Source organism: Rhineura floridana, chromosome 3 (genome assembly GCF_030035675.1).
Source record: "Rhineura floridana isolate rRhiFlo1 chromosome 3, rRhiFlo1.hap2, whole genome shotgun sequence".
Taxonomy (NCBI): Eukaryota; Metazoa; Chordata; class Lepidosauria; order Squamata; family Rhineuridae; genus Rhineura; species Rhineura floridana.
This window is the reverse complement of record NC_084482.1, coordinates 188,545,909-188,780,508: the sequence shown is the minus strand read 5'-3', so window position 1 is coordinate 188,780,508 and position 234,600 is coordinate 188,545,909. Positions and strand designations below refer to the sequence as shown.

At 45.3% G+C, this 234,600-nt stretch overlaps 3 protein-coding genes across 10 annotated transcripts; all 3 read left to right on the top strand.

Moving 5' to 3' along the window:
* Window positions 1-11,396: 11,396 nt before the first annotated feature.
* Window positions 11,397-55,193, top strand: USP19 (ubiquitin specific peptidase 19). Of its 6 annotated transcripts, none has more exons than XM_061618841.1 (27): window positions 11,397-11,486; window positions 16,329-16,602; window positions 23,666-23,722; window positions 25,140-25,268; window positions 26,622-26,755; window positions 29,066-29,437; window positions 30,521-30,773; window positions 32,359-32,515; window positions 32,695-32,766; window positions 33,688-33,803; window positions 34,368-34,582; window positions 35,373-35,571; window positions 35,725-35,858; window positions 36,780-36,938; window positions 37,049-37,159; window positions 37,650-37,760; window positions 39,469-39,570; window positions 41,119-41,259; window positions 41,482-41,597; window positions 41,711-41,848; window positions 42,018-42,418; window positions 43,035-43,145; window positions 44,367-44,583; window positions 45,144-45,296; window positions 46,188-46,351; window positions 48,746-48,930; window positions 51,179-52,862. In XM_061618841.1, exons 2-27 carry the CDS (start codon window positions 16,464-16,466, stop codon window positions 51,395-51,397), a joined length of 4,305 nt encoding a protein of 1,434 aa, XP_061474825.1. In that variant the 5' UTR covers window positions 11,397-11,486; window positions 16,329-16,463; the 3' UTR covers window positions 51,398-52,862. The 6 variants fall into 6 exon arrangements, with proteins under 6 accessions (XP_061474825.1, XP_061474828.1, XP_061474826.1 ...); XM_061618844.1 differs by lacking the exons at window positions 11,397-11,486; window positions 51,179-52,862 and adding exons at window positions 11,493-11,641; window positions 54,154-55,193; XM_061618842.1 differs by lacking the exon at window positions 11,397-11,486 and adding an exon at window positions 11,493-11,641 and having other exon boundaries at window positions 34,374-34,582.
* An 8,820-nt stretch (window positions 55,194-64,013) lies between these two features.
* Window positions 64,014-97,815, top strand: LOC133380802 (sodium- and chloride-dependent creatine transporter 1-like). The gene is made up of 14 exons (XM_061618839.1): window positions 64,014-64,365; window positions 69,450-69,698; window positions 82,436-82,567; window positions 83,663-83,927; window positions 84,309-84,441; window positions 86,327-86,461; window positions 86,649-86,752; window positions 88,882-89,006; window positions 89,681-89,793; window positions 91,216-91,353; window positions 93,263-93,365; window positions 93,585-93,685; window positions 94,589-94,759; window positions 96,943-97,815. Exons 1-14 carry the CDS (start codon window positions 64,335-64,337, stop codon window positions 97,087-97,089), a joined length of 1,947 nt encoding a protein of 648 aa, XP_061474823.1. The 5' UTR covers window positions 64,014-64,334; the 3' UTR covers window positions 97,090-97,815.
* A 13,968-nt stretch (window positions 97,816-111,783) lies between these two features.
* On the top strand, window positions 111,784-171,052 carry LOC133382390 (G-protein coupled receptor 22-like). Of its 3 annotated transcripts, none has more exons than XM_061622091.1 (2): window positions 111,784-111,973; window positions 169,044-171,052. In XM_061622091.1, exon 2 carries the CDS (start codon window positions 169,114-169,116, stop codon window positions 170,398-170,400), a length of 1,287 nt encoding a protein of 428 aa, XP_061478075.1. In that variant the 5' UTR covers window positions 111,784-111,973; window positions 169,044-169,113; the 3' UTR covers window positions 170,401-171,052. The 3 variants fall into 3 exon arrangements, with proteins under 3 accessions (XP_061478075.1, XP_061478074.1, XP_061478076.1); XM_061622090.1 differs by lacking the exon at window positions 111,784-111,973 and adding an exon at window positions 111,984-112,274; XM_061622092.1 differs by lacking the exon at window positions 111,784-111,973 and adding an exon at window positions 167,162-167,215.
* The last annotated feature ends 63,548 nt before the right edge of the window (window positions 171,053-234,600 follow it).

Genomic DNA, 234,600 nt, shown 5'->3' with positions numbered 1-234,600 from the left:
ATTGGAATACTTGCATTCTGGAAACAACAGGGTGTGGGTTAGGGGTGAGACAACTGTATACCTTCATGTTTATGTTTCCTTGACTACAAATCCTCCCCCTTTCTCTATACTCAAGTAGTGTTCTTTGCTTGGGTCTGTATGGAGAAAGAGAGTAAGTTCTGTGGTCAGAGGGAGGGATGCAACTCTACTGCACCTACCATGCATGTTTGTGCTCACATCTATGACCACTGGTAAAAAATCACAGTGAGAACTACTGGTGCACCAATAGACCACCTGTCTAGGCTATCAGCTTATTCCAATATTGTATGCTCATCGTGTATAGGTTGATCATCATGTGAATGAACTTGTAGACCAGTTGAAGGGGGTGCATTTGGTATCACCTCAAAATTACACATTTTGATGCAGCTCTTAAAGCTCCTTTTTTGCACATTGCATTGAAAACATCAGTACTTTCCATTATGTTTACAAAAGTCACTTTCCCAAAAAAGATCCCCTCTCTCTCTCCCCCCCATATATAATGGCTTTAACGATACAAAAAATTAGAGCTTTACCATACAAATGAAGCAATATTTTCTAGTCTAGGGGAATAATGGAGCTGTGTAACTCAAGTGTTCCCCAGTCTTGTGCTCTCCACACATCTTGGACTTCAATTCCCACCAGCTCCAACTGGCATTGCCAAAGGTCAGGGATGAAGGGTATTGTAGTAAAAAAAAAAAATCTGGAGGGCATCAGGTTAGGGAACGATGGTGTAACTGCACTAGATTTTGTATGTCCTCTGGGCCAACCCTGTACTTATGGATATGCATGCCTGTGACAGCACACAGTATGCCTAGCACCAATGGTGCATCACTAGACAAATCTTGCGCAAGGCAAGTAGGACAGGCCTATCCTGTCCTGCCTGTTAGTTGAAAAAGGTTGCTGCAATGTTTCAGGCAGATAGGGCGGTGTTAAAATATTTACTCTGTGGTGGCTAAAATGCCTTTAGGGTTTGGAGACGTGAATTATCTTCAGTAATCTCTTCTACCAAATCTTCACCTTGAAGTCTGCTGTGTGTTAATCTATGACACTTGAACTATTAAAATGAATAGTTTATAGATGTTTGTTGGACTTCCAGCTCACAGCATTGTCTCTGGGTCCACCATCGTAAGCTACAGGTCCCCCGTCCCCCCCGGGAACTTTGCTACAGTTACCGGGCTAGCTTTGATGGATAACTCTCAAGCTGGAAATCTTTTCACCAACACACATTGAAAATGCTGTCCAATTACCAAAAATACATAGAATCACAGAGTTAGAAAGGCCATCTAGTCCCAATACTCTGCCAATGCAAGAAATCCACTACTACAGCATCCCTGGTAAGTGGCCATCCAATATTTATTTAGTTAACAAAATTTATATATCGCTTACTTGTATCTCAAAGCAGCTTACAAAAAGTAAAACATGACAATTATTAATAAAGGAAGTTAAGAACAGATATTTAAAATCATTCAAAAGCTAGTTAAAATCATACGTAAGCTAAAAACATTAAAACACACGTAACTTCTACATGTCGGATAGGCTTGCCTAAACAAAAAATGTTTAAGCAGGTGTTGCAAAAAGTTCAGTGATCGTGCCTGCTTGATGTCAATAGGCAGGGAGTTCCAAAGTGTAGGTGCTGCCACACTAAAATATAAATTTCATACAACTGCTGAATGAGTATTATGTGGCACCTGCAACAATGCCAGTTCTGCAGATTGAAATGGTTGAGTGGGCACATAAAGAAATCCTGCAAGTGAACTGATCCCAAGCTGTTAGGGACTTTATATACTAATAGAAACACTTTGAATTTGGCCCAGTAGCAAACTGGGAACTAGTGCAGATCTCTGAGTACATGTTTATATGCTGACAGGGTCTCACTCCTGTCAGCAACCGTGCTGCAGCATTCTGCACTAATTGTAGCTCCCAGATCAAGCACAAAGGAAGCCTCACACGGAGTGCATTGCAATAATCCAGCCTTGAAGTCACCAATGCTTGAACTACTGTGGTCAAGCTCTCCTGGTCTTGGAACAGCTTTAGCTGTTGTACCAGTGACAGCAGGAAAAAGGCACTTCTAGTCAATGAGACTATCTGGGCATCCAGAAGCACCCACCCACCCACCTGCTCCTTCAAGGGGAATGCAACCCCATCCAGGGCAGGCAATTGACCAATTTTTCGGACATAGGAACCACCCACAGTGCCTCTGTCTTGCTAGGTTTTGAGCTCAGCTTATTTTCCCACATTCATCCTATCACAATGTCCAGGCCCAGGTCCAGGCCCCACATGGTCTCGACTCAGATGTTATGGCAGATGTAGGGAACCTTTTTGGCTTTGGGAGCCAGATTTTATGGGCCGACTCTGACATGTGGGTGGGGCAACTGTTAATCACATGGTGTCACTATCAGAGCTTGGAAAAGTTACTTTTTTAAACTACAACTCCCATCAGCCCCAGCCAGCATGGCCACTGGATTGGGCTGATGGGAATTGTAGTTCAAAAAAGTAACTTTTCCACTGTGACATCATGATTCAGCTGGGTCCCCCCCGTCAAACTTTCTTGCACTTGCAAAGCTTGCCCACAACTGATTTTTTTCAACCTTCAACTGAACCTGTTCTAAAACATTTGCATTGGTTGCTAGTTCATTTCCATGGCCAATTAAGGTGTTCTCTCTAGTGTTTAAAGGCCTACACAACTTTGGGCCCAAATATCTGAGACCACCTCCTTCTCTACAGACCCTCTCAGGTCTGAAGATCAGCAGAGGGGGACTTCTTGATAGTTCTGCCACCCTCAGAAGTTTGGGGGTAGGTGGCCAGGACAGGGCTTTCTCTCTGGCAGCTCTAAGTTGTGGAATTCCCTCCCCACAGAGATGTGCCTGACACCTTTGCTGTACACTTTTCTGCAAATGTTAAAAACACACCTCTTTATCCTGGCCTTTGATACCTGAGATGTTGATACCTGAGATGTATGTTCTTAGTACTCAGACCCACCCTATTCCTGTGGTTGTGATTTGTTTTTAACACTGAATTTTAAACTCTTAACCTGCCCTGAGACCTGCTTGTGAAGGGTGGGTAATAAATTTAATAACAGCAGCAAACAGCAACATATCTGAAGTTGCTGTTTATCATGGCTCTTCATGTCTTATGCTAAAGAAAAGCCAAGATCCTTTCTAGCTGCTGATTATACAGGCCAGACGCTGCAGTGAAAAAGAAGAAAATGTGCCCATGAATATTGATGTGCAGGAGTCATACATCAACTGTCCTGCCATGAAGTTGCATATTCTGTTCTATTCAGCCTAAAAGAAAAAAACAGCCGATAGAGGAGGGTGCAGGCCTGCCTTCCTGCCCCTCCTCAGTGGAGGAATTGAATCCATTCTGATGTGAACTAATTTAGTGGTAACATTGTGACTTGCTAGAACAACACAATTTAAAAAGAAGAGGAATGCTGACAATCACACAGAGATAGTGCATTTAACTAGTGGTTGGAAAGCTGTCAGTAATGTTGCTGTGTTATCGGGCAAGGTTATCATGACTTAATGTTTATATAGTCCTTCAGCCAGTATGGCTAATAGTCAGGGATGATGGGAATTGTAGTCCAGTATCTGGAAGGCAATATGTTGGCTACCCCTTTTACATGAAGTAAAATAATCTCAGTCTGCCATGGCATTTCCCCCCCGTATTTTGATGTCAGTGTCACTTCACAGTTTCTTCATGGCTGACTCGGTATTGGTGCTAATGCTACAGAACCAGCTCATCTCAATCTCGTTGCCATAGTGCTAATGGCATTGCCATGGTACCATGCAAATAATATCAGGACTGTCAGTGACTGGCATCTAGTGGTTGCCATGGCAGCATTGTGGTTGCTATGGTACCAATCTAAGTGTCACCATCCTAGCTATTTTGCCTCTGTCTTAAGAATGTAGAGACTGGTGGTGTGGTAGGAGTGGATGCAACATCACTATAACCACCGACTAAATCTGTTGTACCAGCAATCAGGATGGTTAAAGAGTTGTTTATAAAATGTTTTTCCCCACACATGATCAAGTAAACAAGACAATCAGGTTGGTTGAAGAGTTGTTTATAAAACATTTTTTTCTGCACACATTATCAGGTAAACAAGACAATATGCGCAGAACCTGATTTTCATTTTACTGAGGATTATTTTTTCTCAGTGTATTTAAGTAGCTGGTAACCCACTTAACCTCGGACGAGAAGTTCTCCCAACATATTTCTGCACTCCCCCCCTTTCTTTTTTGGATGCAGTCAAAGGTACAGACCTAGACTCATTGCACCTGCCAGTTAAAAACTTCAGGACTATCACATTTTTTGCCTAGTTTGGTGCCAAGAGGTTTCAAAATGTCTGGGGAAAATTCACATGTAATGAGATAATTAGTGGAAGCATAATGGAAAATGTGTACTGTCATATATATGTGGGGAAAAAATGTTTTTCAAGTATTACTTATAGGTAAAACTGTTTATGAAGCCCAAAATGTTGGTCCACCTGCTCCATATGATATACCAACATTTCCTTCCTCTGACCTGTTGTGGGCCGTATGTCTGTTGAGATCATGTTTCTGCGCATTTAACAATCTCTTCGCCTAACAGCGCCTCAAGCAACTTGTGTTTACTTGATGATATATGGGCCCCCTTAACTGCACAAAAAGTAGATGAGGTACAAATCCATGAATAGTCATGGGAAAACAGTAGTATTGTCCTCTTTTGCATCTAGCCACTCTATCTCCAAATAGGGCTGGGGAAAACTATCTGAAACCTGAGAGAACCACTACCAGTCACTATAGACAATATTGAGTTAGATGGACCAACGATCTGACACTTGTATAAGGCAGTTTCCAATATTCAAGTATTTTTTAAAAAACATTTGATTGCCCAGAGACTCACAAGGAGAATGAATGGTATGCTCCTATTAATATTAAATACTGCCACACCATGTTATTTTTTCATCCTTTTTTACCTAGTTTTTTGTTAAAAATTGAAATAAGCTTCCATCGACGTTAAAGTACAACCTGCAAGCCTCTTGTGAATATTTTTGTATGTACTATATTTGTTTATGCCATCTCTCAGTAATGTTGTCACTAACACAGTAAATACTATTTTTTCAAGAAAGCACATGCAGTCAGCATTATTTGAAAATAAATCATTAAAGTATGCAGGCATTTGCATTCCATTTGTATATTAATCGTGATAGGCAAGGATGGGGCAGGGGAGGAAGCATTTCTAAAGTGATCTCTGTCTCTATAGTATGCAGTGCCTGTTACCACTTACCAGGCAAATGATGGAAATTGTGTTGAATACATAGTGCATTAGAGGAAGGCAAAATACCTAATCCTGTAGGTAGATGGTATAAAACTCTGTGCTGAATTTTGTTCATATGCGATTTCTCTTTCTTTTTTGTAATAGACATTTTGCATTCTTTGGGGATGAATAATTTACATTGTGAATATTCTTTCAGTCATTTGGAGCCTTCTTGGCCCCAAATTAAATGGAAGTTATAGCCCCATTTTTTTATACCGCCAGGATGCAAAAATCGGTTCTAAGCCTGTGCCTCTGAATGAGTCATGGGAAAACAAAAAAGGAAAACTTGCAGAAAGGGAAGTCTTCAGATTAGTGTTGCTATTTGCTAGATCTATTAAGGAAAAGTAGTTGTCGGGCAGATGAAAAGAAAAAATAATGAGCCTTGCCTGATGACCAAATGTTTACAACGCATAGTATGGGTGAAACAGTAAATTTAATACGAAAATTACTTCATATAATTTACTCCGGATTAGTTATTCTGGCGTACGCAGGACTGCACTTCGATCCAGTGTTACGATGCAGTCTACTTATAGCCTGGTTCCCATAGAAGCGTCCTGGGATGTCACAACATCTAAGGAATGTTGGGGACGGGCTCCACTTGAACCAGAATGGAACCAGACTGCTGGCACTTAAAATTAAAAAGGTGGCAGAGCAGCTTTTAAACTGACTGAGGGGGGAAACCCGGCAGGAGCTGAGAAAGGTCCGGTTCGGAATAAACCTCCCCCCTGGGATAAAAACCAAAGAAATGATGAAATTTTAAAAGGGGTAGGCCTAGAAGTAGGCATTGTGAGAGCAGGGGCACAGGATATAAATTCAGAAGAGCAAAATTACCACAGGCCTAACCACAAGTGCCAAAGACACTTGAAGAGAGACACTGCTTACAAGTGCCTGTACGCTAATGCTAGGAGCCTGCGAACCAAGATGGGAGAACTGGAGTGCTTGGTCTTAGAGGAGAGCATTGATATAGTGAGCATAACGGAGACCTGGTGGAATGGAGAAAACCAGTGGGATACGGTTATCCCTGGATATAAACTATATCGGAAGGACAGGGAAGGACGTATTGGTGGCGGAGTCGCTCTATACGTGAAAGAAGGCATTGAATCCAGCAAGCTCGAAACCCCAAAAGAGGCAGACTCCTCCACAGAATCGTTGTGGGTGGTGATACCATGCCCCAGGAGGGACTTAATACTGGGAACGATCTATCGTCCCCCTGATCAAAATGCTCAGGGAGACCTGGAGATGAGATATGAAATTGAGGAAGCATCCAAACTAGGAAATGTGGTAGTAATGGGTGACTTCAACTACCCGGACATAGACTGGCTGCATATGTGTTCCAGTCATGACAAAGAAGCAAAGTTTCTAGATATTCTAAATGACTATTCCCTAGACCAGTTGGTCATGGAACCGACCAGAGGGACGGCAACCCTGGACTTAATCCTCAGTGGGGACCGAGACCTGGTGCGAGATGTAAGTGTTGTTGAACCAATTGGGAGCAGTGACCACAGTGCTATTAAATTAAACATACATGTAAATGGCCAATTGCCAAGAAAATCCAACACAGTCACATTTGACTTCAAAAGAGGAAACTTCACAAAAATGAGGGGATTGGTAAAAAGAAAGCTGAAAAACAAAGTCCAGAGGGTCACATCACTCGAAAATGCTTGGAAGTTGTTTAAAAACACTATATTAGAAGCTCAACTGGAGTGCATACCGCAGATCAGAAAAGGTACCGCCAGGGCCAAGAAGATGCCAGCATGGTTAACGAGCAAAGTCAAGGAAGCTCTTAGAGGCAAAAAGTCTTCCTTCAAAAAATGGAAGTCTTGTCCAAATGAAGAAAATAAAAAAGAACACAAACTCTGGCAAAAGAAATGCAAGAAGACAATAAGGGATGCTAAAAAAGAATTTGCGGAGCACATTGCTAAGAACATAAAAACCAACAACAACAATTTTTTTTTTTTAACAATAATTTTTTATTCAAATTTTCATAAAACATACAAAACAAAATCATAAAACATTCAAAGACAAAAAACAAAACAAAACAAAAATGATTAAACAAAAAAATAAAATGTTGACTTCCCATTTGTCGCAGATCAAATCAGTTGTAGGTCTACAATATATAACAATCCTGTCTCTTAAATTATATTATAAAATTACTTTCCTCCAGTAGTTATCTTAATTAATCATCAAATCTCATAAACATTACTTTATTCTTTCCACAAAAAGTCAAAGAGAGGTTTCAATTCTTTAAGAAATATATCTATCAATTTTTCTCCAAATAAACATGCCGATTAATCCATCTCGTTAATAATAATAATAATCTTATTGTCATAACCATAGTCCAAATAAACATATCGATTAATCCATCTCATCAAAATCTGTTAGGTCCAATAATTTCAATAGCCATTATTCCATTATCCATATTAATTCCATCTTCCATCTTCAATAGTCCTGTTAAGTCCAGTAATTTCAGTGTCCAATCTTCCATTATCAGTATTCCATAATAATCTTGCTGTCATAGCCATAGTCATATAATAAGAGTCTGATGGGAATTTCCTCTATCCCAAATATTTTCTTGCCATCAATTCTGAATAAGTTGCTGAAATATTGTTGTAAAGTCATATCTGTGTTCTTCTTTTTTACAAAATCCACTGGCTCATCTCTTGAGAGTTTTTCCATTGTCACATGGCTGCAGTTAATTCCATAGATTTTCTCTATATCAAGCTCCATCACGTCATTCCAGTCCAGAAGATTATCCAAGCCATTGATAACTTTATCTCTAATATCTTCATTAATTTCTTCAGAGATAACGTTAAATTCCAAACAGTAGATTTTATTTCTAATATCCATAAACTCCAGATCTTTTTCCAATTCCACATTTGTTCCAATCTCCAGGGCTTGTATCTTCCCTTTATTTTTTCTTTTCTCATCTCTGATCTCATTCTCCTCTCTCACAGGATCCCCTATTTCTTTAAGCTCCTGCATCATTTTGCTCAGTTCAATTTTCAGCTCCTTACTGCCCTGTCGCAGGGTTTGTTTCGTTATCTCAATCTCATCCATTATTTTCTGAAACATAATTACTTCCAGATTCTCAGCCACTTTCTTGATTGCCATTTTTAAAACCACGAAAACAAAGCAAAACAAAAATAAAGAAGAACCACTTCTTATTTCAGCAACAATTGGGTTAATATTCCAGGCTTGATGACATCACAGTATAAACAGAGCAGCCTGCCTTATCTCTCTATGTTCAAGAATACAAAACAAATTTAGTTCCCAGCATCAAAACAGTTAGTGGCGTCGTGAAGAAGCAGATTCGTCAAAATAAAATAGACCAAAAAGAGAATAGTCCCAGACAATATAATGTTCCTCGGAATAGAAATCCCTCTTCTGTTTATATCTTTAGAATGCACTTCCAGGACAGCTTTTTGCAATAGAAACAGAGATAAGCTGTTAATTTCGTGAATAACAGAGAAGAGTTATAGCTCACCCAGAAGTTCTTTAAAGCTGATTCATTTGACAAATCTCTTTTTGCTGCAACAATTTAAACCAAGTAAAAAAAATAATAGAAAGAAGGGTGCTTGCCTGTTAGTCCGTTTTCTCTTTGAAGAAAAGATAAACGTATCGCATTAATCAGATAGAGCTTGTTCGGAAGTCCGTCCAGCATTGCTGGCTGGACCTTTTCTCATAAATTAATGAAATCCAGTCCACCCAACAAAAACAGGCTTTTGAGGTTGATCTCTACGTTTCTCCCTGCCCGGGAGAAATTTCATCAGTCAAAAAAAAATGTTCTGACTGATTTATATCTGAATAAGCTTCTTTTGAGGCGGGAGCCCGTCTCAAAAGCAGGCACAAGCGAAGTCACCCTTCCCGGAAGTCCAACAAAAAAAGTCTTCCTTCAGAAAATGGAAGTCTTGTCCGAATGAAGAAAATAAAAAGGAACACAAACTCTGGCCAAAGAAATGCAAGAAGACAATAAGGGATGCTAAAAAAGAATTTGAGGAGCACATTGCTAAGAACATAAAAACCAACAACAACAAATTCTATAAATACATTCAAAGCAGGAGACCATCTAGGGAGACGATTGGACCCTTGGATGATAAGGGAGTCAAAGGTGTACTAAAGAACGATAAGGAGATTGCAGAGAAGCTAAATGAATTCTTTGCATCTGTCTTCACAGTGGAAGATATAGGGCAGATCCCTGAACCTGAACTAACATTTGCAGGAAGGGATTCTGAGGAACTGAGACAAATAGTGGTAACGAGAGAGGAAGTTCTAAGCTTAATGGACAATATAAAAACTGACAAATCACCGGGCCCGGATGGCATCCACCTGAGAGTTCTCAAAGAACTCAAATGTGAAATTGCTGATCTGCTAACTAAAATATGTAACTTGTCCCTTGGGTCCTCCTCCGTGCCTGAGGACTGGAAAGTGGCAAATGTAACGCCAATCTTCAAAAAGGGATCCAGAGGGGATCCCGGAAATTACAGGCCAGTTAGCTTAACTTCTGTCCCTGGAAAACTGGTAGAAAGTATGATTAAAGCTAGATTAACTAAGCACATAGAAGAACAAGCCTTGCTGAAGCAGAGCCAGCATGGCTTCTGCAAGGGAAAGTCCTGTCTCAGTAACCTATTAGAATTCTTTGAGAGTGTCAACAAGCATATAGATAGAGGTGATCCAGTGGACATAGTGTACTTAGACTTTCAAAAAGCGTTTGACAAGGTACCTCACCAAAGGCTTCTGAGGAAGCTTAGCAGTCATGGAATAAGAGGAGAGGTCCTCTTGTGGATAAGGAATTGGTTAAGAAGCAGAAAGCAGAGAGTAGGAATAAACGGACAGTTCTCCCAATGGAGGGCTGTAGAAAGTGGAGTCCCTCAAGGATCGGTATTGGGACCTGTACTTTTCAACTTGTTCATTAATGACCTAGAATTAGGAGTGAGCAGTGAAGTGGCCAAGTTTGCTGATGACACTAAATTGTTCAGGGTTGTTAAAACAAAAAGGGATTGCGAAGAGCTCCAAAAAGACCTCTCCAAACTGAGTGAATGGGCAGAAAAATGGCAAATGCAATTCAATATAAACAAGTGTAAAATTATGCATATTGGAGCAAAAAATCTGAATTTCACATATACGCTCATGGGGTCTGAACTGGCGGTGACCGACCAGGAGAGAGACCTCGGGGTTGTAGTGGACAGCACGATGAAAATGTCGACCCAGTGTGCGGCAGCTGTGAAAAAGGCAAATTCCATGCTAGCGATAATTAGGAAAGGTATTGAAAATAAAACAGCCGATATCATAATGCCATTGTATAAATCTATGGTGCGGCCGCATTTGGAATACTGTGTACAGTTCTGGTCGCCTCATCTCAAAAAAGATATTATAGAGTTGGAAAAGGTTCAGAAGAGGGCAACCAGAATGATCAAGGGGATGGAGCGACTCCCTTACGAGGAAAGGTTGCAGCATTTGGGGCTTTTTAGTTTAGAGAAAAGGCGGGTCAGAGAAGACATGATAGAAGTGTATAAAATTATGCATGGCATTGAGAAAGTGGATAGAGAAAAGTTCTTCTCCCTCTCTCATAATACTAGGACTCGTGGACATTCAAAGAAGCTGAATGTTGGAAGATTCAGGACAGACAAAAGGAAGTACTTCTTTACTCAGCGCATAGTTAAACTATGGAATTTGCTCCCACAAGATGCAGTAATGGCCACCAGCTTGGACGGCTTTAAAAGAAGATTAGACAAATTCATGGAGGACAGGGCTATCAATGGCTACTAGCCATGATGGCTGTGCTCTGCCACCCTAGTCAGAGGCAGCATGCTTCTGAAAACCAGTTGCTGGAAGCCTCAGGAGGGGAGAGTGTTCTTGCACTCGGGTCCTGCTTGCGGGCTTCCCCCAGGCACCTGGTTGGCCACTGTGAGAACAGGATGCTGGACTAGATGGGCCACTGGCCTGATCCAGCAGGCTCTTCTTATGTTCTTAAGGAAGATGCCCTGCGTTCCTCTTCCCTAACCCTCACCACCGCGCCGCGACCCAGAATCTCTCTCGAGCGCATGCACAATCTTCCCTCGGTCATGTGATCCATTCGACTCCTCATCCCGCGCGTGTAGTGCACGCCCGCGCGCCGCCGCCGCCAACTCTTCCGTGTCACGTGGCTCGAGCGGTGCCGGCTTCCGGAAGTACGTCATGAGCTCGGGCCTGGCTCCTCCTGAGTCCTCTCGCTCGGAACTTCAGTTCGAAACAAAACAAACCGCGGGGGTGGGACCCGCCTGCCCTGTTGGGGGGAGGGGGCCGGCGAGTGACCGCGGCCGAGGCAAGGCGGCGGCGGGCGAAGGTGCGCAAGGGCGGAGCCTACTGGTGGGAGGAGAGTGATAAGTCCCTTGGGAGGGTGGGGCCTCAAGGGGGGCGAGTGGGGGGGGCTGGCGTGGGGTGCCTGGTGAGGGGGTACTGAGGTGGTGGCGGTGTCTCTGTGGGGATGGGAGGCGCTGGGGTGATCTTAAGTGAGCGAGGTCGAGGGGCTGAGTTGTCCCACCGTTTGGTGAGGGCCAAAGGAGAGCCCCTTCCCGCCTGAGATGTGTACCTGTTCTAGGATCAGGCACTGCCACTGCGCAGGTGCCTCCCTTTGCCCTGGGCGTTCAGTATTTTTTCCAGACAAAGGGACCAAAGTGGCTGCCACGGCCTGGTCTTGGGCCTGGTCATGCTCCTGCTGCAACATTGTTTCCTTACGCTGCATGCTGATGCTTTGTGTGCTGAAGCTCAAGGGCTGGTGGCTTGGCAACCGCTGTTTCTTCTTGTGTAGACAGCTGTCAGGAGCCTTGATTCAATATTGCCGCTTGCTGAAAAAGGCACTTGTATTAAGCAAAGTCCCGAAGTGTGGATACATTTGTGCTCTGTTCATGCCCCCAGAGTACCCTTTGTCAGACACTTGGAATACAGTGTACTGGGTTGGAGGGTGTAACTGTCTAAGCAAATTTTGACTTACTGCTCTGTGGAAGAAGAGTAGGTGGTGGGTAGGAACAAAACTGAGAAGTAGCCTTTGCTCTTCCTTCTAAATAAAGGCTTCTAGAAGCAGGCGGTAGAGATTATTGTGGCATGTGGTTCATGACAACTGGTGAGAAGTAGGGAGAGATCCCAAAGTGTGAGAAAGCAATGGCTTGGTTAGGTCAGCGCAGTGAAAATAGCATGCAGCCACTTTGTATCATGTCATGAGATGAACAGCCCTGATGGCCAACCAGATTCCCAGGAGGCAATGTTACAGCAATGAACTGTGACACAACTTAAATGAGACCTCGACCCCCTGCTGAATTTGCATTGCCTGCTAGGATCTGTGAGCTGAGGGGCTCAAACAAGATTATAACGTTACCTTAGGAGTGCATTAGCCCTTTCAGATGGTGCATTTTTTCTGCTCCCGGTGATAAACAGGGTTTATTTGTGCCAAATTTAACCATGTAATAGCAATGAATAATAGTTAAGTGTCTACTGCTTTTTCTGAGTGCTTGAAGCACTTCATATCTATTAGATTTTGAGCCTGAGGGCAGGGACTATCTTCTCATTGTTACTTGTAAGCTATTCTGATGGTCTTTTTCACATGAAGAGTGGAATAAAAAATTTCAATAATTACAGTTATCTTGATACTCAAACAAATCTGTAAGGAAGGCTAGTATCCCCAGGTTGCCATGCATTAATCATTGCTCTTAGTCAATATGGACCTTGATGAATTCTTGTTTTCATGGGATATGAAAATTGTTGTTTCATCTGCCATTGATCTGAGCATTTGGACCACATTTCAAAAACTGATTTTATTGAGTATCCTTAGTTTCATGTTGTATCTTGCCATAGTGATGAACCTTGCTGGTTTGCACTCAGCGTTGGATATGTTTATGAAGGGTATCATTTGTTTTCTGATGCTTTGGAGATGGCCCAGTTAAGGCAAGAAGGTATCTTGCTCTTCATCTTTTACCCGTTCTTCTTTGCATCTTTCCAAATTTGTTATCTCTCTGGCATATTTCAGCTGGAGAGAGAATGTTGGGAGGCAGGCAGAGCAGTGTGTCCTAATACAGGGGTTTCCAAACTGGTCCATGAGCTTCATTCAGGTGGTCTGTGGCAGGTTCATGGATTTGTGTTTGAAGATGGGAAATGGCACATCTGTTGCACTGAGTATTTATATTTCATTTTTAAATTTATCTTTGTTGCTTCTCTTGTTTTTATTGTATTACAATTTGAATTCTGCAGATTTACAGTTGCTACTACGGGCAGAAAAATTAAGTAATCCCCCAAGACCCTTGGCAATTTTCTAGTGGTCCGTGGGGAAGAAGTTTGGGAACCACCATCCTAATAAAAAATTCTGTTGAAATAATTGATAGCTGAGGTTTTTTACAACACAGGCACACTGTAGTCTGGGTTTCATATAGGCTAATATGGAGTGGTAGTCTTGTGGCAGAGATGAACTAGATAATTTTTTGAAACTGTTTAATCATGATTTTGTATGAAGGGGGAAATGGGCATAGAAGAGGGTTTTTGTTTTTTAGTTAAAATGGGAGAGCACTCCTGCTTTGTTTGTGGGCTTCCTATAGGCATCTGGTTGGCCCCTTTGGGAACAGGGAATTCTGAACTAGATGGGCCTTTGGTCTTGTGTTCTGAAGTGGCAAAAAGGACACTGCCAGCAGACAGCATGTTTTATTTCCCAAAATCGTTCCAATTGGTTGGTGGTGGGTTATCAAACAAAGTGATTGCAACTTTCAAAAGATTATGTTTTCTGAGATGGTGGAAAACATAATCCAGCTGCTCTGACTTTTTGCAACTGTTGGATCCCATGGGAGTGGCTTCTACTGGTTAGAATGTTCTGTGGCTGCTGATGACTGGCTCTCCCAGTAGAAGACTTAGGTGGGTGAGTGGTCTTGGCTGAAACTCCAAGATTCCCTCTCTACCCCTTTTAAAGCAATTGCTGCTTTTTGCACTGCTCAGAATAGATCAGCATCAAGAACATAAGAAGTGCCTGCTGTATCAAGCCAATGGCCCATGTGCATTCACATTTAAGAGCCAGGCACTAGTCCTTAGTACCTTTAGAACTGATGCAGCCCTAGGCTTGGTTTGTAGGAGGGGGGTGACAGGTTAGGGTGTGCCTGACTTTAGCCTGTAGTGCCCTCTTGTGCTCAGACTCTCCCACTTCTCCCGCGTCATAGTTGCTGCCTGAGATGCTATTATTTTATCTTGCATAAAATAAGGGCTCCTTGCTGAGTCATGGGCTCCTCACTTGGAGTTGTTTGAGCATGTTTAAGCTTGATGAAAAGCTCCGACTTGTTTGTACCTGGCCATTAGGAGGATTGAATTGGGCTTGGAGAAGATAGCTTAGAAATGGTAAGCCACAGGACCCATCAGTGGAGGAGGAGGAGGGCCACCAGAGGACCACTTTGCCCACGACCCACTTAAATCTGGAGATGGCCATAGCCCCATCTATCGCCATGGCCTGCTACCTTGGTACTGTCACTGCTACTGCATGCCCCAGTCCTGACCACTATGCTTCCTAGTGATATTGCACATTCAGAGTATAATCAGTTATGCTTGTGCCCATGGATGGTTTGGAGTACTAGCTCCAACAGGAGCAACAAAAATACTGCAGTTGTACTGGTGAGGAAAGGACAAGGAGAGGAGAGGAGGTAGTGGCTCAGTTTGCTCATTGGAGAGGTTCAGTGGACCTGATGTAGCTTCTATGGCTACCTGTTGTGTTCCTTTGTACTCCAGGGGTATCTAGAGTGCAGTGCCTGGTTACTACTTTAAAGACCAAGTTTCATAGGTGAGAGTTTGCTTCTTTGTTGTTAGGAAGGTCCTTTCAGATCTGTATCACATTAGATTCCTTGCTTGGTGCTCTGGTCTCATGAGGCACATCCATAACCCGGTTTTTGTGCAGGCAGTTATCCTTGAGATGTATTTCATGATCATGGGTGGTATATCCAAGTAAGAGTTCCCAGGCTTCAGAATCCCCAGGCTTTGTCTTGTCTGTATTGTGTTCAGGAGTCAAAAGAAAAAGTAGGGAAGGCCGTGTTGAGGCTCTCTCTAGCTGAATTGATGGATGATATATTTGAAACATGAAATAGAGAGTCTTGGCTTCCTTGTGACAGTCTAACCCTTCCTATTTTGTTCAGAGTAAGTATTGGAGAGTGAAACTGGCATTTAGCAGCTAGGGTACTGAACTGGCTAAGGTGATACCTGTAGGCATGCTGGCAGGAACAGGGAATAGGCCAATATCAGCTTGGAGTGTAGTGGGAAGCCTGTACTGTATTGCTCATCTTGGCTGGCAGTTAGAAAGCAGGAGTATCTCTGTTTATCTCTTGGAGAGTTGCTTTTACTACATTTCACTAGGCAAGATGATGAATATTTAAGGTGAAACTGACTTCTCAAATAGATAGCGCTCAAATGTACAAGCAAATGGAGGGTCATTGTTGGAAAGCACCAGGAACTGTCTGTAACTTGAAGGAAATTTTCTGGCTTTTGTTCCCATTAAGATAATCATAATAGTGTCTACAGCAGCAGCAGCAGCAGCAGCAGCAGCAGCCACCCGCAAAGAAATCAACAGCCTTATGCATAGCTGCTCTGATTGCTCCTAGTAATGGAAAGGAATAAAATAACAGCACTTTATCTTTGACAGACTGAGCAATCCATTTGTTCTTCTAGAACCAGATTCTCACCAGGATGACTTATTGTGTTAAGAGAATATTTCCTGGTTCATTTTGACTGTGGTCACAAAATAGAATCCCAGTATCAAAATGCTTGTCTCTGGTAGTTAAGACCTAAAATTGCCTTGAGTGGGCAGTGCTTCCTATTCTGATGAGCAGTATTAATCTTCCCAAGCAAGGACATTTGTGCTTGTTGTGTCTTGGAGGCTTCTTATTTCAAGGGTGCAGACCACGTTGCAGGGATGTATGTATACCTACATACAGCACCAATAAGGCTTCTGCCAGCACAGATCTTTGCCCTTCTGCTACTGCCACCCTTATCTGGAGTGTTCCTTCATGTGCCCCCAGGCATTAGTTCCTTGCCAGAGAGATTGACCACAAAGAGTCGCCAAGATAGCTGGCTCGGGAAGAAAGCGTCGCACCCCTGACCCAGACTCTGTCACCGACCCCGGCGGGCCGTTTGTCTCGTCCAAACGGCTGAAAATGTCTAGCAGTGCCAGCATCCCTGGCCAGAGGAGAACACGGGGCGTGGAAGATGCAACCAGTAAGAAAAAGCAGAAGGACCGTGCCAATCAGGAGAATAAGGAAGGCGAGAGGCCAGTTGGCAGTGACTCAAAGAAAGGTAGGGCTTTGGGCTATAGATATCTATCACTCTGTGTGCAAATCCAGTATAAATACTTTGTGTTTTCATGTGTATGTATAAACACTCTGGATCAGTTGAAAGCTGGAGAACTATGTGTACAAGGCAGATTCTTATGGAGTACCTTGAGTCACGGCTCAGAAGAACCCAAGGCACCTAGTGATTAGGGCTGGGAAAATACTTCTGAAGTTCCCAGACATCACTGTTACATACTTTTTGTTTATTGTATTACAGTGTATCAGGTGCTACACAGAACCCAGCTGTAACACTGTCTGTGGCCAAAATGTTTACAGCTGGACTTTGCTCGCAAGACCGTATCTTTACTCCAAATTAATTAATGAGGAGTAATTACCAACTGTTGGTTGCTAAGGCCACATCCACATCGTACATGTAAAGCACATGGCTTACCCCCAAAATCTGGCAACTGTAGTTTGGTAAGGGTTGTAGCTCTGTGAGGGAGAGTCTGGGACTTGTAGCTCTAAACTAGAGTTCCCAGGATTCTTTGGCGATATGCAAATATAGAAGGGAAAATTGCTTCAGGAATAGAAAACTATCATAGCTGAAGGCACAAATGTATAAACAAGCGGGCAACTTTTTTGGCCCCAAGGGCCACATTCAGTAGGGAGGGGCAATGGATAGGGAGCCTCACAATTTTGAATGCATACATGCAGAGCTCCAGGGAGGCATGCAATAGGATCTCGGTGATCCCACTGCAACTCCCCCCACTTTCTGCTGTCCAGTCGATTCTCTCTGGAAAGACTTCCTTGGCTTTTGCCAACACTAGTTGGCTGGGAAGGGGGAGACATGTGATAGTCAGCAGTTTCGTTGAGATCCCTGCACCCCAGCTACTGGTATTGACAATCTGTGTGGTAGGCTTGGAGAATGAGATTGCAGTGGGGAAGAAGACTCACATACTCACCCTCATGCATCTTTCTCTTCATGTAAATCATGGTCTTCTCAGCCCGCCAACTGTGTGAGTGAGTGAATTCAGCAGTGGCAAGGGGTTGGGTAATCTGAGAGAGAAAGGATGAAGACTCTTATGCTGTGACCAGCTAAGAACATAAGAGGAGCCTGCTAGATCAGGCCAGTGGCCCATCTAGTCCAGCATCCTGTTTTCACAGTGGCCAATCAGATGCCTATGGGAAGCCTGCAAACTGAATCTGAGTGCAACAGCACTCTCCCCTCCTGCAGTTTCCAGCAACAGGTAATCAGAAGTGGAGTGACAATGGAGACAGAATATAGCCATCATGGTTAGTAGCCATTGATAGCCTTATCCTCCGTGAATTTGTCTAATCCTCTTTTAAAGCCACTTAAGTTGTGGCCAACACTGCTTCATGGGAGTGAATTCCATAGTTTAACGATGCACTTTGTGAAGAAGTACTTTGTTTTGTCTGTCCTGAATCTTCTGACATTCAGCTTCATTGGATGTCCCTGAGTTCTAGTATTATAAGAAAGGGAGATAAACTTCTCACTATCCACTTTCTCCATGCCATGCATAAGATTATACACTTCTGTCATGTCATCTCTAACTTGCCTTTTCTCTAAACTAAAAAGCCCCATATGCTATATCCTTTTCTTGTAGGGTAGTTGCTGGTAATAGCTGCTATAAATTAAATTACAAAGGCACAAGGAACCAGTTCAAAGGCTTAAGAATGGGAAAAGACACGTACTTAGCAATGTTTCTCAACATTGTGTGTGTCTGTGACCCTCTTGTAGATGTCTATGACTGCAAGTGTGTGTGAATTGGAAGTGGTTTAAGTAACCTGTATACACGCCTCAGTTTAGCTCTTGTGCCTCCATACCTGGGCTTTTGAAACTACATGCAGTAGTCTCAGAAGTACCAAAGCAGCTCTTTCCCATCAGTGTTACTTTGTGAATTGTTTGATGAAGTCCCAATGATGTATAAAGCACCAACTACCATCACTCTGTCCTTTTGACTGTGATATTCTCTTTTGCATCACTCCCTTCAGCCAAGGCAATTTCTTTTGAAGGACACAATATGACAGAAGCTTTTCTGTGTGCTTTTCCAAAACCAGCTGTGTGCCCCATGCCCTGACCTCAATGCAAAGTTGAAAGCGTTAAAGACTGTTTTTAATTGTTTAATATCTTTTGCACACAAATGTTTTGTAAATTGTGGAAGTCTTGGACATTGGCAATTTGCAAAATAGGCACACACCTTTCAGTTCATTCTCCTTCATTGTTTTTATAAGAGAAAAGAAGTGTTACTGTCCCCCTAAAGTGACTGTGTATACAATTTCAGTGGATTAAAACAGGGAATAATAGTCATCTGGTATACAACAGTGGATTTACTAGTAATACCAGTGATTTTTGGTGGTGCTGTATTTCAGGAAATGTCCCTTAAAGAGTTAAAAGTAGAAGTGCTATGACAGTAATTGTTGTTGATTGAGTCTGAGTTAGTCTCCTATCTCTCTTGGTGTAACCTGCAACACACCAGCTATTATTGCTGCTACTTATTGTACTGTTGTGATGGAAAGAGCAGGTCTTGAGACTAACAACTGCTTTTCTTTGGTCTAGATAAAAGCTACCTTACAGCTCCACTGTCCCTAATAATAAGTACAGTTAAGGGAAGAGCAGATTAGAATGGGAATATAGAGAAACTCATAGCAGTGATTCATCAATCCTTCTTACTGTAAATCTTCTTACTGGGTTATTATGGCAATTGGATATTCAGCCAACTTAGATTGATTTTGTGATTTCCGTCTTAAATGATTAGTTCAGTTTGTATTGCTGCTACTTTGTCTTCCATAAAGAAACAAGTTAAAGTTTTCCCCCCACAATAACTGATTAATATTACTTGCTCAGAATGTAAATAGCAGTACTCACGTTAGTTTTGGAAGAATAAAATAAATATAATAGGTACAGCAAAATCTTTAATTGATGCAACTTGTGTTGGAGAGTGCAGAACAGACTCTTAAGTCACACAGAACTTTGCACAAAGTAGAATGTACAAATGCAAATTGCCAAATGGAAGAACTGAGTAGCGTGAAAGCTGGTACATTATTTTACCAGCAGTGGCTTGTGCAGTAAGAAATGTTGCTTGACTGTTATCCTTCCCCCCCAATACACAAATTATTTTATATCACAAGGAGTTCTGTAGAAAATGAAGGTTCAGATGGTAAAACTGCAAAGGAATTGTCTATAGTGCCTGAGTTCAGAGTCTTTCACCCTCCAGAAATTTGGCCAGAATCATACCACACCAAATTAGTGAGTTAAGGCTGAGCTTAAGTTGCAAGATAACAGTGACCAACTTGCTGTGAAGAAAGGCCTAAGAATAAAATGTCAGTCTCTTTAAAAATCTCAGTGGATCAAGAATGACCTAGCTTTCCCATCTACTTAGCAACCTTCCTCTCATGTTTCAGGCACTCCGCAGATATTCAGACTTGGAAGTCCTGCTGACTAGGAGTAAATAGGAAAAATTTCCAAGTTCTCACCTGTTACTTCCACTTTCTTGGAATGCTGAAATTGCCAGTGGTCCATCTCCACAGGCACACCATGTCCCAAATGTCAGACTCTGCTTCTAGAAACGTAGCCGTGCTCACATAATCATACCTGATTGCAGGATCCTCCTCCTCCTCCTGCTGTCAGCCTCCTCCCTGAAACTATAGAGTTAAAAATGGGGATTATTCCCTATGAAAATTGATCATCATGGGTGCTCCTTGCTTCTCACAAGTTAGTCTGATACCTTTTTAAGATTGTCTAGTGTAGGTTATTTAGAGAGTAAATTGTTTTTTATGCTATATGTGTTGTTCCTCATCCCTTACATTTCCATCCCTAATCTTAATATTATTTATTTTATTTATTATCATTAATTTTACCCCACCCTTTTTCCAAAACTGGAACTCACGGCGGCTTCCAGATAAAAGCACACATATAATTAAAAACATACAAAAGTCTAGATTAAAATCAAATTAAACAATTTACAGTATTAAAACCATTCATACATACAGTTAAAATAATTCAAACTCAGAGCTTCTTAATTTGGAAATGGGGTTTGATTGTTTACTTCTGATGGCTCAAGGATACTACCTCTGCTTGCCAGATCACTCTTTCATGCTACTTGCTTTGGCTAAGGAAAAGGGAAATAACAGGCTGATGCCTGGGGAGTTAGCTAGCAGTTGCCCCCCTCCTAGGTTGAAAATTAACCTGCAACTCTTAAGAGTTCCTCTTGCTCAGAAGCTGGGATCAAACTGAGAAGTGGTAGCAGCTGTAAATGGGAGTGCTGCATGTGACGTCCTTCCCTGGTTCTCCCTATCAGGTTCCCACCTGCTTGTGGCTGCTGCCTTTCACTAGGCACCACCAGGGATACCACCAGTCCGGACCATCCTTTATATGGTTTCTCACTCCGCTCTAGCACAGATCTCACTAGATCCCCCTGCTAGGCAGCACCACCAGTCACGTCCTATAACCAATACTCCCAGAGACGTTGCCTGAGTCTCTCTCTAGCTGGTTACTTTTGTGACTGCGTGCTTATGCTGTTCCCAACCCCCTTGTATCTTTATAGATAACGCATACAACTCTGGGTTGCTCTGGATACTTGAATTGTTGTTATTCCTCCCTTCACCGCTGCCACCATTAGATACTGTTTCTGTTCAGCCTTGGTAATTACCTTGCCCTCCCTTCTGGTATGTATATCCCCCAGCCAAGGATCAGGCCTTTGGTAAACCAAATAAGTATTTATTAAATATCAGAAATAACAAGATTAGTTTTAGAATGTTTCACAAGCGTATGGTTTCATCTATTCCTGTTTTGTACTTGACTTATTATTAATCAGAACTCCAACTCCCTCTGTCTCCAAACTCCTGACCTCCACCCTCAAACACCTCTTTCTCCACACTTCCAACATCCACCACCAAACACCTTCTTCTCCACCCTACTAACATCCACCCAGATTCAACTGTCATTCTTCCATTTATACTCCCAGCCATTCAAATGCTCAGCCAATCATCCAGCATTCTACTGCTCATGTACTCCCCCCTCCTCTTTCACTCCACTTACCATATGTCTTCTATATAAACAGCACTTACCATATTTACACTGTAAGCAGGAACATCACACTGCACTTCATGCTTGCCTTCCAGAATTACACACTACCTGAAGAGCCAGATTCTGCAAGTTTATGCCAGTGAAATAAAATAATTATGCCAGTAGAATCTAGCCATGAACTTTGTTTGGTCTCAGTAGGAGACTCTATTCTGTGTCAAGCTAAGAGAGTATGTAGGTATCTTTTTTTATTTGCAAAATAGTATCGTAGGAAAGGGACTAGTGGGGGAAGAACTGGGTCCTGAAGGAACTTCCTGGGTGGGAGAAAGTCTCACTTATTGTTGGAATTGATGCACCCAAACTGTCCAGCTCCAGAAGGATGGCTTGTTGTTGTTTTTGGTTTTGCCGTTGGGGATTTTTTTTGGGGGGGGGTAGAAAGTGCCTTTAGCTTTTTAGGCTTCAAAATTGTAGATGTAAGCTTAACATCTCCTTTTAAAAGTAGAAGACAGGATTCTGAATAAGCTAATGCCGCAATTGCTGGAGGTGGGGGGAAGCCTTGCTATTGGTGCATATTGTTGTGTGCCTCCCCAATCTCCGAGCGGTGAGATCTCAGGGGTCCCCGCACTCATCCAGGGTTTGGTTTCCTTTGGGAAGAAGGTCAGTGGAGACTGCAGTGTCTTTATGAAATATGGTTTATTTATTTACACGCATTCCAACCTGAGCTTAAGATAGAGGGGGTTCAAGGCATCAACAGTCCAATATCCAGCTTTTCCATCTGGGTTGCAGGAGGCATCCTAAAGCCATGGTGTAGAGGGATAGCTTCTCTGCCTGCCTGCAGCCCCAGTTATTCTCTAGATGCTACTAAAAACACTCAAAGCACAAACCTCTACTAGCAGCCAGGAAGAGGGGTGGAAGACTCTTCTGAAGAGTTTCAATGACAAAAGGATCTTCCTGGCCCATTTCACCAGTTGCTGGGCAACTGATAGACCCATTATCCTACCTGGCCACTCTATTAGCTTAACAAAGGAAATTCATCTGGCCAGCAGAGCCAGCCCCAAGGCACAGGATTCCAAATCAGAGGCTGGAAAGGGGACCTACAGGAGTCATCCATTCCAACCCCCATGCTCATAACAATATAGAGCAGGGATGGGGAAACTCCAACCCATGCTCATTTGGCCCACAAGGCCATTTCAACCGAGCTACATTAACCTGCCCTATACCTGATGTCACATATGATATAGGTGCGGCGCAGACAAAGACAGAGCTCAAGCTATAAGGGGATTTGCAAAGCCCCGTACAAATCTGATGCAGACTTCTTCCTATGTGCAGTGTAGTTATACGATTACAAAGAGGGAGGGAAGGATTCTTGTTTCTCTACCTTAAGCTGTTGAAGTCCTTGAAGGTGACATGAGAACTGCTATCTGCTGTAGGCCAGATAACTACACCAAATGACAATTTCATAAATTTTATAAGCCTTGTTGGGCTTGTTGCCTTCCTCTGTGTGCCACTGTTGTTGTCATCCTCTTAGTGTGTGCAGATTCTTCATCCAGGCAGCAGTGGTTAGGTGATTTTTTTTTAAAAAGTAAGCTGCAAGCTGTGGAGAACATATTTCAAATTGAGGAGCAGAAGAGAAATGTGTCCGGCATTCTAAAAAGCTGTTGCGATGAGCCACTCCTCACATGGCTCATAGCAAAGCAGCACATCTCTTCTATGTTTCTTTTTTTAATTGCACTTTCGTTAAAGAAAAAAAGAGAATAATAAAGAAATCAAAAAAGGAAAGGAAAAAACTCTCAATTCACAGTAACAATACATTTAAACATTGATACATCTGTTTTAGTTTACACATATAGATCAATATATGCCATCCAACTGTCCAAATATGTATCCAGGTGAAGTTGGTGTTTACAGAAAGTACGCTCAAATGTAGCAAGGGCATTTAGGCCATGAAACTATTGCATAATAGTTGGCAGGTGTTTGCCCTTCCAGGCTCGAAGTAACAACCATTAGGGCACGGAAAGTCCATTCTTGTTTCTTTGATCACTAGAGCCTTTTGCTGGCCTGGAGCTGGTAGAGCCCAACTGGCAGAGGGAGTCTGAGGAGGGTAAGTCAGAGGGGTGCATGACTACATGGGGCACAAGTACTGAGCCACCTGTTTGTCCTTACCATGTGCCTGTCTGCATGGTGTGGCTTCCCTCCCCCCCTTTTCAGGCCTAGGGATTGCTTCTTTAACAAGCAACAAAGCTGTAGAAATCTAGCAGCCTGACAAGCTGCCGAGGTAGCATGACGGACAAATACAGCGCCTTGGCTGTCATAAAGAACAAAGTTTTGTGGCTGCTTCAGCAGGGAGGGAATTACCCTGATACTGGCACATTTGAGGCATGAAAAGCATGTGGTGAGGTCAGCCCTGTGACAGCAAAGGGGAATGGCAGCTGGGGCGTAGGAGGGCATCAGCTACTGCTGTCTTGACCAAGTGTGTGTCTCTGTTTGTTCCTATGGAAGAGATGAGTGTTTAGCAATAGCTCTCTCCATTTCAAAGTTGGGAGCTCATAAGAGCCTGAGAATTGCCATGCTGAGTCATGCCAGTGAGCCATCTAGCTCAGCATGCTGTCATCTTGTGAACTGCTACTGACATTAGTGAGGGAAGAGGGCATCTTCATCACACCCCCTCAGGGAAGAACTGGGTGGCAGGTGTGGCCCCATCATCCTGGCCTTGACATGATCTGGATTTGGGGGGGGCAGGCTCCTCCTCAAGATAACCAGCACGTGTATAGCTAATCAACCCAAGGTGAGGGAGTCCATTTCTTCGCTCGGTTGTCGAAGAACTGCATGTGAAAGCCCATCCCTGCTGAAACAACTTTTGCTTTGAAAACTTTGTTGAAAAGTGGTATATACATATTCATAATAAATAATAACTGACAGTTGCCATAGTGAGAGTTGCAGGCAGGTCAGTTGATATATGCTGGTGATAATCCTTCTCATTAATTCCCAGCATCCAATACTTGGAATTTATGTAGCACTTTAGAGCATCAGAGCAATTCACATAATCCTTAAAACTGCCCTGCACAGTGGTAGCCAGTATTGTAATCCCAGTGCTGCAGGCTAAGAGATATCGGCTTGCCTGAGGTCACCTAGTAAATTCATGGCTGAAGTGAATTGGGGACTTCGTGACCCACAGCTCCCAATAGACTATTTAACATACTGTTTTTGAATACTGAGAATGTACTTTTGGCTGCCGTGGCTTGTTGCCACTGATAGACTGTCCTCCACACTTTCATCTGATCTGTTTAAGAAGAGTTTTGGCAGTTGCCTTCCTAACATCCTGTGTGGTAATGAGTTCTGTGTATTGGTTATGCCATTAAAACGCACCACACTTGCACTTCGTTGCTGACTATTCCATGCTCTGTTTCAAGTCCTTGACTCCCAAGTTGCAAAGCTGGCAGGTCACTCTGGTACTTTGCACTTCTGGATCAACAAGTGAGAGACTTCTATCATGTTTTCCCCCCTCTTTTGTTTCCTAGACCTGCTGCTGGACTGGAAGCAGAATGCTCATGAAGTTATTGTGAAGCTGAGTTTGGGCAGTGGAGCCCCAAAGGCAGAGGAAGTGGATACGTCTTTCACAGACACCAATTGTGTAGTTAAATTACCTGGTGCGAGATGCAAGCATTCTTTTTCTTGTAGCTCTTAGTCCATATCTCGGAGCAGGACAATGGGCATATTGACTTTCTTAAAGCAAAACCCCAAGCAGGGCCAAATTGGGAAGGGAGGAATCAACTAAGAAGAGTAAAGCAAACTTGTGCTTGGTGTGTATATGCAGGGACTTCAGCCCTGTCAGTAAGAAAGCCATTGCCTATGTTTATATGTGAAGAATGACTGAAAGTTAGATATTTACATGCTCTACAAAATCCTGAAGCAAGAGATCTATTGTGAAGGGAACCATTTGAGTGCCTACAAAAAGTGACACTAGGGTCTTTTCTGTGGGAGGTTCTCTGGTTCATAGTTCTGTGGGGAGCAAAGAGCACTTGTGCCTTGAATAACGTATCCTTCCTGCAGTGCAGTTCATGTATCAAGGAGACTAAGGAGGGAACTCTGCATGTTGATAGAAGAACTGCCGATTTACAGGATGGGGCCAGTGGGAACAAAGATGCTTCAAGCATCATTTAGCAGCTGTTTCAGCACTGCATGCGACAACCTTTAAAACATCTAGCCCCCGAGGTTGGGGGCTTGTTAGTCTCTGGTGGAATAACTGTTTGTGATAGCAAATATAGGGGAATTAGCATTCTTTCTATGAAGGTTCAAGATGTGGCAGATTCAAGAGCTCAGGAAACATACACTGATATGATTGTGCAGTTAAAAGCAAAACATGGCATTCATTGTTGGATCTAGCAGCTTGTACAGGATCCTGAGAGACTTATGTTTTCATTTTTTATTTAAAAAAACTGTCCTGCCAAGCTGCAGAAATAAGCCTGAAAAAATGCCCAACAAACAGTAAAAGTGTGGGTCAGGAGATTCCAGTTCTCAGATAATATATTTCACTTGGCACAACTATAGCTTGTTTCTCCCTCCCTTCAGACTTGACCATAAGCATCAGCCCTGCTTTCCCAGCCCCTCACAGAAAATGTACAAAACAAGTCTTAAGTTATTTTGTGAAACGACGTACCAGTGAAACAAACATATGCATAGGTTTATTCCCAATACAAAATGTTGTAGAACTATAAAGCTGTTTTTTAAAAAATATCTAGAGCCTTTATCTCAGAAGACCAGCACAGCATGATCTTGGTTATGTCAGCAAAGGTGTGCTTCTGTTCTGGATAGAGTTTTCCCCCAGTCCTTATCCCTGAGAGGCATTCCCTTGCGGAGACAGAGATTGCAGCTGTGCCCTTCTACTTTAGTGCATGAGCTCTACTATGATCTGATGCCCCCCATGGTGCCATATTAGGGAGGAAAAGTGAAATTATTTAGCCAGAAGACTGTTGTCCTATAAGCCATGTCTGCCTCCTCAGATGGCCGCGAATGGAGCTGCCAGTTCTTTGCGGAGATTGAAAGCTCCTGCAGCAAAGTCCAGCACAAGAAGGGCAATATCCTACAGTTGGTGCTACAAAAGAAGATCCCGTTGCACACTTGGGCTTCACTTTTGGTAAGGTTCAGCCTTATTCTCCCCTTGTCCATGCACGTGGTCTTTTGTTCCTTAGTTCAGCCTTCTGAAATCCTGAAACTAGCAAGGTCGGGTAGAATGGCAGCTGGGCTACCTTCTGTCGAAATGAGACTGCTCCATCCTTGCTTAGCTTGCCAGTGATCCACTGCAGGGAGCCACATCACTTGCTGCAACCCAGGGCAAACAGTCCCTAACTCTCCACCCATGGTTGGCATAAGTCTGTTTTCTGTAGGCAAATGTGTCACGTTCATCAATACATTTGTTACCCACCCTTCATGAAAGGTTATAGAGCAGGTTACATCATAATGGAACAGTAAGATATATAAATAAATAATCACTAAAATAACAATGCAACCTGTAAAATTATTAACAGAGAATGAATAGTAATCAAATGTTTTCCACATTTTGGGTAGACAGGTATGCCTTTATGTATCTTCCGAATATCTCCAAAGTTGGGGCTAGGCAGGGAGTTCCAGAGACTGGGGACCACCACATACCCTCTCGCACTGTCCCACTGACCTACACAGGTGGCAGAACTGCCAGCAAGGTCTCCCCCACTGATCTTAATTCCTGGGCTGGTCTACAAAGGAGGAGGTGATCTTTTAGGTATTTAAAAAATAACAACACAAACTCAGTCTTATATACTAACATAACCCAAAATGTTAAGGGCTTTATTTGTCAAAGATAAGACCTTGAATTGGGCCCTGAAGTGAATAGGCAACCAGTGTAGTTCTGTCAAAACCAGTGCATTGTGTTCACCCTGCCATGCCCATCAGCAATCCAGTGTCTACATTTTGCACTCATTGAGGTTTCTCAGTCGTCTTTAAGAGAAGCCCTGCATACAGCAAATTGCAATAATCCAATCTGGATCTTACCAGAGCATGGGTCACTGTTGCCAAGTCATCTCTCTCCATGAAGGTCTGGAACTAGTGAACTAGCTGGAGATAGAAATAAATGCTCCTAGCAGCTGAGGCCACCTGAGCCTCAAATGACAGCACTGGATCCAGGAGCACCCCTAATCCATAAACCTTTTCCCCTAGAAGTACAACCCCATCTACGACAGGCCACCTCTCCATTTCCTGCATTTGTGAACCTGGCACACATAATACTTCCATCTTGTTTGGAGTAAATTTCAATTTATTAGCTCCTATCCAGCCCATTGCCATCTCCAGACACCTGTCCAGAATCTTAGCAGCCTTTCTTGGAGAGATGGAGCTGAGTGACATCAGCATGCTGATGACATTTCACTCCAAATTCCCTGATGACAACTCCCTACAGTTTCATATAGCTGTTAAGCAACATGGGTGACAAAATGGATCCTGGTGGGACACCACAAGCCAATTCTCATGGCGCCGAGCAGTGACTCTTCATTTCCACCCACTGGGCAAGAACTTCCACCCTGTAAGTAGGAGAGGCACCACTGCAATACAGTGCCCCCAGCTTCTGAGCCTTGGATTCAGTCCAAAAATATACCATGGTCCACAGTATCACAAGCCACCTAGAGGTTGAGAAAAACTTAACTGGGTTACACCCCCACCTACCTACCCAGATTATTTCCTGACATAGGTAATTAACCAGGGTGAGTAAGGCTGTTTCAGTCCCAACCGACCTGAAGCCAGATTGAAACGAACCTAGATTATCTGTGTCTTCCAAGCACGCCTGCAGTTGAACCTCTTACCACCCTCTGGAGCATCTTGCCCCAAAAGGGGTGGTGGTATTCACAACTGGGCAATAAGTATTCAGTACTTCTGGGCCCAGGGAGGTCCTCTTAAAGAGGCGATGGTACACCCCTTCCTCCTTAAGGACAAGCAGCATCTCTCCCTCTTGCAGTGAAACACTAACCACTCCTGTGAACGATTTACTGGGTGGTTCCCGACTAGCTTTTATAAGCCATGATGGATAAGGAGAGGACAGTTGGTCACTTGAACTGTTGCAAGCACTTTGTCCACATCCTCAGGCTGCAGTCATTGAAACTTGTCTAATACAGTTGGGCCAGACAATGCTCTGAACACCTCTTCAGGGTTTGTTCTAACCCTGGTGTATAATTCCATGCAAATCTGAGCAATTTTATCCTCAAATTTCCTTGCAAAAATGTTGCAGGAGGCTTCTGATAACTCAAACAGTGGGCTCAGTACAAGCTCTGCTATTAACAGAATGAATTCAGCACACTTAGTTGCAAAAACTAGATGAAGAGTATGTCTGGCCATATCCGTTAAGCTCCGTTAGAAGCCTGCTTCTCTCCCTAACTCAATACAGTCATTTTAAGCCGGATTTATTCCCCCCCCCCCCCAGAAGCGTTGCAAGGATGGCTCAAGGGAGCAGGCCAAGAAGGCTGCATGTAAGGAGAATGGCAAGGAAAAATCTCCTATGGTGGAGATATCTGAGGAGCCCCAGCCGGATAGCACAGTGGAACCATCAAGGGGCAAACGAGAGCCCTCCAACCCAAAGCGAGCCTCTGGGAGGAATGAAACTGCAGAAGGGAAGAACCAAGCCAGTCTGGGTCTGCCAGCTGGCCCTACTGCCAAAGGGGCAGTGTGCATCAAACCTGGTCTGTCTGAGGAGGAAGGGAACAGCAGCAGCATGGGGAGCACAGGACTCAGCGGAAAAGCCTGCAGCCCAAACAATGACAAGGGAGCCCAAGGGGATGCCCTGTTGGACCTGAAGGTGAGAAGCTGGGAAGGGGGCGTGGCCCAACATTGGGAACTGCTATTTGTTTGTCCTTGAGCCCTATGACAAATGGAACAGGAGGCTGCATCTTTACTCTTATATGATTGGCAATCGGGAATGGAAGACTTGTGTTTCATGGTCTCTCTCCATGAAAAGGAGAGACTGGGATGCTTATCAAAAATACAGACTTGGGCTCAGTTTTGTGGCTTGTTATCATCTCTGCTTTTGAGAACAGGAATTCTATTTGGCTCTTGCAAGTTTTAACAGCTTTCTCTTGTCCTCTTGCTGAAGGGAGTATAAACTGGAACTTACTGAGGCCCAAGTTCACTACGTAGGAAAATTGAGCAGAAGCTCAATCTGTCTTAGCCTTTCTGAGTGGTACAAGGAGTTTTAATCACCCAGTATTAAGACGCAATACTCCCTTGCTGTGTTACAGCAATGCTTGAGAGAACTGAATTGGATCCTACTGTGTAGAGTCTTTTCCAGGTGCTTAATGATGCAAAAGAGCATCAACTCCTAGCAGCTATGCCCCTAGAATGGCAGTCTCAACCAAAGGAAATATCAAAAATCACTTATATTAATTTGTTTAGTTCTTCTTTAAATTTGGTCATGTTACCTAGTTGATAACTATTTGTGGTGCTACTGAGAGTCTTCTTGTTCAGCTGTATGCTATGTTCCTTAGCATATCAGATTAGGTGTCCTTGGCACCTCCTTTGCCGTTATAGCACACCACTCAGGTGCATGTGGCACACTGGCAATATTGATCCATAAAAGCTCATTGGACTATGGCTGTAATCCAGGGGTGAGAAACCTTTGGGCCTCCAGATGTTGCTAAACTACAGCCCCAACAAGCATGGCCAATGGCCAAGGATGATGGGAGCTGTAATTCAGCAACATCTGGAGGGCCAAAGGTTTCCCACCCCAGCTATAATCTCCGCTCTTTTCTGTTGGTCATAAGTCAGGTAATTTTATACAGACAGACGCATATGGTACATAAGGCCTCCATGGCAGGCCTCGGAGTTTTGCAGTGGCCGTCTCTGTATCTGATTGTGCCTCTTGTTCTTCTCCCTGTGTTGCCAGGCTGACAATTTGGAGAGGGTGTTGGTGCCCATGGAAATGCAACTGCCTATGGGATCTGCAGAGACATTGCCCCATCAGCTTCGGCCCTGCCCAGAAAAGAGGATCCCACAGCCAGCCAGTTTCTCTGAGGCTCCACGGGAGCCAGAGCTTGCATCTGCCTTCAGTGAAGCTCTCTCCTCCTCTCCACCATCCAGGGACACTGACAAAAGAGGCTGGTCCAAGGACAGTGATGCTCTAGAGGCTGTTGCTAATGGTGAGGAAGGGTGTGGGGTGCTGCACGCTCACCATTTAAGAGTTACTTTGAATTGATCTATGAAAGAGCAACAGAGCGTACCTTTTCTGTAGGCAAGGACCGGGCATAGACAATGACGGTGTTTTGTGCAGTTCATCAGAAGTACCAAATTGGAATTGGGTGGAGAATTCAGCATCCTGAGAAACTGTTTTTATTTTTAAAACAAGCTGCTAGCCTAGGCTTGAAAATGTTTAGACAGCAAGAAATGCCATAGCTGGGGAAACCTCTGCTGAGATTTGTGGTCTGAGTTGGGATATGACCCATCTTTTATATCTATTAATTTATTATTGCATTTATATAATAATAATAATAATAATAATAATTTAATTTGTGGGTCGCCTATCTGGCCGGTGGCCACTCTAGGCGACGTACAATTTAACAACAATACATTACATCATAATAAAATACATCATAAAATACAATATAACAATAAAACAATAAAACAGTTCCAGTACAGAGTAGTAGGCTATTGGTCGTAAAAATTTAACCCTCCCCGTAAGTCCCAAAGGCCTGTCTGAAGAGCCAGGTCTTCAAAGCTTGGCGGAATACATTCAGGGAAGGGGCATGTCGAAGGTCATACGGGAGGGAGTTCCAGAGAGTGGGGGCCGCCACTGAAAATGCCCTCTCTCTTGTCCCCGCCAACCTAGCTGTTTTAGTTATATCCCACATTTTCCTCCAAGAAGCTCAAGGTGGTGCATATAGCATTATATGGCCAATCTCAGAAAATGGGGGAGGGGAGTTAGACTGTGTAATGGTTTCCTTTAGCAAGAGGACTTGGGTTCAGTTCTCTACATAGCTCTTTGCAGCTCCCTGTGATTGGCATAAGAACATAACAGCCTGCTGGATCAGGCCAGTGGCCCATCTAGTGCAGCATCCTGTTCTCACAGTGGCCAATCAGTTTCCCATGGGAAACCTGCAAGCAGGACCTGAGTGCAAAGAACACTCTCCCCTCCTGCGGTTTCTCACAACTGGTATTCAAAAGTATACTGCCTCCAACTATGGAGCATAGCCATAGATAGCCTTTTCCTAGCCTAATCCTCTTTTAAATCCATCCAGGTTGGTGGCCATCACTGCCTCTTGTGAGAGTGAATTCCATATAAGTATGTGCTGTATAAAGAAGTACTTTCTTTTGTCAGTCCTGAATCTTCCAACATTCAGCTTCATTGGATATCCACGAGTTCTAGCGTTATGAGAGAGGGAGAAAAGCTTTTCTCTTTCCACTTTCTCTTGTCAGAAGCATAATAACATGCAGATTCATTCAACTTGCATAATGTATTCAAGTTGCAGAATTTAGGTTTTCTTGAAGCAGAAGTTTAATGTTTTCACACTGCCCAGGTGCATTCTGCAGACTAATGTCTGGATGGTCCATTTCCTTCTCCTATGACACCCCTGGAGACAAACCCTATTTATGATTGTAGGTCACATTCTGCACTCTTCAGCTCTTTGGTCACCTTTTTGTGGCTTACTTATGTTGCTAGGGGTGATGCTGAGGTACCTATTGAGAGCACCTCTGTTGTTAATATTACCTTTGCTTTTTCCCTCTCAGAACCAGAGCCCATTGTGAATCTGACATTTGTGAAGAATGACTCTTATGAGAAAGGGAATGATTCTATGGTGGTGCACGTTTATGTGAAGGAGATTCACAAAGAGGCGTCCAAGGTGCTGTTTCGGGAGCAGGACTTCACACTGATGTTCCAGACGAGGTATGGTGACTCGGGACTCCTGATGTGTAGGTCAACTCTTTTTTCTTCTAGAACTGGACTGTGCCAGTTTGCTAGGGTTGGAAGTAAGCTGGGGTTGGCACTGGAGAAGGAATAGCTCCTGCGCCAGTGTTTGGTGCCCTGTGTGTAACTTGTGTCTGAACTCCTTCCTCTCTTTGCAGTGATGCCAACTTTCTGCGACTGCATCCAGACTGTGGCTCTCATACAGTATTCAGGTGGCAAGTGAAACTCAGGTATAAAACTTCCTTCCTTGGCACTTAGTAGTGGAGACAGTGATAAGTGTCATTCCTCCCCAGTGTTATAACTACTATTTGACATTTTGAATTTACAGTTTTAGTTTTATTTTATTAATTTTTGGGTGTATGATGCTTTAATGCTTTTGTGTATGTTATGCCCTGTGGTAACAACATTAAACTTACTTACACTCCACCCCACCTATACATCCAGTACTAAACTGATAGAGGCTCTTCTCCCTTCCAAATTAAGGCCTATGAACTGGTATATTTAAGAGATTAACATGTTACATTACACCAGGGCCGCAGGGCTGAGATACTGGACCGAAGAGCTGGTTGAATCTCTCTGTGTTTCATCGTGATTACTATATTTTTTTATTTGAGTTCTTTTTTTGTCATTGGTTGTTATGACTCTGTTTTGCTAATATACACCAGCGTCAGACATAACACTGCCTACGCTGGTGTTATATGCTGTCACTGTACTGTAAACTGAACAAACCCCCTACCCACTCCTCTGTTTTGTGGCACAAGCACCAGCCTTTGCTTCTATCTCACCTGCTGGTCAGGCAGACTAAAGTGTGTGAACTTGTGCAATCCGGATTCTCATACCTCATTTTTATTTCTGCATCGGGGAAGTAAGCACTCTCTCTTCTTTTCTTACTGTGCCACATGGGTGCAACAGTGTCAGTAGCCGGAGCCCAGTTTGTCAGAAATATACTGATGTGGGCAGCATTGGGAACCTTTAGCATGGGATCCCTTTAGGAGAAGGTTCTATTTATCTTCCCTTGTAGTGGGATTAGCTGAGTATTTTGGGGTTTATATCTTCTGTAATGTGCCAAAGTCCTTTCACCCTCTTTGGCCATAAGCATGCTGTTTTCTGGTCCTGTTGTCCCACCCTGGTTGGGTTGTTTTGTTTTTCAGGAATCTCATAGAGCCAGACCAGTGTACATACAACTTCACCACAGCTCGCATTGACATCTGCTTGAAGAAACGGCACAGCCAGCGCTGGGGGGGCCTTGAGGCTCCTGCCGCACGAGGTCTGCGCCTTGACTTTTCCGAGCTCACGGTGTTGAGATTCCTTAGGCTTGTCAAGGATGCTGGGGGCTGGGCACCAGATATTGCTAATTATATACTTAATTATGTATAGATTTTATACTTGTAAACCTCTTAGAGGCCATTTTGGCATATATATTGGGGAGTGCTGGCACCTTATTTTTGCTGCCCATAGCAACCATTTTGTGCTGGCACTCGCAACACATTTTATCAAGATATGAGTACGGGCACCTCATTTTTTATCAAAAAAGCATGCATGTATAATATCACTAGTAGTATTGGTTTCATATACTGAGATACGGAATTACTTGGGGAGAAGATTAGGCTGGGCTGCTTCCCTAATTTGATCAGTTGTAGGTTTTGAAATCTACTAGGAATCCAACTGGTTGGATTTTAGAGCAGGTTCTCCACAGTTTCTCTTTAAGCAAGCAAAGAGAATGGTGCCACTGCACAGTCACAACCCTAATACTCCTGTGTTGAAGAGAGTGCCACTCACCCCCGTGCACGTGGTGCTGCTAACCACAAGCCCACTTTTCCCCCTTTTTAAGGTGCAGTGGGTGGTGCAAAGGTTGCCATGCCAACAGGCCCTACCCCCCTGGATAAAAGCCAACCTGGGAGTAACCAGCACCCGCTGTCCAGTAAAGAGGAAGCGCGAGCAGGCGAGAAGGAGACGCCGCGAGCAGAGGAGGGCGGCCTGGACGGTGTCGCTGCTCGGACAGTGGCGGAGCATGTGCCAGTGAAGCAGGAGCCGCTTGTGCCCTCGGTGAGAACTCCTGCCCAGTGCTGGGGTTTCTAATCCCAGCCTACTAGGCTCTGGCATAGCCAGGCAGACAATCTACTGCAGGAGGTTGTGGGCTGAAGGAAGGAAGCAACTGTTTAGATTGTAATATGGTTGCATCTCTAATGAAAGATGAAAATGGCTAATCAGAGTTACAGGTGAGAACCTGCAACAAAATGTTGCTTGTGGGTGGGGCCAGGTGTTTCTGCCCTCTGGACTGAAATAGCCCAATGGCTATTTCTCAGCTCGGAGCCTTTTGAAGGTGGAGACTTGGCCGGCCCTTAGCCAGCTGAATCTGCACCTTCAAAACCACCTTTCCAGAGCTCGGGCAGCTGTTCAGGAAAGGGCGTTTTCCTGAGCTTCCTCTGAGCCGGGGGGAGCGCAAGGAACTCTCCTGACCTTCCACCAGGTTGAGGCAGGAAGCTTGGCACAAGCAAGGAACACTTCCTCCAAGCTGGGGGGGAATGTAGGAAAATGCAGACTGGTGAAGTTGGAGCAGGGAGACTGGCCAGAAAAGAGGAAGTGAGTGGAGCTGAGGCTGTTCACAGCTTCACTGGGCTGGGGGTGTATTTTCTGTATGCTCCTTCTTTCTCCCCTTTATTTTGTGTCACCTTTTTCCTTTTTTTAATTGGGGGGATGGGGGACATTGCTCTCACGTCAAAAACATTTTTTGCACTTCTGCAAATCTCAAAGTTCCCCTAAGTTTGCTGATACTTTCCTCTTGTTCATGGAAGTTGTTGTTTTGGCTACTAGACCCTAGAAACTTCCCTTTCAGCCCAAGCCAACATGCATGGTCCCACCCATGACTCACAGCCCCGTCAGCAGCGAAAGTGTGGAGGAAGAAGAGGAAGAAGAGGACAAGAAGGTGTGCCTGCCAGGCTTCACAGGGCTGGTGAACTTGGGCAACACCTGTTTCATGAACAGTGTGATCCAGTCTCTTTCCAACACCCGGGAGTTGCGGGACTACTTTCATGGTAAGCTAGATCTTGGAGCAGGGTGAAGGTTTCCATGTGTACCTCGGTTGGCCTTCACCTGCTACCCTCTGGGACAGTGATCCTCACCTTTCTTTCTTCTTTATTATTTAATTTATTATTTTTTGCTCTTTCCCTTTTATATATACATCCTAGATCACTCCTTTGAGTCTGAAATCAACTACAATAACCCGCTGGGAACTGGGGGGCGCCTGGCTATCGGCTTTGCTGTCTTGTTGAGGGCACTTTGGAAAGGCACACACCATGCCTTCCAGCCTTCTAAGCTGAAGGTAAGGCACCCTGTAGAAGCATATGCAGGCTGAGAGGACGAGCTGCTTTGGAGTAGCCCAAGTGGATAGCATGAAGGCGTGTGTGTGTCAACGCATACTTACATTATTTTGCTGCACAGAGGCAGGTTCCCAATGTTTATGACCAAGAAACAGCTTATGATGGGGCTGTGCAGCTTGGAGCAAACTTTATTTTCAGAGGCTGGGGGTCATCAGAAGGCAGGAAATAGTTTTAAACCCCATCCAACAGTTTCCACAAGAGCTTCACTTTTACTTTTTTTCATGTGTGTTGAGAATGGCCGTGGGCGCACTGTTGGCAGTGAAAGCAAAACTTGTCTGCTCTCTCCTCTCCAGGGGGGTACAGCAGATAAAGGATGGTCCAGCTCTCACCAGCAGGGATCTCTCAGTGGTTGCAATCTGTAACTCCCTCCCTACATTTGCACGCACACCTGCATGTTGTAATGATGGGCATTTTATTAGTTGGGAATTTAATAAATGAGAAATTATATAAACCTAAACCATTTTTGTGTCTTCTGACAGGAAGACACTTTGGATCCATAGCCACCCGCAGCTGTTTAGATTCCTGAGCAGCAAACAAGCCTCTGGGCTTTAGAAAACCTTGCTCTAGGCTATACACACTCCTGCAGCTACTTGGCTTGATAGTTCTTGTCTTTCCCTACAGTTCTAAGTTCCTCCAAGCACACTCACATCTCACTTGGCATTTTCCCCACTTCCCAGTCCTAGGAGGGCAGGAGGTGTCCTAGTTGCTGAGAATCGCAGGTGGAGAGAGTGCTGTTGCACTCAGGTGCTTGCAGGCTTCTACGGACATCTGGTTGGCCACTGGACTAACCTGATCCAGTAGCACTCTAATGTTCCTATGGCAATACCATTCAGGCTACTCATGACACCCAGTTCTTCCTGCAGGCAATTGTGGCAAGCAAGGCCAGCCAGTTCACAGGCTATGCCCAACATGATGCCCAGGAATTCATGGCTTTTCTACTGGATGGGCTCCATGAGGACCTTAACCGCATTCACAGCAAGCCCTACACTGAAACAGTAGATTCAGATGGACGGCCTGATGAGGCAAGTCATTTTTTCTTTTTTAAAAATGAGGGCCTGATGGAAGTTGTGAGGATGGAGAGAGGTTTGGCTAGCAAGGCATTTGCTCACCCCTGCTTTTGTTCTTTCACTAGATTGTCGCTGAAGAGGCCTGGAAACGACATAAGATGAGGAATGATTCCTTCATTGTGGACCTGTTCCAGGGCCAGTACAAGTCCAAGTTAGTGTGTCCTATGTGCTCAAAGGTAAGACTTTGAAGCCTTTGGGTTCCCTGGTTACTTCCCAGCTCAGACCGTGTTGCAGGGCCCCAGGGCCTGTATCAGTGGATGCTTTTCCTCTGCTGGCTTGGAGGGGGTGTGGTTTGCTCATTTTATTGCAATTATTCACTACCTTAGACCAGCCATCCCCCCCCTTTGGGTTCCCAGACGTTGCGGGACTACAACTCCCATCAGCCTCCCCAGCAAGGCCAGTACTCAGGAATTACGGGGGCTGTAGTCCAGCAACATCTGGAGGCTCAAAGGTTGGGAAAAGCTTATATTATATCCTCCATACCTGTGTGGCCTTCTGTTAAAGACTTTGGTGTTCTTTTCCTACTGACAAGGCTGCCTTCTTTCTCTGGCCGGTGACCTCTAATCCTGGAATCCATATCTCTGTTTCTCTGGGGTTTGCCATTGCTCCCAGCTCTATATTATGCCCAGGGAGTGCTGATTGACTGCCAAGTCCTATTGCTTGCAGGTATCCATCACGTTCGATCCCTTCCTGTATTTGCCGGTCCCCCTACCCCAAAAGCAGAAAGTGCTGACAGTCTATTACTTTGCAAAGGAACCCCACAAGAAGCCTGTCAAGGTAAGAAGAACACCATCCTAGCTACTCAGCACAAATCTCTGTTTTGTGCTGTAAAGACCTTGGAATGGTGTCTGTGTCATGAGTAGCCTTGAATTTTAGAGATTCCTCAAACTCAGTAGGACATACCAATCTGCTTTTTGGGCCAAGCAGTATTTGATGGGCAGCTTCATGTGCTTAAAGTCCAGGTATGTTTAAATGACTTGGAAACTGAGAATGGGATGGGGGAGATCTGATGTGTGTGTTAAGGAGCAAAACGTTTGCACATGTTGAAGGAGCTAAATCCTCTTCCTTCTCACAACTTGGTTGCCTGGACTTATTGTTCCCCCAGCTGATCTCTGAAACTGGAAGAGGGGAAAGTGCCAGGAGAGGAAGCTGTTGGGGGGGGGTTCAACTGCTATCACCCACATACCCCTTTTGATTTTAAAAACTGATAACCATACCATCCTATCCCCTGTTGTCTATGTGATTGTGAGAGAGAATATTTAAACATACAGACTTGCTGGAAGATTCATGACAGACCAAAGAAAGTACTTCACACAACACATGGTTAACCTATGGACTTCGCTGCCACCTGTTGTAGTGATGGCCACCAACTTGGATAGCTTTAAAAGGGGATTAGCCAAAACCATGGAGGATAAAGCTCTTAGTGACTACTTGCCATGTACTCATTCCAGTGAATACAACTGCTGGGAGTCACAAGTGGGAAGAGCACTGTTGCACTCAGATCCTGTTTGTGAGCTTCTTACAGGCATCTGATTGGCCACTGTGAGGACAGGATGCTGGACTAGATGGGCCCTTGTTCTTACTGGGGCTTGGGGGGTGGGGAGGCAGGAAATGGATCAGGATTTACCAATGCGTGTATGGATGTGAAAGTTGGACAGTGAAAAAAGCGGTTAAGAGAAAAGACTAAAGTAATGACAACAGAAGATTTATGTAACTTTAAAGTTGACAGTGATAGTCATTAACCAAAATGGAAACAATAGTCAAGAAATCAGAAGGCTAGGACTGTGGAGGACAGCTGTGAGAGAACTAGAAAAGGTCCTCAAATGCAAAGATGTATCACTGAACACCAAAGTCAGGATCATTCAGACCATGGTATTCCCCATCTCTATGGATGGATGTGAAAGTTGGACAGTGAAAAAAACGGATAAGAGAAAAATAAACTCATTTGAAATGTGGTGTTGGAGGAGAGCATTGCGCATACCATGGACTGCGAAAAAGACAAATAATTGGGTGTTAGAACAGATCAAACCAGAACTGTCACTAGAAGCTAAAATGATGAAACTGAGGCTATCATACTTTGGACACATAATGAGAAGACATGATTCATTGGAAAAGATAATAATGCTGGGTAAAACAGAAGGGAGTAGAAAAAGAGGAAGGCCAAACAAGAGATGGGTTGATTCCATCAAGGAAGCCACAGACCTGAACTTACAAGAACTGAACAGGGTGTTTCATGACAGATGCTGTTGGAGGTCACTGATTCATAGGGTCGCCATAAGTCGTAATTGACTTGGAGGCACATAACAACAATAAGTAGCTGTCAAATAGGGAGGAGTCAGGTAACAATGAGAAGCAAATGAGGTGAGGCCAGTGCAATTCAGGATTTACTTTGCTGAAGGAGTAAGTATTAATGAGACTGAGGAAAATGACTGTCATGGCTATACACCCCGACATATCCAGATCAATATGTGCTGTCTTCCAACAGTTCCTGGTGAGCATCAGCAAGGAGAATTCCACTGCCATGGAGGTACTAGACTCAGTGTCCCACAGCATGAGAGTGAATCCTGATAACCTGCGCCTGGCTGAGGTGAGCAATGCCTTTTAAACAGTGATGACTGCAGGCATGGTCCAGCTAGTCTCTTGTGTCTGAATACTTCAGAAGTTGCTACCTGCTCTGTATGCAGAATGCAAGCAGGACCTAAAGGAGGTGAGGTTTGTTGTTCTGTGGATGAACAGAAGCTTTCCAAAGTTCAGATCACCTCTAGAACTTTCCCTTTCTGTGGATACATTGACTTTTTTCACATTCATGGCTTAGTTGATCATCTCTGGCTGTGGCTAGCCAGGCACTAGAGAGCTATTAAGTATGCATAAGACCTAGTAACCTGGAAGCCAAAGGTTTTGGCTGACAAATTCCAATCAATATGTAAAATGCAGCCCTGCCTCTTCCCTTCGTACTCTCTCCTGGCCATTGAGTTCCCTAACTTGTAACCTGTAGAATGTCTCCTGTTAATCAACACCACAAAACTCCACCTCTCACTAAGTTGTGCAGGATATTTCCCCCCACTTCTCACTGCCTATTGCATGCATTACACTGGGACTCTACATGCGCACACATTTCTTGTTTACAAAAAAGGCAGACCACAGAGCAAATGGTGTCCTGCTCAAGGCTAAATTTGTACTAGGGATCACCAGGGATAAATCCTGGAGTCTGTCTACCAAGGTGCATTTTCGTCATTACTGGGCAATGACGGTCTGTGCACTCCTCCCATTCCTTCTACATGCTTACACTTAGGGATCCAGATTTAATTGGATCCTTATGGTATAAGTCATTAGTTACGCATGAACCTGAGCCCCAGCACCTCCTCTTTCATAGAAAACTGTCCCCAACTCCATCTCTCCTCCTCCTCCTTCCAGCAAGTTACGTATTCTTTCTTCTTCTTCTTCCTCCCCAACTCTAGGACTACATTGTTCCCAACTAACCCAGGAATCTGTTCATAAGACAAGAGCTCTTTTTCTCTTCACAAAAAAAGAATCTGGTCCCCCATCACCTCTTTTCTTTCCAGCTGTATGTGTATCTGTTGTTCCTTGCTCCTCTTCCTGACACAGTACTGCTCTAGTGAGGCTTCATAGCCACAAGCACAATCCTATACACCAGTAATGAACTCATTATTTGAGTGGATCCTTGTGAAGCCAAAACACCATATATATGCACCACGTGTGAGAGGTACCCACAGTTGAATTTTTTTTGCTGAAATACACACAAAAATCTTAAAGGGGGGTGCAAAAACTGCCCATTGAGGACTGGGCATTATCAGTGGGCATGACATCCTGATTAGCTGTTAGAGGGAAAAACAAATCCAGGAGTGGGGAGAGAATGGAGTATCCTGGGGGAGGGCATGGCTGACTGGCTAGAAACCTGAACAGGAACATTCCTCATTGAAACATTTGTTGCAGCCCCTACTTTTTCAATATATGATTTGTTTATTGTATCAGGCCAGTCATTTCTCTAGCTCAGCATTCCACCTTGGACAGTGCACATGTTCCTGGGAAGCTCACAAGCAGAACAAATCTCTCTCCGCTGTTTAGCCCCTAATCTGGTACGTTGTGTCTGAACCTGGAATTTTTCTTTGGTTAGGTAATCAAGAACCGTTTCCACCGCATGTTCCTGCCTTCCCAGTCGCTAGACATGGTCTCTCCCACAGACCTTCTGCTGTGCTTTGAGGTGCTTTCCCCAGACCTGGCCAAGGAGCACGTGGTGGAGCTGCAGGTTCAACAGGTAGGTGTCAGGAGCGGCCCTTGTGCCGTCCATGCAGATATAAGAGAGAATAAGCCAGAAAAAGGAGATTCCAGCTGTTGAGTAGACAACGGGGAGATAGAAAGCAAATGTGTAGGTTCACCCTGAAAAACTGCCCTGGGCTTCATGGGAGAAACGGACATTCCCAGCCAAGATAGCTGTCACTTCTGGCTTACCCCATGTGTGCAATTTCTCTCTTCTAAGCGTCCTCAGGTGCCCAGTGTGCCCATCACCAAATGTGCCGCCTGTCAGAAGCAGCAGCAGTCAGAAGAGAAGTTGAAGCGTTGCACCCGGTGCTACCGTGTTGGGTATTGCAATGTGTAAGTTGTCCTCTCTTCCGCCTCCCCCATGAGGTCTGTCTTGCTCCCAGGCGGGGTGGGGGTGGATAGAGCGCATGTAGCCTCTACATGAGAGTGTTTTGTGTGCATTTCAGAGTGTGTCAGAAAACACATTGGCCCGACCACAAAGCTTTGTGCCGCCCTGAGAACATTGGCTTCCCCTTCCTCATCAGCGTGCCCGAGTCACGCCTTACCTATGCACGGCTGGCTCAGCTTCTGGAAGGTTACGCAAGGTAAGGTAGCCCGAGTACTGGCAGTACTGCTGGCCAGTCAGCCAGTGGTTGCTTTGGGCTCATTTGTAGGCTTTGGGCAGCATTTCCTTCCTGAGTGCCAGCACTATATTCCCTCTTCAGCCATTGCGGGCTGTGTTCTGAGTGACTGGCATGTTCTCTCCCTACTCAGATACTCAGTCAGTGTGTTCCAGCCACCTTTCCAAGTGGGCAGGATGTCACCAGAGCAAGGCTTGCAGCCCCAGCTGCCTGAGAAACAAGAGCCTCCTGCCAGGAATAGCAGTGCTACAGTTGTTTCTGCTGCTGCTTCTGCTGATGATAACACTTCCACCATCATGGAGTCAGGAGATGGTGCCAGGGCCCCACATCTGTTGCAGGAACCCCAGTCGTCTCTCTCAGCCCCTGAGCTGCAGCCTGAATTGGGGGATACCAGTGCTGTCAGAAGCAAGGTCCCCACAGGAAGAAGCTCAGGGCTGAGCTTGGATTCGGGCTTCTCTGAGCCTTCCTTGGACACACGGGCTGAAAGTTGTGTAGAAAGGGAGGTGCCTTATGAGAGAGTCCCTAAGCCTGAAGGTAAGTAAATGAATCACTATGGACCTTATCCAAAGTCCCCCAACAGTTCCTTTTGTGGTCTGCATTACAAAGAGTTCCTTACATTTTGTTCAGCATGGCTGGGACCCCAGCATTCCTTGGTGCTGCTTGTTGCATGAGGAGCTTTGTAGGCAGAGGGTAAATCTCTATGCAGCTCCTACTTTCAAATTCCAGAAGTTAAAAAATCAAAATCGGATCAAGCAACTTTATATAGTAACACTTGGCTTTGTCCCCGTTATTCTCCAAAAGCCAAAAGCGGAATTAGGAAAACAATTTATTCTACAGTACACTACATACGTATACATACAATTTATTCTCCATACATCATGTTCCATGGGGTGGATACTTCTGAGCAACAGAACAAAGCATTGCGGACAAGAAGCGAATATAATTGTCCCGAGGCAGGACCATTCGCTCTTCTGTGTGGTTCCCAAAGACCCCAGCTGTCTGCATGGCTCCATAGATAAGCTGGCCCAGTGGTTAGTTTTTTGTGTACTTGTCTGCCTGTGGGAAGGGGATGGGTTGGTTAATCAGGTAAAAGAAGGGCCTGCTAACTGTGCTGTTCCTGCTCACCATTCTTCCCTTGCCTTGCCTGCAGCTGCCATCCCTGGTTACCAGCATCCAGCTGAGGGGCTGAGTTCCCATGTTACCCAGTTCTACATCAACAAGATTGATGCAGCCAGCAAAGAGCAAAAGCTGGAGGATAAAGGTGAGGGTTAAAATATAAGAGGGTTATAAACTCAGTGGCATATTGAACATTTGACCTGACCTTTTGAGAGAGCCACACCGTGAAGATATAGGTTGGACCTGTTTAGCCAATGCAGGGTGCTGTTGAGCCCACAGAAGACAGGTATGTATATTGCCGAGTCGCTGTAGCTGGGACTGTCTCTACTCTGCATTAAAATCATGAATATTCTGCGCCAAAGGTTGAAGTCTATGAACTGTGTGCATCATGTAAATCTATTATTTCACATCATTTTGGTAGCTATGGGGAAGAGACAAGCTATGCAAAGCACTAAAAACCTGACCACTGCACATCTTAGTTGGGTGTCTCCTCCCCTGGGTAACTTCTCAAAATTTGGCAGGCCTTGCCACCCCAAAAAGACTTGATTCTCAGGATGCTGATTTAGTTCATTACCAAATTTATATGGAACATAAACAACCCCCACCTCAAGGAGTGCCAATCAAGTACAAGCTCTGGGAAGGAAAGCACTGTATTTAGAGCCATAATTCCTGGCTTTTCCTCCGGCGTAGTTGCAGTAGCCCTGTGCAACATAGTTACAGAAAACAGACAATGGAGCCCATGATCATCACTTTTTGCTTCATTTTAGATATCTGTGCTCCACACTCCCCCCCCCACACCCCTTCTTTCATTGCAAGTGGCCTTGATGCCTTTTCCATCCATTAACCTGCAGAACTAGCATGTGATCCAGTGGGATAGTTAGCTGCAGCTCAGTTTGGGGAGCTTTGGAGTGGAGAAATCTTCTGGTCCTGACCCCAATTTGCCACATGTTAAAATTTGGGTTGAATAGTAACCTGCCTCACAGGTTCATTGTGAACTATGAACAAGTTAAGGCTTGCTAATCATCCATGCTCACAAAGTGTTATTGAAATTACTTGGGCCCCCCAGCCATCATGTTTCCTGTTCCAGATGCTCTTTCTCTGCCCTCTTTCAGCAGGAAAAAGGGGAGGGGGCTGCCTCTTAAGTTAAGTGGTAGGTAATATGAAGCCTTCCAAATGTGTTGGACTATAACTTCCATAATTCCAGGCTATTGGTTGTGCTGTCTAGAGCTGATGGGAGTTGTAGTCCACAACATCTGGAGGGCACCAGGTTGACTGTCCCTGCTCTAGTTCTTATTTCTTGGGTGTTGGTTTTGGCCTGGTGGGGGAGGGATGGGTAGCACCAACTGTAAACTTCTGTACCTTGCAGGAGACATTCCGCTGGACCTGACGGATGATTGTTCCCTAGCCCTGGTTTGGAAGAATAATGAGAGGATGAAGGAGTTTGTGCTGGTAGAGTCCAAGGAGCTTGAGTGTGTGGAGGATCCAGGCTCTGCAAGTGAGGCAGCCAGGGCAGGCCACTTCACCCTTGAACAGTGCCTCAACCTTTTCACTAAGCCAGAGGTGTTAGCTCCTGAGGAGGCCTGGTAAGGAAGGAAATTTGAGAGATTTCTCTGTGGGCTGCAGCATTGCATACATAAGATCTAAAATAGTGTGCGTAAGCATATAAGTATAGGGCATATGAACGGTGCAACTAATTTTTGGATTCAAATGTTTTGGTTTTGTAGGCTCGGGCAGGGTTACTATTCCAAATATTGAAGTGCTGTGCAATAGGGGACTATTGGGAGGGCATGAAGAGGACGGAGAGCTTTGTTAAATGAAGCTAATTCCTGGGTTTCTCAGGCATGCTCCATTGTCGAGCATAAATGACCCACATATGGTCATATTCTTCCCTGAAACCAGATAAGATAGAACCCCACCTTTTTTTTTATTAAAAAGCTCAGATTCTCTGTTATCAAAAGTTCAGCATCTCATACTGCAATTGTGATCAAAGCCTGTTTCTAAATGCTTTGATCTCAGAAACATGCCTTCATTCTCCTTAGTGCAGCAAAATGGAATGGTAAAGAGCACAGCTTAGCAGCAGGGGATACTAACAGACTTCCTGTATTCTTCCCACCACAATTTCAACCTTCTTCCCCCCCCCCAGGTACTGCCCAAAGTGTAAGCAGCACCGTGAGGCATCTAAGCAGCTCATGCTGTGGCGCCTGCCCAATGTCCTCATCATACAGCTCAAACGCTTCTCATTCCGCAGCTTTATTTGGAGGGACAAGATCAATGATATGGTGGATTTCCCAGTGAGGTGAGGGATGCTGCCTTGTATGTTGTTTCCCTCCCCCACCCCCATCCTGCCATTTGGACTCTGCATTGCTGTTAGGAAGGCATCTCCACCAAGTAGCAACAAACGTCTAGCCTGGATCAGACGTGCCTGCAGTGTTCGGCCCCTGTCTTAGCGTCAGGAGCGTCTAACTTGGTGTAAGTTCAGCCTATGCTTGTGAACTCTTTCCCCTGCAGTCTGTCCAGCGTGGCAAGGTTCTGTGTGCTATAGGAGGCAATCTAATTGGTCGCCTTGTCATTTTGAAGGGAGCATGGAACTGAAGTTAAGTAAAAGAGACTCTCTTGGAAGGGGAAAACCCCTGGGGTGGCTGTTGTACCTTAATACTGATGCTGCAACACATTGATCTTTCACAGGCAGGAGCCTACAAGAGTATACTTCATCAGATGTACACCCTTTAGGTCCTCCATGGGGTGCAGATAATATCCACCCTGCAACCTGATGAAAGTAGGCTCATGTTGCTGTTAAGTAAGCTTAGTTAATTTTTTAAGTGCCACAGATTTCTTTCTTGCTGCAACCAATTCTAATGGCTACTCTTCTGAAATTTGTCCATTTGAACAGAATGGGCTGGGTTTTGGTTTCTGAAAGATGGCATTCTCTTAGTCCCCTTTCCTCCAACCAGTCTTTAGATTGAGGTTGTTGGGATATGAAACAGGGTCTGCTTCTCAAAGCAAGTTACCACCCGCATCTCCACCAAGTAACAACAAATGTCTAGCCTGGATCAGACGTGCCTACAATGTTGGGCATCTTGTGGGCACTCCATAATAATAGTGCCTGCCCTGAACCACTCAGAAAAGAATAAGGTTTGCCATGGAATAAGGTATGGAGCTGTCTAACGTGCTCTGTCTCTGTCCTCAGGAGCTTGGACCTGAGCAAGTTCTGCATTGGCCAGAAGGATGAGCAGCAGCTGCCCATGTACGACCTATATGCAGTTATCAACCACTATGGGGGCATGATTGGTGGACACTACACAGCGTATGCCCGGCTGCCGAGTGACAAGAACAGCCAGCGCAGTGATGTGGGTGAGTTGGGGGAAGCACTGAATGGTCTGGTGACCATCAATAGACTAGCCAGGTGCCAGTCATCCATGTAGGGGTTTCTAGGAGAGTAGCACCAGGAGAAAGGTCTCAGCGAGGATTCTCATCATTGTTGCTGCTAAAGCAAAAACGTCAGGAAGTCAGTCAAGGAAAGGAGAGGTTTTTCCGCTGTAGTCAGTTCTGGAAGTTTCAAGTGCAAGGGAAGAGAAGGCCTGCTTCATGTCGGTAGGTTTTTAAGGCCAGAAAAGGCTTGCTCCTCTGTGTAGCTTAGCCTCCACCACTCATTTCAAAGGAAAAAAAGGCTGCTCTCCCTCCTTTATGATGAGAGAAGGCTTGATAAAATCACACCCACACACCCCATCAGTGGTTCTCAATCTTTTTTGGTTCGCAGCGCACTGTAAAACATATAAAAATTTTCTGGCACACTTCGTGTACAAAATTAGAAATATATTAATATATTTTAAACTATGAATAAAAATAACTTAATAATAATATACTTTCATAATATTTGCGGCACACCTAGCCACCTCTTGCTGCGCACCAGTGTGCCCCGGTGCACCGTTTGAGAAACACTGCACCCCATAGACGATTTGGGCCCTAAATAATAGTAAGTTACAGGGAGATGGTTCTAAATGGCTGCTGCTGCTTCATTCCTCAGACCCCCAGGGTCAAATTCAGTGGCAGTTCCTCACATACTGTGGGATTTAGAAAAATATTGGGAAGCAAAATTAGTTTCAGTATTTTGAAGGAAATAGACTTTTTTTAAAAAATGAGTAGCATTAGCTGGAAGAGTCATAACTTCCAGACTGTTTCCTCATCCAATTGCTTGATTTTTCTCAACCAAACTTTGGAGATGGTGGAATTTGGTGGAAGGGAATCTGGGAATTCCTTGGGACATAGAATCATAGAACAGTAGGCCATCGATTTCAATGCAGGAATCCAACTTAAAGCATACCTGACAGGTAGCTGTCCAGCTGCCTCTTGAATGCCTCCAGTGTTGGAGAGCCCACCATCTGCCTAGGTAATTGATTCCATTGCTGTACTGCTAAGAATTAGTAGGTTTTTTCCTGATGTTCAGTTGAAATCTAGCTTCCTGTATCTTGAGCCCATTATTCTGAGTCCTGCACTCTGGGACAATCGAGAAGAGGTCCTGGCCCTCATCTGTGGGACAACCTTTCAAGTACTTGAAGAGTGCTATCATGTCTCCCTTCAGTCTTCTCTTCTCAAGGCTAAACATGCTCAGTCCGTTCAGTCTCTCCTCATAGGGCTTTGTTTCCAGTCCCCTAATCATCCTTGTGGCTCTCCTCTGAACCTGTTCCAGTTTGTCTGCATCCTTCTTGAAGTGTGGTGTCCAGAATTGGACACAGTACTCAAGATGAGGCCTAACCAGTGCCGAATGGAGGAGAACTAGTACTTCATGTGATTTGGAAACTATACTTCTGTTAATGCAGCCTAAAATAGCATTTGCCTTTTTTGCAGCCACATTGCACTGTTGGCTTATATTCAGCTTGTGATCACCAACAGTTCCAAGATCCTTCTCGCATGTAGTATTGCTGAGCCAAGTATCTCCCATCTCATAACTATGCATTTGGTTTCTTTTTCCTAGGCTTAGAACTTTGCACTTATCCCTGTCAAATTTCTGTCTGTTGTTTTCAGCCAAGTGCTCCAGCCTATCAAGATCCCTTTGAATTTTGATTCTGTCTTCCAGGCCAGGGTATTCACTATGCCTCCCAATTTTGTATCATGTGCAACTTTGATAAGCATGCTTTGTACTTCCTCATCCAAGTCATTAATAAAAATGTTGAAGAGCACTGCACCCAGGACCAAGTCCAAGTCAATACGTATGCTGCCCTCTTCATTGAAATAATTTAAAAATAAGGAGTTATTTTAGGACGTGTGAATACTACACATACATTGTAGTATTAGAATGTGTCCATATCATATAGCTGGGGAAACATTTCACAGTTTCACACAGTGACAGGATCCTGCTTGCAGGCTTCATCACTCATAGTTAATTCTTAATGAGATCTGTCTTAAATAGGAACATGAAAGCAAGGCTTGTATATCCTCCCAGCAACCTTGCAGATCCCTCAATTCTGTTAACATCTGCCAGCTATTAGCACCCATAAATGCAGATTGGACAGCCAGGCGAGGCTGCAGTAGCCCCTGTGTTTGCAGGTTCTGGGCCAAATCTAGGTGAGCAGGCATGTTAAGGGGATGTATAGCTCTGTCCTGGAGCATGGGAGACTTAGAAACAACCAGGGGCCTGTGCTTGCCCTCCTATGAGAGCAAGGAAGGGCAGGAGGTAGGCAGTGGTGCCTCGGCAGTGGGTTAGAGAGCTCTGTGTGCTTATATCCCTTGCCTATCCCCCTTATACAGGATGGCGGCTCTTTGATGACAGCACTGTCACCACAGTGGATGAAAGCCAGGTGGTGACACGATATGCCTATGTGCTCTTCTACCGCCGACGAAACTCTCCTGTAGAAAGACCCCCCCGAGTGCCGCCTCATCCCTCAGACCCTCGGACCGACTTGGCCCCATCTGCTGAGGCAGCAGCCAATCAGGTGAGAGCTTTTGGGGGAGTTGTCTGTCTGCCCACCTTGATGATGTGTCCATTAGTTGGGAGCCTAGGCCTACTGGCTTTATTACAGTTGATAGTTGATAGGAAGTGTCATAGAATCATACAGTGGAAGGGGCCTGTAAGGCCATTGAGTCTAACCCCCTGCTCAATGCAAGAATCCAAGTTAAAGCATACGTGACAGGTGCCTCTCCAGCTGCCTTTTGAAAGCCTCAGTGTTGGACAGCCTGCCACCTCCTTAGGTAATCCTGGGGATAACAAAAGAAAAGTAGTGCTCTAACCATCACTGGTCTGTAGTCCTTGATGGGTCATATTGTCGTTCACCGCCCAGAGAGCTTCTGCTAGTCGGGCGGTATAAAAGTTTAATAAATAAATAATAATAATAATAATAATAATATGTAAGGGAATGTAGTCTCCAAGAGAAGAAAAAAGTTCCCCATCCCTGCTTCTTTGCTGGTTCTCACTCACTGCTGTGAATGGGGGTAATGAGGGCTGGGGCTGGGCTGTGGGCCTGCCTTCCAATAGTTGTGTCCTAGAAAGATGAATGCACTCAAGGCTGTGTGAAAAAGTCTTGAGAGAGAGAGACCCTACTCAAGAATCAGAAGGTTGCACTGACTCAAAGGAGCTGGCAGGGTGGGGGGATTGGCTGGGACAGAAGATCCTCTCAATATGAAGGGTGCCAGCTTTAGGGTGGTGGGTGACAGCAGCAAGTTCTATGCAAAATGAGCTGACGTGGGGAAGGTACCTTTGGCCACACAAAGTCATGGCAGTGTCAGGGCCCTCAAGCAGCCAGCGGGCCTGATTGTAGGACTAGACTGCTGAGCACTCAAGTGCTGTTATTGGCTAAGGAGTCTCCTTTCTCTTCCTCTCCCACCCTGTCCCCAGCCGTTAATATGGCAGGGACTAAGCAGGCAGCCTACCAGCACTGTGCTCTCTGACACACTGCCAGTCACCCTGGCATCCCAGATGCAAATGGGTTGGAGGTATTGGCATGTCCCGGGATTCTGCTGTCGTGCGGTATAGTGGCATCCTGCTCAGGATGGTTTCCTGGGCAGAGGGTTAGGCTGTGCCATGTCTGAGGCTGTGCTTCAAGGCAGGCTGCATTGTTCTTGCCCTTTCTATGCCTCTTGTAGTGTGCTGAAGTTGGGCTGTCTGTTTTTCCCTTGGCATCTGCCTAGCCAGCCGAGACCAATGGGAACCACATATTCTAAGCAGGAGGAGCAGACACAGAAAGAACTGTTCAGAGAAGCTGCCAGAGAGGCTTGTATGCTTAAGCCAAGATTCCCTTCGTGCTTGTGGACATTGGCAGCTGGCCTCTGCGGTTAGAGTGGCACCTTGCACCAGCTCCAACGTCACCCTCCCCAAGCAGCTTTAGACTGTGGGAGGTCTGGAAGCAGCAGCCCCCTGTCCACAAATCCCGAGGGATGGAGTGGGGAAGAAACGATGGATTCTGCCTGCCTTTAAACATCCATGTAGAAAATCAATGTGATGGGCTGACTGGTCTGAATGATCCTCCTGTACATGGAAAAGCTGGTCTGTGACTGGTTACTCCGTGACTAACTCCTCCTGTGCATCTGTTTAAAAAAAAGGGAGGGAAAGAAATAAAGAAAAGTGTTGTGGTTGGCCGTCATCTCTGAATGTTCCTCGTGGTTTTTTCACTTGCCAAAGCTGAGCTGTTGATTAGCTGTCGTCCTTACAAAAGATCCTCATGTTCCCACCTGCAAACGCTTGGATGTGACTGGCTGTCATCAGATCCTCATGTTATCATCAGCAAAAGCTCAACTGCAATTGGCTGTTTATGAATGATCCTCATGTTCTCACCCAATGTGGCTGGTTGGTCAACTGTGAATGACCCTTGTTCATACAAGAAAGCATGGGCTGTGATTACTTGGTTGGCTGGGTCTGTTGGAAGGATTAAGCTGGCGCTGATACTTGCAGACTGGGAAAGCTCCCACCAAAGCCAGCCAGCATGAATGAGAAGCTGGGGCTTGCCCTCCGTCATTCCGTGGCTTGTGCTGCTCTCTCTGTCTGCGGAAAGCCCCTGTGTCTGGACTACTGGGGCCATAGCGAGGCAGGTGGTGGGGGAAGTCCATGCGGCTGTGGTAGAGAGATGTTCAATGGGAAAAGTGTGCAGGGCACGGCATTCTGGGAAAGGGCAGGGCAGAGTGTGGGTGACAGAGGGGTTTGCCGCTGTGTGTTCTCATCAAGTGCTGACGCAGGTTTCCACATCGCAGGCTTCTCTGCTCTGGCAGGAACTGGAGGCTGAAGAGGATGCTGCCAGGAGGCTGATGAGGAACCCTTGGAGGTCTTGTAGTCGAAGAACAAAGCACCTCACCTCAGAGTGTTCCGATGAAGGGCATGTCCGATACTTTGTCCTGGGCACCATGGCAGCCATTGTGGCACTCTTCCTGAATGTCTTCTACCCCCTCATCTATCAGACCCGCTGGAGGTAGCAGCAGCAGCAGCAGCAAGGCACCAGGAGGAGGGCAGTTAGCTTACTTCAGCCTTGGCTGTCCTCCATGACATCTTTGTGGCGAGGGGCTTGGATGCTCCTTGCCAGGGTAGGTGCAAGAAGAAGCCTTCGTGCCCATACCTCCCCATCAAGAAGCTGTCAAGTCTCGGGCCTGCTCTCTCCCGCTTGGCTGACTACATGGATTTGCAAACGGGAAGGTTTTGTTACGGCTCTGCTGTCTCAATGAGATGGACTTTTTTTAGGTGGCTTTTGTAGACTTCAGCCCATGTGAATAAAGGGCTGGAAAATCTATGTACAGCAGAGGCTACAGACCTACAAATATTAGTCTCTATAAACTGGATGGTAATATGTTTGTCTTGGCCACTCCCTGCCTTGGGATAGCTCCTCTGTATTGGGTTGACACAAACACTTGTTCCACATGCCCAGTATTTGAAAAGTTGTATCAGCTTCCTCAGTTGGGTATTAGCACTGTGCTCGGAGGAGGTGGAAAAGAGGTGCCTGGCCAACCTTTTTAAATGGGCATCTCTTCCCTTTTGTTTGAGAGAGGGAGAAAATACTGCTGATTCTTCCAAATGGTGATGAATTACATTCTCTCACCATGATAGTATCAACTTGCAACTGAGTAGATCATGATCATCTTTTCTTTTTTCTTTTTTAATAGCATCTTTTAAGTGTTTCTATCTGGGCATAAGGCTACGCCTGAGCACAGAGTGCAAGAGAAAGTATTTTTTTCTCACCCTTCCTTAAGCCAACTGAACATTATTTAGTGCAGAGCCCCAGGCAAACAGAAGACAATACTTTGGTTTGTATCTCTGCTCCTGTATACGTCTCTGAATGTTGGAGTGTGTGTGGGCCTACTTCTTTGTGCACACACAAGGTGGCAGAAACGTGTCTCTTGCGTCACAGTTGTGTGGCGTGTTTCTTTTAATCTGGCCCTGTAGGCTGTGGTTCCTTGCATGCATTGCAGGGTCCCTCTTGTGCCTCTCAACCACTGGTTTAGTCTTAAATATCCTGATCTAGGCTCTTGGCTGTGGCCAGATAAGTAAGGTTTGTTTTGAGAGTTTGTGATCCTAGAGCTAAGTTTTATTCTTTGGAACAGCCTTCCTTGGTTTGTATGTAATTATTGATTGTTGTTACTATTCATAAGCATTATACAAATCTAACAACATCTTGCACATTCTTCCCAGCACTTTTAGAGGGGCATTTAACCTTTCTGGGGGTTGGGGGGGGGGTGAGATGGGATATAGCCTTGCCTGCAGTGCCCAGCGTTCAGGTTGTCTGGTGCTGGTGCCCCTGCTATGCCCCAGGAAATGGGCATTCTGTAGCCTCACCAGTGCCAAAGAGCACAGCCTGCTACATGTGTAGTTCTGGTGGGGATGTTCCCACCCTAAGGAAGTTATCCTCTGCCAGTTTGGATAAATGCATTGCATTGTGCTGTGGAAAAGCTTTTATTGTATTTATTTATTGTATTTAATAAACTTAAGCTGTTCTAAAGAGATATGGTCAGGCTCCTTTTTTTCCTCATCTGCTGCTGCTCTATTCAGCAGCTGCTTTCTAAAATTAATAGAAGGATTCTGTCAGTGCCCAAATACCTACCCACTGACCTCCAGGCCTGTTGAGTCATAGCTGATGTTGCTACTAGTTCAAAGGGAACCAAGGAATTGGTTGGGCTGCTCATTGAACTGTAACAGAATAGACCTAGAAATAAGGTAAATAATTTAGGAGGAAGTTAATTCCAGAGTCAGAACAGAAAGACTGGGACAGAGCTCTGTGTGCTCTGTAATTTGGTGCAGAATTGGTAGTCTGAGGATTTCAGCATTCATGCAAAATGAGAAACAAGTTTTTGGCCTGGATAGCTTCAAAGAGTTCTAGAATTGTGTGTGCGATGTCTAGTGAATCTATAAACCCAAAACTTCAGTAGGTTTCAAGTTGCTGGTTAGTATTTTAGTACTTGCTCGCTTTTTGCCCTTCTTATTTCTTTATTGCATTTATATCCCACCTTTTCTCCAAGGAGCTCAAGGTGGCAGACATGGTTCCCTCTCCTCATTTAATCCCCTGGGATTAAGCAACAACCCTGGGAGGTAGGTTAGGCTAAGAGGCAGTGACTGGCCCAAGGTCACCTAATGAGCTTCATGGTTGAATGGAGATTCAAACCCTGGTCTCCCAGATTCTAGTCCAATTCGTTAACCACGACACCACACTGGCTCATTATTAGCAGAAGCAGAATACATTAATTAGCTACAAAACATTTTGCATAATATATGCAGGTCACAGAATTTAGTTTTCCTTGGCACAGAATTCTTGGGGAGCGGGGACTATTTACTGTAGAACATACCCAGCTCTAGGCTGACTGTTCAGGTCTGGTGCAGAAGAGAGAATTATGAGTAAAGCGTGTATAGGCTGAAATTACAATGTATTTCACATACTGATTTCTTTCTAAAATTTGCCACTCGTGCTGTTAAGTAACATCAATGCATGATCAATCACCATGATTATTTGTGCAACAGAACTGGGATGATAGAATTATCTATGGATGAGCCTAGTTATCACTGCCCATAATTATATATAAATATATATTGAAATGTTCCCCAAATTTGGTACTAGATCTTGAAACAATGTGTTTAAATATTTCGTTTCAGAGCAAATAAACCTCTTCCATGACAAGAAGATGGATATGTTTTTGCTTGGAACCCTGTGCCTCTAAAACTGTTGTCTAATGCTTTGTTCTGTTTTCAGGGAATTAGCTCGCCACCCTTTGGAACCAACCTTGTCCCTGAAGTTGCTCCTGCGCTGGCACCAGAGGGGGTTGCAGAGCACCCAACTCCATCCTACAGCAACATGGAGGAAGTTGACTAAGGCATTCTGCACTGGGGGTGGGTGGGGTGTACATAAGAAGGCTTTGTTTTGTGGCTTCCCCTCACCCTGCCCTGGCCTACCCCTGCAGTGGGAAGGAGGAGGAGGAGCTGCTGTGACCTTTTCTTGAGCACACAAGCACTTTCTGCTCCACCCCTTCCTCCTCCCCTGCATGCTGGAAAGGTTCATTTTGTGTCCCCTACTAGAGGCTACTCTGTCTGTGCCAGCGTGCAGGGGGGAACCCACTGAGCCCCTATGCGGTCCCTGTAGCTCCTGCCCCAAAGGCTCTGGTTAGGTCGCCTTGCACAGAGGCAGAGGGACTGTGGTGAGCCCTGTACTACTCCTCTTGCATACCCAGCCTGTTCTACTTGGGTAGGGGGTCATTGGTGTCTGCCCCTAAGGGGCCTTCTCCCGATTTGCCATACCATGGGTGCCTGCTTCACAATCTTCCACAGTCCCTTTTTGCCGACCCTTCCACTCCTGTCTGCTGCTGCTTGGTATCCCAAGCTCAGGACACCATGACTGCAAAATGGGCCTTCATGTCTCCTTGGTTTTTTGCCCCTTCACCAGCATTGCTTAGTCTGGCAGTTTGGGTAAAGAAGGCTGGTGGTTGGCACCTTCTGCTGCCTGCTCATTCTGTGTAGAAGGCATGGAGCTGTTGTTTGGCCTAATACTTGGCTGCCTTCCCTGAGTCATTTTGGATTTCTGGGCCCCTTGTGACTTCTTTGGGGTGGGGATCCACAGCCATTATCATCTCTATTTAAATGTTTGGCTCCCTGTCCCCTTTTATCCATGCTTGGAATTGCTGTAACCAAATGAGGATGTCCTGGGTCCATTCCCAGGGAGGCCTCAGTCTTGCTCTGTCTTTGTATAAAGTTGGTGTTTGTCTTGGGTCCTGAGTCATTAAATTCTACTCAACACCGCTTGTTCCTGTGTCTGTGTGCTATCTTATCTGCTGCCATGCCACCCCAGCATGGATTTCCAATCCTGGGCACCACTGGAGATATAAAATTGTAACCCCAATTAGGAACTTCATTCTTGCTGTCTCCTTGGCAATACTTTCTGGGAGTTGGGAGAGAAAGGAATGGTGGCACAGTTTGACTTCTGTATAAAATTACTGTTACGTTACTTTGAGCTAATGGCATAGGGAAGGCCTTATACCCTGCGAGTTCTCAAAAGTATGTTGCAGTTCATCCTCCACATGTATTCTTATGTTCAACGGTACCAGAAATTTACAGTATATAGCACTGAACGTATGTGAATATTATAGCACTTTATCAGTGACTGGGTAATTTTCCTTTTCCCTAAGCTTAGGAGGAGTCTAAACAATGCAGAGTTCTTAACTTTGTGTTATAGTATTTGGGTTACCTTATCACAGAGTGTACATAGCCCCAAGTGTAACAGCTGTTTGATTCCCCATGTTTCTAATTGAGATAAGACTGAACGTCATGATAATGTCTGCATGTGAGAAACTCAGAAGTTACTATGTTGGATAAAATATTTTGGCAACGAGCATCTCCTCTGATGTGATAACTATTGAGCTCTCATACAGTGAGGTGTTTGTTGGAAATGACAACCTTATCCTTACAGATAGGAGGAAAAGGACACTAAATTGTGCAGAAGTTTCTACTTGAGAAACAACATGATTCAGACAGAACAAAAGGGGAGACAGTATTAAGTAGCAATGGTCACTGTTGCTCTGTGTTTTTAAAAAAATGATGACACAGAAGAGGGTCTCATGCACATGCCCACACAGGAACTTTTAGAGCCATAGGTGGCCTTTCAGATGCTGTTTGACTCACATCAGTCTGAGCAAGCTTGGCCCAAAGGCCAGGGATATTATGGACATTGTACTCCAGCAACATGTGGAGAGCTGCAGTTTCCCTGCCTCCTGCTCTAGGGCTCTGAATACTTGTCAAACTAAAAACAAAAATCATTGGTTTTCCCCATTGATTCCTTGACATTTTTCACTTCCTTCACTGACCAAGATTAAAATGTTAAGAGGGGTTAGGGTAAATTTTATGCCCTTTCTGACACTTCTCTCGTAGTAAACCCCTTACAAGTGAGGGTGGACATTTGAAAGTTCCTTTGCTTTAGAGTGAATGAAAGGGGTAGTTAGGAGTGCACAGCTTTTCAGGAAAGGGTGGCAGGAGCTGGAAAGAGCAAAGATCTGGCTCTTAGTACTACTACAAGTTAATGTAAAAAACTGGGAATAATTATACAAGAATAAGCCAGTGATACTCTGACTCTATCAAAGATGGCTGACACGCTTCCATTGAAAACAGGTTGCCTCATACTGCAGATAGGGGGCTGCAGGGAAATGTTGGGAATGCTCAGCTCACGGGGCAGTGGTCCTGGCTACCAAGAACTGTGGCCCAATCAGGGCATGTGGCTGAGGGGAGCTGAATCCTCTCTGTGCATGCTGCTTTCCTCCATGCAGCTTCTATCCACAAATGCATTTTGCCTGGCCTCCTCGGTAGGGACAGATGGGGACATGAACCACTGGGAACCACTTTTTGCTCTTAAAAGTGGGACTGCCCCTAGTTTTATTAGTCTGCCACTATCCTGGTTAATTTATTCCAGGATGTGTGCCCTAGAACTTTCTACGATAGGGATTATCTGAAGCTAGAGAGTTTGAAAACTGCTGAACCAGGCTACATCTGTGGTGGTGTGAAGTCCTTCAGTCTTGCCTTTGCGTCTCATACATCTATCTGGCTGAGGAAAGATACATTGTACTTCCTGTTGCGGAGCTGGCCCCAGAAGCATCCTTGGCCTCCTTTCACAGTACAAAGGGGGCAGCCTGAGGCTTTGCCTCAACCTAATTTCCTAAGGCATTAACCCTCACTCCTTAGCTTTAGAAAAGGGGCTGTGTGTTTGCCCTATCAGCCTGATGGCTGCCTGCTCTAGGGAGGCTTCACTGTGGCATGGAATTGTTTGCTCACAGGACACCATGGCAACAAGGCAAGCTATCCATGGGAATGTGCTCCCAGTCTCAGTTCTCATGAGGGGGGGGAGGGAGGGAGGGAGGAAGTATTAGCCAGACTGACAAGGAAAGGAGGGAAGAAATGGACATTATCACATATGGGCAGGAAGCTATAGTAATCTTTCTCTTGCATATAGCACGTCTCTGCCCTCAATGGTCACTTTCTTGGCTGTCTTTAGAAAGGCCATGGAGGCAGGACCGGCTCACAGCATTTTGCTGCCTAAGGTAGAGTGGCAAATGGTGTCCTATTCCCACCCAAGACAAGACTCAAGTTAATTTGGCACTTGAGGCAGTCCTTTTCCCCACTCCTCAGCAGTAAAAATACAATCATCAAAGGATAAAATGGAGAAGGAGGAGAACCATGTATACCATCTTGAGCTCCCTGAACAAAAGGGGAGGGATATAAATGTAATAAACAAGTACAATTTACTACCCCAAAGCAGCTCCCTCACTCTCACTATTTGCAGGGCTGGCCTTGCCTGGAGGGGCAGGTCAGCATTCTCTCAATGTAACGGGGGGGGGGAGAGAGAAAGTAAGCAAGAGTGATTTTCCTAAGGCCACCCATTAAATTCAGGGCCGAACTGAGACACCACAACATTTTTATTATATTTTATTCATTACATTTGTATCCTGTCTTTCCTTCAAGGAGCTCAAGGTAGCATACATGGTTCTCCTCCCCACTTAATCCTCACAACAACTTTGTGAGGTTGGTTAGGCTGAGAGACGCGACTGGCCCAAGGTCACCCAGTGGGAATCATGGCTGTGAGGATTTGAACCCTGGTCTCCTAAGTCCTGCTCTGACATGCTAACCACTATACCACCACTGGCTTTGCAGCTCATGTGCTTAACCAGGACTTTCAGAGGAGGTATTTTGGTTTTTTCTTACTACCATGCCATCATATGCAAACTTGCTATTACCTTATCAGCATTCCCTAATCAATTGGGTGGGGAACTTTTTTCAGCCCCAGCAGCACATTCCCTTTTGGGCACTCTTTCAGGGTCCACATGCCAGAGTTGGGCAGAGCCAGAAGAAGCAAATGTGGTTGGAGCAATGCAACTAAACTTTACCTTTGTACAGTGCACTGGTTCCTACACACACACTCACACCTTCTATCCTCCATCCGAGCAAGCAAGATACGTTATTAAAGTTCAAGGGCACATTCTGGCCAGGTTAAAGACTTTCAAGGAGTGTGCAAAGCAGGGCCAGTAGGATGTGTTGCTGGGGAAGACATGTGCCTGCCTATCACAGTATACTTGTCAAAATCAAATTTATCAATATTTGTTAGATAGCATTTTCTGTTTTCTCTGTGTTAATAATTCTTCAGATCCCGCTTCCTTCCTTCAGTGATTCCCTCTCAATTTACATTGGATCCAATTTCTTAACTGAATATAGTGGTATATGGGAAGCATATTATTCCCCCATTTAATTAATGCTTGATAGATACAGACATCATTACCTTGGTTCGGTTGTTTTAATCCTACCATCCTTAGCCATTCCCAAAAATGTATCCACAATGCTGCCATATAAATTGTTTCCTACAGGGTCACCATAAGACTCAGTTTCTTTTAATTTACTCCACACCTTGAAAATAAATTACACTATTGAATTTGAACGCACACTCTGGCTCTCTCCCTCCTTTCCTCGGGGCTTACTCATAACAAATATTACAAAGATATTTTAAATTTCTGTTGCTCACATTTCTTAAGATATTATCAATTAAATCAATCAAACATTTCCTGAATTGTGTTCTATAATAATATGGTATATGGGCAGAGCAATTCCACATCAAGGAAACTGGCGGAACTTAAGCCAGCTGAAGTTACACTGCTTAAAGTACGCCAGATCCTAACTCCATTCAGGAGCCCTTAGGAGGAGAGAATGCCAGTTTAGCCGGCAGAGTCCAGTGGAAAGAAAAGAAAAGCAACAAAAGCAGAGCATTGGGTGCTTTTATTTAGACCGCCCTTTTTCCCGTCTTAATTTATACTAGAATTGGAAATCACATGAGAGCTGACCAGATGTAGGATACAGCATAAATCCCCCTCCATTTGGTCTTGCCTCTGCCAGACCCCAGAACACCCCTTTTTAGGGACTTATGCTGGCTTAACTTCAGCCAGTCTTGGCTGAGCCCAGCTGAGCTGGGAGGGGCAAGGCTTTCCAAGCTGAGCTAGGAGGAGGGGTTTATGCCAGCATAGGCCAGCTGGCTCAGCCAGAGATCCACCCAGGGCCAGCTGTAAAGGGCAGTCAGGTGGGGCCGTGGCTGAGGGCCCCTGGGGCTACAGGAGCCCCTGCGGGGCCCCTGCGCCCCCCATTCGCAATCTGTGGCAGAGTTGCTGCTGTGGATCACAGGGCAGGAGTTTCTGAGCTGCTGCCATTCCCCCGCTCCACCTACCTTTCTCTGTGCTGTTTTTTGTGGCTGCGCGCAGGGTTACCATTAACCAAGTTGGTGGCTGAGATTTCCCTAAAGGGCTGAAGCCTCTGCCGCCATCTTTGTTGATGGCAGTGATGCGCGCATGTAGCATACATGCGTGCCATCAACCAAGATGGCAGCAGAGGCTTCAGTCCTTAGGAAACCTTGGCTACCATCTTGATTGATGACAACCCTGCATGCACACTGTGCGCAGCTGCAAAAGCTGAAAGGTAGGTTGAGCGAGGGAATGGCGGGTGGCTTGGAGGCTCCCGCCCTGCGATCCGCAGTACCAATCCTGCCGTGAATCGCAGAAGGGGAGCGCCAGGGCCTGGGGCAGGCTGGTGCCCAAGGACCCCAGCATGCCTGGGGTCAGCCCTGGATCCACCATATACTAACTCCCCTCAGCCTAGCATAAATACCTATAGGATTGTGCCCTTGATAATGCTGATCCCTTTAGTCTGTATCTGAATTCCCTTTTGCATTCATTCTCTCTTCCTATTAGAAAATATATATTTGCCACTCTCTGGTACTTTTCTGACTTTTCAATAGTTACATTTTGGAGGAAGTAAAGATACTTTGGCAATATATACATCTTCACTAATGTGGCTCTGCTAAACGAAGAGATATTTAAATTCTTCCATACCCCATAGTCCTTCTGAATTGTCTTTATGTGTTCTAATCCATATGTTAATCCTATACTGAAATACCAGACAACTGCAGCCGGGGATCACTGCTGCGGCTTTGGGAGGTTGACAAGATACAACAGCCCCCTATGGCCTCTGGGATTCTTCCCTTACATGCGGCAAACTGAACGATGCTGAAGTTGCTTCCTAGTTCCCAGTTCCCAGTTCCTTATCCGCTTGAAAGTTCAAAACACTAAAAAAGAAAAGCTGACAGCTACAGCAACTTCAAGCCAAAGTTAACATGTCTCTGAACCCCAAAATATATGTTGGGGTACCCTGTATGATATATTGCTGTGATAGAGGGACTCTCTCCATCCATCAAGAATAACAATAAATTTATTCAATCAAAATCAAGGCTGGTCCCAGGCATGCCAGGGCCTTTGGGCACCATCCTGCCCCAGGCCTGGACGCTCCCCTTCAGCAATTCGCAGCAGGATTGCTGCTGCAGATCTCAGAGCAGGAGCTTCAGAGCCCCCACCATTCCCTCTCTCAACCTACTTTTCTTGACTGTGTTTTGCAGCTGCGTGCACAGGGCTATACTTAACCAGGATGGCGGCTGAGGTTTCCCTAAGGGGCTAAAGCCTCTGCCACCATCTTGGCTGATGGCAGGGATGCATGCGCATAGCACGCATGCGTGCCATCAACCAGGATGACAGCAGAGGCTTCAGCCCCTTAGGAAAACCTTGGCTGCCATCTTGGTTAAGGGCAGCTCTGCATGCGCTGTGTGCGCAGCCACAAAACACAGCCAAGAAAGATAGGTTGAACGAGAGAATGGTGGGGGCTCCGAAGCTCCCGCTCTGTGATCTGTGGCAGCAATCCTGCCGCAAATTGCAGAAGCGGAGCAGAGGGCCCCCTCAGAGGCCCCTGTAGCCCCAGGGGCCCTCGGCCAGGGCCCTACCTGGCCGCCCTTTGGAGCCAGCCCTGATCAAACTCATGCTTCTGAAATGGTCATAAATGCATAATGAAGTCATAAAATCATAAAAAAAGTAACTGAGGGTGCCCACCCCAAAATCTTCTCTGGGCGGGACAAATCATATACCCCAGGAAAGAGGAGGGCGTCCTCTATGGGATGCCAGTGATTCCCATTTGGCCCAGAGCTTCTGCTGGGCACAGGGCACGGATAAGGGCATCTATACAAAACCAAAATAGAAAAAAGCATGCAAAAAATAATAACTGGAGGTGCCCACCCCACAGTCTGCCAGGGCAAACCATACACCCCAGGAATGAGGAGGGTGTCTTCTATGAGGTGCCAGTCTGTCCTGCCTGGCCCAGAGTTTTTGCTGGGCACAGGGCACAGTTGAAAGCCAAAATGGACAAAAAGATGCAGAAAAAATATGTAATTTGGGGTGCCCACCCCACAATCTGCTCTGGGCCGGGACAAATAATACACCCCAGGAAAGTGGAGGGTGTCATCTATGAGATGCCAGTGATTCCCATCTGGCCCAATGCATCTGATTGGTGCAGGGCATGGATAAGGGCATCTACACAAAACCAAAATAGAAAAAAGCACACAGAAAAAAAGTAACTGGGGGTGCCCACCACAAAATCTGGGCCAGGTCAAATCATACACTCCAAGAAAGGGGAGGGTGTCCTCTATGAGATGCCAGTGATTCCCATCTGGCCCAGAGCTTCTGCTGAATGCAGGGCACGAATGAGGGCATCTATGCTCAACCAAAATGGACAAAAGCATGCATTAAGAAATAAGTTACTTGGGGTACCTGCCCCACAATCCGCTCTGTGCCAGGACAAATCATACACTCCATGAAAGGAGAGGGTATTCTCTCTGAGATTCTACTGCTTCCCACTTGGCCCAGAGCTTCTGCTGGGTGCAGGGCATGGATAAGGGCATCTATGATCAACCCAAATAGACAAAAATGTGTAGACAAAAGAAGTAACTGAAGGTCCCCACCCCAAAATGTGCTCTAGGCTCTAGGCCAGGACAAATCATACACCCCAGGAAAGGGGAGGATGCCTTCTACAAGATGCCACTGCTTCCCACCTGGCCCACAGGTTCTGTTGGGTGCAGGGCATATATAAGGACATCTATGTACAACCAAAAGAGACAAAAAACAAAGAAGAAAAAATAAGTATCTGCGTGTATTCACCACAAAATCTTCTCTGGGCCAAGACAAAACACCCCAGAAAATGATAGGGTGTCCTCTATGATACTCCAGTGGTTACGGCCAATGCTTATGTGGAATTTTTAATGTTGAATTTTTGTATTGGTCTTCCCTGTTACTTACCTTGTTATAGCTCAGTTATTATTATTATTTTAAAAACCACTGATGTTGGTGACAGAAAGACCTGTGGCAGGGTCAACAAACAGTGATTTCTTGAAGAAGATGTAATTTCATAGATGACTCTCTAAAGTATGCATGGATGGCATCTCATAGAACACACCCTCCCAGATGCATGGAAGTATTATTTGTGGTGCCCCAAATCATATTTTAGGATGGGCACCCCAGATTCTTATTTTCTTTCCTCTACATATTTGCTATTTTTCAACTACATATATGCCCTTGTCTGTACAATGCATACAAAAGAAGCTCTGGACTGGGTGGGAACTGTCTCCCGCATACAGGGATGTATGACTTGTAGTCCCCAAAGCATGTTTTGGGGTGGGAACCCATAGTTCCTTATACATGTTCTACACTGCTTGTTGTGCATAGATGCACATATCAATTTCTTGTTTCCACAAGAAAAACCATGCCAGGCATCATGCAGTGGCATCTCGTTGAGGACACTCTCCCCTTTTCTCAGGTGAATGATGTTTCATGGCCCACAGCAGATTTTGGAGTGGTCACCCCAAATTACATATTTTTCTCTACTCACTGTTCATTATTAGATGCCCTTCTGAGTACTCCGCACCAAGCAGAAACTATGGGCAAGGTGGCATTTCAGAAGGGTGATGATTTTGATTGAATACATTTATACATTTATTGCTATTCTTGATGGGGAGAGTTGCCTGATCACGGTGATATATCATATGGGGTACCCCAACGTATATTTTGGGGTTCAGAGACATGTTAACTTTGGCTTGAAGTTGCAGCTGTCAACTTTTCTTCTCTTTTAGTGTTTTGAACTTTCAAGCAGATAAGGAACTGGGAACTGGGAACTAGAAACGAACTTCAGCGTCATGCATACTGAAACTCTACATCATCATCAGTCCCATCATTCTGCAACAGTAGATTTCAGCCACAAGAAGGTAGATTTAGGCAAACCTTTTGAAAATGCACCCTTGCTTCAAGAGCTGTTCGGGAGCTGAGGTGCCTAAGATGATTATGAAAATTCCTTCTCAAAGAAAGTTTAGGCAGGAATTCTGCAGTTACATAAGCTGTCCTGTCCCAGGAAAAGGTTAAAATACTGTGAATGGGTGGCAGAGCCTCTGAGTCTATTTTTGTTATGTTTTCCTGCTTGGCAGACAGATCCCTGCTACAAAACAAGTAATTCCTGGCCTGCGTCGCTGCCCCTTTCACGCCTCCCTTGTTTCGCTCCTGCGTTAATAGAATCAAGGCCTTGGTCTCCCCGGCTCACTATGCACCTGCCTGTCTCCATCCTCCAGCATTTCCATGACACCCAGCACCAAACTGGACTCCAGTTCCCAGAATGCAACAGGCACGCCTGATGCCGGGAGCACTGGCCAATGAGGCGCGAGCTGGGTGGGGAAACCGGGGCAGACGCCGTTGCCTTTCTCTGCCCGCTCTCCTCGGAGTAGTAGAGCTCGCTGCTGGAGCTGAGCGATGGAGCGTCTGCTCAGCCCTGTCCGCGGTGCCTGGTTTTGAGCTCAAGGCCCTGCCCAGACTCTCGCCCGCCACTGCCCATTTCCCTGGTGTAAATCCCCATCAATGAGGTTCTTTCGTCTCACCTTCAAGTGCTTTGTGGATTGCTTCTGAGCCTTCACCCTAATCCCTTCCCAGACCCGGAGCCAGCTTCCCGACCCAACACCCGTCTCAGTCTTCTGCCACGGAGCCCGGTCGCCAGCCCAGTGCCATGGCTCCAGTGCCCACCGAAACATGTTCAGGTAAGGACTTGACAGGGTTCCGTATCTTGGGATCTTCTCAGGAAATAAGTAGTGCTGTGATGAGTTCAGGGTGGTGGTTCCATCTCTCATCTATCCATCCATTCATCTTGTCTCTGCTGCGATGGGTTCAGGTAAGGAACAGCCCTATAGCATATTCTGTATGAAGCATTGCCTTGCTTCCATTGTGTCCCCTTGAACTATGTGCAAAGTGCCCCTCCTGCTGTCATTCTGTGACTCCCCACCAGAACAAATGCCCTATTTCAGCTTGGGAGAAAACTTAGTACAATAGCCTCCCCACCCCTTCCAAATGCCGCTGCCACCAGCCATCATCGCAATGCTGCCTCTTGGGACTGATTGGTTCAAGCAGTTGATCTATCCACCCTACCCACTTTCTTCTCTCCCTGTGTGCCAGAAGAACATCCTGTTTCTGTTGCTGCCGCTGTTCCCGTTCATTGCCTCTCCTCTCTGCCAGGATGTCTAGTGCTGCCTACTCCCTTTCCACTCTGTGCTCACTGTTTTGCCCAGGGTGCATACTTATCCCTTGATGTACTTTCGATTCCCTCACTTGTAGCCACAATCATTATTTCCCTATAATTTTTCCAAGGCAGGAGTGGGGGTGATGGGTCTACTCTGAGTTAGGGATTGTTTTGGATACAAAACAGGGTGGTGGTGATGGCAGTAGCAGTTATTCTTGGGTAATTCATCTGGAGCCAACAGGCAGTGAACTTAGGATAGATGGTACCAGTGAGCCAGGGTAGTAGACGTGAAATGTTCAGACCCAGGAGGGCCCATCTTTAACTCCAACAAAGAAATGGGCCCCTAAATGTATAATTTTTTGATATATCTGTGGTGATAGCGCTGCTATTGTGACCCATCTTAAATTAGGCCACAACCCAGCAGTGGCGCTGACTCCTGACCCACCAGTTGAATTCCGGCTGGGGGGTAATACCTATTTGGCACTGGGATCTCATGGGCACTGCATGCTCAGTGCCTGAAGAAGCTGTCAGTGCCCTTATTGTGCAGGCTGGCTCTTCTGAGACGTTTGGAGCTGGCAAAGAGATGAACTTGGAGGGTTCTGTGCACCAGCCCCTTATAAGGCAACAACTCAGCAGGAGCAAAAGGCTGGGGCGGGGAGGTGATGGGGGGGGGAAGAGAAAGCCAGATTGTGCTATGTGTGCAACCATCACCCCCCCACCCCTAGTTCCTTTTTCTCAGGAAAGCATGTGCTCTTTGTAGCATGACTCAAGAGAATGCCCAATAGTAGTGCCAGCTAAGTGACTGATTTGTGCCTGGGAGGGAGCGGAGCAGGTAGAGGTGTCCAGCAACCCCAGCCCCACCAGTGGGGATTAGCTCTGTCACATGCCAGGGCCTTGGCCGCATGTTGGCTGTGGGGGAGGGGAGCCAGACAAGGAAAAGGGGCTTTGTGTCTGGACTGTTGTGTGGCTTCACTCGGCCCACCACTCTTATCTCTGTTGTGTTTTTTTTGTTCCAAACGGGCTGTTTTCTTGGGTTTTGCCGAGTCTTCTCAGCACAAAGGCAATTTGCAGGGCTTTTCTGGGGCAAGGTGTTTCCTGTCGATGAATTTGGGCTGCAGTGGAGAAGGAGTTGTGAGGGGGCTGACAATGGCAAGAGGCAGGGACACTCAGGCTTCGCTGTTAGTTACTCGATGCTGCTGGAGAAATACCCTTTCCAGTGCACACATATCCCCCTTTTATGATTAGTTTGTGTCTGGGGTGGCACTCTCTTTGCTGGGTATAAGGAAGGGGAGAAGACCTGGCTAACCCTCTTTTTATTTCAACGGCTTCAGAAAGAAGCAGCTTAAAGGAAGGAAAGTCCTCAAATGCCTCCCACCCCCCAATCTGTGGAGGGGGTTGCCAGCCACCATGTGCAACCGTCCAAGGTGTACTTTCATGGGGCTCTGCGTGTGTGTATGTGAGTGTGTGCGCGTGCAAGCCCACTGTGAGTGTGGTTACTGGTGTGTTAGTTCATGTGACCGTGTCTACGTGCGTATGAGTATGTGGATTCAGCATCGCTGCCTAGTGGGTGACTCACCACCCTGCATTGTGACGTCGAAACTAGGACTCCACACAATGAGAGAGGATGGGGTTTTGGTATTTTCTTGTCTCTCTTCTTTTTTTGTTTGTTTAAAGATTTGCTTATTATATAAAAGGTAGCCTGGAAAATTCCTTTTTTTGGCATGCTGGCAAAGTGTTTCCGAAGTACATGGTGCTTGAAGAAATGAGAGAGCCTGGATGGGCCTCCAGTGGCTGCAATGCAAGCAAGTTCTCTGGCACAAACTGAGTGCCACTCCTTCCCCAGCAGGAGTACAGAGTACAGGGGAGTCCAGTGTGATGTTTATTTTCTCCACACACACTTTTCTCTCTCCACTGACTTGTGACTGTGGAACCACAAGCCCCCTTCAAACAGTGGTAAAAATTTTGCTGTTCTTTTAATAGTACCCAAAAAGCTGCTTGCCTGAGGCAAGCCACACTACCTTACCTAATGGTAGAGCTGGGCCTGCCCCTAATTCCGTGCAGCATCATGGAGGATGCTTATGGTTCCATCTGTTATACTCTCATGGAGCACCCACCAATGCTGCAGTCTGAAAAGTGTGCCCCAGAATCCTTTTCAATGTTGTATAGAATGCTGGGACACAAATCTTGGCTCTCACACATCCCTGAAAGCTGCTGTTCAGAAGCCAAGAGTTGTGCACCATCCATATGGTTCTGCAAGGATCCTGCAGCATCCAAATGGTGTACTGAAGCCACTAGAGGCAACAAAATGTCACAAGCCAGTTCTGTTGGAATCATAGAGTTAAATACAGTGGTGTCTGGTGGCTCCGTGTCAGTGGACAGTGGCATCTGCTCCAGGTTTTAGTCTGAACTTTCAAGAAGCTGTCCAAAGTTTTTCAGCCTTGCAGCGGATGCCACTGCCCTGCTGACATGGAGCTACCAGCCGCCATTGGTTAAATGAGATGTTGGAGATCATCTAATCCTACACAGTGCAGGATGCATCCCTGACACTTGGCTGTCCATCCTTTGCTTAAAAACCTCCAGCAAATGAGAGCCCACCACCTCCCAAGGCAGTCTGTTCCATTGTTGAACAGCTTTTATTCATTACTTTCGCCTGTTTAGCTAAAATCTGCTTCCATGCAGTTTGCACTTCTTGGTCCTAGTCCAGCCCTCTGGATCAACAAAGATTGCTCCACTCTCTGTGTGGTAACCTTTCAGATATTTGAAGATGGCAGTCATGTGTCACGTAATCTACTTTTCTCCAGGTTATAACCCTTCTCAGCTCTTTCAACCATTCCTTGTAGGACGGTTTTCAAGACCCCTTGCATCCTAGTCAGCCTCCTCTGGACATATTTCAATTGGTCAATGTCTATCTTAAACATGGCACCTAGAATGGGACACAGTATTCCAAATGTTACCTCACCAGCACAGAATAGAGGGCAACTAGTGCTACTTATGATCTGGACGCTATGCTTCTGTTAACGTAGCCTAAGGTTGCATTAGCTGTCAGGTCTCACTGCTGGCTCATGTTCAGCTTATGATCAGCTAAGGCCAAGTATTTAAAGCACATGGCTTCCACCAAAGAATCCTGGGAACTGTAGCTTACCCCGTCAGAGCTACAATTCCCAGCACCATTCTTTAAAAAAATTATATTCGTTTTTTAAGTTTCAAAAACTCACAGTCATACAGAACAATTAATCAACAAAATGAACACCAACCCCTCCACCCCAGTAAGTAAGGTAAGTGTCTTTCATCATTACTATTCTGGATAAAATAGTCAGATAAATGAATGTTTGTTTGTTTATTTATTTATTATTAAGTTTATATTCCGCCCTTCCTGCCCAAAGGAGCCCAGGACAACAAACATAAATACTAAAAACACTCTAAGACATACTTGTGTTCTTATCCAGCGCATAGTTAAACTATGGAATTCGTTCCCACAAGAAGCAGTGATGGCCACCAACTTGGATGGCTTTCAAAGAAGATTAGACAAATTAATGGAGGATAAGGCTATCAGTGGCCACTAGCCATGATGGCTGTGCTGTGCCTCTACAATTGGAGGCAGTATGCTTCTGAAAACCATTTGCTAGTAGCCCCAGGAAGGGAGAGTGTTCTTTCACAGGTCCTGCTTTTGGGCTTCCCATGGGCATCTGGTTGACCACTGTGAGAACAGGATGCTAAACTAGATGGGCCACTGGCCTGATCCACCAGACTCTTCTTATGTTCTTATCCTAGCACCCTTAACAAACTACATCTCCCAGGATTCTTTGGGGAAAGTCATGTGCTTTAAATGTATGGTGTGTATGCAGCCTAAGATGCTTAGATCCTTTTTACATGTGTTGCTGCCAAGTCTCCCCTTCTATATTTGTGCTTTTGATTATTGGACGCTAAATGCAGGGCTTTACATTTGATCTCTATTGAATTTTATCTTCTTGGTTTGAGCCCAGCATTCCAACCTGTCAAGATCATTTTGAGACTTGGTTCTGCCTTTTATGGTATTTGCTACCCCACCCAGCTGTGTGTCATCTGCTGATTTGATCAGCATCCCTCTACTCATTTGTCCAAGCCATTTATAAAGATGTTTAACAGCACAGGACCTAAGACAGGGCCTTGAGGCACTCCATTCAAGACCTCCCTCCAGGCTAATGCAGAGGCATTAATGAGCATTTGTTGGGTATGGTCAAAGGTTGTTAAGGCATAACTAATTCATCATTAGGTTTCCTCCCCAAAGCGTCTCTCCCAGGGTATAAGCACTAGCTATTGTTCATTGTACAGTTAAGAAAGGTACACAACTCATAGTCTGTGAAAGTACATACTTTCAGGTGGCGGCTCCTGAATATTCCAGCTTTTGTTTCTTTTTGAAATGTAAGTTTCTAGCCCTGTTGGCTGCAGAGATAAATCTGAAAGCGGGATGGTAAAAAGTACATCAGAATTAAAGAGATGGATTCAAAAGGTAGCTCAAATTTATTATGCTTTCTGGCTCTCCTGCCACCATAGATAAAGCCTGTTCAAAAGCTGACTTGGTCTTGCTGCTGGTAGTTTTGTCTAACCCGTTTGTCATTGTCTCCACAGAGGGCAGTGGGTGCTCAGAGCTGACTGAGGCAGAGAGCACTGAGCCAATTGGTGGCACAGGGGAGTCAACCCATGAAGAGAGAGCCATCACTGCCCCTCTGGTGGTACCCGTGGGTCCCGGGAAGCTGCCCGTTCCTGAGCGGGAGACCTGGACCCGGCAGATGGATTTCATCATGTCTTGCGTTGGCTTTGCTGTAGGCCTGGGCAACGTCTGGCGCTTCCCATACCTCTGCTACAAGAATGGAGGAGGTGAGGGGGTAGCCATGGGGAACTGGTTTTGGTGGCTGTGGGTGTGTCCAACTGAGCATCTAAAACTGGATGCATTTTGGAGGGGAGAAAGAATTTGAACTCAAGAGTTGATCTGGGTGAGGGTAGCTTCTGTTTACTTGCAAGGAGCAAATCATAGCAGAACATTTTGGACACCTGATGCTGGTGCCTCTTTCCAGTAGCCATCACTTTTGAGCCCTGTAGTACCTAAACTTGTTTGCTGTTTCCTACGACTATAACATCAACTTCTCTGTTCCATGCCCTGATGCATTTTGAGTGCATTCTCCTACGCTCAGGCGGGGTCAATGTAGATGACAATTCCTCCCCCCCCCCCCCCAAAGTGGTAAGACCACCATGAGTATACAAATACATGCGGAGTCTGTCAGTAGCACCTGTCAGTTTAGGTGTTGGTTAGATTAGAATTTTAATAATAATAATAATAATAATAAATTTAATTTTTGTGTCGCCTATCTGGCTGAAGCCACTCTAGGCGACGTACAAACTAAAATTCAGTAAATTACAATACAATACAGATAAAATACAATAAAATCAGAACAATCATTAATCACAGCAGCATGAAATCAGTTAGGGCGATCAATAGATAATAAAATATCCCAAAAAAGTTAGCCCTCCCCGGAATTCCTGAAGGCCTGTCCAAAAAGCCAAGTTTTTAATGCCCGGCGAAATATATCCAGGGAAGGGGCATGGTGAAGATCGAATGGGAGGAAGTTCCAGAGAGTGGGGGCCGCCACTGAAAATGCCGTCTCTCTAGTCCCTACCAACCTAACTGTTTTCGTTGGTGGGACTGAGAGAAAGCCCTGTGTGGCTGATCTGGTTGGGCGGCTTAATTTGTGGTACTGGAGGCGCTCCTTCAGATAAACTGGGCCGAGACCGTATAGGGATTTAAAGGTTAATACCAACACCTTGAATTGGGCCCGGAAAACAACTGGCAGCCAATGTAGGTGAAATAATACTGGCGTGATGTGATCACGGCGGCGGCTGTTTGTAAGCAACCGAGCCGCCGCATTCTGCACCAGTTGTAGTTTCCGGACCGTTTTCAAGGGTAACCCCACGTAGAGTGCATTGCAGTAGTCTAATCGAGAGGTGACCAGGGCGTGTACCACCAGTGGGAGCTGATGAATAGGGAGGTAGGGTTGCAGCCTCCGTATGAGATGTAATTGGTACCAAGCTGCCCGGCTCACTGCCGAAATCTGAGTCTCCATGGACAGCTTGGAATCAAGAACCACCCCGAGGCTGTGGACCTGATCTTTCAGGGGTAAACTCACCCCATTAAACTGTAGGTCAACAGCACCCAACCTCCCCCTGTCACCCACAAGTAGCACCTCGGTCTTATCAGGATTGAGCTTCAGTCTGTTCCTTCCCATCCATCCACTCACGGATTCCAGGCACTTGGACAAGATCTCCACAGCCATCTCTGGTGAAGATTTAAAGGAGAGATAGAGCTGCGTGTCATCTGCATATTGATGACATCGCAGCCCAAAACTCCTGATGATAGCTCCCAGTGGCTTTACATAGATGTTAAATAGCATGGGAGAGAGGATAGAACCCTGTGGCACTCCGCATGTGAGGGGCCAAGGGTCTGAAACCTCATCTCCCAATGCTACCTGTTGATGCCTGTCAGAGAGAAAGGAACGGAACCACTGCAAAACAGTGCCTCCTATTCCCAATCCTTCCAGGCGATCCAACAAGATACCGTGGTCGACGGTATCAAAAGCCGCCGAGAGATCCAGGAGAACAAGAAAGGTGGATTCTCCCCCGTCTAATGCCCTCCTCATATCATCCACCAGAGCGACCAAGGCTGTTTCAGTACTATGTCCAGTCCTGAAACCCGATTGGTATGGATCCAAATAATCCGTTTCATCCAAGTGTGCTGCCAACTGGCCAGCCACCACTCGCTCAATGATCTTCCCCAAAAATGGCAGATTTGAAACGGGGCGAAAGTTGTTCAAGACTTTGGGATCCAAGGAGGCCTTTTTCAAAATAGGTTTTATAATTGCCTCCTTGAGGGCTGGGACTTGACTAGACTTGACTAGAAGTCCATAGAAACAGCAGCATGAGAACATTCTCTTCAGCACCTGGGAATATGTTACAGCCTACCAGTTCCATACATGGTTGTACGGTGAGCAATACACTAAGTTACCCCTTGGTAAATCATCATGGGTTGTATCCAAGTCTTACTCAGAGTAGACCCATTGAAATGAATGAACCTAAGTTAGTCATGTCTATTAACTTCAATGGGTCTACTCTAAATAGGACTAGAACTGGATACAACCCCATTTACCTTCATCCTTTTGTCTGGCTACACCTTTTGCAGCTACAAAATCTTACAAAAATCAATGCAATGAGACACATACGTTTTAACTTGAGTCCTGCTGAGGCTCAAGTATGTAAGATTGGAGGCAGACAATTAAGGGACTTAATTTCCAGTTCCTTTTGTCCCAGTTTCAAGATTTGGATTAAAAAACCCCAAACCTGCAGAACCTTTTTATCAGAGACTAAAGCTGCAATCCAATACATGTCTACCCAGAAGTAAGCTCCATTAGGTTCAATGGGACTTACTCCTAGGTAAGTGTGTAATGGATTCCAACCTAAGGTGGGACAAGTGCCTATACCTTGAGCAACACTCCCTTTTTCAAATTGCCTTTAACTTTCAAAAGAATGCCTGGCTATAGCCTAGAGATGGGGAGCCTGTGGCCCTCCAGATGTTATTGGACTCCAACTCCCATCATCCCTAGCCAGCATGGCAAATAGTCAGGGATGATGGCAGTTGTAGTACAGCAGCATCACCCCAGCTTTAGCCTAACATCCATCAGTTCATGAAAATCTTAGATTTCGTTCCATATGAATAGAGACTGTGTCTTTGCCCAGTGAAAATGGAGAGAACCCTGCACATGCTCAGAGGCAACATTCTATATTGTTGCTCTGCTTCTCCCAGAGCTTGAACTGTAGCTGTGAAAATGGATTCCTGACTGAACCTTCACATTAAGTTCTGGGTTCTGAATTAGCAGCACTTCCACTCCTCTTTAGTTCCTCTTCCTCCATGGGACTGCAGTGGCTGCCTTCCCACCCTTACTCATCTCCTGTCGCCACTGGGGAAAAGCATAACCCACACACCGAGCTGTGCAAGTGTGCAGCACCACATGTTCCGGGAGGGAGAGAGCTGCTGCAGGCATTTTGCTCATTGGCTTCTCAAACCCTAAGTGGGGTGGGAAGTTTAGTAGTCCCCACCCAGGTCAGGTCAGTTCAATGAGGCAAGAGCAAACCTGAATCTCCTGACTGGCATCTGCAGATTTTGCAAAGCAAATTCAATGCATGGCTGAGGAACGGCTGCCAATTAGAACTGTCTGGGATACTTCTCCTTTAAAGGCTGTTATAACATGCAGGAAAAAATTCTCAGTCTCTACCATTGCCCTAAGTATAGGAGGCATTCCTACCTACAGATGCAAAATTGTTACGGAAATCACCCGATGAATCATGCACTCCTTGATTCCTTTGGCCAGTGTAGTGAGCAACGCATGCAAACTGGGTGTATGCATAACCTGCATCTAAAATAGCAATGGGCAAAACACAGAGAAGCTGATATCAAAGCCATGCTGCAGCAGAATGAGGACAGTGAAATGGACTGAGCCGTACTCAGCAAAGCCATTGGGGGCATGGATGATAGTCATGGGGAAAGCACTTGAAAACTGATTTGCCAATGCTGGCTCCCAAGCCTTGGCCATAGTGTGGTAGGCATTTACTGCCACACACAGGATGCAGCTTCTAGGGTGTACCAGCAGATGCTCAATAAAGCACTGTTTGTAACCTAAAAACAAACAAACAAAGCATTGTTTGTGGTGGCCTGCCCAGTATGTCAGTGGATGCACACAACACAATGGATAGGGACTAGACGTTGACATGCACATGGGGCTCCTCCAGACCTGTTTATTGAGCATTCATCCTGATTTGCTTGCACAAACTTTACACAGGGATTAGACAATGTCCGGTCCTTGTTGAACATTTGTTATGATTTATTTATTTGAAGTCTTTATAACCTGCTCTTCATTGAATATTTTAAATCCCAGTTAGGGAAACAGTAAAGCTAAATAATAGACATACATTTTCTATCTGTCTATCTTATATTACAATTTTAAAAGAATTTTTGTAATTGTTTTTAGAATTTGTAAAGATGATTTTCAGGGTGGTTTATGACAGATACTCTTGGAGGTCACTGATTCATAGGGTCGCCATAAGTCGTAGTCGACTTGGAGGCACATAACAACAACAACAAAAGATGATTTTATTGTTTTTAGAGTTTGTGGAAATGATTTTTTTGTTTCCAGAACTTTGTGGGGTTTTTTTAATCTTCTGCACTGCTTTGATGGCTTTATGCAATGAAGCAGTCTATACATTTGTTAAATAAATAAAAGCAAAAATAAAATTAAAAAAACAGATCCAGTAAAATAACAACAAATTAACAGCTCCACCATGAGGCAAACAAAGCTACCCTACAATGAAGGCAACAATTAGAATTTCCTATGTAACCAAATACTGATGGGTAAAAACAAACAATTATTTGTTTGTGGGTTGGTTATATGACAATGAGTATTCATCAATATTTGCTTGCGAGGTATTGATACGTTTTCCCATTAATCATTTGTTCATTTCACACTTTTCAATGTATTTTCACATCACTTTTATAACTTCAAAAAGTCAAGGTTATTTAAAAAGTTGCACTAGGGTAACAGAGCCTTTGATGCACTTTAATTGTGCACCCCATAACTTCTGGTATGTGCTTGAATCCTTCCCACAAAATAGTGACAATCTGGAGAGACCCTTAATTTTTCCATTGGCTACCATATCTCCAGTGGTTGTGTAAAGAGGCCCATAACCAAAGACTTGGTAAAGGAGAATCGGGAATAATATGTAAAGCCACTCAGGTGCAGTAGTGTAGTGACATGTTCAGAAGTGCAGGGTCCCTTCTTGATAGCCACTCCATGCCCTTTCACAGCCACACTCATTTACCACTTTTCCTCGTCTCCCTTGCTCTTTATGTCATCTCCGAGTCCACACTCCACTACAACAAACGTCCCTAGGAGCCAATCAGCATGAAAGAGGAGACTGTGTTAGCTACTGAGAAGAGTCTTCTCGGGCTAACTCGCCTCCTTTCAACGCTGGCTCCAATCAGCACAAAAGGACAAGGACTCTTCTCAGTGGCTATCATACTCCACTTTCACACTGATTGACTCATACATAGTGATCTGTCTGGAACCCTGATCCTAAAAAAGGAAGGGGTCTATGACCGCACGACCCTGAAGGACTACACCCCTGCTTGGGTGTTGTTCACAGGGGGCTTGAAAATTATTACAATACTTCTTACACAGGCTTGGTCCCTGAAATTTGGTGCAAGGGTTTCCCAAGACACACTGATTAATTAAAAGCCTGGAAATGGGATGTTTTTGCACCCAACAGCCACTGACAGTGAAGACACTGACAAAAGCTGCACCTGCCAAAAATTCCTCCTTCATGAAATGGAAGAGGGCCACAGCTGAGTGGGAGAGCAACTGCTTTGCATGCAGGTCATCTCAGATTCAATCCTTGGTGTCACCAGTCCAGGCTGGGAACATATTCCTTTTGTCCGAAACTCTTGAGAGCTGCTGTCAGTCAATATAGACCAGGGGTTTCCAAACTGTGGTCTGTGGACCACCAGTGATCTGGGGGCTTTGTTCAGGTTGTCCCCGACATGTCCACATTAAATAGTCACCTTGACTTTTTAACTGTATTTTTGTTGCTTCTTTTATTTCTTGTATTATATGGTATTTTTTATTTAAGGTTTTCTGTAATATAACAAACAGTCTCCCATACAGCCAAACTGAATCCCCAACCCCCTCTCACCCACCCCCTAAATAGAGATCCACCCTTCCTACCCTACCACAAATCCCATATTTTCCACAAGCAGCTTATCTAGAAATTCCAGGGTTATATTAGGATAGCCATAAAGATTTAAAAGTGGTTGCTGCATGACTAGTTCTTTCATCCATTGCAGAATAGAGTATAAATGACCACCAGTCCTCCCCAAATGCCTCTTTTCTTCTTCTTTCCTCTAGATAGTCTTAATTTGATAATCAATTTTTCCAACAAAGCTGTTTCTCACACCTTCCAGTACCATTTGTCCAGTGTGAGACCATCTAAAGTCTTCCAAAAACACACTGTTACTGATCCGGCAACCACCAACAAGAAACCGATTATTTTTTTGTAATTTAAGTTCTGGTTTTCATTTGTAAAGAGGTTCAATAAAGCCAAGTCCGCAGTTAGACAACATATCTGTTGTCCAGATTTTTTTTTTATTTCCTCGTGTATTAGGGACCCATACTTACCCACCATGTGTGCATGAACAAACCCCACGCCAGCAAACAGGGGAGCCAACTTCAGTGAAGTACACCAAACAAAATGAGGTCATGTACCATTTCTGGGTAATTTTCAGTGCCATTTCCCTGAAGGACAAGGCCATTGACTTAAAGGAGAATTTCATCCGCATACTTGTCCAAATCTCATTTTCAATCTGCCAGCCCAATTCTGTGTCCCACTGCCTTTTAAGAGTTTGGTTGCTGTCCATATCTTTTTCCAATAAAAACTTATATAGGCTGGATAGAATAGGTAAGTACATTTTGGGAGTACCATCATTTTTACTACAGTTACTCCTGCTGGAGAGTAAAAGCTTCAGTTTGCTCCATGCAGAGAGATCTTTTTGTATTCACTTCCATAGAGGAGTGTAGTTCACAGCGATTGACTTCTTTGGATTTTTGGACACCTTTACCCCATAATATCTAAAAGAGGAGTGTACCACAGGGACTCCCAATCCTATTTGGTCATTGGGTGGAATGTTAAAACATAAACGGTCTCCTTTTTAAATAATTTAATGTTAATCCCATTGCCTCTCCAAAACCTGCACTTCCTTTTGGATGTGCTGCAGTACTTCCAATGGGTTTGTTACCATGAGCAGAATGCCATCCGCATATAAACTCACTAAGTGTTCTTCTCTCTCCTTTAATCTCCTTGTTAATTTGAAGACTGCTGGCCAGAAATTCCATGGCTAAGGTAAAAAGCAATGGGGAGAGCAGGCACCCCTGTCTGGTGCCCACTCCAATCTGGATCTGCCTAGATTCTGTTCCGTTAAATGTTAATGTGGCTGTCAAGGGCATAACTTGAACAAATTTGGGGCCCAATTGAAAAACATCCAACAAATATAATTAAAAAAATCCAATTCATGCTATCATAAGCTTTGTAGATATCTAAGGCCAATAGAGCAAATGGGGAGCCAGTTAATTTCATTATACTAAACAGCTGCTTTACTGGATCTGCTGTGTATCTGCCTGGAATGAACCTGTACTGGTCCAGGTGTACTAATTGGAGATAACCAGTTTTAGACAGTTTGCCATCATGGTTGCAAAGATCTTGTAATCCGTGTTCAAACCTATAAGAATTGGGGGAAGTCAGGATTTTACCTGATTTCAGCAGTAGGGTTATATAGGAGGCAGTCCACATGGGAGGGAAATGAGCACCTGCCAAAATTATGTTAAACAACCTTGTAAAGTGGGGTACTAGGATGTCTTTATATAGTTTTTTAAAGTTTCCAGCAAACCCATCCAGCCCTGGTGCTTTGTTTGCCTTCAACGCCTTAATAGTTGTTTTGATTTCCTCTTCGGAAATGGGGGTGCCCAAGCATTCCCTGTCTGATGCAGATAATATAGGCATGGGAACTACCGCTTGGTATTCCCTCATTTGATGCAAATCCTGATCCTTATCCCTATACAGATTTTCATAAAACCTCACTAACTTCTCTCCAATTAGGTTATGAGCCCCTCTTTTAATTCCATGATCAAATCTCTGCTCTTCCTTTGCTTAACCCTCTTGCTAATAACCTGGATCCTTTTCCATCATATTCATAATATTTTTGCTTACAACACAACATATTAACCATTGTGTTATCTATATCTGCCAGATTCATCTGTTCTCTTACACTCCATCTGTCATCTAATTTGTTGTGAGTTTATAGAGTTCAATTAAAGTTTGCCATTCCATTTCTAACTGGCCTTTCTGCTGAATTTTACTTTTCTTCACATAACTCCATTCTTGTATGCATATATTGTATTCAGGATACCTGAAAGACCATCTTATCCCTTATAAACCCAGTCGATCACTGCGCTCTGCAGGTGAGGGCCTCCTGCAGATACCATCTTACCAGGAGGTCCGTTCTGCACAACATAGGAAACGGACCTTTAGTGTGGCGGCACCTACCCTGTGGAATTCCCTCCCCTTAAATATTAGACAGGCGTCATCTCTGTTATCTTGTTGGCACCTACTGAAGACCTTCCTGTTTCAACAAGCCTTTTAAGTTGAGACCTTATCCCAGGCGTCTGTGTTAGAATTGCTTTTAAAAATGTTTTTAAACCTTCTTTTATACATATATATAACCTTTTTAAAAAATATATGTTTTGAAAACTTTAAAAAATGTATATAAAGATGTTTTGTTGTAATGTATTTTAAAGTCTGTCTGGGAGGGTGGGATATAAATCAAATAATAAATAAATATTCCTCATATTACCATCTTCATAGCTTCCCACCTGCTCTCCTCCCCGATTTCCTCTGCTCCATTCTCTTTAAAGTAATTGTCCAAATCTTCCTGGATATTAGCCTGACACTAGGGGAGGAAAGCAGTCTCTGTGTGGGGGTGGATGACCAGGGTGCAACACCAGAAAGATCTACATTTATAGGGGCATGGGCCATTACTTTGATTATCCCTGTATCTGCCCTCTGAACTCTTGTCCATCAGAGACAATAATGGAATCTAACCTGGAAAAGGGGCCTGGAGTAGAAAGAATGACTATGATGTGCAGGATAAATTGTTGCCCACAGTTCACTAAGCCCTTTTTGGTGGAACTGCTTCAAGAACCTGATCACAGGCCTCCTTTGTTGCCCCCCCCCATTGCTCTACTTCTCCTTTTATCCCATTCACCATCTAACATGTCATTAGGATCAATCCCTTGCATGTTCAAGTTAGTGTCCCCACCCAGAATCACGGAAGCCTTCGTGAATTTGTCTAATTTTCCCAGTAAGTTTTGGAAGAAATCAAGCTGCATTTTGTTTGGTGCATAAAATGAGACAAAAATAATGGTAAACCTAGAATCCAAGCCCTCTTCCACAAAAATAAACCTCCACTTAGCATCCATAAGGCTCCTGTCAGGTACATAGTCCAGAGATTCATGAATAAGCAATGCCACCCCTCTTGCCTTGCTAGACCCTTTGGCCAAAAATATGTATTTCCATTGTTTCTTATTTATATACCTATTCGTTGATTTAACCTTGTGGGTCTCCTGCAACATTAGTACTCTTGGCTGTAAGTCCCTTACCAGTTTCTGTATCCTGTTACGCTTAATTGAAGTCCCCAACCCTTTAATATGCGGTGAGGTCACTCTCAGTGAGCCATTCATGTTTGGTTAGTCCATACCTTCCCCCCTTTTATCTTGTCCGTCTAAAACCCTGGGCTCCTCTCTACTCTCCTTCACCCCCACTCCTAATTCCCCCCTTTACTCCTGATCCCTCCTCCCGATTCCCCTATCTACAAACAAGAACTACCTCTTATCTATCACCAAACACTGTGCCTTACCCCTAAACTTGAGGTGTGGCTGCACTTGTGGTTGCACAACTGTGCTAATCCACCTGTTTAATTTTTCGAAAATAAAACTAAAATGCTCTTCTGTGACCTTGGGCCAGTCACTGCCTCTCATCCTCAGAGGAAAGCAATGATAAACCACCTCTGAAGACCGCTTACCATGAAAACCCTCTTCATAGGGTCACCATAAGTCGGAATCGACTTGAAGGCAGTACATTTCCATTTTCAGGGCATTATTTAATAACATGAAACTGATTTGCCACAGAAAGAAAATACAGGTGCTAAATAGGAGAAAAAAGAAAAATAGAGCAAAAAGTGGGCAATCTGATCTATTACCTCATAGATCATCTGCATAGAACAGGAGACCCTCTCAGCCCCAATCTGTATGATTAATCACAAAACTAATGCCCTGTCTTCCCTCTCGCGTTCCCCCTCAACCTGCCAGTGGAGCTTCCCAATTAGTAACCAAGATCTCGCCATTTGTGTGATGACTGCTTCATGATTTCATCCTCTGTGTCATTGACTCTTGCCTCAGCATCTCCTGTTGAGCAAGTCTCTCAGGTTGCTTGTGGCATAGAATTGTTGGGGGAGGAGGAGCTTCTCCCTGCCTTTTGTCCTGCTGTTCTTTATATGGTTTCTTCCTCCTCACCACTTCCCAGTTGTCTCTGTCACCAACTAACTCCACTTTGTCATTGTGTTCATCTCCTTCCCCTACCCGTGTCCCCTCCGGCTGTTCAAGGCACAGAATTTTTAAAAGCTTAGTGACCTTCACAGCTGTTGTTTCTGTATATGTTGTTCCCTTATAAGGAACAATCAACTTAATGGGGAAGCCCCAGTCGTAGTTCAGACCAATTATTTGCAGTGCTGATGTATATGGTTTTACTTTCCTCCTGCTTTGCAAGGTTTATGCTGCTAGATCCTGTAGTGCTAGGATCACAGCAGCTTTGAATTTCAATACACCCACATCCCTTAGGTGAGGGAGCAGCTCTTCTTTCTCAGAGTATTTGGTAAAGCATACTATTATATCCCTCAGTCCATCCTTCTTCCTTGGATCCAGTGCTCTCCAGGTCTTCCTCAGACAGTTAAAAGTCTGGGAGTAGGGGTGCCAGCCATTTTATAAGAAACATCTTACTATTTCCCTGTCCCACCTCTTCTTCCAAATCGCAAAAATGAAGGTTGGACCATCTATTCCTGTTCTCCAGCTCTTGCAGCTTAAGTTTTGCTTCTAGATGTGCTTTCTTAAATTTCTCAACGGTGTCCTCTTGCACCATCAGTCTCTCTTCCACTGGCAATGTTTTGGTTTCAACTGCGCCTAGTCTGGTTTTAATTTCTCCCAGCTTATCTTCTAATATTTCCATCCAACTGGCCATCAATTCCTGTTTGAAAGAGCAGAGTTGACCGATAATCTCAGCAGTTGGGCTTGAGGTCTCCATCGCTCCCTCCATTTGTGCACCCGTAGAAGTCTTGGTAGAAGCAGATCCATATTTGCCTCCCATGGGGCCATTCTGTCCAGAGTGGGCCTCAAAGCCACTTTCCTTCCTGTCACTTTAAAATAAAGCTGAAGACCCAAATCTTCACTCCTTTGCACTCCTGACAGCATTCCCCAACTGGGGCAAATAAGGATGAAACTGAGTCTTTTTCTAGGGCAAAATTTTCAAAAGGGGCTGAGGAGCTCCCACCCTACGCTGCCATTTTGCAGGCATCCAAGTCCTGCCCCCTTATATTGTATTACTCTTTCAGTTTTATGGAATGCAAAATATATACAATAAAAATAAAATAAAGAAAAGAAGCAACAAAAATACAATTAAAAACCATACAGCACAGAGCATTACCGTGGCAATTCAACAGACAGAAAAAAATCATTTAAGTGGTCTGCCAAGATCCTCAGCAATTTTGAAGGGGTCCCTGGAGAAAAAAGGTTGGGAACCGCTGAGCTAGATGGACCAGTGGTCTGAGTCGGTATCAGGCAGCTCCTACATGTGCAAGAACCCACTGCATAAGGGAACAGGAACTAGGGGTCAACGATCTCACCCCATCCTGAACAGAAGATGCCCAGGCCTTGCACAGCAGCCAAGGAGTATTTGCCCTCCCCTCATGCTGGTAGCCCAGTCAATCCTTCTTATGAAATACAGAGTGGTGTGAAAGAGGTGGGTTAAATAGAATGAGGCGGAATTTTAACGTGGGTTCATTATATGCAGACCGTTATTTCTACAACAGCTTTCATCAGCCTGGTGCACATGCTGGCTGGGGCTGATGGGAGTTGTAGTGCAAAACATCTGGAGGGCACCAAATTGGCAAAGGCTGTTCTAAAAAACAAGAAGAGAGAAAGTGGGGGAAATGCTCACGATCCGACTCGTTCAGCGTCCACGTTCCTCCTTGCATCCGTATGAAACTGCTGAGCCATGCTAGCTTCTTTTATTTGCTTGGCTCATTTAATGGGTCTCTCTGTCTCTCTCCACTGTTCTGTACAATATATGCTCAAATCAGCTTACCAAAAATAAACTCTCTAAAAATATCTTAACATTGAACCAATTTAAAACAAGAAAAAGAGACACAGTTTATATACCATTAAATTTATAGTAGCACCGAGTAAAAGGTTAATTCAAAACATAGCAGACGATTAAGGCTGCAATCCTAACCGTGTCTTCTAAGAAGTAAGCCCTCATGGGACTTACTCCCAGGTAAGTGAGGTTAGGTTAGGATTGCAGCCTAAGACATTGAAATCTTGCTTAAACACAAAAAGGGAGTGAGGCTGACAGATCTCTCCTAGGAGGGCTTCCAGCATTTTAGGTCACACCATGCATTTTAAACACATGGCTTTCCCCAATGAATCCTGGGAGCTCTAGCTTACCCCTCACAGAGCTATAATTCCCAGCACCCTTAACAAACTATAGTTCCCAAGATTCTTGGGTGGAAGCCATGTGCTTTAAATGTATGGTGTATGGTTCAGAGGTGACATTCGAGCTACCACTGAAGAGGCCCCATCTCTCATACCCATCCACAGCGCTTCCTACAGCGACAGGGCTGACTCCCATTTTCTGTGCAGGTGTCTTCCTGATCCCTTATCTGCTAATCGTCTTTGTTGGGGGGATCCCCGTCTTCTTCCTGGAGGTGGCCCTGGGACAGTTTATGAAGCAAGGTGGGATCTCTGCCTGGAACATCGCCCCCCTCTTCAAAGGTAAAGGCTACAGTAGGACTCCTCAGGAACTCAGGGCAGTGTGCCCTGCTTGGAATGTGGACCACATAAGCTAGTCTTAGGAGTCACAGGAGCTACTGCAAGTAAGGACATATTCCATGTCAGGTGTGAGGAATCTTTGGCCCTCTAGATGCTGCTGAACTACAGTTCCCATCAACAAACATGGCCAATGGCCAGGGTTTATAGGAGTTGTAGTTCAGCAACATCTGGAGACCCAAAGGTTCCCCCACACCTGGTTTAGGCTTTTGAGAGCCCTTGGCCAAGATATCTGCAGTGGGGCCCCTCCCATGAGTTTCAGTGGAGGTGGGGCTTCAATATATTCTTGCAAAACTGGCAAACAGATGCTTAATTTGTATATAATGCATAGGCTATAGAATTCAGGTTATCGGTGCAGATTCCCCTCCCTCTTCCCCAGTCAAGTATGTATAGCCTTGGCTAGCTCAAACTGGAGATGTTCATGAAAGAAAGAAGTGGCATGGGACAGGGCTCAGGCCTGGTCTAGACCTGCAGCACAATGAGTTTGTTGTATGTTGACGGGCTAGAATGGACTGAGGGGAAGGGCCGTGGCAGAGCATCTGCTTTGCATGCAGAAGGTCCCCGGTTCAATCCCTAACATCTCCAAGTAGGGCTGGAAATGTGCCCTGTCTGGAAATCCTGGAAAGCTGCTGCCAGTCAGTGTAGAAAATATTGGGCTAGATGGAGCAGTGGTCTGACTTGGTATCAGACAGCTTCCTATGTACCATAGGCTGTCAGGTTGGTGCTTCCTCCCCCCCCATGTTAAAAAAAACACGGGAAAGGAAGCCTACCTGGGAGAAAAGTTGAAGATGGTTGGCTTCCTGCTGTGCTCATTTTCTATTTGCAGGGAGGGTTTGTTTTTTTAAAACATTCAGAATATGAACTATCACCTGGAATTTAAGCTGGTAGAAACTGCTCTACCATAACAAGGCTCTGCCACTTCATTCCCACCGCATGAACAGGCCAGCTCTTAGCGTGACGTACACAATGTGCTCCCCCCCCCCCCGAAAACCTACCTCAGCTTTCCTCTGAACCAGTCTCTCGCCATCTCTTTCTCTCTAGGCCTGGGCTTGGCCTCCATGGTCATTGTCTTCTTCTGTAATTCTTACTACATCATGATCCTCGTCTGGGGCCTCTTCTACCTGGTGCACTCGCTGACAGAAACTCTGCCGTGGGCCACCTGCGGCCATGCCTGGAACACCCCCCAGTGCACCGAGCTCTTTGGTCTGGGCGGCTGTGGCAACAACATCACCACCAACAGCAGCAGCACTGGCAGAAACTGCAGCAACCTGGCTGACAAGCGCTCTCCCATCATTGAGTTCTGGGAGTGAGTGGTGCTAGTTCCCAGATGAATGCCTGGGGGTGGGGGGAGGGAAGAGTTCCTGAAAGCCCCAGGCTGGGGGTGAGAAGGAATGTTGGGAGGCGGAAAAGTGTGGGAGAGGAATGGTTTAGACAGGGACATGTTGGTACCCTTTAATGGTACCCCAAAATCTGTCACCAGAGGTGGAGTGCTCCATTTAGTTTATTTAAAGTATTTATAAACCACTTAATACTTTAAAAATTGCGAAGCAGTGCCTAACAGGAGGGCCAGTCCTGGATAAGGGTAGAGAAAAAGGGCATGAATTCTCCTGAAGGGATTTTTCTTCTCCCGCTTCTCAACTTGCAGCGCCTGCTAATTTCCCTCTCTGCTGCCTTACCTACATCTTAGGAACAAGGTGCTGCGGATTTCAGGGGATCTGGGTGAACCAGGAGAGCTCCGCTGGCAGCTGATCCTCTGCCTGCTCACAACTTGGGTCATTGTCTATTTCTGCATCTGGAAGGGGGTCAAGTCGACTGGAAAGGTAATGGATGTTCCTTCAGGGATGTGTGTCTGTTCTGCAGGAAAAGCTTAAGAGGAAGTATAATATTCTGTTGTGCCATCATCAGGGCAGGACTTTGGGACAGACACCCAAGACTCCATTCAGCAGGAGGGGTCCCAAATGCAGCAGGCCTACCATGAAGAAAGTCATATCATCTACAGCAGGGATGGGGAGCTGAATGTGGCCTCCAGACCTCTCTGTCTGGCCCTCAGGACCCTCACCAGCCCTGATCTGTGCTCTCCTTGAGAGCTTTTTCCTGGCTGGAGTATGTTCTTGAAAAGTGATACCGCCTCTTGCTTGCTGGATGGATGGAGGGTTGTGTGTAGAAACCTTGGACTTTTGCATGGCTAGAATGTAGCCCAGTGCTGTCCACATCCGTTGCCCCACCCACTTTTCACTCTGGCCCCACCCACCCCTGGCATGTAGCCCCCTGAAGGTTCCCCATGAGGCAATGTGGACCTCAAGCTGAAAAAGATTCCCTGCCCCTGATCTAAAGAACACCCTTTCCCCCACTGTAAGACTCAAGCCTCAAATCACCTAAATGCTCCACTGAGTGTATGTCGGCAGTCATAACAGATTGCAGGATATGGTCCCTGATGAGGGACCCATCAGCATCTGAATGCTGACATTTGCTGTTTGTAGTTCAGCAACTAGAAAAGCTTCCAATCTCATGGGGTTTGATATAAAATCTGAGAACACACTGGCCCTATGGGCTTCTGATGTAGGCTACATGCATATAAGAATTTTCCGACAGTGGATGTACCACCAGTGTTTACGGGGAGCCCCCCCACAACCACACATGACACCAGTTAGTAGCAGTCATTATACAATTACTGTGGTCAATGGGAAAGTGTGACACAGCCATGGTAAGAAAATATCACCACCGTTATGTACAAGCAAATGCAGCTGGCATATTTCTTTCGTTTACTCCATTGGAAGCATGCTCACAACCAGTGAAAGAGGCAGGGGGGAATCATGGGCACTGGTTCATTATACAATGGGCTCCTTTGGGAGGAAGGGTGGGACATAAATGTAATAAGAAAATAAATTATAATTGCTGGCATTTGATTGTGTGCATTGGATTGTAGAAAAGAGAGAGGGTCTCGATGGGGCTTCTAATGGCCATTGGCTGGGATTGTTTCATTCAGCCCCTATCTCCAGTCTTTTTTAATGTCCTTTAATCTCTGTTTGTCTATGTTTTAACACTGGGGTCCCCAACTTGGCACCTGTGAGCACCACAACATTCTCAGGCACCTGCCTTGGAATCCACCAAACCTTCCTACCCTTCACAATGTTTAATTTTTTTAAATTTTGAGCTTTGGCGTTTTTTGTTGTTTTGGGGAGACCTGTCTGTTCTCAGGAGCAGAAGCTAAGGAATTTTTGTTTTCTTTGTTTTGGGGCACATGTGTTTTGCTTATTTGGGGGGAGGGGTGTGGGGGAGAGGGGTGTGAGTATTTCTAGTTCTTGTGTTAAATGGATATTTTGCATTACCCAGGAGAGTTGCTTAGACTTCCAAGTGTGCCTCTGGGCCAAAAAGGTTAGAGGTTCCTGCTTTAACATGAGCCCCATCCTCCTTCTTACAGTCCAGGCATTGGAGACTGGTGACTCCGATGTCAGTGGGGCAGTGAATCCACTCCAGGCTTTAGTCCAAACTTTGCAAAAAACTCCTTGGACATTTCTTTGGAAGTTCTGACTAAAATCCGGAGCTCATTTCGCTGCCCCAGTGACACTGGAGCCACCAGTTTCCACTGCGTCCAGGCATCCACATCTTGTGACCTACCAAGCTGAATGCAACCAATCAGCACCCATGTGTGACAGGCCACCGATATGGTGCTGGCAGTGTTCTAACCCTAGCCTTGCTTGGCAGGTGGTCTACTTCACTGCCCTCTTCCCCTACGTGGTTCTTATCTTGCTGCTGTTACATGGGGTGACGTTACCTGGTGCACTTGATGGGATCATCTACTACTTGAAACCTGACTGGACCAAGCTTGCTGTTGCTCAGGTAAGAGTTGGGGTGGCGCTAACAGAGAGAGGGGTATGGAAGGTTTCAACTGGGGAAATGAATGGGGGATTATGAGGCCTTTTCATCTAACCACCACTGCCCTCTGGTGGCCTGGCCACGCCATGCACACAGAGTTCTGCCCCCCCACTTGGTGGGGTTTATACCACGGCTGTTCCCCTCATCCCAGGTATGGATTGATGCTGGTACCCAGATCTTCTTCTCATATGCTATCGGGCTGGGAGCCCTGACCGCACTTGGCAGCTACAACCGCTTCCACAACAACTGCTACAGGTGAGGCCCTACCCTCTATACGGGTAATCTTGAGATCTGCATGGCTTTCAGTCCCAAAGTGTGGAATCTGCTGGCTTTGTCTGCATCCTGAGAGAGAGAGACTGCTTTTTAATTATATTCTTGGAAACAGTGTTTATTTCTGGTTTTGTGATGGTTAAGAAAAAAACTCAAAATGCTACAAGGACATTTTGAAATTCTGGCTTCTATAACCAGCCCCCACCTTGCCCATCAGGTCCTGATCTCCTATTCCCCCCAACACCCCCCCATCCCACAGCCTGCATGTCATCTTTCAAGACATTTATTTCTAGCTCTTGTGTGTGTTTTGCCACCCGGACTCCTTCTGGGAAGAAGAGCGGGATTGAAATTTGATAAATAAATAAATAGTATTCCACACAGGTAAGGAATTTTGTGCAACACAGAGAATTCAGCTGTCTGATAATCTCCATTCTCTTTCTCCCTTCTTTTAAAAAGCAAGTTTCTAGCCCTTACCGCTAGATGACTAAAAATGTGTGGCAAATGCCTGGTGAAATCTCAAAAGCTCTGTGTGAGTGAGTGAGTGAGTGAGTGAGTGAGTGAGTGAGTGAGTGAGTGAGTGAGTGGTGGAAGGTGAATGAATTATGCAAAACATGAATGTATGCTATGCTTAATTTTATCATTTATATGGGTAACAGAATTCAACTTTTCTTGGTGCAGATTTTGGGTTATGTTAGTATACAAGTCCGGGTTTGTGATTTTTTTTTAAGTGCAGAATATACACAGATCTGTATATTGATACCAGATAACTTTTCTCTTTTCCATACATCAGATGTATGCCCTTTACATGTGTGGCCTGCCAGTTGCCTCCACAGATGGCTAACTCCATCTAATTTGCTGCTAACATAGCCGAAAGCTGCAAAAAACAGCAACAACAAACCCTGGCATGCTCTACAGTCAACTGCCAGGTAGTAGGAAATGGCAGGAAACAAACCTTATACCCACTGCCTATCACCACCTGTGACCCTTGGGACCAAAATCATCTCTACATCATGCCCTACATCATCTCAGTTCCCACCTTCCACACTTACCCAGAGGTCCAAATTCTGTAATCTGAATAAAATAAGCAAATCAATTATTTAAATGTTTGCACAGCAGCATTTGAGAAAGTGCGTGGAGTTGGGGAGAGTTAACTGTGGGGGGTGGGGGAGAGATAAAAGCTCCCACTCATACCCCATCATACCTTTGATACAACACTGCCCCAAAATGTTCTTTAACGCAATGTCGAAAGGACAGGATTGTTGAACTTCAGGACAGAGTTTCCTTCCAGCAGGAGGCTTGAAAGTGCCTGTACTGTGTGTTCCAGCTGCGTGCTGCCACCCTGAGCACATCATCTTACCCAGGGGTGTAGTCGTGCAGGGTCTTAGGGGGTCTTAGACTCTTTACTTTTTTGGGAGCAGGGTCCCTATGTCTTCAGTGCCCTACAATCCAATCAGCTTGAAAGGGGAATGTATTAGCCACTGTGAAGAATCTTCTACCATGCTTCCTTATCCTTTCCTGATGACAGGAGCCAATCAGAGTGAAAGGAGGTGAGTCAAACACTGAGAAGACTCTTCTCAGTGCTAACACTCTCCTCTTTCATGCTTATTGGTTCCTAGGCATTAACAAGGATCTCATTGTCAACCCCACAGCAAAAAAGCGGGGAGGGCTGTGATTAACATGAAGGGACCCTGCACTTCTGAATTTACCACTGTACTACTGATCTTACCTATGTTGCAGCAGCAACAACAAAATCCTTAATAGCAACCCCTCAAATCTTACCATCCAAAGCTGGCCAGTCCTGGTTTGAGGCCCAGAACCTGTTCTTAGTGCTGAGATTCAGTCCCAGAACATGTGACAGACTACATTTGAAGATGTGCAAAGTGTGTTTCGTTCATGACAGCCGCACATCTGAGGTCATTAGAGGGAAGGTCTTCCAGCTCAAAAGGGAAATGATTTCCAGGCAGGCTGGAGTCCTGGGCACCTCTCCCTTTACCCAAGCATGATAGCCCTTTGCTCCTGGCTAGGGGTAAGGGAGGTGGGCTGAGAGGACACTGGACATCAGCTGGTCCTACAGGAGGGCTTGTGGCTATTGACTTGCCTTATCCTCCCTACAGGGATGCCTACATCTTGGCTGTGATCAACAGTTCAACCAGCTTCTTTGCTGGCTTTGTGGTGTTTTCCGTACTGGGTTTTATGGCATCGGAGCAAGGTGTGGACATCTCCCAGGTGGCAGAGTCAGGTGAGTGCCAGCTGTGGGGATTTCCTCTGATTCCTGCTTTATCAGTGAAATCTCCCTTTCCCTATACAAGGCAGGCTCTTTGGAGTGTCTCGCATGGGTGAAAATAGCTCCAGGTAGGGCTAGGAAAAGCTCCCGCCTGAAATCCTGGAGACAGTGCTGAGCTAGATGGACCGATGGTCTAACTCAGCACAAGGCAGCATTTATTTATTTATTTATCAACATTTATATACCACTTAAAGTATATGAAGACTTCTAAGTGCTTTACAAAAAGCTTCCTGTGCCAAAGGGCCTAAGCTCAATGACATCTCCATTTGAAAAGATCATAGCTAGGAAAGAACTTTGCCCAGACCTTGAGAAACGGCAGCCAATCAGAGTAGAAAGGACATGACTGTGAGGACCAATGTCCTGTCCTCATATGTCCCAGGCTATGGTCTGAAGGTACATGAGGCCAGCTCCCTGCTGAAGCTAAGCAGGTTCAGGCCTGGTCGGTGCCTGGATGGGAGACTGCCTGGGAACCATAGGTAAGCCGCCTTGGGTTCTATCATGAAAAGAAAGGTGGGGTATAAATGTAGTAAATAAATAATAATAAATATGCTCAGCTAAGGCAGCGGCTTAGACCCTTGGGAGAATTCTCTGCAGCCATCATCCCTCTTAAGTCACATTGTCTCTTACAGGTCCAGGCCTGGCCTTCATTGCCTACCCCAAAGCTGTGACTCTGATGCCACTCTCCCCACTCTGGGCTACACTATTTTTCTTCATGCTTCTTGTCCTGGGGCTGGACAGCCAGGTAGCCACTCATGTGGGGTAGGAAAGGGTGTATGGGGCCGGGTGGGTTAGAAATAGTGTTTAGGAAACATGGAAACAATTGCTTCTCTGCTTTTATCAGCATCTTCATTTGCATAAATCAGTGGGTGATTTTTTTTCATTTCTTGAGTATAAGTGTTGTGATTTGCTAACAAAGCTGCAGATTGGAAGATGCTGTTAAAAGCACGGTAAGAGGAGGTTTTTAAGAAGTTGGCAACCGTAAGTGAGAGTGTGTGCCATCCAAATCAAGGACAATGGGGAGGAGGTTACAATGGCGTGATGGAAATGGGAGGGCAATGCTGTGCCACACTGAATGAGCACTCGCTAAAGTCGGCCTGAATGCAAATGGACATCCTGCATTTGCTAGGGTTGTAAGGGTACTGCTGAGCATGAGCAGAGTGTCCTGTTCTTCTCTCTAAAAAGAGATCATAGTGCACTCTACTTCTGGCCAGCTGTTCTTCTCCCCCCAAAAGACACCCCTACTCACGCGACCTGGATCCAACTAGAACCAAACTAGATGATACATTAAACAGGCGAATTACGTTGGTCAGATACAAAAGAGGATCAGAAACTCCTGCACCTTTAATAGTTAGGTAGAAGAGAGGATTTCATCAGGTGCTTCTTGCATGACAAGCAACCCCTGTTGAAGTTTATTTATTATTTATTTATTTATTTGTTTCATTTATAAACCGCCCATAGCGAGTGGCTCTCTGGGCGGTGTACAAAAAAGTTCCCTCTTCTACATCACTATGTATCTGGCCAACCCAGCAAGAATGCATCTAATGTGTGTTTTGCAAAGGGGGGGGGGAGTGCTGCAGGTTTTGATTGGAATGCATATATTTGACATACCATCTAGTTTGGCTCTAAGCTCTTGGCAGCTGAAAGCTACCCAAATCAAATAAAAGTGACTGAGGGCTCTGTATTAGCACCACCAGCCCCTATATAACTTGGCAATGTAGTCGCTTTGCTTAGGCAGAAGGTGTGCCAAGGGCCAGAGCTTTCCAGCATCAGGCTTGGGCATTCCCATGTCATTCTTTTTTCAGTTGCATTAAGCCAAGGGCAAGGATCCTTCTTCAACCTGAGGGCCACATTCCCTTCTGGGCAACTTCCCAAGGGCCACGTGCCAGTAGTGGGCAGGGCCAGAGGGAAATGTTAATGTTACCTTTGTACAGTAGGCTAGTTTCTAGGCACACCCCTCTCTATCAAGAATCAATCAAGAAGCATTATCAGAGTTCACTGGCACATGGTGGCCTGGGAAGAGTTCCAAAGGCCAGACAGAGAGGCCTGGAGGGCCACATTTGGCCCACCACGGACCTGAAGATCTACACCCCTGCATTAAGGAGTGTGTAGCCCAGCATCTCATACCAAGTTCACCCCCCCCTCATATCTTATTTCTTCCCGTCAGTTTGTGGGAGTGGAGGGTTTCATCACTGGCATCCTCGACCTGTTTCCGCAGCCAGCAGCAGGCTCACCCCGGAGAGAGATCACTGCTGCAATCTGCTGCCTAGTCTGCTGTATCATCGACCTCTCCATGGTGACTCAGGTGAAGACAATGTGTGAGAGAAACAACATCCCTTTCTGTAAAATGGACACTATATTGGATTGCCTTTGGAGGGATGAACTAGTGCAGAATGCATAAGAACATAACATAAGAGCAGCCCTTAAGCTGGATCAGGCCAGTGGCCCATCTAGTCCAGCATCCTGTTCTCACACTGGCCAACCAGTTGCCTGTGGGAAGTTTGCAAGCCAGCGCTGATCACAGGAGTACTCACCCCTTCGGCAGATTCCAGCAATTGGTACACCATCCGTGGAGGCAGACCATCGCCATCCTGGCTAGTAGCCATTGATAGCCTCATCCTCCATGAATTTGTCTAGTCCTCTTTTAAAGTCATCCAAGTTGGTGGCCATTGCTGCCTCTCGTGGGAAGGAATTCCACCTTCTGAGTTGGGTCTGCCACCAGGAACATGTGACACCAGTGCTGCACTCGCTTCTTACATCCTCCTGGGCACGCAATTCAAGTTCCTAGTTAGTAACAATAACATAAAATTGTAGTCAGTTAAAAATGTCTCTTCCCACTGCCGCCTGGTTAATAAACCGTAGCCTTCATACTGTATGTCTGCCCAAAGAAAAAAGGCTTAATGCTGCATGTCAGATATGCTCTAGCTAGGACTCTGGTGACCCTCCAGGGGAAGGGAGTTCTAGGGGGCGGCTGCTGAGGTTGCCTCCTTCCTTGTATCCCCTCAACCTGTCAAAAGGAAACATCCGTGCATCAGGTTCCAACATCAAAGCGGCCTGGAGAAGCAGGCACTGCAGCCAGTAGTGGTTAGGATTATTTCCATTCCTTGGCAAGGCCCGTCTTAAGCAGCCAGGGCTCCAGTAGGAGGGTGATCATTGTGTGTCATGTATACATCAGGGAAGGCTGATCCATTTGGGCACATGGGGCAGAGCCCCACCAAGGTCATTTTGCTCTCAGGCAGCCACCCCCTATCTGCCTTCTTTTTACACCCAGTCCAGGAGCTGGCATTGGCTATCAGAATCCTCCTCCTTCGTCCCCCTTGTCAAACCCAGCAGGGAGGAGGATGGGGACAAAACAAGAATTAGTTGGCTCTGCCTGTGATTGGCTCTGGCTTTACCTACTGTTGGTCCACCTGCCTTCTGCCCCACCAGCCCCAATGGGCACCAGCCACGACTGGTATACATGCATATTAAGCCACTCTAGGCATAAAAGACATTCACAACATTCTGGCACAATCTGGTATGACCTAGAAATGGAACCCAGGATGGGACTGTGGAGGCTTGAAGCTAACCTCCACCCCAATGAAAGTGCACCTCCTGTACGCTGAGGTCATCGATGGAGGCTCTCCTCTTGGCGCCACCACCATCTGAGGTAAGGTGGGCGGTGACTGGGGCGCCTTTGGAGCTCCTTTCCTAGAGAAGGTGCGTCAACTTGGTTATCCTTTCTGGGTCAGATACAGACCTTTTTTTATTCACCCAAACTTTAAAAACATTTGAGTTGTTTTTATTCTTTTCAAAACTGCTGTTTTTATTGTTTGATTTGTGACTCTGTTTATGTTGCATTGTGTGTTAATTGTTGCTATATGTTTTGTCAACCACCCTGGGACTCTGTGCTGAAGGGCAGTAAAGAAATTCCTAGATAAACAAGTACAATATAAGCGAATAATTTCTGTTCGCTCCTATGATAAAAAGGGAACTGCTGTACTTAGGACACACTGTTTGCAACAAGAAAAGAAACAGGGATCCGGTGGGAGGAGTGTGTGGATGCACTGTGTGATACATTGTCCGCATGGGGCCACATGCTTATGCATGTACACGCCACAAATCTCCATAGCCCATTCATCATAATGGCTGGCATTTCTCTACTTGTGATAATAAATAACTTTTACCATGTGTGCATCTGGTAACTGGTTCTTTTCCTGTGCCATGTGACCTAGGGCGGGATGTACGTCTTTCAGCTCTTTGACAATTATTCAGCCAGTGGAATCACGCTTCTGTGGCAGGCCTTCTGGGAGTGTGTGGTGATTGCCTGGGTCTATGGTAAGTGGCAAGGGACGCTGAGGACAGGAGATTTAAGGGAAAGTGGAAACATTCCTTCCATGCTCAGTCCTCTCCTTGAGTCTTGCTTTGTCCCCTGATACTGTCAGAGATCTGGGTACTGTACTGTGATTAGGGCTGTGTCCTCAAGTGCCCTTTTCAGGTTGGTGGGGGAAGGATTGTCTGGCTTGAGGTTCAAATGTGATTTGCTGTTCTCTGAAGGAGCCGACCGCTTCATGGATGACGTTGCCCGCATGATTGGCTACCGGCCTCTACCCTACATGAAATGGTGCTGGTCACTCATTACCCCAGTGGTGTGTGTGGTGAGTTGACAGAGGTGGGGTGAAGGGAGAAGGGCCCTTTCCAAACTTGGGTAACTCAGACTGGATTTGCATACAGAGGTTTAACTGGTAGCCAGATTTTTAAACTGACTTGACTGTATGTGAGCAGCCCTGCACTGTTTTTTAAAGATTATTTCATTCCTAGGCAGTAGAAACTTCTGATTTGCATATATTTAAATAGTACAATACATACTAAGGGATACTGGTCATTTTTGCCTTTCCCCTGCCCTGTTCAAAATATCTCTGTCCAACCACATTCAAATGGAAGGATGGCCTGTAGTTGAAGAATCAAACTAGACAAGACAAGAAATTACTTCTGTCTTCACCCTGAGTTTGTATAAGATGCATTTAAAGCACTATCATGCCATTTCAAACAGTCATGGCTTCCCCCAAAGAATCCTGGGAACTGTAGTTGGCTAAGGGTGCAGAAGGAGACCCCTCTTCCCCTCACAGAGCCACTATTGCCAGAGTGGTTTAACCATCATTCTGTTTTCCCAAGGAACTCTGGGAATGATAGCTCTGAGAGGGTAATAGCGGTCTCCTAACAACTCTCAGCACCCTTAGCAAACTACAGTTCCCAGGATTCTTTAGGAGAAGCTATGGCTGTTTAAAGTGGTATGATTCTGCTTTAAATGTATGGTGCAGATGGGGCCATAGTTATTCCAGGGGCGGGGAAATAACTGCAGACTTATTTCATTCCCCGCAGCTCTCCTGATAGCCTGTTCTCAATTGTAGCCAGGTTGTATTGCTATTTGAAAAGGTGTTTTGTGAACACAAGGGAACCAAAGATTTGGGACTGAATTTGTCTGTCTCTATGTCCCCCAAGGCTAAAAAATGATCTCTGCTATTTCCTCCCTCCCGTCCCCTCCCTGCCTTCATAACTAGGGCATCTTCCTGTTCCATGTGGTGAACTACCAGCCACTGACTTACAACAAGACCTACATCTACCCATGGTGGGGTGAGGCTATTGGCTGGGCTCTGGCCCTTGCCTCCATGCTGTGCATCCCCTGCACGGTTGCTTACAAGCTTCTGCGAAGCAAGGGCTCTTTGCAACAGGTGAGTATCAGCCTATCATCTCTGCCTAACACCCAGGGACCAGTCCCACCCATTTGGATGGAGTTGCTACTGGCAAGCTGAGCCTGCCAAATGTCCATCCAGGGCTCCTGAAGATGGTACAGTTCACTTTGGACCCACCTAAATGGTGCTGATCACACACTGCTATGAGGCTACAATGGTGCTGTAACATCCATACCATATATTTAAAACAACATTATACCACTTTAACTGTTATGGCTTTCCCCAAAGAATCATGGGAAGTGTAGTTTGTTGAGGGTACTGGTAACTGTAGCTCTGTGACAAACAGACAAGATTCTTTGGGGGAAACCACGATTGCTAAATTGATATATGTGTGCTTTAAATGTATGATGTAGATGCTTACTCCAGCATGGTTCCCCTTCCCTCCCAACATGTGGTTAGTCAGTGCCCTTGGAGTAACTCTGTGGAACCTACACAGCACAGCCTTGACTCTTGCAAGGTGCCCGGCTATGAGTAGGGCCAGCCCTCTTGTTTTACAGATGAGACATGCACCTGGGATGCTGGGCCTCCTGTGCACACTGTGCAGCCAGCTATTAGGCCCAGCCATGACCATTGCACTGAGTTCCAGGCTGCCTGGCCAGCCATGGTGCTAGATCTGGGGAAGAGAGAGGCTTGTTGGAGTTGCCTAGCATCCTTAGGACATGATCTCCAGTCACCCACATGAAGTTTAGAAGTGGTTTCTGCAGTTGCTAAGCAACTGTGATATACTTCCAACCAGTGGTGTAAGGCTTTAATAATTGATTATTAATATTATTTCAAGAGATGGATTGACTCCATAAAGGAAGCCACAGACCTGAACTTACAAGATCTGAACAGGGTGGTTTACAACGGATGCTGCTGATTCATAGGGTCGCCATAAGTCGTAATCGACTTGAAGTCACATAACAATGACGACATTATTTATTTAATTTATATCCCAGAATATGGAAAAGGTGCAAGCACAGACTGGACAGGCAGGTGCCAAGGGGTGAGGTTATGACTATTGGATCCTGTTCAAGCTACTCAGGAATCTAGGGTTTGCCCTGCCTGTGACTCAATTTCAGTACCATTCTCAGCTATAGAATCACAGCAAGAATCTTGAGGGAAGCTTTCCCCATTGGTACAGCTTCCACTTCTCTCGACACTGCCACAGTATATATAAAGCTGTTCACAGTTCCTCCAGATTGAATCTGGGGCTTATTCTACTGGCAAAAAAAAGGGGGGGGTGTCTCTGAGTATAACAGGAGAAGTGGGAAGGCCTTTTTCTTTCATGGTTCCCCATTTTTGGAACCCCCTCCCTAGAGATGCTCACTTGGCTCACTCTCTGACACTTTTTAGAAAAGTTGTAAAGACCTAACCATTTAGGAGGTCTTTGGGTCCCCAGAGGGGCGCTTATTTATTTATTTGTGCATTTAAGAGATTTCTAGGCAATCCTTAGGTAAAACTCTGAGGGCAGCGTACAGTAAAATGATAAACAGTGAGTGGCTTCCAACTAATGTATTCTGCCAGCACAAGGATTTCTGCTTGCCCAAAAGAACTTTCCTCCCCCTCCTCTCCTCTCCCCTTGGACACCCATCTGTCCTCCCCAGATCTGTTCTGGAGAATTAAGAGAAGACGTGGGGGAAATGCCACTGTGGAAGCAGAAATACATATACAAAAGTCACATGAAAGCATAAAGCGCAGAACAAAATCACCACAGAAGTAGTAGAACTTGGCGGAGACGCAAAACCCATTGTTAAAACCGGCTTGTCCTGCATGTTCTTGTTCTTGTGAACCGCCCAGAGAGCTTCGGCTATGGGGCGGTCTATAAGTTTAATGAAATAAAAAAAAAATGCCTAAACAGATGCTGGACAGATTAAGCAACATCTTCACATGTCATAGAATAGTCGATTTGGAAGGGGCCTATAAGGCCAGATCGTCACCAGATGGACGTTGGTTGCTTGGTTTTGGTGTAACTGTTCATTTGGCCTTGGTTGATTATTTTAATGTTTAGACTTAAAAAAAAATAACTTCATTGTACTGATGGTTAATTGACTTAAGCCACTTCCAAGAACCCAACTGGGCTAGTTTTAAGGGAGACAGTAAATTTGCTGTAATTAAATAAAGAATGAACAAACTTCTGCAGCCCTTGCTCATTGATGCCACTGCCTCATTTCCCCCCCCAGCGCTGGCAATTGCTGACCACCCCTGTCTGGGGCCACCACCACCTGGAATACATGACACCTGAAGCGGAGACAAAGCTGCTGCCACCACCAGACAGTCTCGCTGCAGCTCCTCTGGAGAAGGCTACGCTTTTTGAGACTGTGATTTAATTTCTCCTACCCCTCTCCCTGTAGCAATAGTATGAGACACCAAGTTCAGTTGGGGAGGAGAGTGGCAGTATTGGGCTTGAGTCTCAGTCCCTTGCACAGTCAGGATCAGAAGGCAAGAGATCAATAAAGACACATGCACATATCCTGCTTTTGGTGGCAGTGGCCGCCACAAGCTTCCTCTGCTGCTTTGGCGGCAGCACCACTCACCACCCCTCTACCGGGGTCCTGGACACGCCTCAGCAGTGGACGGGCGATGGTACTTTTGAATGAGAGCTAAGCCCAGCTCCCATCCATGGTGGTCAGCCGCCATCTTGTTACCTATGCAGAGTATAGGTCTATGGGCTTGGACATTACATTTTGCGTAACTTAAAACAGCATGTGTCCACCACAGATGGGAGCTGAGTTTGGCTCTCATTCAAAAGCAGCTCACACACCCTGCCTGCAGCTTAAACGCATCCAGGGGCCTGGTGGGGAAAGCAGTGCATAGCAATGTGGTTGGGCTGGTGACAGGCCCTTGGCCAATGCCTGGCCTGACCGACTGCTATCACCAGGCCTGCCTGCTCACCTTCTGGTTGTGTGCCCTTATGTACCTTAGGAGGCCATCTTCAGTGAGGTGCATGGGATTGATGGAAAAGCTCTGAATGATGGCGTTGGGTGGCTCCATGTCAGCGGGGCATTAGAATCTGCTCCAGGTTTTAGTCCAAACTTTCTAGGACATGTCCAAGGTGAAGCATTTTGGACAGGTCCTTGAACGTTCAAACTAAAATCCAGAGCGGATTCCACTGCCCCACTGACATGGAGCCACCAGCCACAACTGGCTCTGAATCAGGTTCGGTTGATCTGACGCTGTAAGATGGAGGTGCTACTAGCAGCAGTGAGAGGGGACAAGTGCACACGCCCACCCCAGCACACAGAGACTTCCAACCTTCCTCTGAATGACAAAGGCTAACCTTCTCTCCCCCAAGATAATCTCGTCAATTGTTTCAGTATTAGCATTCAAACCTCAGACAAGGGCATTAACTCCCTCATGCCAGACAGGCAGCTCATTCCCGGCTGTCGCAGAAACTGGGACCAGCTCCATCCCAGGTTCCAGGGTTTGTTAACATCCCCAGTACAGCAAAAGCTCCAGTAGATCTCTTCACTAAACCAACACTGCTTTATAAACCTGCTGGACTCTGCCTTCTGTAGGAGTGCTTCTAACGCTTAGGGAAACAAGCTGTTGGGCTACTCCTTCAGTCTGTTATATATCCCAAACCCCAATCTGATTTTAGCTGGTTAAAGTGGACTAATGACATCCTGTTCCTCAGTTTCTAATCCCCCCCCCACTCTTCAAAAAAGCAGAAAAAAGACCATCCTGTTTCCAGCACTCTGTGGCCTAGTCTCTCTGTACCCTATTCCTCAGCTCATTCCCAAAAATCATGTCCCTTCCACAATTCCATTTACAGTTGCACTTAAGATCTTGATCATGTAGCAGTTGCCTTTTAATGTCCTGGACAGCATTTCTTGTCCCTGTCATTATAAATGTACCAGTCATCCTCTGCTGCCTTCCCTCCCTGGAGAAAGATTTCTACCATCCGTATTCATTTGTGGCTCTTATCAGTGGCTTCTTGGGACTGAGGGCACCCCAATCACATGTCACACCCCTGGCTGAGGATGAAATTCCCACATCTTCCTCTCACTGGAGAGGGAAATGTAACTTTTATCTTTTACTGAGGCCTCTTGGGCCCTGTCAAAAACACTGAGGGGAACGGAGAGAGGTGTGTGTGTGTGTGTGTGTGTCTCCTTAAACAAGCTGGTTGTCAGCTGCTGCCTTCTCCCTTCACAAATAAGCATGGGGGAAACTCTTAGGATGTATTCAGTGCTAGATCTACTCAGAGTAGACCCACTGAAGTTAATGAACATGACTAACATACATTTGTTAATTTCAGTGGGTCTCCTCTAAGTAGGACTTAGTTGAATACAACCCACAGGAAGTAACATATGTCACACACCTTAATAGAGCTGACACTTGTAGCTTTAACATCTGCCTGGCAGGCGGGCATTCAACAGAAGTTGCCTTTTCTAGCTGGAGGTGCCACGGTGGGGCCCACCACAATGATAAATTCTAGAGCGGTAACCATGGCTCATCTGCTGCAGCAAAAAGAAACCAGCAAAGAATCTGGTGGCACCTTAAAGTCTGACAAATTTATTGTGACCATGAAAAAGCTCAAAATCGCAGTAAAATTCTATCATCACTTTCCTTGTCACAAAAAGACTGACCTTTTGGGAAAGTAGACATCCCAATCAACCATATTTGCACAGCCTGATTTTGCTGATACGTGACTGAATCCCACCCAAAAAATAACAACAGTCTGGAAGCGCCCGTGGTCGTTCGTGAGGAGAAAGGCTTCACTTACTGAATTTCTTTCTGTAGTATAGCTGTTGTGAGAGAAAGAAGTGGCAGCCCTTCTTCCTGTCCAGATGTGTTAAAGCCCCCTCTCCACCTCCCTCACACTGTAGCCTCCAGCCAGGCGGCTACAATCCTTGAGTGTATGTATTTGTACTATATGAGTGTTTGTGCCAAATTGGGCCAAGCCCATTTTCCTCTACACACCAATCTGTAATCACTACCACCACCCTGTGCTGCTCCCCAGCCTCATTCTCAGCTCGTTTTTTGCAATCACCTACCCAATGTGGTACAGATCCAACCTCTGACAATAAATAAATATGGGAGAGATTCTGTCTGTGTCAATAGCATCTTTGTCAAAGCTGCCTCATCTCTTGGCAGGGGAGATTAGCTCATGTGGGCAAATGGGGCACTGCCCCACCAACCTCAGTCTGCTCTCAGCCAGCCCCCACCAGCCTACCTTCTTACTTACAACCAGTCTGGGCGGGGGTGGGTAGGGCACAGCCTGTCAGCTTTCTCCTTCCTAGTCTCAGTGCTGCCCTGGATGGGGACAAAAATAGAATTGGTTGTCTCTGCCAGTGCAATGGCTTTGGCTCCACCTACTGGTGGTCTCCCTGTCTGCCACCCTACCAGTCCCACTGGGCATTAGCCACCACTGCCTCTAGTGTCTTTAGGCCATCTTACTAGCTTCCCCTAATAGCAGGGATGGGGAACATGTGGCCCTCCAGATGTTACTGGACTACAGCTCCCATCCTCCCAGAACTTTGGCTGTACAGGCTGCAGCTGATGGAAGTCTTAGTCCAATGACACATGGTGCGTCAGATGTTCACCATCTGTAATTTATAAAACGGACCAGCCGTGCTTTGATTTGCATCTTGAAGGCCACCTTCTGTTTCACATGGCTGCTGTTCCCAGTGACCCAGTTCTAGATGACAAATTTCATTATGATACTGCACAGACACGGATAGTGGGGGCGGGGGTTAGCAGAGGGGCAGAGAGCTGTGTGGCCTGACATTTTTTATGTGCTACTTCCCTCCCCTCATTGCATTTGTGCAATACCATTAACAAACAAGACAGCAATGATTTCATTGCTAGTGGCTTACTGTGTGCAGCAGAGAAAACCGCAGGGCAGGTTTGGGGAACCTTTGCAGCCCTCCAGATGACAGCGGACACCCCAACTCCCATCCAGCCCTAGGCAGCACAGCCAACGGTCAGGGATGATGGGAACTGTTGCCCTTTTTTTTTACTTGGTACTACTGTTGTGTTTTATTTTGGAAACTTCAAAAGAAAACAACTCAAAGGGAATTGTTACACAACATCTGGAGGACCACTGGTTTTCCTTCCCTGCTGGAAGGCAGTGCCTCTGAAACTTTTGCTCAACTTGGGGACCCTCTTTAAAAGTTTGTGTTTCCATCCCAGAAGGCACAGTAACATGGTGAAGCCAGCACCATCCATTTGTTTGGCAGATAAGAGTGGGAGACTGTGAAGATGCGTGAATTCCACTGCTGCCCTCAAGAATCTGTGGATTGGGGTGAAAAAAATCAGAGGAGGCTGGTCCATAAGGACAGATGGCACTGCCTTTCTTATTTTACACCAGTCCAGGGGGCGGCCTTGGCTGTCAGCTTCCTCTTCCTCCTGAGTCTCAGCAATTATCTATAAAACAGTTAAAAACAAGTAATTAAACACATTTTAAAAACAAAACACAATCAGACTATAAATAAATAACTAAATAAAACACACCAACATCTACGTGTCTGGATAGGCTTGCCTACACAAAGTTTTAAGCAGGCGCCAAAAGGAATACAGCAAAGGCTCCTGCCTGATGTCAGTAGGCAGGGAGTTCCAAAGAGTAGGTTCTGCCACACTAAAATAACCATTTCTTACAGGGGAGATCACCAGACAGCATGGACAAGTGAGGCCAGGCTATCCTAGTCAAGGTACAGCTGTAGCTAGTGCATCAGCCTAAGCTGGACATAAGCCTTTTAGCCACAGAACCCACTTGAGACTCTAGTGGAATCCAGGAGTACTGCGAGACTATGAATCTGTTCCTTCAGAGGGAGTGTAACGCCTCCCAGGACAGGTTGTACACTTAATTCCCGGGCACCAGAACTACCCACCCATTGCACTTCCACCTTATCAGGATTCAGCCTTAGTTTATTGGCCCCAATCCAGTCCATTACTGCCTCCAGACATCTGTCCAACACTTTCACAGCCTCTCCTGATTCTGATGGAATGAAAAGACAGCTGTGTGTCGGAAGCATACTGATGACCCTGTGCTCCAAATCCCTCGATGATGTTTCATCCAGATGTTAAATAGCCTAGGGACAGGATGGACCCTTACGGGATCCCCACAGCCCCAAAGCCAAATCATGTAGTACTACTTTCTGGTAGAGGCCTTCCAGGTAAGAGCAGAACCACTGTAATACAGTACTTCCATCTCCCACCTCCTTCAGTTACTCCATAAGGATGCAAAAGTCAATGGTGTTAAAAGCCATTGAGAGGTCAAGAACCAACAAGGTCACACTCCTCCTGTCTCCTGATAAAGGACATCATTCAGGGCGACCAAGGCTGTATTGGTCTGAAACCAGATTGGAATAGATCTAGATAGCCTACCTCCCCATGCATGCCTGCAGGTGGCTGACCACTACCTTCTTGATCACCTTACCCAGGAAGGGAATATTAGAGACCAGATGGTAGTTTTCTGAAACCTCTGGATCCATGGAGGACCTCTTCAAGATGGGCCACACCACCACCTCTTTGAAGGTGGTGGGCATAACTTCCTCCTGTAGTGAGGCGTTGACCACTCCCTGGACTCCCCTCCTACTAGATTTACCAGCCACGATGGACAGAGGTTGGGAAGGTACTGTAATTGGCCTCACTACAGCAAATATCATGTCCAGTTTTAAAAGGGGGAGATGGGACAGGAGATCCAGGGATTAGCACAAAAGAACCAGGGCTCAGGTCACCTGTCGTCATCCCCAACTATATCCCGGGGAGAAATGGGGGAATACTTTGAAAGAGAAAGAGACCTTCAGTAGAATTAGAGTAACAAAGCACATTTAAAGCAAATGGAATTCCCCCCAAAAAATCCTGGGAACTGTACTTTGTTAAGGGAGCTAGGAAGTTGTAGCTCTACAAGGGGTAAACTGCAATTCCCAGGATTCTTTGGGGGAAGCCATGCGCTTTAAATGTATGGTGTGGGTATGACTGCTAGCAGGGTCGTAACACGAAACAGTTTGCCAAGTTGGCAATGCTTTTGCCTGGACTGGCAATCTGGGCCAGGTGTTGGAAAGCTGAGCTAGGCAAGCCAGTAGAAAATTGGCTAAGGGGCAAGAAGATTTTTGAATTATTTGAGTGGCAATTTGAGACAGGAGTGAGGGCTGTGAGCCCAGAGTTATTGATATAACTCAGAGTGCTATGTGACCTACTTGGGAGGAGAGATTTCCTCCCCCTCCAATCTTTGCATTCTGGTGGCAGAAGTACTGTCCCTTTGCTCACACAGACAGAGGGCCCCTCCTGACATCCTTTTCATTGTGCATTCATGATTGTTTCTGCTTGTGATGATATCGGCGCAGTTATACTCAATCCTTATTTCAACTCTTTGCATCTGCAGAAGTTTTGGGGCAGACATAGTGCTTCGTTTCCAGTTGGTGCATGTCCCATTACTTCCCACTGAAATCCTGTAATCCTTCATACCACAAATGTTTTTTTTGGGGGGGGGTTGTCCCATATTCGCTGCACTATACAGCAAGTGTCCCTCCAGATGGCAATAATGGGATACATTGGGGAATCATCAAAGAACAACTCATAAAGCAGAATGATGTGTGGACGGTCCAATATAGATCCACCACTGATGTACTATTATTGCATCAACAAATACACCTGCAAAAACAAACAGAAACCCAGTCTCTGGAGGGGCCCAGACAGCTCTGTACCCAGCCTTCAAAATACTGCTGTCATAGAGCACAAGGTGGCAGCAGAAACACTGCATCCAAGCCTGTAGAATATTATTCTATACGATTTCAGCCTTCCTCAGCAGGCAATGCTAGCAGATTTCTCCTGGCAGCATTTCTTGGGAATCCAGGGGCACATTGAGTTGCCATGAACAGGAGAAGTAGCAGCTGTTGCTGCAACATCTTCTGCTCCCTTCTCTCTCCCCGCCCCCCCCATAGGCTTTAGTATCACAACCTTCCTCAAATCTTTATGAAAGGATGGGGCAATCCTTGGCGTCAGGCACTGCAACCATTCCCAGCATTTTAAGTGTTTTGTGTTGCATTCCCTCCCCTCCACCCTTTACAGGCTACTTCTGTGCCACAATGAAACACTATTAGTGTCTACTTGCAGCTGTGAGCAAACTTATTTCCTTATTAGCTGAACCAGGTTCCCAAGTGAGATTAACTATGGACCACAACTGGGAAATAGTCCGATCCCCTGCTCTATTTCAGGCTGATTTTATTTATTTATTAATTTAAACGAAGTTACACTTCAAGATTGATGACGAAGGCTATCCCTAATAGGTAAGTCTTTCTTCCATGGTCAAAGAAAGGGTTTAGAAAGGTGTTAGAGAGTCCTTTTTTTCATTGGTGTAGGTTTATAGAGTCATGCCATAAAGCACAGAAATTACCTGTGCCCAGACGTGTAGTCATCTAGGGTCTTGGGGTGTGTGTCTTAGACCCCTTATTTTTTGGGGAGCACGTCCCAATGTCTCCAGCATCCTATGGGCCAATCAGCATGAAAAGGGAGTGTGTTAGTCACTGAGAAGTCTTCTAACATGCTTCCTTGTCCTTTCCTGATGATTGGAGCCAATCAGAGTGAAAGGAGGGGAGCCAGCCACTGAAGACTTTTCTCAGTAGCTAACATTCTCCCCTTTCACATTTATTGGCTCCTAGGGACTTTCGTTGTTGTGGGAGAAGGCATTAACAGGGTCTCATTCTTAACCCAGCAGCAGAAAAGGGGGCAGGGGCATGGCTGTAACTACCATGAAGGGACTCTGCAGTTTCTGAATTTGTCTCTACACTACTGCCTATGCTTCAACACGACTCTTGTGCCATTAATAACCATAGCTTCCTTACCAGAGAGCTACAGAATGCAATGTCTCCATCTGCTCAGCAGAGCAGGGAAAGCACACCTGCACACCTGATTGCTGCCTTATTCAACTTTATGCACTGGGCAGTGATATATTGGTTAGATCTGGGGGAGATCTAAACGGTTGCTTTACAGGCAGTAGCGCAGAGGAACCCAAATGCAGTTCTTTCAGCCTGTGTGCATATTTCACTGTGGTTCACGACAAATGCTATAGGAGATTGCCGATTCATAGGGTCGCCATAAGTAGTAAGTGACTTGAAGGCACATAACAACAACACATCTTTTCAATGGGGGGGGGGAGTCACGTTTTTTAATCACACACCCATTTTTAATGTACCAGGATTAACTGAGGGCCAAACTAGATGTAATATTAATCTGTCAACATAATTAATATGCACTATTTAAAAAAATTAAACGAGAGCTCAGGGAATTCAGAGAAGCTGCAGAAGGAGACGAAGTTTAACTCTTTTTCTCCCTCTTATAGTCAATCAAAATCTCCTCTCGGAAGTTGCTATTTGCGTTTCAAGCGAAGCCTCAATTTGTGCCAATGGGAGCTTCCCTTGCAATACAAATAACAGCTTCAGAGGGGGAATAGCCAGGAGAGGCCAAACACACTTGGGTGCTGACAGCATAATCCACCACACCTGAAGGCAGCAGGCTAGTTGACGGGGTGCAAAGCAGGCACTGTGCCCCTTAGCATGTGCTACTTGAGTTGGCTGCTTCACCCTGCCTAATGGCAGGGCCTGTCCTAAGCATAGCCATTATCGCTGTGTGTTCTCAACAACCAATCCCTGAAAAAGAGGCCACCTGATTAGGCCTCCCATTGTTCTTTATTTCTCTGCTTTGACTCTTCCAGGGGAGATATCCTGGAAGTGACAGAATTCATATGCTGCCAACCCACACATTCCCCAGTTCCAAGACCGAGGAGAGGAACAAACAAGGGGTCTTCTTTGTCGAATGCTGCCTTGCCTTTATGCTCTTACCCACCATTCATCAATGGCATGTGCCTCCATCGCCACTCTTTTGAGTATAGGTGGTTCAGCAAAAGGTTTCCCTTGAAGAAGTGCCCTGCACAGCTGCAGTCAGAACTTGCACAGAATGGCAAGTGAGCTCTGGGAAGTGAACACAGATCAGCCTTCACCATCCTGGTGCCCTGTAGACGCTTTGGACTACAACTCCCATAGGTCCCAGCTAGTATGGCTGTGCTGGCTGGGACTGATGGAGCTGTAGTCCAAAACATCTACAGGGCACCAGGCTGATAAAGGCTGCCATGGATGACAGCTGAATAGACTATTTCCATCTACTTCACTTCTTCATCACAAGGAACTTTGGGCAAGACTGTCTAATTTCCTTGCAGGGCGCCTGTGAAAGTGACACAAAACACTTTTTTCTCACATATGCAAGAGAATGCGAGGAGGGGGGGGGAGCACCAAAAAAGAACTGGACAAAAAAAGGGCGCACAAGCTCAGGTGCTCAATGAAGCTATAGCTCTATGCATTTCAGGGTTAAGAACTCCTTCAGGAGCTATATGACAGAAAACAGACATTAGTACCATGATTCTTGAAAAATATGATCTAAATGACCTTATATACTATAGCTCTTTAAAACACATGATCAAAAATCTGGCTATCCTGAACACTTAAATCCATAACATAATCTTTTCAAAGTCTGTTAGGGGTTTAAGTCTTTTAAGTATCATGGTGCTAATGTTGACCACTTTCTGCCTGTCGCTCCTGAAGGAGTTCTTAACTCTGAAACACATAGAGCTGTAACAAAAAATCTTGTTTCATAGTTCCCTCTTTTTCATCCCTCTCTCTAACATGTGCCAGAAAGCCCAGCAACAGTTTTCACTACCAAGTGGAGCCCAGGAAATGGAGGACTAGACTTTCATATCTGAAACATGAGTTCAAGGCTTGTGGAGTCACTACCCAGCCTCAGCAGCTCCCTATCAGTAACATGGAAGGAATTGTAACTTTTGAGTTCATTAGGCAAAAATAAAAGAGGTGGGAGTTTAAAAAAAATAAATCTTGCTTGGGGGAAGAATTTTGATGTACCTGCAAGCTTGATCACTTCTTTGTGACTTTTTAGTTGCTTTTTTAAAAAAAGGCTTTTATGCTACTGTTGCTGTTGGATTTTTTTTAATAGACCAATATGGCTGCCTACAACTGTCTGCTATGGAATGAACAGTGATCTATTCCGGAGGCTTTTTGGGAACACAATTAAGATTATTACATTTAATCTCATTCTTCCTCTAAAGAGATCAGAATATGGTTCTTCCTCACTTTATCCTTGTAATAATCCTGCAAGGTAGGTTAAGCTGAGATATAATGACTAGCTGAAGATTGCCTAATGAGCTTCATGATATATTGGGATACACATACTAGGATAAATAGGCACATAACAACAACAAGAATAAATTTATTTTTGTTGTCTGCCTCTCACCCGGAATACGTGTCCTGAGGCAGATTACAAAGATTTAAAAATGCAAAGCATACATAAAAACCATATAGACATTTAAATATACAAAAACATACAAAGAAACCATACATAAACCAATCCATAAAATCCTTAAAAACATCAAAACAGAGGGAGGAAATTTAGCCAAATGCTTATATAAAAAGATGGGTCTTCAACAGCAATCTAAAAATGGGAAAAGAGGGGGCTGATCTTACCTCACAGGGGAGGGCATTCCATAGTCTAGGGGCCATGACAGAGAAGGCTCTGCAATATATACATAATAGGGTTACTTGTTTATTTATTACATTTAGATCCCACCTTTCCTCTAAAGGAAGATGCATGTTTTCCACCTCCCCATTTTATCCTCACATCAACCTTGTGAAGTAGGTTAGGATGGGAGGCAGTGACTGGCCCAAGGTCAGCCCATGAGCATGAATGGCTGAGCGGCGATTTAAACTTGAGTCTCTTTGGTGCCAGTCCAACCCTCTCACCACTACACGACACTGGTAATTATGTGCCCACCACAGTAATTACATGCCTACACAGCCTTGCAGGAGCTACATATAATCCACAACCTTGTAAAAATGTTGCATCTTTTACTCCGCTGAAACTTGCGCTCTCCTACTGTGCAGCCCTGACTGTAGCACTCATAAGTCTGCAACCCACTTTTCTCCGCACCCAAGTTCCTGAATTCTGACTCCAAAAGAAAGTGGATTAACCATTCATGAGGCACTGTCTGGACTGAATAAACATATCTTCCAGTAAACATCACAGTACTTTTATTTTAAGTGCCACAACATGACACAGATAAATGGAAATTTATATTCAAATACATACCCATTACATTGTAACAAGTATTGCACTGCATATTTATTAATCAGAACCAACATTTGTATGGGGTTTTCAGGTGTTCAAAGCACTTCAAATGCATTATCTTGTTATCTTTGTGACAGCTGTGTCAGGTAAGGATTATTATTTCCCCTATTGCGGGGGGGGGGGGGTGCGGCGGCCTTAGGAAAGTCTCTCATCCTAAAGTCATCAAATGAATTCATCATGGCAGAGATCAAATCCAAAACAAAAACTTCCCGATTTGTAGCTCAGCCTCTTAACCCCTAATAATAATAATAATAATAATAATAATAATGATAATAATAAACTTTATTTCTACCCCGCCCTTTTTTTCCAATAGGACTCAGAGTGGCTTACAACTAAAAACAACACACCATTAAAACATACAAAGTATACAATTAAAGATAGAATTAAACTTTGAGAAAAATTAAAACCATAAAACATACGTTACAAACAGCAGACGATTTAAAATAATAAGACCATATAATGTAGTCACCAATCCTAGGACACTTAATCCTAGTTGTTCTCTATCCCAAATGCCCATTGAAATAAAACAGTCTTTACTTGTCGCCGGAAAGACGGCAAGGAGGAGCTAATCGCACCTCACTCGGAAGGGAGTTCCATAGCCTAGGGGCGGCCACCGAAAAGGCCCTATCTCGTGTCCGTGTCATATGTACTTGCGAAGGTGTGGGGAGCACAAGAAGGCCCTCACCTGAAGATCTCAAATCCCAGGCAGGTTCATGTAGGGAGATACGATCTGCCAAATAGCCTGGACCTGAGTTGTATAGGGCTTTGTAGGTCAAAACCAGCACTTTGAATTGTGACCGGAAACAAATTGGCAGCCAGTGGAGCTGTTGTAACAGGGGGGTTGTATGATCCCTGTAACCAGCCCCAGTTAGCATTCTGGCTGCAGCTCTTTGTACCAATTTAAGTTTCCGAACAGTCTTCAAAGGCAGCCCCACGTAGAGTGCGTTACAGTAGTCTAAGCGGGATGTAACCAAGACATGCATCACCCTAGTCAGATCAGGCAGATCCAGTAATGGGCACAGCTGGCGCACCAGTTTTATTTGGGCAAATGCACTCCTGGACACAGCAGTAATCTGGGCCTCAAAATTCAAAGCTGAGTCCAGTAGTACACCTAAACTGCGAACCTGAGACTTCAGGGGGAGTATGACCCCATCCAGCACCGGTTGAATCCCTATTCCCTGATCTGCCCTCCGACTGACCAGGAGTACCTCTGTTTTATCAGGATCTAATCTCAACTTGTTTGCCCTCATCAATGTCCATCACTGATGTCAGGCACTGGTTGAGAACCCCTACACCAATAGACTTCCTTAAAAAAGCAGTTCAGGTGTTTTACATGTCATTCATATTGTTAAGAACTTCCCACTCCTCGGAACTGTGAGAAATTCAGGAGCAGTACTATTGGGGATTACTCATGGATTTCCCCCCCAGTATTTGCTTTATTTAAAAACTCACAAGTACAGCATGAGCAACATGTTCATGCCTTCCAGGCAGCAGATCCGCTAACCCACTTCAAGTCTGCATACAATCCCCCCCTCCACAGGTGCCTTAAGCTCACGATCTCCCTCTGTCTGTCTCCAAAACTCCTGACTCTACATGAAGCCGCTGGGGACAATCATCAGGATATTTGGGTTGCAGTGTCACCAATATGCGGATGACACTCAGCTCTATCTCTCGTTTAAATCTTCACCAGAGTTGGCTGTGGAGACCTTGTCCAAGTGCCTGGAGTCCATGAGTGGATGGATGGGAAGGAATAGGCTGAAACTGAACCCCGACAAGACCGAGGTACTACTCGTGGGGGACAAGAGAAGGTTGGGAACTGTTGACCTGAAGTTCAATGGGGTGAGTCTACCCCTGAAGGACCAGGTCCGCAGCCTCGGGGTTGTACTTGATTCCAAGCTGTCCATGGAGGCTCAGATTTCGGCAGTGAGCCGGGCAGCTTGGTATCAACTACACCTTATACGTAGGCTGCAACTCTACCTTCCTGCTCATCAGCTCCCACTGGTAGTACATGCCCTGGTCACCTCTCGATTAGATTACTGTAATGCGCTCTACGTGGGGTTACCCTTGAAAACGGTCCGGAAACTACAACTTATTCAAAATGCGGCGGCTCGACTACTTACAAACAGTCGTCGCCGGGACCACATCACGCCAGTGTTGTTCGATCTACACTGGCTTCCAGTTGTTTTCCTGGCCCAATTCAAGGTGTTGGTATTAACCTTTAAATCCCTATACGGTCTCGGCCCAGTTTATCTAAAGGAGCGCCTACAACGCCACCAATTATGCCGCCTGACAAGATCGGCCACACAAGGCCTTCTCTCAGGCCCGCCAACCAAATCAGCTAAGTTGGCGGGAACTAGAGAGAGGGCCTTTTCAGTGGCGGCCCCCACCCTCTGGAACTCCCTCCCACAAGATCTTCGGCACGTCTCTTCCCTGAATATGTTCCGCAAGGCCTTAAAGACCTGGCTTTTTCAACAGGCCTTTGGGACGTCTGGGGAGGCTTAATGTTCTTATGATCAAAATGCCTCCTACTCTGTATTGTTGTTTTTATCATTTATAATTTATATTGTTATATTGTATTTTATTGTATTGTATTTTGCTGTATTTTACTATATGTACGTCGCTTAGAGTGGCCATTGGCCAGATAGGCGACACATAAATTAAATTTTATTATTATTATTATTATTCTGACTCGTCACAGGCCCGTAGCTTACACCAGTATCTTTCCCATATTATGGGGGGGGGGCGAGGGAGGAGAAAGGTGCAATACCTTTCAAGCTCTGATGCAGAGATGGGGAACCTTTCTCAGCCTGAGGGCTACATTCCCTTTTGGGCAACCTTGGGGGTGGGGACATGACAGTGGTGGCCAGAGGCAAAAGAAGGGCAGAGCAACAAACGTGATTTTTACAATTGCCCAGCAGGGTAGGAACCAAACACTCCCACACCCCTCCCTCCAAGCAACCAAGGGGCATTATCGGAGTTTAAGGGCAGATTCCAGCCAAGCAAAAACAGTGGAGGAAGAGGGTGCAAACGGGGCTATGGTGGCTCCTAAGAGCCCTGGAGGTCTGCCTTTGGCTCCCAGGGCCTGAAGTTCCCCACTGCCTGCTGTAATGGGCTTTCCTTTCTTAGCGTTCCAGACAGAGCTCCCTATATCTGCAGACTATTCGCTCCTGTGGAGGAATTATGGCACAAGCAGCCATTCTGGGCCATTCACAGGCAGCGTCTTTCACAAAGGACGGCTGTTCACTTGTTGCAGCACCATACAGCGCTGAGTTCAAAGGGGTTCACTACTATCCCCAAGTAAGTACTCACAGGGCTGCATCTTCAGGCTGCAATCCAAGACACACTTGCCTGGGAGGAAGTCCCTTTGCCCCCAATAGAGCTTGCTTCTGAGTAGACATGTATGAGATTGCAGCCTTAGTAGGGTAGTGATTCCCGCGAATCCACGTCAACCAAAGGCACATACCCACGCCTAGTGATTTTATGTATGCATTTATTACATATCCCGCCTCTCCTCCAAATAGCTCAAGACAACACACTTAGCTCTCAACAACCCTGGGAGGTAGGTTAGGCTGAGCGACAAGCAGCCCCAAAGTCACCCGGAGAGCTTCATGCCTGAGCAGGAACTAGAACCCAGATCTCTCCATTTCTAATCACCACCACCACTGGTTTCTTCTGGGACGCAGAGTTTCCCGAGGAGTTGCTCAAGAATCCACTCCCCATCATGGGGGGAAGGCGCCCTCAGAGCGCCGCTGAGCGGTCTGCAATCACTCCCCCAAGAAATAGGTAAGAATTGCCACTTCTCCCTATCCAGATCTCCGCAGGAAACAGGACGTGGCTAGTTTAGGTCCGCGAGCGACCCCTGCAGGTAGCGTGGGTGGTGGAATTCACTGGGCATTTCCTCGCCTTGGTGCGCTCCCTTGCCATGCCCGCGCTATGGCTGTGCAAAGCGACCGAGGGGAGGTTGAGCAACAGCAGCAGCACGTGCCAAACCCCTCCCTCCAGCCGCTGCGCGCCATCCAGCCAGGAGCTTCCAGCTGCTCGGGAGAGGTGCGAGGTTCTCCGCGGCGATAGCGCGCCCAGGTGCGTCCAGCCGCCGGGCGCGAAGGATTTTTACGTTTTGCGCTCGCGCGCGCAGGTTTCCAGATGTACAGGCAGGCAGTGGCGCGCGGCGCGGCCACGAGCCCGTCGCTGGCTGCACGGTCTGGGCCAGGAGGGAGGGAAGGGAGCGAAGCCCGCCGAGCTGGAGGGTGGCGCTGGGAGGCGGCGAAGCGGCAATGCTGAGGATGATGGCGAGCAGGAGCTCCCGGGCAGCTGCACGGAGCTGTCGCAGCCCGGCTTGCGCGGCCGCCGCCAATGCTGAGACGCGAGCCGTCGGCCCCAGGTGAGCGCCCCGCCGAGGGCCCCCCTGCCCGGGGGATGGGTGCGGGCAGCAGGAATGTCCGCGGCCGCAAAGCTGGGTCAGGCCCGGGCTGCCATGACTGCTGATAATCCCCAAGAGTTCTAGATGGGATAACGCGCTCAGGGGCAGCTGGGAGGGCCCACCGCCACCCCTCGCAGTCCCGGAGGCTGGCTTAGGAGGAAGGCGGAGGGGCGCAGAGGCAGGGCTAGTGCGTCAGGACCGTCTCTGCTTGGGGGTTACTTTCTCGGAGGACGGGGAAGTGAGGAGGCTCGAGCCTGCTGCCCTTCTGCCAGCCTTGCAGAGGCGGGAGGAGAACGGTTCCTGCGGGAGAGAAACGCCTTTTGCACATGCTCCGAGGCACTGTCGTCTTGAGGTGAGCTTCGCCTTTGGAAACAGGTGCCGGGGCTCAGAGGAAGTCTTGCCCTTGCACAAAGTGGGGGGGGGGAGGAAAGACGCTGCCACCTGTTTCTTGGCTGCCCTCTCGCATAGCCCACCTCTTGCATAGCCCACCCCCCGCACCCAGGCTGTCCCCCTTTCGCACCAGGCTGCCCGCGGTGCGGGCTTCGGCTTTCCGACAGACTTCTGCCTTGCCCTGTCCCAGAGGGTCGTCGAGGAAGTAGTAGCCAGGCCGGTGGCGGGAAGGAGCCGGTGCCTGGCGGCGGTCCTGGCCGGGAAGAAGCTATCCGCGTCTTCCTCGCTGACCTTGGGAAGCGACCTGCGGCGCGCCGGCTGAGGCTCGATGCACAAACCGGAGGACCCTTGGGCAGCAGCGTGCTACCCCTTTCGGTGGAGGTAGCTCAGTCCGAGCTGGGCTGGCCGTGGGGACTCGGGAGCTAGCGGGGAGGAGTGGTGGGAGCCCGCCCGCGCTTTTGTTGGCTTGCAGGGAAGGAGAAAGAGGCGGGTTAAAAGATGGGGGGGTTGGCGGCGGCGGGGGTGTCGTGACTTCAGGGCAGTTGTGGGGGCGGAGTGGCAGTGTAGGTTGGGATTCCTGGGCCTTCTGTGGAACATAGGAAGCTGCTTTTATACCAAGTCACACCATTGGTCTGTGTAGCTCAGTATTGGCCACACTGACTGGCAGTGGCTTTGCAGGGTTTCATGAAAGGGACCTAATCCCAGTCCTGCCCGGACCTGCTGCGGATTGAACCTGGGGACGTCTGTCTGTAAAGCAGATCCTCTACCACTAAGCTACCGAAAGGGATGGTTTTCAGAGAAGGGATGGGAGAAGGAAGGCACCTTGGAGTCAGGTCTCCTGGGGAAAAAAGAACCAGGAGCCAGGGTTCTTCTTGACTAGATCAGGAACCCTTAATTCTTGAGGTGAAGAGATTTCCCATCATTTGATGGGAGAAAATGGGATCCAACAAGACCTGGTCTTCTGAAGACAGCAAATGAGAATTCAGAGGAGAAGCTACAGTTACACCAGAGCCCTTTGGGAAATCCTGACTCCAGCCAACTTATATAAAATTTCTATCCTGCCCTTCCTCCCAGAAGGAGCACGAGGTAGCAAACAAGAAAGAAAACACTAAAAACATCTTAAAATATCTTAAAAACATATTTAAAGAAAATATTAAAAAAGCAATTCCAACACAGATGCAGACTGGGATACGGTCTCTACTGTACTTAAGTGGCTTGTTGAAAGAGGAAGGTCTTCAGCAGGCACCAAAAAGATAGAGATGGCCTCTGTCTAATATTTAAGGGGAGGGAATTCCACAGGGTAGGTGCCGCCACACTAAAGGTCCGTTTCCTATATTGTGCAGAACGGACCTCCTGATAAGATGGTATCTGCAGGAGGCCCTCACCTGCAGAGCACAGTCATCGACTGGGTATATAAGGGGTAAGACAAGCTTTCAGGTATGGCATTGTTAGCTTAATTGGAGAACTTTAATGGCACGTTTTGTATTTTTATATATAGATCTTTTCCTGTTGAGTGGTCTTGGATCCAGTTTCCAAGATATATTCACCTGTCTCTTTTAACATGTGTGAACAAACATGGTTGTAAACAAGCCTATGATCGTCAGGGAGATATGATTGACTGCATGATTGACTGTGGAGTGTACAGTCACTGAGTGATGTATCAAATTTCCCTTGGAGTACCAGGCATGGTTGTACTGATGTTTTAATTCCTAAGTTCTGCTTGAAATGCAGATGTCTAGAATCCTTAGTTGTGTGAGATGAACTATATACAGGCAGGCTGTGTATGTAGCGATTATATGTGTGTGAAGTGGCCCGCTGGATCTCTGAACAGAAAATAGGTCTTAATGCGTATGCACATATGTGTACATTTGTGTGTGTATTTAGCACCTGTAATTTCTTAAAAGTGGGTTTTATAGCACAGCAGGCAGGAGGACAAGGAATCTGATGTTGGGCTTCTATTTGCCCCTTTTTGACCTCATTGTTTCAAGGACTGAGTCTGGTGGACTTGGTGATGGGAAACCTGGGAATTTTGGAAATATCTTTGGATGGAGAATGGGTTGCCATGAGAGTTTTTAGTTGTGGGGATATGTAGTGAGTTAGGAGTCCAGATTTTAATCTTCTGTGGATGAACAGTGCGGTCTGGTATGTGTGTGTGTGTGTCTTCGATTTATCATTGCTTGTAACTCTGAAGCAGACTCATTTTTTGACCATGTCCAAGTCAGTCTCTCTCTCTCTCTCTCTCTCTCTCCCTCCCTCCCTCTCTCTCCCTCCCTCCCTCTCTCTCCCTCTCTCCCTCTCTCTCTCTCTCTCTGTCTCTCTCTCTCTCTCTCTGTATGTTTGTGTGTGTATGTGCGCCTCACTTATAAAATGAAGATAATGTTGTTTCTTTGCCAAGCTGCAGGGGTTGAGAAGGACAAACAAATAGTTGGGAGGCACCTGGATACTAGGTTAGCATCAGTGTTGTGGTCTTGTGGCTATGAGACTACTGGCTCCAGATCTTTCTTTGTAGCTCACTGTCATGCATGTTAATAGGGAGGGGAGAAGGGGGATGTTAATTTATGGAGTCCAGCCTTGAGCAGAGGGATAGGTTTTATGATTTGCTGGAACCTTCCTAAATTATTCTAAAGGTATATAATAAAGAGTGTGGCTCTTTCATGCCCTGTCATCCCCATATCATTCTCACAGTCAAAGTAGTACATGGCAGGAATTCCCCCCACCCTTTCAGTGCATGCTTACGGACTGAAATGGGGATTCTAGTCCACATTAGTGATTAGGAGTGCAGAACTGGAGTTAAGGGTAGGCGATCCAGCTGGCTGATTGGGGTGCTGGACCTGGGGGGCACCAGGCTAGATAGGAGTGTATGTGTGTGCTTGTCACATGTTATCTACCCAGTACCAACATCAGGCATTGCATCTTGGGAAATTCAGCATGGTAGCCACCCACCAGAGCAACCCAATAAAAAATCCTGCTGGGTATCACATTTGTGGGGAGAAAGGTAAGTGATTGGCAGCAGCAGGAAGCAGCTGTGCCATGCCACCCGGGGATTCTGATACCAGCACCAGGTTGGCATGGGGCAGGAAGCCATCAGCAGCTCTGTGCCAAGGACCTATTGAAGTCTGGCCGTGGTGGTGCTGAGAATTCTCAGTTGTGCTGGGAGCCTACGCACAAGCTAGGCTCCCTGCTCCAGACTTTCACCACCAATGTGTGGAGGATGATGGGGACACAATAGCAGGGGCTGTAAACACGGCCTGTGCTCTTCTGCTGATGCAATAGGAATGGGGTGAAGGGAGCATGGCCACATTCACACCATACATTTATTCCACTATTATTCCACTTTAAACAGTCATGGCTCCCCCAAAGAATCCTGGGACATGTGGTTTGTGACGGGGGTTGAGAATTGTTAGGAGACCCCAATTCCCCTCATACAGCTACAATTTGCAGAGTTCTCTGGAGAGAGGGACTGACTGTTAAACCATTCGGGCAATTGTAGCTCTGTGAGGGAACAGGAGTCTCCTAACAACTCCCAGGACCCTTCACAAACTACACTTCCCAGGATTCTTTGGGGAAAGCCATGACTATTTAAAGTGGAATAATAGTGTTATGAATGTATGGTGTGAATGTGGCCTGTGACTGAGTAGAGCTACAGCAACTAACCCAGGGAGTTTCATGGCTGAGTGGAGACTTGAACTCTGGTCTCCCCAACCAAAGTCTAGTTCCTTTTCCACTATGTGCCACTGGCTCTTTTTTAAATGTATATATATTAAAGTACTAAAGTAGCTAAGTACTGAGGCCAGTGAGCCCTGTTATCTTAATTAAGCCGTGGTTTATTTTTTATTTATAAAAGTATTTCTGAACCACCATGTCATAAAATATCAGGGTGGTCTACAATGTGAAAATATAAAACACCATTAAAAAAAAAATACAGATAATCATTAAGGTGACTGGCTAATCAAAATCAAAATTAAGCCGCTGCAAAGGCCTGTCAGCATAAAAAGGACTTAAAGAGACACCTGAAAGTCAAAAGTGTGGATTCCTGCTGAATGTCTGCCGGAAGAGCATTCCACAGCGTGGGGCCAGTGACATTTAAATGGTTATGCAGGAATGGGTTCCTCTAGGTTTGGAACTGGGAAGGTGGGACTACACGAGGTACAGCTGGGACTTCTGGGGTGCTGTTCATGGGTTTTCACAAAGAAAACAAAGATGACTAAAGCTACAAAGCAAGCACTGAGCAGCTCAAGTGGTGGCAGTCTAAGGAGACAGATCTTACCACTTAAGCTCCTCTACGGTAGATCATCATCTCTTGTGGTTCAGTTTATGAGTCTCCACTGGCAACATGAGGGTTAATGGACTGTGCAGAGTGCTGCTTGGCATCCCTTTTTCATAAGTCTGTGTTTATGCCCAGGGGCCCTTCATCACATTATCTGAGTGCCCATAAAGTGCCCTTTTCCCATGAATCAGCTCACTCACAGACCCCTAATGATAAATGTAGGTTTCATGGTTCACTCCATGTAGCTGAGATTTTTTTAATGACTTTACACATCTCTCATTCGCAAGAAGTAGGCAAAAAAGGTGGGGGAGAGGTTGAGGGTCAATTATAGCACATCTTTGTGTTTTATTTTATTTATATTTTATTACATTTATATCCCACCTTTCCTCCAAAGAGCTCAAAGTGGTGTATAAACATGGTTCTCCGGCTCCTAATTTTATCTTCACAACAACCCTATGAGGTAGGTTAGGCTGACAGTTGGTGACTGGCCCAAGATCGCCCAGTGAGCTTCACATCCAAGCAGGGATCTGCCAAGTCCTGGTCTGAGACTCTAACCACTATACCACACTGGTTCATTTTATAATCCCATATGTGTGGGATGGATCAAAGATGATGCGACTTACCAGTATAACATAACAAATCATATTCATTCCCGTCTCTCAGAGACTTTTTCTCCAACACCTGTGAAGAGCTGATCCCCTTCCACTTGTTGGGAACGAGGAATGGAATTTTCAGACAGGAGTAGCTGACCCAATTTACATGGGATTGCATCCTCACAATCAGAATCATAGAATAGTAGAGTTGGAAGGGACCTGTAAGGCCATCAAGTCCAACCCCCTGCTCAGTGCATTGCCTTTCCACGTAAAAGACTTCCACATAAAAGTCTTCCACATAAAAGTCTCATAACCAAAGTGGCCATGTACAGTTTATTACCATCCTAGCTGGAAGCCCTTGCTTTCCCATGTTGTATGTTATCTGTATGTTGGGTTAAAGGCGAGCTGAAAGGATCACCCACCAACTTGGTTTCGTTGTGTGTTGCAGAACCCCAGCTGGGTCCCATAGGCTTCCTATAACAAATTTCTGTGACGGAAGCCTGTGAAGTAGATTGTGGCATTCCTGGCCTTGATGTGTCCACCATGTGAATGCATCCTACAAAATCCCCCACCCACCCACATAAAGCACTGGAAAGCTATGCACCATTTGGGAATAAGAACATAGGAAGCTGCCTTATGCTGAGTCAGACCATCAGTCCATCTAGCTTAGTACTAAGTACATTGTCTGGCAGCGGCTCTCCAAGATTTCAGACGGGGGTCTCGCCCAGCCCAGCCTGGAGAGATGCCAGGGATTGAACCTGGGACCTTCTGCAGGCTAAGCAGATTCTCTACCACCAAGTTACATCCCTTTCCCAATTTGACATTCACTGCTCAACTGCTTAGGTGTTTCTCAGTGGGCATGGTGAATTCCCTAGCTCAGCCCTAAATTAGATTAAGAAAACCACACACTTAGACACAAGTCTTACTGTGTTTCATTCACTCGCAGACTGGTCTTTTTTCTGGATTGAGAGGTTATTGAACAATGACCTTGGTTCTGCCACAGCAAGAGCGCAATACCTTGTGCAGAACCATGCCCCTCCCTCTATCTCTCAAAGTGCTGCCTGGTTCAAAAGATTAAAAAAAGAGGGAAATCATTACTGATTAAATCTCTGTGCATGTAATTATTTTGGTTAAATTAAAATACTGCTTCCACCCACCCCCACTCTGCCGTTGCATTGTTTTTGTCATGCTCAGTTACACCATGTGAAAGGCAGGGAATTGACTGATGCCTTAGAAGGTGAAGAGGCAGGCGTTCAAGTGCAGCCATTGTTCCTACTCTTTTTTAGTAGCTTGAATGGTCTTTTCACCAAGAGAGCCGCCGTGCCATCTGCAACAGTCCAGACCTTTTTTTAAAAAACAACAACAGCATACTTGCCATGCTTTTGTATTGCGAGTGCCAGCTGGGCTCCAGGCCTGATCACTTCGTGGCCCATACAAAGGGTTATACCTCTTCATTTTGGAGCAGTCTGGAATAACTATGGTGTCCCGATTCCATGCTTGCACCAGTGTCACAGTGAGCCAATGTAAAGTAGCGGGCAGAGTATTTGCCTTGTAGTGAGAAGGTTTGTATTCAGGTTCTGCTTCAAGCCAAGATGTGGAGGACTGGAGTGCTTGGTGCAAAATTGGTACATAGATTTAGTGGGCATATCAGGAACCTGGCAGAACAGAGAATCAAGGAGACAATGTTGTAATAATGGGTGATTTCAACTATCCTCACATTAATTGGGTAAATACACAGAACATTTTGAGATAATGTAAATGACTGTACCTTGGAACAGTTGTTAAGAAACTGATTAGAGTTCATAAAAAGATGCCTGCTAGATCAGACCAAATCCCCATCCAACATTGTGCTCCCATGGTGGCCAGCTTGATGCCTATGGGAGGCCCACAAAAAAGACATGAGGGCAGTAGCATTCCCCTGCTCATAATTTCCAGCAACTAGTATTCAGAGATATTGTGCCTCTGTTCCTGGATGTAATATAGACATCATTTATTTAGACAATTTATATACTACTTATATTTAAAAGTGTGGTGTGGCGTAGTGGTTAAGGTGTTGGACTACAACCTGGGAGACTAGGGTTCGAATCCTCACACAGCCACAAAGCTCACTGGGTGACCTTGGGCCAGTCACTGCCTCTCAGCCTCAGAGGAAGGCAATGGTAAACCCCCTCTGAATACCGCTTACCATGAAAACCGTATTCAAAGGATCATCATAAGTTGGAATTGACTTGAAGGCAGTCCATTTCCATTTTCCATATTTAAATGAAACTAAGCGGTGTACAATATAAGTTAAACATCTTATACAGCAAATACAACAACAAACTACACAATCTATAAAATACAATTGTTAACTGAACAGAACATTCTCTTTACTATCAACATTTAGTACAGTATAAACATTGCATATAAAAATGAACTACGAAAAATACAAGAAAAATAATAGCAGACATAATAGGCTGAACAAAATATCCCCTAGGCCTCAATAAAAAAATTAATAAAGATAAAGTTAAAAAACATCAACCTTATTTTTAAACATGGTAAATTGGACAAAATTTATTGTCCAACGGCCACAGGTTAGTGGCCATTGATAGCCTTATCCTCCATGAATCTGCCTGATACCCTTTGAAAGCCATCAAAATTGATAGCCATCACAATACCTTGTGGTAGCAAGTTCTATAGTTCAACTATGCACTACCCCCTTTTGCCCATCCCCCAGGTTCTAGTATTATGAGAGAAGGAGAAAGACGACAGAAGGGGACACGGGATGCCTTTTTGTGCTCTGTCTAGCTCCATGGGGCCCAACAAGTAATGTGAGAAATCGGAATGTTGTGGGCTCTTCTCTGTTGCTCCCGAGTTGTGTGTTTACTATTTTGGTCAGCCTTCACCAACCTGATGCCCTCCAGATGTTTTGGACTACAACTCCCATCAGCCCGAGCCAGCACAAGGCTGATTTAGGTGTTTATATAAGGTGTACATGGCACAGACCTTATTTCACGGGTTAGAATCATCTGTGTCAGACGTGCTCTGACTCACATCAGACTCCTGCAGTTCCTGTGCCTATCTTCTACTTATTCTGGCCCCTCATTCATCTGCACTGCAGACAAAGATAGTCCTGGGATCTGTCTAGGCAGGGCAATGCCTGCTTCAGTGGGGGATTCTCTAGCAATGCTGCCCCTGCCAATAGGAGTACTGTTGGTTTTATTTCTGCTTCTAGTGCTAAGAAGAAGCAGGAAAGAGTAGATGAAGTCCCTCTGCAGATAGTTTTGAAATCCTGGCTTAAAAACAAAAGCAATACACTGAAAGTGCATTCAATCACTGTTTCATTATGCTTTTGATACAATAGGGCTAAATTGTTGCTGTGCTATAATTCTTCCTCCATTTCAAAAGTGGAGCCTAGACCACTGTGCTTGTTGCTAGGTTGCAACCAGGGGTGTCGTTGTTCGGGATCTTGGGGGGTCTTACTTTTTTAGGAGCAAGATACCATCAGGGTTCCTAGGTATCAAGCCAATCAGCATGAAAGGAGATGAGTCGGTCACTGAGAAGACTCTTCTCAGTAGCTAACACTCTCTCCTTTCATGCTTATTGGCACCCAGGGACGTATGATGTTGTGGGAGAAGACATTAACAAGGATGTCATTGCCAACCCAGCAGCAGCAGCAGCAAGAAAGAAAGAAAGAAAGAAAGAAAGAAAGAAAGAAAGAAAGAAAGAAAGAAAGAAAGAAAGAAAGAAAGAAAGAAAGAAAGAAAGAAAGAAAGAAAGAAAGAAAGAGAGGATGGGAGGGCGTGTGGCTGTGACTATCAAGAAGGGATCCTGCACTTCTGAATTTGCTACTACACTACTGGTTGCAGCCCAGATCCTTGCCTCTTCCTTTAGATGAGGTGTGGGGAACTTTTGGCCTTCCAAATGTTGCTGGACTACAACTCCATCATCCCTGACCATTGGCCATGCTTGCTGGGGCTGATGGGAGTTTGGCAACATCTAGAGGGCCAAAGGTTTTCCACACCTGATTTAAATATTCCGGAGCAGAAGATCTACCTCCGATTCTTTCATCCACCCTGCTTCCCTGTCTTGCTATAGAAAAGCAGGACTCAAATTATACTTTACAGCAGGGATGGAGAACCTTGTTTACCCAAAGGGCCATTTCCTTCTGGACGCCACATGCCAGTGGTGGGTGGAGTCAGAAACTAAAGTGGGCAGAGCAACAAATGCCAATTTTACCTTTGTACAGGAGGCTAAGTTTCTACACACATTCACGCACCCCTCTCTATCCTCCATCTTGACAAGGAAGAGGCATTGTGAAAGGTCAAGGACAGAGTGCAGCAGGGCCATTGCGGGGTATGGCATGGGAAGAGGGCATGTGGCATGGGAAGAGTTCCAAGGACTACATAGAGAGGCCTCGAGGGCCATATTCAGCTTCTGGGCTGGAAGTTCCCCAGCCATGCTTTACAGTAATTAGGAGAGAAGATGGGCAGAGGGATCAAGTAGAGTAACAGGATGAGAGGTCCATTGACTGCACACTCTCCTGCTGCTGGCCTGGAACATTTAAAAGGACGTGCAAATGCAAGACCTCTGGGTTGCATTCTGGCAGTATGACACTGTTGAATTAAAGGGCATGTGCAAGTCTATGGTCAGGGCTTGCCAGGACTCAAGCCTAGAATGTGGGAATGAATTGAGTGTGTGCCCCGATGCTGGCCTGCCATCACGGATGTAACCAACACCTCTGAGATTAGGGAGAATTATCCCTCATTAGGGAGTGAAGATTTCACATAGTGGGGTGTGGCTTCTAATTCAGCCTGATTCCCTGGACCTCTTTCTAGAAATAAAGCACTGCCTGTGCTGAATAGTATGCTCTGCTTCTCTGACCCTGATACCACAGACTCCCTTATATCTACATTCCTAAAGCTCTTGTTCTGTGGAATGCCTGGCCATTCTGTTAATTGCATTGGACTGGCTGCTGATATAAGCTTGCCCAAATCACTTTGGCACCTGAAGCATAAAAACGTAAGAACATAAAAAGAACCCACTGGATCAGGCCAATGGCCCATCGAGTCCAGCATCCTGTTCATAGAATCATAGAATAGTAGAGTTGGAAGGGGCCTATAAGGCCATCAAGTCCAACCCCCTGCTCAATGCAGGAATCCAAATCAAAGCATTCCCGACAGATGGCTGTCCAGCTGCCTCTTGAATGTCTCCAGTATCAGACAGCCCACTACCTCTCTAAGTAATTGGTTCCATTGTCATATGGCTCTAACAGTTAGGACGTCTTTCCTGATGTCCAGTTGAAATCTGGCTTCCTGTAACTTGAGCCCATTATTCCGTGTCCTGCACTTTGGGACGATTGAGAAGAGATCCTGGCCCTCCTCTGTGTGGCAACCTTTCATGTACTTGAATAGTGCTATCATATCTCCCCTCAGTCTTCTCTTCTCCAGGCTAAATATGCCCAGTTCTTTCAGTCTCTCCTCATAGGGCTTGGTTTTCAGTCCCCTGATCATCCTTGTTGCCCTCCTCTGAACCTGTTCCAGTTCGTCTGCATCCTTCTTGAAGTGCGGAGACCAGAACTCTAGACACTCTTGGATGAGACCGATTATCTGGATCCATTTCAGTCGGGTTTCAGGCCTGGTTTTGGCACAGAAACAGCCTTGGTCACCCTGTATGATGACCTTTGTCAGGAGAGAGACAGGTGGAGTGGGACTTTGTTGATTCTCCTTGATGTCTCAGCGGCTTTTGATACCATCGACCATGGTATCCTTCTGGGGAGACTGGCTGAGTTGGGAGTGGGAGGTACTGCATTGCGGTGGTTCCACTCCTACTTGGCAGGTCACCTCCAGAAGGTGGTGCTTGGGGAACATTACTTGGCACCCTGGACTCTCCAGTATGGGGTTCTGCAGGGGTCAGTTCTGTCCCCCATGGTGTTCAACATCTACATGAAATCGCTGGGTGCTGTCATCTGGAGCTTTGGAGTGCGTTGCCATCAGTATGCTGATGACACGCAGCTCTATTTCTCCTTTTCATCCTCTTCAGGTGAGGATGTCAATGTGCTGAACCGGTGCCTGGCTGCGACAATGGACTGGATGAGGGCTAATAAACTGAGGCTCAATCCAGACAAGACTGAGATGCTGCTAGTGGGTGGTTCTTCTGACCAGATGGTGGATGTCCAACCTGTACTGGATGGGGTTGCACTCCCCCTGAAGGAGCAGGTTTGTAGCTTGGGGGTTCTCCTAGAACCATCTCTGTCACTTGAGGCTCAGGTATCCTCGGTGGCACGGAGTGCCTTCTACCAACTTTGGTTGGTGGCCCAACTACGTCCCTATCTGGACAGGGATAACCTGGCTTCAGTTGTCCATGCTCTGGTAACCTCTAAATTAGATTACTGCAATGCACTCTACATGGGGCTGCCTTTGAAGACGGTTCGGAAACTGCAGCTTGTGCAAAATGCAGCAGCCAGATTGGTAACAGGGACCAGATGGTCCGAACATATAAAACCGATTCTGGCCCGCTTGCATTGGCTGCCTGTATGTTTCCGAGCTCGATTCAAAGTGCTGGTTTTAACCTATAAAGCCTTACATGGCTTGGGACCGCCTCTCCCAATACAAACCCACCAGTACACTACGTTCAAGATCAAAGGCCCTCCTCTGGGTGCCTACTCCAAGGAAAGCTCGGAGGGTGGCAACAAGGGAGAGGGCCTTCTCAGTGGTGGCCCCCATATTATGGAATGATCTTTCTGACAAGGTGTGCCTGGCGCCAACACTGATATCTTTCGGCGCCAGGTCAAGACTTTCCTCTTCTCCCAGGCATTTTAGCATGTGTTTTAAATTGTTTTTATATTGTTTTAAATTTTAAAATTGTGTTTTAAATTGTTTTTAAAATATTTTTAAATTGTATATTTGTTTTAATGTTTTTGATTGCTGTAAACCGCCCAGAGAGCTTCAGCTATGGGGCGGTATACAAGTGCAATAAATAAATAAATAAATAAATAAATAAACTGGACGCAGTATTCAAGATGAGGCCTAACCAGTGCTGAATAGAGGGAAACTATACTTCTGTTAATGCAGCCTGATATAGCATTGTTCTTACAGTTACCCATGTAAAACCCACAAGCAGGACCTGAGAGCAAAAAGCACTCTCCACTCCTGCAGTTTCCAGCAACTGGTATTTGGAAGCATGCTGCCCCCTCTCTCCCTAGTTGGTAGTAAAAATAAAATAGTCATAAATTAAGTAACTAACCATTTATTGCCCTTGCAGGCCACCTAAAATAAGCTGCATGAGGTTGCTGTCTGACTTTACCTAATGGTAGGACTGGCCTTGTGGAGGGGGTCATACTCAGGGATAGATTGTACGCAGTGCATTTAGCCTGATCCAGCTGTTGCCTCCAATGGAGCCAGCATGCTATATTTAATGCAGACACACAGTTTGTTCAGGAAGTCAATATACCTCGTATCTCTTTTGTTTTATTCTGCTTTGTTGCTGGCATTTCACTGGGCACAACACTGCTCCTTTACCCATTCATGGGTTGCAAATCACAATTTGGGGGGAGGGGAATGCTCAGATGATTAGTAGGGCCTGTCACTCTGTTAAATAAATCTTAGTTGATTAATCTTATGAGTTACAGCTGATTAACTGATTAATTAGTCAGTAAAATTTTTCTTAATTTGCATATGATGGTAAAAGCAATACTGAAGGAAAAAAGTATACTTCCTTTGTTTATAAATGTGTGTGTGTGTGTGTGTCTGCACACACCACAACAGCTACCATCTTAGAAAGAGCTGCTTCTTCCACACATTGGAGAAAATGCTTCTAATAAGATTGCCTTTCAACTCCTACCTCACAGTTTTCTCCTCTATATTCATACCAACAAAGATTTTACTAAATGGATCTGATGAAGTGGACTTGAGTCCATGAAAACTCATGCCTTGATTAATGTGTTCGATGCCACAAGACTCTTTGCTCTTTTTGCTGCAAGAGGCTAACACCGCTATCTCTCTGGCAGTTCAGATAAGATGGTGTTTGTTTGCTATCTTCAGTTTGTATTGGTATTTGCATTAAAAGTAAATAAAAAATCCTTTGCTGATTAGTTATGGGGGATACTTTTTAGTCAATCAAAATGTGGCCAGTTAAATGAATATTGGGCTTTTAATAGTTAGGTCTGTAGAAATACTGTCTTCTGCACAATTCTCAGCTCTTTCAAACTTCCTTGTGCTGGTTCTGCACATGCATTTTTCTACTTGCCTGTTAAAGGCACAAGCAGTGAATATTCATCTTGCTGGGCGAATTCACATGTAAGTCATGTAAATTTTTAAAGACATTTTGTTTAATGTGTTTTTAAAGATGTTTTGTTTCAATACGTTTTGAAGTCTTTTGTTTTTAAGATGTTTTAGAGTGTTTTTGGTGGTTTTGTTGGTCGCCTTGGGCTCCTTCTAGGAGGAAGGGTGGGATATAAATTTAATAAATAAATAAAGTCAATGGAGTTGTGCCAGTGGCCTTTCACACAAGCATCTAACTGCACTTGTGTAACAATCAATAAAATCTCACACCTTCTACCATTTATTCATTCTCATCTCTCTTTGACATTTTAAGATGTTAGCAATAAAATGTAAAGTTGAAACTGGCCCCAGGAGGGTATGACTTTTGGGACATGATTGGGATTTTCATTTCCTTTTTGTTTATTGCCACTCTGCTGAGGAGGAGGAGGAGGAGGAGGAGGAAGAAGACTGCGGCTTTGTCAGGATTCAGCATTGAGGACTGGGCGGTGCAGGATATGATTTTCTCTCCTAATTCCCTGGGACGTAAACTCCCTGTTTCCAGGGAAGTGAGGTGCATACCAAATAAATCATGATTCCTTTCTTTCCAAGGGTCCAGCATGCTTTATCTGCCTAGCCCCCAAGGTGGATGTGTCAAAGTGGACGGTCTTGCTTCAGGAGCTCCTGCTGAGCTCCTTATCCGTGGAGCAGACATAGCTGACATTGCTTCATTAGCCTCATTAGCAGGTTGCTGTAGTGCCAGGCTTTGAAGGGGCTGTGTTAATTTACATGCAAACACATATGGGGGGTCGGGGTTACTACATTAAATTGACGCTGGGTTCTGGAGTGGGAGGAAGAAGCTGGGGCAGGACTTGTTTCACCTTTACGCTGATACCTCTGCTAAGGAATTATACGTTCTGCAGCAACAAAAGCCCACCATGGGAAGAAATGAAGCAAACTATTTTTATTTGAAACTTTGAATACAATTTGTATGGAGATAAAGTCCTTCCTGATCGTGAGAAATACCACCTAGTCTCCTTGGTTTCTAGGGCTGCAATCCTATGCATGCTTACTTAGAAGTAAGTCCTGCCGAGCATGTATAGGATTGCAGCCTTAGGGTGTTTTTTTTTTTAAGCAATGGACAAATCAGTTTGGTTTTGTCTCCTTAGCCATTGCCTACAACTTTGTTTTTGTGTCCTTTAAATATGCAGATTACTTCACAATCCTTTTCTCATCTAGGGTCACCAGCTTTTCATCTGGCCACTGTAGCAGTACCGTCAACATGCTGTGAAAATTTTCACTTGCTGGTTTCTGCACCTCACATTGCTGTTAAAAGGAGACAGGAGAAGAGGTTAGGGAAGGCAGTCCTGCTCTTATCCTAACAACAGCCCTGCAAGATAGGTCACATGTATTTTTTTAAAAGATACATACATACATATGTATTTATGTATGTATTTAAAGCTATATGCATGTGTATAGGTATCTCTGTGTTTCCCCCCATGGAGCAAATGACAGATTTAGAGGTGTAATTTAAATGGAGAAAACAAAGGATAAAAAGGTTTATCCAGAACAGCTGGCCCAGTCTGATTCCCCTCTCCCTTGGGCTACTATTAACCTTTTTGAAAAGGGAGATTCTGATCAGAGCTGTCCTTCGTCTGTGCCCCCTTTTGCACTGTTTCAGGCAGGAAACGCAAGCTGCGACAGTGTGGCTCACTCAAGGGCGTCCTGTAAATTCATGGCTGAGCAAGTGAGTCCATTTCCATCTCCAACTTACTGGACCATAGGAGGAGAGTCTCTTTCTCTGGAGTTTGCATATTTTGCTTGAGACAGATGCTACATTCCATGCTTATTCTTGGATTTTGCTATCCCAAATGCTGGTGGCTGTGCCTCAGAGCTAGAACACAAGGAATTATGCAGTTGCACAGTGTAAACTGGCCCATTAGGGTAAACAGGGCTCTGCCCTCAGTCAGCATCTACCTCCCTGCCTTCTACAACTAGCTTAAGGGGTGGCTCCGGCTGTCAACTTCTTCCTTACTCTCAGTTTTGCCCCTGTAGAACTCAGCAGGAAGATGGATAGGAACAAACCTGGAATAACTTGGCTTTGCCTGTCATTGGCTCATGCGCCACCTACTGTTGGCCTCCATGCCTTTTGCTCTACCAGTGCAAGTTGCTCTATTGTTGTTTATATTAATGGGGCCCTGGAACACACCTTTTCCATCTTCCTTATTGATCCAAGGACTGAGCCATCCCCATGCCCTTTTACAGATAAAGATGGAGCAAGTAGGTGCTTGGCTGCTACCCCCCTGAGTGTCACATTACCATATTGTCATGCTTTCCATTTAAATATGGAATGACAATTAAGAAGATAGTGCTGGCAAGGTACAAGGCCAGGATCTTTAAAAATAAAACAAAACCATAGAAAGCAGGACAGTGAGGGCCAAACTAGACATGATTATTGTGTTGTGGTAGTCCTTGCGTGACTGATTTTTAAAAAATACATAGCTGCCCTGTTTGCCCACAGTACTCAGCTTCCCCAAGGCAGAAGAAAGCTACCCACTGCTTCAGGAGCCTTGTGACCGCCACTTCTGACATCATGTAATAAGTTTGGGTCCAATACCTTGAGACAAAACTTAACATAGTGCTTTTATTAATGAGCAGCGACAACAACTCATTTTCTGCTAGAACTCTAAACCAGTCAGATTCCACACCCTCACACCATTTTCCAGGGATCATTTCTAAACTCCCATCCCAGTGTTTTTTTATAAAGAAATGTCTCTAAATTACTGCAAGAGCCGGCACAGGGAGCAGGCAGGGCAATTTTGATTGGGACCATGCTGGTTGGGAGTGGGCCTTTAATCCTTTGGGACCTTGGGAGAAGCAGTCTGTATCTCCTCCCCACTCCACCCCAATACTATTTGCAATGGAAGAAAAGCACCCATTGGTGCCAATGAGATATTTCCTTCCATTGGAAATTGCTGGCATGGGCTCCCCCAATTAAGACTGGGAATGTGGCAGAAACCAAGAGTTAAAGCTTCTGTCCCGGCACGGCTCAGTTTTGATCTGGATTGCCCTTCCCACACCCTGTGCTGGCTGTTTATTTTTTTAAAACCAGCCACACAAGGGCCAAATAAGTGAGCAAGTGTTATGCATAGTTTGGCCCTGCATGAGGGGAACCATCTATCTGGGATCCAGACACTGCTCATGACTAGTTCCCTCCTGTTATCTGTAAGGTCAAATCTGCGCACTGGCTTAAATGGATTTAATAGTCATTTTCTCCCTAGGGAACCTGGGAACTGTAGTTCTCCAAGAAGGACTAAGAATATCAGAAAATTATCAGTGCCCTCTGCAAGCTGCAATTTCCTACATTCTTTGGAGGAAGTCATGACAGCTAAAACAGGTGTAAATAAATCTGTTTGTAGTGTAGATATGCCTTTCCTCACTCTGTGGTCTGCTGTATCTCCTTTCCTCCAGTAGTGGCTGGTGCCCATTAGAACAGGTGGGGTGGAAGGCAGGGAGGCCAACAGTAAGTGAAGCCACAGCTAATGTATTTATTTATTTATTTATTATTTGAGTTATATCCCGCCCTTCCTCCTAGCAGGAGCCCAGGGGAGCCAATTCATTCTAGCTTTGTCCCCCATCCTCCTTCTCCACCCTGAGTTCTGTAAGGACAAAACTGAGACTAAGGAGGAGGAAGAAGCTGACAGGCGGTGTTGCGCACACACACACCAGACTGATTGTAAGAAAGAAGACAGGCAGGTGGGGGCCGGCTGAGGGCAGACTGAGGTTGGCAGGCAGTGCCTCATTCAATACCTTAATGGACCAGGCTCCCACTGCGTTCTTTTCTGACCTTATGTAATTTCTTCTCATCACTTCCAGTGGCTTTCTCACCCTTCCTTGCGCTCGGGATGCTTGAGAAAATGCTGCTCCCCCTGACTCATTCTCTCCCCCATAAAATATTGGCTGTACAGTAGCTCCTATCTGGGTTTGGAGGAGTGAGTCTTATTCCTGTCCCCGACACTCCCAGCCTACACCACCTCTATAATGAGTCACACGAGACACACACACACGCTCCCATTTTCCATGCTGCTGTTGACGGATGGGTCTGTTAGCCGCTGTGGCCCACGTCCCCTCCTGCCAGCTCCATGGAGATTTATGCCTTTAATATCCCCAGCCTTGCAAGAGTTCCCACAGCAATGAAGCAGCCCCAGGACAAGTTGGCGTGCAGAGAGACTTTTTGCACCAAGAGTCTTAGTTACAGCCTGAAATGCAGACAGTGGCAGGGGGATGGGGAAGCAAAAGAACGAAGCTTGTTTCACAGTTTTATCATTTCCCTGCAGGGATATTATTTGGTTAGTAGGGACAAGGGCATATGACCTTGCATGTAATGAGTGCATGCACATGCAGTGAAACATACATATATGGGGGAAGGACGATAGCTCGGTAGTGGATTACCCGCTTAGTATGCAGAAGGTCCCAGGTTCAATCCCTGGCATCTCCAGTTTTTGAAAAAGGATCTGCTAGCAGATAGTGGGAAAGATTCCTGTCGAAGAACCTTCAGACTTGCCATCATCCAGAATAGATAGCACTAGGCTGGATGGATGCACAGTCTCATGTTGTATAGCTTCCTATGTACATGTGGTGGTACACATGTCATGGTCAAGCTTTTTTTGTAAATGGAAGCAATATTCATGTAGGGGGAAAAAGCCATCATGTGTGAAACTACTTTGAGACAGAGGGATGTTTAGTACCTCATAGTGCTGCCACTATTCTGCAGTCACAGCTTTTCATTCCCCAACTAGCTCTTCCCCGATATGTGGCCACTCTGAGTCAAACCAGTAGCCCACCCGGTTATATAGGCAAATGAAGCTGTCTTAGGCCAGTGGACTGACTCCGTATATCTAGTAGGGGTGTGCATTGATTTTGACAAATCCCCAGCTGAGGTAGGGTGCTTCAGAGGGATTTGGGGTTTGTCCATAATGAAGCAGGACTTATATGAGGCTCCATAAGTCGAAGCAGGGACCCCTGAAGTGCTCCTTGGTGCCTCGGTTATGTGGGGGAAAGAGAAATAAGTTTTGCAAAATCAAAAGTTATTTTGAGCCATACGACAATGGAATCAATTACCTAGAGAGGTAGTGGGCTCTCCGACACTGGAGGCATTCAAAAGGCAGCTGGACAGCCATCTGTTGGGAATGCTTTGATTTGGATTCCTGCATTGAGCAGGGGGTTGGACTCGATGGCCTTATAGGCCCCTTCCAACTCTACTATTCTATGATTCTCTAAGGAAATGCCAGAATCAGGAGGAAGGTTGGAGGACACTTCTTCGCCCCTGACAGGTCCAGCATTTATCAACAGTCTCCAATCCCAGTGTTTTGGGGGAGGAACCACCTTTGCAAAAGCAAAACCTATAACTCTCAGTTTAAGAAAGGCATCAGGATGGGGAAGGAGGGCTCCTTCACTACTGACAGACCTAGCTTGTAATAAAAGGAAATGATGTTATCAAGAAAGCAAATCCCTTTTAGTTCTTCCCACCCCAAAATCAACTTTAAATGTGACTAGCACAAAAGCCCCTGGGCCTGTTTGAGTGCAGTTTGGCAGGTTTTTTACCCAGGAGCATTTCTCCCTAATGTCTGCAATTTTCAGTCTAATTGCCCACAAAACACATGGGGAAATTAAGTGATTCCTTTTTTACCCATCCTAAAACTGTAACAGCTGCCCTTGCAGGAAAACCACCACAGCTATCCTTCTGATCATGCTCTCAGAAGGGGCAACCTTGGGTTTTATCCCCTCTGGAGGTGCTAGTATGCCTGTCAATTTCATGCACTTCTGCCATACAGGAATACAAAATTAAAATGTTTTTAAAGATTTCCCAATAGGAAACAGTGAGGGGTGGGGAGAAACTAATAGGGCTAGGACAAACTCTGAGCCAAATCAGGCAGTCTACAAAGCACCCCAGAGCAAGGTGGGCTAATCCCTGAAGCACTGAATTGGGGTCCAAACTGAATCTTGTGGATGATACACACACACCTATTATTTAGTCTAGTACTGTGTATTCTGGTAGCAGCTCTCCAAGATCTCAGGCAATGATTATGTGCTCTACCAGTGTGCTGTCAACACTCACTTAGCATCCAGATTCTGTCTCCTAACAGTGGCCACTCAGTATCAGAAAGAGGCTAAGAATATGCTATCCATCTTCTCTCGCACAGAAGGCTCACATAGAGAGCTTTGATTTCAGAGGCTGGGGTGCTTCATCCTGCTCTGATCTCTCATGCCAGCCTGTATGGAAGCGATGAATCCTGCATGGCTGACTCCAGAGGGTCCCAACAGAAAGGGTACAGTTAGATGCCACAGCTCTGCATTGGGGTGAACAAAGTGTTATCTAACCTTTTTTTTTAAGGCTTATTTTAGTTAAAAAAGTAAACAAGTTTGTTAGCCACCCTTTTGTAGAAGTTCCCAGGGCAGCCGACAATTAAAGGAATAAGACAATAAAATAATATACAACAATCAAATCAATAAAAACATGGAGATACAGCATCATCAATCTGGAAAAGCCACCCATACCATAAAACAGTAGTTAAAAGCCATTTTAAAAGTAGTTTTCTTATGCAAGCAGCCATCACAAGATTGCAGTAATGGGCGCTTTGCTAAATAGCAGCAATTTTTTAAAAAAACAAACTTCAAGAGGGAAACTATGCAAAGTGTGAATATAGCTGTGGATTCATTAGATGACTCCCCATCAGGTTAATTGGATGGCCCTTACCAGTCAACCATGACTCAGTTAAAGTAAGGATCATATCCACATGTATCTATTAAAGGTACCTCTGAATGCTTATACCACAGTACATTTGTCAGCTTTTAAGGTGCCACAGAATTCACTTTTAAAGTGCCAGAGTAGCCCTCTAGCACAATCTTCAAGTCAGTAATCCAGCTGTGGAATTTGGTTCCTTGTGTAGACTAAGGAGCAGACTTAACTTACTTCCACACGTCTGTTCCCATCCTGAAAAGCCTGTATCTGACTCTTACTCATCTGTGAGCACTGGGCATGGATGCTTGGTTGAGTGTGGAGTCTGTTATGCTGGTAGCTGCCTTCTGATTTGGGACTTGCCAGATGGACTCAGCCTGTCCAAGCCCAGTGTTTTAATATTTAATCAGTAGGTGCCTGCCCCATAACCAACAGGAGGCATGTGGCATGACATGCCCCTTGGTGCAGAAGTGTCCTTTTATGGCACATTTTGCACCGGTATGAGAGTGTGTGTTAATGTGCTAGTACCATCCCCTGATAATGCCCAGAGGCACAGAGATGGGATCCAGGTGTAGCATAAGGGCTTTAGTTGTGCCCTTCTGCTGGAAGCAGCATCCTTTATTCCTTCCTAAGTGCTCCCAGCCGCATAGTACCATCAGACAGAAAAAGGCTATTGGTGGGTTTGATCCTTCCTACCCACCCCTTTGTAGTTTTAGAAATGCAGTCCTGAATGAATGCAGTTTTATTAGCATTGTTTTCAATTGGGGGGGGGTTCTGTCTGCCTCTTTGGAATTTTCTCATGTTGGCAGATAGCGCTGCTCGTAGCCCTTCTGGGAGCTAACCTGGCATCGCTCACAATCCTTGCCCACCCTTCCTCGGAGTCCTCTACAGACTTATATCTGGATCAGAAATGATTCCTTGCACAGCCATTTTATCAGCCAAATCCGCTTTGATCCTTGGAGTGAGTTTTGATTGCCAATTTCTAACAATGCGTCTTCTCCCCTGACAATGCTGGTTAAACATCTTCCTCATCTGCAGAGCGTTCACAGCAAGCTGCCTGGCAATTTCATTCTCATTCTTGCCGAGTGCACTGTGTTACCTGCAGCCCCTTCGCCCTTCTCAGATGGTGAACTTCTCAGAGATTGCGAAACAAGGATGTCTGCCTCTCGGTTTCTTCTGTAGCTTTTATCCTTTGAATAGGGTCTTAATCTTGCTGCTCTTGCTGCTGCAGGGTTCACAGTGCCGTTTTTATTTATTTATTTATTTGCTTCTTCGTTATCTGCAAGTGCCTGTGATGTCATTGCATTTTGAATCTAGCTTTCTAATTGTTACTCTGTGCATCAGTTCATGCATTTCCTATATACACTGCCATGTTTCTTACAGTCAGTGCAGTTTGCAGGCAGGCAGGCCTGCAGTGCATCATGTTGATTGCAGCAAACACCTGGAGTCTGCTGGAGAACCTGCCATAACCCACCTACCATGCAGGACAACTTTCCCTCCATTTTGTTGGAAGAAAAGGCTGTAGTCCAAGGCTGCACACTGACATAGGAACCTAGGAAGCTGCCTTATTCTGAGTCAGATCATTTATCTGTCTAGCTCAGTATTGTCTACTCTGGCAGTGGCTCTCCAGGGTTTCAGGCAGGGAACTCTCCCAGCTCTACGTCGAGATGCTGAAGACTGAATCTGGGATCTTCTGCATGTAAAGCAGATGCTCTGCCACTGAGCTACGGCCCTTTCCCTGGGCCAAAGCTAGGAATTAAAAAAGCACTCCTCTGTAAGAATGGGCAGGGATTCTTCCATTGGAGATCTGGGACCTGGCTGCCCGGTGGCAGTAGTAGAATCAATAACTACATATTTCTGGGGATTAGGTGGGTTTTAGCAGGTCAGGCAGATAATATCAAGGCTAAAAGGGAACAGATAGCCTAAAATGAAGCAGAGAACAGACTCGAGAGCCTAGCCTGAGAAAGACTGGTCAAATAGAGGGGTCCTGAGTTTGGGGCCATAATGATGAACGGAACATTACTGAGTCAGGTTACACACAGCTCCCAGTTCATCAGGGCCTGGACAATGCGGCACAATGGAAGAGAAAGGATTTTTAAAAAGGTGTAATATAAAAAATAGCAAATTCATCAGCTATGGTGCAAGCAGCCCAACTTTTCCCAGGCATTGCAACTGAAATGACAAGGGTGAATACCCTCTAATCAAGTGCTGGTTCAACCATCAATCTGGCCTCTTTCCCCTCCCTCCATAGCAAATGAATATTTTTTCCATTCATTATTTAAATAAAACAAAAGTTTTTTTGGGGGTGTGTTAAGAGCAAAACTGCTTGGCAGGGGACAGGGAGGGGTTTTTTATGGCAACATTGGGAACAGTTACTTAGTGCCATGCACAGCCAAATTCTGCTTGAAATATGTAGAACTATTTTTTCCTCCAGAGCTCAGTGTTGGAGAGGTAAAGTATGCTTCAGTTTAAGGCAGTGAGTGTGCTTTAAAATGTTGCATATGACTTTGCTGTAAATTTAGTATTCACTAGGTTTTGGGGTCTGCCTTCAGGTCTTTTGTTCAAGTCCTGTGGAAAACAGAACCTTCCAGTCAACTGAGTAACTCCCATGTCCCTGGATTTCACCCCAATCACCAGTGACATAGTGGAGAGGCAATGAAGAGGAACACATGTCTGGGACTTTTTTCAGAGCAGGAGTGATGATGTCATCTGCCAGAGTGCTGGGGTAACCAAGGGACCCTCCTTGCTCTGGCAAGTGAACATGATGATAACGAGACTTTCAGGTTTGTTTGTGGCAGGTTCACATAGAGCAAGGGTTCCCAAATTGTGGTCCATGGACCACCAGTGAACTGTGAGCTTCATTCAGCAGCATGTCCACACTGAATATTCATATTGATTTTTAATTGTATTTTTATTGCTTTTTTCTTACATTGTATTTTATACTGTAAATTGTATTCTTGTCATACAACATCTAGCACAGTGCATTACAGTTGCTACAACAGCAAAAAAACCCATTTGGTTCACATGGAAAAAAGTTTGGGAACTGCTGGCATAGAGGATATCTGAGAATGAGGAAAATATGCAGAAACTAGATACTTCTTTCCTGTGATGGGATTTGGTAGCAATTTAAATGCAGGATTTAAGAACCTTTGCAAGACTGTTTTTCTAATTAAAAGCTAAAGGTTGCATTTCCGTGGGCTGAAGAAGATCTTTTGTTAAAGCTCAGTGTTTTTTTACAAGTTGAACCCATGCAGTCAGAAATAAGCACCACTGAGTTCAATGGAACTTACTCCCATTAGAACATAAGAGGAGCCCTGTTGGATCAGACTAGAGGCCCATCGAATTCAGCATCCTGTTCACACAGTAGCAAGCCAGATTCCTATGACAATCTCATAAGCAGGACATGAGTGCAATAGCACTGTTCATTTCACCCTTAGTGTGTGAAAATTGGCTAGTGTTTCCAAATTTTAACTCTGGACGGTTTTATTGTACTTTTCCAGCTGTTCTGGCCCTATTTTCCCTGTTGCCCTGATTCTGGTTGGTTTTGCATATTAGCCTGCAGTCCTGTGTGTACTTACCTGGGAATAATCCTCCTGAATACAGTGGGGCTTACATTTGATAAAAGGATTGTGCTGTTAATAAAAGCCTACTTAAACAATCATTGGGCTTATAGTAGCCACAGAAGAATTACTTGGAAATTTTGCACATGCCAGAAGTCATTCCTGTGCAATCACATAGAAATTCAAAGCTCATCCACATTGGATTTTTTTTTTAATTTGCAAATTTAACAATAAAAGGAAAGAAAGAAAAAGAAAAAAATGAATTAAAATAAAATAAAAATAGTAGAAGTTTCAGAAAACAAAGATTATTACACTGGGGTTTAATATGGATTTGAAGCTGCTTGTGTGTAGGCCACATTCATACTGTACATTTATTCCACTATTATTCCATTTTAAATAGTCATGGTTTCCCTCAAAGAATTCTGGGAAGTGTAGTTTGGGAAGGATACTGAGAGTTGCTAGGAAAGCCATAGTCCCCTTGCAGGCCGGCAATTCCCAGAGTTCTGTGGGAAAAAGGACTGACTGTTAAAATACTCCGGGAATTGTAGCTGTGTGAGGAGAATGGGGTCTCCTAGCAACTCTCAGCACCCTTCACAAACTACACTTCCCAGGATCCTTTGGGGGAAACCATAACTGTTTAGTGGAATAATAGTGGAATAAATGTACAGTGTGAATGTGGCCCCCGTCTTTGTATGTGAGTGTGTGTGGCATCCACATGACATCCTTCTCATCTAGGTGGCAGCCCGTACTCCCCCACCCCCCCTAAATTTGGTTTTTCCTAATCTCTGGATAATCTGATAAGGGAAGAAATGGACTGCCTTCAAGTCGATTCCTACTTATGGCGACCCTGTGAATAGGGTTTTCATGGTAAACGGTATTCAGAGGTGGTTTACCATTGCCTTCCACTGAGGCTGAGAGGCAGTGAGTGGCCGAAGGTCACCCAGTGAGCTTCATGGCTGTGTGGGTATTTGAACCCTGGTCTCCCAGGTCATAGTCCAACACCTTAACCACTACACCACACTGGCTCTCAAGGGAAGAAAATCCAATATCAAAATCACGTTACCCTACCATGGATGCATTGAAGCGCATTGTGTGGGCAAGCTTTTTTTTACATGTGTGGTGACATTTCTCTGGCTGCCAGTTATCACTCCCATTTTATTCCCATCAGCCCAAAGGAAGGATGCAGCCTACCCTTTTCTACCAGTTTTTGCTGAAGTCACATTTGTGATATGTTTATTTTTAAAACAGCTCTTTTGCACAGAACTGCTCATGCATGAAACAGCTATATTAAAAAAAATTGCTCTTGCAGGTATAGGAGGCAGAAAAGGGAAAGAGGAAAAGAAGTGGCAGTATTTCATGCAAACAACTTCAAATCCTTGCCTGGCATGAAGCAACACTTTTTTTACTGCTCTTTTGTGCAAATCTGATATAGCAGAACACTAGCGTTTCAAAGTTTTTTAAAAGAATTGTGTGCATGGACAGTTACACAAAGACCTCCTTGCATTCCCACAGGTTTCTGGAATTTATGGTGGGTGAGGAAGTGCTGAGGGGAGTGGACAACACACAGCGTGAATATGCTGTATCCCATCAAGAACCACCTAGCAGTGTGGATGGAAAACACTGAGAGAGATTTCGGAGACGTACAACTAAAAGTGTTCAAATGTAGATGAAGGTACACAGATATGCACATGAAGACAGCAACCTGTGTGCAAATGCATGTGCTAGTGTGGGTACAGCCTCGGTCTCCCTGTTCCTAAGTGGATTCAGTTGTGGAAGGATATTGCATCCTCCACACTGGGCTTAAGAGGCTGCAAGATCCAAGTGAGGCAATGCAGCCAGTGGCTCCCCTGCAGATGGTACCTGCATGGGCTGTATTCTGTTGCTACAACAGTTTTGGAGTTGTGTTTCTAAATGGAATGGAATGTTCCTTTGCCTCTCCTTTGCCCTGCAATGCTTTGCAGTGCAGCTTCCTTTTTTCTTGGTTATTCCTTCTCCCCCCACCCTGCCATCTCTATGTGCATATATTTAGTATAGTAGCCAGGTGCTCAAGGGCAGCCAGCAGCCCTTGGCAAAGCACCTGTGCAGGCAGACAGTGCTTTTCCTTGTATCATCTGCTTTGGGGTCATCTGGTTGTTTTCCTTTGGTCTGGTCCAGCAGGTCTTTTTTCTAACGCAATTTAAATTTTCTGAGCAATTAGTTGTTCAGAGAAGCCTCTACAGGGTCAGTTCCTTTGGCACACAAAAAAGTCTCTGTTTATTTTACAGATTTGCTGGGAAGGAATAGTAGGAAAAGTTGCAGCTGAGGTAGTATTCTTCCAGGGCTGAATCAGGGCAAGCTCCTGTGTATGGCAATTCATGAGCCTTCTTGACTGCTTTTGCCAAGTTTAGGATAGCACTGTTAATCAACTTGAATTGTTTCCATTAATCAGCATGTTCTATTCTGAATATCCAAGGAGCTCATTCCCACATGTTGTAGACAGCAGACGCAGCCTGGCCTTTAATTCTGTAAGCAGTGAGTGGGCAACTCGTGGCCCTACAGATATTGTTGGACTCCAACTCCCATCACCCCCTGTCAACCTGGCCAGTGGTCAGGAAAGACAGGAGTTGGAGTCCAATAACATCTGGAAGGCCACAACTTCCCCACCATTAGATAAGAAGGATCCAAAACTGTTAAAGCCCCAGAAATCCCTGCCTAAAAACTCTCTTAGTAAAACAAAGACTAAGACATTCTCATGAACCTCAAACAGTATGTTGACAAGGTTCTGCATTTGAGTGCGAAACTAGGCGACAAGCAGGGTACTCACAGTTCTCTCCTGTTAAATCCTGTGGCTTGAGAATGTTTCCAGTGGTAGCAAGGAGGTACTAGGGTTTTGCTTTCCGCCTCCCGCTCCACGCAGAAAGAAGAACCTCTGCAGCCAATGAAAGGATGATGCTCTGAGGGTATATGGAGGCGTTTCCAGTTCCAATTCCCAAGTGCAGCCGACAGTGCAATGTATCTGGATACCTTTCAAAATGTTAGTACTCTGGGATAGCTATGTGCTTTTCCAGTGCATGCTTAGTCACCCCACTTCTGCTCTATGTGATTACGAAATCAGATTCCTCTCTGGGTCAATGTCAAAGACACTATTGGCAGGAAAATGCAGACGTGTTACCAAAATTTAACAGGACAGATTGCTCCGGAATCTGCCAAGACGATGCCTGGAACACAACCTGTATGGGCCAAACCTGATGTGTTCCTTTTCCACCTCTGACTCAATGGCAGGTATCTGCAATTTGATTATGCTGTGTCCATTGTCTGCTTCTTTCTCCCAGGATTATACATATTTATTCTTGCACAGCCTCCATATCCAGCTACTTGAGGAAGTTTCTTTCATGCTTTGGAGGATTGATACAGAAAAATAATACCTGGCTCAATCAGGGCCAAACTCATGGAAATGCAGTCCTGGCTGCGATGTGTTTGCCCATATGTATTAGGAGGAGGAGGTTAACCCTTTCCCCTCACACAGTTTTCTCCATTTAATACACACACACACAACTAAAGTATCCTCTGTGGAAGGGAATACACTGGTACTCTTATGCAATCAGTCTCTGATTACATAGTCCAGGGTATGGTCTGAAAGCACATGAGGCCACCACCTTGCTGAAGCCAAGCAAGTCTGAGTCTGATCAGTGCCTGGATGGGACATAACAACAACAAAGTGTGAGCTGGCCTGAGTCTCCCATATTTCACTATAGCAGAGTAGCTTGCTACTGTAGCAATTCTGTGCCATTTAATTGCAAGAGCCCAAATTGATAGTACCCTTGATTTGTTTCCTCCAATGATTCAGAAGTTGTTGTTCTAATGGGTGGGCTTATAATTTGAGCATTTTCAAGGTTTGATTGCCAGCTTGTTTTGCTTCTTAGGTCACTAGGAGTTGTTTGGCTCCCAGCAGAGATTAATTGTATATATGATCAGATTGTGTTTTGATCAGCACTAGTTCTGTTTTTAATTATCTAATGCGTGAGGGTGCCAGGAGTCTTGTTGACAGCTTTGATAAGATGGGAAGTTCTTATTTATTAGGCTTCTTACCCACCCTTCACCATAAGGTTCCAGGGCGGGTTACAGCAATAGAATATAAAATTATAAAAACAAATAAAACTATTACAATTATATAACATGCAAAAAGTTCCAAATGGAACAGAACAAAATTGAGTAGATGCCATGCTCCCCCACCTTCCCACTCTAGCAACGAAGGCAGTCACTAGCTATACTTTACCACCAAACCTGGCACAAGTGAGCACCATTCTGTCAAAATGTCAGCCTTTTGTTACCACCATCATATTGACCTTTCTCTGGATCACTGTATAAGTCATAAAACACACCAAACCCTTTGCTGGTCCCCATTATGTAGACCTTGATGCTGAGCCCCTGTAGATATTGGAGACTGGTGGCTCCGATGTCAGTGGGGCAGTGAATCCACTCTAGGTTTTTGTCCGAACTTTGAAGAAACTGTCCAATGTGCTGAACTTATTTTGGGAATAGCTTTCAGAACCTTAGGCAGCTCCTTGAGAGTTCACACTAAAACCCAGAGCACATTCACTGCCCCACTGACATCAGAGCCACCAGTCTCTGCTGCCTCTAGAATTTTCTAGCCTTGTTCTTCTCTTGAGGCAGGAGTAGGGAACCTTAGGCTTGGGAGCCAAATGTGGCCTTCTTGGAACTCTCCCCAGGCCACACTCCTCACTGGCCTTGCTTCATACCCCAAGTGCTTGTGCCTGGCTGGAATGTGTGCTTGATCTCTGATAATGCCCCTTGCTTGTCTTGGAGGACAGAGAGGAGTGTATATAGAAATTAGCCTACTGTCTAAAGATAAAATTTGCATTAGTTGCTTTACCCACTTTTGCCTCTTGTCCCACCCACCACTGGCATGTGGCCCTCAGAAGGTCGCCCAGGAGGGAATGTGGCCCTCAGGCTAAAAAAAGGTTCCCCATCCCTGGCTTAAGGAGGTGGAGCAATCCAATGTGCTATTAGAACTAAACTGAGCTTACTAGTTTATCTCGGATGAGCACCCAGCCCAGCAGAGGTGAAGCTTCATGTCAAGTGGCATTCTGAGGGCTGTGTTTAGCTAACTAGTGCAAGGATTACCACTATATGTCCTCACCAAATCTCCCCCCCCCCAAGAACTTCATGGGAGAGGGGAGATTGTTTCATCAGGCTAACAGTAATGCTTGCCCTAACTGAATGGGCAGATTTATACCATACATTTAAAGCACATCCAATGCATATTTAAAGCACGGGACTTCCTCCAAAGAATCCTGGGAAATATAGTGTGTTACGGGATGTGGGAAATTGTAGCTCTGTGAGGGGAAAATCACAGCCCAGGATTCTTTGGGGGAAGTTATGTGCTTTAAATGTGTGCTAGGTGTGATTTAAATGTATGGTGTGGGTTGATTTCCTTAGTGCTATGTTGCATACAACCCTGTGTGTACAGGCACAAATCCTCTGTGGGGAGCCTATACTTTGGGGACAGGTTTCATCCTGTAACGGGGGGGGGGCTATAGGGAGATGAGATTAGGCTGTAATCTGTATGCCACCTTTCCACACCAAAAAACCAAATTGTGTTCAGAGCAGCTCACAATATACAAAATGGAAACAATACACAATAGCAATACATAAAACATAATATGCACATAAGTGAACATTTTAAACAAAAAGTCATGTCAAAACATTTCAATAATTATATCTCATAGGAAAACATAACATTTCAAAACAATAAATTAAGCCAAAAACTCAGCACAGGTATTGAAATGCCGCCATACAAAAGCACTATCAACAACAGTCAACCCAATAATGTGAATTTTCAAAAATCTAACAAACTGGTTTGACCACTTGCGCCATGCACAGGTTGCCTCCTCTTCCACAACCTCTCCATCTATACACACACCTCTTCACATTGTTATGGTCTCTCTGAACCAATTATCCCACCCTTTCCAGAACTAAATCCTTGGAAGGGCTGTAGCTCAGAGGAGGAGCACATACATTGTGTGCAACAGGTCCCAGGTTCAACCCCCACTGTCTCCAGCTAGGGCTGAGAAACGCCCCAGTCTGAAACTCTGGGGTTGTAGCCAGTTAAGTTCTACTCAGAGTAGACCCACTGAAATTAATGAACCTAAGTTAGCCATTTGTTGTTGTTATGTGCCTTCAGCTCAATTACGACTTATGGCGACCCTATGAATCAGTGACCTCCAAGAGCATCTGTCATGGACCACCCTGTTCAGATCTTGTAAGTTCAGGTCTGTGGCTTCCTTTATGGAATCAACCCATCTCTTGTTTGGCCTTCCTCTTTTTCTACTCTTTTTCCCAGCATTATTGTCTTTTCTAGTGAATCATGTCTTCTCATTATGTGTCCAAAGGATGATAACCTCAGTTTCATCATTTTAGCTTCTAGTGATAATTCTGGGTTAATTTGTTCTAACTCCCAATTATTTGTCTTTTTCGCAGTCCATGGTATGCGCAAAGCTCTCCTCCAACAACACATTTCACATGAGTTGATTTTCTAGTGAATCATGTCTTTTCTAATGAATTATGTGCCCAAAGCATGATAACCCCAGTTTCATCATGAATGTGCAGACCTGGCATGTATTACGGAGACCTGGTTGGATGAAGCCTCAGCTTCTATTCTTGAGGCTGTGTGCCCTCCAGGCTTCCGTTACGCACAGCAGCCGAGGGTCGGAAGGCGGGGAGGGGGAGTGGCAGTTATTTATCGAGAGTCGTTGTTCTTTGCCAGACCTCCCCTTCGTGGGACTAGCTTTGTTGATTGTATGTACTGGAGGTTGGGCTCGAAGGGCAGTTTAGGGATCCTACTCGTGTACCGCCCGCCCCGCTGCACGGCAGACTCCCTGGCCGAGGTGCTGGAGGTGATCTCAGACGTGCGAATGTTGTCCCCGGAGCTGTTAGTTCTGGGTGACTTTAACATACACGCTGAGACCACTCTCACTGGAGCCCCTCGGGATTTCCTGGAAACCATGGCTTCCTGGGAACTGCGCCTTAGTAATACTGAGCCCACCCATGTAGCCGGTCATACTCTTGACCTTGTATTTGTCCCGGGAGGGGAGGGTAGTGTGCTGAAGTTAGGGGCTAATTCTTTTACCCCTGTGTCATGGTCAGACCACTATCTGGTAAAGATGGATTTCTCGATGCCGCATGCAGGGGTAAAGGTTCTATTAGAATGGTCCGCCCCAGGCGCCTGATGGATCCAGATGGTTTCCTGACAGCGCTTGGGGAATTGGAACCTGCTGAAGGTCACCCGGTCGATGCCCTGGTGATGGAGTGGAATGAGAGGATCGCCAGGGCGTTAGACCGAGTGGCTCCGAAACGTCCTCTCCCCCTGAATAGAACTCAAGTAGCACCATGGTACACACCACGGTTGCGTACTTTGAGACAGGAGGTGAGACGACTAGAGCGCCGGTGGCGGAAGTCGCACTCCGAAGATGCTCGGACACAGGTTAGAGCAGCAATAGCTGCCTACCAAGTGGCGGTAAGGGCAGCAAAGAGGGAATTCTTTGCTGCCTCTATTGCATCAGCTGAGTGCTGTCCCAGGAGGTTGTTCCAGGTGGTCCGAAGCCTGGTTGGTCCAGTTGCTCAGGAACCCTTGGAACAGTCTAAGGCCTCCTGTGACAAATTGGCAAAGCACTTTGCTGATAAAATCGAACACCTGAGGGGCTCGATTCCGTGTGCCGTGGATACAGTGAGTGAGCTAGAGTTAACCAGTTGCAAACCGGTCAAATGGGATCGATTCCGGCCTCTTCCTGCTGAGGATGTGGACAAGGTGCTCTCATCTGTAAAGCCTACCACTTGTCTAAATGACCCTTGCCCATCGTGGCTCCTTATGAGCTGCAAAGAGAGATTGGGTGAGGGGATCAAGGAAATGGTTAATGCATCCTTGCAAGAGGGTGTTATGCCACTAGCCCTCAAGGAGGCTATTATTAAACCCATCTTAAAGAAGTCCTCCTTGGATCCCCAGATTTTAAACAACTTCCACCCAATTTCAAACTTACCATTCTTGGGCAAGGTCATTGAGCGAGTGGTGGCAAATCAGTTGCAGACACACTTGGATGAAACGGATTATCTAGATCCATACCAATCGGGTTTCAGGACTGGACATGGAACTGAAACAGCCTTGGTCGCTCTGGTAGATGATATGAGGAGGGCACTGGATAGGGGAGAATTCACCTTCCTTGTCCTCCTGGATCTCTCAGCGGCTTTTGATACCGTTGACCACGGTATCCTTTTAGATCGCCTGGGATTGGGAGGCACGGTTTTACGGTGGTTCCAGTCCTTTCTCTCTGATAGGCGCCAACAGGTAGCATTGGGTGATGAGGTTTCAGACCCTTGGCCTCTCAATTGTGGTGTGCCACAGGGTTCTATCCTCTCTCCCATGCTATTTAACATCTATGTAAAGCCGCTGGGAGAGATCATCAGGAGATTTGGGCTGCAGTGTCACCAATATGCGGATGACACTCAGCTCTATCTCTCATTTAAATCTTCACCGGAGAGGGCTGTGGAGACCATGTCCAAGTGCCTGGAATCCGTGAGTGGATGGATGGGGAGGAACAGGTTGAAGTTGAACCCTGATAAGACTGAGGTACTACTTGTGGGAGACAAGGGAGGGTTAGGAGATGTTGACCTGGTGTTTGGTGGGGTGAAGTTGCCCCTACAGGACCAGGTCCGCAGCCTCGGGGTTGTTCTTGATTCCAAGCTGTCCATGGAGGCTCAGATTTCGGCTGTGAGTCGGGCAGCTTGGTATCAATTACACCTTATACGTAGGCTGCAACCCTACCTCCCTGTTCAACAGCTCCCGCTCGTGGTGCATGCCCTGGTCACCTCTCGATTGGACTACTGTAATGCGCTCTACGTGGGGTTACCCTTGAAAACGACCCGGAAATTACAGCTTATACAGAATGCGGCGGCGCGCTTACTTACCAACAGCCACCGACGGGATCACATCACGCCAGTGTTGTTTGACCTACACTGGCTGCCGGTTGTTTTCTGGGCCCGATTCAAGGTGTTGGTTTTAACCTTTAAAACCCTGTACGGTTTCGGCCCAGCTTACCTGAAAGAGTGCCTCCACCGCCACCAATTATGCCGCCCAACTAGATCAGCCACACAAGGCCTTCTCTCAATCCCTCCAACCAAAACAGCTAGGTTGGTGGGTACTAGGGAGAGAGCCTTTTCTGTGGTGGCCCCCACTCTCTGGAACTCCCTCCCATATGATCTTCGACATGCCCCTTCCCTAGATGTATTCCGCAAGGCCCTGAAGATGTGGCTATTCCAGCAAGCCTTTGAGGTCATTGGGTAAATCACCATGATTCTGTCATTTATCGTATGTTGTTATTATTATTGCTTTTATATGTATTGATGACTGTCCAGTATTTTACCTATTGTTATTAATGTGATTACATCTGTTATTGTATTTTATCTCTTTTAATGTACGTCGCCTAGAGTGGCTAATTGCCAGATAGGCGACAAACAAATTTATTATTATTATTATTATTATTATTATTCATTTTAGCTTCTAGTGATAGTTCTGGTTTAATTTGTTCTAACACCCAATTATTTGTCTTTTTCGCAGTCCATAGTATGCGCAAAGCTCTCCTCCAACACCACATTTCAAATGAGTTGATTTTTCTCTTATCCGCTTTTTTCACTGTCCGACTTTCACATCCATACATAGAGATCGGGAATACCATGGTCTGAATGATCCTGACTTTGGTGTTCAGTGATACATCTTTGCATTTGAGGACCTTTTCTAGTTATCTCATAGCTGCCCTCCCCAATCCTAGCTGCCTTCTGATTTCTTGACTATTGTTTCCATTGTGGTTAATGACTGTGCGGAGATATCGATAATCCTTGACAAGTTCAATGTCCTCATTGTCAACTTTAAAGTTACATAACTCTTCTGTTGTCATTACTTTAGTCTTTTTGACGTTCACCTGTAGTCCTGCTTTTGTGCTTTCCACTTTAACTTCCATCAGCATTCATTTCAATTCATTACTGGTTTCTGCTAGTAGTATGGTATTGTCTGCATATCTTAAATTATTGATATTTCTCGCCCCAATTTTCACACTTCCTTCATCTTGGTCCAATCCTGGCCATTAACTTTTATGGGTCTGCTCTGAGTAGGGCTAGCATTAGACACAACACTTGGCAAGCCACTTCCAGTCAATGCTGATGGTACTGAGCTAGATGCTGTGACTCACTACAAGGCAGCTTCCTATGTCCCTAGATGAAACAAGGTGGCACTCTCACCCTCTGTTTGATGGCAACTACAGCATCGCTCTCCCCCTGCCACAGTTCCTCCTACCAGCAGCTTCCTTTTGGAAAGCTTCTGAGGCTGAGAAGTTGGGCAGAGCAGGTGGCAACAGATGAGTCCTTGATGGCTGCCAGAGTTTCTCTCTTCCCCCACTAACAACAGACATAGCCTGCATTCACACCATACATTTAAAGCCCTATTATACCACTGTAAACAGTCATGGCTTCCCCCAAATACTCCTGGGAACTGTAGTTTGAAAAGGTTGCTGAGAGTTTTTAGGAGATACCTGTTCGCCTCACTGAGGTACAATTCCAAGAGTTCCCTGGGAAGAAAGATTGATTGATAAACCACTCTGAGAACTGTAGCTTTGTGAAGGGAATAGGGATCTCCTAAAAACTCTCCGCACCCTTCACAAACTACAGTTCCCAGGATTCCTGGGGGAAGCTATGGTTGTTTAAAGTGGTATAATAGGGCTTTAAATGTATGGTATGAATGTGGCCATAGTCACAGCATACTTGACAACTCTCTGCCCAACCTCAGTGACAATGCTACTCAATGATTCTCCCTTATTGCCCTTGCATGAAAAGCACCAATCAGAATGAAGCAGTGGCCAAATGACCTATTGAGGTCCTCCCACTCAATTCCCACACATTACTAGGCAGCCAAAAAGGGACCACATAGGTGTTGTAGTAGTAGTAGTAGTAAAATTTTATTTGCATAGCTATACACCGCCGCAACATAGGTAAAACATCAACTGACGTCATTAAAACCAACAATATACATAGATGTCTACAATAAACAAGGTATCAGAAGGCGTTTCAATACATCCAGTAAAAACCCATTAACCCCTAGCCAGGTAATAGATTGTACATATATTATTGTCCTTTGGCGAAGTCCAGTTCCGCAACATGTTTGGCCCGGAGTTTTTGTGCCGCTATGGTGAAATGGGCAACTCTATATGTGACCACAGAATCGTTATCAGATAAAAGAAAGGGAATAAGGTGCATTTTGGGGGGGGTTTCCTGGTGTGTTAACAGTTCACTTAAAAATTTGGTCCTAGGATGCAGATATAAGGGGCATTCCAGCAAATAGTGGGGTAAATCTTCCACCACGGGTGATCCACAGATACACACTCGTTGCTCCCAGGGTATCTGTTGGTAACGTCCAAGCAGGACCGTGCTTGGCATTGTCTGAAACCTGAGTGCCATAAAGGCTTGTCTCAGATGGACTGATATAGGATATGTCAGGTATCTTGCCCGCATGTGGTCGTGTTTGAATATACCAAACCACTTTGAAAATTTTGTGTTAATAATTGCTAGTCTGTCCATCCATGAACAGTGCCCGTAAATTGCTTCCCGCAGCTTGATTCTATTAAATGGAGTTAAGATCTGTTCTGAAATGTGATACTGCTGGTAGACATTTGTTAGTCTCGAAGCCCAGGTCTTGTCAGCAGGAGCTATATCATAACAGGCTTTCACAACTATCTTTGATGTTGACTTTGTTATAGTTCCCCAAAATGTAAGTAAGGTACGGTGGACCCAAGCCCTAACTGGGGGTAAACCAACCTCGGCACGGAGAAGCGCCGCAGGGGTGCCATTGGGGAGTCGCAAGAGCTTTTTCAGAAAGTTGTTTTGAATAGTTTTGAGGTTGGCGAGATAGGAATCCTCCCAGCCCCAGACTGCTGCCCCATATAATATCTGGGTGAGAACTTTACTTTGGAAAACTTTCAGTGCCAGGGCAACAAGATTGCCCCCTGCTGACCTATAAAATCTAAGGATAGCTCCGGAGCACCTCAGTGCAGCAGTTTTAATATGAGCAAAGTGTTTTTTCCAGGAAAGGGTATCCTGAAAATAGATACCCAAATATTTAAATGAACGACTCTGGATGTCCTCCAATAGATGCTTTTTCCCGAAAACCATTACCTTAGTTTTGGAATAATTTATCTGAAGTTTTTCTTTTATGCAGTAGGTGTTTAAACTCGCCAATAGTCTCCTTAGGCCCTTACATGTAATGGATAATAGGATCATGTCGTCTGCGTAAAGCAGCATCGACACTTTCCTATTCCCCAAGGAAGGGGGAAAGAATTCCGGTCCTGCTAGTTCTGTAACTATATCATTTACATAAAAGTTAAAAAGGAGGGGGCTAGAAGGCAGCCTTACTTTACCCCCTTGTTAGCCCGTATAGGATCAGTTAGGGAACCAGAGTCACCTACTCTTATTCTTACACTAGTATTGGAGTACAGTTCCTTAATAAGGAACAAGAATCGCTTGTCAATATTGGTGGTAGCAAATTTAGTCCATAAGGCTGATCTGTCTATAGAATCAAAAGCGGCCGCCAAATCCACAAAAGCGGCATACAAATGTTTCGTGGGCCCTTTCATGCTCTGTTTTGCTACATAGTAAAGCGTGAAGCAGTGGTCAATGGTGCTTTGTCCTTTTCGAAATCCAGCCTGTTCGGGGCAGATGACTTGGTTGACTGCCTCCCATTCTTCTATTTTAAGCAATAGATGTTTGCTATAGAGTTTAGCATTAACATCCAGGAGGCTAATTGGCCAATAGTTATGAGGATCACATCTCTCACATAGATGTTGTAGGAAGGAGGCCTACTTGGAGAACTGTCCTATATGCTTTCCAGGAGATGGATTATTGAGCCCCACAGTGCAATCAATGTCTCCATACAGACGAATTCTTATGTACACAGCATGGTAGTGTTGCTGTCTGGGAGTCAGCAGTCTGCCAGAGAAGGGGGGAGCGCATGCACAAGGAATAACAGAAGCTCCAACAGTAAGCTCACAGCAGGCAGCACTTTGAACTCCTAATAGCTCAGTGGGAAAGACAAACGCAAGAGGAAGCAGAATACAGGGAATTGAATCACACCCTGGAAAAGATGTAGATGTGGCTTCCACAAGGGGTCCTGCATGCAACAAAAGCACCAGGCTGAAAAAAAGGGTGAGGTTGCAGGCCTCCCCCTGTTCAGAACAACAATCTAACCATGCAGCCCTAGGAGGGAGACCCGTGGTGGAACATCTAGGGCCATGTCCATGGCATGCTCTCTCCTCCTCCCCACCATATGTGGCGGGGGCACCTCCCAACCCTATAGCTCAGAACCAGAGGGGAACCATCTGGAGCTATAGCACAGTGGGAAAAACACAGGTGTAGCATAAAAGAGGCCCTAGTTGAGGTCAACAGCTATGGTCTCCCAATGGGAAAGGATTGGGAAGAGCCTCTCATTTTTACACAAACACAAAAAGGGTTGCCAGGTCAGAAGCATCCCAAAGCCTGAGATTTCAGTGGTGCCATTAAGCATGATACCTTAGGCATCAACCACAGTTGCTTGGACCATACAACTCAAATAATAATAAAAATCTCTGATTGGAAATTAAAATAGAAATCTTAGCTAAATGACGGTGTTCCCATTCTGCTGCATGGTATGGCCTTGCCTGCATTTGGAAATTTGTGGCCATATCCAGCATTAGTATGATACCAATTATATAGATCCACTCCAACAGATTTGGGGTGAAAATTCCCTTGGTTGTCCTGGTGGACGTTTGCTGAGAGATTTTACAGAGCAACCAATGGAGAGTTTGACCCTGCTGATATCCCTAGGCCTGTCTGTGGCTTTTGATACCATCGACCATGGTATCCTTCTGGGACTGCTCTACAGACTGGAACTTGAGGTCATCTTTCTTTTTTTACAGTGGCTCCAGTCCATTCTAGAGAGTCAGTCCCAGAAGGTGGAGCTGCTGCATCACCTCATAGCCTTTGACCTGTGGCTTGCTACAGGGTACTATCTTGTCCCCTGTTCTTTTTAACACCTACATGAAACCATTGGCCAAGGTGATCTGAAGGTTTAGCTTGAAGCCTCATCAGTATGCTGATAATGCCCATCTAATAGTTTCTAGCTAATAGCAGGGAGGCACTAGAGGCTTTGAACCAGTATCTGGAGCAGAGCTTGGAAAAGTTACTTTTTTGAACTACAACTCCCATCAGCCCCAGCCAGCATGGCGCTGGCTGGGGCTGATGGGAGTTGTAGTTCAAAAAAGTAACTTTTCCAAGCTCTGATCTGGAGGCAGTGCTGGGATACAAGAGGGCAAACGAGTTGACATTTAATCCAGAAAAGACAGAAGTGCTGTTAGGTGGGTATTCTGCTGGTTTGGATGGAGATATACAATCTATTCTGGACGGGGTTGCATTTTCCCTGAGAAACAAAGTTCACAGCTTGCCATGGGTGGAGAGATCCAGTGCTAACCAAAGACCAGAGCTTGGAAAAGTTACTTTTTTGAACTACAACTCCCATCAGTCCCAGCCAGCATGGCCACTGCATTGGGCTGATGGGAGTTGTAGTTCAAAAAAGTAGCTTTTCCAAGCTCTGCCAAAGATGGTCAGGCAGTTTCAGGGTTAGGAGCACCTTTTATCAGCTTTGGCTGACATGTCAGCTCTCTTGTCCTATCAGGAGAACACATACATGGCTTCAGTTAGGGCCCATCCAGACTACTGTTTTATTCTGGGTGTATGCAGCAACATGTCATTGACGCATCAACTGGTTTTAATGTGGATTTATACTGGATTGTCCACACTTCAACAGTTTATTGTATGAAGCTTCCCCAATGTTCCCGCATGATTGCATCACCTTTTTTCCAAGCTACAGTTAGTTGTGCTATAGCACCTTGCCACCATACTTTCATTTGTACAGTTTTTATGTTTTTTATGTTTAGGCTCCAATTGCTGAGCTAAACTGTGCTCATTTGCATTAAAAAAACCACAGAGGAATGCCAGTATCCAGGAAGTATGTGGGAGTGGCTGCATCACAAAGAAACAGATTTAATTCAGAACATTGCCCAGGCACTCTAGTGTTACATTGCAACAAAAGTGGGACCAAAAAATATTGTGGTATGAAAACTTATGGGATTTCAGCAGGAAGCTACAGCCACACACCAATTGTTTATGAAGTAGTGTGGCTACCCCCCAAAACTTTTTGGGTACAAATAGTATTGATCACATGTATTGTTCAGTATCATGTATTGTTGCTGTTATATGCCTTCAAGTTGATTACGACTTATGTCGACCCTATGAAACAGTGACCTCCAACAGCATCTGTTATAAACCACCCTGTTCAGACCTTGTAAGTTCAGCTCTGTGGCTTCCTTTATGGAATCAATCCATCTCTTGTTTGGCCTTCCTCCTTTTCTACTCCCTTCTGTTTTTCCAAGCAATATTGCCTTTTCTAGTGAATCATGTCTTCTCATTATGTGTCCAAAGTATGACAACCTCCGTTTCATCATTTTAGCTTCTAGTGATAGTTCTGGTTTAATTTGTTCTAACACCCAATTATTTGTCTTTTTTGCAGTCCATGGTATGTGCAAAGCTCTCCTCCAACACCACATTTTAAATGAGTTGATTTTTCCCTTATCAGCTTTTTTCACTGTCAAATTTTCACATCCATACATAGAGATCGGAAATACCATGGTCTGAATGATCCTGACTTTGGTGTTCAGTGAAACATCTTTGCATTTGAGGACCATTTCTAGCTCTCTCATAGCTGCCCTCCCCAGTCTTAGCCTTCTTCTAATTTCTTGACTATTGTCTCCATTTTGGTTAATGACTGTGCCAAGGTCTTCTTGACATTTAGCCATAGTCCTGCTTTTGTGCTTTCCTCTTTAACTTTCATCAGTATTCATTTCAAATCATTACTGGTTTCTGCTAGTAATTCATTGGTGATCGCTCATAGCCGAGTAAGATTGTCTTCCAAGATAAGGTCTTTAACTGTGGGTCCATAAGTGACTGTGGAGGCCAATTCTGGATGCACACAGCCTCCCACAGTGGGGACATAGGTTTCCAGATGGAAGATGGTTGCGATGAGGATTTGTTTGACGTGCCTTCCACTTCGCTCGTTTCTCCTGTTCACCCTGTATTCATGCTTCTTCAAAGTCCACAGCACCTTCGATAATAGCCGACCTCCATTTGGGACGTTCATGGGCCAAGACTTCCCAGTTGTTGATGTTCATGTTACATTTTTTTAGATTCGCTTTAAGAACATCTTTAAACCTCTTTTGCTGTCCACCAATGTTCCGTTTTCCATCCTTAAGTTGGGAGTAAAGTAGCTGCTTTGGAAGACAGTGATTAGGCATTCAAACAACATGGCCGGTCCAGCAAAGTTGATGTTGAAGGATCATTGTTTCAACACTGGTAGTCTTTGTTTCTTCCGAAACGCTAATATTAGTCCGTCTGTCTTCCCAAATAATTTGCAGAATTTTCTGGAGCATTGGTGGAATCTTTCAAGATGTTAGGAGTGGCGTTTATAGATGGTCCATGTTTCACAGGCATACAGTAAGGTTGGTAGTACTATGGCTTTGTAAATAAGCATTTTGGTCTCCCTGCGAATATCCCAATCCTCGAACACTACGCTTCATTCAGGAGAAGTGGCACTCACAGAGCTCAGACAATGTTGAATTTCAGCATTGATGTCACCTTTTACAGAGAGATGGCTGCCGAGATAGGGGAAGTGATCAACGTTCTCCAACGTCACACCATTAAGCTGGATTGATGGTGCTACAGAGGGACTAGTTTGCACCTGTTGGTGAAGCACTTTGGTTTTTTTAATATTGAGAGCCCAAGCTTTCCATATGCTTCTGCGAAGACATTTAGGATAGTTTGAAGATCTTTCTCTGAATGTGCGGAGACTACATTATCATCGGCATATTGAAGTTCTATGACAGAGGTTGACATTACCTTACTTTTTGCTTTCAGCCTGCTGAGATTAAAAAGCTTTCCATCTGCTCGATATATGATTTCCACACCAGTAGGAAGTTTCCCCTCAAAAAGGTGTAGAATCATAGCAATGGGTAGCAAATAAGGTAGGAGCATAGATGCATCCCTGTTTTATGCCTGATCCGACTCTGAATGGATCGCTCTGAAAGCCATTGTTGTCCAAAATTGTTGCAGTCATGTTGTCATGAAAGAGTCGCAAAATATTCACAAATTTATCAGGGCATCCAGTTTTCAGAAGGATGGTTCAGAGAGCAATTGGATTCACAGTGTCAAAGGCCTTAGTCAGATCAATAAACGCCATATATAAAGGTTGATTCTGCTCCCGGCATTTTTCTTGAAGCTGTCGTGCAATGAAGATCATGTCCACTGACCCCCTGGAAGGGCAGAAACCATTTTGAGATTCAGGGAGGATGTCTTCTGAGATCAGCAGGAGGCGATTTGCGAAGATCCTTGCAAGGATTTTACCTGTGATAGCAAGAAGAGAGATACCTCGATAGTTCCCGCAATCTGTTCTATTACCCTTCTTACAAAGGGTAATAATTATGGCATCCCTAAAGTCTTCCGGGATCTCCTCCTTCATCCATATTTTTTCGATGAGCTTATGAAGTTGTTCTGTAAGTTCAGGCCCACCTTCTTTAAATACTTCAGCAGGAATCCCATCAGGTCCATTAGCTTTGTTGTTCTTCATTTGATTGATGGCTTTACTGACTTCATCCAAATTAGGGGATACCGCAAGGTTGTCTCTAGTTTGTTGTTGTGGAACTTGCAAGGAGACTTTATCAGCCATGATAGAGTTATGATTAAGGAGGTCATGGTAATGCTGTTTCCAGTCCAGTGCAATACACTCTTTATCCTTAAGAAGTTTGGTACCATCCATTGAACGTAAGGGATTTGTACCATAATTTGTTGGTCCGTAGATGGCCTTTGTGGCATTAAAAAAGCCATGAGCATCTGCAAAGTGCTGGATTTCTTGAGCTTTCTTTATCCACTGGGCGTTCTTAAGTTCTCTAGTTCTTCTTTGGACCTCAGCCTTTGCACTGGCATAGATTTTTTTTTTCTTACCAGTACAGTTAATGTCTTTCTGCCATATCTGGAAGGCTTTCCTTTTCTTGTCAATGATATGTTCAATCTCACTATCATTCTCATCAAACCAATCCTGATGTTTCTTAGTTTGGTATCCAATATTTGTTCACATGCTGCAGTAATGGATGTCTTCAATTTAATCCAGTGTTCCTCGACATTTTCAGGGAGTTCCGTTGGTAGATGTTTCTTGAGAGTTGTTTGAAAGCAAGCTCGCTTAATAGGATCTTGAAGGGCGTGGATGTTCATTTTACGCCTTGGTTTTCTTCCTTGGAGCCTATGTTGAGGAACAATATTAATGGCCATAGTGGATCGAATTAATCGGAGATCTCTCCAGCGGTCATCAGCACACATCATGGCCCTAGTGAAGAGTACATCATGACGATCTCTGGCACAGACAATTACGTAATCCAGGAGATGCCAGTGTTTTGACCGAGGGTGCTTCCATTATGTTTTAAATTTATTTTTCTGATGAAAGAGTGTGTTTGTAATAACAAGATTATGCTCTGCACATTTAGTCAGAAGTTGAATGCCATTCAGGTTGCTATTGCCAACTCCTTCTTTCCCAATGGTTTCTGGCCATAAATCGAAATCAGGCCCAACTCTTGCACTGAAATCACCCAAGAGGATAAATTTATCCTCCTTAGGTATCTCTGATAAGATGGTGTCCAGCTGGTTATAAAAAATTTCCTTGATGTCTTCATCAGCATCTAATGTTGGTGCGTAATCACTTACAATAGTTGCCTGCTGGTTTTTGGCAAGTTTTAACCGGAGAGTTGAGAGTCATTCATTAATGCCAATAGGAACTTCTGACAAGAGCTTCACAAGATGATTTTTAATAGCAAAGCCTACTCCATGTATTTGTCGTTCTTGTTCAAGCAGTCCTTTCCAGAAGAAGGTATAATCTCCTTTTTCTTCCTTAAGTTGTCCTTCTCCTGCTCTTTGAGTTTCTTGGAGTGCTGCTATGTCAATATTAAAACATCTCAACTCCCTCGCGATGATGGCAGTCCTGCGTTCAGGACATTCACTGTCTGTATTGTCCAGCAATGTCCGTATATTCCATACTCCAAAATTCAATTGTCTTTTGCGACCGCTAAGTGGTGACCCCACTGGATGCAGTGATCCAGTCAGGGAGAGAGATGAGGCAGAGTATGTTTAGGGCACCTTTTCTAGCCCCCTCCCCATACGGGGTGAGCAGAGTGGATCCTGAATAGGACTGCTCAGTCGTGGATACAGCTACCGAACAACTCAACTGCCTCGGTCCTTGAGCCAGGATGACTGAGTCTGTATCCACCGCCCATGTGCCAGTCCATGACTTGGGGCTTCCGGATTTCACAGTCCTGCCCCTGTCGCCATTCGCCGATCGCCATGGGACTTTTGGTTTAGTTTGGTTTGCTTGGAAGACGCCTGTGCGTGAATTTGTTTTACGTGGGGAGATCGGAGCACGATGATCAACATACTATCTTGACAGAAAAAAGCTTTGATCCAATGGCATGGATACCACGACGATTGGAAGTCTTTTATCTGCTGCAGCCTTCATCTACCCTCACAGCCACTGTAGCATACACATTGTTATCCTCCTCCTGTTCTGCCGTTGAGGACTTTCTTTGGTTGTTCTTTGTCTGGTTCCTCTCCCTTGACTTTACTGCCAGGGGTGACTCTGCTGGGAGTACATGACTCCTGATGGCATCGTTCACAGAGTTCATTGGAACACGCAAGCCCACTCACCACTACAAGGTGACGATCCAGCGAGGGCATCAGAAAAATCAGATGCTGTGGCACCCCCATTTCTTTTAAAGCATTCCATAGTTTTTTGTGATCTACACAGTCAAAGGCTTTGCTGTAATCTATAAAGCACGGGGTGATTTCCTTCTGAAATTCCAACCACCCCAATACCACAGCCAGGATTTTTTTGGGGGGGGGGGAATAATGTGCTTTAAATGTATGGTGTATATATAGCCCTAGTTTCCTTTTAAATCATATGCATTTGGTGAATACCAGAGACAGGCATTTTCTGCAGTAGCATCAGCACCACTCTTGGGGATTCCCTCCTTGGGGGAATCACACAATATCCCTCTCTTTGTGCCTTTAAACGTGGTTTGAAAATGTTTTCTTGTACTGTACAGTTAGTCTTTAAGCTGTGTTTGCTGGCTTGTTTTTTAAATAAACTTTCTTAAATTTGCTAAGAAGTTGCTTTTATTGTGATTCATACTTACATTGTTTTTATATCTGCCTTTTATCTGCTTTTATATCTGCTCTTTTTTTTAAAAAAAAAAGCATAAATGAGAGCCAGGATGGTGTAACGGTTAAGATTTTGGCCTATGACCTGGGAGACCAGAGTTTGAATCCCCACTCAGCCATGAAGCTCAGTGGGTGAACTTGGGCCTAACCTACTCAGAGGATTGTGGTGAGAGGATAAAATGGGGAGGTGTTGCGCTGCAGCCAACTCAGAAGGGACAGGAAGGGGGGAGGCATGAGTTTCAGGCACCTTCACAGCCAGAAGAAGCCGAGTTAGGGATTGTTGTGTCTGAGCAGGATCGTGCGGGAGGGGGGCAGCCTGCTCTTCAGCCAGTTCCCACGAGTAACGCCCTTTCTGAGGAGCCGAGCGCACCGCCCCCAGTTGATGCAGAGGACTTGGGGGAGGAAGCTTCAGAGTCAGTGCCAGCTCCTCCTTTTCCAAGCAGTTCCCAGGAGGATTCCAGTGTGGCACCGCCCCCTGACCTCGAGCCTGTTACTCGGGAGCAGGTGTCTTCAGATGAGCCGTTGGATGCGCGTCCCCTGTCTCCTCGTTCCCATCGCCGCGAGAAATGGACAGGGCAAAGACAGGAATTACAAAGGAGTCAGAGATTATGTTCAAAAACATTTCCTATATAAGCCTGCCGCTCCCGGTGGGGGGTTGTTGAGTCAACTTCCTTCACACACTGCAGAGCATGTCTAGAGTATAGTTAGGGACTTTAGTGAGTTAGTGTAGGGTTTCCTATGAAGCGCAATGCCTTTGATGTAACCATTACTCTAATAAAACGAGATTTACTTGCACACACACTCCAGCCTCATTCTTTCGGCTCTGAACGGGACAGGAGGAGAGAACCATTTATGCCACCTTGAGGTCCTTGGAAGAAAGATGGGATATAAATGCAATAAATAAATAAATATTTTCCCATTCTTTATTATTCATTATACAAATACATTTTACAAAAGAAAATAATCACATTTCATCATATTTCTGTTTCATTCTCATTTCTGTTTCATCCATGATAATAAATATGCAAAACATGCAGTAACAAAAAAGGAAAAAGAGGAGTTAGTTAAACACATGATGATATAATCTCATATTGTAGATGTTCCAGTAATTAATAAATGGGAGCCAGTGTTCCAGTAATAAATTGTTATATTAGATTATTCTCTTCTCCTTCAAACCAAATTGGTTAATGTGTCCCTCACAGCTATATCTAGACACTTTCCATTCCTGTATAGTAGGCCCATTTGGATGATTCTATTTCCTTACCCATACCATTTTGGCAGCTATGAGAAAGTTACATAATAATGGCTTCAGACGGTTATAGATCCAGATCTATGATTCACTATTAGCCAAAAAACCTTGCAGTTTAAACCGCGGTTTTTTGCCTGTTAGTGGATTTCTCTGCTTTTTAATCTGGGAGGTAAGAAATGGGATCCTGTCCACGTTTGCTGAGAATGGACTGATCATTTGCATGTTTATTGAGTTCAGTGACTTTATTCCCCTGCAGTCATGCTTAGGATAGGTAAAACTGATGGGAGGGGGAGGGACAGAGGGCTGGAGTGGGCAGGGGAGGAGGAAGGGAGAGGAGAGGAGAGGAGAGGAGAGGGGAGAAGGGAGAAGAGAGGGGAAGGAGGGGAAAGTCATGTCTGATCATTTGCATGCTTATTGAGTTCAATGGGATTTACTCCTATGCAGTCATGGTTAGGATAGGTAAAACTGACCATGGAGGAGGAGGAGGGGGAGAGGGAAGGAGAAGGAGCAGATTGGAGGGAGGTAAAGGAAGGGGGAAGGCAGGTTTGATCATTTGCATACGTATAGAGTTCAATGGTATTTACTACTGTGCAATCATGCTTAAGATAGATAAAACTGACCATGGGGAAGAGGAAAGGCAGGAGGAGGGGGAAGGCAAAAGAGGGGATTGGAAGGGGATGGGGATGGGGAGGGAGGAGCAAAGGAAGAGGGAGGGAAGGGGAGAAGGAGGGTATAGGAGGGAGGGTAGGTTTGATCATTTGCATACATTTTGAGTTCAGTGGGATTTATTTCTGTGCAATCATGTTTGAAAACGGTATTCAGAGGTGGTTTTACCATTGCCTTCCTCTGAGGCTGGGAGGCAGTGACTGGCCCAAGGTCACCCAGTGAGCTTCATGGCTGTGTGGGGATTTGAACCCTGGTCTCCCAGGTCATAGTCCAACACTGACCCGGGGGAGGGGCAGAGAGGGGAGGAGAGGAGATTGGGTGGGTGGGCACTGCGCAGAGGGGAAGCCCCTTTCCTTTCCAAAAGGAAAATGTGAACAGTATCATTGCTTTTCAGCAGTTCCCCCACCTTTTTATTCTACAGCAGGCACATGTAGCCTCCCACCCAAATTTAAACCAAAGCTGTCCCTGGCCACATCTACACCAGGCCATTATTTCACTTTGGACAGTCATGGATTCTCTCAAAGAATCCTGGGAAGTGTAGTTAGTGAAGGGTGCTGAGAGTTGCTAGGAGATGCCCTGTTCCCCCTCACAGACCTTCAATCAGAGTGGCTGACTGTTAAACTACTCTGGCCACTGGAGCCCTATCAGTGGAATAAGAGTCTCCTCTCAGCACCCTTCACAAACTACACTTATGGGGGAAGCCATGACTGTCTCAAGTGAAATCAAAGTCTGGCTTGGGTGTGGCCCCCTGATTAGGCAAGCCTAGCAGCTGCGAGTCTAGCTTTTAGAACACTGACAGTTCACTTTAGAACACTAATTAAAAATCAGCCAGGCATTTTTTTAACTTGTAAACTACAGAAGATGAAGGTCAGAGTATGGGGCAAGGTCAGTAACAGGATTACTCTGTGAACATGGCTGATTTTTAATGAATTTCAACAGATTATGAGAACTCAGAGAAAAGAGTCCAAAAGGGCTCTGGGTTTTTTTCCTCTCTTTTTAGACTTTGAACTCTCTATTCTCTCTAACTGTTTTGTGTATTGCCATGAAAATTTAGAGGGTTGTTAAACAAGCATTTCTGAGTTCAGGACTATAAGTTTTGTAAGGTTTTGTTTTGAAAGGTTATGGGAAGCAGCAGAATGGTATTGGGGGGTATTTTCAATTTAACATTGCGGAATGTGAAAAATCCATGCTGGCTATAGTATACAGCCACTCTTGTGGCTGTATAATATTTAACAGGGCTAATAATGGCCTTGTTATCCTTCCACATAGTTCAGATGCAATGAAAAATCTGGGTCCAGAATGCTTTCACAAAAGTGCCATTCCACCACATATGTAACAAGTGGGCATTCAGTTCTTTACATTTCCAATATTCATGGTAATTAACTGAATAAAGTCTGGCTGGTGTTAAATGGCATATCAGTGATACTTTATATTGCGCTTCTCTAACAGACAGAGATGTTTTTTCAGTACTCACCCAGCCTCTATTCCAAAGGTGTTAGGATATTTCCTCACCTGTTTCTCTTTTCCCAACAATCTTTGGCTCTTAAATTGGCTGGTTTCATCTCTAAGTTATAATTAATAGATAAGAGCTCTTTAGGTTTTTGATGACGATGATGATGATAAAGCAGGGGTGGGGAAGATTTTTTTCAGACCAAGGGTCTCATTCCCTCATGGGCAACTACCAGTGGTAGACAAGGCCAAAGGCCAAAAGTGGGTAGGACCACAAGCAGTGAATGCAACTCTTCCCTTTGTACAGAAAGTCACACAAAAGTGCAAGATTTCTACACACCCACACATTTCTCCATCCCCCATTAAGGCAAGCAAGAGGCATTATCATACTCAAATTGACACATTCTAGTCAGGCAAAAGCACTCAGGTACAGTAGGGCCCCGCTCATAGGGCAGGTTCCATTCCAGACTGCTGCCGTAACGCAAAATCTGCCGTAAAGCAGAACGCATTGACTAACATTGTCTAAAATGGTGCCCAGCGCCTGAAAAACATCGTAAAAGTGGAACAAGCGCCGTAGGAGTGGGGCCTTTCTGCAACTGACAACCACTGTATCGGTGGAACGCTGCAAAGCGGAGCACCGCAAAGCGGGGCCCTATTGTATAATGTATAGTAAGGACAGTAAGGACTGTGGCCTGGGGAAGGGTCCCAAGAGCCACAACGAGAAGCTTGGAGAGGCACGTTTGGCCCCAGGGCCTGAGGCTTCCCCCCACCCCAAAATAAAGTAATAATAAGTAAGGGGCCCTTTTCTGCACAGTGTGGATGTATCCTAAGCCCCTAGTGTGATGGGACACAGCTCTTACCTGTTGAATTAGAGAGAGGGACACATTAGAAACTTCGCGAAATCAATTAGATTTTATGAGCATATTCCAAGATGTTAAAACGAAGGTGTGTTTTCACAGTGTTTAAGCTATCTCCATCCTACTTAGAATGTTGTGTCCATCTTTACCCTCAACCCCCCAACCCCAAGCTGGAATAAGCTCACCAGTGTTCACTCAGGTACCTCAGCTTAAAGGAAGGCTGCCACAAGTTCTCCAACCATCCATTCACACACAGCATGTATAAAACTCAGATTGGCAGATATGTCTGGGAACCACAACTTGTGAGTAGACTGGAATTCAGGACCGAAATACATGTTACATATTACACATATCGGCATTAGCTTGAAAGTCCTTTCTCAACCACAAAGCACCCTTGTAAAGGGGCACTTTGTAGCAGGGGAGGGGAGTGCTTAACCTATTTATCTCTGAATCCATCCAACCAACCACCTTCTTTCTCCCGTAATGAGGTTCCAGACCTGTTCTTCTGAGGTAAACCCAGGTCTTGAACACTTTTGGAAGTAAAACTGTTGGATGGGAGTTTGAAAAGGGAAATCATGAGCCAGGAAAGATCCCCTGCAAAGCACTCCCTCTCTAGGGCACTTTTCCATGGAAAATGGGCCATCAAGGTATGTTACTGATAGCAGCAGTTTGGCCCTACCATGAGGCTATTAACTCCACTTTCACCTTAACATTAAGGATCCACTCCATACTCACAGTCCTCCCTCCTTTAAAAGGCCTCTTCTTGCTTACGACCTGTAGGGCACCAGTATTACAGAATGTGGAAGCTTCGGTATAGTTCATATTAGGAAGCTGATGGTGTAGCCATGCCAGGATATAACACACAAGGCATCTTATTGGAGCTGTTTGTGAGGATAGGCCAGTAGGCCATTGATATACAAGCTGGAACACGGGTGTCAGTTGCATCAGCCTCATTTTTATACTGCTTATAAGCACATTTTAATGTGCAAAGCTGTGCAATATTTGTCCCTTCTATTGTTTTATTTGTTTAGATTATTTATATTGCACCCTTTGTATAAGCCACAGAGTGGTTTACATAAAATAAGACAGTTATAAACACATAAGAAACATAAAACGTTTCTCAATGTAGATTACTGATGAACAGAAGACCTTTGAATCAAGACATAATGGTTTCAGTAAGTGTAAGAAAAGAGTGACCACCTAATAAGCAAGAATTTGAATCCAGCACATAAGAATAGCCCTGCTGGATCAGACCAAAAGTCCAGCCAGATGTTCCCTGGAAGCCTTGCTGTTGCCCTCCTCTTCCACCACCACCATCATCCTGGTAACAGTTATTCACTGGCACACTACCTCTGAATATGGAGGCTTCATGTTGCCACCCTAGCTGATAGACATGGATAGGCCTAACATCAGTTAGCATGTCTAATCTCTTTTTAAAGCCATCTAAATCTAACCACATCTTGTGGAGTGAATTCCGTAAATTATTTATGTGCTTTGTGAAGAAGTTCTCCATTTTGCCTGTCCTTAATCCCCTGTCTATCAATTTCATTTTATAAACCTACCATTGTAATGAAAGAGGGACAAATCTCCCCAGCATTCAGTCCAAGTTTATAAACTGGGCAACGCTTGTATTTATCCTTTTTACTACAATACACGTTAGGTACCTTACAGATGCAGTTGGTGACTTTTTTTTACAGATAAAAAAGTGTTTTACTGTCATGAATTAAAATGTGATTGACAGATTCCAGATTAGATTTTGAGGAGGGGGAGCTGCTGCACAGTTTTCTAATGTTTCCAGTTTTCCCTGAGGTGAAATCATCTTTGTTCTTGGATAATCAGCCTGCTCCAGCCGAAATTCAACCAGGGAAACTGCACTTCAACTCAGACATGGGATCACAGAGTTATTGTTGTTTATTCATTCTTTATTTACAAGATTTCAAGACTTTCGTTCATCACACAAAGTCTTCACCGGTTGGTTCGCTACATATTATAAAACTATTTTACAAAATAAAATTCCAGTATATATTAATTACTAGGGGCTACTGACCCTGCCCAGCCCCAGCCCCCAAACCAATCATCCCCTGTCCCTTAGAGCTCATCCAAACCAACCACCACTCATTGCCTTAGAGCTCACCAAAAGCCTTTTATGATCCTCCCCCGCACTTCTTTTTCTTTGCCCCCTCCCATTGATGTTGGGGTTGCAAGGGAGAAGGGCAGGAACAATCACAAAAGGCTTAGACCTTGTGGTATCACTGCCTGGCTGATTAGGATGAAGAGTCCCTCTGGTAAGAGGAGCAGTGTGGGAGGGAAGAAGGAGGCCAGAAGCGGTGGCCGGCCAGCCTGCGGATTGGCAGCAGGTGCAGTAGCAAATTACCAGGCCGGCTGACCACCACTTCTGGCCACATTCTTCCTGCACTGCTCCTGCTGCGGGACCATTTCTTCATCCTAATCAGCCAGGAGGCAGCAGAAGTAGCAGATCCCCAAAATGACTGGGGAGGAGCAAGGTGGCCAGTAGAGGCACTGGCCAGCCTGAAGATGATCCTGGGGGCAGGGGCTGGCAGGCTGAGAAGCCAGTAGAGCTGAATAGCTGCTGATGCTTGTTTTGGCTACCCGTCCACAGCTTCTTGTCATGCTGTAGTTAACAGCACCACCTGTCAGTGGCCAAGAAATCTGCAGCATGATGACATCCTTAGATTTTTATGTATATAGATATACTTTTGCATGCATAGATCTACTTAGTTTGCATCCCCACATTTCTGCATTTCAAAAGGTGCAAGGTGGGTTACATTAACACTAGATAAAAGAACACAAAAACCTTTTTAAAAAACAATATTCCATAATCCACCCTGGAATAGAAATTATGAGGAGCAGCATATAGTATCATAAATACAATACAAACAATAAAATCACAACATTTAAAATAATCTCATCCAACTCCATAAGCCTTTTGATATCAAAATATTATGTCCAGTTTCTTTTAGCGGTGTCTGATTGAGGCAAAGATATCAAAAAAGGAAAAGCCTGTTCTTATATACAATATATTCTTATATACAAGCATCTCCAGCCTGTTAGGACTAATGGAGAAACCTATGTATATATTTATTATATTCATGCATTTATCAGTTAATCCTACCTTTTTGTCCAAAACATATACAGAGGCTCACAAGTCATTAAAATCCATAGTGCAGTTTAATGTAATAAACAAGAACAAGTAATGCAGCAACAAACAGAACTAAGACTAGAACCAATAAGCAGCAGAGAAGTTGGAGTAAACAATCCAACAGATATCAGCAAAAAACAACAACAAAGGACCCCAGAAGTTTAAATGCTAAAAAAGAAGGAGCAGAACAGCTTCCTCTCTCCCCAAGCCTATAGAGCAGGGGTGGGAGCTTTTTTGGTTCCACAGGCCAAATCCTTATCAGGGAAATTTGACCAAATTTGACAGGTGGGTGGTACCCTCCCATCTGTCAATCACATGATATCATTATGATATCTAATGATTTACAGATGGGTGGGCTGCACACCTGTCAAAATGCCTTGTGCTTCATTTTTAAGTCTCCGAGTATATTAAGTCTTTGAGGGACTTAAAAGGAAAGGGGGGGAGACTTACAAAAGCCTTTTCCGAGTCTCCCTGCACTTTCATTTTAAGTCTGAGATTGGCAATTTAAAGGGGGAGGGGGAAGAGCCTTACAAAAGCCTCTTCCAAGTTGGAGGCTTAAAAGGAAAGCAAGGGAGGCTTGGAAGAGCCTTTGGCAAGCCCCCCCCCTCTTTCAGTTCCCTATCTTGGGGGACTTACTGTAAAAGGAAAGTGACAGGAACTTGGAAAAGGCTTTAAGACAACCCATGCTCTTTCCTTGTAGCAAACAGGAGCTCTGAAGCTGTCTACACCTCTTCTGAAGTAGCTCACACATGAACTGCTTCAAACAGCACTTTTGTATAGGACTAATCCCTGCTCAGCTGATGAGTGAGGATTAAATCCTGCTGCCTTGGCTGTGTGATCTTGTTCCCTGCTGGGAGCTGGATTGTACAGTCACTGCAGGATTAAACCCTGTCCTTCTGCCCATAAACTGATGTCACTTGTGGGCAGGTGAATGTGGTTTGGGGAAAATGGCCTTGGGGGCCAAATGGGACTACCTAAAGGACCAACCAGAAGCCAAAGTTCTCCTCCACTATAGAGTCCAAGGAGGCTAAGGCCTCACACGCAAGATTTCCAAATGATGGTAGGATAAGTCAAGCATACAAAGTCAACAACAAACCAGGGTCAGGTATGAGTAATCCACCTGAGTCCAAAACATAATCCAGGGGCAGCTTCAGAAGCTAACAGACCAGGAATCAGGGCTAAATTAATCTCCCAGATGTATTGAGATCTTGAGAGAATAGTTCCTTTAAACTGGGTTATTGAAATTCCAATGTGCCTTCAGCAAGCAGCAAGCAGTGGAAATAGGCATGCTCATATTATTTGGGCTACCAGAAATAGAATGGCTAGATTGTGCTCAGACAAGGAGCAAATGGTAGTAGGATTGTGGTGACAGGAACCACCCACCAAAGCATCACTGCACATATGACAAATTGCTCTGCAAAAACAATGTTCTAACGAGCTGTGTATGATCTAGGTGGGTAGATGTAGGTGTGCATTGTTTTTCCTTAACAGATATAAGCGGTAAGAGAAATCTGGATTAAATGTAAAAAAAAAAGTACAGGATGGCATTTTGATGATGACAACATCATGTGGACAGTGTGAAAAACTTGCATTCATGAGTAGCACCATTTCCACAAAAAAACTCCATCTGGAAGCATCCAATGATAAGGGGCTGGACCTTTATGTTGGTAGTAACATTACTGCAAGGCTCCCTCCTTAGAGACACTGCCTAGCTCAGCCTTTAGGGACCCTTCAAGGAGAAGAACAGAGAACTATCATACAAGCCAGTTATGAGGCTGAATGAGCAAAGTATTTATTTATATTAACAGCTTACAATGTTTGCCTTTCCTTTACAAACATTAAACATTCAATATTTGCAACATTGATCATAAAAAGAAATAAAACCAAAACCAAAAAAAGGATGCAGCCCTGTGTATCTATCCACGCTATCAAATGCCTTTCTAAATTTAGAACTATTACAGTGTTTTCAAAAGGCCTGTCTACCACAGAGGGAAAGATTTCCATAACCAGGAGACCAAAGCAGAGAAAGCCAAGCAACGGGCTATAGCTAAGGGTGGCATGCATGATCCTTTATCCTCACAACAACCCCATGAAATAGGTTAGGCTGAGAGGGTGACCGGCCCAAGGTCACTAGGAGTTTCATGGAAGAGCATCAATTTGAACTATAATTGTCCCACTATCAGGCCAGCACTCTTAACTATTGCAGCATACTGGGAACGTGCAGTGCTAATTTAGAGAGACCGAAGAGGCAGCTGAGTGCAAGGTCATTAGGAAGAAGGAGGGGGAATATTTAGGAGAGAAAGAAGTGGGTGCTGTGGCCCACCATAGAAAGGGAAGGATCAGAGAAGGCCTATTCATCATGACATCCATATACCCAGGACTACAGCTGCATAGCCCTGATTCTGTGGCTGCTAATCTTTTCATTATATGGCATGCATGCCTCCCAGAAACTGAACCAAAATTCTTTCCACAGTCATAAGAACATAAGAAGAGCCCTGTTGGATCAGGCCCATCTAGCCCAGCATCCTGTTCTCACAGTGGCCAAACAGATGCCCATGGGAAGCCCACAAGTAGGACCTGAACGCAACTCTCCCCACTTGTGATTCCCCAGCAACTGGTATTCAGAGATGCATTGCTTCTGACAGTGGAGGCAGAACAAAGCTGACATGACGGGTAGCCACTGATAGCCTTATCCTCCATGAATTTGTCTAAAACCTTTTAAAGCCATCCAGGTTGGTGGCCATCACTGCCTCTTGTGGGAGCAAATTCAACAGATTAACTATGTGCTGTATGAAGCTTCAGGATAGGAACTGCCTGTCCCAGATCTTCCAACATTCAGCTTCTTTGGATAGCCCAATAAGGGGATGATGATGATGATGACGATGATGATTATGATTATTTTTGTCCCTCTGTTCCTCCCAGTAGGAGCCCTTTAAAAACAGACTTTAAAATATTTAAAAACATCTTTAAAAACATCTTTTTTTAAAAAGCTTTAAAAACATCTTAAAAAGCAATTCCAACACAGATGCAGACTGGGATAAAGTCTCTACTTAAAAGGCTTGTTGAAAGAGGAAAGTCTTCAGTAGGCGCCAAAAAGATAAGTGAGATGGCCCCTGTCTAATATTTAAGGGGAGGAAATTCCAAAGGGCAGGTGCCACTACAGTAAAGGTCCACTTCCTGTGTTGTGTTGCATGGACCTCCTGATAAGATAGTATCTGCAAGAGGCCCTCACCTGCAGAGCGAGGTGATCGACTGGATATATAAGGGGTAAGAGAAGCTTTTAGGTATGGCATTGTTAGCCCAATTGGAGAACTTTAATGGCACATTTTGTATTTTCATGTATAGATCTTTTCCTGGTGAGTGGTCTTGGATCCAGTTTCCAAAATATATTCATCTTCAGTTGTTGTTTCTTTAAGTTGGAAGTGTTTAACCCTTGTCTTCTTTTCTCAGTTGCTGAATTTTAATTGGGATTATTTGGCTCTAGTCCTTTCTAAATTGTCGGAAGGAGCTGGTGTTGGTTGGCATCTCCCTCAGTTTGTGCTAATTTTTGCCTTGTGTTGTGCTTTTCCTTTTCCTCCTCCTTCTGGATCAGCACTGATCGATAGTCACACAGTATGTTATAAAACGTGCATCAATTTGTATCCAAGTTTTGTGTGAGTATTTCATACTGGAGGAGGATCATCTGGTTTTTCTTTTCTGAGTAACATGGTAGATTTTATCCAACAGTTTCTCTTTTTTCCTCCTCTTTTCTGAGGGATGAGCTACACGATAACTGCAAATGTATGTATTTTAACCATCTAGGGAAAAGCAGCTTCAGGAGGAGGCCATTTTCAGCAGAGAAGCGGCAGGCAGAGAGTGCTTAACTCTTTCCCCAGCCCTACTTTTCTGATATAGCTCTATTCCCTTGAGCAGCTTCCCTCATTCATAAGGTATTATAGACCTATGTCTACAAAGGCAGACATGTCTAGCCTCCAGACTAAAGAGTTATAGTGGAAAAGCAGCAGGTGGGAGAAGGCACATCCTTCCTCCTCCACCGAAAATGGCCCTTTCTTTTTCCCCTAGAAGAAACAGCAGTTGGGATTTAAATGCCCGTGTATGCAAGTAATGTCGTTTGGCCCTGAGACAGGTTAATTGTTGAGCTCTTGAGAAAGCTGGGATTGATGTTTTCTCCACCAGCATTAATGCTTTCCTGATTTAAGAGAGCCTGGATGGGAGGGGACTTGGCTGTGTGCCCATGCTGTGTTTGATAACTGCTGGGGATGTTCTGCTGTAACCAAAAATCTTTGCTGTCATGGTCACTGAAGACATGTTAGAATATGCACAGGTCGTGTTTTTGAAAACTTCAGCTGCTTGGGTGGGGTGGGAGTGTACATATGGGTTCTGCATGTGACTCTGGCCCTCCAGTCCTGGCCTTCAGTCATGCATGCCTTATCAGAGCACTCAACTGCTCCTTCCTTGGATAGTGATCTCATATGATCTTGATTGACAGGGAAATCTCATCATAAGAGGGAGAACTGCCTGTGATTACTTGTTCTTGTAAATGCATTTCTCCATGGTAAAGGAAAGAGACAACCTAAGAAAAGGCTTAATAACATCAGTGTAAGGAATGCACAGATTGCATCTCTTGCTGGCTGCATTGTGGTAGTGCTGAGATTTTTTTCCCATCATGGTAAGATGTCCATTGTTCTTGTTTAAAAATGCTGCCTTTCTGCATGTTGGGTTTAAGCTAGTGTCCCTGTTTTCTTTTGTTTTTTTAATCTCCCATTGCCTAGGGCAGCCTCCCCCAGTCTGGCACCCTCCTTATGTTGTTGGACTACAACTCCCATCAGCCTCAGCCCACTAGGTTGGGGAAGACTGGCCAAGGTGGTGGACAGGATGTCGATGGCAAGCTTATGAAATGATAAAGATATCAGGCTATGGTCTGAAGGCACATAAGGCCAGCTCCCTCCTGAAGCTAAGCACGGTCAGGCCTGGTCGGTGCCTGGATGGGAGACTGCGTGGGAACCATATGTAAGCCGCCTTGGGTTTCAGGCATGGAAAGAAAGGCAGGGTATAAATGAAATAAATAAATAAAGATAGCCCAGGGTTCTGGTTAGACCCAAGTGTAAACTCTGTCCCAGGCTGCTGTTAATGCAAAAGTGAATGTTGCTGCCATGGTACTTGATGGTATCTCTTTCCCCACAGGTGAGGAAGCTGCCTGTAACCTCCCAGCCCATTCCATGGACTATGCCCACACCTCCATGCCCTCTCAGCCATGGAGAATCCCATGTTCGACACCATCCTGGAGACAACAGACGGGGTGACCCCTGACCCCAGCTGGACACTGCCCTACCCGCTGGGCTTCCAGGTCTCACTGACAGGCTTCCTTATGTTGGAAATTGTGCTGGGCATGAGCAGCAACCTGACTGTATTGGTGATGTATTGCCTTCAGGCTGGCCTGGTTGACTCAGTCAGTAACATGGTGACCATGAACTTGCACGTGCTGGATGTGCTCATCTGCGTGGTGTGTGCACCTCTTACCATGGTGGTGGTCCTGGTGCCACCTGATCGTGCTGCCACCCTCCTCTGCTGCTTCCATGAGGCCTGTATCACTTTCAGCAGCGTGGCAACTGCCACTAACGTGCTGGTGATCAGTCTGGACCGCTATGACATCTCTGTACGGCCGGCGCAGCGTGTGCTGACTCCAGGCCGCGCCATCCTACTCCTGGCTGGTGTCTGGGTGCTGTCTCTGGCTGTCTTCTTTGTACCCTTTCTTGAGGGAGAGTTAGGCCATGCCAACACGTGGCAAAACCGCACAGTACTCTGTGTCGGCCCAGAGGAATTCCATGCTGAGCTCGGCACCTCCTATCACCTAGCGATCCAGATCCCCACTTTCTTTGCTGCCGTGGCTGTCATGCTTGTAACCTATGCCAAGATCCTGCAGGCTCTCAACATCAGCATTGGCAGTACCTTCAAACGCAGCCAGCGCCGCAAGACCAAAAAGAGAAAGCGGCGGAAATCAGCAGAGCGAAGTGGCAGCATGGCCAGTGGAGAAGCAAAGCGCCTGTCTCAGCCAGTGCCAGCACTCCCTACGCCAGCACCCATGGGGGTCCAAGCCTCAGTCTCTGTCATCATTGCACTGCGGCGCGCAGTGAAGCGTCACCGTGACCGGAGGGAGCGCCAGCGGCGCGTTTTCCGCATGTCTCTGCTCATCATCTCCACCTTCCTGTTGTGCTGGGCACCCCTGTCTGTTGCCAACCTGCTCATCCTGTGCCGGGGGCCCAGCCCATTGCTAGGCAAGCTACGTGTCTGCTTCCTGGCCATGGCCTATGGCACCACCATCTTCCACCCTCTCCTCTATGCCTTCACCCGCCAGAAGCTGCGGAACGTGCTCCGCAGCAAGCTGAAGAAGCGGGTGGTGTCAGCGCTGCAGGTGGACCCAGCACCCGGTGGCACCATCATCCACAACTCCTGGGTGGAGCCACCACACAAAAGCTGCAAAGGCCGGCTACGGGGCAGTGACGGGGCTGAGCACTGCCTGACGGAGGCTACTAAGGAGTGAGGTGTTGGTGCTGAGCCCTCAAAATGGCTGTCAGCAGAATTTGGGCGGGTGTACTAATGTACCGCCTCACCCAAGCTGGTGAACAGTGAGTGCCAAACGCTGAAACCACTGAAGAGCGAGGGGAGGGAGGTGCAGAGCCCTCATCAAGGCTACCAGGAACTACCAAACCAGTGCAGACCCCCCATTTGAAGCCACTAGGAGAGAAGTGGGGGTCAGCAGATGTCTCTCCAAGCAGTGAGGGTCAGCCATCAATGCCTCACTGAAACCCCAAGGGGTTTCTGCGTAGAGTGCGATACTGATCTCTCACGAAGGCCCCTGCCCAGAGTGTAAGGCCCTCCTCTAGCCAATGCTGAAACCAGCTGACTGAGGTGGAAGGTGAAGGCAGAGGCTTTCCCACCCATGACATTGGCCTATTCACCATGCTAATACCCAATAGGATTACTACCATTTGATGTTTATACAGACATCCACTCAGATAAGTTCCCCTTCATATAGAGCCACTGAGCCTATACAGCAGTAAGTGAGTAAGCTTCCCCAGGGGCCTGGTCAGCTCACACACCTTTCTCTTTTATTGCTGGCTAAGACGAGGATGGCTAGAACAAGTTCTCTTGTCTATTGACAGAAGAGGTGGAGGTCTGGAGAAAATGCAGGTTTTGGAAAGGGGTGGGATTTGCACGAGTCTCTTACAGGTCTCTGTCCCACTATCTTGCTGTGCTTTTATCTGCAGAATGCTTCAGATTAGGCAAACTGTACACTGTTCAGTTCCAGTGTGTCAGGCCTCTGCCATCTTCAGAACCTGCTAATGCTTTTTTTTTTTTTAAGTGCAGGTATAGATCTCCTAGTCACCTCTTCCAAGGGCGGGAGTATGCTAAACACACCCTATTACTTTCTGCAAAGGTTTATGGTAGGCTCTGTACCCACACCCACTCCCATATTGGGACCAGTTTCCTAACATCCTGCTTTTAAAAAAAGGCCTTGATTCTGCAGACTCTGATTTTTCCACCTCTCCCATCACTGCTACCTATTGACTCCCAGCGTCAGATGCTAGGTTTAGCTGTTCTGCTGATTTAGAGGCTCACTATAGTACCAAAGGTCAACAGCTGTTAGGGAAAAAAGGGAGAGAAAAAATGGACCACCCCAAGGAGAGCGTCACCAGAGGAACAGGGTCTGTTGCTGTAGCCGTGTCCCAAGCAGCCCCGTATGCCTGGTCCAAAGACAGATGGAACATGGAAAGCCGCCTTATACCGAGTCAGACTGTTGGGGTCCATCTAGCTCAGTATCATCTCACTGACTGTCAGTGGCTCTCTAGAGTTTTAGGCAGGGGACATTCCCAGTTCTGCCTGGACAGGGGTGCTGGGAATTGAATGGGGGACCTTCTGCATGCAACACAGATGCTCTGCCACTGAGCTGTGGCCTTTTCCTACTCATCCTGGCTATGCCCTCCTTGCAGCCAGTGTCCCCTAAGCAACATGGTCTGGAAAGAGGACATAGATGCTCACCAACATCAGAACTGGATGCAGCCCTTTCACACTGTACCGCTGGGGAACAAGAGCTGAAAGGAAGGTGCCAAGATTTGGGACTGGCCTTTATGAGATTGGCGGCTTCATAGTGAAAGGGCTCTTCAAGGGTACTTCTTGTGTGTTCAGCTTGTTTCCTGAGGGAGCTGGAGCATGACCAGTAGGGTGGGAGGGCCTGAACCAAGTCCAGAGCTTCACAAAACCACTTAGTGGAGGTTCCCACAGATGGTACCAATGATTTGCGTGGCTCCCAAGAATGGTTTGATTAATCTTCACAGCCTTTCCCAACCTTTGGGTCTCCAGATGTTGCTGGACTACAGTTCCCATCATTCCTGACTATTGGCCATGCTGGCTGGGGCTGATGGGAGTTGGGAGATGGGGGTTGGGAAAGGCTGCTCTGGAAGCTAGTTCAGAGGGAACGTACAAGTTGCATTTCATTCTCCCCAAGGTTTCCACAAATATCCAGGTGATTCAGGCTGCAATCCTGTGCACACTTACCTGGGTGCAAATCCCATTGAACTCAGTGGGACTTACTTCTGGCAGAGGCACTTGCAAAAGTCCCAGCACTGCCAGGGAGCACAAAATACGTGCACAGCCACATATCCACCCATGCCAACCACAAGAAATAATTCCCTTGCTGCTGTTGTGCTGAAGGTAGCAGACGGGAAGAATAAAAGCACTCAACCTACTAGCTACAGCTCTTCTTTGCTGCTTCCTGATGACCTGGAAATGCTTGAAGAGAATATGGTCTGGTGCTTACGTGATCAGTCGTCTCCCACACTATCCCTTAGAATAGACCCCAGAATCCTCTGGCTGTTCAGCAGCTGCTAGTGGTAAGAGCAGAAAAAATCTCTCTCAGAGGCATATGTGTGTGTGTTGGGCCCCCGAATGTTGAGTAGTTCAGGAAGATGGTGAGAGTCTCTGGAAGAACTTCCCTAGTGGGTCAGTGGTAGCTCATTATAGCCCCCTCCAAGCTTCTTTAAAACCTGATGTATCGGGCATGGTCAACGCTGTGCTCTCCAGATGTTTTCAGATTGCAGCTCTCATCATCCCTGAGTATTTGTTATGCTGGCTGGTGCTGATGAGAGTTGCAGTCCAATAACATCTGGAGGGCACCTCATTGGCTACCCTTGCTCTACATAGACATACTGCAATATAGGTACCTAGGAAACTGCCTTACACCAAGCCAGACAATTGGTCCATTGCAGCTCATTGTCGCCACTGGTCACAGCAGCTCCCCAGGGTTTCAGACTGGAGTCTTTCCTAGCCCTGCCTAGAGACTGAACCTGGAGTCTTCTGCATGCCAAGCGTATGCTCCAACACTGAGCCACACCCTTCCTCAGTTTGCCCAGAGCCATACAGATATTCACACAAACTGGCCTTGTTGTCCATCCACCCCTCACAAATTGCATCCCTTATCCACACCAAGCAGCATCACAGGTATCAACAAAATAACGTCTTCCTCATTTATCCCATGTGACAAAAAGGGAAAAAACTGTCTGAAACAAAATGATGGTGCCCAGGTTATAAAAGTGCCTGGATTCTTATTGCCAGGTGTTTGAAGGATTTCACACAGCTCTGTCCTCTCTGTGTATTTGTGTAGTCTAGCCATAGCTGTCATATGCTGGAAGCTGTAACGTGGCCACAGTTGAAGGTAATAAAGAGCTGGTGAGTTAAGCGTGAAATGTGTTGGAAATACTGGGATTCCCAGAAGGGAAAACCAGTTGGTATCACATGAACAACCTGCTGTCTCTTTAGATAAAGTTGGAAGTCACAGATATATCCTGGCAGGACACGATCATTTGGGTGATAATAGGTTGCTGTAATATTTTCCCAGAGGCAGTCACACTGGAAGATAGCAGCAGAAACAATTATCAAACACCCCCACATCCATATTTCCCCATTATGTCTCACTGATCTATCAAAGCCTCTCTGAGTACAGCTCTCTTGGCTATGCTGCCCACCAAGGATGCATATAAGTAGCCAATTCATGGTGGCTGCCCCACCCACACACCACAGAAGAACTTTGCCTTGAAGATAGTAAACCTCTGAGTCTAACCCTCTTTCAGAAGCTGATTTATTTGTACTGGGTAAAGATTTAGCTTGATGTGTTATCATTTTGTAGATTTCTCTCTCTGACCTTCATTGAAAATACTGTTATCTGCCTCAAGCTCTCCTAATAAAACTGTCTAAAATAGGGATGAAAAAATGGAAATGGACTGCCTTCAAGTCGATCCCAATTTATGGCGACTCTATGAAGAGGGTTTTTATGGTAAACGGTATTCAGAGGTGGTTTACCATTGCCTTCCTCTGAGGCTGAGAGGCAGTGACTGGCCCAAGGTCACCCAGTGAGCTTGATGGCTGTGTGGGGATTTGAATCCTGGTCTCCCAGGTCGTAGTCCAACACCTTAACCACTACACCACACTGTCTCTCAAGCAAAAAACTAAGGATAGGCAACATTTTTCTGTTAAGGGCCACATCTCCTCAGGGGTAATCTGTTAAGGGCTGCATGTTTACTGTAGGCAGGCCTGGAGCCAGATCCCAAACTGGGTGAGGGCACCCCATTTCCCCACCCCTTTCTATCTAGCTTTCTTTCCTCTTTCTCTCCTCCCTTTCCTCTTTCTCCCCCCCTCTTTTCCCTGCCCAGCAGGCTGCTGGATAGCTCTTACCAGACGTGGGAACTGATCCCTTGCCAGAGAGCTTTTGAAAGTGGGCTGAGGGCACATAAAATTAGGCTAAAGGCCCCAGGTTGTCCACTCTGGGTCTAAAATATCCATAAATGAGTTATGAGGTGCAATAAACAGCAATATGTGACAATGGGCTGTGGTTCATAAAAAAAATGACTGGTCTCCACAAAATTATTGTTATTTTCTAATTATGTGACATCAGACCTCAGATATGTCAGAACATTAGCTCAATGTATGCTGAGAACAGCGTTGTTTGCTTTAAACATGTAAAGTGGGAGAAGATCCCTATTTGGCACTTCTTAATTATAGAGTCACTCCTTTAGAGTGTGGGAAGGCACCTGCCAGCTTCTTCAGAACAGGTGCATCATACACAAATGCCAGATATAGGACTACAGCAAGATAATCAGTAGGGAGGGAAAGTGTGGGAGGGAGGAATGGAAAGGCACAACAGACAGGGCGTCTTCCACTAAGGACTTGGTGTTCATTTGCTAAGCTCAACACTGCCTTGTCACAAGCAAACCATGTTCAAGGAGGAATTGACTTGCTCATTATAGTCAATGATGGCAATCAAATTTTGTGGAAGAATTGGAAGAGTCTGCTGTCAAAATACCAACAATCTCCCACCAAGGCAACTGATGTGGCAGCACAATGGGGCTTTCCTACATCATTTTCACGTGGCGAGTGTGCTTTCTGAATGTGCTTCCACCTGGTGAGATCTCAGCTTTGCTTTCAAAGGATTGCCAAGGTGTGGTAAATCTCAGCTCTCACCAGGAAGGGAGATAGCACTTGACCATCAAGCCAAGTACACTATTTTTTGTGCTTATCAGCTGTTGGTAAGTGCTTCTTCTTAACAATGTATCCTACCCTTCTGGAGCAAGAGCAAGTGCTCGTGTCTGCAAAAGCTCAAAATCTTTTAGAACTTGAGCATAATTGTTTATGGGGGTGGGGGGAACAAAATGTGCAATAATATTGACCATGAGGTTATCCCCAACAGCATCCTTGATGTGAACTCTCTATTTACATAATGGCCAGTTCACACATAACAAACCATGGTTAATCAGTATCAGGCAGTCTTGATCCCAATAACCCATTAACCATGGCATATCATTACATGCAGGCAAAGCCAACATTTATTATTATTTGTGATATAATTCTTAATTATATGTAAGTCTGCCTTATATGAAATCAGATCACTGATCCAAGTACCAAATACTGTCCACTCTGGCTGACAACAACATTTCAAGGACTTAGGTAGAGGTCTTTCCAAACCTTTGCTTCCTGTAATCCTGTAACTAGAGATTTTGGGGATTTAAGTTGGGGCCCTGTGCATGCAATGTTCATGCTGTATTACTGAGCTATGCAGTTGTCACAATTCTTGGGATCCGATATTTATTTATTGATTACGCTCATATTTCATCCTTAGGAAAGCCTTGAGCTGTTATCCAAGTTCGGTCTCTGCAGACATATGCTTCTGCCTATGACCCATCCCTTTAAAGCTTCTATACTATTTTAAGGGTCCCAGTTCTTCATAGCTAGAACTGTCTATGAACACAGGCACAGATCCACAGAACATTGGCAGCTCTCAAATGTACATCTGGTCCATCTACCCTGTAGCATGCCCCAGGCTCTGCATTGCAGATCACTGTGGCTGTTCTATGGCCCTGTGCAGATATTCAAGGCAAAGTTGGCCTAGATTCTCCTGTGCCATGCTGTATTTGATTTAAGATGCATGAGATTTACCTTGACGCCTCCTCCTGCTTCCTGCTATATCAGAGCTGTGGTTCCAAATTATGCAGATATGCAGTCTAGTTGTCCTTGATGGGACTGCATGCTTTAACAAATGTATTTGAAATTATGGCCACAGCCTTGCTTTACAATGTCGGCAGAAGTTAATTTATGTAACCAAACCCAGAGACGGAACACAGAGAGGCTTAACGCATGTTTGGAGGAGGACATACCTTCAATCAACTCATTTCCTAGCTGTATTTCACCAGTTAGTTTTCCTGTGCTGTGATGAGTCTTACCCTAGTCAATTTTCCATGAGCCTTGACAGGATGATAGAGATCAAATGTATGCATCACATAGCCAGTTTTTAAAAATTCCAACTATGTTTGATCCTTTAAAAATTGCTTGTGGCTGATTTCGTTTCAGGTTCTCAGCAAGGACACATTTCCCCTGGTAATGCTCTTCTCCAGCAGAGTATACCTGCCTTGTGGATTCTGCCCAAGTTTGCTACCACTGGTCAGATTGTAATTGCCAGAGTGGGCATTCAGTGCTGATCAGTATGGTCATTCCCCAGCTTAAATGACCTATTCAAGGAAATGATTGGTTTTCTCACTATAGCTTCAGCATTTTCAGTAGGCTCCACCAAATTCATGCTTCTCACATTCCATGTTCCTATTGTGTGTGTCATAGAACTCCTGACTCTCCTTTCGCATCTATGAGGATCAGCCTCTGGGCTTCCTTTCGGCTTTGGCCCAGCTGCGTCATTAGTCACAGCGCTACTCATACTTGTCCTTTGTTCTTCCCCAGTAGCTTGGTGAGTGCCTTCTGACCTGAGGGTCTCATCTTCGTGTTGCATTTTGGATACTCTGTTGATAGGGTTTTCGTGGTAAGAGGTATTCAGAGATGGTTTACCATTGCCTTCCTCTGAGTTTGTACATTGTGAACCCAAAATCCCTGATGCAGAAATCTTTCCTCGCACTGCTGAGTAGCTGTAGCCTCCTGTCTGTGAGATGAAAGGGAACAGAGGTTTGGGTCAGGCACATTTATCCTCCAGAGTTAATTGTTGTGGGGAGGAGAACTTGTTTGTTTTTCTCTGCAGAATACTCTTTTAACTAGAAGGTTAGTTTCCCATACACTGAGGTAGTGAAGGCTCATACATGAGAGCAAATGGGGCACTGCCCCACCAACCTTAGTCTGCAATCAGCCAGCCCCACTTGTCAACCTTCTTACAATCGGTCCAGGAAGTGGCATTATCTGAAATCCTCATCCTCCTCAGCCCAGGTGATGCCCTTATAGAACTCAGCAGGGAGGAAAGGGGGGAATAGAATTATTCAGCTCTGTCTGTCATTGGCTTTGGCTCCACCTACTGTTGGCCTCCCAGCCCTCTGCCCTACCAGCCCCAAAGAGCATGAGCTGCCGCTATACTGGAGCTTTGCAGGAACACGGCAGAAGCATGAAGGGAGTGGGCCTCAGTTTGAATAGCACACCTCTCTACTTCCAGGATTCTTCCTAGTCAAGAGAAGGTCCTAAAAAAGGAGATGGGAGCAAATTTCTAAGACAGGAGACAAGGTTGGAGACTAAACAGAGAGTTTAAAGATGCTTCCATGGTCCAGAATCCCAAAACCAAGGAATGTCCTGTGACTTACCCATAGGAATTTATGGGGATCAAAGGAACTTATGGATTTAGGTGCCCAAGAGGATTTTGTGATGATGCTGACCAGATTTTGTGAGGCACTGACCCATAGTGTCTGCCTTGAACCTTAAATCCATACAGTGTATCCAAAGATCATCTTTTGGCCCAACTCCTTCCGTCCCCCCAACCTCTTGGCAACGGTGGTGTGATCTTGGTCAGATAACAATGCCATGGTACGTAGAAAGGCGGTGAATGTATTTTGGATGGAAATCAGCAGAACAGTTGCCAGCTGTAAGGATCAAGTGGCTTTTCCTGTAAATATCTCCTTTCCACTCTTCCCAAACATTCAGAATCTCCTTCAATGACATTTTTTAAAAGGTTTTCTCTGATTCTGTGGTTTTATTTCAGCACGGGGGGGGGCAGTCTTGCTACATCATGCAGTGAAAGTAGCGAATGCCACAATATTCTTGTAATGAAATGACCAGACAAAAAATTACAAAACATTCTCCATGCATTATTGATAGCCTTTCATGGTGACTGCTGCGATTTCAGTATTAGTCCTCGATTCTTAGAAAACATGGTACTACTTGGGGCTAAATGAAGCTCTGGTGCCATCTAGTGAACTCCAGAAGAACCTGCTCTCAGACTTGCTCTGTTTATTGAAGTTTTATCACAGAGAGAGAGAGATGGTGGTGAATAAATGCTGGAGAACATTTCCCTGTACATTTAAAAAGACACGCTTGAGGCAGATTGCATCTTGTACAAGCATTAGTGCTGTTACGTGTGCACATAAAAATGGTAATGAAAACAGTGTACACATTCCTACCCAAAGCGGTGCTACCATGAGCATTTTTCTACTTCCTAATTGTCTATTTGATACATAGTTGACTGGAACTATTCAGAATCTCCATACCAGACATCCCAATGGCAAAAAAATCTACTCCTGAAAGCAAAGAGAAATTACTCCAGCAACTTCCAGCCTCACCTCAGAATGTATTCGCACATCATTTGTTTGTCCTGGAAACTGCAGAAGTGTCTTTTCATACATCTCCAGGTAGCCACATTGCAGGCAGATATGCATGGGGTAAACCAAACGTATTCAAAATAAATATTTGCCTGTTCATAGGATTGGGAGGCAAAGTATTACCTTCAGAAGATAAAAACAGGCCCAGAACCACAGCAGGGGTGAAAGTGACGGGGGGGGGGTCAAGCAAAAGTTGGCTGGGAGGTGAAGGCTTAAATGCTCCCTCCCCTACAGCCTTTGTGTTGCAAAACATGCCCCAACCAAGGAAAGGAGAAGAGTTGTCAAACTAACATTACACATAGCTATTTAGCAATGTAGTTTGGTCTTCACTGTTGTACCTGTCCTTCATCCACCTGTCCACTTCCAAGGAAGGTCTCCACAAAAGAGAGCGAGCAGGAGTGAGTGTGCCAATATGTGCTGCTTGACCCTCTGTCCAATCCTCACCATGTCTTCATGAGATTATAGGAAGAGGGGGTATACCCAGAGTTAGGAGCTGTGGCATAAAGCAGAGACCTGGAAAGATCAAGCATGCAACTAGTGAAAGCATTGCAAGCAGGGAAAGGTAAGCTGAAACTTCAAACCTGATGAAAATGACCATGCATAGCTTTCAAACATTTGCAGTCTCACCATTTCGCCGCAGGTTTCATTATTGCTAGGCATCTGGGCCATGTTCACATGAGCAGTTAGTTCATTCACTTTACAAAGGCTCCATCTGCACTACACAATTAAACCAGTATCATAACACTTTAAAAAGAGATGGCTCCCCCCCCCCAAAGAATCCTGGGAACTGTACTTTGTTAAGCATGCTGAAAGTTGTTAGGAGATTTCTATTCCCTTCACAGAGCCACAATTCTCTGAGTTCCCTGGGAAGAGCGATTGACTCTGAGAACTGTAGTTCTGTGAAGGAACTAGGATTCTTCCCAGGAATCTTTGGAGGAAGCTATGATGATTTAAAGTGGTACAATACTACTTTAAATGTATAGTGCAGATGGGGTCAAACATGTAGCCTGGTTCTGTTTATAGTTGCAGTGCAGTAAGCTCCACTTAGGTCAGTGCTGCTTACTTCAAAGCAAGTGCATGATTGGATTGCAGTCAAAATCCTAAAATCTTCAAGTTAAATAGGTGCTTAAGTGAGGAAGAAACAGGAGTGTGAAGAGCAGTAATGCCTCAAATATCACATCCAAATTATCCTCTGGGTGTGTGGGGGGGTGTTAATGGCCCAACCAGCAGGGGGCAGAGTGTGTTGCCATGCCAAGGAATTTCCCTTCTGGCAGTATGCTTTGGTCTCCTTTTGCAAAGGCATTTCCTCTGAGTGTTCCTTGAAACAAAAGAGAAAGAGCAGCAGGAAGCCCATGACCCAGAGTCTTGCCAATGATGGCATCCACTGCTGACACTCTGACCCCTGGGCAGTGGCAGCACAAGCAGAACGGAAACAAAACAACACAAATATCTGAACCACGTGTACCAACAAGGCTAAAAATAACAGGCCAGGCACATGAAAACAAAAATCGTAGGTAGCCGTGTTGGTCCGTTAGAGGAAAAAAGCCAAACGCCACTATAAGGTTATATCTTTACTGGGACTCATCAAAATGTCCCAAAGTCAGGACAGGGAGGCAGGAGAGAGAGAGAAGCTGAACATAATGTTAAAGTATCGAAGTACGAATGCTTTTTGACTCCTTTACTCTTCACATTGAGAAAGCAGCTAAAGTGAGTAAGGAACAAGAGTGAAGATTCCTCTGGTAAAAAGGATAAATACTCCATTTCCATGCAGTGGTGGCTGGTGGCTCCATGTCAGTGGGGCAGTAGAATCTGCTCTGGGCTTCAGTCCAAACTTTCAAGGTGCGTCCTTGAAAGTCTGGACTAAAACCCACAGCAGATTCCACTGCCCCACTGACATGGAGCCACCAGCCGCAATTGTGTGAATGATATCAGGTCAAGGACCCACTTTTATCCTTCCCAAGGTGCTTCTGTGAGCCACAGGGAAGCTACAGTCACTTGCAGTGTAAGGAGCACAGCCAAGGAAATTCGAGGACAGTGGCTCCCAAACGTTTTCCCCCATGGACCACTTAATGATTTTCCTCTCTGTTGGAGTAATACACTGTGCTAGATGCTGTATGATTTCTAATTGTATTTTTATTGCTTCTTTTGTTTCTAATATGTATTTATTGCATTACAATGTGAATGCCATAGAACTCAAATTATAATGTAATAAAAAACAATATATTAGAAATAAAAGAAACAATAAAAATACAATTTAAAAGCAATATGAATCTTTAATGCAATCTATGTGCCGTCTCTCATCTTCAACCACAAATCCACAGACACACCACCTGAATGAAGTTCACAGATCACTCGTGGTTTGCAGACCATAGTTTGGGAACCCTATCTGCACATGACTGAATACAACCATACGAACATAAGAAGAGCCTGCTGGATCAGGCCAGTGGCCCATCTAGTCCAGCATCCTGTTCTCACAGTGCCCAACCAGGTGCCTGGGGGAAGCCGGCAAGCAGGACCCGAGTGCAAGGACACTCTCCCCTCCTGAGGCTTCCGGCAACTGATTTTCAGAAGCATGCTGCCTCTGACTAGGGTGGCAGAGCACAGCCATCACGGCTAGTAGCCATTGATAGCCCTGTCCTCCATGAATTTGTCTAATCTTCTTTTCAAGCCATCCAAGCTGGTGGCCATTACTGAGTCTTGTGGGAGCAAATTCCATAGTTTAACTATGCGCTGAGTAAAGAAGTACTTCCTTTTGTCTGTCCTTCTGAAGGAAAACCAGTGCTAAATGTCAGAGCTGACCTGAGTGTTAGGGAGGGTTCGACAGCTTGCTTCAGACAAGGAATTTTAGGATGCCATTAAAGGTATTCACAATGTCAGCTATTCCATTTATTATCATTTCATTTCATTTTTAATTTGTATACTGCCTTTTTACATCACTGCACTCAAAGCAGTTTATAACTATAGAAATGACAAAAATATACAGAAGTAATCATACTATCATCCTATAATGTTACAAAATATAAAGTAATACAAAATAAGCTTCAACAACAAATGTTACAAGAATACACAATAATACATACACAAGTGTAGCACCAATACAGATTACTATTAAATAAACCCCTTATCAGTCCCTTCTGCTTCTAACATACACACCCTCTCAGGGTGCTGGCTCTCACCCAGGACCCAAACACAGCTCGCCCCCAGAGTCTCGCAACAAAGAAGGGACCTGGGAACTACTCACATCAACATCATAAAAAAAACAACCTTACATCATCATAGAAACAGCTTAAAGCTTGTTTTTATGAACAAACAGTAAGGTAGATGGCAATTCATATAAAATATCAAAGTAACGTACAAAATGTACAATAAAATACACAATAAAACATAAAATACCATACAATTATCACATTTTTACATGATAGGGAGACGCTATTTGGATTCCCTGCCTCAGGTGTGAAGACGGGGGAGTCTCTGTTTACAGCTCTATTCTTAAATTAGGTAAGAGCAGTAAAAAGCAAAATGGATCCTCGCGGGGGGGGGATGACATAAATACCTTCAGTGGTGTTTGGTTCTGTTCCTATGAGTGCAGCTATGGTGTTTCTCAGAGGTGTCTATACCATAAGCCTCCTCACTCTAAATTCTCCAGCAAGGAAACTCAAACATAGCTCACTTCAGATAAGTTATGCACAAATAAATAAAACGTTGGCAATTTTGCTCCCTTTGTGTGATGTTTCTGTTTCCATGCTTTGTTCCTTATGTGATAGCTGACCTTTTGTTTATAGAATGTAAATCAGCCATTGCCAGCCTGATTCTCTTCAGATGTTTTGGACTACAACTCCCATCAGCTCCAGCCAGCATTAGCATTGGCCTAATGGGAGTTGTAGTCCAAAGCATCTGAAGGGAACCAGGCTGGCGAAGGCTGATGTAGGTTGTACATTTTTAGAAGATTTAATAAGTCGCCACAGCTGGTTATGTCTCCTGAGGGCACCATTTACCACTTTTCATATGCACACATGCACACACACACCCAAATTCTATTAAATGTTATAAAAACCATATGGTTGACTCATAACAGAAATGTAGGAACCCATCATTTGTGTAACCTGTGAAGCCATTCTAAATCCTATTGAAATCAATAGGCCTGAAGTGTCTGAATGGTGTGCCTAAATACCTTCAAAAAAGTCTTCAGGTTCTAGCCATCTAAGTTCTACTCAGAGTAGACCCACTGAAATCAGTGAGCCTAAGTTAGTCATGTCTGTTAACTTTGATGGGTTTACTCAGAGTAGAACTACCACTGGCTACAACTCTTGACGTGGAGATAGGAGTGGTACGTACTTAAAGCCTCTACCACCACCACAGAGAGAGAGGCCATATCCCTCTCTCCCCCAGGGTTGAGATGTTGGTCATCTTTGAACAAGGACATTACCACCAGAGGGCAATGCTGCCCTTACTGATGGGCAGACCAGCAGGGCACTGCCAGGCCCAGCAACCAGCCCTGTTCCAGGCAGAGCTGACTCTGTGGAGGTGAAGCACTGAATTGGACTCTGGATCCTTGCTCTCTCCATCATCTGACATTGGAATAGAAGTCATTCTTAGGTCTTTTTCTCTATAGACTTGTCAAAACTGTTGCCTACCCTTATGGTGGCATAAGAGATCAGTCACCAGGATGAGAGAAATTAGGGTAGAAGCATGCAAGCTTTCAAGTCACACAGAACCCTTCATTGGGGACAATGGACAGATAGCTAAAACAACATGTTCCCACGGCAGATAGGCTCCAGATCCATATTTACAGGGTAATGCAGGGGGGTGGTTTTGTAGGGCAGAATCAGTGCATGGAATGGGATACTTAGACCTTCCCTTGCTCACCAGTCTTCCTCACAACCCATCTCCTCAAGCTATGTCCCACCATCACCAGGCCTATTTCCAGCCCAGAACTGGAGGAGTAGAGGCAGCTAAAGAGCCAAACAGGGAGAAGAGTTCAGCACTCCTTTCCTCCACACAAATTCCCCCTGCAAACGCCTCCTTGCCCTCACATTAGACTCGGAGTCAGCCCTACCATTAGGCAGAGTGAGGCATCTGCCGCAGACAGGGATTCCAGGTGTCACAAAAGGACATCAAATTATTTATTTAATTTTATTGTAGTTGTAATTGTATTGCTAGGAAGGGAAAAGAGGTACTTGTCTGCCTCAGGTGCACAAATAGATTGATGGGGGGGAGCCATTTGGTGAGGAGGGGGAATTTGTTGCTCTGCCTCAAGCAGCAGAATGTCTTGGGTTGGCCCTAGCACTGGTGTCATGGGCTTGGAGACCCTGTGCTTGCAGCATAATGTGTAGTCCTAATTTAATTCTCCATTATATAACATAGGTTACAAATTCAGATCTTTTACTTTTGCCTGCATGCCACCTTTGGTCAAGGTGTTTAGTGAGTCTGAAGCTGGGGCTGGGGGAAAACTCTTTGAAAACAAATCACTATCCAAATCAGTGGTGGGCAAGTTACAGCCCTTGGCCTAATTTTATGTGGCCCCTGGCTGAATCCATTTTATGATTTATTTATTTATTACATTTATATCCCACCTTTCCTCCAAGGAGTTCAAGGTGGCATACATATTTCTTCTTCTCCAATTTATCCTCACAACAGCCCTGTGAGGCAGGTTAGGCTGAGAGACTGTGACTGGCTCAAGGTCACCCAGCAAGGTTCATGGTTGCGTGGGGATTTGAACCTTAGTCTCCCAGGTCCTAGTTGAACACTCTAACCACTACACCACACTGGCTGTCTCTCAAAAGCTTTCTACCACATAATTTTTTCAGACTTCTGGTAAGAGTGAACTTACTTTATGGACAAGCCACTTGGTGGGGAGGAAGAGAGAGCAGAAGAGAGAGAAAGGGGTTGTCAGAGAGAGGGGAGAGTGGCCTTGCTTGCTTTTGGCTCTGGCTGCACCTACCTCTGGCTTTTGCCCAGTTAGCATGCAGCCCCTACCTCCAATGGAAAGTGGCCCTTAGCACAAAAAAAGGTTGCCCACTCATGTTCTGCATCAGGGATGTGGAACCTCTAATCCACAAGCCAATCTTGGCCTTCCAGGGCTCCAATTTGGCCTGCAAGGCCATTTCCCCCCAAACAACACCCACCTGACAATCAGCTGACATCATTGGGTGACAGGGTTCAATTCTGTGTTGGCTGCACCCACCAGTTCCCCACAGGGAACTGGCACATGCAGCCAAAGCAGCAGGATTTAATTCTGCTCATCCACTGATGAGTGGAGAGTTCAATCCCGCTGGGTGCTACTTTGCCAGATTGTTCCCTGAAGTGAATGTGCTGGCGAAGCAGACCCTACCCACACCTCCAAGGGGGTCAATTTTGACAAGTGGGCAGGACTGCCCACCTATCAGTCACCTGACATTATCATGGCGTCAGATGATTGATACCTAGCTGTCAAATTGGCCTGCACAGTGGGAGGAGATAAAAGATCTGGCCCACTAGGCCAAAACGTCCCCACACACACACTCTAAATAATTCTTTTTAATTCAAGTTTTTATACACAACATAATTTCCTCTGTAGATACAGCTGAGACTTAACTTCCATTCCCTGTTGCTTGTGTATCTATCTCAAACAACTGAAGAAAATTGACCTGACAGGAAAGGATAACTCTCTCTCTTTTGCATTTCACTTGCCTGTAAGACTGGCTCCCAGCCACAGATGAAACATGGGGCTCAGCCAGGGAAAAGGGCATGGTGACCAGAGAGATGCAGCCAAATACCCAAATAGCGGTTGGGATGCCAGGGCAAGCTTCTCTGCCACCCTGGAGCAGTGGAAGAAAGAGAGGCCAGAGCTCAGGAGGGCAAAAGGAAGCAGCTGTGACATCCCTGCCCACAGAAAATGTGCCCCGGTTCATTCTGACCATGAGACTGGGGTGCAAGACAATGGCCAAAGAGGAGGAGTTTGGATTTTCATGACTCACTGAAAAATATGGTGCCATATGTGTCCTGTATCCCAGAAGAAGAGATGCTGATGAGTTCACAGTGGAGATGGGGGCTCTTGCTCACTCCAGGATACAGCTCCAGCTGCGTGCTTGGTGCAGAGCATCAACTCCCAGGCCTCGAGTTGCTAATAAAAGTAATACTATTGTATATACACAAACACAATCCAGGGCCAGCCCTACCATTAGGCAGCCACTTCAGGCAGCTGATTTGGGGTGTAGTGAAAGGGCAGCCAATAATTACCTATTTAATTTATTATTGTTGCATTTTGACTGATAGGGAAGGGCAGATGTACTTGTGAGATCTCTGCTTCAAGTGTCAGGATAACTCAACAGCCTTAGTTAAGTAGGTAAGGGCCATAGCTCAGTGGTAGAGGATCTGCTTTGGATACAGAAAGTTGTAGGTTCAAACCCCAGCACCTCCAGATAGGGCTGGGAATGCATCCAATCTGGAATCCTGGAAAGCTGCTGCCAGTCAGTGTAGACAATACTGAGCTAGATGGACCAATGGTCTGACTCACTCTAAGGCAGCTTCCTATGTTCCTATGCACTTGCTTGGGCCAAGGAGCTTCACTGGCTGCTCTGTCTCAGGCCACAGAGTAGCAGGGCTCTTCAATGCAGCTTTTCCCAGCCTGGTGGATTTATATGTTTCACCTTTTGAAATGGTGCCTATCCTCCTGCTGCTGTTAAGGGCACAGGAACTCTGTCAGAAAATAATAATAGAATGGCAGGATATTTTGGAGCTCTGGCTGTGTTTTTCACCTTTCTTCTCTCCCCACCTGGAGGCCTCTTTTGCCTTTCTAACCACGGCTGTGTGGCAGAGGGATGAAAGGACATTTTTTTCTTCTCCATCCTCTCCTCCCTCTTGACAAACACAGGGCCCTTTGATCCTGTTGACAGAGTCAACAGGACCAGAGTCCCAGACAAACAGTCCAGCTGCCTTGACACGTGAGTGCCGTGAGGGCTTGCTGACCTCCATCACTGCAGGTGCAAAAGCCTGTTCCCTTCCAGGCCCGCCTGCCTCCTTCCCAGTCAAAACCCCAAGGCCAAGAGCTTTCCAATATAACTGATGTGCACCAGGGAAAGACACACTGGTGACATGGGAATCTGGACATGGGGATGAAGAACTTCCCTTTAAAGCAAGTGTGGGGAACCTTTGGCCCTCCAGATGTTGCTGAATGACAGCTCTCATCATCCTTGACCATTGGCCATGCTTGCTGGGGCTGATGGGAGTTGTTGTTCAGCAACACCTGGAGGGCCAAAGGTTCCCTACACCTGCTTTAATGTGTTAGGAGGATGGAGGAGAGTAACGTTTAAAACTGTTTAAGGAGCAGGCCTGTATTCCAATTATGTTAGGGCATTGTTTTTCAACTATGGGTCCCCAGATGTTGTTGGACTACAATTCCCATTATCCTTGGCCATTGGCTAAGCTGGCTGGGGTTGATGGGAGTTGTAGTCCCAACAACATCTGGAGACTCGTTGTTGAAGAACAGTGTGCTATGGTGAAGTACATAATCACACACCAGTTGAACAGCTGCTGTATCTATGTGGGCTCAGCCCAGGAGGAGAACAGAACATCAAACAACTGGAAAAAACAGCAGCAATGCAAAAGTGTCAGACAGGCCCCCAGCATGCTGGAGATTCAACCAGTGCCCACCAATCCGAAATTGTGCCCATAATGATGCCTGCATGCCACCCACACACAGAGGGAACCAATGAACTCACTATGATGGAGACATGCCCCCAGCATCAACACACACACACACACACACACACAGGGCAGGCAAAATAATGATCATCATCCCCCCATACATACCTAATAGCAGCATGGTTTTCTTATTCTAGAGGTAAGCATGATGCATGAGTGCACATATGCATGCACACACACACGCATGTGCACATACATACATACTCCATAATAAGACAGTTAATTTGTTTCCCATGCCAGTGGTTAGTGGCTCCGTTCCAGCAGGATGGGTATGTTTTTGTCCTTCAGTTACTAATAAAACAAAACTGAAAGCTTGGAAGTGGTGGCTGATTCCCAGAAATGAGCCTCTGCCCAGAAATATTTAAAAACGTAAGAAGAGCACTGCTGGATTGGATCAAAGGTCTGTCTAGATCAATGTTCTGTTTCCAACCGTGGACTATGGATTGCTTCTGGGAGGCCAACATTTCCTCATTTCTTTTTTGCTTTTTTAACTTTTGGTTAAATGTTTTATTTATTAATTTTATTTTGATGCTCCTTTTTGCTCTTGCTGTTTTAAGCTTATTTTAATGCATTAGTTATTTTAATTATTTATTTATTTATATCCCGCCCTTCCTCCCAGAAGGAGACTAGAGCAGCAAACAAAAACACTAAAAGCACTTTAAAACATCTTAAAAACAAAAGACTTTGAAACATATTAAAACAAAATATCTTAAAAAGCAATTCCAACACAGATACATCCTGGGATAAAGTCTCTACTTACAAGACTTGTTGAAAGAGGAAGGTCTTCAGTAGGTGCCAAAAAGATAACGTCTCCAAAAAGAGATGGCACCTGTCTAATATTTAAGGGGAGGGAATTCTAATGGGTAGGTGCCACTACACTAAAGGTCCACTTCCTGTGTTGTGCAGAACGGACCTCCTGATAAGATGGTATCTGCAGGAGGCCCTCACCTGCAGAGCGCAGTGATCGACTGGGTATATAAGGGATAAGATGGTCTTTCAGATATCCTGGTCCCAAGCTGTATAGGGCTTTATACAACAAAACCAGAACCCTGAAATGATAAAAATTATAATTGCACAAATAATTTTCTTTATCATGTCCCTTTCTTAGTTGTTTGTTTTTAGCCTCTCCTTGTAAGGAACATGCTCCCTCCTCTTAAATCATTTCAGTTGCTCTTTTCTACAACCTTCCCTGCTCTGTGATGACCTTTTCAAGAAGAGGCAACAGGAATTGTATGTCATACTCCAGCTGTGGTCATGCCATAGATTTCTATAAAGATATTAAATGACATTTGCCATTTAATTGTCAGTCCCTGTACTAAATGCTTCCAAACAATTTGCCTTCTTCACTTTGCCCTTACACACTCCACCAGTGTACTCAAACCCCAGATAATATGATGGAAGAGAACTTGCATGGATTTCCATGGAGAAAATGATAGCTTGTGGGCATTCCTGCTGCTGGTTACTTAGTTCAACAACATAGCTCTACCTTTCTTTTCCACTTATGTTTCCTTCCAAGAAACTGGCAGTGATATTCGGGATTGCACTACCAGTGGACTTTTCCATAATCAGAAATCGGGGATGGTTCTACCATTTGACAGAGTTGGAGCAGCCACGTTAGGTAGCTGCTGATTTTGCATGTCATGAAAGGGCAGCACATTGTTAATGTATCTATACAGTCAGAGAGTGGGAGAGACACTTGGGGGAAATGTCTGTTTCAGGTACCAATATAATTTGACCAGGGTTAGATACTGCGCACCTTGAATTTTTTTTGGGGGGGGGGAGTGAGGAGAACATTTACTGCTTTGCCACAGGCAGCAAAATGTTTTGAGCTAGCCCGGCCCAGATGTTGCACATCTGCATTTCTTGGGCTTTCTGTCCAGATGAAGGAAGACATCAGATTTGATGTCCAGTCCTGGGGTGGGGTGGGGGGACAGAGAGAGTCTTCCAGTAGAGCAAAGTGATGAACCTATCAATAAACATGGATGGAAACGGGAAGGAGGAGTAGATGGCTTGCCGGGGATTTGGCACTACCCAGTTGCCAAGGAGGAAAGTGAGTCAAGGGGGTGATCAGATGATGCCATACTTCTCCAACCTGGTGCTCTCCAGACATTCTGGACCACAACTCTTATCATCCCTGACCATTAATTGGCCATGCTGGCTGAGGCTGATGGGAGCTGGAGTCCAAGAACATCTGGAGGACCCACAGGTTCCACATTCCTGCAAAAAAAAAAGTCACAAAAGAAAGCATCCTCTTGCTGTAACAGGGGCTCCTTCTGGGAGGAAGGGCGGGATAGAAGTTTATAAATAAACAAACAAATAAAATAACAAAGATTAATCTAGTCCAGCATTCTTTTTTCCAGAAATGGCCATCCAGATCATGCCTTTGGGAAGCTCACAAGCAGGGCAAGAAGGTGATACCGGTTGTTTATGACCAGCCTCTAGTATTCATGCCAGGCCCTGCACATGAAGGTTCCACTTAGCTGCCTGCACCTGTAAGAATGGCATAGAAATAGAGGTGCAGAAGGTGCAGCCCTGCAGGATCAGCTGACGCTGCTGAAATTCCCTCTTCTTTATGCAGCTTTTAAAGGCCAGTAGCCCTGATCCTCCGTCTGGTTGCTCTGGGGATGGCACCTGTCTAATATTCAGGGGCCACATAAAGGGGTTAGCTGGGATTTGGAGCTAGGCAGAGCTGGTCCTACCATTAGGCAGTGTGAGGGGACTACCTTACGTGGCAGGTGCTGGAAGGCAATGGTGGCAGCCTCCTGGCTGTTCCTCCTGAACCTCCTGGACGTAACCTTCTGTGGCAGCCAGGGGTGTGTGTCCCATGTGGCCTGTCCAGCATCCCTATAACTAACCTGCAGTCCTCAGGTGTGATGGGGGATGCTATTCCATAGCCAGTACTGAAATAAGGTTCAACTGCCAGTGGGGGAGGGGGGATGCCATCTTGTCCTTCACCTCAGGCCCCAAACTGTCTCTGGCTAACCCAGGTCCTCCCTTGGAAGGTGGAGAGTACAGCTTTGACTGTAAGCTCTACACTGAGGGAAGAGACAGCCACAGGGGCTCCTAGCCTGTTGCCCCATTGTCTCCTTACCCACTCCTGCTGTGGGAATGGGTGAAGAAGCAGAGAGAGAAAAAGTATGCAGGAAGTGTCCCTATCCTGTCTTGCCACCTTCCACTTTTCCTATTGCAAGAAACATGGTTTGTTATAATGTAGCAACTTAGCATAATAAACTCAGAGGAGAGGAACAGAAGGGAAAGCAAGGCTATTCTGCCGCCTCTGGCTCTCCCTCAACTGTTATTTCCATCCCAGCTGGTTGTTACAAGACCTGTAACTTTAAAAACTAGTGCCTGGGTTTGCTTTTTTCTTCTTCCCTCCCCATCCCTTCTTCCTTGTGTGTCATGTCTTTTATATTGTGAGCCTGAGAGCAGACATTGTCTTAACTACTGATCTTTGTAAGCTACTCTGGGAGTCTTGGGCTAAAGAGTGGGGTAACATGCTTTAAATAAACACACACATGGATACATACAGCTGTGATGATCAGGCATGCACCTCATCTGTCTCTTTGCCAAAGAACCAGCTGAGAGGTGTCCTGTTTGTTGTCATTTACACAGGAGCAGCTGCCAACAGGCCCGGTTATTCCCTAACTCTGAGCTGGGCACACTGCAGGGTTATGGGGATTCCAAAGTTGGGGGTGGGGGGGAGAGATAACACTTGCCAAGTGTGCTTGTCACTACCAGTCCAAACTAAGAGAGTATTCCTGCTTTACTCTCCCTAAGAGTTATAACGTTACTGTACAGTTAGGTAAGTGGGTGGAACAATGCACCACACAGGTACTTCTAACAGCTTCAATTAAGGCATATTTATTGAGATTGAGGGAGGTACAGAAATGAGATCTTGCTTTTAAAAGAAGCACATAATTGGCTGATTAGTGCTTACTTGACAGAAATCCAGGCTATGCCTAAGTTCCTGTTGGTGGAAGAAAACAGGCAGAGTTTATGGGGGCCATCAAAGACAAAACTATTTCCAAAATCATGCTGTTAATATGGGGTGACTCCCAGAGAGTGGGGGAGAGGAGCAAGCAAATGATCAGAGGTATTCTGATTGTATCCAGGTTCTAAGGTACCCACTAGCCCTTTCAAGGCATTTTGATGCCATGCACTGTTTATCATTGGGGGGAAGACACAAGGAGGAGTGTGCTGGTTCTGCCCCCAATCGTCGTTCTTGTAGCCCTCCACAAGTTGAAGGGCAACTATGTAAAGCAGAAAGCCTCCTGTACTTGAGGGGTTCCCCGTTTTAGAAGACAGTAGTTTCAGAACTGATACAAGTACTTCGTAAAATGCATCGTTAATTTTTATGGAATTCACTGATACAAGTCATGATGATGGCAACTGGCTGACATAGCTTTACCAAGGAATTGGGCAAGTGGCTATAGGATTTCATTGCAATATTCATGAGAATGAAATAGAAGTGTGTGGAAGTATTATGTCCTTCAGTGCCAGATGCTGCTTGGACAAGCATAAACTTCGTGACCTGCTTTTGTGAGCACTGAAGCATCTAGCCGGCTGCGGTTGGGAACAAAGCGCTGGACGAATTGCTGGATTTTCATCTGGCAAGGCCAGTCTTAATATTCTTAGGGATGAACTGTACATTACATTAGTTATATGGCTGTGCCTTTAAGTCAGGGATGGGGAACCTGTGGCCCTCCGGATATTGCTGAACTCCAATTCCCATTAGCCTAGTTGTGGCTGGTGCCTATTTGGGACGGCTTGGGCGGAAGGCAGGGAGCCCAGCCGTAGGTGAAGCCAGATTAGGGTTGCCAGGTTCAGGGCCTGAGACTGATCCTGTATCTTTAGGAGAAGAGAAAGTCAGCCAAGTGCAGGTGTTCTTGCAATTCTGTAATGGGAAAAACCACAAGGTGGAATTCTTCCTTCCCCCTGCACAACTTTTAAAGATACAGAAGACCTCTTGGAGGCCAGGCCTCTTGGAGGCAGGCATGCACACAAAGGATTAAAGCTCCCTAACATCTCCCCCCCCATGTTAGGGTCCCAATTCGGGTTAGGGGCCCTGCACTGGAAATGTTTGTAAAATAACCCCAGCCCTCCACTTACACATAGTTTGACCCTCCGTTCTTTGCATAGCAAGCTCTGGCTGAGGCTTGGCTGCTCCATGGCCCTACCCATGCTAGCAGCTGCTGCCTTGGTCAGCTCAGCTGTCATCTGTATAAGCAAAAGCCCAGGCCCACAGCAGGCAGTGCAGTACAGGCTGCAGAAAGGAGTGAAACACACACACACTTGCAATGCTTGGCCCAAGCTGCAGCTGTCCCTTCCAATCTTGAGTTGGCCTAGTGTCCCCTTACAGCCTGTGCTTCTCCTACCTGCTGGTAACCTGCCTGCTGGCAAGCTGGGCACCTGGCCTCAAAGCACCCACGGTCTCCCTGCCTCCGTCAGAGGTAAGGGACCTAACCATGCACAAAGCTGCTGGACTCAGTACCTACCCTTCCCGTGGCTTGCTTGTTGGCCCACAAAAACCGGGTGCCCCTCCTTAAAGTGATCTATATGGCCATCAAAGAACAGACAGGTTCACAATCCAGGCCTTCAGGTTTGCACTGGCATCAGCTACTACAGGTAGCACTATTGTGCACCAGGAGAAAAAAGAGGCTAGGTTCAAAATCCAGGTAACGCTGAACCACACGCTATTCCCAAATAGAAAAATCCCAATCCTTACCAGACCAGGCCCCTATCTGTTAATATGATGTTGGCAAAAATCCCACCATTTACTCAGGCACATATGATGCACATGAACCAACTAAGAAATGTTGCTGACCTTTCATTTGTTAGGCAGTTTGCTGGTCAGCACTCCAGGAGGATTGGCGGATGCTGACGATTTTTGTTTTAATCAATGGCAGCTAATTGTTAGGAGATGGTCTCCTGATAGTTGGGGGGGGTCTATCTGTATTTTTGAATAATCATCAACACACAAAAAAGATGACACACCTCCAGCTGAGGAAACAGGTGTGTGTATGGGTGAAAAATAATTGGGTGTTTTGAAAACGACAAAAGGAGAGAAAGAGACTCACTGCCTGGAAATGGAAATGGACTACCTTCAAGTCGATTCTACCTTATGGTGACCCTATGAGTAGGACCTGGGAGACCAGGGTTCGAATCCCCACATAGACATGAAGCTCACTGGGTGACCTTGGGCCAGTCACTGCCTCTCAGCCTCAGAGGAAGGCAATGGTAAACTCCCTCTGAATACCACTTACCATGACCACCCTATTAATAGGGTCACCATAAGTCGGAATCGACTTGAAGGCAGTCCATTTCCATTTCAAGGCTCAGCTTGTATATTTGTAAAGATCACCAAGACACCTTAGAGTGCAATCCTATGCATCTCTGCTCAAAAGTAATTCCTATTAAGTCCGATGGAGCTTTCTTCAACCATGGAAACTCACAAACCAGAAGCACAAAATGTCACACGCGAAGCAACCCTTAAGCTCTCCCTGAAGAGCTGGGCCATATCCAGCCCTGCACATGACCCTAACAGAGAATCACTTCCCTCCTTCCCTTTTCAATGAAATCCCTCCTGTGTCCCCGCTGCAGTTTGTGGGGCTGGGTACTACACAAGGAACTTCTGCTTGGCATTTCAGTGGCATTGAATGCCTCTTGCTTCTAGCTGTTTGATCCAGTGGAGGATGGGTGGGGCTCAGAGGGGCCTGTTAGAATGAAGAGGTCACAGCTAGCAAGGCAGGATAGTGCTGCATTGCCTGCAAATGTATTGGGTGAACAGGACTGGGGGAGTGGAGGGGGCAGCATCTCCCACTGCTCTGCTTGCCACCCCCCCTCCTGAGCTGTTCTATTCTTAGCTTCAGGATTGTGTGAGCCTCACCTAGCACCTTGTTCGCTCCATTTTCAGATATAATCCAGCTCCCCTCCTGCTATGCATTCTTGAGATGCTGATGGTGACTTCACAGAAGCCGGAGCTGGAATGCTGAGACAGACCAGCCCATCTTTATAGCCTCCAATCCCTCGGAGCTCTTCTGGGGAATGGGCTGCAGGAAGTGGGGGGGGGGGGGTGAAGGAAGGGAGAAGGATTTTCCTCCTGCTGGGCATTTAATCCATTGCCTTTGCAGAGAAACAGAGCTGTACAACCAACTGGAAAAGCAAGTTGCCTGCAGGCAGAAGTATGGACAGCTCTACTGCAGATGAGGGGAACCTTTTTCCTGTAAAGGGCATATGAAAGGTCAGCTGGGGGCCTTATCCAACAATGAACAGAACCATCCAATTTCTCCCCCCCCCCTTTTTTTTTGGCACTCCCTCTTCTTTCTTACATCCTCCAATCCTGAGAGTTGGGTGGTAGTGCGAAAGTGCTTGTTGTAAGCAAAGATTTGGGGAATGTAGGGAGAAGGGAACATGATCCTCTGACCATTGTCACACCACTTTGGGGCAGGGCACTGGCCTGGTGGCTACTTATGCTCTCTCGCTGTGACCCATCTAGTCCAGTATCCTGCCAGATGCCTCCGGGGAGCCCAGAAACAAGACCTGAGTGCAACAGCCATTCTCCCTACATGCAGTTCCCAGCGACTAGTAAGTATTCAAGGGCATATAGCCTCTGACAGTGGAGGCAGAGCATAGCCATCATGGCTAGTAGTAGCCATTGATAGCCTTATCTTCCATGAATTTGCCTAATCCTCTTTTAAAGCCATCTAATTTGGTGGCCATCACTGCCTCTTTGTGGGAGCAAATTCCATAGGTAAACTACATGCTTAGTGAAGAAATATATTATTTTGCCTGTCCTGAATCTTCCAACATTCACCTTCATTGGATGACCCCAAGTTCTAGTACTGTGTGAGAGAAATGTTTGTGTGTGTGTGTGTTTGTGAGAGCGAGAGCAAGAGAGCGAGCCATCCCACACACATAACAAACAGTAGTATTTACTACCATGGGCTCCTTTGGGAGGATGCAGATTTAGTTAATGAATTTTTTCTGTCCACTGCATCTTCCAAGCTACACTATCTGGGTCATTTTTCTACCCCCACCCCAAGGTGCCTTGAAGCCTGAGAAAGGAGCAGGCCTACAGTGTCCAGAGAAACAGGAACAGGCCTGGACAACCTGCAGCCTGCAAGAAATGAGGTCAGCACTGCTTAGGTTTCCCAAGAGTAGGAATTTTCACAGGTCAGGTAGGCAGTTAAGAACATAAGAACATAAGAAGAGCCTGCTGGATCAGGCCAGTGGCCCATCTAGTCCAGCATCCTGTTCTCACAGTGCCCAACCAGGTGCCTGGGGGAAGCCCGCAAGCAGGACCCCAGTGCAAGAACACTCTCCCCTCCTGAGGCTTCCGGCAACTGGTTTTCAGAAGCATGCTGCCTCTGACTAGGGTGGCAGAGCACAGCCATCATGGCTAGTAGCCATTGATAGCCCTGTCCTCCATGAATTTGTCTAATCTTCTTTTAAAGCCGTCCAAGCTGGTGGCCATTACTGCATCTTGTGGGAGCAAATTCCATAGTTTAACTATGCGCTGAGTAAAGAAATACTTCCTTTTGTCTGTCCTGAATCTTCCAACATTCAGCTTCTTTGAATGTCCACGAGTTCTAGTATTATGAGAGTGGGAGAAGAACTTTTCTCTATCCACTTTCTCAATGCCATGCATAATTTTATACACTTCTATCATGTCTCCTCTGACCCGCCTTTTCTCTAAACTAAAAAGCCCCAAATGCTGCAACCTTTCCTGGTAAGGGAGTCGCTCTTATATTATATATTATATATTATATGTATAATATATATACATACATATATACATATATATATATATTGTGTTCTGTTAGTTCGCTAGTGCTGAGTCGGTCACCAAACCAAAAGCAATCAATTACATTTGAACAAATTTGCAAAGGAGTAAGAACAATGTTTTGAAGCAAAAAGGATACTTTTGTTGTTGTTGTTTCTAGATTATGTTTGCTTGTGGCATAGAAAGCATTATCTTAGAACAGAGGTAGCCAACATGGTGGCATCCAGATGTTGCTGAACAACCCTATTCCCAAATAAAACCAAGGCTGCAATCTTAAATACCCTTACCAGGGAATAAGCCCCACTGAGCGCAATGGGACATACTTCTGAGTAAACATACTTAGGAGCACACTGCTTTAATGCCTTTTAATTTGTCATTTGTAGAAAGAGGAGCACTGTCTGGAAATCCACTGTCAGATCTAGCTAATGAAAGATTTAAATTTCATTTACAATCCCAGGATGTGCAAAGACAAAACACAAAAGCTACACTATGATCCTAGCCATGTCTACCACTAGTGTAGTGGCAAATTCAGAAGTGCAGGGTCCTTCATGACAGTCACAGCCACGCCCTCTCCCATACTTTTTTTCCCTGCTGGGTTGAGAATGAGATCCTTGTTAATGCCTTCCCCCACAATAACAGACATCCCTAGGAGCCAATAAATATTAAGGGGGAAACTGTTAGCAACTGAGAAGAGTCTTTTCAGTAGCTGACTCACTTCCTTTCACTCTGATTGGCTCCAATCAGCAGGAAAGGACAAGATAGCATGTTAGAAGAGTCTTCTCATTGGCTAACACACTCGCCTTTCATGCTGATTGGGACCCTGCTCCCAAAAAAGTAAGGGGTCAAAGACCCCCCTCCAAGTCACTAGATGACTAAACCCCCGGGTTCTACTACGCAGAAATAAGTCTTGTTGAATTTGATGGGTCTTACTTCCAGGTAAATGGGATTGGGATTACAGCCTACTTTGTTACTTAATATTACAAGTATTTTTCAAGGAATGGGAACAACAAAGCACAGGGGATCAAACAATCTGAGCCCTTTCATCTTCTGCAATACTTCCACTTCAGTGTCTTTATTATCAAAAATCAGAATTCAGGTACAACAGATCACAAGAGTGTATCCAAAATCATGAGGAATAAATGTGTCAATTATTATTTTTCTGACCGTACCATCATAATTGCACCCTTTTGTCCCAGATTAATTATCTCGAGAAAATTACCATCCATTGGTCTCATACTCACAGTCACAACCACTCTATTACAAATCACAACTCTGTCCGGAAATGTGAATGGAATAATGCAGAAAAAAAATACCACTACCACTTTGTAATTGGCCTGTTTGTGAGTCTAAAATAACAGTGTTAAGAGATTCCATAGTGTTAAGAGATCTGGAGAACTTTTCCACACTTCCTAGCTTTCCCCACAAACAAGGCAGGGGAGTGGGATTAGAACATAACACTGTTCAAAGTTCACATCCTGCTGATGTCAATGACAAAATCCCTATTGATTTTATTGGCTTTCAGTTGCCTCTCTTACTTGTTTGTTAGATCACAGAAGATATTTTCAGATAACCTACTGACATTGCCCAACATCAGGCTTCGGGTACATACCACTACATCTCACTTTACTGGTACTATGACTAAGCAAAGTGCTTCAAAACAAATTTCTAGAGTTTATGCACATTATGCCACTATTCGGGGGGGGGGAGGAGTGAGATCATAGCAGCAAAGCTGCCTATACATATAAAAAGTAACCAAAAAAAATCTGTTGGACTAATGCTCATCTAGTCCAGCATCCTGTTCTCACAGTGGCCAACCAGCAGTAGCGTAGTGGCAAATTCAGAAGTACAGGGTCCCTTCATGTTAGTCACAGCCACGCCCCTTCCCCCCTTTTTTGTTGTTGAGTTGAGAATGAGATCCTTGTTAATTCCTTCTCCATAGCAACAGGCATCACTAGGAGCCATTAAGCATGAAAGAAAAGAGTGTTAGCTACTGAGAAGAAACTTCTCAGTGGCTGACTTACCTCCTTTCACTCTGATTGGCTCTAGTCAGCAGGAAAGGACAAAGAAGCATGTTAAAAGACTCTTCCTTTCATACTGATTGGCTCGCAGGATGCTGGAGAGTTAGGGACCTGCTGGGACCGTGCTCCCAAAAAAGAAAGGGTCTAAGAGCCCCCGGAGACCCTGGACAACTACACCCATGCCAACCAGACACTATGGGAAGCCCACAAGCAAATTAGTATTTAGACGTATACTGCCTCTGGTACTGGAGGTGGTACACAGACATCATGGCTAGCAGCTTTTGATAGCCTTATCCACCAAGAATTTGTCTAAAGACATCCATGTTGATGACCATTACTCCATATTGTGATAGCAAATTCCATAGTTTAACTATGAACAGTGTGAAGAAATACTTCATTTTGTCTCTCCTGAAACTCCTACCATTTACCTGCATGGGATGATCCCAAGAGGGTTAAGAGTCTCTCTCCCTTTCCATTTGCTCCATGCAATGCATAATTGTATACACCTCTATCATGTATTCAATGCCACTGTTTAAATGGATAGTTGTTATGTGCCTTCAAGTCGATTATGACTTATGGCGACCCTATGAATCAGCGACCTCCAATATGAACCACCCTGTTTAGATCTTGTAAGTTCAGGTCTGTGGCTTCCTTTATGGAATCAATCCATCTCTTGTTTGGCCTTCCTCTTTTTCTACTCCCTTCTGTTTTTCCCAGCATTATTGTCTTTTCTAATGAATCAGGTCTTCTCATTATGGGTCCAAAGTATGATAACCTCAGTTTCATCATTTTAGCTTGTAGTGACAGTTCTGGGTTAATTTGTTCTAACACCCAAAGTATTTGTCTTTTTTGCAGTCCATAGTATGTGCAAAGATCTCCTCCAACACCACATTTCAAATGAGTTTCCTTTTTTCAGTGTCCAACTTTCACATCCATACACAGAGATTGGAAATACCATGGTCTGAATTATCCTGACTTCAGTGTTCAGTGATACATATTTGCATCTGAGGACCTTTTCTGGTTCTCTTACAGCTGCTGGCCCCAGTCCTAGCCTTCTTCTAATTTCTTATTTATTTATTTATTTGATTGATTGATTGATTGATTGATTTGTATCCCGCCCTTCCTCCCAGCAGGAGCCCAGGGCAACAAACAAAGCACTAAAACCCTTTAAAACATCATAAAAACAGATCTTAAAATACAAAACAGCATTAAAAACATTTTAAAAAACAACCTTACAAAAGGGTTAAAAACATTATTAAAAACATATTAAACAATTCTGACACAAATGCAGACTGGGATAGGTCTCAACTTAAAAGGCTTGTTGAAAGAGGAAAGTCTTCAAAAGGCACCGAAAAGATAGCAGAGATGGTGCCTGCCTAATATTCAAAGGGAGGGAATTCCACAGAGTAGGTGATGCCACATTAAAGGTCTGTTTCCTATATTGTGCAGAACAAACTTCCTGATAAGATGGTATCTGCAGGAGGCCCTCACCTGCAGAGCACAGTGATCGACTGGGCATATAAGGGGCAAGATGGTCTTTCAGGTATCCTGGTCCCGAGCTGTATAGGGCTTTGTATGCCAAAACTGGAACCTTGAACTTGGCCCAGTAGCAAATGGGCAGCCAGTGCAGTTCTTTCAGCAGTGGGGTGACATGTTGATGATACCCTGCCCCAGTGAGCAGTCTTGCCGCTGCATTTTGCACCAGCTGCAGCTTCTGAACCAACCTTAAGGGCAGCTCCACATACAGCTCATTACAGTAATCCACCCTGGAGGTTACCAGTGCGTGGACAACAGTGGTCAGGCTATCCCGGTCCAGAAATGGCCGCAGCTGTCTCACCAGCCAAAGCTGGTAAAAGGCACTCCTAGCCACTGAGGTCACCTGGGTCTCTAGCAACAAAGATGGATCCAGGAGCACCCCCAGGCTACGGACCTGCTCTTTCAGAGGGAGTACGACCCTATCCAAAGAAGGCAACTGACCAATTATCCGAACTCAGGAACCACCAACCCACAGCGCCTCCGTCTTGATTCAGACTCAGTTTATTGGCCCTCATCCAGCCCATCACCGAGTCCAGGCAGCGGTCCAGGGCTTGCACGGCCTCTCCTGATTCAGATGTTACGGAGAAATAGAGCTGGGTATCATCAGCATACTGCTGACACCTCACCCCAAAGCTCCTGATGACTGCTCCCAAGGGCTTCATATAAATGTTAAACAGCATGGGGGACAAGATGGTACCCTGCGGCAACCCACAGCACAGCTGCCAGGGGGCCGAAAGACAGTCACCCAATACTATTCTCTAAGAATGACCATGAAGATAGGATCGGAACCACTGTAAAACAGTGCCCCCAATACCCATCTCACCAAGTCGGCCCAGAAGGATACCATGGTGAATGGTATCCAAAGCCGCTGAGAGATCAAGTAAGAATAACAGGGTCTCACTCCCCCTGTCCTTCTCCCGATAAAGATCATCCAAAAGGGTGACCACAGCAGATTCAGTCCCATGACCAGGCCTGAACCCAGACTGGGATGGGTCAAGATAATCTGTTTCATCCAAGAGTACTTGCAGTTGCTGCGCCACAACCCTCTCAATCACCTTCCCTAAGAAGGGTGTATTTGCAACCGGTTGGTAGTTGTCACAAACCAATGGGTCCAGGGTGGGCTTTTTCAGGAGTGGTCGAATCACCGCCTCTTTCAAGGTGGCTAGAACCACTCCCTCCTGCAATGATGCATTGACCACACCCTGGATCCACTCGGTCAGATCCCCTCGGCAAGCTTTAATAAGCCAAGAAGGGCAAGTGTTGAGAGGACATGTTGCTGGCCGCATCATCACAAGCACCTTGTCCAATCATCAGGTCGCATCAACTGAAACCATTCCCAAGAAGTTGCAGCAGACGTTGCACTGGACACCTCATTGGGGACTACAGTACATGTGGATGGGGCATCAAGACTGCTACGGAAGCGAGCAACTTTACCCTCAAAGTCCCTTGCAAACAATTCACAGTGGGCTTCCGAAGGGTCTAAGACTCCATTTGCTGGAGTTGATGTCAACAGACCCCTGACAATACAGAAAAGCTCCACTGGACAGCTACTTCAGGATGCAATGGAAGCAGAGAAGTGGGCCTTCTTTGCCGCCCTCACCGCCACACAGTAGGCACGGTTATGATGTTTTACTTGTGCCCGATCAGCCTCACAGCACATCTTTCACCGCTTGCGCTCTAGCCGTCGTCCAGCCTCTTTCATTGCCCTTAGTTCCGAGGTATACTAAGGTGCAAGCCGGGCTCCACAGTGCTGGAGAGGGCGCTCGGGGACAACCGTATCGAGAGCCCGACGCGCCTCGCTGTTCCACAGCGTGACAAGGGCTTCAGCAGGGTCACCTGCTCTATCTACTGGGAACTCCCCCAGGGCATTCAGGAATCCAGTGGATTCCATTAGGCTCCAGGGGCGGACCATCTTAATCTGTCCACCCGCCCTGCAAGGTAGGATCGGAGCCATAAGTCTAAACTTCACCAGGAAGTGATCTGACCATGACAATGGGGTGACATCCACCCCTGCTATCTCCAGACCACCCCTTCCTCCATCTGGAGCAAAAACCAAGTCGAGGGTGTGCGCTGCCCTATGTGTTGGGCCAGTAACAAGTTGAGACAGCCCCATGGTCGTCATGGAGGCCATGAAGTCCCGAGCCGGAACACTAGAGGCAGCCTCTGCATGGACATTGAAATCACCCAGCACTATCGTTCTGGGCTGCTCCAATACCACAGCCAAGATGGCCTCCACCAGCACAGTCAGAGAAGCTGCTGGGCAGCAGGGTGGACGGTACACCAGCAGCAACCCTAGTTTACTGTCTCCTTGGTCCAACACCAGGTGCAGGCCCTCACAGCCAGCTCCAAGACAGAGTGGTTTCCTGGTGACAGAGATGGAAGTTCTGTAGACCACAGCAACTCCCCCCCCCGTCCCTGCAGCCTGTGCTGGTGCTTCAGCGAGTATCCAGGTGCGCAAAGCTGGGTCAGATCAACCCCTCCAAGCTCACCCACCCAGGTCTCAGTAATACACACCAAATCGGCACCTTCATCCACAATCAAGTCATGTATGAGAGTGGTCTTATTGTGTACCGATCTGGCGTTACAACAACACACACAGGCCAGTGGGCACAGCAGATGAGCAATGCGGAACTCATCCATGAGAGGAGTGGCAGCAAGAAACAAGGCGCAGATAGCCCTGCCTTCGCCTTCTCGGGTAATTCACCACCTCCCCATGACTATATTTCCCTCTGCCCGTAACCACTGAAATTGGGGTAGCATCACCCATGTTCCTCCGTACTAAGACTCCTCCTAAACACCTAATATGGGCCCAACACAAGCCCACCAACAAAGCCTGCTAGAGCGAATTATCCTAGTAGGCCTCTGCGAGGATTGGGAACAGTCACACACATTCAAACTTTTTCACACAGGGCCCATCTACTCCCCCTCCTGTCTCACACCCAGGGAGGGCCAGCCTTCTGCCAGTTACAGACTCTCACTCTGAAGGTATCTGGTGACTTTCTCCTCTCATTCAGTTCACTGCACAGGCTCCCACCCTGTGCAGGAACTACACATGCACCACACGCCCTCCCCACCACTAATCTCCTCTAGACAGGTTTAACAGAAAACAAATTAAAAAACAACAACCAACAACAAGAAAAAGTAATAGAAGGGGGGTAGCGCCCTCGCCCGCGCCCTCGCCCGCGCCCTCGCCCTCGCCCTCGGGACTCCCTAAGGGACTCCCTAAGGGACTCCCTAAGGGACTCCCCAAGGGGCAATCCCCTTTGGTGGCACACCTTTGGTGGCAACCCTGCCGGCGGCAGACCCACTGCCCAAGGGCAGCTGGGCTTTTATGCCTCCTGGCCCAGCCAGCAGCTGTTGCAAGGGGCTGCGAGATTAACTGCAGCCTCTCTCTGAAGCAAGGGCCAGGCAGGGGGTCCCAGTCCTTGCAGCACTTACCAGGGACTTCAGCTATCTGGACAGTCATCAGCCCAAAGGAGCTAGTAGCATGCACCCAGATGTCAGATACTCACTCCCAGGGCAGGTCTTCCTCAGTCCCTTCGTGTTGCAGCTGTTTCTTGACTATTGTCTCCATTTTGGTTAATGACTGTGCCGAGGTATTGAGAATCCTTGACAAGTTCAATGTCCTCGTAGTCAACTTTAAAGTTACATAAATCTTCTGTTGTCATTACTTTAGTCTTCTTGACGTTCAGCTGTAGTCCTGCTTTTGTGCTTTCCTCTTTAACTTTCATCATTGGATTAAATGGATATAAATGGATTGAATTGTGACAAAATATTTTTATCACACTACATATGTTAATTTAGTTTATCAATGCCAGGATATTTGTGCTATGTCTGAATGTTTCTTTGGAATGGTCCCCTGCCCTTAATAGCTATTAATACAAACACCTCAACCATCTGCTCCTGTAAAAGATGTGCTTCTTTAACATACATTTAAACCCTAATTATCACTGACTAAGTTTTGCATCTCATTGCCATTCTGCTCCCACCTTACAATGTTCTTTGTGAACCTGCCAACCAAGATTTCACTTCGTTCATATGACAAACTGGCGTTGAGTTAACGAAAGCCTATGCCTAAGTACGTTTTTTAGTCTTTAAGATGCCATAAGACTCTTTGTTGTCTTTGCTGTAAGAGAGCAGCCCTCTGGAAATGATCATTTTGTTTGCCCTTTTCTGAACTTTTTCCAACTCTACAATATCCTACTTGAACCTTTACCAGCTATACAATATCTTTTTTGAAGTGCGGCAGCCAGACCTGTACACAGTATTCCAAGTGTGGTTGCACTGTAGAATTGCATAATGGCATTATGATATTGGCAATTTTCTCTCAGCCCTTTTCCTAATGATCCCTAACATGGAATCCACCTTTTTTCACAGCTGCCACACACAGGATCGACATAATCATCAAACTAGCCACCACGACATCAAGATCTCTTTCCTGATCAGTCACCACCAGTTCAGACCCAATAAGCTTTTTTGTGAAGTTAGGGGCTTTTGCCCCAACGTGCAGCACTTTACACTTGCTTACATTGAACCACATTTGTCATTTTAATGCTAGTTCACCCAGTTTGGAGATATCCTTTTGGAGCATCTTGCATTCCCTTTTCTTTCTTACTGCCCTGAACAGTTTGATGTCACCAACAAACCTGGCCACCTCACTGCTCACCCTTAACTCCAGTGGCAGCCCTACTCAGAATAGACCCATTGAAATTAATACTCCTAAGTTAGATGTATTCATTAATTTCAGTGGGTCTACTACTTTGAATTGGCTACAACCCCCGGTCATTTATGCACAAGTTAATAAGCTTAGGTCTCCAGTGCTGATCCCTGGGGGAACCTATTTTTATTTTCCTCCGTTGTTAGAATTGTTTATTTATTCCTGCTGTCTGCTTCGGCGTGGTTCTCCTTCAGCAAGACATGTTATTCTATATGCTTTAATAATATGTTTACAACTCCCATTTGTTTCACAGTTGCAAAAACAAAAAGCTTTCCCTCCCTTCCTAAAATAGGCTGCTGAGATGAAAGACCAGGAGTGGATTTTTGTGTGACAGGATTGTGAGGTCAGTTCTGATATTGAAAACAAAGTCCTAGACCAGTGGTTCCCAACCTTTATGAGTATGGGACCCCCTTTATAAGCTCAAAAAATGTTCTGACTCTCCCCACGCTAATTGTAAGTTTAGCCTCTGTTAAGTGAAAAAATGGTGTGTGGCAAAATCACATCTGCAAATATCCCTTTGCATTAAAAGCTCCCTGCAAACAGGGAGGTGTTGCTTTCTTTTCTTAATGCAAAGGTTCATCAAATTGGTATCCCCCTCCCTCCCCCACAGTCTGAAGATGTACAGACCTGTCTCCCAACACCAGTGGGTTACAGTGTTGGTCTAAGAACCAGGTTCAAATCTGCACCCAGCCATGAATCCCACTGGGTGACCTTGGGCCAAACACAGTCTCTCAGCTTGACCTATCTCACAGGGTTGGTGTAAGAATAAAATGGAAAGGGGGGGGGAACCATGTGCAACACCAACTTGGAGGAAAGGTGGGATCTAAATGTAATAATAATTAAATGAATACATTTCAGCTGCAGTATGTGGACCCCATCCTCAGCCAACCTGCTGAGCTTTTTAAATAATAATAATAATAAATCATAATAATTGTTGTTGCTGTTGTTATTACACTGCTACTATTACCTACTACTAACGAAGCAGCAATGTGGTAGTAGTAGGGATGCTAAGGGTGAAGACAAAAGGGTGGATAGATTGAAAAGGGGTGTTAGTGCTTTTAGGCCTTGGGATGATCATCAGAACTGATGACTTGGTTAGCGTGCACTTGGGGAATGAGAGTGGAGCAGAAGACAGATGAGTGCATGCACACACACAAACACACCTGCCCCTTCTGCCAGCATCTGCAGGCATGCAGGCATTTGGGTATGTGGGAGGAGGGAAGCCCTCAACTGCCGCAGCATGTTGGAGAGAGAGTGGGGGGGATTGTAGGTGGAAGAAAGGGGGGACATTGGCACACACACACTTAGCCTCAGAGATGGGGGGCAAGCAAGTCCTGAGCTTCCTCACTGCTCCTTGGCTCTGTCTGGGCCAAAGGTGAGATCTGGGCAGCCTTGCAAATAAGAATAATTTTTATAAGGGGAGGGCAGTGAATCAGGAGCCAAGGCAGGCCAGCTGCCAGGAAAGAAGGGGGAAAGTAGCATTTCCTTGCAGCCTTGCTTCTTTTGCTTCATGAAAAGCCCTCTCCTCTTGTTCTGAGTAAGGGCAGCAGCAGCAGTGGCAGTGCAAGGAGACAGGAGTCAGTGATAGTAATCTCATCTTCTTCCTGGGAGCTCCACCCTCAGCCTCCTTTGTGTGGTATAGGCAGATGCCTGCCCTCGGTGTACCTGAAATATGCTCTGGCGCTTCAACAAAAGTCCTCCCCTCTCGTTTGGAGCAAGGAGGGGTGTCATCTGCAGCAGCAGTGGGGAGCAGACAGTGTTCAGGGAGTGAAGACTTTTTTAAAAAATTAATAATTCATTCATTTACTGTTCGTGGCCCCCTCTGGATTACTTCACAGCCCCTGTGGGGGTCATGGCCCCCAGGTTGGGAACCACTGTCCTAGACTGAACATGTGTTCTCAGACTCAGAAGCACCCTGTTCCTTAATTCTAGGAGTTTCTCTCTGCCCTGAGCCCCTATTTTGCTCCTGGCTATAGTCCAGTACCCAAACATTTTTCCTCACAGACCACTTCGAAATTACTGATGATCTTTCCAGACCACTTACTGGTTTTTCTGCCAGTTGTGGCAATGGTAATGCACTGTGCTAGGTGCTGTATGATTCTTAATTGTATTTGTATTGCTTTTTCTGTTCCTTGCATTTTATTGCATTACAATTTGCATTCCATAGAATATAAGGAATAAAAAAAGCAGTAAAATATAATCAAAATCAGCATGAATATTTAATGTGGACAAGGCACAGACAACCTGAATGAAGTTCACGGACCACTGGTGGTCCACAGACCACAGTTTGGGAACCTCTGCTCTAGTCGATAGACCTCAGGGTCCTAATTAAAAAACAAAGACAAAACAGATCATGCAAGTCTGAACAGCCCTGCAAATGTGCTACTGCCCTTCCAGACTCAGGCTGCCCCCACCCTCCTTCCTGTCTGCCTCCTTACTTATAAGCAGCCCACTGGCTGTCACCCTTCTCCTTAGTCGGGGCAGGGGATGGCGCTTCCAGACTGTTGCTCTTTTCAGGTGGGATTCAATCACATAGGAGCAAATTCAGGTTGAGCAATTATAGTTGACTGGGAGCTCTTGCGCAACAAACCCACTTCCCCAAAAGTTTGGCTGTTTTGCGATAAAGAAAGTGACAGGGAAATGCACTGGAAAGTGTGGAGTAACTTGTGCTTTTACACAACTTCATCTAACCTCCCTGCAAACAAATCAGGATGAACTCATTAATTAAATAGTGTTATCAAATATCCTTGCAAATAAGTCAGAATGAATGTTCAATAAGCAGGTTGTGTGGAAGCAACCTCAGCCTTGTCTTTGTGGAACTCAGCAGAAGTTTCTGCTGTGGAATTCTTAGGCCCATCGCTCACCCCTCCCTCAAAAGTACAGAAGGCACAGGTGCTCTTTGCCCATGAAGAAGCAATGGAGGGGGCAGGAACAACAGGGGAAGGAAAGACTGAGAGACTGGTAAATGAATTCTTATGGGACTCAGAAGGATGGCAAGCTTCTACACTAGCAGTAAGCCAGCATGGTGATGCCTGGGCCAGGTCAAACAAACAGACTTTCACAAAGGCAGCAAATCTGAATGGGCCTTAGTTTGAGGGCCATCTTGTGCTTCTCCTAGAGTGATTTTGATGGGCAACACTTAACCAGCTGATTTTCTGCCTCTCTTGCAGTATAGTGAATCCAGTTCACAAGAAGAGGCAACGCTAACAGGCTCATCTGCATTTATAAACTGGGGACCAGGGGAGACAGTCATAGGTCAGGAAGGAACAATGTCAGCAGAACATATCTCTGTCAGTCTTCCTCCTAACAGGGCACTTATTTGCATGCTCTGCCTGACCAATAAAAACTAAAGCAGAAGCAGCATAAGAAGCTTTAAGTTCTCAGTCACTGCAAACACAAGACTTGATCTGAGGGCCTGATCACATGCCGGTATAATGTGGATCTGATGCTTTTTGCAGATCCATTTAATTTGGACCGTTTACATGATGTTTTTGCCAACTCGAGTACATTCAGCTGCTTTTGCCTTTAAAGCCAGATTAAATCAATGCGACAAAAACCTGAAATTGCTTTTAAAATCCACACCTGCCTCGGTGCGCTTCTACCATGTATTACCTTTTAAGCGTCTTTTTTTGGCTGCGCAGTTTTCTCCGCCCCTTTAACTATCTCTGGGCATCATTTTGTTTCCTGCCATTGACAAACCAACTTCTGGTCGCTCTTGCCTTCCTTTCTCCTGCTTTCCCCCCCCCAATACATTTCCTCCCCCGCTCCTTTAAACAAAATCACATTCATCCAAATTATTCACCCTAGAATATCTAATTCTGTGAAAGCTGTCTGCATGTGATGTGAGGGGTTTTTCCTCCCACTCCTTCATTCTCTCTCTTCTGCAGCAACACCAACTCCCTGAGGGTAGCAGGGAAGAGCTGGAGTTCGGGAAATTCCTTCCTGGGGAAATCTTGCTCGCCCCGCTGCCAGAGAGGGAGACTCTCCTTCAGCCTTGGCCAGCTGTCTTGCTTGAGCTGTGGGGGGGGGGTCTGCAAGCCGCTACATGCCGCTCTCTGGAGCTATACCCAGGCTTGGAGTGCGCGCAGCCATGGCGAGAGGAGGCTGGCAAAGGTGCCGCTGGGGTAATTTATAAGCACCCAAAAGCACAGGGGAAAGGGGAGCTGCCTTGGCATCTCATCCCAGCATCTGCTCCACTCATCCCACTCACGGAGAGCGATAATATTAAATGGTTGATGCTTCCTTTAGTAGCTGCTTTTAATGTCTCTCTAAAGATAATTGTTTGGGGTTTTTTTGTTTCCCAGAATGCATGCTGAGGCTTGTCCTGGGGTGCCAAAGGCACACCAATCTCACGCAGGGACAGCCTAACAGCCACGGGTGGGAGCAGGGGGGACAGGAGAAAGCCTGCACCTCAGGGAAGGGGGCAGCTGTAGGCGATTCCCTTTATTTCAAGCGCCTATTCCTCCATTTAGGGAAACACCGCCCCTTCCCCGCCTCCGCAGTTAACATTCTAATGTGTGGGCGCAGCAACAAGGAAACGCTGATAGCAATAAACGCGTACACGTGTGAATGCTAAAAAGAAAAACAGCCAATTTATTCGTAGCAAGGGCGGAAGTATGTGAACTGTCAAAATCAATCGCGATGGAAAAAGCAGCATTTTTAATGTGGATCTTGGCTCATATGTGAACCAGCCCTGAGTCAGGGTTCAGGCCTGCTCAGTCAAAGAATGTGTTCTGAACGGCAGGCATTGGCCCTGGAATGTGTGGTGTAGCTAGAAAGTATATCTGAATATGTGCAGATCTCCTTTACTACTGAGTACTGGCAAGCATGGCCATCCAATCTGCTACTGGGCCAAGTTCAAGGTAATGATACTAATTTTTAAGGTCCTATACAGCTCAGGAGCAGGTAACTTGAGAGACTGCCTATCCCTTATATACCCAAGAGGTCAATGTGGGAGAGTTTCTCCTGAAGGTTCCAACGATATCAGAAGCCTGCTCCACAGTAAGGCCCCATCCGTACTATACATTTAAAGCAGTATCATACCACTTTAAACAGCCATGGTTTCCCCCCAAGAATCCTGGGAACTGAGGTTTGTTAAGGGTACTTGTTATGAGACCCCTATTCCACTCAGAGTGGTTTAACAATCAATCCCTCTTCCCAGGGAACTCTGGGAATTGTAGTTCTGTAAGTTCAAGAAATTATAAAATGTATGTGGAACAGGAAAGTGTGTGCAGCTTTGAGATTTGGAGAGGGGGAGGATTTTAAAAATTGCTTGACATTCTAATTGGGAGGGCTACGCCCCAGTAGACCTAGGGGACTAGCCTCCAAGCAGATAGGATGGTCCTAGCAAAGTGAGGACAAGCCACAGTACAGTACCTTGAGAGTGAGCCAAGAAACCCGTTGGAAGTCAGGTGGGGACTTGTAAGCTCTGACCCTAGGGACTTATTACGTGCCGTACTTCGCTGTGGTCTAGCTGGGAAAATACTGTCCCTAATTTAAGAGATGAAGGAATCTGCCTGTGTAACTCCTTCTCAGCATAAGCATGACTGTCAACCCCTGTCTGTCTTCCAGCTTGAGAGGCACAGGACTTTTGCCAGCTAGCCAGCTCTGCCCTTAGGTACCTCATGAAGGACTGAAGAGATTGCTTTGTGTGTGTTTCATTTCACAGCAGCCCATTGCACCGTTCAGAGGTTGCTGCCAGAAAAAGCTAGGCTGGCTGAGAACCTTAAAGCAGTGCAGAGAATGAGGCCCTGCATTCCCCACAAATGCCATTGTTTATCTCAGACCCAGATAAGGGCCTAGCAGTGTTGTTGTTCTGGGCAAGTGACTCATACACAGCATTAAGTAAGCCCCATGCCAGGCTGGAGCCCCCTCTCTATAAATAGTTGACCTTTCCTCCTCTCCAGCCCTGGCTGGGCCAAAATCCAGGAAGAAGCATGCTTCACAGCGAAGACTCTGCAGTTGTCTATACTCTCATTAGCATGGAGCTTAATTTGAACCAGGGTTCACTAGGGCTTGGCCCCAACATTTGTTTTCAGTGCCAGGCAGGGCTCAGCTCTTGTGAATGTAAAATAGTGGTGGCTCCAGGAGCCAACATTTCTGACAACTGTGGAACCCCCTGTGTCCATGGTATGAAAGAATGCCACTCTAGCACACTGTTGTAATAATAATAATAATAATAATTTAATTTGTGGGTCGCCTATCTGGCCAATGGCCACTCTAGGCGACGTACAATTTAACAACAATACATTACATCATAATAAAATACATCATAAAATACAATATAACAATAAAACAATAAAACAGTTCCAGTACAGAGTAGTAGGCTATTAGTCGTAAAAATTTAACCCTCCCCGTAAGTCCCAAAGGCCTGTCTGAAGAGCCAGGTCTTCAAAGCTTGGCGGAATACATTCAGGGAAGGGGCATGTCGAAGGTCATACGGGAGGGAGTTCCAGAGAGTGGGGGCCGCCACTGAAAATGCCCTTTCTCTTGTTCCCGCCAACCTAGCTGTTTTAGTTGGCGGGATTGAGAGAAGGTCCTGTGTGGCTGATCTTGTTGGGCGGCATGGTTGGTGGCGCTGGAGGTGCTCCATCAGATAAACTGGGCCGAGACCATATAGGGATTTAAAGGTTAATACCAACACCTTGAATTGGGCCCGGAAAATAACTGGGAGCCAGTGTAGGTCGAACAACACTGGGGTGATGTGTTCCCGGCGGCGACAGTTTGTAAGTAGTCGAGCCGCAGCATTTTGTATAAGTTGTAATTTCCAGACCGTTTTCAAGGGTAACCCCACGTACAGCGCATTACAGTAATCCAACCGAGAGGTGACCAGGGCATGTACCACCAGTGGGAGCTGATGAGCAGGAAGGTAGGGCTGCAGTCTACGAATGAGGTGTAATTGATACCAAGCTGCCCGGCTCACTGCCGAAATCTGAGCCTCCATGGACAGCTTGGAATCAAGAACAACCCCAAGGCTGCGGACCTGGTCATTCAGGGGCAATTTCACCCCGTCGAACACCAGGTCAACATCTCCCAGCCTTCCCTTGTCTCCCACGAGTAGCACCTCAGTCTTATCAGGATTCAACTTCAGCCTGTTCCTTCCCATCCATCCACTCACGGATTCCAGGCACTTGGACATGGTCTCCACAGCAGACTCTGGTGAAGATTTAAACGAGAGATAGAGCTGAGTGTCATCCACATATTGGTGACACTGCAGCCCAAATCTCCTGATGATTGTCCCCAGCGGCTTCATATAGATATTAAATAGCATGGGAGAGAGGATAGAGCCCTGTGGCACACCACAATTGAGAGGCCAGTACTTATATGCACTCTGTGAGGAAAGGTTACAACATCTGGGGCTTTTCAGTTTAGAAAAAAAAAGATGAGTAAGGGGTAGGGTGGACATGATGGATTATGCATGCTGTGGAGAAAGTGGACAGGGAGATGTTTTTCTTCTCATAATGTGGGGACATCCAACGAAGCCGAATGCTGGAAGATTAAGGACAGACAAAATAAAATATTTCCCACAGATTGTAGTAGTACAAGATGTAGTGATGGCCTCAATTTAAACAGCTTTAGAAGACAATCAGACAAATTCATAGAGGATGGGGTTATCAGTGGCTACTAGCCACGATGGCTACGTTCTATTTCCACTGTCAGAGGGTGTATGCCTTTTGGATTCCAGTTGTTGGGAATCACTGGTGGGGATTGCGGTTGATGCACTCAGAATGCTGGAAGATTCAGGTCAGATAAAATAAAGTACTTCTTCATACAGTGCATAGTTAAGCTCTGGAAGTTGCTCCCAGAGGAGGCAGTGATGGCCACTAACTTGGAAGGCTTTAAATTTAAATTTAAAAGGATTAGACAAATTCATAGAGGATAAGGCTATCGGTGACTCCTTAGCCACAATGGCTGTGCTCTGCCTCCATAGTTGGAAGCGATATGCTTCTGGATACCAATTGCTGGAAACCACAGGAAGGGAGAGGGATCTTGTGTTTGGGTTCTGCTTGCGGACTTCCCATGGGCATCTGGGAACAGGATGCTGGACTAGATGGGCCACTGGCCTGATCCAGCAGACTCTTCTTGTGTTCTAATGTGGCTACAGAGAGATGGGTTAAGTCTCCTCTCCCCATATACTGCAGACCCAGTGAAATCCCACTGGCCCACACCTCCTGTTAAATATTTTTTTAAAATGTGTGCTTGCCAGTGGTGCATTTCGTATCATATTGAGTTTAGTCCTAAGATAAACACAATGTAACAGGTGGTTGCAACATGGCATCCCTACTTCTAGATGTCAGTGTGTTTGCTGGTTTGGTATTTTATTGCAGAAAGCAGTAACAAAATCACTCACACACCCATGAGCATAATTTTGCTGCTCACGGTTTTACACAATATCTTAATATTTAGACTGTGCCACCTGAACTGACCCTGCAGATGACGCGAATCATCTCAGATTCATGAATCACCCCAGTTACCTGGCATGTGGTACTCATAGATGCTTTGTCAGTGCATCTAAGCCACCACTTCAGAAACACCTATGTTTGGACATGTAGTGGTGTATCTACAGTGAAACCAGCTTCATTACTTGATTTATCTCAAAGAAATCTGGGAATTGCAGTTTTGTGGGGCTGCTTGGAATTCTCTGCTAGATGATGCCTGCTCCTGCACTGAACTACAGTTCCCAGAGTTCTGTGAGTTGGAGCTATGTATATGAACACTTTGGGGAAATGCATGACACTTCTAATGCAGAGATACTCTGTATTCCCTGACTTTATGGAACATATGCCCCTCTAGCCACGCCTATCCTCCTATGGTGCTCTTGGGCACCACAGCCTTAACGTTCCCTGAGCAAATGAAGTCTGTTTCAATGGTATAAAATTAGATCAGTGTACACATGATTACCATAATGTATTCTTTGTGGTACTGGCAACACATTTTGTGAACAGAAGGTTGAGTCCCCTCTCTGTGGCACTGTCTCCACCCCCACCCTGGGGCCTAAGCCAGCCCCCACCCAAGGCAAAGGACAGGTGGCATGGCAGCAATGTCATCAGCATTTGGCGAAGGCTGGGGAGCCCTTAAGCGTGAGTTTGGCCCATTAGCCATGCAGAGGCTGGAATGTCTCTGGCCACATTTTTTCCAATCTGGAGTGCAGAAAAGCAGCTGTCAGCACAGCAGTGTCTGCTCAGGCTGTCGTGTAAACACTGGCAGACTCATCTTTTCCATCAAGTGGCTGAACTACCTGTGCGCAGCTGCACAGAGGCTAATTTTAGCCTGTTCCTTCCAGCAGTGAGGACTGAGATGAAAGCACCACCAGTACTGTCCACCCCAGCTTAACATCGTTGGCCTCCACTCCAATGAATCCTGCGTTTGGCAGGATTTAACTGCAGCCATTGTCCTGTATGTAACGTTGTTGCCCTTGGGTGGATTGCTGAGATTGTATGCTTCTAGGATAGCCTTCGCTAACTGGTGCCCTCTAGATATTTGGGACTACAACTTCCATCAGCCCCAGCCATCACAGCTGTGCTGGGGCTTATGGGAGCTGTAGTCCAAAACATCTGCAGGTTGGCAAAAGATGCTATAAGGGGCTTGGAACTTAACAGCACTGGTTCTCATGTTGCCTTTCTTTCCGTGTGACACCTAAGGTGTGTTGTTTGATGGGCCAACTTTATCCCTTCAGATGGTATGCAGCCAATGTATGGGTAGGTCTGCCTCCTCTTTTATATGCCTCTTTGATGGCAAAGAGAAGGATTGTTTGCTTAATCTGTATATTGATTTTCAAGGAGCTCAAAGCAGTATATATGGGGCTCTTGGTTAGCTTCTAAAGCTGCCAGTCACCCAGTTTAAATAAACCCTAACCCCCATGAACAGCACAATCCTATGCATGTTTATTCTGAAGTAAGTCCCATTGTGTTCAATGGGGCTTATTCCTAGGAAGTGTAAACAGGATTTTACCCTAATTGTTTGGATTTTATACTGCAGTCCTACCCTCAGAAGGCAAGGATCAGGTTCTATTGAAGCTAGTGAGACTTCTAAGTAAATATGCATAGAACTGAACTTCACATCAATTAATCAATTTATTAAATCTACATACATTTGCATATGTGAAAAAATAGTTCTAAAGAAAAAGCATACTTTCTTGTTTTAAATTGATGTGTACATGTTGTAGCAGGCACTCTCTCACAAGAGACATCCCTTTCCTTCTTTTGCACACAGGGGGCAGGAGGAATGCCACTTCGAAAATGTCATTTGCCATCTTCAGTTTCATAAATAGTTTTTTTTTAATGTAACATGTTTAAACTTTTAGTGACATGTTTAAAAAGTTACTGATGGTTAATTGGGGGCTCCATTTTAGTTGATCAAAATTATTATTATTATTATTATTATTGCCCACCCTTCAACCAAAGGTCCCAGGGTAGGTCACATTAGTTTTAAAATAAATAATTAAAAAACAGTTGAAAACAACCTTCCTCAGTAGCCAATCCTGTGCACATATTCTGTGCACATTTACTCAGAAGCCAGTATCAAAAGGTTATATCCAATGCTAGTCCTAGTTAGAGTAGGCCCATTGAAATTAATCATGTCCATTAACTTCAATGGGCCTACTCTGAGTAAAACATAGCTGGCTACAATTCAAAGTGTTCAGTGGAGCTTACTCCCATGTAGAGGTACATAAGATTGCAGCCTAAGGGTGCAATCATAAACCTACTTACTGGGTTGGGGGATAAGCCCCATTAAACAGTGGATTTTGCTTCTGAGTAAGCATGGATAGGATTGTTCTGTAAATGTTACAAATAACCCATCCAAGTAGTAGCATGAATTTTGTATGATGATAATGATTATTTCAATTTACATCCCCCCTTCTTCCCAAAGGAGCCCAGGGCTGCAAACACATCAGTAACAACATATTTAAAAACATTCTAAAAACAGTTAAAAACAAGCACATTATCTCAGCCAATGATTTCAGGTTGCCAGGAAGAGTGTCTTTCAGCCATCAAATGCTGGGTAAATGGAAATGTTTTTGAATTCCTCCTGAAAGTCAATAATGAGGGAGACAGGGGCACCTCATCAGGAAGGGCATTCCACAAATAGGGAACTGTCACAGAGTCAACGCCAACAGGACAGCCCCCAGCACCACCACCACCAAGGCCTCACCTGGATTGTAGGACTCAAGATGGTTGATACTAGGAAAGGCACTGTTTTAGGTACTTGTTTGGATGGGTCCCAAGCCATTTAGAGCTTTGTATGCTAGTACTAATAAGTTCAATTGAACTCAGTAGCTCACTGATGCTGTTAGATCTACTTCGCTCTAGAGTCAGAACTATATCAGATTCTATCAGAATCTGGATGTTCTATATCAATCTGTAGTGCACTTTTGATCAGATTGATTTTGCCTAGTATTATAAAATATGTTTTCATAGCGGTTTCCTGAATCCTGAGCAATGTTATTGGCACTTAGATCATGGATAGGCTTAGCAAGAGCTGAGCTGGTAGATCAAAGCAGAGTTCCCTCCAAGAACTAAGTTTCTCTGCAAGTTAATGAATGAAACAAACCATAATTTGAGCTAATAGAAAAGGTAAGCTTTGCAAAGCGCTTAAAACATACAAAGCATAGAAGGACAAACCAAACCAAAATGCTTTCATGTTTGCTTTTGCTAAATTTTGTTGAATAAACAACATAAATAAAGGGGCTTCAATTTGTTTTTTGGCCATAAAATGTAACAAGAGGAAGTACCTTAATGATTTTGCTTTAAACATGCATGCATCATTGTCATGGCTTTCTCCAAGGAATCCTGGGACGTGTAGTTTGTGAAGGGTGCAGAGTGGTTAGGAAACCCCTATTCCCCTCTCAGAGTGGTTTAACAGTCAGTCCCTCTTCACGGAGAACTCTGGGAATAGTAGTTCTATGAGGGGAATAGGGGTCTCCTAAAACCTCTCAACACCCATCACAAACTACACTTCCCAGGATTCTTTTGGGGAAGCAATGACTGCTTAAAGTGGAATAATAGTGGAATAAATGTACAGTGTGAATGTGGTCCCAGAGCGTTTAGATTCAGCAAGGGCACAGCATTGTGTGTAGTCCAGATGATACCCTTGGACCTGTGGAAACTTTCTCCTTTGAGCAGCTTGTAGAAGCTATTGTAAACTGAAGGCCTCTGTTCTTCAGCCACAGGAAAAGTTGGGAATACCCACTAACCCTCACACCTGCTTTCCAAGAGTGTCTCAAATGCCTAGGCAGAATATTCTTGTGTAATGCATTTTCCATGGTTTACTCAACAAAATACTAATTGCGGGATAAGCATCTTCTTTCCATCAAGTCTGGCTGCATATAGCATTTGACCTGAGTTTGCAGAAGGAAATGTTTCAGTGTTACTCAAATGGCCTTTGGACTTGAGCGTCTTATAAGGCATTTTAATGAGCTATGGCCAGGTGCCAGGATAGGAAAAGAGAAGCAAAGCCTGGAGAATGGAGTGACTCCGAGGACTCCTAATCATCCGAATGGGTGGCAACATGTCAGCTCCTAAGATTAAAGCCAGGACACATCTTCTTCCAACAGCCAACTCTGGTAATCTTCCTTCTCTTCCTGAGAAACATTCTTTCCAACACTGCATATTTCTCCACAGCAGCTTGCCTGATGGGCATTTTATGTGACCATTACTGTATTTGCTCTATTTGTGCCTATCTCAGCACAGCGAGACATCACCCCCTTAAACGGTAAGAAATCTAATCCTTTGGGTTGGGTCAGAAAGAAAATGTATACGCAGAGGCCCCCCCCCCGGTTCATCAGGCAAGAGAACAGGTGGGACTATAACAGGAAATATTATTTTTCTTCTTGCTCCAAAGCATGACTCTATGTCTAGAAGATCTAGAGGACAGCATAACCTCATCCGTGACACACACACACACATCATGTGGCTTTCTAAAACCAGAGCCAGGTGACTTGGCTGGACTCCTGCAAATCTTAGATTTATGAAGAGAAAGATGTACCATTCTAGTCCTCATGATTTGAGATTATTTTATTTATCTTTAAAGTGACACAGACAGACAATCCCAGCTAAAACCTACCATTCACAATGAAAAGTAAAACCATGCCTTTCTTATTTTCTAGCACAGTGAGTTAATTGTGCACAAAGTACATCCTAACCTCCAGATATCCCCCTGCCTCTTTTCACTTGTCCTATAGAACTCTGTTAATCTGTTATCACATAAACCTTCCTGGATGTTACAAATACTCTGCAGAGGCCCTCTGGATTCCCTGTATCTTCTGAGATTAGACAGGTGGTGAATGGAGAGAAGGCCTTCTCAGTTGTGACACCAACACCTGGCATCCTTGGGCAACTGCCAGGGCCCACTGAGGACACTGAACTGCTGGGGCTCACTGTGCCTGCCCCAGCAGCCCAATAAAAAAAAGCAGCTGGATCTAGAACCTCAGGCCTGGGGGCTGATTACGGCCCTCCAAGCCTCTCTGTCTGGCCTTTTGGACTCTGCCCAGGCTGTGCCTCTCACCAGCCCTGCTCTACACTCTCCTTGAGTACTTTTACTTAGCTGGAATGTAACCCTGAACTATAATAATGCCTCTTGCTTGCTTAGATGGAAAGTTGTGTGGGGTGGGCTTTTCTCTGGCTTTTGCATTACTGGAATGTAGCCTACTGTATAAAAGTAAGAGTTGCATCTGATACCCCACTCATTTTTGCCTTTGGCTCCATCCACCACTGGCATGTGGCCCCTGGAAGGTTGCCATGAGGGTATGTGGCCCTTAGGCAGAAAAATGTCTGCAATTCAGGCTGCAATCCTATACACTAGGAATGGGGAAACCAAGGACCTCAGTCCAATGGCTGGTAACATTTTTATTTGGTAGAGCTACAATTTTTGACCTTGCAGTTTTCATCACAATAGGACTCATACAGCACTTATTTAGGAAAGGGTGCTATTTGTACAGAGTGTTACGTCTCCTTGCTATAAATATATCAGTTATCTGCACATCTATGGACAATGGAGGAGCTTACATGTAACAGGCCAAGTATGATTTTCAGAAAAGATTAACTCCACATGTCTTACGCAGAAATGAAGCTATGCCACATGACATGTTTCTGAATTCATGTATTGATTACACCTACACATGCATTGCCTAAAAACTAAACAGACACACACACACACACACACTTAAAATTGTGAGGAACACTTGTTTCTAGTTGCATGCAGTTTTCCTTTCACCCAAAAATCAATTTAACTTTTCATTATCCAAAACACTTTTTTCTCTAAATTAAAGAACAAAGTATTCCAGTCAATAGACAAAAAATATTCATTTGAGCCAGGACTAGGGTTGCCAGGTCTCCGGTTTTCTGCCGGAGTCTCTGGCAAAAGGGGGCCATCTCCGGCCTCCGGCCATATTTATGCTAAATAGATAGATCTCTGGTTTTCAAGAGCCTCCCCCAGCCACGCATGCGTGATTCATGCATGTGTATGCTGCTGAAGACTCTTCCCGCCCACCCGCCTTTTCCCAGGCAGGTGCAGGTGCAGGAGGAGGAAGCAGCGTCTTCCCGCCCACCCGCCTTTTTCCAGTGAGGCGCAGGAGGAGGAAGTAGCGTTGGCTGGGCAGCCTGCTGAGGGTGGGCTGAAGCGAGCGGGCGCATCTCTGTCGAGCCTCAGGGCGGCGGGCAGGACCGAGGCGGAGGCCGTTGCTCGGCCGTCGAGGCGCCTCCATGCGGCACAGCCGCTGCCGCTGCCAGACGGCGCCGTGGAGTAGCAGCGGGACATGCTTGCGCACCTCCTTGGGCTGCGCCGCCGCCGCTGTAAGTCTCGCCGGCCGGCGGGAGACAGAGTGCGGCTGAGTAATGCAAGCGCCGCTCCTGCTACAGATCCTGCTCGGTGCGCTGCTCAGGTAAGGCGGGCAGGACGAGGATCACCTCTGGCCGGGGCAGCCACCGCCGCCGCCTCGCGCCTCTTGGGGAGCAGGTTCTGGGCGGGGCTGGTTGTGGGTCCATAGAGGGAAGAGACACTTTGCACGTGTGCAGAGGCACGCTGCTGCTTTCCACGAGGAAGCACGTCTCCGGGACTAGAGCTGAGCGCTAAGGTTGAAAACTGGTTCCGGGGTTCACATCAAGGGCCAGGCAGCCCCTCCCCCCCACGCGCGCCTTCTTTCCTGGAGTGTCCCTCGGGCCGCCGCTCCCAGCCTCTCTAGCTACTTACCCTGAGCCGGCCTGGGCGTCAAGCCAAAGGCAAGCCTAGAAGAGAGAGACCCCCCCCCCGTGCAGATCGTCCCCTGCTTGTGGCGGGGGGGCGTGAAGCGGGTGCGGGAGGGAGGGAGGCGGGCCTCAGACCTAGAGAGGCGTTCTGCCCCTTCCAGAGGGGAGAACTTCGGCTGCTGCCACTTTTCCCTTCCACACAGTAATGATACATTATTGGATACAGACCTGCAACTGCTTACATTAAGACCAACCTCACTTAAGTGTCATTACTCTCGCTCCTTAGAAATATTGCTGTTACTCAAACCTGTTCGCAGCTAGGGCTTTACTCAGCTGGCAGTCTACTAACTTTTGTTCTTTGTCATGCTCCTCCTAATTCCCCCTCCCTGCTGTGGGAATTAGGCATAACCACCACCATGTTAACTGCAGAACACCCAAGTTGATCCAACTCTGTTAGCCAATCCACTAACAGCCAATTATAAACAGCAAACACTTTATCAAGCAAGTAGCAAAGTGGTGAAGAATTTTGAGAGATTTACTATGTGGCTTCAATCAAAGTCTCATTCTTACATTTTAAAGGAACAAAAAAATAACAAACCTCATGGAAATACATAGGAGGAAGTTTTGAGCTTTGCATGATTTCTTTGAACAGAAGAATAAAGGTCAAATGGTTTACAGTAATTTATTCTGCCTCCCTGCAATTTAATTATGATTGATGTGACTAAAAATCACGACCACGAAATAACATTCTTATGACAGAATTTTTTTTCAGTGTGTCACTTCCAAGGTTAATAAGTATAGTGCATTATGTAGCTGCCAAAGGTATGCAAGAGTTGGGGAAGGTAGCATTAAAGCTAACTTATGTAGAGAGAGAAATACAGGAATTGGCAAATGCACCATGACTCTCTGCAGGCCACAAGTCTCCATAAATGTAATGTAAATTGCCTTTACATTCTTAAGATAGTGGAACTGTATCACAGCCATTCATCTCAAGCTGGAAGGTTGGAGAGGGTTTGCATATATTTTAAAACCAAATCTGCACATAGACTTGCAGACTTCTGCTAGTAAATAGCAACCTCACTTCCTTCTTTTTCCCCCCTATGGTAAATGTGCAATATATGGCAAAAATTACTGGCTGTTTCTATACCATGTTGATTATTATTATCACCAACTGAGATACTCAATTAATACTTTTGTAAAAGATACAGGAATAGAAGGCTCTCTCTAACACACATATGGTCTTTGTTATTTACCCTGCTTTCAAAAATCCTTCAAATGAAAGCAGGCTAATATAGATCTCTTTAGAATTTTGCCTCCACATTTGATTGTAAAATGGATGATCCAGCCTGTTGTTAGTGTGTACATGTGGTGCAGTTAGACATGCAGTCTCTAGTGGCTGCAATGCATGCAATTCCAATATTGCATTCAAAGTGTCCTTCTGTGCATGGAATGCCTTTTTCGCTTATGAAGGTCTGTTTTCAACTTAGTGGAAAACTTTGTGCAACAGATGTCAAGTGAAATCTAGAGGTGTTCTTCTATTTGCATAATTTCATGGTAATATCCAACCATGTCATACTCAGAGCAGACCTACTGAAATCAATGGATTGTATGACTAACACCCAGTCCTATCTGGTTTTTAAGGTGAGTCGCTTTGGGCCATTTTAGTGATAAAAGTGTATAATAAGCATTTCAGTTTGCAATGCTCTTCTGCTAAGCTGGAGACAGCCCATGAATGACTGGAAGGGGCCATCTAGTTGACAAAGGGTACCTTGAGATTCAAGGCTGAGTAAAGCACTCCTTTTGAAGACCCTTCACTGTCAGCCAATTACAATTCTGGTTATTACCTACAAAGTCTTAAATGGCTTGGGACCAGGTCATCAGAAGGATCACCTCCTCCAGCATGAACTGGTTAACTGCAGTCTTTTGAGAAGCTCTGCTTTGTGTTCTGCCACCAAAACAGATCCCAAGGAAGCCTAGCCCTTTTCAGTGGAAGTGCTATGGTTGTGAAAGGTCCATAGGAAGGAAGGCAAGACTGGCCTCTTCTCTGTTGTCCTTAAGGTGCCTGACCTTGGGCCAGTCACTGCCTCTCAGCCTCAGTGGAAGGCAATGGTAAACCCCCTCTGAATACCACTTACCATGAAAACCCTATTTATAGGGTTGCCATAAGTCGGAATTGACTTGAAGGCAGTACAATTCCATTTTTCATCCTAATACCAAGGACACCCCAGTTCTCACAGAGCTACAGTTTGTCATAGTGATTCAACAGACAGCCTCTCTTCCCAGAGATTTCTGTGATTGTAGCTCTGTTAGGGCAACAGGAGTCCTCTAACAGCTTTCAGCACCCTTTGCAAACTACACTTCCCAGGATTTGTTGAGGGAAGCCATGGCTGTTTAAAGTGGAATAATAGTGGATTAAATGTCTGGTGTGAATGTGGCCTGAGTCTTAGCAAGTGGAGGAAGTAACTCCTATTGAGTTCTATGGGACTTAGTTCCTTAATAAGCATGCTTACAGTTGCTGCCTTCAGCGGCATCTATCTGTGCTCCCATCTAACCTCTCTGCAACACTAAGCTCCTTTCTTCCAATAATGGCCTGGCCTGAGGGCATGTAAACCCTTCTTGCCAGAAGCAAGTAGGCTAGATTAAATGTTCCCTAAAGGTGTTGAACTGTGACCTGGCAGACCAGGGTTTGAATCCCCACACAGCCATGAAGCTCCCTGGGTGACCTTGGGCCAGTCACTGCCTCTCAGACTCAGAGGAAGGCAATAGTAAACCACCTCTGTCTGAATACTGCTTACCATGAAGACCCTACCTGGGATCAACTTGAAGGCAGTCCATTTCCATTTTGCATCACCCTAAGCTTGTGAGAAAGAATGACCTTGTCACTTCAGATGGACCTAGGAACACCCTATTTTAGGTAAGATTTCTATTTTAATCTCCAGAGAATTTTTTTTTGAATGGTATGCTCCAAGCAACTGTGGTTGATACAATGTATCATGTTTAATGACGTCACTAGGGCCCGCCCCGTGATGTCACTAGGGCCCGCCCTGTGATGTCACTAGGGCCCGCCCCATTATGTCACTAGGGCCCGCCCTGTGGTGTCACTAGGGCCCGCTCCATGATGTCACTAGGGCCCGCCCCATGATGTCACTAGGGCCCGCCCACATTTTCTCAGGTTTTTGGATGGTTCCGACCTGGCAACCCTAGCCAGGACACATCAGAGCACAGAATAACATATTTGTAATGCACAGCTTGGTCCTGAAAATGTGGAGTTATAATTTCTTTATGTACAGAGTACATCACACAAGACTAATCATAATCAGCCCATGTTATGTCCCAATTCGCAAAAATAAATGCAAAATTATTAAGTAAAAAATTGAGACAAAGAGACTCACTGTTGCCTGTTTGCTATATCACACACACTAAAATACTAAGCTAAACAAGAAAAGGCTGTTCAAAGTAGGCAATACTCACTGTTATTTCTCTAGTTACCTAACAGAGATCTGACCTTCATAGAAACAGCTCTGAGCATGCCCAGAACCAGGCTAATACTACCACATAGGAGTGTCCTTGAAGTAGGCCTGATTCCTCCCTAACCTGCGATATTGGCTGTGCTGGATAAACCTCAAAACAACTGGTGGAGTAGCAGCCTTCCTAGTAAGGCTGACAAGCTGGCAGTCCTGGGAGGGACCTCTTTGCCATAGCTACACTTTTGGATTAGAATTGGCTGAGTGGTGCAGAGACCTGATTGGCCAGAGAACAAGAGATTGACAGAAATGCCTTCACAAGCATCTGTAAATTCAAGAAATTATAAAACGTGTGTGGAACAAGAAAGTGTGTGTAGCTTCGAGACTTTGTGGGGGGAGGAGATGTTCTTTAAAAATAGTTGATATTCTGATTGGAACGGCTGTGCCCCAGTGGCCCTAACAGACCAGCCTCCACTGGGAATAAATGCACAGTCTCCCAATGGATGGATGTAGGAAGTGGAGTTCAAGGATTGATATGGGACCAATGCTTTCTAACTTGTCCATGACTGACCTAGAGTTAGGTGCAAGGTAGGTAACCATATGTGCTGATGATTAATTCTTTAAGGTTGTTGGAACAAAAAGGGATTGGGAGGACCTCCAAAAGGATATCTTCAAACTGGGTGAACAGGCAATAGAATGCCAAAGGCAATTCAATGAAAGCAAGTGCAAAATGATGTACATTGAGGCACCCCCCAACCCCCCCCCAATTTAACATATATGTTAATAGGGACTGAAGTGGAGTGGCTCACCAGGAACAAGACCTTGGGGTCAAAGGGGTCACGGAGATAGCTCAATGTAGAAATTGGCCCAGTGTTCGATAGCTGTGAGAAAGGTGAATTCCATGTTAGGGAATTGCCATTGTACAAATCTGTGTTGGTCACCTCACCTCAAATAGGAAATTGTAGAACTGGAAAAATGTTCACAAACGGGCAATCAATATTATTGTTGTTGTTGTTGTTGAATTAATTTATTATTTAAAATGGGTGAGGGAATGGAGCAACTTCCCCATGAGGAAAGGGTACAACATTTGGGGCTTTTTAGTTTAGAAAAAAAGTGAGTAAGGGGGGGGGAGGCATGACAGAGGTGTGTAAGATTACGCATGGTGTGGAGAAACTGGATAGGGGGCTTCTCTCCGTCCCTCCCTCCCTCCTCCCTCCTCCTCCCTCCCTCATAATACTAGGCATAGTTAAGTCCCCTTCAGCACAACCCAGGCTCCGGATCCTGCCTCCCCCTCTCTTTCCTTGGTCTAGGACAACTCCTGTTTGCAGGCCTGTGTTAAGAGCCCTGCTAGGAAGCTACATAAAATTCTTGTATAAAACTCTGTTAAGAAACCTCTTTGGTTACCAATACTTCTGGGAAGCCTGATTTTATAGACAATAGATTGGTCAGTCAAAGTCAGCTGAGATGAAAGTTCTTGTAGCGCTTCCCAAAAAGGCTAAAGCTTTGACATGACTCCAGAGAGTTCCATCACTGCAGAACTATCCCCAAAAATGCTTCACTATGTACCCTTGGTAGCCAAACTGGATTCACAGACAGAATAATCAAGAGCGCATTTCTTAATAGATATAGATATATCAGAATTGAGGTGATCTCTAGGTATGGAGATATGTAAACTGACTGCAGAGATGCAGCTGGCAGGTTGCTTTCAACTTTGTCAATGGGAAGAGACTGGCTAAATACAGGGAGATAAAAGTCATGCATTTTGTGGCTAAAGTTTTTCTATAGCAGAGAAATTAAACTGCAGTAATATACTATGTTCTGCAGTAGGTAACTCATATGTAATACAGATACCAATGTTCACTCCGGAAATCTCCTCTGCCTCTTCCTCTTAAGGGAACAGCTCCTCTTAACCGGCTTGTTGAAATTCCTCCTAACTGGCTTGTTGAAATTCCGTTGTGCTTTCAGCATATAGCAATTGGTGGAAACAGGGATGCTTGTCTCATGTGGGCTGCCAGAAACAAAATGGGTAGGTTGTGTTCAGGTGAGGAGCAAACAGAAGTAGAGGTGTGGTGACAGAGACCAATCCACCAAAACATCCCCCCACATGTGACAAATCACCCCCCGAACAATGCACTAATGAGTTTCCAAGCCAACAGGGACTGCAGATGTCTAATAATGAGTTACTTTTACTTTTCAGATTTTGTTTGGTAAGGGGACATCCCAATTAAATGTAAAAAAAAAAAAAGCATGGGCTGACATTTTGATGATGATGACATTGTGCAAACATTGCAAAAAAGCCTTGCATGCTTGACCAGTGCTGACTCCACAATAAACTCTCATTTAGAAGCATCCCCAGTCTGCAAAGAAGCAAAGTTTCTAGATATTCTAAATGACTATTCCCTAGACCAGTTGGTCATGGAATCGGCCAGAGGGACGGCAACCCTGGACTTAATCCTCAGTGGGGACCGGGACCTGGTGCGAGATGTAAGTGTTGTTGAACCGATTGGGAGCAGTGACCACAGTGCTATTAAATTAAACATACATGTAACTGGCCAATTGCCAAGAAAATCCAACACGGTCACATTTGACTTCAAAAGAGGAAACTTCACAAAAATGAGGGGATTGGTAAAAAGAAAGCTGAAAAACAAAGTCCAGAGGGTCACATCACTCGAAAATGCTTGGAAGTTGTTTAAAAACACTATATTAGAAGCTCAACTGGAGTGCATACTGCAGATCAGAAAAGGTACCGCCAGGGCCAAGAAGATGCCAGCATGGTTAACGAGCAAAGTCAAGGAAGCTCTTAGAGGCAAAAAGTCTTCCTTCAGAAAATGGAAGTCTTGTCCGAATGAAGAAAATAAAAAAGAACACAAACTCTGGCAAAAGAAATGCAAGAAGACAGTAAGGGATGCTAAAAAAGAATTTGAGGAGCACATTGCTAAGAACATAAAAACCAACAACAAAAAATTCTATAAATACATTCAAAGCAGGAGACCATCTAGGGAGACAATTGGACCCTTGGATGATAAGGGAGTCAAAGGTGTACTAAAGAACGATAAGGAGATTGCAGAGAAGCTAAATGAATTCTTTGCATCTGTCTTCACAGTGGAAGATATAGGGCAGATCCCTGAACCTGAACTAACATTTGCAGGAAGGGGTTCTGAGGAACTAAGACAAATAGTGGTAACGAGAGAGGAAGTTCTAAGCTTAATGGACAATATAAAAACTGACAAATCACCGGGCCCGGATGGCATCCACCCGAGAGTTCTCAAAGAACTCAAAGGTGAAATTGCTGATCTGCTAACTAAAATATGTAACTTGTCCCTTGGGTCCTCCTCCGTGCCTGAGGACTGGAAAGTGGCAAATGTAACGCCAATCTTCAAAAAGGGATCCAGAGGGGATCCCAGAAATTACAGGCCAGTTAGCTTAACTTCTGTCCCTGGAAAACTGGTAGAAAGTATTATTAAAGCTAGATTAACTAAGCACATAGAAGAACAAGCCTTGCTGAAGCAGAGCCAGCATGGCTTCTGCAAGGGAAAGTCCTGTCTCAGTAACCTATTAGAATTCTTTCAGAGTGTCAACAAGCATATAGATAGAGGTGATCCAGTGGACATAGTGTACTTAGACTTTCAAAAAGCGTTTGACAAGGTACTTCACCAAAGGCTTCTGAGGAAGCTTAGCAGTCATGGAATAAGAGGAGAGGTCCTCTTGTGGATAAGGAATTGGTTAAGAAGCAGAAAGCAGAGAGTAGGAATAAACGGACAGTTCTCCCAATGGAGGGCTGTAGAAAGTGGAGTCCCTCAAGGATCGGTATTGGGACCTGTACTTTTCAACTTGTTCATTAATGACCTAGAATTGGGAGTGAGCAGTGAAGTGGCCAAGTTTGCTGACGACACTAAATTGTTCAGGGTTGTTAAAACAAAAAGGGATTGCGAAGAGCTCCAAAAAGATCTCTCCAAACTGAGTGAATGGGCGGAAAAATGGCAAATGCAATTCAATATAAACAAGTGTAAAATTATGCATATTGGAGCAAAAAATCTGAATTTCACATATACGCTCATGGGGTCTGAACTGGCGGTGACCGACCAGGAGAGAGACCTCGGGGTTGTAGTGGACAGCACGATGAAAATGTCGACCCAGTGTGCGGCAGCTGTGAAAAAGGCAAATTCCATGCTAGCGATAATTAGGAAAGGTATTGAAAATAAAACAGCCGATATCATAATGCCATTGTATAAATCTATGGTGCGGCCGCATTTGGAATACTGTGTACAGTTCTGGTCGCCTCATCTCAAAAAGGATATTATAGAGTTGGAAAAGGTTCAGAAGAGGGCAACCAGAATGATCAAGGGGATGGAGCGACTCCCTTACGAGGAAAGGTTGCAGCATTTGGGGCGGGTCAGAGGAGACATGATAGAAGTGTATAAAATTATGCATGGCATTGAGAAAGTGGATAGCGAAAAGTTCTTCTCCCTCTCTCATAATACTAGAACTCGTGGACATTCAAAGAAGCTGAATGTTGGAAGATTCAGGACAGACAAAAGGAAGGACTTCTTTACTCAGCGCATAGTTAAACTGTGGAATTTGCTCCCACAAGATGCAGTAATGGCCACCAGCTTGGATGGCTTTAAAAGAAGATTAGACAAATTCATGGAGGACAGGGCTATCAATGGCTACTAGCCATGATGGCTGTGCTCTGCCACCCTAGTCAGAGGCAGCATGCTTCTGAAAACCAGTTGCCGGAAGCCTGAGGAGGGGAGAGTGTTCTTGCACTCGGGTCCTGCTTGCGGGCTTCCCCCAGGCACCTGGTTGGGCACTGTGAGAACAGGATGCTGGACTAGATGGGCCACTGGCCTGATCCAGCAGGCTCTTCTTATGTTCTTATGTTCTTATCTTTTTGCAGTGGCTCTTTGGGTGCTTCCAGACAGGTATCTATTGAAGGATGTCTCCTGCTCATGCATGCAAGTTTTTTTTTTTGCAGAGTCCACACGGTGTGTTCAGCATCAAAATGCCACCCTGTATTCCCCCTACCCCTTAAATCCAGATTTACCCTTTCCAGGAAAAATCAGGTAAGTGTTTAAAAAACTGTTGCCAACGTCCCATTTGCAATATCTGAAGAGCCTTTTTGCAATATTAAGCACCTGTCTGAAGGAAGCACTCTTGTGTCCACAGTATTCTTCAAGCTGCTTATTTGCAGGATAGGGACACTACAGGTATACTGCATACCTGTTGTTCCCAAACATGGCTTACCTCACCCGTGGGTCAATAGATCCACCGCTCAGCCTTTAAACAAAGTGTGAACACAGCTGCTCAAGGTCAAGTGACACTTAATCATTTACTACTCCTGTGGTGCCAGTGTGGTGCCAAGATGTATCAGGGAACTATTAGGGCTTCTTGCTGTAAGGAAAGGTGAAGTCTTTGAAGCTCTAAGAGGCTCAGAGGCTGGTATGAATTTAACAGAGGCAGCATGGAAGGGTTGTGCTGCTGAAGTGGCAGCTTGAAATATCCTTGACCTGCTCTTAAATTTCCTTGGTGTAAGAGCACACATAAAATGTAGAAAATGGCACCACAAAGTCCAAATGCCACACAAAGGGTCGTATCCAACGTTGCTGTTCCACTCATGCAACCGACTTCTGCTTCCAGACAGGCCCATAGCCAGCTTAAAAGTGGGGGGGGGAGAAAAATGTCTGTGATAAGTAATTTTTTTAAAATAAAAAAATTAGGAGGGCAGAATCTTTTTAGGGGGCACCCCCAGCCCACCAAGGCTACAGGACTGCTTCCAGAACAGATCTTCCCTCTCCTGTCCTTTCCCCTGCAACCCCACAGCATACCCTCAAAATCTGCTCCAGAGAATTGGGGGACCTTCCAGAGCAGATTTTGGGGGGTATGCAGGGAGAAGAGAAGAAGGGGACGTCCTGTTGTATGTGTGGAACTCTGGACATGCAGGGTTGGATACAACCCAGTGATTCAAGCAAGTGCAGGAAATTATTCATTATAACATTTTATCCCATCTTTACTCCAAGTAGCTTCGAGCGGCATGCATAGTCCCTGCCTCCTATTCTCACAACAACCCTGCAGGGTAGATTAGGCTGAGGGCCTCAGTCTTCCCATTCCTAGTGTATAGGTTTGCAGCCTGAATGCTCCTCTATAGAAATAAAAAATCTGCATGTACAAAAATAGTGCACAGAGAAGGGGAGAATGTTGTGCAAGACAACTGTTTCTAAATATACTGTATATATATAAATATACTGGTCCATTAGGGTGAATGGGACACTGCCCCACCATCCTCAGGCTGCCCTCAGCCAGCCCTCACTTGCCTCCCATATTACAACCAGCCTAGAGGGTAGCCTTGGCTGTCAGCTTCCTTCTCCTTAGTTCTCCTTAATCTCCAGCTTCTTCCTTCTCCTTAGTTTCAATGAGCCCTGGTAGAACTCAACAGGGAGGACAGGGACAAAACTAACATCAGTCAGCTCTGCCTATTGCTGGTTTCCTGACTTAGGCCCTGCTAGTCTCAATGAACACCAGCCACCACTAATATATAGGGAACTGTTTTGTACAAAAGAGCATTCAGTTAGTGAGTCCACACACACCTATAGTACAGCCCAGAAATAAGGCTGCCACCCCATATATAAGAACAAGGTTTGGCATGGATATTACACACATTATACATTTAAAGCACATTATTTTCCCCAAAGAATCCTGGGAACGATAGTTTACCCCTCACAGAGCTACAATCCGCAGCACCCTTAACAATAAGCTACAGTTCCCAGGATGCTTAAATGGATGGTGTATACATAGCCTTATTCTTCTAAATCAAAGCGGAAACGCCTTCCTCCCATCACTCTCCTTCCAACCTAATCCCAGCGACTTGTTCAGATCCATGTTGTCATTATTTCTAATTAATAGTTTATGAAAAGTTTCCATTCTCCTCTCCCTCATGATTGTTATGCTGTTTTACATATATGTTGTCTCAATGATGAGTAAGAAGAAAGAAAGACAGAAGAAACAGAGGAAAGTGAGAGAGGTGGAGAGGAAAAAGAAATGTAGAGATATACATAGAAAGCTTAGGCTGCATCCACACTATACCTTTAAAGCATCCTATCACTTTATACAGTCATGACTTCCCCCAAAGAATCCTGGGAACTGTACTTTGTCAAGGATGCTGAGAGTTGTTATGAGACCTCTGTTCCCCTCAGACAGCTACAATTCCCAAAGTTCCCTGAGAAGAGGGATTTTTTGCTAAACCACTCTAAGAATTTGTTTTCAGTCCTGGAACTGAGGTCACAGTCCTGTTTCACAAAAATCTGCCCCTGGTTATCCACCTACCCCAGACTAATTTTGAAAAACAAAGGGAGAGAGCCTATTACTTATTGCCGTTGTTAAACAACTGGGAGTCAGAATCCTCGCTGATCTACTGCAGTTCACTCAGAGATCTATCAGTACAGCCAGATCTTAACTTCTCCCTATCCCTGGTTCAGATATCACAAATAGGTTGTTGTCAATTGTTTATTAAAATTGGACTTTTCGCAGAAAGGGAAAATCCCATTAAATGGGGGGATGGAATATGTTTTGGCATTATGATGCCAATGACATCATGTGGATGATACTGTTGGCCAGGCTGGCTGGGGCTGATGGGAGTTGGAGTCCAACAACATCTGGAAAGCCACCAGTTCCTCACCTTTGAGCTAGAGTTTGGAAGATGGAGCAGTACAGAAATGGATGTAGAGCTGACACCACCTTTGCTAAGGATGCTTGGGGCAAGGAGGTTGGTGGTCTTCTGAATTCAATGAGTTTGGTCAAATCTGGAGGTTCTACTATGTTTAAAGTTAAACTGCATGTATTGCCATTCTGCTATGGGAATGGGGGTGGGGGTGGAGACTGAAATTCATCCTGGATTGTTCTAAAGCATTTGAGCTCATGTTCGTCTGTACATATACCCCTTAGCCTAGGTTTTCAAGATCACTAGTTGCTAGAGATGGAAGGATCTGTCAAATTTGGTTCCCTCAGTTTTTCATCTTTGCAATCTCAAATTCAGCTCTCCGCATTTCTGCAACAATTTGCAATTTTATTTTTAAAATTCCTCATGAAAATTCATCAGTATTTTAGTGTGAATTTCTACTAATAAACACATTTTTGTATGTAGTTTTTTACTAATGTACATATTTTTGTACGCAATTTCTCCCAATATAATGCATTTTGTATGTTATTTTAACTAATACACTCATTTTATGCACGCTTATACCAAATATAGAACTTTTGTAAACACTGGCTGGTTAGAAAACTGCCTCACAAAATTCAGATAAGTGGATTTTGAATGATGGCTGTTTTTCAGTTCTCATATTGCTTTGGAAATGCGAATGTGATAAATTTGCCTTTAAAAGAAAACTGAATTGATCTTTTCCCTCCATTCTTACTAGTCTCTGACCTGAAAGGCAGGAGTCAGATTCTATTTCTGGCTTTGCTACTGGTATGCTGAGAGACCTTGGAAATGTCACCTTAAAAATGATTGGAAGAAATGTTGTGTGTGACTTTTTGGCATGAGTAAAAATTTTGTGATAAAGACCTAATACAGATTAGAGGTTTAGACTAAAGAATGTATGTGTGTGTGTTTATGTTTATGCAGCAGATGCAAGACCATATTTGTTTTGCTTTAATGTGTTGAAGGGAAGAATTAACATGCAGCTCCCCCAAAGGCCTTTCTGCTTGTCTCCAGTACATTTACTTAATATTCCAGAGATCTTGGCAGATTGGCAGCATAGCATGAAAAACACAAAACTATATATGCATATTAAAGCATTATAATTTCAGACCCCGTTTTGTCTCTGTGGTTCATTTTCATGTTCAAATGTTCACCATGCCTTGCTTATCATTGATCCATCACTTGCTTTATATATGTATGACATTGGTGGTGGTCTTTTTTTGTTTCCTGACTACTTATTGAATCGATTTTCTATATTTTATTTTTTGTTGTTGTTGTCAACATTTATGCTATGTTTTAAAAAGCATTTATGTGGAAAATTACTTCTTCTTTTTACAAATAAGTAAAAGAGAGAGAGAAGCATTGGAGATGAAGTGATAAATCTTTAGGATAAAAAGATCAGACTTTTTGAGATTTATTAAACTGGAATTTGGAGTAACCACCACCATGGTTCCATATTCATATTAATCAACTTGGGTTACAACTGTAATTTGTACATGGTATATACACCCTTTTTACCACCATCATGGTAAATACAGGAGGTCAGTTTTATCAGCTTTGATCCAAAGAACCATGAGCATAAAAAATGTATTAGTGCCACTTTCCGTCAACTCTTGCCATTTTCCACTAACTCCATAGTGCAGCAACACTATGTTTACAGTATTGGTGGCAAACCTGTGGCCCTCCAGCTGATGTTGGAATCCACCTCCCATCAGTCATAGCCAGCATATCCAATGGGCAGGGTCAGGGATGCTGGGAGTTTTTATTATTATTATTATTTGATTTATATCCCGCCCTTCCTCCCAGCAGGAGCCCGTCCAATAACATCTAGAAGTCCATGAGAGTTTTAGTCCAATAACATCTAGAAGTCCGTGGGTTGCCCATTCCTCCTTTACAGTATGAAAAACATGGTAAATGCAGAAGATACAGGCTGTAGTAGCACATTTTGGTGGGCTGTGAAAAGACCTTGTATTGTACAAAGTGTTGTGCTTGCAAAGACTTGCACAACTGGGAGAATTTTTCTGGATTTGGCTATCACTTCACACCCCATGTTCTTTTGCTAAGTTGGAAACAGCCTTTCTACAAGCAAGAGAGGCACCTTTAGATCTAAGCCAGTGTCATTAAAGATCCCTAGACTGTATTAAATTCTGAGTGTGCACGAGGCTTAATTTCAGCCATTGCTCTTCCTTAGAAACCAATTGCATTGCCATGGTTAAGTCTGGGAGCACATGGAGTAATGAGAAAATAACATCTCTGAGTTTAACTAATATCCACATACATGGGATTAGAGACAATGTTCTCTCAGCAGCTTTTGATACCATTGACCATGGTATCCTTCTGGGCTGACTTGATGGGATGGGTATTGGAGGCACTGTTTTACAGTGGTTTCGATCCTATCTCCAGGGTTGTTTTCAGAGAATACCATTGGGTGATTGTCTTTTGGCTCCCTGGCAGCTGTGCTGTGGGGCGCCTCAGGGTACCATTTTGTCCCCCATGCTGTTCAACATCAATATGAAGCCCTTGGGACTGGTCATCAGGAGATTTGGGGCAAGGTGTCAGCAGTATGCTGACAATATCTAGCTCTATTTCTCTGTAACGTCTGAACTGGGAGAGGCCGGGCAAGCCCTGGACAGCTGCCTGGACTCGTTGATGGGCTGGATGAGGGCCAATAGACTGAGTCTGAATCCTAGCAAGACAGAGCCGCTGTGGGTTGGTTGTTCCTGGGTTCAGATAATTGGTTAGTTGCCTGCTTTGGATGGTGTCGTATTCCCTCTGAAAGAGCAGGTCTGTACTCTGGGGATGTTCCTGGATCCATCTTTGTTGCTAGAAGCCCATGTGACCTCAGTGGCTAGGAGTGCCTTTTACCAGCTTTGGCTGGTAAGACAGCTGCAGCCATTTCTGGACCAGGATAGCACTGTTGTCCATGCACTGGTAACCTCCAGGCTGGATTATTGTAATGCACTCTATGTGTGGCTACCCTTGAGGTTGGTCTGGAAGCTGCAGCTGGTGCAAAATGCGGCAGCAAGACTGCTCACTGGGGCAGGGTATCGCCAACATGTCACCCCACTGCTAAAAGAATTGCACTGGCTACCTATTAGCTACCGAGCTAAGTTCAAGGTTCTAGTTTCGGTGTACAAAGCCCTATATAGCTTGGGACCAGGATACCTGAAAGACCACCTTATCCCTTATATACCCAGTTGATTGCTGCGCTCTGCAGGTGAGGGCCTCCTGCAGATACTATCTTATCAGGAGGTCCGTTCTGCAGAACATAGGAAATGGACCTTTACTGTAGTGGCACCTATCCTTTGGAATTCCCTCCCCTTAAATATTAAGCAGGTGCCCCCTCTGTTATCTTTTTGGCACCTACTGAAGACCTTCCTCTTTCAACAAGCCTTTTAAGCAGAGACCTTATCTTAGTCTGCGTTTGTGTTGGAATTGCTTTTTAATATGTTTTTAAACCTTTTAAAAAATATATATGTTTTTAAAGCTTTTAAAAAATGTTCTTAAAGATATTTTGTTTCAATATAACGGTTGTTTTA

Coding starts and splice junctions, on each gene's coding strand:
- LOC133382390 (XM_061622091.1), top strand. CDS start 169,114: ATGGAGAATCCCATGTTCGACACCATCCTGGAGACAACAGACGGGGTG.
- LOC133380802 (XM_061618839.1), top strand. CDS start 64,335: ATGGCTCCAGTGCCCACCGAAACATGTTCAG. Junction 64,366..69,449: donor GCCCACCGAAACATGTTCAG/GTAAGGACTTGA, acceptor TTGTCTCCACAG/AGGGCAGTGGGTGCTCAGAG. Junction 91,354..93,262: donor ACCTCTCCATGGTGACTCAG/GTGAAGACAATG, acceptor CATGTGACCTAG/GGCGGGATGTACGTCTTTCA.
- USP19 (XM_061618841.1), top strand. CDS start 16,464: ATGTCTAGCAGTGCCAGCATCCCTGGCCAGAGGAGAACACGGGGCGTG. Junction 16,603..23,665: donor TGGCAGTGACTCAAAGAAAG/GTAGGGCTTTGG, acceptor TTTGATCACTAG/AGCCTTTTGCTGGCCTGGAG. Junction 48,931..51,178: donor CTGAGGCAGCAGCCAATCAG/GTGAGAGCTTTT, acceptor TCCACATCGCAG/GCTTCTCTGCTCTGGCAGGA.